The sequence below is a fragment of the Homalodisca vitripennis genome, chromosome 8 (assembly GCF_021130785.1).
Source record: "Homalodisca vitripennis isolate AUS2020 chromosome 8, UT_GWSS_2.1, whole genome shotgun sequence".
In the NCBI taxonomy this organism is placed as follows: domain Eukaryota; kingdom Metazoa; phylum Arthropoda; class Insecta; order Hemiptera; family Cicadellidae; genus Homalodisca; species Homalodisca vitripennis.
The window spans coordinates 36,109,354-36,397,711 of NC_060214.1; the positions used below are offsets into that span (position 1 = coordinate 36,109,354).

The 288,358-nt window shown below is 33.1% G+C and overlaps 1 protein-coding gene across 1 annotated transcript; it reads left to right on the forward strand.

Annotated features, from left to right (window-relative positions):
- Positions 1–203,109: 203,109 nt before the first annotated feature.
- Positions 203,110–210,801, forward strand: LOC124368108 (the record flags this gene model as incomplete). The annotated part of the gene is made up of 2 exons (XM_046825383.1): positions 203,110–203,464; positions 210,263–210,801. Coding segments are annotated over 2 exons (894 nt in total), but the record flags the coding sequence as incomplete, so codon positions are not given.
- Positions 210,802–288,358: the final 77,557 nt, after the last annotated feature.

The following is a 288,358-nucleotide window of genomic DNA, read 5'->3' on the forward strand; positions in this document are numbered from 1 at the left end:
TTTATTAATTAATTCCAAATATTTGACCCAAATATATATGATCGTTTAGCCGATTGTAGCGTTTTTAAAAGCTACATTGGTTTTTTTTATTAAAACTTAAATTAAATGAAAATTTTGGGAAAGAAATATTGAGATTTAATTTTAATTAGATTGTGAGAAGTTAGGATAAAAACGAATATGTAATCCTTTGGAAAGTTAGTGCTGGTATCTTTAAATTATTAGGAAGGCGGTTCACTGCCTTGAATTGATGAGAAACTTGTCTTGTGTACTGCAGTTACGTCAGACCTGAGAGGGCTATTGTTTCTCAATTGTGATACGGCTGGGCCAATGATGAGAACGCCGCGGATGTCCATCAGAAGAGGGTGGAAAGGGGAACTATGAAAACTGCCAGTTCATAATTTTCGGCCTTCTTTTTGGTAATTATCGTGAATTTAGTTGATGACAGTGCGCGCCGTTTCTAAATTTTTTCCTCGAGGGATTTTGAGGTAAGCTCTAAATTTATTGTACGTTATATTGAAATAGTCTTCCAGATCTGATAATAAATTAATTTTGTTGTCTTTTTATAGGAAAAATTAAATTTATAGAAAGTTCAGAGCAATCTGCATTCCTGATTCTCGATGAACAATAAAGTACAATAGAATAAAAAAGTTACATTTTGTTTGTCAAAATTGCTAGAAAAGTGAATTAAAAGTAAACTTTGTTAATATAGCTTTGATTTGAATTTTGGAAATTTAGTAATTTAATAATATTTAATTTGAAACTGTTTTTTATGTGAATTTTTATTGGAAATTAATTGAAATGTAATAATTGATTGAGAGAGTTGCATCTGAATTGCAAAGACTTGAAAGTTAAGGTTCAACTAGTGGAAAGAGAAGTTTTAATTTTATTTTTGAATTGTGAGTGATATATTTGATTAATATTTTTATTTCTTTCCAAAGGAACTTTTGAAATTTACCAAACAGTTTGTCAATTCTTTGGGGAAAATAGAGTGATGCAAATTCTGAAACGTTGAACTTATTAATTTTGCCAGTTTAAAATAAATCCATTATTTTTATTTAGAACTGTGATTTTTATTTTAGACAAACCAGATAATATTTAATAGTTAAAAATTTAGTAATAAATGTTACTGAATATTCACTCGGAGCTTACTAATCAAAACATTTTTTATGTCGTCTTGGGTGTCTGATTGATAATTTTATTCCTAATATTCTAAAATATTAATATCTAAAATCCAAGTCGTTATACCGATGTATAGTCGATATACATACATAACCGAGTAGTATTTAATTTATTTGACAATTTGATTTTTCCCAGTCTCACCAATTTCTCCGGTGCACGCAGCATGTGTGTGTACACTGTACAGTCCTCTGCTTTGTGCAGTTATACGGTTTTACTTACGCTGGATCTGGTTATAACGTACTACTTATTCTGTTCACAGTTAGACGTTGATGAATTCTTCGCTATATTTTGATTAGTTATTGATATTTATGCTTCCTTGACTAATGTTAAGGTTTTGACACATGAAGATAATGATTATTCCACACTCGGAAAGTAGCATTCTATTATTGTAACACAACAATAGAAAATATCCAATATCTTATTATTTCAAGTTTCATCATTATCATTACTTCAGCGTATTTTTTGCTCTTCCATCGCTGAAGCTAACACTTCCAAATTAGCCTTTATTTTCAAACCTTTTATTTCATCTTGTCCAGTCAATGATTTATTTAAGTCATTGCATATTCCAGGACAGGATTTTCCAGACACGTGTCATCGTTCAGTGATCAGCAACACTACGTTTCGAGATCTGGAAACTGATTTCTTTCTCGGTAAAGAACCTAACCTAAAACATACCTGCGATCTAGGTGTAAATAAAAAAAAACGTAACAGAGCGTTGTGACAAGCATAAGTCAAGAATTACAACCATCATGTTTTGTGCCTCCTCCAGTAACTTTAAAAAGATACAAGTAATAAAAAAACAGTAATTTTTAAAACTGAACTACAGAATACAGGCCAAAATATGTCTGTACTTGCCGGTCAACCACTTAGGAAAAATATTGTTTCCTTCGCAATCCTTTTCATCGTCATAAACAAGCTTCAAACAAAGAATATTCGGGTAAATGAAACAGTGAATTACGTTTATTTTCCTCATCCTCGTTTTTTTCGTTTTCTTGGAGTAAGATATTCGTTGCTCCCAATTTAGATGATTAAACTACAACTTCACCTGTTTCACAATAATACACAAGCCTATCGCACTTTTAGATTCGTAATATTAAAAGAAAACTATTGAAATGTCACATGTAATATTTTAATTACATGCTGCTCAATTACAACCACATAAAACAATTTCAGCGTTAAAATCTTGATATGTTTTCAGAAAATATATATGTTTTTAATAGAAATAGCTGTTTTTTAAATCCCAACACATTCAATCATAACATATCCAATGCAATATACAGAAAGGGTAACCCACATATGTGGGTCGTGTGCAATTATTGTTATTACACAATTGCATTCTGCTTATCGCATTCCTTGCAATGCATTACGGTATATGCACCGGGTTTGCTCATTATCATACTTACAGCGAACAAAGCATTAGTTGATACTCTTCTTGTTTTAATCTAAGTAAACGTAATTGGAATGGAAATGTTTATTGTCGTCAGTACCTTTAACAAAACATCAGTTAATCCTGTTTTTATTTCACATCAGTCACGTATTGTCATGCGACAAATTAAAAAATAAAACTTTACTTTTAGTAATTTATGATATAGATTTACTTAAAAATGCTTTGCGTGACCTTACTTATTAGAAGGAAGTTAAGATATTAATGAGACATTGTAGAATTTGAATAACGAGTAAATGTTTATTTATCTATTCATTTATAACATCTGTTTTTGTCTAAAACCTATTTTGAGTGCGATATATTTTTAAAAGGTTCAAAGGTTAATAAAACATCCAAACAAGAAATCCGTTTCTGCGATGAAACACTAGTACCTATTCTCCGGTATCCATGGCAACGCCGCATATACTACACCTGGTTGTCAGATGTAAATGGATGTCGTCATAGTTACGTTAAATGGCTGCATCCACACACTCTGAGTCATCTTTTCTACAGTCCATTATATTTTTGGCTGAGCGTTAGTGAATCTCATTTTACAAAAACACAACAAGTAACAAGGTTTACTTTGTTAGATAGTTTGGAGACTGCCTTTACGTGTCAGGTCCTTCAACAATTGGAACGGTTTATTTGTATAAAGACAAGATAGAGTTCGCTGAGGGTGCATGGTCTATTGTTTCAGTATCTCGATGTTGAAATGAGCTAAAGCCTTGAAGCTTTGCATAATACGAATTCAGGGAAGCATAGTACCCGACATGACGTCTAGTGTACTCTTACCTTGTTTTAGTAGTATAAAAACATACAGCACTAAAAGAAATAAAAATATCTCAGAGAATTTTGACAAATGTAGAGGAAACGTAATTACTTCCTGCTTTTCACGGTTTCCGTCGACCTAATCCTATTTAAACCTTCTCAACTCCAGCTCTTACCTCCTTGAGAAATGCAGTTAATCTTCTGCTGCAAGACTTTACTGAAAAGTTTGTTACTGTATACACTCACGATGAATTACTACTAATGATATAGAATTTAGAAATAAGCCATAAACCTTCCATATATAAATAATTGTAACATTTCCATCTACATTCAATTATACACAGGGTTTATGTACTGAGTATAAAGGTAAATATATACGCTCTTTGTGAGATTTTTCAGAAGAAATTTTCAGCGAACGTGTAATTGTGAACTATAAAGAGTCTTCCATGCCTCAAATAATATTGTAATTACAAGCTAAAGGAAAAAATGTTAGTCAATTTGAGACCAATAAAAGTTTTTCTACATTTGCTTTTACTAGCACTTACTAGGTAGAACGGAAAACTGACAAAATCAATTTATTTGTATTGTTTTAATAAACATGAATCCGATGTAAAATGGCTTTAAAGGTGTTTTAAGATTGGAAAACAAAGATTTTATTCCAAAAACATTTTTATTTTATAATTACAGTAAACTGAGTTTATTAAAAGTAGACAGTACAATACATTATGTATTAAAAGAAAAAATCCAAAAGAAAACTTATTACCAACTAGCTGCTAACAATCTACTGTATAGTGAAGGCAATAAAATAATTAAAACATCAATCCGTTTTATCCGGTTTTAAAAATGTCAGTTTAAAGATTTCAACTAAGGGATGAGCAGAGTGTTGTATTCTTAATGCTATTATTCCATAAATATATTGTTTTTCATGGGTTTCAGAACCAAGTATTCCTAATACTCCATAGTGGAAACAATTCTTTTCAACTTGGTTTCGTTTATTTAATTAGCATATTTAAAACCGCAACTATTCACGACGTACCATGGACTAAATTGTGTCTAGTCTCCATAGGTGCTTGGGTTTGACTCGGGTCTTCTCACACATTACAAAAAATAATCACCTGAGCCAAGCCTTAAGTTAAAGGTAAAGGTTCAACATCGGAGCTTCATTCAGATCGTATATCTCCAAATGATGCCTCACTAAAATGAAATCAGTGATTTTTCAAAGATTTTTTTAGTTCAATGATTAATTATGAGATTTTGCCACCAACGAGTCAACCGGGTGATTTAGAAGTTTATGTACAAGGTAAGAGCACGCTACACCATGTGTCAGGTTGATTTTGAATCAATCTTCGCTGAGGTTGATTCAAAATTTCAAGTCTACAAAGAGAAAAACTGAACTAATCCCCTGGATCTTAGCACACCTCTCACATCTCGTCCATATGTACGATTCATCTTCTGTCTAACCAACATAATCAAAGCTCATACAGAAAAAATCACACGAAATTACAAGTCTGCTTAAAAATTTGGCAAATAAATTATGTTTGCTTTTAAAAGACAGAAAAAGACGTGATGCATTGCTACTTTTTTTAAAGGCTACAGTTAATACACAGTTATTTTTACTCAGTTATTCTTATTAGTAATAGTATATTACAATTAGTGTTCAGTTATAGTAGTTTTTACTGAGTGCTTACATACATTTCTTGTTTTAGTTTCAATGTTACCAATTAGGACATAACGTTGAAATTAAAATATTAAACAAGTTGTTGTATAGGATTCAAGAAAAATAGATTTTAATTTGTAAAAGTGTATACGTTATTCACAATAGAGTAAAAACATTTATAGGTGTATTAAAATACTAAAGAGACATTGTTTTCAAGAGGTAATCATCTACGGTATGGTAAGGCAACAGACAACAGTTCCTTAATCCAGTAAAATTTCTCTGACTAAATTTGGTTGGACGGAGGAAACGTGGGCAGAGTAAGAGGAGAGGAGGAGTAAGACAATTACAGGAGGCTCAGGTGGCTACTGATATAATGTCATCAAATTACATTCGAGTGCACTCCAGTGACGACTATCATAATGAGCTCCCTCTTTCTCTTCTCAAGAATATTTAGAATCTGAAAAAGTTGATGTCTCTAAAAAGACTATGTAAAAGACAACTAGCAATTTCGTAAGCATTGTACATATATGAGTACTTCTGGTTCGATTGAATTGTATTTTAGATTCCAATAAGAAGTATGCCTATTTCCACGATCTAGAAAATTTGTAAAAATTATGGCTATTTTAATTTAATCAGGTCATAGAATTTTTTTAATCTATAGTTGATTTAGTCTCGTTTTCCCGTTCCAAAAAAATCATATACATACACAGACCTGAGAAGCCTATTTCTGTCAAAAGACAATTAAGATGGGTTTTTAATAGTCTTTAAATATATAGTAAAAATTATATAGTAACTTTGTCTTTTAAATCTAATACTTAATATTTGCTATAACTGTACAGTTTAAAGTATATTTTTTGCTAAAAAACTTAATTTTTCTATCTGGACACTTTCTTACTCTGTGCTCAACGGCGATTTCAGAAAAAGTTGAAATAATGATAAGTGCTGCTATCAAACTTACTCTATGCTTTGCCACTATAAATGTAAACATTAAAAAAAATCTCGTTTAAGCCTCAGCGTCAGCTATGCCGGTTTCGAAATGCACCGGTTTTTATTAAAGTACAGAGTACATGATAGAACCTCCCCGGGATTTGAACCCGTGATCTTTCGTTTAGAGAGCCGAGACTATAATCATTAGTCTACGGAGGAGGATGTAAACAAATTTAAAATAGTGGTTAAATTAACTAAACATTTCGTGCTGTCATAAAACATTGTTTAAACGGAGCAATTGATTAAATATGACAGGCTCTTTTAATTAATATTTTGCAATTTTAAGGGCCAAGATGGGACTAACGTTACTTTAGAGACACCTGGTAACCTAAGAATGTTCATGTAAAATTTCAGTACAATCGGTAGAGTATTGTACGCGTAATAAAAACAAACAAACAAAGAAACTTTCACGTTTATAATATTATTATGATATCTTTATCGATAGCTGGTTTTGGTTGATTTTATACCACTTGGTTGATAAGTTCAAATGGAAAGGGCAGAATGCAAGGTATTATTTCCAACAGAGTTTTCGAATCAGTTCTGTAAGGCTTTTCTATGTGACATTTCTTTTCCTTGTTTGCGTTTTTTCATAAGGTCACAAGATCACGTACAAATCGGCATGTATTAACGGGTTCGTTAATAATAAAATAAGTAATATTTGTGTATATAGACTATTATATTGCCGTTCAGCGCACAAGTCAGATTTAACGTACTTTACGCCTTTCAGATAACTTTATCGTAATTGCACTAAAAATGACAAAAGCAGTGGTAAAAATAAAATGATCGTTGAATAAAGTAACAGGAGACACTTATACGGCTTAGGAACAATACAAACATGATATCACTTTCACAGGTTGAAAGATACACACTGGTGTATGAAAGATACCTGTAGAAACGGCTCAACATACGCTGGGATTAAATATTGTAATTAATTATATGTACATAATTTTGAATTTACGAGGATCGTTCAATAAGGAGACACATTACTACTGCTCAAAAAACGATCCATATGAAACGTCCAGGACACAACTTGCGTTGACATCTGATCTACTGTTCAATCATGTTTTGTACAAATAACCTCAAATTTACTCAGTTGGTGAGTCCCTTCGAGAATTACACCACGGAAGAGATACGAGTCGTGATCAGGTTAGAAGCGGAGGGTGAGAACGGTTGTAAATTCCAAGAAAGAATGTTTAAAGTGTACGGTGACAACTTTTTGAATCAATCGAAATTTTGAAAATAGTAAAACAGTTAGTGGCCGTACAAAAGTTTCTGATGAGCAATGCAGTGGACGGCCGGTCGAAGTTGGTATTTCTCTCTCTCGAATTCTGATTGACGCTTAAATTCAGAACAATAAGCTTATCACTGTTAAAAATATGCAAATAAATGCGTTTTGAAACTGTCCATAAAACTATTCACAACAAGCTGTAGCGCAAGATAACCTTTGCGAGATGGGAGCCTAGACAATCCACGGACGCTTACAAAGAAACCCGGTTTCAAATCAGTCAACAGTTGAAAAAACCGATATTCGATTGAAGGAGATTTTATAATTTTTAAAATAATTGTAACATGCGATGAAAAATGGATCCACCACGATGAGCCAGAGGCAAAATGATAAAACCTTGAATAGAAAGCATCCATACGATTTCTCCCACTTGCAAAATATGCAGGACCCAACAATCTGCTCCTAAACTGATGGATATTCAGGCGCCAGTTTTTGTGATTTTCATTTAAGCAAAAAAAAATAAATAAATAAAATAAAAAACAGCCATTACTACAGTGAAATTCTGGAAAACAAGATAAGACTTGCCATTCGAAAGAAACGCCTCAGGCTCTTGACTGAAGGCGTGATTTTTCTTCATAACAACGACCGCATAACAACCACATTCGGCACAGCTAACGAAATAAAAACTTCAAAAAGTGGCTTGGGAGATTTTTCCACATCTTCCCTAAATTCCTGAATTCAACTTATCAGACTTCTATATGTTTGGACCCCTAAAGAGGGTCTTTTTCAATTTTCAAACATTTTAAATCTAATGAAGAGGTCAAAAATGAGAAAAAAAGTTCATGCCAAGAGTTTTAATTCAATATTATGTAAATATTACTGTAATATGGGTGGTTAACAAATTTTTTCATAAGCTTATGGTGGGTCGAGGAAGCATTTTGAATAGATCATTTCAATTAAAATAAAATCCAAACTTGAAAAGTAGTAAAATAACTACGATATTTTAAAATAGCAATATATCGATATGGCGGAATGGTACTTACTGTTACTTATATTTATGATTTCTTAAAAAATATTTTTGTATTTAAAGTTTATGTCTGTGCCTGAGTGTTAAAAAATGGCAGCAAAACAGAAAAAAATTTTAATTAAAAAAATTAAATAACTTTTATCGAATAAATGAGTTTTAAAACAAAACATGTACATTACTTTAATTTTAAAATATGCTGTTAGTACATTTTTACTATCATAAAAATACGGCACTATTTTAAAGAAGCCTTTTGGAGAAGTATTTCAATCTGGGATTTCCCTTGAGATGTACGCGTTAATTCACCACCAATAAGCCAAATCACCCCCACCCCTCAAATTGAGGCCTTTTAATGTTGAAGATAATTATTTTGAATTTTTTTTGCATCAAATTACATGTATAGAAAGAAATAGTGTTAAATCTACTTGGTATCATAACTATAATTTAATGCCTGGATGGCCTGCTTCAACCTGTTGAGTATATAAAAAATAATGAAGTATAAGTTCGGAAACTTCCCCAGTAAAATCTTTGAGCTTTAACACTCCATAAATGTGTTGTACATTAAAACAAATGACCGTATGCAGTTTTAATGTTTTTTTCTGTAAAATGTAAGGGAAGGGTTGAACCTCCTGACCCTCCCTTATATACAACCATTGCTTCACCTTATTTAAAATGTAACAAAAGTAAGATTTTGAACAATGATTACTCTGGATGAGTGCTTTTAGAAAAAACACTGGAAGTTCCAGAATTGGGCTGTGGATTATCTTAAAGCGGTTGATAAAGATTCCAAAACAAGATGACAATACCCGAAACTACAAGAAATGTTTGTTGTGTTATAGAAAACAAAAACTAATCTTAGAAAATAAACAGAAAATGGATTGATGCAGTATAGTTCTCACGAGCTGCTGAAGACATGAAACGTTTCTGTAGTTGAAATTCAAATGCTGTACTCTCACCAAATGACCCGGCTCATTTCATCACATGATCTGACGGATCTCAGATCATTACGTGAGTAGACCTCCCGCGGATCTGGCGCTAACATGGGCTCTTATGGAGTTATTCTGGACCAATGAGAGAGCAGCAATGGCGGCTAGGCCACGCCCCCTGCACCCCTCCCCCGCCACCACCATCGCCTCTGGACCAATGAGAGGGCAGCAATGGCGGCTAGGCCACGCCCCCTGCCCCCACCTACCCCCTCCTACACCCCCTGTCACCTCCTGGTCCCTCCCCTAGCCAATGGGAGATTGTCTCTTATGGGAGGTACATTTCGGTGTTTCCTAACCACAGACTTCCTGTTTTCCGACGACTTATCTCAACCTAGACTTCCTGTTTGTCACACACCTCTGACTTTCTGCACTGCTTAACCACCCGTCCACAGGTTCCGTGTCGACGTCTATTGACACTCACCTTTTTGAGTACCTGAGAGTCTTAACACCCGCACCCGCGTATCTGATGGCTCCTACAGGAGTCCGACACTGTCCTACTGCCTCCCGCACTCCGAGCCTGGCGTAATGCCCATACCCGGATTTTGACCGCCTAACCTTTACCGGCAATGCACGACATATTCCGTCACCCATCTTTTCGAGTACCGGAGTGCATGACAAACCGCACCCACATTTCTAACGGCCCCTGCCCAAACATTTCGAATGCCTCCAATACTCTTAACCACATATATTACCCACACTGTTATTTTCTAACAATTCACTCCAGGACCTAGCCACCCATCTATACCCCCGTCTCTTGCAGACCCATACCTGAACAGTTCCTCACAGGGTTCCAACTTATACCCAAATCGGTACTCTGATCGCCTATCTTTTATCGGATGAATGATGATCTTTTAACCGTGTACTCGTACCCTGCCGAAACCCTACACTTTTCGATTGCCTCCAGTACTCCTACCCGAGCGTATCGCTCATACACGGATTTTGACCATTTTTACAGTCCAATGTACCACATAGGCCTGCAATCGCCCGTCTCCTGGACATGCACCTGTATTTCTAATGATCGTTACAGAAACCTCACACTATCCTATTACCTCTCATACCTTGGCTCTTAACCACGGATATTTCACATACTACGATTTCTAAATCCCCGACCTTTACGCGTGTATACGCCTACAGCCTCCCACCTCTCTCGTGTACCCAAGCGTCTTCGGCCCTCATCTGCACCCTGCTGAGGCCCCACACTTTCCACTCCTAGTCAGGCATAAAGCCTATACCCAGATTTTTACCATTTTACCGACCAATGTACCACATTAGGCCTGCAATAGCCCGTCTCCTGGACATGCTAAGACCTACTTTTCTAACGGATCCTGCAGAGGCTTCACACTTTCCTATTGTCTCCCATACCTCGGCTCTTAACTACGGATATTGCAACATACTATGATTTCTCACTCCCTGACCTTTACGTGTGTATACGTCTACAACCTCCCACCTCTCTCTCTCTCTCTCTCTCTCTCTCTCTCTCTCTCTCTCGTTGTACCCAAGCGTCTTCGGCCCTCATCCGCACCCTACCGAGGCCCCACACTTTCCACTCCTAGTCAGGCATAAAGCCTATACCCAGATTTTTACAATTTTACCGACCAATGTACCACATAGGCCTGCAATAGTCCGTCTCCTGTACATGCTAAGACCTACTTTTCTAACGGATCCTGCAGAGGCTTCACACTTTCCTATTGTCTCCCATACCTCGCTCTTAACTACGGATATTGCACATACTATGATTTCTAACTCCCCGAGCTTTACGTGTGTATGCGCCTATATCTCGTGTACCCTAGCGTCTTCAAGGTCCTCACCCTCACACTGACGGGACAACAACACTTTCCAAATGCCTCCCGTACTCTTACCCAGGGGTATCACCCATACCCAATTTAGACCACCTACACATTACCGACTAGTATCCACAAAGTCCAACAGGCATCCATATATTAATATGTCGTACACCACGTCTCTTAGCCCTTACACATACTCCACGACTCCACACTCTAAAGTGTTTTACTACGCGTAGCGTCACATTCGAAAAATTGTCTTCCCACCATTAATACCCTGTACTGGTTCCCACACATATAGTTAACACCTTTACCGTATTAATCTCCATATACGAGTATTTACCGAGCACATCGCACAATCTTAGTTAGCCTTACCTTCGTAGGGTTCAAACTTGCATTTCGTTCAATTTCTAACATACCGAGGTCCCCATTAAAAAAAACAGGCCTAACACGGGACTCTCATTTTACTGACAAATATTCATACATTACCTGAAAGTGTAATGCTAATATTTACCGAGTTACTTTCCCAACAGGATATTCTCATCCCGAGGTCCTAGTCTCAAGCTAACAGCTTATAACACGAGGCGTACCTTCTGAGCGACTACTATTTGCCGATCAATGCCGGTGCATATGTTTCAATACCTGGACACCTAATGTCTACGAAGTACTTCATATACTCTTATCCCACGCAACCATCACGGGACCCTAATTTCTGTTACCTTTCACTTGGATGTCTATCACTTCATTCCGGGACCCAACTCTCAAACAGACTTAACCGGTAATTAAAAGAACCGTATTTCATTATTAACAAAGCACCATACATTTATTTCAAACTACTGCTTAGACATTTAGTTTCCATATTAATCAAGTATTTTGTTTTCACTTAACCCACGCCTCCCTTTACGGCACTCCAACTTTTTATCCACGTTAAATCCACCATCACTTTCTAACGGCCAGGCTCTCATTTTCATAATATCAAGCGGGCGTAGCTTAATACGGAATACCATCTCATACAATTTAAGCTTTACCGTGTGTAATTATATATGTCGCTTATACTTGGACATCTAAAGACCCATCATACCTCACTCTGGTTTCCTAGCTGTTCCCTTACTTTAATTTATTTATAAAGAGACGCATACAGAGGTATTAGTCCAATCGTCTCGAGACCCGCGTTATACTAATGTTTATATTATAATCTATACTAGCACTTTATGAAATCTCGACCACAGTGACTTACCCATTGCACCGGCTCATGACACTGCTTCGTAACGGACAGTTTGCGGTTTGCGGTTACCTGCATCCTCGGACTCTGATAATTCATTTTTCTACAACAATATTAAAACTAATAACTATTATAACATCTTCAGTACAGCACGGGATATCTGCCATCCTGAATACAGTCGGAATAATACATAGGTACTGCATTCGGTGTGTAATAAGTTTTAATTTTTCTCCCGAGTGTGATGTAAAGAGCTTTAACTTATTTATAGTCTATTTAAAAAAAACGTATACCGCTTCGTATACTTTGAATTTAGTTAATCATACAGGATGCGATGATTGAGGTAAAAAACCCAGACGAGTAACGGTACAGCTGCAACCGCAATTTTAAGAGACCTCATTGGTCGGAATAAACGCGTCCCTGATTGGTCTAAAATAGCCGCCAAGCACTCTGATTGGTCGGTGTTCTACACAGGCGGCAGAGATTTCCCTGTCTCGCCAGTCTGGAGGTGGACGTCAAAGAGGTAAGACCTATGTCGCTCTGTTCCTTGATATTGCACAACATTGTGTATACAGAGTCGATATCAAGACAAGAAATTTTATAAAAGTAAATTAGCTTATAGGAGTTTTATTACATTTTCAGTTTATTAAGTGCTTGTACTTTATTTAGCGATCACAGACATTAAACTCCTTTACACTGTGTGTGTGTTCTTAAAGTGTTTATACTATTGCTTCTTTAAATCTAATACAGTGGTTATTGTGTTTTTTATGAAAGTGAACAAGTTAATTCGTTGTGTTACTGTGTTTGTATCGTAGTGACAAATCCAACATAGATTTCATTAATTTATTTGTGTGTCGTATTTATAATCAAGTTTTGTGTAATTTATTTCGGTTATTACATCATACCACAGTGCACTGTAAAAAAGTTTACTGCGCATGCGCGCACCTCCTACACTTACTTAAATGCGTAACGTGGTCTTCTTGTCATTCTTTAGACGTGACGTTGAACAGTCAACACCCATTCCAAAAGCTTGTATCAAAGCTGCTTGCTGTATTATTTTAGAGCTAATTACATACAAACATGGATCCCGTAAAAGTTTCTGCATACCGGTGAAACCTACTGTAGAAGGTTTAGAACATATGGGTCAGAAACAGTTTTCAAGTTTTAACCCAGTACCCAAAGGAGTGTCCGAACTTGATTGGATTAAAAAGGGTTTTGGGAGTATTGTCGAAAAGGCGAAAAGCCGGTACTACCGACGAATATGACTACCTAGGCTTCACTTTAGATTCTCTGAATTTTAGGGACCAAAGATTCCGGATATATCGCTTATAGACCTGCAAATCAAGTTCACGGGGATATAATTTGGGATATATTTGGAAAACTTATCCAAAGTAATTCGGATTCGATTAAGTCCATGGACACATTTTAGAGAGTTAAGTGCACCCGCACCAATATTCCAGTAGGTAGTGGTGGCCTCAGAAGACCAGGTTTGTACAATAATTTCCAAGAAGAATGTAAAGCACGTAAAGGTATCGTAGTTATTAAGAATAGCGATAGTCTGTGTCTGCCCCGAGCTATAGTGGTAGCAAAAGCCTATGCCAAAAAAAGATCCTCAGTTCAAGGCTATACGTGAAGACAAGGGTAAGCGACACAAACTTTTAGAGCCCAAAAACTGATTGTCTAAAGCCGGGGTCCCAAATTTCTGAACAGGGAGCGGGGATCCCCGAACTTAATTAAATTTCAAGACCACCTCAAAAAGTACAATATTACAGTTTATAATTACGATAATAAGGGTCGAGATGTTTATTTTTCAGGTACTAACTCCGATGCTCAGTACAAAATAAACTTGTTGTATCACGAAGGCCATTATAATGTAATAACTAGCCTAACTGCAGCTTTTGCGTGCCATTTTTTCTGCGAAGCATGCCATGTCCCTTACGGACCACAAAGCTGAACACAGGTGTTCAAATATCTGTCATGCGTGCCAGACAGTCTCTCCGCCTTGTAAAGAGGAGCATGGGGGAATTTTATGCCCTGACTGTAACATGACCATGAAAAATCAGAACTGTTTTGCGGCTCATAAGAGTGAAACGTTGTAAGTCCGTAAAAAAATGCTTACAGTGCCAAAGACTTGTGTTTTTGAACAACCGTAAGTCAAAACATGTGTGCGGTGAAGTTTTTTGCAAAATTTGTAACGAATTCATGCCCCCGAACCATCAATGTTACATGCGGGTCGACACAAACAAACCAAAAACCAAAGACTTTTCTTTTCATTTTCTTTGATTTAGAGACCCGTCAAGATGAAATTTTAACGGAAGAATCTAGAGTTCATAAAGTTAACCTTTGTGTTTCTCAACAATTTTGTTGGAAATGTATTAATGGTAAGTCTTGTGAAATGTGCAAAGACCGAACAAAGATCTTTGATAGTGATCCTGTGAATCAATTTATGAATTTACGTAATGGAGGAGAGAAAAAAATTCAAAAACGTATGTGTAATGGGCTCATAACGGTCAGGGTTTTGATTTTCAATTTCTGTTAAAGTACGTTCTCGAACAAACAAAATTCACTCCAGAGCTAATTATGCGTGGCACTAAAGTCATTCTTATGGAACTGGATAACGTTAGATTTATCGATTCGCTAAATTATTTTCCCATGGCCCTCTCTGCACTACCCAAAGCCTTTGATCTCCCCCCGGAGAAGAAGAAGGGTTACTTCCCTCATCTTTTCAACACTTTGGCAAACCAAAATTATGTGGGCCCCCATACCACCCAAGGAGTACTACTGTCCTGAATCAATGTTTGAAAAGACTTACAAAGATTTTGAAAATTGGCACAACGACCAACTTAACCAAAATGTAGTTTTTGACTTTCAAAAAGAGTTGGTCGAGTACTGTATCTCCGATGTGGAGATACTGGCGCAAGCGTGTATTAAGTTTAGAAACATGTTTCTGAAAGAATGTAATGTAGATCCATTCATGGAAGCCGTCACCATTGCCAGTGCCTGTAATTTGGTTTTTAGACGGAATTTTCTCAAAGCCAACACTATTGGTCTAGTCCCAAAGAACGGATACCGTATGGTTGATAACCAATCGCCTATTGCTTTACAATGGCTGAGCTGGGAGGAAGAACAGCGTAGTGTGTCCGCATTTCAGCATGCGGGGAGGGACAGAGAAGTTAAAATCGAGGGATTAAAAGTAGACGGTTTTGACGGAGAACGAATCTATGAATTTCAGGGCTGTTTATTTCCATGGGTGCCCGAAATGTTTTCCATTTAATAGAGAAGAACCACTCAAAGAGGACCCTTCCGACTCCCTGCACTTAAGGTTCGAGAGAACCAAAGCTTAAAATGGCTCGTCTCCGAGCATCTGACTATGAAGTAATTGAAATGTGGGAGTGTAAATTCAATCATTTAAAGAAAGAACAAAAATTGGATTATCTAAATTTTCTCCCCATTCTAAACACACTCCCACTCAATCCCAGAGAGGCCTTCTTCGGGGGCAGAACAGGCAATGCAAAATCTTATCACAAGTGCGAGGACGGGGGGAAAACAATTCAGTATGTAGACGTTTGCTCCTTGTACCCGTTTGTCAATAAGTTTTCTCCTTATGTTTTATCCCATCCAAAAATATATGTAGGGGACAAGGAGTGTAGAGAAAGAGGCATGGAGGCCGAAGGTCTCATGAAATGTAAAGTATTGCCTCCACTAAATTTGTACCATCCCGTCCTTCCAGCACGCATGAACAATAAATTAATGTTTGTTTTTATGCCGTACATGTGGTCTAGAAATGCTAAACACAGACTGTAACCATAACATCGAAGAAAGAGCATTGACAGGGACATGGACAATGCAGGAAATGAGAAAGGCCGTAGAGAAGGGGTATACCATTTTAGAAATGTACGAACTTTGGGATTATAAAATTATTACTTACGAAGACGGTGGTCTTTTTACGGATTTTATTAACAAATTTCTCAAGATTAAACAGGAGGCATCGGGCTACCCCTCTTGGTGCCTCACTGAAGAGGACAAGGCTAAGTACGTTCAAAATTATTATGAACACGAAGGTGTCAGACTTGACCCTTTCAAAATTGAAAAGAACGGAGGTCTTCGCTCCCTTGCTAAATTGATGTTAAATTCTTTCTGGGGTAAATTTGGTCAAAGGGAAAATCAGACAAAAACATCAATCATAAGAGACCCCTTTGAATACTTTCAGTTGCTGTCCAACCCTGAAATAGATGTAAATACTACTCAAATTATTAACGATACTGTACTAATTGTGAACTGGCAGCATATTGAAGAAGCCGCAGAAGCCCTAAGGACAGTGAATGTTGTGGTTGCAGCATTTACAACGTCACATGCTCGATTAAAACTGTATGAACACTTAGAAAAGTTAGGGAGGCAAGTTCTTTACTATGATACAGACAGTGTCCTTTACGTACACAGGGAGAGTATGCACAAGGTCCCCACAGGGGACTACTTGGGCGAAATGACCGACGAGTTGGCTGACTATGGTCCAGGGTCATACATAGTAGAATTTGTTTCCGGAGGCCCCAAGACTTACGCCTATCTTGTCTGGTCAACAAATAAAAACGCACTAGTTGAAGTTTGTAAAATAAAAGGCCTTACTCTAAATTTAAAAACTAGCGAAAAATTAAATTTCGAAACATTGAAAGCATTAGTTCTGAGTAATTCATTTGGACTCAGTGGACATAGAAGAGAACAGAATAAGACGAACCAAGGACAAAGACATTGTTACAGTCAAAGAAACAAAGTCTTTTAAAATTACAGGGCCCAAAAGGAGACTTGAAGGACCCTACGATACTGTACCGTTTGGATTTAAGAAACAAAAATTAACACTCTAACATGTTTAAAAAACTACATTTTCACCAATCACAACGTTAAAATTTCATTACAAATCCTGAGACATACATAGAGAGAGATTAAATGTAATTATAACCCACCACATCCGTTGGTTGTGACCGAACGTTCGTTAAAACCGCTTCCTTCAGATGTGTACTAGTATTGAATTATGTTATGAGAGCTGACAACGAGTAAAAATTTTATATTATTTTATTATACAGGTATTTCAATTACGTACAAAAGAACTTTTTTAAATACTAGATAATTGTACTGTATTATTGCAGCCATTACATATAATTTTGCACTCCAGACCCTTCTTTGGGTGGTTGGCCGAAAGTGCAAAATACAAATGTTTTGAGTGTATATCTCCCCCCGTCATCTTTACCTTCAAATGTCACATAAGTGTGAATGTTTGATCACCCTCGCGTCAAGGGAGCTTCTGCTTCTAAGGCCGGCGTAAAACCTGTAAGTCCTGGAGCAGTTCGACCTCTTTCACGGCCGGCTTAAAACCCGTAAGCCCGGGAGAGGTTGACCCTTGGACAGTGTGGAGGGTGAGACTGATTTGAAGGAGTGAATGTGGGAACTCAGTAGGATGCGTGGACTTGGGCATGGAGATGAACAAGTCTATGCTCCGAACGGCTCAGCATGAACGAGGTCTCTAAGGCAGGCCTAAACTCTGTAAGTCCTGGGACCGTGATCGTGTAATATAGTGACCACATTGAATGTGTACTGATGACGGAGCCGATAAACGCTGATTTCCCTCTTCTTAAGCCATCTGATACAGCAAACTGTTAGATACGTCATTACATAGTTATTTGCTCGAATGTTAGCATTTTATATTTGTTTATTGTTTTTAATAACATAAATACCTTCCAGTGTATGGATAAAGTCAATTATCACAAACATTTTATCATACGATTTTTCTACGTCACTTAAATATGCTCTTATGTGTGATCTCAGGTCCACTTCAATACATACACGCTGACATATCCATCAAACACTATTCACTCTGTAATTTCACCACAAAATCAGAATGTCTAGGAGCTTTAAATAATTATGCCCCTCAAACACTCACATGCACTACACAGACTTACAGGTGGATACCAATAGTTTTATTTATAAATTTGTAGATGACTCGTCTCATGTTCATTCGCAAATGAGCACTTCAGAGCGTTAACATGGCAACCTTCCTTAAGCTTGAATCTAGAAATGTGGTTAACAGAAGTGAGAGGTTTCGTACCACACGTGAAGAACTAACGTTTATACTGACCTCTCCCATTGACTCAATAGATTGGCCCCTAGCATTTTCAGAGTACATTGTCGATCATATAAAGGATGGAGCCTCACCTACTGATCACTTTGGAATTACAATTAAACATCAAAGTATAGCCAAAGAAGGGATTATATACCTTTCATGGCAGCATCTAAATTAACCTCTTACGTGTTTGATGATGCGCTTGAGAAGACATTCGTTAATGTGGAAACATTGATAGGGCCTTTAATTGTGACAGCAACTATAGTAAAAGTACCTGAGCAGTTTCTTCAGTAATAGGCATTTAGTATATCTCCTTGTATTATTAGTAAAGAGACAGAGAGAGGTTAGGCATTGAGTTGAGGATCACTTTGTGTTTGCTTTGAATAGGTACACGGAGGAGGAATAAAAATAAGTACAAAGACCCATTTTACGTTTTTTAGTAGAGTGAATTGAAAGACTTCTCCGAGTATAGTGAACTGTTGAACTTGCAATGGATAAAATAAAAAAAAAATAAAAATAAAAAATAAAGTATAAAATCTATCTCACCGAGAGGTGAGGTACAAAAAAAATATGTTGGGAGGTAGCAGATTTGTCATGGAATGGCTACCACCGTAAAGAGCGATGGTTGGGGCTTTTTTACACACGTGGATAGGCCTACTGGGGAAGGAGCCACGTAAAAAATCTCCTAAACAGCGCCATGGTCCTACGCCCTGGTCACGCGGCAAGCACGTGTGTACCTAGCCGTGGTGGGGAAATGTGACCACACTCGGTCACAACACGGTTGTTAAAAACATATAGACCTCACCGAAAACATACGAGTATTTCTAGGACGGTCAGATTAACATATAGAATAGTGACACCATTTAATCTACATCACCAATAGCATGACTTACTGGTTTCATCATCTGAACCCTCATCTGCACCCTGCGGCCTTAACACTGTTGCCAGTTTTACTTGTAGTGAAAATTATTGGTCTCCTCTCAGCATATGTTGCAATAAACAAACGTTATCAATTGTTACCGTAAACAAATAAATGTACATTTTATTTCACTCATCTATTTTACATTCATATACATTAAGCAGAGCCAGTATATGACCATATCCAGGTTATAATTAACTTTATAAAAAAGGAAATTTTTACTCTGGGTGAATTTAGGTTAAGTTGGAGTATCCTAGTAGTCCTATTCCTGGTAGCCCTAACATTCCTACTCCCTTATATCCTAGGTAGTCCTTAATCAACCTAAAACCCTACGCTCCAACTTAACCTAAATCACCCAGAGTAAAATTTCCTTTTTATAAAGTTGTTTTTCATAGATTTTAAGTTAAAAATACATATTTATAACATTACAGCAAATCCGACTGTCTATGAACACGTTCCAAACCTGTGGAAGAGTACAACTCGAGGAGCTGCACATGAACAACTGCACCGTCTCGCTGGATGCCTTCTCTACCGCCTTCACTAACCTGCGGGTAATGGACCTATTACTGACACAAAGATTTTCTGAAATTTTTGTTTTTTTATTTACCCATTTGTTTTAAACAATTAAAACAGTCCTGCACTAAAATAGTTCAATGACAATAATTTGAGACGGTGTTACCATATCGATGCTGATCACCAGCTGATCCCGTTATGACCTGGATATGGTCATATACTGGCTCTGCTTAATGTATATGAATGTAAAATAGATGAGTGAAATAAAATGTACATTTATTTGTTTACGGTAACAAATTGATTAACGTTTGTTTATTGCAACATTATGCTGAGAGAGACCAATAATTTTCACTACAAGTAAAACTGGCAACAGTGTTAGGCGCAGGGTGCAGATGAGGGTTCAGAATGAAACCAGTCAAGTCATGCTATTGGTTTGTAGATTAAATGGTGTCACTATAATATGTTAATTCTGACGTCCTAGAAATACTCGTATGTTTCGGTGAGGTCTTATATGTTTTAACAAACCGTGTTGTGACGAGTGGTCACATTTCCCCCACCACGCTAGGTACACACGTGCTTGCCGCGTGACCAGGGCGTAAAGGACCATGGCGCGTTAGGAGATTTTTTACGTGGCTCCTTCCCCAGTAGGCCTATCCACGTGTGTAAAAAGCCCCAACCATCGCTCTTTACGGTGGTAGCCATTCCATGACAAATCTGCTACCTCCCAACATATTTTTTTTGTACCTCACCTCTCGGTGAGATAGTGGATTTAACGTGGATAAAAAGTTGGAGTGCCGTAAAGGGAGGCGTGGGTTAAGTGAAAACAAAATACTTGATTAATATGGAAACTAAATGTCTAAGCAGTAGTTGAAATAAATGTATGGTGCTTTGTTAATAATGAAATACGGTTCTTTTAATTACCGGTTTAAGTCTGTTTGAGAGTTGGGTCCCGGAATGAAGTGATAGACATCCAAGTGAAAGGTAACAGAAATTAGGGTCCCGTGATGGGTTGCGTGGGATAAGAGTATATGAAGTACTTCGTAGACATTAGGTGTCCAGGTATTGAAACATATGCACCGGCATTGATCGGCAAATAGTAGTCGCTCAGAAGGTACGCCTCGTGTTATAAGCTGTTAGCTTGAGACTAGGACCTCGGGATGAGAATATCCTGTTGGGAAAGTACTCGGTAAATATTAGCATTACACTTTCAAGGTAATGTATGAATATTTGTCAGTAAAATGAGAGTCCCGTGTTAGGCCTGGTTTTTTTTAATGGGGACCTCGGTATGTTAGAAATTGAACGAAATGCAAGTTTGAACCCTACGAAGGTAAGGCTAACTAAGATTGTGCGATGTGCTCGGTAAATACTCGTATATGGAGATTAATACGGTAAAGGTGTTAACTATATGTGTGGGAACCAGTACAACAGGGTATTAATGGTGGGAAGACAATTTTCGAATGTGACGCTACGCGTAGTAAACACTTTAGAGTGTGGAGTCGTGGAGTATGTGTAAGGGCTAAGAGACGTGGTGTACGACATATTATATGGATGCCTGTTGGACTTTGTGGATACTAGTCGGTAATGTGTAGGTGGTCTAAATTGGGTATGGGTGATACCCCTGGGTAAGAGTACGGGAGGCATTTGGAAAGTGTTGTTGTCCCGTCAGTGTGAGGGTGAGGACCTGAAGACGCTAGGGTACACGAGATATAGGCGCATACACACGTAAAGCTCGGGGAGTTAGAAATCATAGTATGTGCAATATCCGTAGTTAAGAGCGAGGTATGGGAGACAATTAGGAAAGTGTGAAGCCTCTGCAGGATCCGTTAGAAAAGTAAGGTCTTAGCATGTACAGGAGACGGACTATTGCAGGCCTATGTGGTACATTGGTCGGTAAAATTGTAAAAATCTGGGTATAGGCTTTATGCCTGACTAGGAGTGGAAAGTGTGGGGCCTCGGTAGGGTGCGGATGAGGGCCGAAGACGCTTGGGTACACGAGAGAGAGAGAGAGAGAGAGAGAGAGAGAGAGAGAGAGAGAGAGAGAGAGAGAGGTGGGAGGTTGTAGACGTATACACACGTAAAGGTCAGGGAGTGAGAAATCATAGTAATGTGCAATATCCGTAGTTAAGAGCCGAGGTATGGGAGACAATAGGAAAGTGTGAAGCCTCTGCAGGATCCGTTAGAAAAGTAGGTTCTTAGCATGTCCAGGAGACGGGCTATTGCAGGCCTATGTGGTACATTGGTCGGTAAAATGGTAAAAATCTGGGTATAGGCTTTATGCCTGACTAGGAGTGGAAAGTGTGGGGCCTCAGCAGGGTGCAGATGAGGGCCGAAGACGCTTGGGTACACGAGAGAGGTGGGAGGCTGTAGGCGTATACACGCGTAAAGGTCGGGGATTTAGAAATCGTAGTATGTGAAATATCCGTGGTTAAGAGGCCAAGGTATGAGAGGTAATAGGATTAGTGTGAGGTTTCTGTAACGATCATTAGAAATACAGGTGCATGTCCAGGAGACGGGCGATTGCAGGCCTATGTGGTACATTGGACTGTAAAATGGTCAAAATCCGTGTATGAGCGATACGCTCGGGTAGGAGTACTGGAGGCAATCGAAAAGTGTAGGGTTTCGGCAGGGTACGAGTACACGGTTAAAAGATCATCATTCATCCGATAAAAGATAGGCGATCAGAGTACCGATTTGGGTATAAGTTGGAAACCCTGTGAGGAACTGTTCAGGTATGGGTCTGCAAGAGAGACGGGGGTATAGATGGGTGGCTAGGTCCTGGAGTGAATTGTTAGAAATAACAGTGTGGGTAATATATGTGGTTAAGAGTATTGGAGGCATATCGAAATGTTTGGGCAGGGGCCGTTAGAAATGTGGGTGCGGTTTGTCATGCACTCCGGTACTCGAAAAGATGGGTGACGGAATATGTCGTGCATTGCCGGTAAAGGTTAGGCGGTCAAAATCCGGGTATGGGCATTACGCCAGTGCTCGGAGTGCGGGAGGCAGTAGGACAGTGTCGGACTCCTGTAGGAGCCATCAGATACGCGGGTGCGGGTGTTAAGACTCTCAGGTACTCAAAAAGGTGAGTGTCAATAGACGTCGACACGGAACCTGTGGACGGGTGGTTTAAGCAGTGCAGAAAGTCAGAGGTGTGTGACAAACAGGAAGTCTAGGTTGAGATAAGTCGTCGTCGGAAAACAGGAAGTCTGTGGTTAGGAAACACCGAAATGTTACCTCCCATACGAGACAATCTCCCATTGGCTAGGGAGGGACCAGGAGGTGACAGGGGGTGTAGGAGGGGGTAGGTGGGGGCAGGGGGCGTGGCCTAGCCGCCATTGCTGCCCTCTCATTGGTCCAGAGGCGATGGTGGTGGCGGGGGAGGGGTGCAGGGGGCGTGGCCTAGCCGCCATTGCTGCTCTCTCATTGGTCCAGAATAACTCCATAAGAGCCCATGTTAGCGCCAGATCCGCGGGAGGTCTACTTACGTGACCCGGATCAGTGAACCGGTTCGCTCATGATCTACTCATCACTTGCAGATTAAGGGCACCCTCCCAGGACTCCCACTCTTTGATGTGGTCTCACTCAGACTGTTCAGTGGATAACGAGGTTGGTGTTTGACATAATTGTGGATTGATGGTAGACCCGTGGTGCTAAAGTATACTCTGCGTCAGCGAGAACAGTAAAAGGAACATCAATGTAACCCCCCCACCCCCCCCCCCCCCCACCCCCCCCCCCCCCCACCCCCCCCCCCCCCCACCCCCCCCCCCCCCCACCCCCCCCCCCCCCCACCCCCCCCCCCCAAAAAAAAAAATACAATGCATGATAGATTTAAATTGGCATTAGATGCATACTCATTTTCCTAAAATCATTCCAATTCTTAATTTTAAGATACATAGTCTCAATCTACAGTCTCAGTTAGGTAAACTAGCGTTTTAATATCTTGACTACACTGAAGTTATATAATCGTGATTTGATCTCTTGCAGAATTAAAGAAACTATTTTATATTAAATGAAATAATTTTGTGAAGATGCTTATTATTCACCAAAATTTCGAGGCCATATAAAAACATATTATACATATTTAACGATATATGCGAAATGAAGAGTCTCCAGATTAAGTCTTTCTCGAGATATCTTTGTGAGACACAACATATTTTTATTCATTAAATTTGGATTTCGTAGGAGTTTTTTAAATAATGAAAGTCACACATCGGTTCTATGTTGAAGTAAAATAGAATACATTGTGAATTATTTCACATGGTAACAGTTCATGCGATTGCACTCTGTCTATAAATTTATTTTATTCGGCGATTTTCTAGTTTTACACCCACGTAACAAATGTTCGCTAACGTTCAACCAAATCTTGTTGTCTCACATTCATCATAATAAAAATCTATGATATCTATATATATAAACAAATCATAATGCAAATTTTCAATAATAATGTTAAGTAGTTCTCGAGATATTGTGACGATAGGTGGACAAAAATGAAAATTATCCAGGCCCCTCGAGTGATAGGCTTCGTTAAACGCTCAGCGAATAAGTGTACGTGTAATTAGGAGGATTGTTTGTAAGTACGTTCTAAGGGAAAAGTGTATAAAGTGCAGGTGTGATAAAATCAATTAGCAACTACTAATATCAGTTTTAATTTTATAAGTACAGTAACTGGTATTAATTAACGTCTGATATTTCAGAGCATCCATGTTATCCCATTGTAATGATGTATGATGTGTTTGCTTAAGCTATTTCGTCATTTACTCGGGCATTCGTCTATTAAACTGTCAGTTATTATGTGAAGATTATAGTCATCATCTAACACATATAATCTATATATTTCTTTGAACTTGCCATTTTAATAATCTATCATTGGCCCGAATTATACCAAAGACTATGATCTCAAATGGCTAGAAAAATTTAATTTATGTTTCTTTATCCACGATGTCTCGAGAAACCATTTGGCCTATAGACACTAAATTTTGCATGTGAGCTTTCATTTCTATATATTAAAAAGATATAAAAATAGATTTTATAATGCCTTGAATAACAAAAACACGTAATGGGCAGATTAGGGCTATTTTTTACAAAGCATTTGGAAACTATCTTGTTCTTAGTTTTCTCAAAAACAAATAATTGAAATAAACATTCACATTCATTGCCCAAAGTGTGTATTTTATGAGGAATACGTAAAAAAATGAGTATGACGGACTAATGAGATTGTAAAATGTTTCTTATCCATAAATAAATCAATGGGAAACTGTAAAGTCTACTTTCATGTGGAGCAGACGACTGTATATAGTCCAGGTCAAGATCAAAGATTAAGTTCAGAACTTTGTTATATAAGCAAGCTAAGAGCTTGGAGTTACAGCTTTTATGCCAATACAAATCCCGTCTTCTACCCAGGAATTATTCAGGACACTTTTACCCACGTTTCACAACACACAATGGGGGTTAAACCACCTTCTGAATGCGACCTACAATTGGCCGGATTAGATGATCACACCACCAGTTCCAGTAAGTCTACAGATAGCAATAGTTTTTTTCATTTTAGAAACACTTTTTATTTTACTTAACATCAAGTCAATTATTTACAGGTAACGATATTACAACAGTTATAGTCTAAAACATACCACGAGCAGTCAAAGTACTAAAATCGCTTACGAGTTTCGGTATAAAACATTAACAGGGGTACGTAAAACTCAGTAAAATTTATTGGCATTAGTAAGTCATAGCAACTCATATTATTTAATAACATAACACACATGATACTAACGAACGAAAATCAGTTAAGTCTTTCCGGTCCAATTATTTGAAGTCGCTCTATATATTTAACGTCAAACGTAAAAGAATGAGGTTAAAGGTAAAGGATAAATCACCGCTCAGCTGATAAACTCTTTTAACAGTACTCTGTCTGTCCGTCAATGCGCTTTCGTTAGTTCTGATACTCCAGTGCAGTACATTTACTTTAAAATTCTATATATAGAAACAATAGGCATTAGGTAATAACTTTTCTTTAACAAAACAAAGTATTTTTTTTCTCAGTTAATAGGCCGCTCACCACTAAGAACTTTCATCCGATAAAAGCTTTTGTCTCCCAACAAAAGGTCAAGAACAAGAGGATTATTGTTTCAGTGTGGTTGCTGTTCTTTTGTTAAATGCCGAAACTCTTGGAGCCGTGATGAAACTAGGGGTCATTAATTATCAGTACACCCACATGAAGTTCATTATAACATTTTTAATAAAGAAACCATTCCAAGTATCTATAAATATATATGACACTCTTTCTTGATACAAACGTAGATACATTTTTGGTAATATAGCTGCATGTCTGTTACGTGTAAAACTAAAATGCCAAAACATTGATAGCACAGTGTGAAATATAAGTATGATATGGCAATTCCGAGTCAAATAATTATTTAAATACAAAAACAGTTTCAAGAAAAGCCTCAAATGTTATAATATCTTCCTCAACTACCAAATCAAAACATATCTCTTTGATTTAAAGATGAGTACGTTTCTTAAATATTTCATACCTCACTGATCTGGAATATAGTTAATTAGAAATTAACACTTTCAATAACTTTCTTCCAAGAAATCAGAGTCTTGTGCGAGCTGTTACAGTGTGAAGTTTTATAAACAATAGATGAATATATTTAAGTCAGGGGCTTAAACTTTAGCATTATTTAACACTCAAACTAACTATAACTACACTATACTACGCCATTCTTGGTTTATGCCTGCCAAACTGACTTATGTAGAATATGTGTTGTGAAAAAACAAATTTCCCATACGCCTTACTATTAGCGAACTACCTCTAGTAAGGATAATTTAAATTTGATTTGAATAAATTTTGTAAATACTGGATTTTTCATATGTTGTAAAATACCGATATGTATACTTGCCTAGGTGAATGCACTTTTAAATTATTACCGACAGAAAAGAGGACTTTAAAATATTTAACCAAAATAAGTACATATTTACCAAATTAAATTATTTAGATTACATAGCGATAAGTTTTATAGCATAAAAATGACTACAATATATTTAATTTAAAAGAGAATTTCCACAGATTTTCATTCTTTCAGCACAACCAGGAAGTCTGAGTAATCATGTCCTTTTTCTTTGAGGCATATTTTAATAACAAAGCCACTCCAATACCCTTACACCTTTGTGGTTGGAGGGTTAATTATTGCTTCACTGAACGATCTACCACTTGCAAACATGATTATTATGCAAATCAAAACTTAATTTATATTTATATTAATTAAGATTTTAAAGCATGATCTACTTCCTCTTTATAAGAATTTCAAAAGCAAAATCTAAAATAAAATGGTGCGGTTTTACTAAGGAGTGCAATATAAGAAATAATAAAAAATTACAATCTTATTTTAAATTTATCAATCTTTTTTATTTATTTATATTTGCATTCTTGGTCTGCTTATCACGTAAGGAGTAGTACTTCCTACCATGGATCCACAACTATGCCAAACACCAAGCTGAACTCTCTCTACATGTACAACCAGGAAGTCTGGGTATATTATGTCCTTTGCGTTGAGACATTGTTATTACAAGGTAGGAGTATGCTAAGTCACGTCGTACTGCGTAACAGACCGCTCACGTTTATAGCTTACTTGTTCTGGAGAAATGGTCTGCGGACAGACAGGCAGACAGGGAATTATATTTTTTAAATTCTTAATAATGTTTATTAGTTACGACTCTATTTATATTTACATCTTTTCCAGTATTCCTGTTGGTTGCTGAACAATTCTTACTTGGCTGTCATGTGGATAAATATTAGTGGAAGCCTACTTCAAGATAATCATTTACAAGGAAAAAATCAACTTGACTGCAATGAGGAACTACAGGTATGATATGACAATTCTTAATCAAATAATTATTTATATACAAGAATTTTAAAGATTTATGCGTTTGCTAATTAGACTAAGTAAGATTTTTACATATATACGATTTTTTTATAATATTAAGTATTATTTATCTTCTTTATTTAGTTATTAATAGGTTTATCCAGATGATGGCATTTGTTTCGTCAAGTTCTCTAATGATGCCGAAGTATATCCAGCATCCATCTAGTAAACGAGTACTGAGAAATATATACGGAAAACCGAATTATAATCGATATTCGATTAGTTGTGTTGAAGCAGCCCATTTATACATTGAGTTTACGTCTAGCAAAAAACTTAATATTTGGCACTAATTTGATACTCACTTGGCACTTGGTATCCACTTGTAAATTGCTCCTCACTTACTACTCAATTTGACAATAAGAAGGAGCAATCAGACTAAAATTCTATTACATCAAAACTAAAACCAAAATCTATAAAATATTTAAAATCTGGATGGAACTATAGATGGTACACTTAAGTACCGCTTCACTGAGGTTGGCAAGTCTAATATTTCATTATAATAATTTACTTTCATCATACGCTTTTAAAATAAATAGGTTCAAAACAACCCTTTACCTAATTTCAATATAAATATATCACATCGATGTATCATGAAAGAAAAGTTTAAAAATGTCTAGTAATAAGTTTAAAATTTTATCGCTTTAAAGATCACTTACGGTAACAAAATGACGAATATAAAGTAAAATATGTGGATAATGCCTTAAGTAATTTCAAAAAAACGGTAACTTGATTGATACAGTCTCATTTCAATTATCTCAATGCCAAAGCCAACTCATACGGATATGTAAAAATACGGTACAAAATCGTATGAAAGCGTATTGTCATGAACATAATGCAACCATACAGCAGCATGAACCAAACCAGTGGTGAAAATACAATTGTAATACTTTTATTATTTCTCCAGGCTACAGATAGGTCTACGGGGGTATTATACTCTCTTCGGGTAGTTTTTAGGAAATAATTTCAATAGCTATAATTTTGGACAGATGGTGCTCCTAGCCTACAGTTGAGCTTCCGTTTAGTAGGGTAGAATAAAGATAACTTTTTGAATGTGTTCTTTTCCACGCACATATTCAAAAAGAAGAGATCAATAGAGAGCGTAATCGGGGGGGATGAGTAGTCGGGGTAGTGATGTTGCCCAGGGCGGGTTTGACCAACAGTGCCCAAGTTCTCTGCGGTTTGCGGGAGTATGACACCCTCCCGGGACACCCACTCTTTGATGTGGGTCCCACTCAGACTGATCAGCTGCTGACGATCTTGGTATTTGACACAGTTGTGGATCGATGTTAGACCCATGAACGATCAATAGTTGACTCATGAACGATCGATTGTAGACCCGTAAACTATCGATGGTAGAAAGTAACACTAACAGTTAAAATCGGGTCAATAACGTCAATGTAAAGAAATTAAATAGGCATTGAGCAGTTCCCATATACAGTTTTAATCCTTCTATTATTGTTTACATTTTCCTGGTACTAGGATAACAGCATCATTTTATTCTAGATTTATCCCTTGATATTTGGATAAAGAGGAAGGTGCTTTATAACTTTCATAAAGACAAATAGATATAATGTTTGATTTTATGAAATAATCATGTTTGTGGATTACATCTGCGAAGCAATAATTAAACCTCCAACCACAAAGGTGTTACTTGGAGTGACTTCCTCATTTAAATATGTCTCAACACAAAGGACGTAACTAGACAGACTTTGCCGTTGTGCTCTGAAGACCTGTTAATGTTAATAAACAATTGTTTAGATAAGTTTTCTTTTATATTAATATTTTAACTTGTAAAACACACTGTAATTTAAATATTGTATTGCGCTAGCTAACTATGTAATATAATATCCATAATCCTTTTTATTAATATTATATTCGCCTGTACAAAATATTTTTCGTCAATATATAAAATACAGTTTTTTTTCAAAACGAATAGCTTTCAAAATTTAAATTCCTCACCGGAGACGAAATAATAAGGTATTTATGGTTTTTTTACGTAATTAAAATTACACTTAGTTAGTTCCATAATGTTATAGCAAATACAACCCAATGGTAGAATAGTATCGTTTAGTTGTAGCCAGGTATGTGTGAGCCACCGCTAAGTTGTAAGGTACCGACATGAAACCGTTTCATCTCTTGTTTATGTCCTTAGTAAAACCAGTATCAGCTCGCACAAGACTCGGATTTCTTTTAAGAAATGTATTAAAGGGTTTAGTTTACACTGTTACATTCAGTTACAATTTTCATCCTTATCACAGGTAATCGTATAAACTAACAATATTAAAAAAATTTCATTGGTTGTTTTGCAGTACGGGCAAATTTACTTATTAAAATAGTTTAAATTGTCACCTACGCTTTTGCGATGATGGGCCGACCGTTTTAAGAGACATTATGGCAGTTTTAAATTAGTTCTAGAGATTTTTTTGCGAATAGGCATACAGAAATGAAACCTATCAAGCCTCTCGAGTGATAAGCTTTGTTAAAGCTCAACGAGTAAGCGTATTTTTACAAAGGAGGATTGTTGAAAATACGTTCTAGGGGAAAATGCATAAGCTGCAAGTTTGAAATGGAAAATTAGTAACGACTGATATTAGTTTTATTGTATCAGAACAGTAATTGGTATTAATTAACGTCTAGAATTTCGTAGACCCTATGTTATCCATTATGATAATGTATGATGTAGCAAACGCTAAAGCTATTCATCATTTCGAGCTGCAACTTTTCACCCGTTATCACCACAACATACAGTGGCCGTCTGTAATTTGTCATTTACTGTCAAGATTAGTGAACATATATAAACCATTCATCATATGTAATAGTTATACTTCTATGAGCTTGCAATTGAAATATCCATTACTGGCTGAATTATACTCAAGGGTATGATTCAAGAGGCTGGAAAAATTAATTTCCGTTTGTGTGTCTGTCTGTCTGTCTGTCTCTCCAGGATGTCTTGGAGCAAACTGGTCTAAAGACTCGAAATGTTGCAGTAGCTTTACTACTATATAAACAAGCAATAAAACTAATCAGGATTATATTCATGTCCAGTTATTATTACTTCGCGGATTGCCGTTATATAGAAAACATTTGGATGTTTTTCGTGTTCTTAGTATTCTTTAAAAAATTAGTAATAATAAACATCACCTTCAGAGGCCCTTCATGCCCAAGTGAGTATTTTATGGCGAAGGTGTATAAAAGATTAGTATGACGAATAATGGAAGTGTCATTAAATGTGTAATTCTCCATTATTAGCAGCAAATAATCAATGGGAAACTGTAAAGTCTACATCTTGTAGATTATACGAGGAATGATCAAAGGTCAGGATCAAAGATCAAGTTGGGATCTCTGTTTTAAAAGTAGGCTAAGGATTTGGAGATAGAGCTTTTAATATCAATATGTTCTTCACAGCCAAGCGGTCATCCAGGGCACTTTTACAACAACCATGTCTCACATCACACCCTGGGTGCAAACCACCCACTAAATATGACCTACAAGAAGTCGGATTAGATGATCACGCCTCGAGTTTCAGTAGGTCTTTAGATAAGAATCTGTTTTTTTTTTTTTTTTTTTTTTTTTAGAAATACTTTTAATCATTAAGTCATTTTATTTACAGATTAATGTCACGTGTGACAATATTACTACAACCAGTCAAATACTAAAATCGATTACGAGTTTCGGTATAAAGGTACCATTAACAGGAAATAAAAACTCAGTAAGTTACAATATTGGTGTTAGTTAGTCAAAACCATTCATCTTATTGAAGGACATAACATACGACACGAACGCAATAAAACCATTGGACCAACCCGGTTTGTCTATTACAAGTCATATAGAGTATTTGTAACGTCAACATAAAAAATAGGTTACGCAAAGGATAAATTACCGCTCAGCTGATAACTCTGTAATTAGTACAAAAGCGGAGAGTAAATTAATTTTTTTTTTTCTCGTTAGTGTCATGTACATTGTGTAACTATATAAAACCGTATAATAGTTTTGACGAAGCTAACCTCGATAACACTTTATATAAAGGTTGTAGTCTTTTAAAATGCGTGACATGGGTTTCCTTTGGTCCAAGGAAGAACTTTATTCTAAGGAAAAGGTAAAAGGACAGTCCTTCAAGTTCTAGTACTACTTTATATCTGTTCATTTGCAGTAAATTTTACTTTAAATTCAATATTTAGAAAACAATGGACTTTAGGTAGTAAAATTCCTTTAACAAAACAGAGCATTTGTTTTCTCAATTAATAGCCTCTCAACACTAAGAGCTTTCATCCAATCAAAGCTTTTGTCTCCCAACAATAGGACTATTGTTTCCAGTGTGGTTGATGTTCTTTTGTTATTAAAATACCAAGCCGTGATGGAACTAGGGATAATTAATTATCAAAACACCCCCATTCATTATAACATTTATAATAACAAAACTCTATTCTGAATATCCGAGAATATATTTGGCAATTTTTTTTTTATAAAGACTGAGATACACTGTTGGAATATACCTCCATTTCTGTCAGTTGTAAACATTAAACCTAAAAAAAGAGATGACACAATTTACTAACTTCTACATTATTTAATAACTAATACTGAATTATAACACATATTCCAACATTAGTTTAATTTTCAGAGTCGAGGATTCCATCTTCAGGCAACTTGACAAATGAATAAATTTATATTTTTCTAAACAATAAGTTCAAAAATAACAATGGTAAAGGATTTGGCAAAATGGTTAGCTAGTGTAAAAACTTTTAATCTAGTTACATTTTAATATTCTTTTGAATTGTAATGAGATACTATTTTATTAATTCTTTTTATATCAGAATAATTTAAAACTGTGCCAAATGTGATAAAATTTTATTTGGCTAAATTTCTGTCGTAAAACTTATTTATTATTTTTTTTATGAACCACCTATTAATAACGGTTGCAGCCAAAGACAGGGCATAGCTTTTATTTGTTTGTAAATATTGGTTTTTTTTAATTCAATATGTTTATAAGAGGGAAGCAGTGCGGTAAGAACGTTTGTAAAGTAGTCGACGCTAACCCAGTTTCTGATCACAAACCCTGTGTGAGGGGTGTGGTTGTCCTGAATCACAGGATTAAAAACTCAATTGTTTCTCCTTAGACAAACATTGCCCTCAACTATTTGCTTACGAACTGGTTGACTAGAATTTTAATTACGACTATTACAGTAAGAAGGGATAGAGTTGTATTGTTAATACCAGGATAATGTTTTTATCAGGATAATTAATACCAGGGTAATGTAAAATTAGTTATATCAAATAAGGAAACATTTAGCCCTTTTAGACGAATGTAAAATATGAAGTATACAAATTTGAAGTTTCGTTCAAGAACATTTACTAGAAAAAATCAAGTTCACTTAAAAGAAATATACTAGTGTGATATCATAATTCAAAGTCAAATTATAATATATCTAAAAAAACAATTTCAAGATTGGTGCGTTCTAAGTAAGATTAGTACATTTTCAAGTATATTGCTCTTATTAATAATGATAAATACATCCATTACATTTAATTAACTATTATGAAAACAACAAAGTCACTTATATTTCATAATAATTCTTTTCTATTTAAGTAAAAAAGAAACTATTAAGTTTTATTCAGCGGATGGCATTTATATTTCGAGAGGTACTCTAGTGATACCGAAGCTCTCCACCATCAACAGAGTGAACGAGTACTAAAATTTAAAAAAAACTGTACATGGATTTATAATTGATGTCCAAATAGTTTTGAATTGAAGGAGCCCAATTATACATTGAGTATTACGGTTAGTATCCCATAACCCCAATTACTGTACAAATTCAATATTGCCTATAGAGTAGTTGTAATGAGAAGTGACAGACTATATTATTAGCTTTGAATTTTCATTACAGACCTTCTTAAAAATGTGTATATTAGAATTATTATACTACACTAGCGGCTACCCTCGGCTTCGCACACGGTTTATAAAATCAGTCCGTAGCCTACCTTGCCAAAGCACTCATGATGTAATATGATAGTCCTGTATGGTATTTTTAAACGTAAGTAGGCATACCATCAGGTTCATATTATTTCAGTGCACATAATTAATTAGAGACCAGGGGTTGAGGAACTAACATTTATATCATGTTTGGCCCGTATATAAGTATTTCTGGTTCAAATGAAATATGTTTCTTTGACTCTTCTCACTTGTCACTTGCTACTTTACTCACTTTGTGAAAAGTAAGGAGCAGTGGGGCTGTTATTCTAGTTACATCAAAACTCAAACCTAAATCTTTAAAATAATCGAATTACGTTGTCAAGGATTATCATTCGTTTTTATCACTATTTATCACTCATTTTCATAAAACGCCCAAGATCTAACGTTTAGAATATCCAATCTCAAAACACCAATTACCTAAATTTCAATATAAATAGAGTACAATGAAAAAGTGAACACTTAAAAACTATAATTGACTATGGTAACGAACTTACGGATATAAAATAAAATGTATGGGTAGTATTAAGTAGATTATTAAATATTCTGGCTAACCTCAACTTCGGTCACTTGATAGAGCCTTCATTTTCAATGTCAAAAGCCAACCCATATGGGTTATCAAAATAAGGTAAACCATATGAAAGCGTACTCTTATGAACATTACTCTAACCGATGAAAACAGGAGCAAAAACGAGTGAGTAGTTCTCCAGGCTTACGCCAGATTGACGGAGATCTTCAGCCCCTCTTCTGGTAGTTGCTAGAAAATAATCGCAATGGCTACAGGACAGACAGTGCTCCTAGACCACAGTTGAGCTTTTGTGCAGCAGGGCAGGTGAAGATAACTCTTTGAATATGTGCGATGAGAGAGGAGTTCAATCGAGAACGTAATTGGGTGGGATGGGTAGAACGGTACTTTGGAATGATCCGGCTCATTCGGATCAGATCATTGAAATGAACCGGGTCATGAGCCGGATCTTCAGATCATTAGATCACTGACGTCACTGACTCAAACTACACCGTGCCGTCTGCCAATCAGATAATTGAAGGAATAAATTAAAAATCAACCAATTGGGAAGCTATTTTATCTTGACGCAATCAGTTATTTTATTTCAAATCATCAGTGTTGTTTTTAACATTAAAAGTGCAATTTAAAAATGTATTTCGATGATATTTCGTCCTGTGTAACATGAAATATAATTGATAAAAATCATCGTTATTATTATTTGTACTATAAAATAAATTTTAATGCTTCAATGGCTTTGTAAGTAAAATACTATAATTTTCAACGAGGTGCAACCGTCGTCCATAATAAATTCAGATTTTAAACGAGTTTCCTCTGTGTCTAACAGATCACTCAGATACTAAATAGCTAAGAGAACCGAAAGAATGTAAGACTGGCTGGCGACTCTCAGCTCACGGGTCGCGACGCGATAGTTCGTTCAATCAGGAGTCGCCTCACCAAATGACCCGGTTCAATTCATCAAATGATCTGATGGATCTTAGATCATTACGTGACCCGGATCAGTGAGCCGGTTCGCTCGTAATCTGCACATCACTTGCGGAGTAGGGTACCCTCCCGGGACACCCACTCTTTGAAGTGGTTGAACTCAGACTGTTCACTCAGTCGCTAACGAGCTTAGTGTTTGACATAGTTGTGGATTGATGGCAGACCCGTGGTACGAAGTATATCTGCGTCAGCTAGAACAGTAAAAAGAACATCATTATAGAGAAGTAAAACCATGATTGATCAATCTTAAATACAATCTTTTCTCGTTCATGTCTTATATTGTACTGCTACTAGTAAAACAGTACCATTTAACCCTCGGTATTTGGATAAAGATGTAGGTGCTTTATATTTTCATAAGTATTATGTTTAACTTTATGAAATAATTTATATTTGTGGGTTACAGTTTGTTCTGTGAAACAATAATTAAACCTCAAGCCGCAAAGGTGATTATCACAGTGACTTAAAATCCGTATTCATCCTTATTTTAAACCATGTGTCACCACGTATGTTACGTCGGTGATTCTTGGAGTAACTTCCTCATTTAAAAATGTGTCACCACATATGACGTAACTACACATACTTCGTTGTGCTCTGAATATCTGTTAATGGTATGAAGAAATCTTATGATAGAAACTAAAGATGTACCTATTTAGGGTATATAATATTCAAAGTACTTTTTATTAATATTTTATTTACCTGAACAAAGTATTTTTTCACACTGCGAGAAATCCCGTTTTTTACTAAACTAATATCTGTAAAATTTAAAGTACCCTCACTAAATATGATTTACTAATACAGTAATAATCTACTTATTATTATTGTTACTTTTTTGTATGAAATAAGTTACATAATTTTATAACAGATATTATACCCCAATGTTGTAACAGTACCATTTAGATGTAGTCAGGTATGTGTAAGCCGCCGTTAAGTTGTAAGGTACAGATATAAAACTTTTCATCTGTGGTTTATAACCTTCGTAAACCAGAATCAGTTCACACCAGACTCGGATTTCTTGGATGGAATTTATTGTTAAGAGTTTATTTTACACGATTATATTGGGTTACAATTTTCAGTCCTATCAAATTTAAACGTGTGATTATGCATATTTGAACTTGGGTAGTTTAAATTGTCACTATCTTTGCGAATTTGCTAGTGTAGGCTCAGAATGGTCACACATTGCTTGAATTTGGTCGATGAAGAATTTGAAGAGGCTCATTGTCATGTCATTGAAATATGCTGCTAATAGAATATCCCTTAGTTAACCAAGATAAAAAACGAACTGATAACTTAATAATTACAACAAGAACAGTTTCTTAAACAAGCTTAATAAATGCTAAATCTTCTTTGTTTTGTATCAAGTAAATATGATTATTTATATTCTACATTTCCTTACTATATACAGACAACCGTCTCCACTCTAAAAAAAAACAAGAGTAATATAGCAGCTTGGATGATGTAGCAGTGTTGTATGAAGTCCAGAAGTTAGTAGACCGTCATGAGCTCACTTCAATCTTTAAGAATTCAATCTTGAAGTTCCCCAAGGTTTCAGTACTCGATCCAGTACTATTTTTTATTTTAAAAGAAAACGTACCTTACAGTATAACCCCAAATCTAGTGTATTTATGTACTTTATTTAAATAAATCAAATAATTGTTTTTTTCACTTCAGTAAAACATAAATGTTTATAGGTAATCTCCTTCAATAATTTAAAAACTTAATAATAACATCCACCAACAAAGCTTGATAGATGCCTCTCAATTTAGATTTCTAATTCAAATCTGTCACCACGCAGTAAAAGGTCACTCTGCTTCAAGTTTATTAAACCATATTATAGTTTACCATTTCTAATGAATAAATATTTATGGTTTTATATTATATTTTTTTACAGCATGTCACTGTAGTACTGACTGTTAATTGTTTTTGGCCTTAAATAAAATCACAATGAACTAAAAATCCATCATTTTAGGGGCAGATGGCTTTTTCCTGAATATTTTGCAAGTAGGAGAAGACGTATGTATGATTCCACTAAAGGATTTATCGTTTCCCTTCAATCCTACATCGGTTTTTCAAATGTTGACTGATTTGAAATCCGATTTCTTTGTAAGCGTCCGTGAGTTGTCTGGGCTCTAATCTTGCATAGGTTTTCTTGTACTTCAGCTTGTTGTGAATAGTTTTGTGGACAGTTTCAAAATTAGCATTTATTTTTACATTTACCAATTCAACAGTGATACGCTCTGAATTAATGCGTTAATCCAAATTCGAGGAGGAAATCCCTCCCAAAAATTCAAAATAATATACAGATAAATCATTACACTATGTAGTCCCAGCACATGTTGAGCCATTTCTATGGGTATCTCTCATACACCAGTGTTGTATCTTTGAACATGTGAAAGTGAAATCATGTGTGTATTGTTCCTAAGCCATATAAGTGTCTCCTTTTACTATATAAAACGATCATTTTAATTTTATCACTGTTTTTTTCATTTTTAGTGCAATTGAGGAGCTGAGTGTGAGGAATGCTATCTATCGGATACAGCAGGAAACCACATCACTATTTTGAACATCAGCTGATCTACACCTCATTTGCTGAAACGATAAAAGTGCCCTTTTCCCAGTTATCACACGTGTGAGGTTATGTTGCCGGTGTATTACATCAGTGGTTGTGCATTACTGTGTTGTTTGTGTTCTAAACTAAACACTGTAATGTGATTAATGTTAAAAGTTGTTCTTTTATTAATATTTAAAACTTATTTCTACTAAAATTAGCTATGTTAGTACAAGGTATAATAGTGATAGTTGTATAGGTGACACGCCTATAACAGAAGTATTTGATCTGCTTTCGAAGAAAACAAACAAAGGTTATCGGACATTGAAAAACTAGTCTTTATGGAAAAGAAATGTTTAAAAAATGAGAAAAGAGCAAGGTGAGTCCTATCAAAACACTAAAGGTGCAGCTATCTATTTTGATGTGTATAAGAGCTTTTTCTTAAGTTTGTTGCAAGTTTCTGCTAAGCGAGTGCGTATTATCCAGCAAAAATTAAACGAAGGACAAATTGTAGAGGACATGAGATGTAAACATGGCAATAGGCCACATAAAATTATTCTTTTCTCTGATGCTACTAGAGATCAAAATAAAAGTGTTAAATATACAAAATTTTTTGTCTTGTTTCTCAACAATATTAGCTGTACAATCTAATGTACAAAATAAAATAGTTGTAATTAATCCCAGCTTTCGACCGGTCGTCGACCGCGTTGCTCATCACAAACTTTTGTACGGGGCCAGTTTTAAACTGTTCTACCATTTGCAAACGTTCCATTGATTCAAAAAGTTGTCTCCGTTCAGTTTTAACATTCTTTCCTAGATTTTACAACCTTTCTCACCCTCCTTGACTAACATAATCACGACTTGTATCTCTTCCACGGTACAATTTCCCGAGAGGACTCACCAACTAAGTAAACCTGAGGCTATGTATACAAAATATGATTGGACAGTTGATCAGACGCCAACTGTATGTCCTGAACGTTTCATATGAATCATTTCTTGAGCAGTATTAATGTGTCTCGTTTACTTATTGCATGACCCTCGTAAATTCAAAATTATGTACATATAATTAAATACAATATGTAGTCCCAGCGCATGTTCAGACATTTCTACAGGTATCTCTTATACACCAGTGTTGTATCTTTCAATCTGTGAAAGTGAAATCATGTGTGTATTGTTCCTAACCCGTTTTTACCACTGCTTTTGTCATTTTTAGTCCAATTACTATAAAGGCGTGTCTGAAAGGCATAGAGCACGTTAAATCGGGCGCTGGATGGCAAAATAATAGTCTATATACACCAGTAACATTACTTATTTTATTATTAACGAAGCCATTATTACATATTGATTTGTATGAAAAAGGCAAAAAAGGACATGAAATCTAAACAAGCATTATTGCACTGATTTGAAAAACTATGCTGGAAATAATTACCTTGCATTGAGCAATTTTTATTTATACTTATCAACCAAATAATAGAAAAGCAACCAAAACTAGCTATGCATAAAGATATAAAAATTCGAAAGTGTCTTTGTTTATTTTGCTTTTATGCATTCACTACTGAACCGATTGTACTAAAATTTTACATGAACATTCTTAGGGTACCTGGTATGAATACATCTTTATTCTTATTTCGAAAATCCCTCCGGGTTACGCCCAACTGGTAAAGTAACGAAATTTCAATTTTGGTCTTTAAAATTGCGAGATATTAGTTAGTATAGCCTGTCATAGGTAATCAATCGTCATGTGTAAACTATGTTTTATGGCAGCACAACCAAATGTTTAATTAATTTCAACACTATTTGAAATTTGTATACATATATATTGTGAAAGCATACTGTAAGCTTGAAAACAACATATCTGACCTTTCCAACCAACCTTTTCTGAAACCGCTGTTGAGTACAGAGTAAGAAAATTTACAAGTAAGAAAATTAAAGTTTTTAACAAAAATATACTTTAAAATTACAGTTTTAGCAAATATAGAATATGAGATTGGAAAGAAAAAGTCACTACATATTTTTACTATAACTTTAAAGGCAATAAACCCATCTCAATTGTTTTTTGACAAAAATATGCTTCTCAGACCTGTGTATGTAAATATTTTTTTTGAACCGGAAACGAGAAAAAATTAACTACAGATAACAAAAATTTATAAGACCTGATTAAATTAAAATAGCCATAATTTTGATATATTTTCTAGATCATGGAAATAAGGTAAACTTCTAATTGGAATCTAAAATATAATTCAATCGAACCAGAAGTGCTCATATATGTACAATGCCTATGAAATTGCTAATTGTCTTTTTACATAGTCATTTTACAGACATCAACTGTTTCAGATTCAAAATATTCTTGAGAAGAGAAAGAGGGAGCTCATTACGATAGTCTTCACTGGAGTACACTCGAATGTCATTTAATGACGTTATATGAGTAACCACCTGAGCCTCCTGTAATTGTCTTACTCCTCTTCTCCTCTTACTCTGCCCGCTTTTCCTCCGTCCAACCAAATTTAGTCATAGAATTTTACTGGATTAAGTAACTGTTGTCTGTTGCCTTACCATACCTGCCCCTGGACTTTCAAAGCATGATCTCATTTTTTGTGCCTATAAACTCCATATCCCCAAAAATAAGCCCAATATAATCAAATATCGCAAATACAGGGACATAGATCATGCTTCACTTCTTACAGATGCTGCTGCTTTACCCTGGCATGAAGTAACCACTGCCAATAATGTGGACGAAATGGTTACCAAATTTAATGCTTTTCTTACTAATTTATTTGATAAACATGCCCCAATCATAACCAAAAGAGTAACCAAAGCCCCCTCTCCATGGATGAATTATTTCATAAGAAATTTGCAAAAGCAAAGGGATTCCGCCTTCAGAAAAGCTAAACGTTCTAAATCCACTCAAGATTGGGAGGCCTATAAGCGTCTTAGGAATCACACGCAGCAGCAAATCCGTAACGCCAAAGTTAGATTTTACCACACAACACTTTCAGAACCTCAGTCCACTAAATCATTGTGGAGTAAAATTAAAGACCTTGGTGTGGGAAAATCCAATATCAGTCCACCTGTTCCATTTGACCTCAATATTATAAATGATTACTTTATTAATATCCCTGTTAATATATCTGCAGCTAGCGATTATTTTGCTGAGCTGGAGGCTGCTCCTCAGGAAGCTGCTGGCCGCCAGTTTTCTTTCACACCTGTGAGTGAGGCTGATGTGCTTGCTGCTTTTACGAGGATGACCAGTAACGCAGTTGGGGCTGACAACATACCTTTGCGCTTTCTAAAAGATACATTGCCAATCACCCTTCCTGTTTTAGTAGTCATTTTCAATTATTCTTTAAATTCATCTGTCTTTCCCTTAACCTGGAAGCATGCTTTAGTTTCGTCCGTTGAGAAAAGTGTCTAATCCGCAATCCCCTTCTGACCTACGTCCAATCAGTATTCTCCCTTGTCTCTCCAAATGCCTTGAAAGAGTGGTACATCAACAAATTTCATCTTATCTGAATACCTATACCATCTTGTCTAAATGGCAGTCTGGATTCAGGCCTAATCACAGCACCACCACAACCCTAATTAAAATTACTGATGATATCAGATTGGCAATGGACAAGAGACTAATCACCATTTTACTGCTTTTTGACTTTTCCAAAGCCTTTGACTGTGTTTATTACCCCCTTCTCCTCATCAAATTGAAGAAGTATGGTTTCTCCGATGGGTGTGTTAACTGGGTCAAATCGTATCTTACTGGGCGACAGCAATGTGTCAAAGAAGGGGAAACAATATCGGAATGGAAAACCGTAACACGGGGTGTTCCACAGGGCTCTGTTCTTGGGCCCCTATTGTTCTCACTTTACATTAATGACGTCACATCTATTATAAGGCACTCTAAGTTTCATCTTTATGCCGATGATTTACAAATTTACGTACACTGTTCGCCTGATGAACTGAACACGTTTATGGTTCTGCTCAATCACGACATTGAATCAATTGCTTGTTGGGCAAATAAACATGGGCTGAAATTAAATGAAGACAAAACGCAGGCAATGGTATTGGGAAACCCAAGACTGATCGACCGTTTGGACTTCAACGTTGCACCAAAACTGAAACTCAATAACCACGTACTAAATTTTCAAAACAAACTGAAAAACCTTGGTCTTACTATGAGCTCAAGTCTTAAGTGGAGTGACCAGGTTACGGTAACGTGTAATAGAATATTTGCTGGCATTCACAGTTTAAAGCGTTTTTGCTTTATATCTACCGTTCAGTGTCAAGGTTATGCTGGTTAAAACTCTCATACTGCCACACTTCAACTACTGTGACGCTGTGATCAGTGACATGACTGTTGAGCTTTCGGACAGGCTTCAACGTGCTCAAAACTATTGTATCAGATTTATTTTCAATCTCAGACGTTATGAGCATGTGACTCCATTTTTAAACAGCTATCGCTTCTGAAACTTCAACAACTTCGCCAACTTCACATTCTTTCAACTCTACATTCAGTTATCAAAAAACAAGTCACCTGTTTACCTGTCCGAACATTTCAAATTTATTTCCGATATAAGTGAGCGACCTACGAGAAGGGGATCCACGTTACTGTCAATTCCTGTTCATCGATCGAACTTCTTCAGTAAGTCGTTCACTGTTCAGGCATGTCGCCTCTGGAACTCTCTTCCTGATGATATACGTATTATAGAGGGCCGAGCTCGTTTTGGGGCAAAGGTCAAGGACTTGTTGCTGGCCGGTCTGTGGGGGTGACGGGTGGCGGTGCTCGTGGCGTGCTTGTGGTCGGGCTGTGTGTTTGAGAGAATGAATGTAGTAATAACGAGAAATTCTTTAAAAAGTAATCTGTTAATTTAAGTTTTAATTTAACTTTGTTTGAATTTTTCTACATATTAAGCTGATAAATTTTATTTTTAATTATTAAATAGTATGTATATATTTTGGTTAATTTTTAAGCATTTATTTTAATTTAAAATTTGTTATTAGTTAAGATCTTTCACTGTACATATATCTGTATATTATGTGAGGTTGAGTGGTAGAGAGGGCTAAATAGCCCTAACTCCGCCTCTTAAATAAAGGCATATTTCATTTCATTTCATTTCATTTCATTTCATTTCATTTCATGATTGCCTCCTGAAAACAATATCTCTTTATCATTTTATTACACCTATAAATGTTTTTTACTCTTATTGTGAATAACGTATACACTTTTACAAATTAAAATCTATTTTTCCTGAATCTTATACAGTAATTTTTGTATTATTTTAGCCTTTTGTTATTTCCTAATTGGTAATGAAGAAACTGACATAAAACAACGTTAGTATGTACTCAGTAAAAACTAATATAACTGAACAGTAATTTGAATATGTCATTACTAATAAGAATAACTGAGTAAAAATAACTGTAGATTTAATGTAGCCTTTAAGAAAAGTAGCAATGCATCGCGTCTTTTTCTGTCTCTAAAAAGCAAACATATAATATATTTGCTAAATTTTTAAGCAGACTTGTACTTTCGTGTTTTTTTTCTGTATGAGCTTTGATTGTGTTGGTTACACAGAAGATAAATCGTACACATGGACGAGGTGTGCTGATATCCAGGGGATAAGTTCAGTTAGTTCTTAGGTCCGACACCAGAGCTGCGCCACGACCACCTTTTCGGTCTCCTTTCATAAAATGCTAAATATGCTGACCTGTTGCCGTAGTGCAAAACTGTATGCAATCAGAACAAAAACCCAAATTCCTCTGTTTTACAAAACTCTTAATTTCCTCGCTGAGTACAAATAAATCCGATATTATGTTACTTTTAACTAAACCTAGGTAATTATCATATTCACTAATAGGCCTGGACAATTTCTATAAGAACTGGTCGGACTGGCCTAGGTGTGTCTGGGTTTTTTTTGAATTTGGCTTAGGCTTACATTGCTTAATTTCAAATTGATTCCATCCATATCTAGATTTAGGTTTAGTTTTAAAGGAAATTTTTTGATCTCAAAAAAATTTAAATCAAAAGCACAAATAAAAATAAAATTTGAAACACTCACATTTTAAGAAACAAAACTAACAACACAGTAAAAGCTGTGATACCAATAACAATAAATACCAGAAACATAATTTCCCACCAGAAACATAATTTAAAATACATTAGTTTCAGGAATTCGTGCAAGTTCATAGACTTTAGTTTAATTATAGTTCTTTTTTATTTTTACAAATTTTTTGACACGCGTTTTCCCATAGCATCACCCAGTAGTCTGACAAAAATTCTGTATTTCTTTTCTGTACGATCGTCTGCGGAGTGATCTGTCCGCAGGTCATAGACTTCAAATTTTGAATCAACCTCAGCGAAGGTTGATTCAAAATCAACCTGACACATGGTGTGGCGTGCTCTTACCTTGTACATAAACTTCTAAATCACCCGGTTGACTCGTTGGTGGCAAAATCTCATAATTAATCATCGAACTAAAAAATCGTTAAAAAATCACTGATTTCATTTTAGTGAGGCATTATTTGGGGATATACAGGGTGGTTATAAATTATTGTACACATTTTAAGATTGAATAAATAAATAACCAATCAACTTAAAAACATGGAAATTGTTTTTATTAAATAGCAAATTTAAAACAGTTTTATTACCAATGAAGGACAAAAAGATTACTGTTACTCATACTTTTACAAGGAAACTAAACTAATTCCACGTGCTCTCCGAGGTTTGCACGCAAAGTTTGTAGTCTAAATTCAACCTCACACCATGTGTTTCTGAGCATTGCTGGAGTTATGCTTCCAATAACCACTCGAACTCTATTCTTGAACTTTTTTGGTGAAGACTCTGTCCTTGACATAGCCCCACAAAAAAAAAGTCTAATGGTGTAATGTCTGGGGAACGTGGAGGCCAAGGAATTGGACCATCTCGTTCAATCCAACGACCAGGAAACGTGTCATTTAGGTAGTCACGTACTATCTTACTCCAGTGTGGAGGGGCACCATCTTGCTGCCAGTAAACATTTGGTTGTCTATGCTCAATTTGCGGTATTGCAAAAAGTTCAATCATGTCGAGGTATACCTCTTTAGTGACTGTCGGTTCTGCGAAGAAAAAGGGTCCTATCACTTCATCTATAGCCAATGCACACCAAACGTTTATTTTAGGGCTGTCTCTTTCTTGTTCTCGAACATTATGAGGATTTTCAGTACCCCAAATCCTACAATTGTGTCTATTCAAGTTACCAGAAACATGAAAGGTTTGCTTCATCAGAAAAAATTACTTTTTTCAAGAAATTGCTTTCTCCAATGTTTATTGTTTGTTCTTCGAGGTCAAGTAATCTAACAGAAAAATCGTAGCGTCGAGGTTTATCGTTAGGTTTTAGTTCATGTAATAACTGAATTTTGTATGGATGGAGCAAGGTGTTTGTGCAAAATTTTTAAGACTTTTTTACATTGTTCAATTGTTTTAAAGTTCAAATAGCTATAACTACTGAATGAATCCACCTTTTGAAGTCCGGTTTGCGGCATTGTACTCTGCTTAGTAAGACCTTTAATTTGATACCAAACTTGACCCCTTCTGCTATTTAAGAATTTTGTCTGACTCCTTGTGAACCGTCCCCCAAAGGGATTATCCGGTCGGTAATTGGGCAGATATGTGCGTTACTATCACCAGTAAGCACGTGTGAACTTTGGTATTTTTTTATATTGTGGTTTAAAAATTAAAAAAGAGGTTCCAGACTTAATTGACAGCCTGTATATATATATATATATATATATATATATATATATATATATATATATATATAAATATGGCTCTTGCCATTTATACAGTTTAATGTAAATAAAAGTCGTTTGACAGGTATTTGGTCTTCCGATCACATGTTAGTTTGCTTATTTAAACGCATATGTGACAGATACGGCCAAATACAAAATAATTGAATCGGAAAAAGTAAGCGCTCTGTGGTGTAATGGTAGCACATTCACCCGGCAAGTGAGAGATCCGGGTTCGACTCCCGGCGGAGCAAGTACTTTTTGTGATTCAATGTTTATTGAAATTATATATATATATATATATATATATATATATATATATATATATATATATATATATATATATATATATATTGTGGGCTTCCTCGCCCCCCCCCCCCACCACACCCTCGGAAGAAGAGGAAAACGAATGTCGTTGGTTCCAAAATGTATTATTCAACACATGTATTTAAACAGCAGGTTGGTTATTTTACCTACAGAACACTGTTATAATACATTTCCTGAAACACGAAATAAGTTTAAACTCACTATTTTAATCCTCCACTTTCCTAATAAGTCTAATAAACCCTACGCCAGAGTATCTATAGAATCTGATTCCCAAAGTAGCTGGTTTACTAAAACACATTACTAGTCTCAGCAAATGGATAGTACACGACGTATGTGTCACGCATGCTTTGATACACAATAATTCGCTTCACTAAGAAATATCAGATATGCATTGTTTGGAGTTTCTCGAATGATATTCCATAAAACCTCAAATAAGTTATATTTAGAACAATCCAAGTCTGGAGCGAGCTGATACAGAGTTACTGCTCGTATAAAGGACTGATGAACAGTTTTATATACGTGACACACAAGTACAGCAATAACTCACACTCTGCTGGGCGGTGTGTTGGAGACCGATTTGGTTCTTGCCGTATGTGAAATATTCATGAAAATATATATATACTACTGTTACTACTAACTTATCTATATACACAAAAATGGTTTGTTGTTTCGTTTTAGTTTAGTAGAAAATAGTTGTAAGACATTGAGGAGAACTTGAACTGTGTTAAGACTAGTTGATTCAAATCGTTCTTTATAAATAGAAACATAAATGTTTAATATACTGTTATTTTTTGTAGTAAATTATCTCGATTATATTGCAGTGTGTTTCGAAAATTCAAAAAATATATTTAAAAAAGATAACATTCGTGCGAATAAATTATGAGACATGTTGTAAATATGTACAGGTACAACCACATAGAACCAATTTCAGGTAATTACTTTCTTTCTTTGAGATAAATCTACAATTCAAAGCAACTTTGTAAGTCGTTTAGCATATTTTCCTTTTGCCGACTAATTGTTAGCTAATATTATCAATGTCAGTATTTTTTCCGCTACTTTCTAATGGTAAATGTAAAAATAGTATAATTCAACATAAATAATTTGTATGCATTAAAATATATATATATATATATATATATATATATATATAATTTACTGTATATATACAGAATATATAAATTGTTGTTAGACAATACAATATTGGTACATCAATATTAACATTATTTAATTATTTAAATTATGAAATGTCGTTTTAGGAATACATTTTTTAATGTAAATTCGTATTGATATGATTATGTGCTTTCTGTTTGCGAAAGGCACCTTTTATTTTCAATATAAATAAAATGCATGTTTATTTCGGATTTCAGATTCATTAAACTTTCGTAAAAACACCCAATTCTTAACGTTTAGGTATATATAGTCTCGTTGCCCAGTCTCAGTTACTTAAACTAATAGTTCGATTGTAGTAAAATTATATCGTGTTTTTCTCAGTTTTCCAGAATGCATAAACCATTTCATATTATGTAAAATATTTTGTAAAAAAGACCTAAAGTTATTTAAAAATTAAATGAATATATAGATTATTTCATTCTTAAGATGTTCAAAATACACTCATACACACAAAAGGAAATTTTCAACCCCTTGTGACAAATAAACTGTGCTAGCCTACTGAGTAATAGCCTACAATGACGATTAGTCAAATCCTGTGAATGGAAATTCACCATCACAGTACATTTTCTTTTCTACGCAGCACTTGTAAAGAGTCAGCATATTAAATCTGTTTCGAAGATTTTTTTAATATATAGTATTTTTTCATAAATGTTGGTTTCATAGCAGTTTTTAAATAATTAAAGTCTACACACAACGGTTTCAAGTATATTGTATGTGTCGGGGTAGATAGGCTACATTTTGTATTATCTCACGTGTTAACATATCATATGATTGCACTCTGTCTACCAATTTATTTATTCTGAAAAATTCTCGTTTTTTCCTGCGTAAATGGTAGCTACGGTCAGCCAAATTTTATGATGTGTCATGAAACTTATTTAATGGCTATAATTATATATAAACAAATCTTCGTGCAGATTTTGAATACAAATGTTCATTAGTTCTCGAGATATTGTGTGGATAGGCAGGCAGAAATAAAGCCCATCGAGTGATAGGCTTCGTTAACGCTCAGCAAATAAACGGATATTTACCAATAACGATTATTGCAAATACGATCTATGGGAAAATGTATAAACTGAAGGGTTGAAACAACCAATCAGTAACGGCTCAGTGTAATTGTTACGGAAACAATTATTGGTATTAATTAACGTCAACCATTTCGGAGCATCCATGTTATTCATTATGATAATGTATGATGTGTTTGCTAAAGCTATTCATCATTTCGAGCTGCAACTTTTCACCCGTTATCACCACAACATACAGTGGCCGTCTGCAATTTGTCATTTACTGTCAAGATTAGTGAACCATATTATATATATACTGTATATAAACCATTCATCATATGTAATAGTTATACTTCTATGAGCTTGCATTTGAAATATCTATTACTGGCTTAATTATACTCAAGGGTATTTCTGTTTGTGTGTCTGTCTGTCTGTCTGTCCACGATGTCTTGGAGCAAACCGGTCTAAAGACTCGAAATGTTGCATTAGCCTTATTACTATATATACACGCAATAAAGTAATCAGGATTATATTCATTTCCAGTTATTACTTCGCGGATTGCTTTTATATAGAAAACATTTGGATGCTTTTCGTTTTCTTAGTATTCTTTAAAAAATAGTAATAATAAACATCACCTTCAGAGGCTTTCATGCCCAAGTGAGTATTTTATGGCGAAGGTGTATAAAATATTAGTATGACGAGTAATGACAGTGACATTAAATGTTTCTTCCCCATCGTTAGCAGCAAATAATCAATAGGAAACTGGAAAGTCTACTTCGTATGGATTGGGCAAGGAATTATAGTCCAGGTCAAGATCAAAGATCAAGTTCGGTTTTTTGTCATAAAAGTAGGCTAATAGCTTGGAGGTAGAACTTTTAATATCAATGTGTTCTTCACAGTCAAGCGATCATCCAGGGCACTTTTACAACAACCTATGTCTCACAACACACCCTGGGTGTAAACCACCCACTAAATATGACCTACAAGTAGTCGGATTAGATGATCACACCTCGAGTTTCAGTAGGTCTACCGATAAAAATCTGTTTTTTTGCATTTTATAAATACTTTAAAATCATTTATACTTTTAATTATTAAGTAATTTATTTACAAATTAATTCATTTTTAATGCCACGTGTGACAATATTACTATAGATATACTCTAAGACATGCCTTAACCAGTCAAATACTAAAATCGATTACGAGTTTCGGTATAAAGGTACCATTAACAGGAAATAAAAACTCAGTACAATATTGGTGTTAGTCAAAACTATTCATCTTATTGAAGTACATAACACAGGACACGACCGCAATAAAAGCGTTAGACCTACCCGGTTCGCCTATTTCAACTCGCTCTATATTTGTATCGTCAACATAAAAAATGAGGTTACGCAAAGGATAAATCACCGCTCAGCTGATAACTCTGTAATTAGTACTAAAGCGGAGAGTAAATTAATTTTTTTTTTTTGCACGTTAGTGTCCTGTACATTGTGTAACTATAAAACTGTATAATAGTTTTGACGAAGCTAACCCCGATAACACTTTATATAAAGGTTGTAGTCTTTTAAAATGCGTAATTTCCTTTGGTCCAAGGAAGAACTTTATTCTAAGGAAAGGGTTAAAAGGGCAGTCCTTCAAGTTCTAGTACTACTTTAATATCTGTTGATTTGCAGTAAATTTTACTTTAAATTCAATATTTAGAAACAATGGACTTTAGGTAGTAAAATTCCTTTAACAAAAGATAGCATTTGTTTTCTCAATTAATAGCCTCTCAACACTAAGAGCTTTCATCCAATCAAAGCTTTTGTCTCCCAACAAAAGGTCAACAACAATAGGACTATTGTTTCCAGTGTGGTTGATGTTCTTTTGTTATTAAAATACTAAGCTGTGATGGAACTAGGGATAATTAATTATCAGAACACCCACATTCATTATAACATTTATAATAACAAAACTCTATTCTGAATATCCGAGAATATATTTGGCAATTTTTTTTTCATAAAGACTGAGATACACTGTTGGTAATATACCTCCATTTCTGTCAGTTGTAAACCTTAAACCTAAAAAAAGAGATGACACAATTTACTAACTTCTACATTATTTAATAACTAATACTGAATTATAACACATATTCCAACACTAGTTTAATTTTCAGAATCGAGGATTCCATCTTCAGGCAACTTCACAAATTATTAAATTTATATTTTTCTAAACAATAAGTTCAAAAAATAACATATGGTAAAGGATTTGGAAAAATGGTTAGCTAATTTAAAAACTTTTAATCTAGTTACATTTTAATATTCTTTTGAATTGTAATGAGATACTATTTTATTAATTCTTTTTTATATCAGAATAATCTAGAACTGTGCCAAATGTGATAAAATTTTATTTGGCTAAATTTCTGTCGTAAAACTTATTTATTATTTTTTTTATGAACCACCTATTAATAACGGTTGCAGCCAAAGACAGGGCATAGCTTTTATTTGTTAGTAAATATTGGTTTTTTTTAATTCAATATGTTTATAAGAGGGAAGCAGTGCGGTAAGAACGTTTGTAAAGTAGTCGACGCTAACCCAGTTTCTGATCACAAACCCGGTGTGAGGGGTGTGGTTGTCCTGAATCAGAGGATAAAAACTCTATTGTTTTCTCCTTAGACAAACATTGCCCTCAACTATTTGCTTACGAACTGGTTGATTACAATATTAATTACGGCTAATTACAGTAAGAAGGGATAGAGTTGTATTGTTAATACCAGGTTAATGTTTATTATCAGGATAATTAATACCAGGGTAATGTGAAATGAGTTATATCAAATAAGGAAACATTTAGCCCTTTTAGACGAATGTAAAATTTGAAGTATACAAATTTGAAGTTTTCGTTCAAGAACATTTACTAGAAAAAAATCAAGTTCACTTAAAAGAAAATATACTAGTGTGATATCATAATTCAAAGTCAAATTATAATATATCTAAAAAACAATTTCAAGATTGGTGCGTTCTAAGTAAGATTACTACATTTTAAGTCTACTGCTCTTATTAATAATGATAAATACAAACATTACATTTAATTAAGTATCATGAAAACAACAAAGTCACTTATATTTCATAATAATTCTTTTCTGTTTAAGTAAAAGAAAACTATTAAGTTTTATTCAGCGGATGGCATTTATGTTTTGAGAGGTAATCTAGTGATACCGAAGCTCTCCACCATCTACAGAGTGAACGAGTACTGAAATAAAAAAAACTGTAGACGGATTTATAATTGATGTCCAAGCAGTTTTGTATTGAAGTAGCCCACTTACACATTGAGTATTACAGTTAGTATCCCGTAATCCCAATTACTGTACAAATTCAATATTTTCCATAGAGTAGTTGTAAGGAGAGGTGACTTGAATTTTCATTTACAGACCTTCTTAAAAATGTGTATATTAGAATTATTATACTACACTAGCGGCTACCCTCGGCTTCGCACGCGGTTTATAAAATCAGTCCGTGGCCCACTTTGCCAAAGCACTCATGATGTAATGATGGTCCTGTATGGTATTTTAAACGTAAGTAGGCATAGATCAAGTTCATATTATTTCAGTGCACATAATTACTTACAGACCAGGGGTTGAGGAACTAACTTTTATGTCATGTTTGGTCCGTATATAAGTACTTCTGGTTCAAATGAAATATGTTTCTTTGACTCTTGTCACTTGTCACTTGCTACTTTACTCACTTTTTGAAAATTAAGGAGCAGTGGGGCTGTTTTTCTAATTACATCAAAACTCAAACCTAAATCTTTAAAATAATCGAATCACGTTGTAAAGGATTATCATTCGTTTTATTACTATTTATCACTAATTTTCATAAAACGCTCAAGATCTAACGTTTAGAATATCTAATCTCAAAACACCAATTACCTAAATTTCAATATAAATAGAGTACAATGAAAAAGTGAACACTTAAAAACTATAATTGACTATGGTAACGAACTTACGGATATAAAATAAAATGTATGGGTAGTATTAAGTAGATTATTAAATATTCTGGCTAACCTCAACTTCGGTCACTTGATAGAGCCTTCATTTCAATGTCAAAAGCCAACCCATATGGGTTATCAAAATAAGTTAAACCATATGAAAGCGTACTCTTATGAACATAACGCTAACCGATGAAAACAGTAGCAAAACCAGTGAGTAGTTCTCCAGGCTTAAGCCAGATTGACGGAGATGTTAAGCCCTTCTTCGGGTAGTTTCTAGGAAATAATCACAATGGCTACAGGACAGACAGAGCTCTTAGCCCACAATTGAGCTTTTGTGCAGCAGGGCAGGTGAAGATAACTTTTTGAATATGTGCGAGGAGGGAGGAGTTCAATGGAGAGCGTAATTGGGTGGGACGGGTAGAACGGTACTTTGGAATGATCCGGCTCAGATCACTGAAATGAACCTGGTCATGAGCCGGATCTTCATATCATTTAGATCACTGACGTCACTGACTCAAACTACACCGTGCCGTCTGTTAATCAGATAATTGAAGGAATCTATTAAAAATCTAAAAATTTGGTAAGCTATTTTATCTTGACGCAATCAATTATTTTAGTTAAAATCATCAGTGTTGTTTTCAGTATAAAAATACAATTTAAAAATGTATTACGATGATATTTCGTCCTGTGTAACATGAAATATAATCGATAAAAAATCATCGTTAGTATTATTTGTACTATAAAATGAATTGTAATGATTCAAAGGCTTTGTAAGTAAAATACTATAGTTTTAAACTATGTGCAACTGTCGTCTATAATAAATTCAGATTTTAAACGGATTTCCTCTATGTCTAGCAGATCACTCAGATACTAAATAGCTAAGAGAACCGAAGAATGTAAGACTGGCTGGCGACTCTCAGCTCACGGGTCGCGACGCGATGGTTCGTTCAATCAGGAGTCGCTCATCAAATGACCCGGTTCATTTCATCAAATGATCTGACGGATCTCAGATCATTACGTGACCCGGATCAGTGAGCCGGTTCGCTCGTAAACTGCACATCACTTACGGAGTAGGGTACCCTCCCGGGACACCCACTCTTTGAAGTGGTTGAAACTCAGACTGTTCACTCAATCGCTAACGAGCTTAGTGTTTGACATAGTTGTGGATTGATGGTAGACCCGTGGTACGAAATATAGCTGCGTCAGCTAGAACAGTAAAAAGAACATCAGTGTAGAGAAATAAAACCATGATTGATCAATCTTAAATACAATCTTAATTCTTTTATCATTTCTTATATTGTACTGCTACTAGTAAAACAGTACCATTTTATTCTAGATTTAGCCCTCGGTATTTAGATAAAGAAGCAGGTGTTTTATATTTTCATAAATATTATGTTTAACTTTATGAAATAAGTTATGTTTGTGGGTTACAGTTGGTTCTGTGAAACAATAATTAAACCTCAAACCGCAAAGGTGATTATCAGAGTGACTTAAAATCCGTATTCATCCTTATTTAAACAATGTGTCAACAAGTATGTTACGTCGGTGATTCTTGGAGTAACTTCCTCGTTTAAAAAATGTGTCACCACATATGACGTAACTGCACATACTTCGATGTGCTCTGAATATCTGTTAATGGTATGAAGAAATCTTATGATAAGTTTTCTTTTATATTAATTTTTTAAATTGTATTACACACTGTACATGTAATTTAAACATATTATCTCACTAAAGATGTACCTATTTAGGGTATATAATATTCAAAGTATTTTTTTATTAATATTTTATTTACCTGAACAAAGTATTTTTCCACATTACGAGAAATCCCGTTTTTACTAAACTAATATCTGTAAAATTTAAAGTACCCTCACTAAATACGATTTACTAATACAGTAATAATCTACTTATTAGTATTGTTACCTTTTTTTGTATGAAATAAGTTACATACATTTATAACAAATATTGTACCCCAATGGTGGAACAGTACCATTTACAGTAGTTGTAGCCAGATATGTGTGAGCAACAGCTAAGTTGTAAGGTAGAGACATAAAACTGTTCATCTGTGGTTTATATCCTTCGTAAACCAGAATCAGTTCACGCCAGACTCGGATTTCTTGGATGGAATTTATTGTTAAGAGTTTATTTTTACACTATTATATTGGGTTACAATTTTCAGTCCTATCAAATGTAAACGTGTAAATTATGCATATTTGGACTTGGGTAGTACAGCTTAATTTACTAACTGAAATAGTTTTAAATTAACACTATCTTTGCGAATTTGCTAGTGTATGCTCAGAATGGTCACACATTGCTTGAATGTGGTTCATGAAGAATTGAAGAGGCTCATTGTCATGTCACCGATATCTGCTACTAATAGAATAGCCCCTAATTTATCCAAGATAAAAACGAACTGAAATGTTCGTGACTACAATAAAAACAGTTTCAATATCAATCAATAAAGTTTTATTCAGCGGATGGCATTTATATTTTAAAAGGTACTCAGTCATACCGAAGCATCCCCAGCATCAATAGAGTGAACGAGTACTGAAAAAAAACTGTAAACTGATCTATAATTAATGTCCAAACAGTTTTGTATTGAAGCAGCCCACTTATACATTGAGTATTACGATTAGTACCCCATAACCCCGATTACGGTACAAATTCAATGCTGTCCGTAAAGTAGTTGTAATAAGAGGTGACAGACTATATTATGATCATTAGCTTGGAATCTTCATTACAGACTTTCTTAACAAATTTTTATATTATAACTCTTATAGTATCCGCGGCTTCGCACGTGGTTTTTTCAAATCAGTCTTTAGTCTACTCTGCCAAAGTACTCATAATGTAATATGATGGTCCTCTATGGTATTTTGAAACGTAAGTAGGCATATCATCAGGTTAATATTACCTGAGTGTTTATAGATAGACCATTAGAGGCTGAGGAACTAACTCTTATATCAGGATTGTCACAAATATGGGCACTTCTGGTTCAAATTAACTATATTTCCGATGGCACAACCGAGTTTGACTCTTGTCACCTATCACTTGCTACTCACTTTCTACCGTCACTTGCTACGCAAATTTAGGAGCAATAAGAAGCAGTGGGACTGTTATTCTAGTTACATCAAATTAAACCTAAATATATAAAATACTCAAAAGAAGTTTAATGTATAGAGTAGTGGTTCATTTGAGTATTGCTTCATTGGTGTTGGCAAGGACGATAATTCGTTTACAAAAATTTATTTTCATAAAACACCCGATATCTAACGTTTAGACTATATAATAACAGTGATTGACCTAATTGCAATATAAATATAGTAGCCTACAATGAAAAAGTGAAAGACTTAAAAATTACGATTTATTATGATTAAGACTATACTTATATAAAGTACAATTTATAGAGTATTCAACTAAATTCAATCCCAGTCACTTGAGCCTTCATTCAATTATTTCAATAACCAACCAATACGGTTTAGCAAAATACGTTACACCTGTAAAACGATATGAAAGCGTATTGTTATAAACATAACGCTGGCAGATAGTAACAGAAGCAAAATTAGGGTTCTCCAAGCATAAGGCAGGTTGACGGGGATGTTAATCCCCTTTTCGTGCCTTTCTGGGAAATAATCCCAATAGCTGCAGGACAGATAGTGTTCCTAGACCGTAGATGAGTTTTCGTGTAGTAGGGCAGGTACGGATAAATTTTTGAATATGTGCATGGAGGGTAGAATCCATAATGAGAGTAATCGGATGGGATGGGTAGTCGTTGGGTCAGTGGAGTCTGGTTAGTGATGTTCCCTATGGCAGTTTGACCAACAGTGCCCTAGATTTCTGCGGTTTGCGGAGTAGAGCACCCTCCCGGGATATCCAGTCTTTGATGTGGCCCCACTCAGACTGTTCACCGCTGACGAGCTTGCTGTTGGACATAGTTGTGGATCGATGGTAGATAACAAAGTATCACTCCAACAGTAGAAAAACCTGGCTAATAACGTCAATTTAAAGAAATTAAATAAGTATTTTATATACCATTTTAATTCTTTTATTATTTGTTACATTGTCCTGCTACTAGTAAAATAGCATCATTTTATTTCTATATTTAGCCCTTGCTATTTGGATAAAGGGGAAGGTGCTTTATAATTTTCATAAAGATAAATAGATATAACGTTTGATTTTATTAAATAATCATGTGAAATAATCATGTTTGTGTAATACATCTGCGAAGCAATAATTAAACCTCTAACCACACTTAGTTACTTGGAGAGACTTCCTCATTTAAATATGTCTCAACACAAAGGACGTAACTAGACAGACATTGCCGTTGTGCTCTGAAGACCTGTTAATGTAATAAACAATTGTTTCGTTAAGCTTTCTTTTATATTAATATTTAATCTTGTAAAACACACTTTAATTTAAATATTGTATTTCGTTAAATATGTACCTAACTATGTAATATAATATCCATAATCCTTTTTATTAATATTATATTCGCCTGTACAAAATACTTTTCGACAATGTATAAAATGCAGTTTTTGCCAAACGAATAGCTTTCAAAATTTAAATTCCTCACTAGAGACAAAATAATAAGCTATTTATGGTTTTTTATGTAATTAAAATTTCACTTAGTCAGTTCCAGAATTGTATAGCAGATACAACTCAATAATGGAATAGAATCATTTATTTGTAGCCAGGTATGTGTGAGCCACCGCTTAGTTGTAAGGTACGGACATAAAACTGTTCATCTGTGGTTTACATCCTTCGTAAACCAGTATCAGCTCGCACAAGACTCTTTCTTGCATTTCTTGGAAGTAATTTATTGAAATTGTTAATTTAACACTATTATATTGGGTTACAATATTCATCCTTGACACAGGAAAACATGACATGAATATTTTAAGTAGTGAGCTGAAAAAACTCATGTTGTCACAAATGTGAACATTTTCATGACACTTCATTTCTATTTAGACAACATTCCAACAGCATACAAGAATGCATAACCAGAGTGCAATCACGACATTTTAACATAAAACAATAACACGGTGTTGCCTGACAACCCCAACACATAGAAATCATCACTTAGTGAGGTTGTGTGTAGGCCTTTATCATCTAAACACTGTTGTCAAAACCAACTTTCTGGTCAAAATGTGAATATACTCTTACTGTGTGAAAAGATATGACCAGAAAGATTCCATGTTAAACTTTAAATTGTGCATGAAATTTAATTTATACATAGATAAATGAGTACACATTTAAGATGGTGCAAACCTATGCTTTGGATTTGCCTGGGCGTCATTGAAGCATGTCACCCTTGCTGCCTGTCTGTCTTTGCGCAGGTTATCTAAAGATCGAAATGAGCTATAGTTTTTAAAATTTGTATTCAACCTCAGCGAGCCTATTACGCGATATATGTTGTGGAGTACTAATACTGTGATCAAACCTAGTTCACCGTATTTTAATTCACAGTTAACTTAGCTCATGTTCATAAAAATTTACATATCAGATTTAATTATTTTATCTATATTATAATTTCTGCCAAAAAGCATTAATATACATTTAAGTCCGGTGTCCAACAGGTTTATATGCATACCAAAGCATTTCTTCTTTTTAAAAGAGTTATTTTTTACATTATATCTTAAGATGAATATAAATAAATGTGTGACAATATCTGATACTCCATCGGCAGGCCCCTCGTGTACCACAATGTTGAGTTATTCGCGCAGTGAGAATTTTAGGATGTTTATATATTTCTTTTAAGCCATACACGTTTACGACTCTACTGATGGGACCGGCATTTGTATGAATATATGCTACTTCTTAATATAAAATTTATGTTAATTTTACACTAATGTTACATGAACGTTAATGGTTGTTAATATATAATATTAGTTTAACAAGAAATCGATTAAGAATAAATTATACTGCGATTCGACATAGGAATATTTGATTTTAATTATAAAACTTTTTATGTATCAACGATGTTGACTTTGGTTATTATTACTGTAAGAGTAATATGGCAATCTCTACTATTTGCATGCTATGGTTCTATTGAATTCCTGATACATAATTAATTGTAAGGTAAAAACTGTTATACAAATAAAATCATTATTTCCTCACTCGGATGGCTGCGACAACTTAACCACATTTTTGCACTACTTCTCCGCGTGTGCGGTAATAGATGATTTAACGTCATTGTTATGACGATGATGATACTGATAATACCAGTCTTAACTTTTCAGAAGACAACTGACAGCGTTAGCCGTTTCCAGAGGTTTCGGTTGAGTTATAGCGTGGTATGGATATCGACAAAACGTCTTCAGTTTCAGTGTCAGAGTTTGCTAATGATTGAAGTCCCAAGATTATAGTATAAGGGATTGTCCATTGTTTTGTTGTCTTTAGTACGGATTCAAGAGATTGGGCATTTGAGATTAAAATCTATGGGTTTACCAGCGATCACTACAATTGGAGTATCAGATGAAACTTGAGCCGGTGCTCAGTTTGGACATTTCTTTTGTCTTTTACCTTTCCCACCTCGGCCACTTTTGTCAGTCGGTGGGGGAGTTACTCCGTCAAAGTATTGATTATTTTCTGCCTGGTTGGAACTGATTGGTCGAGGTCAGGTAATTGACCTTGACTGATTACTTACCAGCTGTTTACCGGCAGCGGCTACGGTTCGGAGCGGTCGGACACTTTCGGCAGAGGCGACGTGAATACCGTGCTGTCTACTGGTCGTCCTGATGCCCATGGCTGGCTAACTCTTCTACTTTCGGCAGGTAAATGTTTTTTCTCTATCACTCTCTTAACTTAATATTGTTGGCGGTTTTTCTATCCCACGCAGACATATATTTTTCGTAGTTTGGTTAAAATTAGATTTATTATTTTGTAAATTGTGTTCCTTGTGTACGTTTTCGTGTCGCAAGGTGTTCTATCCTGTCTTTCGTAACGTTCTAAATTGTTAATTTATTAACTATGACAGTTAAGTTTATTATTTTTGCACTAGTGCTTTCTAACTGATCCGTTCGGCGAACGGAAATTATTTATCCCGTGTACACACTTTGTCTTTATTTAGTGTAAGCGAGACGGTACAGACTTTTGCAAATTTTGTTACCTCGTGTTTTGTGTTGCGTGCAAAATTGGGTGGCAACATTCATGATTTCCATTTTATTGTTTAATTAATTAATTGCCTTATAGTAGCGTGAACGGATTATAATTTAATTATTGTTATTTGGGAAATAATGTACTGTTATTATTTGTAAATTACATAATTATTATTAGGCCTACCTTACAATTAATATTATAGAATGATTAAAATACAGTGACTTATTGTTACAAGTAAATGTTTACCAAGCTGAATAATTTAGTATGGCTGTTCTAGCCTATAATTAAATGTTTAAATGTTTGAAAATTTGTTTTGTATGTAATATTTAATATTGTCACCAAGTAGTGTATCTTATAATACTTGGTGTCTTGAGTTATTTACGGGAAATAGTCTTTTGATACTTAAAAAGTACTGTTAGTTACAGATTGTTATTTTTAATTGTTAAATGTAAATATTTTATATTTACTTTGTGGCAAACATAATTATATAACATAAACATAAACTCTTCTGATTATCTACCGGTTATGTTGGCATTCAATAGGGTCCCCGTGAGTGCCGTCAACGGGACTGGTGCGGCGAGTCTGCCCAAACGGCACTGGTAAACTAAAACTGAATACCCGCGCCCTTCCAGCGCTACTGTACCGGCATCCAACTGGAGCGTCTGTATTCATCTTGAACAAGGTTGGATCCAAAATGTTTTTCTTTCTTCTTGCACTGAACTTGAGATGATTGGGTTGTATGGAGCGCTGCCAGATATTATATCTGGAGGAGGGCCAGTGTTAAGCTACCTAGTATGTATTTATTTTAGGGACATGATCTGTAGGAGAGGATTTCACTTTTCATTCGGATTAATGGAGGCAACTAAGCCCCCGTTTCTTTCGAAAATCGGCTGTAAATATTTTTTTTAATTTTTCGGCTACAAACTTGAAACAAAATTACTTTTTAAAAATAGTGGGCCTAGAAATTCTACAACCTTTTCCCTCCCCTCAGTTCATAAAAAAAAAAATTACCAGTTAAAAAAATTTTATATTTACTACTGCCGTACCTGATATTATGTTATTTATATACCAAATTTCTATTTATTATGTCATTTATATATCAAATTTCTATATTTTATTATGTTATTTATTTGTCAAATGTATTATTATGTTATTGTCCATACTGGAATTTTATCTATTGTTGTTATTTAGTTTGTAAGTTACGCGGTGCACCGTGGTGCTGCAGTTAATTGTATTTTGCATGAAAATGTTTGCCACCTAATAATTATATATCATGTACTCGAAATCTTGTCTCTCTTTGTCTCTCTTCCCACTAGTGGCATGTGATTATTTTTTTTTATGCTTTGCTCCGAGTTTCGGAGGGGCGCGCTTCCGAGACCTCCTGTCTATTTTCGCTAACTCGGGACAAACTGCCCAATCCATTGTCATCAATTTTATTTTACCTCTTTGTGAACGTTTGGCAGGCCACGAGCTGCTCCCAAGTTAACTCTTTAGACAACTGTGTATTGGGAGAAGCAAGAAGCTTCGGCACTGCTGATCATACCTTTAATCCAGACAAGTACAGTGTGTTATCACCATTATCAGCTGACAAAGTTATGCTGGCCTAAGAAGTTACAGCTTCCGCAATCACCAAAGTTAAGGTTAACTTGTTTAATAGAAATCAGATTCTGGGGAATTACCTACGATCGAACTTCATTGTAGGGCCCTCGAATGCTTAAGGGGAGTAAGTACTGGGGGATAAACTAACTCATGAAGTGATCAAAAAGTTTATCTTTCCTTCCACTAAGGACGACAAACTGCTGTAAATTGAAAATCTGAAATGTTAAAAAGACAACCATCATACAATATAGGACCCAAATAGTTACATTTTGACATGTTATGGAATTTAATTTAATTAGAATATATATCGTAGCACTCATTGCAATTATTATAGGTTGCTTTAAATATGAAATAAACATTGGTTCACAAAACGTACTTGCTCCACCGGGACTCGAAGTTTTTATTTAAAAAATTTAATTTTATACGTAGGTCAGAGTCCATTTATAGCCAGCAAACCGAGGGATTAAGAAGTAAGGCTTTTCTTATCACAAGATTATTGTGATTTATTTATTAAAATTTTGATACCCTAATATTTTTTTTACTGTAAAGACTTTTTATTGTTATAGTTACATTTCGGTCACACACTCATGGTACTTATTCATATTCTTAAAACATAACATGCTGAGGTTTATTTTACAAATATAATAAATATTTAATAATAATGCATTTGAAGTATAATTGAATAATAAAGTCTGTCAATATTACATAATTATTAAATCCCTCAATTTAGTCAATACTTTTTAAACTAATTACCTTTACAGTTCAGTTTTCTCTGTTATGTTGTTCTCTGTTTTCTTAGTCTGTAATTGATGCTTGCTAACTGTGATCTTTTTAGTTGATCTTGTCCCCTCACCATTGCTCCATCTAATTGAAAATGATCATTATCATACTCAATTCCTTCTTTTGTTATATTTTCCCCTTCTTCTTCTGGTGCGAAGTCTGAATCACTAAGCCTTTAGCCACATTGTGCAGTATAAAACAATCCAAAATGAGATATAGTATATTTTATGGTTGTATCCTTATTTTCAGCTGTAGCTTTCGGAATCGTTGGTTTAGTTGCCAAAACATCTTTTCATGGTCGTCCGTTCTGGATTGAAAGATCTATTAAGTCATTAGAGGAGCGAAAGGTGTCATTCCATATCCTGAATCCCTGATACACATTACACCTGCTGCCTTTATTTCCATGATGTGAAACATTTTGAAGTTTCTCTAAATCCAGGATTCTCGGATTTCTCTAAAGCATCATGTACGGAAACAGGTCATTGAACATTTCTAATGCGTTACATCTTGCTTGCTCGTTGACACCAGTAAATAGTTTTTGTACTCATTCATGTAACTATTTATGTATTCATCTCCATGTAACACACGTAGACTGATATGTGGTTACTGCCAAGCAATCATACCATCCTAAATACATTATTCGCTGGAGGATGGATTAAAGAAGCTCTTACTACAAGTATCAACCATTCCTAAATATCATTCTGTTAACGATGAAAGACCATTTAGGCAGTATTAAGAGCTGGCAAAACATTTTCAAATAAATATTAAGCATGACGAATGAGATGTGCAAGATTGTTTATGGCAAAGATTATTTGAGAAGTGGCACACTAAGTACAAGAACTTAAGGTACATAGTGAATACAAAATGTAATACATGAATGTAATACAGAATAGACAGTGTGTCGATCCTGTGTCATCTGGGAGAAGAAAACATGCCTTTTTACTTAAGAGTTAAAAGTAAGATAACTTTAGATAGATTAGATTAAGACCACTCATTTATATCCTTTATCCATCTCTACTTTCCTAGTTACAAAGTGTTTTTAGTTTTATCATATAATAAAGGTCTTAATTGCATGTTCTGATTCATTTCTAATTGTACTAGTTTAAATCACAAATTACTAAAACATGCATTATTCTACTTGAGTATTTTCGCTTCTACTTGGTTATTTTTCTACCCGGATTGTGATTGTTCTATTTAAAGTCAAATTAATTTAGTCTATTTCCACACGTGTAAAATTAGACATTCCAATTTATGATTTTGATTAGGTTATAATATTTAAACCGTAGTTGGAATTAGTGTTATAAAATTTGGTAATTTTCCAAATTAATTACATATTTGAACAATATATTCTACCTGAAAATGTATTTACAAAATTTAACAAAACTTACATAATATACATTTGTATAAAACTAAAATGTTTGCAGTCAATACTATAGTTTCTCACAACTAATTTAACTATACAACCAATTTCCCATGTAGTTTATTAGCTTACATGCAATAAGCTGTTTACTAGTATTTGTAGTATCCTTTTCTTTTAGTTTATTGTATTGACATTACTTAGCAAGATTCTGATATGTCATGTATGCTGCTAAGCGCATAGAAAATCCCGACGCCATAACAAAACGACGAAACTTCTTCTATATTTGTATTATTGTATCGATGTAACTTTGTGAAATTGTGATTGAAATTAATATTTATTACAAAATACAATGACGATAAGTTTACTAGTACTAAACATCAATTAATATATATGAGATAGTTTTGTAGAAGCCTAAACGTGTTTCATGAAGCTAATTAAATTTGAATTATTAATATTTTTTTTAGAATATTAACAAAAATTTATTAATACTCATCATTTATTTATTAGACTGTTTTACAATGTTACCACAACTTCATAATTTTCCAATTCCCTAAAACTTCCCATCATTGTTTTCCTTGATGTACACCTTAACATTATTTATTTATTTTTGAATTTCCATCTCGTTCCTCGTTCAAACCATATACGCTGCTATCAGATTCAAAAACAATGATAACCGTATTTTTAAAGGATTTCCAACTAGGGTATTGATATTTAATTTACCCCACTATCACCTTGTTAAAAATTTTTAAAATATTTCATTATTTTCCCAGAGAAAAAATAAACAAAAACAAACGTTATAATTATATAACATTTTTTCGCTTGTATAAATACGTTCACCAAGTATATTAATAACAGTTTTATTGATAGCTCATAACTAAAATTGTCACAAGATGCCTTTTTGGCATCCGTTCCAGAAACGTGCATCTGGGACGTTCTAAAATGAATTAAACATATAGCATGTGATATAAGGTTCCATGTTATAAATCTGTACTACGAGCCAGTATACATATAGGTGAACTTTAGAAACTCCAGATCTATAATAAAAGTTACTTACACAAACATCCCTTACTCAAGCTTTTGGTTTTTTTAGCACTTAAAACATGTTCATTTTACCAATCCAGTTTTTATTTCTTGCTTTATCTTTATCTCTTAAAATTTCTTTTTGTTTTTCACTGTTCGTCTTTTGCACCCAATGTTATTCGAAGTGATTTTGCATAGTAACAATTACTTCCCACATTGTTTATTATAGCAGAATTCTAAGAATTGACCATCCTTGATACCATGACGTTTTCTTAGAGTCCTCTGAGTCATAAAAACTTTTTAAATATAGACGCATGTTTTTTAAGTTCACTTTAAATTTTATAAAGACTTTTATATATATATATTGTATATCTTAAATGTTTTGATTCATGTGATACACATTTTACTTTGTAATAATCTGTTTTCCCTTTCATTGGTTAATCTGATTATTTAAAATGTTTATATATGTCCAGTTAATATGATATAGGGCACAAGATTATTGAAACGCCGTACAAACTATCTGACATTTTTAGAGTATGCAATTACAAGATTGCGTTTATTGTTACAATGTTTGACATTTTTCTAAGTGATCACATTTCTAGCAAGAGTTAATAAGTCCTCCAAATATTCTATTGCCATATTTATTTATATTATAGCTTTATTAAATTCGAAGACTTCATTTCTTTGTTTATACGCAACATTTACAATAAAAAAATTAAAGAATTTTTCATTTCTTTTTAATAAATATCTATCTATCTTGAGCTACACAGATTTCAAACAATCAAACACAAAAATATAATTATGCAATAGATTCGTCAAATATAGATTTCCGTTGTCATCTATATATAATCATCAATATTATTTGGAACTAACGTCAATAATAGAAACAGTAGAGATACAGTGTGTTCTATATAAAATATTAGCCAGTACAGGAAGTACCGCTTCCATATACAATTGCATTTTATGTTGCCACGTTGAGCTTGGCTGCTATATTGCATTGCCAGTTCAGGAAATACCGATTCCATATACAATTGCATTTTTTTGTCACATTGAGCTTGGCTGCTATATTGCATTGCCAATTCAGGAAATACTGATTCCATCTACAATTGCATTTTTTTGTCACATTGAGCTTGGCTGCTATATTGCATTGCCAATTCAGGAAATACTGATTCCATATACAATTGCATTTTTGTTGTCACATTGAGCTTGGCTGCTATATTGAATTGCCAATTCAGGAAATACTGATTCCATATACAATTGCATTTTTGTTGTCACATTGAGCTTGGCTGCTATATTGTATTGCCAGATCAGGAAATACTGATTCCATCTACAATTGCATTTTTGTTGTCACATTCAGCTGGCTGCTATACTACATTACCAGTTCAAGAAGTACCGATTTAATCTACAATTGCATGTTTGTTGTCACATTGAGCTTGGCTGCTATATTGAATTGCCAGTTCAGGAAATACTTATTCCATCTACAATTGCATTTTATGTTGCCACGTTGAGCTTGGCTGTTATAGTGCATTGCCAGTTCAGGAAATACCGATTCCATATACAATTGCATTTTTGTTGTCACATTGAGCTTGGCTGCTATATTGCATTGCCAGTTCAGGAAATACCGATTCCATCTACACTTGCATGTTTGTTGTCACATTGAGCTTGGCTGCTATATTGAATTGCCAGTTCAGGAAATACTTATTCCATATACAATTGCATTTTTGTTGTCACATTGAGCTTGGCTGCTATATTGTATTGCCAGTTCAGGAAATACCGATTCCATCTACACTTGCATGTTTGTTGTCACATTGAGCTTGGCTGCTATATTGAATTGCCAGTTCAGGAAATACTTATTCCATCTACAATTGCATTTTTGTTGTCACATTGAGCTTGGCTGCTATATTGTATTGCCAGATCAGGAAATACTGATTCCATCTACAATTGCATTTGTGTTGTTACATTCAGCTGGCTGCTATACTACATTACCAGTTCAAGAAGTACCGATTTAATCTACACTTGCATGTTTGTTGTCACATTGAGCTTGGCTGCTATATTGAATTGCCAGTTCAGGAAATACTTATTCCATCTACAATTGCATTTTTGTTGTCACATTGAGCTTGGCTGCTATATTGAATTGCCAGTTCAGGAAATACTTATTCCATCTACAATTGCATTTTTGTTGTCACATTGAGCTTGGCTGCTATATTGAATTGCCAGTTCAGGAAATACTTATTCCATCTACAATTGCATTTTTGTTGTTACATTGAGCTTGGCTGCTATATTATATTGCCAGTTCAGGAAATACTGATTCCATCTACAATTGCATTTTTGTTGTCACATTGAGCTTGGCTGCTATATTGCATTGCCAGTTCAGGAAATACCGATTCCATATAAAATTGCATTTTTGTTGTCACATTGAGCTTAGCTACTATATTGCATTGTATACTGACTCTATATGATCGGAATTACTGTAAATAAATATAAATAACATTGCAGTAAATAACCCTTTGGGGAAAAGTTTACGTTTATGTTATTTAAGTTTTACACACACGTTTACGGGTACTATAGCAATATTGCACAGGTTTAGAGTACCACTGCACCTTGTGGAGATACTAAATAAAACTAGTAAACTCATGTGCAGTAACTCTTTGAGTTAAATACATTAAATTCTGCCATTCATATGTCATCATAAAAGTTATTCAAATACAACTGATTTATAAGCTTAATTTAACTCAAAGAAGGCGTTGAAATTCGAGATGTTTATTTACTATAATAGGTGTACAAGAATCAGATTTAGGAGATTTTGCTATAAAGTACTATCCCCCTTTTTTTAAGACTATGGAAAGCAAACATTGCAGTTAGTTAAGGGCAGTATTGTTATGTAACAGATTGAATCAAGAGTATCCTCTAATCCCTTTCTTCAAAGATTCTCTGAGTTAATCTACAATTTTGAAATACTCGTCTTAAAGTTCACTAAAAGAGTCCTTTGCAATTTTTCAAAAATGCAGAAATACCTTTTATGTTTAAGTTACAGATTTCATTTTGTTCAATTCCAAAAAATGCATACTGTTGCAGTAAGCAGCTCAGTCGGACACAAGAAAGCAAAAGCATTAAGTCAAAAACCAGTTTCTAAAAATAGCAAATTAGGAGCCTTGGTTTTAAAAGGATTCAAAACAAAAGGTAGCATTGAGATTTTACAGTTTATTCCGATATCAAGGCAGGATTTCAATAAAATATGTCCGGATGGGCGAAGTCCTTAATTATTAGTCGAATACAAAATTGTTAGATCGAAGATCTGAATATCGAACCGCTTTTGAATTAGTTTTCAACAACACTGATTAAGTTAGTATGAACTAACATTTTGATGTAAAGTATTGTTCTTAAATTTTTATTCGTATGTGTAAACTGAACATACTTCATTGTTTCATTCTATGGACAGGGAATGATTTGAAGCTAACAGCTCATTGGTCAGCCTATTACGCAGCGTAAAGAATATAAAAGTTATCGAAATATCGAGACTAATAATGTACAGTGATGTATTTGAAACATTTTATGAGTTTCAAGTTTTTTTTAAATAACTTAAACAGGGAATATTACACAGTAATAATAATAAAAATACTAGAAATTATACGGTACAAGTTTTCATATTTCAACTTACTAAAGCATTATGTAATGCGAAGTTCATACTGCCGAATTGACGAATACATGCGAAAATTTACAATGTTGTACATTATTAAGTGCACTAGAATTTAATCGTATACTACAAAAACTCATGAATAAACTATTAATTCTATGTTAGACATGAGTTTTATAATGGAATATGCAATAATCTATGATAATTACCTTGTGCCGTGTAAATATAGCCTTAGCTGTCCTTTCAGTAAAAATAGATATATTTCCCTGTTAGTTTAAGTTAAAATTGGTTGGATTAACTGTCAGTTTCAGGTAAAATGAATAGGATTAGATGTCTGTTTTAGTTAAAATGAGCCAGGATTGCGGCTAATTTGTTTATTTCAAATTTGAGTATTAAATGATAATTTCAGTCAGATTTCACCATTATTAGCTGACAGCATCAGTTAAAGGAATGGTGTGTGGTATTTTACTTGCAGATTTGAAAGAATATTAATAATGAACAGTTCTTTAAGTATAGAATATTAAATTATTGCTTATGGCACTTTATGGTTGGCTTATAATTTCCCTACTGATATTACGTTTCACTTGATTTAATTCTTTTCTGTAGCCTATTGGTTAGTAATTGACAATGTAAGTTAAAAATTTAAACCACGTATTAAATTTAACAATCTCAGGTATGTATAAATATTAATTTTTAGAGTGGTTTTGTGGCGATAAATAGACTGTTTATTAATTTATACTTTTATTATTTATAAACTTTTGTTGAATTTCCCACTTAATTAATACTAATAATACGACCCATACTGAAATTATTTAGATTGTATAAATAATCTCGAACGTTACACCCAAAATTATGATAGTAGACCGTACCTATCACTATGAGAAATAATTCAAAATTACGATAACTTAAGATTTTACGAACATAACATTAAGTCAAACGTAACTTTTATCAAGCCTTATAAATAGTATAACAGGATATGAACGCATTTGTAACTTGATAACTTGAAGGTAAATTGTCAGACTCAGATAGAATATTTATGTTTATTCAGCTTATACCGTCCATCTTTCATTGAATCAACTAAAGTTGGGATGAATAATGATTTAATATTCAGTTCATTAGTCACTGTGATCGTTACATTAGACCCGTAATATTCAATATGCATATTAAATATTCATCACATTTTGTCGTATTCATCTTAAATGATTCGCTAATATCTGTTTTATTTTTCTGTTCCCACCTTATTAGAAAATATAAGTATTGATAAGTAAACTATGTGTTATATTAGATTTCATATTATATATGCCCACATATAGTGTTTATAACTGATATGAACTCTTCAGCTTCTTACATTGTTATACTGTATGTAGAGAATTACTATCAGGCTCAGGTGACAATGAATGAGTGATATGTGGAGAGACAGACTAAATTGGTGAAAGATTACATAATGGAATTTATACACTTTGACGCTAGGAGAAGGGGAGTTATGCATAATGAGCAATGAATGGAATATTCAAAACTCACCGAATTTATCGTCATTTGTCACATAGCACTGTACGATTACAGAATTCCATCATCGTCCCAAACGAGCTGTCACAGGATCAACATACGTAGTGAATACAGTGACAGAATTACTATATACTATGCACAAACTTGTTGTTAATTCTACGGCTTTTCAAGAAGTATGTTCTAATAAATCACAGCTCTGAAATTAATAACTATGTATAGGGTATGGTGAGTTGATTAATTCTCAAACCAATAGTTTTTCAAATATCAATCAATAATTACAGAATGTCATACAACTTACAATGAAATAGTTTCTCAGAAATCTATGATAAATGTAGAGAAACATAATTTTAAATTAAAATAAAGACGTGCGTACCAAAATTTTTCATCAATTTTCAGACGCAAAGTGCTAGAGTGTTTGCCCAACTACAGGATCGAACTAGCGACTCTCATTGTCTGCCGAAACGCAAACCTGTCAAACTTCCAGAAATTAATGTAAATTATTCATAAAATTAATTTTACAAATACAGATTCTAAGTACCTAATCGAATTAGTATTCAATTAACAATGGATTTAATAGACAATTAAACACTCCTAATTCAACCAATTGGTAAAGCGAGGAAGTCATGTACTGGAAATATGCCAAAGTATATAAGGGGCCAATAATTCTCGGGCGCTGTCAGCTTCTTTATTAACTGTCTGTTTTCCTTTACCTTACATTTGTTGAAAATGCAATCTAAGTAAATCACATTAGCTGAACTAAAGTTAATTTCTTTTAAAATAAAAACTAAATTTTTCCATTTCTAAAGTGTCCATGTTACATGAAGTTAAACTATTGCATAAACTTCAGGATATCCAAAAATCTGTTCTAAACTTCACAAAACTTAATTTCCGTTATAGCTTGAAATGACCTCGAGAAATTTTAATTCTAGAGAAATAACTAAACGAATAAGTACCAAAAATTCAACGGAAGGTTGAGTTATCCAAGTAAAATCTACAGTATCATTCAATAATTCAACTAAATATTATTCATAAAAATAACACCTTTACACTTATAATGGGAGACAATTTTATAAGTAACGTTTATTACGTACTTACTGAAATAGAATTTATTCATAATAATATTATGAATTTTTTACCATCTTTAAATTAAATGGACTATTCTAATCAAATTTATAAACTAAATAGTAAGGGCTTATAATTTTAAATTTTAAAACACCAGGAGTTCAATCCATTTAGTTTGGTAACCAGATTTGCTTTATATAAGACATTCACAAACACTTTATTAACAAAAACCTTAGAGCGTTTTAACTGAGTAAATAACTTTTTTACTTATAACAGGTTCCACTTAATCCCAAAAGAACCTTTGCACTTGCTTACGGAGCGATATAATTTCTAGGTAAGGTTGGGGGATAGGAGTCACCTACTTTCGAGATTGTGCTAGGAGAAAAGTGGATTGTATATCTCAATCAGGTCATCTTATAAGAAAGAGAGTCTATCTCTTTGTTGCAGCCTCTTTCAGTCAAACCTGTTGATCAAAGTTGACTCAAAGACTCCTTCACGTTTAGGCCAGCAACAGCTTTAACACTAAGGGAGCTCCACTTACTATTTTTCGAAGTACACAGGCCCTATTGTTCCACTCTTCCGTTCCAACATTTCAAAATTTGGTGTTAGTGATTTGCCAATGCTGGACATCTACGGGGTTGCCCTAATGAAATTGACACATCGGCTTTTCCAGCACGCAGGTTCACCTGGCAGTTATAAGCCACCTTGAAGAGAACTCTCCTGAGAGATACTCAGGGACGTCTATTACACAAACGAGGCGCCCTCCAAGGGTGGTAGATAAGGTGGACACAATAAAGAGGAAACGTGACAACAAATTTTATAAATTACTAAACCTTGAAAGTAGACTAAATAAACCAAACTCTATTCTAAGTATAGTGCCATCATAAACACGCGTTACACGTAAACTTGATTTTAGTATAAAAACTAGTAAACATAATTGTGACATTGTTGCAGTGTATTTGTGGGGGTCGGAGACGCGAAGCCCGATTACACTGTGGCATGATGTAGCTTTGAAGTGATAGTTGCTGTATCCCAATTGCTACTCCTTGTACACTTTTACTACTGTCAGTGGATCGCCCACTCACAAGTCTAGTTTTAATGAGCTTTTGCCGACGATGTGTAGTTTTTTTAGCGGTATCTAATGTAGTTTGATTTGCAAACGTCCCGTACTAAAAGCTCGTCCTTACACAAAACAAAGTTTCCATATTTCATTTAAATCATGTCATCTTCACAAAAATTGAATTTCTAAAAATGAAATAATATATCTAAGGTGTGGCAGAAAAGTAATGATACTGATATTCTATTTGAACTATTTCCCCTGGGCAGCTACGAGTATACTACGATGGAGGCGTCGTTCCCACTCTCCGTAGCAGTGCTGGAATGCTTGAATGATATGATGCTGGAACTGATATGACCCTTAATTCCTCGATTACACTTCGTTGGATGTTTTCAATAGTACAAATATAGTGTTTATTTTGATCTTACGAAACATAAATAAGTCACAGGATCTGCGATAAAGTGAATAGGAAAAGTGGGGAATCACAGGAATACACTTATGTGTCAAACACTGGTTGATGGAGCATCCAAAGGTCTGAAATGACCGATCAAACGCGAAGTACCCTTTCCTGAGTCGTTCAAGGATCTCTTTATAAAATACTTGGTTAACAGTTTATTCTGGAGGCACAAATTCTCTATAGACGACCTTGTGCTATCAAAAAACAAATAAGCATTTTCTTGATTTTGTAATCTTTGATATTTGATATTTTGATTCTTGTCTCTGGATCATACTCAAAAACTCATTCGTCACCAGCAATAACGTGACTGAAAAAATGTGGATCATTTTCAATACAATCAAGAAGGATAAGGCACACATTCTTGTTATTATATTATCTTTTTGTTCAATTGTCAGTTATTTGCTAGCACCTTGGCGCACACATTCCTCATGTAAATATTTTGTGTCAAACTTCGACGAAGAGTAAAACGATTAAAACGCAACTTTATACTCATTAGTCTTAATCTAAGTCAATGATATGACCTCACCAATGCCCTAACTCGTTCGATGTTCTCATCGGTTTTCGATGTTGAAGTCCTTCCAGAACGAGCTTCATCTTCAACTCTCGCTTTCTAAAAATGCATTATGCCACAGAAAAACTTGTGCTCTTTATAATGAATGTCCCCATGAACTTTTTGCATCTTTTCAAAAGTTAAAGTCGTATATTCACTCTGAGTAATACAAAATTTAATAGCACCTATGCCCTAAATTATGCTGTTCAATTTTATTAAATACACCGCACTAGAAAACTTCACTTATTACGTTCTAATCGGTCACGTGGTAACCGGACAAGATATAAACTTGTACTGGGTCTTTTGGAGAGACCAAAGTACAAGTTTTAATAAGGATAAGGTTGCAGTGTTGCTAGATATCTCTCAATGATTCAAGTCTCATTACATTTTTGATAAACCTACGTAAACTTCAAAATAATTTCATTGTACTGAATTTTCAAAGAGTAGTTTTTGTATCTGCTCATATGTTTTAATTAAATTCTGGTTATAATACACTATTACGCATTATCCTGTTGTATCGCTAATTAAAGTCTCGTTACGTAAACATGCGATGCGAGAACTTCTGTTTTTATTGAAAGATTTCTCTATAGCGGGGTTAGAGATCGAGTTGCTAGACAAATGCTATTTTCTGTAGGGTGCCAAAATAGCACGCTGCCATAGAAGACAATAATATTCCTAAGAATGAATTGGCAATCGTTTTTTGAAAGACGTGTTTTTTATTAAATATATAATTTATTCCTGAATGCGCGATATATTCAAATACCGTCATCAATATCATAACTTCTAAAACTTCTCTGTAGTTTCCTTTTAATATGCTTCGAATGTTATATAATCGTAAAGTTGGGAAAATAAGAAAACTAACAAATTAACAATGAAAATAACATTCCTTAAAAAACGTTAGATGTATTTATAGTTAATAATCAAATAATTATTGATAACTCGGAATCTTAATAAATAAAATTAAGTATTGCTGTATAACCTAACCCATTAAAGGTATAAAAGCCATTTTACCAAAAGCATCAGTAGAATAAAGATAGACTCTCGAAGTTAGGATTTAGCATATTTGAAGAGAATCGATGGTGTCAGAGATATTTTAAAATAGGAATGATTACTCGCCAGACAGACATTTACATTATTGGTCTTGACAAATCCACTTGGTATTCCAGCAACGAGAGGTTAAAGCCAATTAAAAACTCCTAACTCAACCAATAGGAGAAGCGATGACAACGTGTTGTGGAAATAATCCAGAGTAATGCGGCATTCACTGAATGCCTGGACTGTCGCTAGACATCGCTTTCACATTATTGGAAAATTGAATAAAGTAAATAAATGTAAGTTAATATAAGTTAATTTTTACAATATATATTTCAATTTAAATTTTATACCTGAAATTTACGTTATATACAAAAACATGTTTGCAAATAAAGTATACCTTCAGAAAATTTGAAATGTGGTGTAAGGTGCTATGAACGGTATAATGATCGTACATGGTAACGTATCATGTGGCAAACTATCCCGAATAATATTTCATCCGTAAACTTTAAATGTAGCAAGAAAACCTATTTCTACATAGATGATAACGAGTTCAATAATGGTCCTTGTTCATCCATGGAATTTGGATGAGCGCAATTATTGTGTCAATGTATTTTCTGTACGATTATCTGTCTATCTATCTGCCCACAGTACATCTTGAGAATGAAATGAGTCATATATCTGTAATTGTGCATGTGACATCAGCAAATCCTATTCGATGACACATGGTGCGGCGTACTCTTACCTTTTTAATATACATAATTAACTTCATATAAAAATTAAACTCTATTTTACAACCTAAAATTAAAGTTACTCAGTCACCAATCATTTGGTAAATATATAAATTAGTATGATGATAATATGTAACATTTATATTGTAACGACTTTTCGTATCTTATCGTAACTGACCCAGAAAGTCTCAGTCTTGAAATGGGATAAAGTATTCCAGGGGTCGGAAGAAGGTAGTTAGAATGGTAAAACCAAAGGCTCAGATTGAGAGCAGAGTCAACCTAAGTGGACTCAATACGAACGCTCGGTATCATCACAGCCCAGACTCCAAGTAGGGTATGAGGAGGAGTATGGACAATAGTAATTTGGAAACAAAAGCGGTGGGAAAGTGTAGCAAAAGAACTAAGGTTCCGCTCGGATTTCTCTAGCGGGGACAGAGAAAGAGGCGCTTGATTTTCTCTAGCGCAGGGTGAAATGTTCCGCTTGGATTGCTCTAGCGGGTCAGGGGATAGAGGCGCTCGGATTTCTCTAGCGCAGGTCGGAAGGTTCCGCTTGGATTGCTCTAGCGGGTCAGGGGATAGAGGCGCTCTTATTTCTCTAGCGCAGGTCGAAAGGTTCCGCTTGGATTGCTCTAGCGCAGGGCGATTTTCTTACCTGGGAGTTTGCGAAGCGGGGTCGGTCTCGTAGAACTTCCTGTGGTGGTCTCCCAGGATCGAATGAGCGCTGTATTCGTGGTGAACTCCCAGAAACGAATGAGAGCTGTGGTGGTGATCGGCTCCCTTATATAGCAGCCAGGTTGGCGCATGCGCAGAACCCCCAATATTGTCAGTCTGCTCCTAGCTGCGGTGCCGGCAACATCTCTCCGTAGGGTTACATGGTCTGCTTGTTCCAACCTGTTTGAAATTGCGACGCTGCTGTTTCTGAATACTCGACCGTATTCTTTATTGCAGGGATGGGGTCGTTAGGGGTCCGTCGGCATAGGGAAAAATGTGCCGACTTGTATAAAGCGGCGCTACAGGACGTATGTAAGGTAGGAATTAGGTGGGCATGTAGGAGTGTTTAGGAGAGGGTAAGGTTTATGGGGAAAGACGCGGAAGGCGATAAGGTAACGGGAAGTTTCATCGGCAGCGCAGGGTAGGTCAAGTGACGGAGGAGCCGGACTGAACGTGGGGAAGCGAAGAACAAGGGAATTATAAGAGGAAGTGTGTATAGGATGACGTCGACTACCTGAAGACGACGCCCAAAGCGGATTAGTAGGACACGAGGACAGGAAATGTATAATGGTAAGCGGAAACACGGACAACCGCTAGGGTGCGGGCAAAGGTCAGGGTAAATGAGGTACGTGGAACTAGGACACGACGCAGGGGAAAATTAGGACGACGCTGGTTGTTTACGGATAGGAAGGGAGTAGAGGAGATGTTTTTGGTGTAGCGGAAATTGATTGGCGGAAAGAAAACGAAGTGTGTAGAGCTAGACGTAGGGCCGTGGGAGGAGACGCTAAGATAAGTTAGGAACAACAGGACGTCGGTAATACCGGAAGGAGGAAAATAAAAAGGTCACGGGCAATAAAGGAAACTGCACTCTGGTAAACAGGGTTTCTAAAAAAAGGGCGAGGATTAAGGACGGGGACAAATAAGGGTCGTTACAATAAGAAAAGCCAAATACAATACACAACAATAGGTCAATGCTTCGTAGAGGAATAGTGTAGAGAGATAGTCAAAAATACAATTTTTCGCTAACGCTTAGCTAGTAAAATCAATCTTGAATACTAAATTTCCACTTAATTTATTCAAGATATATCAGTAGCTATTCCATGAGCATAGAAACTTGTAATTAAATTTCATACAATATCTCACTTAATTTATGGAAAGATTTTATAATTTTAAATTAAGTTTCTAAAGCTATTCAAATTAGGATTTGTTAAAAAAACCAATACTGTAGATTAGTTATTTTAACTAAATTTTTATCACTCAAAGTATAAAAAGCATAAAGGAATTGCAACATGATATATTACATGTCCATTATGTATGGTGTTTATATAAAATACTTTTATTTTCCCGTTATGAAATGATTTTGTCTTGTTTGTAATACCCTTATCCAAGCTAGGGATGGGGACTTCAAATAATAATGGTATCTAAGACGCTCGTACACACACTCAAAAAGCCAGTTCTGTCTCAAAATTCTTACATGTAAACCTGTAATTTTAGATACGTTATTTTAAAACTCATATACTATAATTTTTCTTTTAGAAAATCTTTTAATAGCATTTTGTAAAATAATTAAAATCCATATTAACCAATAAAAATAGGCATACACCCTTCATACTGCGCATAAAGTAATTATATTTTAAATTTCAGTAAATATAAATTTACAGTTTTTCATGCTATAAAAGAAAACTATGTTTGGCGAAGCAAGAACAGTTTACATTTTAGTTATTTTCAATCTTTATTAACTTTAAATCACAGTGTTTAAAACATAATATAAAAAGTGAAAAAGATGAGTCGTTCTTCAAAAAGCACCCAAAGTATATTTTAGTTTATAATATCGGTTAGAATATAAAACTGTTTTAGAATAATGGTGTAATAAAGTATACACATGAAGTAAGTAATTCTCATTGTTTGTTTAAGATATTAAATAGACAAATCAAATTGCCATTCCATCAACAAATATTTAGATTCAATTGGAAATTCCTAACTCAACCACTCGGAAAAGAGATGACGTCATGTTATGGAAATATCCAAGCTATTGAGGCGTGGGTGGAATAGCAATAGTGTTTATATTAGCTATCTGCTTCGCACACACTGGCATAGAAACAATAATTCAAGTAAATATTGATTTGCTGATATTATATTTAAAATTATTTACTTGATTAATTACATTCCGGACACTTCTAAGAGACTAAAATAAGAGAATAAAATCTGTATTAAAACCCAACAGGTGTTCTATTATAAGATATTATAATAGAGCGTAGTAAAATTTCGTTTTCACTTTAAAATCAGTCTTTCCATAATAGTTTACATAAAATTTAAGAATATTATAACACTTCGAAATATTATATAACTAAATGCAAAAGTACTAAATATTAAGCATAATTTTCAATATATTTTGAACATGATACCAACTCTTAGGTTATTAAAATAATTTAGTATTTTATACTAATCACAGAAATTTGAGATGATAGATATGAAACCACATATTATTTATAAGCTGTGTAAATAAATACTTAATGCCCCACTATTTAATCAAAAATAATAAAGGTAATTATTTTTTGGAACATAGGAGTACGTTTTTATGAAATATTTTTTTAAGAATATATAGTTTGAATAACCAGTCCTTCAATTTCGTTCATGATTTCAACTATTTTAATCTATATCAAATATTTTAGTTTTTATATGCTCACCTAAATTACAATATTTTATTTCATGCATTTTTGTTTCCACCCTATACAAATATATTGATAAGTTATATTAGTTATTAAAACTGTGTTTCTTTAAATAAAAGTAGAGCATAACAGAGAATACATATTTTAAACCATAAGTTTTATTAAAGAAAGCTGATATATTCGTGATAATGATGTTTCTATAACGTTTAGAATTATAAATGTTCCAAAGCACAATAGAAAAATTATGCTAATAAATATTATAATTTTGATATAAGATCTTCTTTTTCAAATTCGTCCAAATTTACATATTGATGATAAACCTCATCAAACTGTTTACCTGGTAATTTACGGAATTATGATAAATCATGCTTAGATAAGCACTAACTCTGTAAATAAAGTAGAACCTAAGACAATGTATTGGTATTTTAACAAGAGTTTATCAAACCAATACATTTTTCTTCGTTCCAAAACAATTTATTACAACCGCTGTATTCTGTTCATGCCTTGTATATAAAATTAATGGAATATATTTTTCACTCATTAAAATTGTATGAACATTACTTTTTTTGATATTTCGTCCCTCATAATCATTGTCTGCGGATAGATATCATTGAGAATTTTGTAATAGTCTGTATATGAGAGGCATTTTTATTATCTGTAGAGGTTTTCTTCACCCACGCCACTCGTTGTTCTCATGCTTTTCACTGTTTCACTTCAAACTCGACACCAATTCTTGTAATTGTTACTTTTACCGGTTGTTCCATATTCTAATGTCTTTTCCCTTGGAATCCACTTCATTTTATTAAAAGGTAATTAAAATTAAGTTAAGTATATAATATTTATTTTTTTAGTAAGTGAAAGTGAGTTTATAAATTATAAAAATGTCGTAGGTTAGTGTCGATTATAACAACTTATTGAACGTTATTGTCTATTAGATCACTTTTTGAGACATAGTTTGTACGTGATTCTAATTGTTATCCTTCCGCTACTCTTGAATATGTCAAAGACATGCTCAAAGGCATAAGTCCCTCCAATTTCTCCCATCAGATCAATAATAATTTACTTTTTATTACTAGCTATTCTCTTCATTATTCCTTAATGTAATTTAAAACATTTAACGCCGAAGTCCATCCTCTATGCATTAAAGTCCGAACCTTAATAGTTGTCTCAAATACTTGGCATTTTCTTTACAAAACTTCTTCAATTTAATCGGTGCATTCCACGTAATCATGATCTTTGTCACAGTCTGAACATCCAGATGTGATTAGCGAGGCCTGTTACTCGGGAAAGAGGTGATAAAACCTAGCTTCTGTCTGTCTGTCTCTCTGCTTATTTATCTGTCTACAGGATATATCGATATCGATTAGTTTAATCATATATATGTTTGAATCCGATTTCGGTGCATGTCCCTTCATGTCATATCCCATTTTAAATCCTTATTGGCAGTTTAGATATTGTATAAGCAGACAACTAGTTTTTCTAGAAATCAATAGAGATATACTGTTCAAGGCCACCACTATCAGTTTTACGAGGATATCTCAGTTGGGGGTATTAATCCCGTTTTGCAAAAAGGGCTCTGTAACAATTGAGATGCACTCTAACGTCAATCACTTTGATGTCATTGTTATCTCCGAAATCACACAGTAAATTTTTTTAAATTACTAACAAACAGTACAACTCGACACACTCACCAAAATAAACCTGTTTAAAACATTGGTTTCGTAATTTCATCTCAAAATACATAAGGAAACATACTTTTAAATAAAATTTGACAGCAGGTGAAAAGCGAATACAATGTTAAACTCAGACCACTAAAGTTTCCACCGTACTAAAATTGTTATAAATTTATAATTTTAAACAAAAATATTTTTTGGAAATTATAGCTGATCAAATGAAATAGGTTGTAGCTGATGAAATAAGAAACTAAACCTATCTCGTGTTACAATTATACAAACTGAAACCAGTAATTCTGAAGTAAACACATATATACGTACAATATACATACATATATGCATGTATAAATATATATATATATATATATATATATATATATATATAAGTAGATATGAATATGGGGTTCCTAGCGCACTTTCGGAGCCAACAGTAAATCAAGGGAAAATACTGTTTAAAGGACAATAAACGAATCTGTAACTCACGAATAAAAAATAACCGAATCTATAGCTGTTTGCTTCTACTTTCTTGAGCAGTTTTAATGTAAAATCTCCTTAGAATCAATCTATTGGAAATATTGTCAAATCTGCTACGAATAAACTATAAATTAAAACTTATAAACGGAAATGATGGAATTTGCTAACTATCACTCGAGAAGTCGGGGAGAATGTGAGTAAAACCACATTCTTTTCACGAGGTTCATTATTTATCTTTTCCAAGTGTACTATAAAATCATCGAGGATTTCTGGCTTAAAATCGTAGACAAATTCAACATCCAGATAATGAAAAAATACAGGTAATATCTTTTCATAATAAAACGTGTGTATCGATACCTACAAACCTAATGTATTCTTTGAAAAGGAAAATAATGTTTTCAATGGTTCTAAGAGATAAGTAAATATTTTTATTCTGTTTTCTAAATTCTTTAACAAATTTTGTTTGTTTTTTACCTCCATATTGCAATTTTGTAAGCAGGTTATTCAAATGTGTTAGTTTATTTCGAAATTTCTTAGGTTTAGGTCTTTCGTACAAAATTAAATTACAATCTCTACAAACTAAATATCTTTTATCAATAATTTCTCCTCTATTATAACACTTGTAACAGTTGGCATTATACTCTTCCATTAAACAAAAAGATTTTTTGTTATAAATGGAGATTATGGAACTAAGTCTGCTGAGATATAAATTTTTCAGCGCAAATGTTTGTGTTTACATTTCTACAACAGAGATAAATAGAAATAATTTCATTCTATTGTACAACTATTTAGGATATTTTGTCTATGATTACAAAGATTATTCCGGAAGAAATCGAGATTTTACATCAGCGAAAGAGTATATTTTTGAAGTTTTAGAAGGAATGAAAGAGAATAATATGAACATCATCAATTATTGTTAAAGACATACAAAATGAGTGTTGTTAGTGTGCGTGTTTTTGCGATATCTACTTAACTTCTAAGAAATTGGGAATGGGAGAAGAAGAAAGGTATCATATGTTTTATTTCAATCAACTCTAGATTTGTGACGTCTGCTGAGAGCGTTTGTACCACTAACGCTTGACCTCGAATCTCATTTTATTGAAACATTTGAGAGGCGTTTGTGTCACTAACGTTTGACCTTGGTTTACTCACGCCGTGAACAATGACCTTGCTTTGCTCACACTACAATGACCTTGCTTTGCTCACACCGTGTGCGACAATGAAATCACTGTAAAAACACTTAATTCTGTATTAAAAATGAACACTATTTTCACACAATGTTTTTATCACAGTTCAGAATGTCTACACAAATTCACAATCTTCTTGTAATGTCTTTCTTCGAGAATATAATAGAAACTTATATGAAAAAATATGAAGGACAACGCCCAGTGGAACACTTCACTTCACTTTTAACAAGAAACACAGATCTTCACAGCAATCTTCTTACTTTATAAAGTCCATATCTTCTTTCTTCAACTCACAAATACATTAGAATCTTCTAAATAATGATATATCTTGTTAAATTTCGTTAAAATAGAGGAGGATCACACATGGCTAGCTATACGTGGCCAACGCCCAGCAAGAGATGAAGACGAGATGTAGTGTTACCAACATGTTAAAATGAAATGTCTCAATTCCCTATAACTGTTATAGTTTCCAATGTACGAGTATATTAAATAAGTGAATATCAATATTTCTTTCAAACCTTGTTGTTCAAAAACCACTCAACCGATTTTAATGAAATTTGGTACACATATAGAAATACTTAAATCTTTCGACTTAACTTATCCATAAGGGTGAAATCATCCCCTATGTCTTAATATTCATAAAAAAATATAAAAAATTATCAGAAAAATCTGAAACTTCAAAAACAAGCGAGTTCTAATTAAAATTTCATGAAAATAACAAAATTTTCAAAATCTACCCCAATCATCCCTTATCTTTAAACTCTTAACCTAGAGAACTATTGGAGCTTTTCTGATGAAATTTGGTATATAGGTTCAGTAAATATTGAAATATTTTTTTAAATCATCACTTCCGGTCCATGACCGTGAAATAGTTTTTTCCTAATATCATCCCTATTTTTCAAAGTTTTTTAATGCAATTTAAAATGAATACTTTTATCAATGCCTTTAACAATTCTGTAAAGTTTTAAAACCATCCGACGAATAATAGCGAAAATAACGCGATTTTTACTGAATTTCTCTTATATCGTTCTTAATCACATCATAGGCTAAAAATTTCTCAGAAACCACAACCACATAACAAATCGCGCTTGTAACAGCATTTTGAAAATCCATATTGATAATTATATCGTTCTTTGAACCAGAAATATTTGTCAAACTCTTTGTTGTATCAATGACATAAATAGGTCTATTCGCTAAAAATTCTTTAGGATTGTAATACACTTCCTTATTATTACAGTAAACTTTCTTAAAATCTTGATACATCTGATACATGATTCTGAAAAGACCTCCTGAAATGTTTAAATTTTGTAATTCATCTGTATAATAAGAACCGTTCAATTTTACTCTGATATTTTTTACATCCAAACTATCAAACTTTGAAGGATTTTTTTCTTGATTATTCTGTCTACCTGTTTGAAAAACCTATGATAACGAACTTGGGATTGAAGATATTTCTATAAATATTTGTAATATCGAACGAATAAGTTGTTCCGGAAATACCTTTTTGTTCAATACATTGCCAATCTAGAAAATTAAACATAATGTTTTGACTTTTTGTAATTTCATCAATCAATCTAATTTTACTCGTGGTTTTATAATCAATCATTGGAACTCTAATAAAAAAATCTGTAATTGTTATTTTTCCATCAACAGGCATAACATTTCCAGTTGCAGTCTTCAGAATCACATCATCGTCTTCTGCTCTTATAAAACTTAGATAAAATCCTCCTTTATAGATCGGAATAGTAACATTTTCAAAAAATCCTAATCCAAAATGAGATAAATTTCCAGCTGCTTCAAAAACACCAAATTTAAAATCTGATTCAAAGCCATTAGAAGTTTGAGAAATAACATCACTTTTTGAATACGAAATAGTTCCTTTAATTGTGCTTAACTGGCCACAGTTTTCGACTTCTTCTATCAATTTATTGTGTTTTCTTACTTCAATCTTAGAAAATAAAAACTGTATAAAATTATCGATTAATCTAACATTATCAGTTCCAAGATATGCTTGACCATCTTGTTTTGTTAAAGTTCCAGAAATATAAAACTGGAAGTTAGACGAGCAACAATTATCTCCAAAATCAATATTAAACTCAGTTCTTTTATTCGGTTCATGCAAATTTTGTTTACTAATTGGATAGAAATTTTTAAACTCCGCCCTTTCAATATCACTAGCATATTTTCTGTAGTCCGCCATTTAATAAGAGAAAATTTAGAAATTTTAAACATCATGTATAAGAAAGATATCATTTTTTCATCGATCTAATGTACGTTTTTATAAGAAAAGATATAAATTTTAGTCATTTTTAATGATCTACTTCGTCATATTCAGGATTCTCTTCCTTAAATTTTGCAATTTCGGCCACATATTTCAATAAAATCTGCACAGGATAGTAACCGCTATCTATAATATTATTCCAATCAACTGTATCTTTATTTTCATCCAAAAACTTTATACTCAAGTGTTGATAGAGGCAAAGAACAGACATATGATCTTTTAATTGATAATGTATATTTTCTTGAATGAACTCTGGGGACAGATTTTGATATTTAGTAATGTTATACCAATTCAATTTGTTTACGTATAATCTCATCATATCTTCGGATAATTCATATTTTTGAGAAATGTCATCCCAATGTTCTTTTTTCAAATCTCTTTCGTGTTGCATTATAAAAAGATCGAAAGCACTGTAATGTCCCGCCATCTCTATTTATTAAGAAAAAATTTCAAAATCAAGTTTTTATAAATTGGCTCTTTTTAGTGTTACATTCAGCACATTTTCCAGATATTCTCTTAACTCCATTGATGTTTGCATAGTATTTTATATCATTTGTTGCAGTTTTTTCTTTACATCTCACACAGTATATGAGCGCCATTTATATAAGGAAATTTTATCATGCATAAAACCCTACGCGAATACCTATTTCAGTAAGATCTTCCTCCCACTTATTAAGTTTTTCTTCTATTTTTTGAAATTTGTCAGCATAAGAATCATTGTATTCAACAAATGTATGACCAATATTCTCAAAAGTTTTCGTAGCATCTAAACTAAACTTATCAAAAGACTCTTTAAATCTAGTAACTTTTTCATTAATTTCACCAACATCGTCTACTGATCTTTTACTTCTTTCATCAAGTTTTTCGTAGACTTCTGTTGTAAAATCTTTAACATGCTGTTTATGATTCTCATAATTTTGTTTTAGTTCATTAAACATTTTAATAGGATCTTCTAATTGAATTATTACAACAACATCAAATGGATTAATTCCTTTACTAACACTGCTAATTCTTTTTCCTTTAAAACCTAAGGCATTTTTAACATTCGGATCATGTAAATCAACAATATCGATGTTTTCTGATAATTTTAGAGGTTTTAAAATTTGTTCTTTAACAACAACATCATGTTTGTCAATACCAGGTCGAACACCGACAATTCTTTTTTTATTAGCCAAACTAACATAATTCTTTTCAACTTTGATCGCTTCAGTAATTTTATCAGCTTTTTCGATATGAGACATTAAATTGGTAAATAATTTTTCTGCACCATCTTCAAATTCTTTTTTCAATGTTTTGTATTTCATCAGCAACTTCACTTGAACTTATGAAATTTGCAAGTTTGTTATCATATTCTGCTTTAAAATCTTCAATCTCGACAGCAAACATATCTGAATCTGGAAGGTTTTGTAATAAATTTTCTAACTTGTTATCAAACTCATTTCTCAAACTATCAAAATTCAAACTATTATCTACATTTTGAATACTTTCTGTTTTAATTTGTGTTCCAAATACGTCAAAAATATTGTGCGAATCCATATTTATTAAGTAATAATTTGTTGACAACTTCTTTAAAATTTTTACCATTACTCAGTTCATTCAAAACAAAAACACATAAATGACCACAAATTGGGGGATCTTTATAGTTTTGAATTTGAGAATCATTGTAGTAGACGCTTGATTTTTTCAAATATTTAATCAATTCTATAGGTGGTTTGTCCTCAATTCTTCTATACGAATCAAAATAACATGCATTCTTATCATTTTTATAATAACAAATCCAATGCGTTCCACTTCCCATAATCGAGTCTAAATTCACAATTCCACATTCAAATTTCTTAACTTTTTCTTCCAATAGTAATGTATCTCTCATGAAGATTCCTCAAAAATGTTTAATATTTTTGCAGATTTCTTCCAATTCCCCGAATGTTAAAGGTTTAATTTTTTTTCAATGTTTGATTTCACGTAATTCAAAGTTTTTTCATCTAATCCAGATCCTGTAACATCTTCCAACTCTTTATCTAACCAATTTAAAATGTTTCGAACAATAGGAATCACGTCTTTTTTAACGATTGGAGCAGCTTTACGAACATAAGGAACAACATTTTTAACAACTGGAATATTTTCTCCAAAATCTAATAAATCTTTCAAAAGTCCACCATTTTTAAGTTCTTTCAACTGATTATAAGAAAATTCTATTCTGGTTTCTTTATTGTTTTTCTTATGTTTTTCGAGTTTATTGTATTGTCTATTTGTTAAAAATATCTTATCTTCGCCATTTTTTAGTTGATCTATTTTAAATTGAATACTAACGGGTATTCTTTTCTTAAAAGCGGATTTTATTTTTTCTTTCTGATTTTTTCTGAAATTTACGTTCACCTCCATTTATATAGTTAAAATTTCAAGTTCTCTTCGATTCCCATTCCTAGTTTTCTCTTCAAAAACATTGCTCCAGCTGTTGGAAGCGCAACAAATCTTTCACCTAAACTAGCATCTTTTGATAAAAATCTATCCATTGCCTTATCTTGCAAAACTTTTTCTGCTATATGTCTGGAATTTGTGTCTCTATGTTTTGCATAAAAAATATCGTGTTCGATTGCAGCTTGATCTAATTTATTCACACCAGGATCTCCTCTTTTTAGTCTTTTTTCGAGTTTTGTGCCAGGCCCCAGATACTGATAAGTTGGTACGTGTAATTCAAAAGGTAAATTGTTGATAAAATCTTTCAAAAGTCCGCTACCCTCAATCATAGATGAACTTATTGCCGGCAAAATTCGTTTTAAATATTTATTTCCATCAGGTTTTTCAATCACCTCATCAAGTTTGTTCGAAATAAAATCTTTAATCGCTTTCTTTTCGTTCAAAAAATTTTTATTTCCAGCCTTTTCTTGAGCATAAATATAATTAATAATTCCATCGAGTTTTGTCAAATCGTCGATATATCTGTATTCAATCTTATTATCACTGTATTTTCTTACACCTGATCCTTCGATTCGTTTTTCCCAAATTGGTTTAATTAATTTCATATATTTTTTACCTCAACTTGACTTAGGCTTCTTAGTAGATGGATCATTATTTTTGTAAATTGAGTCAGATTCCCATAAAATTTCTGTATACTTTTTCAAATCTTCTTCAGAATATAAATTATCTTTTGGAGCGTCATAGTCTGTTAATAATCTCCATAAACCTTGACTTCCTTCATATGTTTTTTTCATTAATAATGATATCATTATGTTCAAAATTCACGGGCAAATTTCCAATCATAAAACTATTCTTTTTTTTATCCCAATACAAACCAAATTTATCATCTTTTACTCTAGGAAGAAACTTTCTACTAATTGGGCCAACTATTATATCCATTGTTCTAGAACCTATTGGTTCAACTATTGTAGATTCTTCAATGATTCGAGGTGTTGAAGATGGTAATTTTGGCAATTCAAACTCTTCTACTTCAGATTCTGGAATCGAAATATCAGCAAATTGTCGTACAACTGGAACCAAATTCATCAAATTTTGATTATCACTTAAAACGTTTTCAATTTTTACCTTCAACATTTTTAATTGCAGAAGTTACAGGTTGATTAATTTTTTGAATAAATTCTTGTTCTTTTTCATCAATTCGAATCTGTTCTTTAAATTCTTTGATTAATTTCTTTTCGATTTGATCAAGTTTTTTCGCTTCTTCAGAAGTTACGTTCACCATTTAATTAGAAAAATTTTGAAACGTGAACGTGGAACGTAAAACGTGAACGTGGAAACGTAAAACGTGAACGTGGAACGTAAAAACGTGAACGTGAAACGTAAAACGTGAACGTGGAACGTAAAACCGTGGAACGTAAACGTGAACGTGGAACGTAAAAACGTGAACGTGGAACGTAAAACGTGGAACGTGAACGTAAAACGTGGAACGTAAACGTGAACAGATTTACCGTTTTTCAGTTGTTTTCATAATGTAAATAAAAAGTAAAGATAATGTAAAAATAATTGTAACAAATATTTTATCAAGTAGATTTGTCAGACCACTGAGCAGCATTTATATTACAAAATTTATTCATATATTTACCATTTTTAGGCTTCAAAGTTAGATTAATAGTTAAAAATCCATAGTCTTCTTTCCAAATTTTATCACATAATTCATTAAAGTGGTTAAAACTCATATCAGACCCCACATAATTGTTGTAAATCTTTCTCGAATAGTGATCGTCTTGCTTAAAAACACACAACATATTCAAATTATTTCTAATAACTTGTTTATCAACCTTTGAAAAGCACTGGGAAAGATAGATACAAGATATGTTTTTGTGACGAGACATTACGAAATATTCCTTAATAACGTCCTGATTTTCCAAAATACAATCATCAAAAACGATTAACGAATTGGGTTTACATTCGCTTAACGGAACTATGTCCTCAGAAGCATTATAAAAATGTGATATTTCTTTGCTTAAGTTCTTCTCAATATTTTTGAATCTTTGTTGTAATTTTTTGTATGCGTCTTGTTCTAAAGGATTTACTAAAAACATACAAATTGGAATAAGGAATCAACCTATTGTAGATAAAATTCAATAATAAAGTTGTTTTTCCACATCCACTTGAACCAACAATTAACAATCTGATTGGTTGATCTTTCTTATTTTCTTCAAACGTTTGAAGTTTTATCTGATCTTTTTGCTTTAAAAATTTCTCCATTTAAATAGCGAAAATGAAGCTGTTCAAGTTGACTTCAGAAAGCTCTAAATTAGTTTTAAACTTAGAACATCCTATTTCATTTAGAGGAAGAATCAAATTATTTTATCGGTTTAAGCGGTTTTTATTCTGACAATTTTGTAATAAATATTAGTGAAAGTTCTCCTTATTGTATAGGATTTAGTGAGAAGAACATAACAAAATATTATGGTTTAAACAAAGGATATTATACCTTCGATCAAATAAAAAATTCCCTTAAAAATTATCTGAAAACATTCAAACAATCAGATAAATCTTTAAACTTTGACGAAAACAAGTTTGAAATGCAAAAAAAAATTATCTCTCTAATAAAATTCAAATAAAATCACCAGTAAGAATAATGTTTTCAGCAATTATTGTAGATTTGTTAGGGTTTGTTCAAGAAACTATTGAGCCAAATCAGGTATATTTAGGAAATAAAACGCCAAAATTTAGACCGTTTGATGTAGTTGAAGTGCACTGCAATCTCGTTGAACCTAGTTTTGAAAATCATACCGAACATTTACACAAAGAATCTGAAATTTTTTTACACTTTTTTCCAAATGTTGCTTATGGATCAAAAATCAGTGAAAAACCGAATGAAATCGATTATATTCCGATTATAAAAAATATTAAAAGAATTCAAAAAATCGTTCTAACTATACAAGACTCTGAGGGAAAATAATGAGAGTAAAACAACAATATATTTAAGATTGTCGAAAGAATGATGAATCAAGGGGGTAACGAATCGTTACTACCTTCAAATTTTCAAGAAAACACCGTTTATCAATGAATCTGGACTTTACACTCAAAATAAAAATTACTATCTAAATGGAGACAGTTGTAGATCTAATAAATAATCAACTCAAATTCAATAATACAGAAATTTTTACGATTGTTGACGAAAATAACGAAATTTGGTTTCAAAGCAAAAGATGTTGCAGAAATTTTAGAATATGAAAACACGAGGCAAGCTATCATAAATAATGTCGATAATGACGATAAAACAACTTGTGAATGTATAAATTACAGGAGTCTATCCAGACCCCGAGAAAATATTCAAAAACATACTATTTTCGTTAATGAATCTGGTCTTTATACTGAAATAAAAATTACTAGTTAAAAATCACTTACTTAGTTAGATTACTTAGTTAGTAATCTATCTAAATGGAGTCACTTGTAGGCCTACTCAATAATCAACTCAAATTCAATAACACAAATATCTTAACGATTGTAGACGAAAACAACATGATCTGGTTTAAGGCTAAAGATGTTGCAAAAAATTCTAGAATATGAAAATATTATGCAAACGATCAGATTAAACGTTGACGAAGATGTTAAATTAACGTTTAAAGACATGAATCAAGGGGAGCTATTGAATAGCTTACCTTCAAACTTTCAAAATAACACTGTTTTCGTTAATGAATCTGGACTTTATTCTTTAATTTTGAGATCGCATAAATCAGAAGCGAAATTGTTTAAAAATTGGGTTACAAAAGAAGTTTTGCCAAGTATTCGTAAATTTGGTGAGTACAAACGCAAAAACGAAAATAAGCAGTTAAAAGATGAAATAAAAACAGTTACAAATTAAAGATGAAATAAAAACGGAAATAATCGCAAAACAAAGTGTAAAAATTGACTTAATGAAACCAGACCTTGTTTGTAAAGATTTTGATAAGAAAAAACACCATGTTTTTGTATTAATTAAGAAGAATCACATGTGGGAATATCCTTATTACGTTATCAGAGCTCAAAAGAGAGAAATACCGAAAAGATTGAAAGAACTTGAAATTGATTACCCAGAAATGGAAATTTTTATTAAGATATGGAGATCCAAATAGTATAAATCTCTACAACCAAATGAAAGAATCTTTGAATATTTCATACAACGGAAATCATTTTACTACAAATATGGCAGAATCTCAACTGATTTATAGAATATCTAAATTACACGATGAAAATGTTTCTAAATTTAACTAAACATTCGAATTATGATATTTTGTTTGTAAATGTCTTTTAAGACTATAGAAATGTTGAATTTCTCTTCCGCATACGCAATGAACTGGTCTAGCAAAGATTTGTTTAGCAAAATCTTTACAATATGCTTGTTTGTTGTCTTTACTATAATGGAGATTATAAAATTCTGAAATATTCTTAACTTTTTTACACCGTGTGCATTCTTTCTCTTCTAAAGTTAATTTTTCCATTTTATTAAATAATTCTTTTCTATATTTCTTATTACAATCCTTACAATAATAGTATAATCCATCTTTTCTAGTCTTATCTTTACAAAACTTTGACAAATCTTTAAATTCTTGACACATGGAACATTTCTTTTGGGCCTCCATTTATATAGAAAAAATTATAGCTTTGACTTTCTCAATTCATATTCGTAAAAACTTCCGGTTATTTCTCAATTTTCAAAGTTTCCAAGTTTATTTAATTCGTCTAATATATCAGATTTCGCTTCATTTTTATAGCCATACGGTACTGTATCGATCTTATTTTCTAGGACAATTCTCTTATCATCTTTAGCGTTCAGTGCTAACTTGTTTATGGTAACGGTGTACAACTCATGTTTGTAGCTTTTGATTACTGTCATCTCCCTAAATTCTTCTTTATCTTCGAACAAACATTTCTTCAAGTTTTCGATATTTATTGTTTTATTTACAACGCTTCTCTTAATCCCTTTGCATCTTACTGGATTTTTGTCTAGATATTTGTACGAGTACATTTTCGATCTCAATCCACAAAATTCTTCTAAAACTTCGCTATTTAACTCATCTTTGAATTTCCCTATTACCTTCTTATTTTTAGTAGTGAAACATTCGTGATCTTTTGGATAATCACTTGTATCAAAGTCATCTATATTTTCTTTAATAATTTTAAAAGGATCTCGTTTCAATTCTAGGAAATAACTGTCTGTATCCATGTAACACAGATTCAAATCTGGGTCAAACTTCTTTAATGTATCGTAATAAAACTCATACATTAACAATTTTGATAGGTCAAGAACTGAAAATCCTATGTATATCGGTTTGTTAAATTTCACTTTTTGTTTGTACATGTGACTCGCTATACAGTTATCGTCAAAGATATTAAAACATTTGAAGTTCGTTTTCTTGGCCTGTTTCATTGAAAATTCTTCATTTCCTAGTTTGATATCACATCTATTTCGCACATTTTCCATACTTTTTCCAAAAACTAAGTTGTTCATCAGCTTATAAAAGTCCTTTTCGAAGTCACTTGTAGCTTTGGTTCTCATGTTTGTGTTAAAATCTATGTACTTTTTCATAAAAGGCTTTTGATCGAATGCAATAACCCTATTCACATGTTTCAAAATCATACCTTGTTCCAGATAGAATGTCAAATTTCTTGAATGAACAACGTATTCAGTTTTATCCAGTAAAGTTGTGCAAAGTTTTGTTTTTATAATGTTCGGGAGCAAGAGGTAAATCCTTGTGATGTTCATGTAAATTTGTTGGATATCCAAGATCAACTTCGAGAATATAGCCATAATCTTTGTCGCCAGTGAGTTCCAAAATTTTTTCTTGCCACTCTTCTTTTGTATGTTTTAGGATTCATCCACTTGATATCACCATATGGTAAATTTTGCATAAGACCATAACCATAAAGGTTGTTTGCATCGACGTACAACAGATAGTTTTCAGGTTTTGTCTTATCGAAATCTTTCAAATATTTGTTATTTGCTTTAACATATCGTTTAATACATTGAGAAATTACTCCACGAATACCTTTTTCAATCATTAAATACATATTATAATCACTAATCAATTGTAATTCTATTTTCGTTAATTTTAACATAGCGTCCCATGCGAGACTTGGAGCAGTTAGATAATGAGCTGGATCAAGTTTGTAACAATGTAGACAAATGTTTCTGAAATTTTCGAATATATCAGCAAGCAATAAAACATCTTGGATGTTGTACAAATCAGAGTAATTTCCAAGATTTTTCTCTTTTAATTTGTTCCAAACGCTCAAGTAGTGTTGATAATCTTTCTCAGATATGCTCTCTCATCTGTCAAAAGTGAATAGAAATCTTCAATTTTCAGCTCTTCTGTGTAATCAAGTTTTTCAATACTATCGATAAATTCATAGGGAAATATTCCTTTTCCAGATAGAATTTTAAAGATTTCTTCTTCGTCATTTGGTTGTCTTTCTAGAATTGCGTTTAATATTCGTCCATATTGTATAAAATGATTTGTATGTTTGAAGTCTTCTTTCTTTAGATTTTTAGCTAATTTTTCAATAGATGATGCCATAAATCTGAACGTATCTACGAACGAAAACTTTATAAATTTTCTAGGCTTATCATTGTCAAACTCATAGCCATATCCAGAATTTACAGAATAATTTATATATTTTTCATCCGTGTTTGCGATCAAATCAACATTTCCATATTGTTTAGCCAATTCTTTTATGTACAAGTGAGTATCGTAATTTGACATATTGTGACAGAAAACTGGAATATTTTGAGGAAATTTTAGATTCAAGTTACAAGATAAATGAGCTGAATCTCTAAATTTACCTGTTAAATGACAATGATCTCGTACTTTTTTTCTTGTTTGATTATCAAAACTCTCACATTCACAAATATGACAAAGACTAGAATTTTGGTACGCTAATTCTTCTTCTTCGGTCAATTTCATAGGTTTTTTGTTCTTAGAATTATATTTTGTAGCTATGTATTTTGATATTTTATTGAGCTCTTCAAACAATTTTGCAGGAACATTAGGCAAATCGTCTTCATTTTTTGCTCTATAACATATCGGTTTATACTTGCGATTGGTCACATTTGACACTAAATATAGAGTAAAACCATAAGGAATATGCTTCTGAATCTTGGTTGTAGTCGATTTTTGCGGATTGTTTTTGCATGTTGGAATCTTCTCTAATATGCTTTCAAAATCCATATAAATAACCTAAGGATGAGAAATTTTCTTTTGATAATTAGTAAATGTTGTTGTTTGACCTGGAAACGGCATAATTGGTTTACAAACTTCATGTTGCTTGCAAATTTCTAAATGATCAGCTAAAGCACTATATTTGTAGAAATGACTCAAACATCTTCTACAAAGAAATTTTCTTTCCTTATGCTTGGATAACTGAGAACTCACGAGTTTATTTAAATCGGTTATCAAAACATAATGAGATTTGTCTTCTTGTTTAACATACAATAAATCGATTTCTAACTCGGCATCATATTTTTCAGAAATTTGTAACGGAACAACCTTAATATTTTCATCAAAACTGTAGACATTGATAGACATTTTAGGATACTTATACTTGGAATTGTAACTTCGTTTTTCAAATGATTGTATATCTTTTAAGGACATTGGATACTCGAAACCTGAAAATATCTCGTCATTTACAAATCTTTCATATTGTTTTGCTCTTTCGCAGTCTCTTTCAGGTTTTTTAATAGCGCATCGGATAGAATATATAAAGCAATAGTCATCTTTATTTTTGATATTTATACAAGCTTTTTTATCTTTGATTTTCTTCGGTAAATCGATATATGATCCTGCGTTTATCATTTCGTGTTTATTAATGCTCAAAACTAGTTGTTTGCATCTTTTAAATGTCCATCCTGAACCCCTATTTGGATGATTTGTCTGTTCTCGATGTGATAATTTATTAAATTGTTTAGAAATAAAGTCGTTTACGTCAAATATTTCGTCTGCTTTTATAGTAAAATACATTGGGCAAGTTTGTGGTTCACCGTTTACTAAAGTTCGTTCATATTCACATTCCAAAGAGAGATATCCTTTCATATTTTTAACATTCTCTTGAAATTTTTCTATTAAACTTTTAATTTCTGGCCGCATAATTGAAAATATATTTATAAATTGACATGAAATTGTCGTTCAAGTTTGTTAAAATATATTGCTTGAAAAGACCGTGTATTGAGGATAAAACTTCTACATCAATGATATTTTCAGGTTTTTCGTTAAGAGTTTTTATCAATTTCTTCGATCATTTCAGACTTAGTTTTATCGTTTGTTTCTATGGACAATTTTTCAGCGATTGAATGAATTTTTTCATCATTAAATAGGTCGAGATTTTTCTTTTCAACTTTGAAATTTCTCTTTAATTCTCGTAATTTTTTCTATATTGTACATCTTTTCATGATCGACAATTTGATTTTCTTTAGCCCAATTCCTCAAATAATTTAGTTCTTTTTCATAAATATCTTTATTTTTCAGATGATTCTTTGAATTATAATGTCGATCATAGTTTATGTTTTAGGATTTCTTTCTTACAAAACGGTCATGTTACTTTTTCACCCTTCATTTATATAAGAAAAATTTTAACTAACGATTTTTTCTAAATTCCAATTTTATAGTGAATTTTCGAGAAATATTGTTCAAATTATCAACTTTTAAGCTAAAACTTCGCAATAATTAGAGATAATTCGGTAGATTTTTCAGGATTTTTCAAAAAAACTCTAGTACCAGTTAGTATGTACCTTAAAAAGTTGATAATTTGAACAATATTTCTCGACAATTCACTATAAAATTGGAATTTAGAAAACATCGCTAGTTAAAATTCTTCTTATATAAATGGAGCTACTAAAGGAATTAAATGAGGTTGGTGATTTAAAGTTCAAAGAATATAAGAAATTAATGGAATTAGAAGAAAATAAGAAGTATAAAATTGTGACATTGGATAAAATGAAAGATAAATTCGGGATTACAATCATAGCAGAATTGGAAGATTTCAAAGTACATTGGCCAAATAGATTTTTGACTGTTTTGGATGAAAAAAAAGATTAAAGAATTGAATAAACATGATAAATTACACTTGGTTGTTACTGGAAAGAAGACTATTAAAGATAAAGACTGTGTTACAATTAACTTTGTATAATAAAAGATTTCGAAGACTTTACATTGATTCTAAGGAGATTTTACATTAAAACTGCTCGAGAAAGTAGAAGCAAACAGCTATAGATTTGGTAATTTTTCATTCGTGAGTTACTGTTTGATTTTACAGATTCGTTTATTGTCCTTTAAACAGGAATTTCTATTGATTTTCGGTCGGCTCCAAAAGTGCGCTAGGAACCCCATATTCATATCTACTTATATATATATATATATATATATATATATATATATATATATATATATATATATATACTCTGATTGTTAACGTATGGTGCATTAAGTATGGAATTATCCTGGCTTTGCGAATCATCAAAGAATGAGGTTTACTGCCGGTATGCTCACATTCTCAAGGTCAGAGTTCTGCGTGCCTCTGTGGCCATTACTAGGAATACTAGCGTCAAGCATATCTAGGTTAAGAAGTACAGGATTAAAGCATGGGATCTGCAATGCAATTTTTCAATACATTCTATAACCTTATAGTATTAACATGAAGTTATTTCCTTTTATGATACTTATTATTTATAGTCTAGACGACAATATTCAATTTTCACTGTATAACCTCATAACCCGGTATTTATTGAAACCTTTAGAGTAATGTTTTCCTGAGAACAAAATATAAATTATTGTTTTTCATGTAATTTTTGTTATGGGTCACAAATGGAATCGAAAGGGTAAAAATGTAAAACTTTTAATTCCATAAAATATGGGAAATTATTACTTTACATTTTAACCTTTTTGATTCCGTTTGTGACCTGTAACAAAAATAGCATTGTATATATATTATATATATACAATATTACATGTAAAATGAATAATAGTTATATTACCGTCATACAATTAGATAAAGAGACTGAAAGTCGATACTCTAAGGGTATGTAAATGGTTGTAAATGGTTACTTGATACTGATTCAACATTTATCTATGTATCTGACATGTAGTTTACAGCCAAACTACGAAAGAATCAGAGAAATTTTTGACTCGCTTAAGTATGGAGAAAAATTCCATACTTTGTACAATATAGATTCACTCCCACTTCCATCGAAAATCGCTTTCCGAAATGGTATTTGTTCTCACATCTTCTACAATGAAAAGATCTGCATGGATCCCATACTTCACGTTATTAAAAAAAATGTATTTCGTTCAAAGAAAATAAATCTTCATACGTTCCTTCTTCTTAAATTTTAATGTTTCTAAACCTACAATTTTTGTCTTTGGAATCGTACAAAAAATAACATTTTCCAGATATTCACCCATTAGGCTTATTTGATATTTTTTCGACACTTCTCTATTAGAGTCACACATATGTCTCAGACCATGTTGTTTCCAATCGAGTTATGTACTCTAAACTACATCTCATACTACAACTTTGGGGGTTGCAATATAATAAGCGGCCACCACGATAATAGGATCACCAATCTTTTTTATTATTTCGACTAGCGAAAAATACAGAACTAACTTCTCGAACCAAATTACGTTGTAGCTGGTTTGTTATTTCAAATTATAGTTTAATTCAGCTATTTTCTTATATCTAGAATTGTAATACTTTAATGATAAATTAAAAAGTATCTAATATGTATTTCTTTAATGTAAAAAATGAAATAATGCAATTCTTACTTTGTTCTAACTGTTATACAGAGTGCATAGACACTCAAAGCTATTTTAAAAGATAGACTTAATGTAACTGAAAGAAAATACTACACTAATGATTTTACTTTGGCTGAATTAATAAACAATACTGTTAAATAATATATTTAAAAAGATGTAAATAGATTTTATAAGAATGTTTTTGTATTTGATAGTTTAGGTACATTGATAATTTATATTACTAATTATTCGATTATCGTGGTGGCCTCTTGTTATACTGCAGCCCTTTGGAATTCGTTAAAGGATGGAACCTTTCCCCCAGCCTTTCCTTTTATCTTGAGCCTGCCAAGCAATATTATCACTTTATGTGTCGAATTCCTAGTGTTATGAATCCCTATATATTAGACCTATGCCTAGAGCCATTTTTTATTTCCCATGACAATCTAATAATAAATTTAAAACTGTTGAAACTTAACAAAATCTTCTCTAACATAATCAAATATTTCTCACATTTGCTTATGTCTAAACATAAACAAAAATTCTAACTGCAATTAAAACAGCTGTTTTCTTATTTTTTTATTATTTTAAAAGGTCAACGAACATACGAAGACAAAAAAGCTCAACACATAACATGGGCTTGTGTATAAATAAATATGTATAACAACAATAGTTCTTAAGCATTTTGGAAAAGTGAGCAAAGAAATATTATGACATGCTTTTCAAAACGTGAAAAGTTTCCTTGTCATTAAATATTTTCATAATATTTTGTCAGTAGAAATCCCATATTTATAAACATGTACTTGAAAATCACAGAGAATTAAAGAATTAAACTTTTCCCTTGGGAATACTATCTAACTAACATAAAGTTTAAAAATTATTTAATATTTCAAAATCGCAAACTCTCATTATACACGCAGGCATTTTTTAAACGTATAGCGTAAAAAACATTCAAATAAAATCGTTCTCACTGGAATTCTTTAATAATATATCTTGTATCACTGATAAACGTTGCAATGTTTGCATACTTGAACACTTATTCGGAGTGTATAACCGTTTAACATGAATAGGCTGACTTGCAAACATTTTCTTGAATACAAAACGTAAAAACTCTATTCCACTGTAGGTTCAAAACATTTTAGGCACTCAACAACCGACTTCTTGTAAACAACAAAGAGTACCCAGCAGGGATCACTTCTGGCTTGGTTTATACCCTCCAGTTGAACCCACTACTGGGCACAGCAAAAAACCGATGTGTCACTTCAATCTGGGCAACCTTATGGATGTCCAGGAGCGGCACATCATTAACCGCATATGTCGAGATTCTGGGGTCCATGGGCCATTCGATAGGTCTAGTCTACTGTGGGAGATGACTGATGGAGTTGGTGGGGTTTGTTCCCTAACTTTAGAGGTTTTTTCTAACCTCATAAAGGTTATGCCATCCCCTGCCTATTTTGACTGGAGAGGCTGGTTCAGAGCTGGCCTCCCCTTCTTCCAGGGGGACATGACTTTGAGATGTAGTGCCCTAATTCTTCCTCATGGATCTCGATAGGAGGCGGCCCCCACTCCCTAACCTTACCCATCCTGAATATCCTGTCACTCCGGAAGCAGATCAAAGGTTCTTACAGGACTAAGTGCAATTTATAAGCTTCTTGTCCTAAGAAAACCAAAAAAAAACAAAAAAAACAAAGATCAGTTGACATAACGGAGCGTGGCCGGCGAGAGTTATGCCATTGGCTCGCTGCCGGGGTCTGCACTTTATTTTGTTACATACAGAGACGCGGGAGAAAAATATCTGTCGTGTGTGATAATGTATGCAGAAAAATTTCCAGTAAGCTATATTTATTTGTGAAACCTACATTGACATATGTCCTGTGTTTTAAAATAGAATTATCATTATAACCACTATCTAACTTTTCTCCTCTTCACTTACTACTCACAAACTTACATACCTAAAAAGGTAATCTACTAATTATATTTACCTTTCCTCAATATACATTTTTCAACGATTCCAAGCCTAAAATAATGCTCTTGATAACCGCATTCTATTATATTACACAAAAATACTTAAAACCTTGTCCAGTTATCATCCAGCGATTGTAATTTTAAATTGATACTAGTAACTTTTGTATGATCTTTCTTTGAGTATATGCTTGCATGAAACTCCAAATAAGTAGTGAAAACTCTTGCTTTTAAATGTATCATATTGTAAGGTTTGTAAGGTTGGCTTAGTTTAGATTAAGGTTGTGAAATATAATAATATATTATGGGCAAGAGTTGCTGTGAGAGGATTTAATAATAGGTTAGATTGGCAGTACAACACCGTCAAATGAACCAACGCATATTTATTTGTGACAACATCTCATTCAGTTGATTAAAATTTTTATTAACAATTGATAACGTCAACCGACATATTAGGCACAAATTTTAATACCTTAATACTTTGAAGACATGTTTAATATTAAATTATTCATTACAATTTATTTTAATTTAATTCACTATAACATTTACTAGTAATTTTGTAGTTTTGCAATAAATATGAGTTCATGGACTAAGGTGAGAAACTTTCTTTTAAAATATCTAAACATTTACATAAATTTACATTTTCGAAATTGTGAACATTTCTTTTCATTATATTAGGTACAGATACCTTGAAATTGTAAATGATTAATGAACCCTGATATACAATATTACTAAGATCCTAAAATTACTTAAATTTTATTGCACTTGACATTTATTACGCCTAAAGATTGTTTTCCCGCACACGAACACAAGCACTGGCACTCCCGAACGTCGCTTTTCGAATTCCCCGTCCTCGACTTTCTCCTCTCTTCCTTGTTCTTCAGTTTTGATGTTGTTCTCCCGCCAGCTCATGACCACGCCTCTGCCCAAATGTCTCCATCATAATTGGTGAGAACTAATTTTTCATATCAGCATGGCTGTCCCACGGTTTAGGAATAAGCATTTCCGCTGCTTAAACAAGCATTTCCTGTTTGTTCATCATCGGTGTCTGGGCGGATGTGCGTATCCACTTACATCCGGAGGATGTTTGTCTCGAATTGTAATACAAGACTTCCTTTCCAGCAACTATCTGTCCATTGATTCTATGAATTTTATTTTACTAATAATTACGTATGTGTTACAATATGTTACCAAACTGTAAATATTGATTTCATTAGTTAAAAATATATGTCTTTATATTAAATAAATGAAGGGTTTTGCATTAGAGTTACTTAACTATTTTTTAGTTTTGTTCAAATTCGAACATGTTGAAATTGTTTCGTCCAGTTGATTGATTAATGTAAATCTTACATTAAATCTTACTTAATTGAAGATGATATAGAACGTAATTTAAGTAATTTTAGGATCTTAGTAATATTGTATATCAGGGTTCATTAATCATTTACAATTTCAAGGTATCTGTACCTAATATAATGAAAAGAAATGTTTCACAATTTCGAAAATGTAAATTTATGTAAATGTTTAGATATTTTAAAAGAAAGTTTCTCACCTTAGTCCATGAACTCATATTTATTGCAAAACTACAAAATTACTAGTAAATGTTATAGTGAATTAAATTAAAATAAATTGTAATGAATAATTTAATATTAAACATGTCTTCAAAGTATTAAGGTATTAAAATTTGTGCTTAATATGTCGGTTGACGTTATCAATTGTTAATAAAAATTTTAATCAACTGAATGAGATGTTGTCACAAATAAAATATGCGTTGGTTCATTTGAGGGTGTTGTACTGCCAATCTAACCTATTATTAAATCCTCTCACAGCAACTCTTGCCCATAATATATTATTATATTTCACAACCTTAATCTAAACTAAACCAACCTTACAAACCTTACAATATGATACATTTTAAAAGCAAGAGTTTTCACTACTTATTTGGAGTTTCATGCAAGCATATACTCAAAGAAAGATCATAAAAGTTACTAGTATCAATTTAAAATTACAATCGCTGGATGATAACTGGGCAAGGTTTAAGTATTTTTGTGTAATATAATAGGATGCGGTTATCAAGAGCATTATTTTAGGCTTGGAATCGTTTAAAAAATTGTAATAAACCACACCCACAACTATGCATACGTTATAACATAACGATAGTCACAAGGAGAATACCTCTAGACTACATTCGATAGCTTCTGGGTAACGTGTCTGAGCTCATTTGTAGCGTAGGTGTCTCTGATGTCGAAACGATGCAAGGAATTTGAACGTATTCGTCGCCGACTTTTGATGGATCTCTTCAGACTGACTCCAACTTTACGATTCAATGGAGATTAACAAATATTCGCATTGAATTACCCTTCTCACCATGCCTGTGTTATGTTTAAACCATATTACATAAACAGTTAAATAGCATTTCTGTTATAACTTACTCAAAGTTCAAAATTTTAAAAAGGTATTCTGTGTTCAATTCTTTTATATATGTATGTATTAATTATAATAATTATTATGTATTTCAATATTTTTATGTGTTGTATATGTTATTAACAAGTACATATGCACAACAATAATGGATAATTATTTCAAATTTAATGTTAAGAAAGTTAAAAACATCCAAATTAAAAAAACTGTATCATGTGCATCGCAATAAATTTTATACGAGTAATTTGACAACATTTTAAACTCATATTTCGTGAAGGAAAGTTGCTGCATGAGCTCATCTAACAAAACAGTTATCCTTTTTCATCAATTACAGAACTCTCTCCTCTTAGTTTTATCCAGTTCCCACCTATACTCGTACACCAGAAACAGCTTATGAAGTAGAACTTTGATATAACTAATTTTATTCCATAAGTGAGTTTAATGTTCCACTTTATAATACTACCTGTGGTTTTCACGAGATTTCATATTGAATCAGTTGCATCATAGACATATCTTTCATAATTCCGTTATAAACACGCCTGAAAATTATTCTCGATAGAACATATTCCAATCTCCTGATCAATTTAATAATAATTTTGTACTATAGGTTTAAAGAGGAATTTTTGGGGGTTATAAAAACGTAGATTGATTCATTTTATATTGATACCAATGAAATTCCCGAATATCTCTGTAATATTACTTAGTATCTTAAACTAAGTAAGTAAAACTAGTAACATTTGAAATATTTGAGGCCAGAGTGGGGAATACCATCTCCGCAGTAATCTTCGTGGCACTCGTGATTTAATATAATGGAGCCCTAAAATAATGTTCAATTGGAAAGAAACATTTTTATGGTACGAATTAATTTAGTGCTAATTGCTAAGAGGTTCATAAGGTAAACCACATTTCAACCGGGTCTTCTTTTCAGGTTTACTCAGGTTTCTCGTTTTAATAATTAAATTTCATGTAAATGTTACACTCAAACACCGAATTCGGACAATGTCCGAAATTTTTACTCACTCCGCGATGTGGACAACGTGAATTACCCACGTCGCGTATTGAGCATTTTTTTCGGACATTGGCCGAAGCGAAATACCCAGAACGCGTTGTGGGTAAGCGAAAGTACTCAAGAGACGAAATAAACACGTTCATCGGAGATTGAGCAAAACCATAATACCCATAACCCGACGTGGGTAATCTAATTTGCCCACGTCGGGTTGTGGGTATTTGTAATTTGCGCAAACGCCGAAAAGCCTCCAAACACAACCATACCATACCCTACACTAATTCCATTATAACAAGTAAAATAAAATCAAATTTTCCTTGAAATTCCATTTATTTCAATCAAAACAAAAACTAAACAGTAAAATACAAGTATCTTATTATTGAAAATAGAAAAAAAAAGTTATTTTTCACACATGTACCACTTTCAATGTTTATTAAAGTTCTTTTCAGAAAGTATTCACTTTACTTGTTAGCACAAGAAGTGCTACCGTGACATTTAGAATTGCATTTTAAATTTGATTTTACACATTTGCAAGATCTGCCCGAACACTTCTTCTTGCATCCACATCTGATGAAACCTTGTTTGGACCCGGATGACTTCATTGCTTCTTTACGGACATTGAGCTGTTCATCAGGTACATCGATGTTATTAATAAATTTATTAGGAGCTACCTGGAACTGGTTTCTGGAAAACTGTTTGTCAAGAACTCCATGCTTTGTACCAAGGGTATAGGAATCATCGTTCTTATTTATTACAACAGCCATTACATTTCTTGGAGCTAGTCGGCCCCGGTCGACATCAGGAATGTTTACCAAAACGTTATCGCCGACTGAGACTGGAGTTAATTTTCTTTCAGTACGCTTTAACATTTTGGCTGCCTGACTTTTCAATGCAGTTACACAGTTTTCTCGTATTGTGTCTATGGCAGATTTTCTTGAGCAAAAGAGTGCACAAAGGTAAGCCTAGGTCTTCGTTATTTAAAACTTCATAATGTATGTGCTGACCACATTCAAAACAGCTGTTTGCTTTGTCACAATCTATTGCTTTGTCACAATCTATTGCTTTGTCACAATCTATATTACAGAGTGTTAAGTTATCGCTGGACATAGTTTCTTTTTCTACGTGTTCATTGTTTTCTACAGTCCTTGTCAAAATCTCCGAAGCATCTTCATCCACAGCATTTATTTCTTCGTTGTCTTCTTCATTAAAACTTTTTTCAAGCTTAGAGAACTCTCCTTCTAGTTCTTCCTCAGTAGTTATTTTTTTTACGACGTCGGCTGTCAAAGGGGAATCTAATAATCCATTTTTCTGTGGTGAACCAAACATTGCCTCATAAGGGGTTCTCTTGATCCCACTGTGGTAACTGTTGTTCTTAGTATTCTGAATGATCCTGAGACCATTTGCCCATCCTGAGGTGTTGTTATCAGTCATCCAAGCCACAAGACTATCTCGAACGTCTTGATTGGCCCGTTCGACAGACCCTTGACTCTGCGAGTGTCTTGGTTTTCCATGTACTAGTTTTATGGCACTCCATTTACTGGCTAGGTTCTCGATAACCTGAAAACCGTACCATTACCATTACAAAAATACTAAATTCTAGGGTGGAATCTTTTCACTACAGTAATTTGTTTTTACCACTTACCCGGTTACAAAATTCCCGTCCATTATCACTGTGAAGTATGTATGGAGCCCCAAATAAGCAAAATATATCCAAAAGGATGTCGGATACTTCATCAGCAGTTTTAGTTTTCAAGGGACGTAGAACAACAAACTTGGTGAGATGATCTTGATAATTAAGGATAAACTTGTATTCGCCGTCAGGCTCTGATTGCATATCAATTAGATCCACCTAAAATACAATAAAAATACATAAATCGACTCAACATAAATGTTATGTCAACTATACCATATACCTCATTATAACAACTGCCAGTGCGTAATACGCTTAGGTATTTGTCAGCAAAGGAGAAACTGTCTTATTTAGAGAAATGCTATGATATCTTACCTGGCAGCGTGAATTTAATGCTGTCATAATGATGGGTTTAACAACCAGCCCTTTACTTTTTGACTTTTTCTTAAGTGCGCAAGGTTCGCAAAGATCCAAATATATTTTAATTACCTCCCTGGTAATGTTACAAAATTTCTTTTTTAGCTCGGCTTCCATAGCTTTTTCTTTTTTATGACCAACTCGTAAGTGAGCTGAATGAATTGTGTCATACATTTGATCAATGCGACAGAAATATTTTATATCTGTCATTTCTTCAGTTGTTTTTTTCAATCAACATTTCTTTATCGCCAATTTTTATGACATCAAACCGATTGATTCGGCGATAATCTTTAGACATCAAGGACTGACCATTTTTCCTCTTCTGTTTTGCCTCCTTTACTTCGCTGATAATTTCTTCATAGCGTGGCTCCTCGATAATAAAATTTCGACTTGTGAGACCATTCTTCTTGGACATCAGATCTTCCAATTTACTGTGAAATGATTCCTTCATTTCAAACAAAATCACAAAACACAACAGCACTTTAAAATAAGTCAACACACGCCACTTACGCACAGAACAAAGAAAAACTGCTTGTGTATAACGACAGTGCACTAATGTCAATGAAAATAGACAGTAGGCCTATTTGTTGCTAACAGTGACGATAGTGGGGGGGGGGGGCGCATGTCTCGACCTGCACGTCTGGACTGTGGGAAACGGATTTCGGCGTTTGCGCAAATTACAAATACCCACAACCCGACGTGGGCAAATTAGATTACCCACGTCGGGTTATGGGTATTATGGTTTTGCTCAATCTCCGATGAACGTGTTTATTTCGTCTCTTGAGTACTTTCGCTTACCCACAACGCGTTCTGGGTATTTCGCTTCGGCCAATGTCCGAAAAAAATGCTCAATCCGCGACGTGGGTAATTCACGTTGTCCACATCGCGGAGTGAGTAAAAATTTCGGACATTGTCCGAATTCGGTGTTTGAGTGTAACATAAACATTATATAGTACTTCGCTTAATAAATTATTTAAAAATCAAAAATCAATTATTTAGCTACGAAAATCTACAGAGCAATTCTCTTCTCTGCGTCACGTGATTAGAAATCCAGGTGGTTTTTGAGAAGTTTTCTCGTGAATTTTTAAAATTTTAATAGTCTATTAATACTGTAGGCTACATATTATGTAGTTCTAAATCATACTCCTGTTGATTCCACATGGATACGCTTATATTTCAAAATCTATTTGCAAATAAAATGTGTTTTATATGCGTTATTTTATCTCGCATTTTAAATCAAGACAAGCAGCAATATTTAAAAGCATTAAAAGCTCGCTGCGAGCCAAAATGTGGAAATGTTGACGTAAAATTATGGAAATGAGCCCAACCTCTTTGACGTGCACTGAATAATGGAATTACTCGACCAGCTTTAACCTGCTCCAGGTGAGTTTTGTTAGTGACGAGTGTGTATGCGTGTGTTTGTGTTCATTTTTTGTAATGTTATTCATATTTAGCAGGTACCGTACCTTATTAATGCGACCTTCAGTGATTTAATTTAACATAAAATGTACTTATTATTCGAGTAATAACTAACACGCAGGTCTATAATAGCAAGGATACATTTTTTATGGAGATGATAAACAAGCATTTAATTCATGTACTCGAATTATTTGTTTGAAGATTATTTTTGACGATGGAAGGATTGTGAAGGAAACAGGATTTTTCCGGACATTTGCCACCGTTCAGTGAAACAAGAAATCAGTAACACTACGTTTCGAGATCTGCAATCTGATCTCTTCTTCAGGTAAAGAACTAACCTAATACATAATTACAAACTAGGTTAAAATAAACAAATCTTACCAAAGCGTTGTGGCACGCCTAAGTCAGGAATCACAACCTAGGGTTAGCTTGAATTACTCGTATGTATTAGGTTAGTTCTTTACCTGAAGAAGAGATCAGATTGCAGATCTCGAAACGTAGTGTTACTGATTTCTTGTTTCACTGAACGGTGGCAAATGTCCGGAAAAATCATGTTTCCTTCATACTCGAATTAATCTCTCGTGTAAGTATGTAGGTATATTGTTTGTATGCATATTTTATACAGCGTGAGAGATCATTAACTATAGAAAATACTATATAACTTCCATCTTATTTGGAAAAAAAGGTAGATTTTACATGTGATATCTCAAATTGCTGCTGAAGATTCATCACAGGTATACAACCTAATGAAATATATAGTAAGAAATTGATTGTGTACTTTTTTACTTATTACAATACGAGATAAAGAGCACTGCGTTGCTTAATACTACTTATTTAGTACTTAATTAGTTGTCTTATAAATGTATGAAACAATACAATTACAATTACTATTTATGTGATATCGTCTTTGTGTCTAAAAATAAAAATAATATATGCTTCTTTAATAAACCGACTTTATAATTTTGAAATAAAAATCCTCTAAATGGAGTGTGGTGAAATAGAATCACTTTGTGGTGAGGCAATTTTTAAAATCTGCTTGAAGTAATTTAATTTTGTCGAATCCAAATCCATTTCAATTTAAGTTGGAAACGCTGCATTTGAATTAATCACAAAACTGATCTGCTTGTTAGAACTTTTACAGCTCAATTACAACGAAACAGTTTTATTCAATACAAATCATTTTATTATAATTTTATCCTGTACTTACTTTTGAAGAGAATATATATATATATATATATATATATATATATATATATATATATATATATATCGATCTATATATATATATATATATATATATAATACAGAGTGCTTACTTTTTCCGATTCAATTATTTTGTATTTGGCCGTATCTGTCACATATGTGTTTACATAAGCAAACTAACATATGATCGGAAGACCAAATACCTGTCAAACGACTTTTATTTACATTAAATTGTATAAATGGCAATAGCCTTATTTAATTTCAATAAACATTGAATCGCAAAAAGTACTTGCTCCGCCGGGAGTCGAACCCGGATCTCTCACTTGCCGGGTGAATGTGCTACCATTACACCACAGAGTGCTTACTTTTTCCGATTCAATTATTTTGTATTTGGCCGTATCTGTCACATATGTGTTTACATAAGCAAACTAACATATCACATATGCTTATGTAAACACATATGTGACAGATACGGCCAAATACAAAATAATTGAATCGGAAAAAGTAAGCACTCTGTGGTGTAATGGTAGCACATTCACCCGGCAAGTGAGAGATCCGGGTTCGACTCCCGGCGGAGCAAGTACTTTTTGCGATTCAATGTTTATTGAAATTAAATAAGGCTATTGCCATTTATACAATTTAAAGTATATATATATATATATATATATATATATATATATATATATATATAGCTATAGATAGGAAAGTCTATTTCGTGAAAAATGTTTACTTTAAGTCATATAATCTACTACCAAACCAAGGTATTATAAGTGCCGTAATTTCGTTTTCTTTTTCCCCCGATCAAGATAGTATATACATACATAGGTATATATATTCGTCTTCAATAAAAAATCAGTGTTCCCTTCAGGTCTTTTAAATATGCATTCGATGGCGTAGTAACATTTGTATTGTGGATCGAGAAAATATATAATACGTAAATATATAGTAAAATATATAAATATAGTCTACTATAGTAATAAGTTACATAGAATTGTAATTTACCTCCTGTCCAAGTTGTTTTAGGAGCCTAGTAGTGTTAGCTTCGTTCGTAAGATGAAGAAAACATATGCATGCATAGACCTAAATGGTCCTCTTCAGTAAAAAGTGAGTACTTATATTTAAAATAATTTACTTCCGGTCTAACGTATATTCAGGGCTAGTGTTTGGTCGTTTGCACGTCTACTTCGGCCTTTGGAATCTACTAATACTTCCGGTATTTAGCATCTACTCCCTCTACCATAACAGCATTAAACTGTTGCTCCGATTAAGAATATATACTTTAAGTTGGTGTAAACACTCTACGTTGGAAACAAAGCGAAAACTTGCAGCCATTATTACCTACTTCCTGTTTTGATATATGTCGGGTAACAGTAGTCTCTCAATAGCAAAATACAAATTTGTATCAAATTTCACCTTTCTAGAACAGCTGGATGGTGGGAATGTTTGATTGAATGTGTATGATGACCAGTTCTACTTCATCTTCGTGCGTCAGATTCCAGACTCCAGGTTGTCTTATTAGGAAGGTGAACTGGAGCTAAACTCAACATTCACACCTATGGATGGTTGATCTTTACGTAAAATATTTTGTAGTTTTAGAGTATAAGACCTGTTTACGTCAAATTTTATCCTTTTAGTACTGGTAAGGATTGGGAAGTAAATATACTCGTATATATATATATATATATATATATATATATATATATACTTCTTTCGAGAGTTTAAACCAAATTTCAAGTCCTATAGCTAGCCAATTTTCATAAATATCTTGTATTTGTCTATTGAAAGCATAATGAGCGTGTGTCTCATTTTTCATCTTTCTAAGACATCGAGAAGTCTAGAAACCAAATATAGTTTTAAGAGTTACAAACCTACTCCAACTCTAATATATGTCTGATGTTGATGAAAATTCTTTAGTTTTTCTATTAAAGTCATGAAACATGGGTGTGCAAAATTTAAACTTCCCCTGAGGAGGGCGAGAAAGAGAGGGGAGAGAGAGAGAGAAAGCGAGAGATTGCTATACTTCAATTGCTTTAACAATAGAATTTTGTTATAATCTAAGATTTTATATTCATAAATTTTATTTTATTTTTAATGGTAATAGTAACTGCATAAATCTAGTTCCATATCGTTGAACTAGATTTATAGTTCATAAATGTCGTCATATCGCTATAAATTTGGTTTCTGATGTGATTATACCCGTGCTACAACCCACGGGCATCAATATTGAATCTCACAGATTAAAGCAAATAAAGCTGCATGTGGTGATTTATTTGGATTATTAGAGAAACATTTATCGCTAATCTCATAACCGCATCTCACTTTTAGTGGTAAATATTCGAATAGCGTCGGAAACAATACCACTTACATCCTGTTTGGGTTCCCTAGAACTAATAATCAAGTTAATGCAAATGCACACGGACTTTTCATTCGTGCTCATTTTTATGGATTAAACATTTTAGTTCACTCTTTTGCTTTTTAAAATTATAAACAAGATATTTATAGATAGTCGTATAATTTGTCATGTATTAAAACGATCTTAACGACATTTGGATCGACAATAACAAGATAGACCTCATTGTTAATTTATAGGTCTATCCTAAGAATATAGCCTAATTTCACTCTAATCTGACCAGAGAGAATAATTTGTGGATGGAAGCAGTGAATCAAATGACTGGTCTGGACGTATTAGTATTACAACTATAATATTAAAATTTTACATTAGAATTCTATGACTGATGTGCTAACCAGATCTGATAGCAAAGAAGTTTATAACCAAGGGCACAGTATTCCAAGGGGAATTTAAAACTCAACAATATTCTTCTGGGGGTAAAACAGTTCCGCTTTATTGTTTGGGAAGACTATGATAAAACTTGACAGTGATTGCTACATTGATCTCGTATATAGGTTGATCCCGAAGGAATTATATAACCAGAGGTTGTACTCCAAATATGATAGCAAATCTTTTCAGAGTATTAGATTCTACAAAAACAGGTAATATATTTGTTTCAATATTACTCATCATAAAGTCAAAACGTTGCTAAACATTATAAATTTGTATTTAAATTAATTGTATTTAAAGTCTGTTTTCATTTATTGTGAATTTATGTCCAATTTTATTTATTTTACAAAACAGTTTACAATTTTGTTTTGTAATTTTTATTTAATATTAGACAGGTTCTAAATGCTTGTTTTCGTTTTATCGTTTATTGTTAGACTGTTAAATGGCAAACATTTCATAATTGATCTAATATCCAACCCTCTATACTATTGACAATATATAGACCATATTATAATTTAGTTAAATTGTCAGTTGTAAATATAACTTATTTGTCTGTAAATTCGTTATTGTTAGTCGTATTCGTTTCATTGATATGTGGACATGCATTTATGATTAGCTTAAATTGGTTGATAAAATTCCTTGCACTTATTCAGGACATTCGAATCCTGACAAAACAATTCAATATCTATTGGCATTTTCGTTTATTTGTATTCAGACATTGTTTCTAAAGGGATCTTAATTAAATTAAATATTCACTTATGGGTTAAGCTGAATCTTATTTGAATAGTTTGATCAAATATGAAGAAATACTTCGAAACTCGTTGATATATGTATTGATACGAATGATGTGAAACTGAGGACTTACTATACTTAACTCAATAAGATTTCACGGCTCCTGGAATGACAAGACATTCAGTATGTGGGGTTCCTTGGCAATATAAATCAATAATTGGTAGTGAACGGTATTTTTACTTGGCAACTTAGTCAGACTTTTTATCAGCTTCTAGCATTCAGCTTCAAGTGGAAATTGTGGATTATCTTTCAAGTTTAGCCTTACTAAAATCTTTAACACTAAGAGAACTCATCCGTTTTAAGAATTATTCTCCGCAGTTATAATAAAAGGGATCAAGTTATCCCTTTACCCCTATACATCGTAATTTGTGATAAGCCAAGTGTACGACGCGAGTGACAGTATATTTTGTGTATACATAATAGGTTCAACTGGCATTATAATATTATTAATTAAAGTCATTCTCTATTTATGTCTCAATTCTGAGTTTACACTACTATTTTTTGTGTTCCCTCAAATCATATTATCTTTTCCTACACGAAACCTTTCATTTGTATCGATTAAAGTCAAACAATCGCGCTATTTCATATTACCCTTCCTATAACTTTCCGGAGAAACCGAAGACCATGCAGCTCCCATAGTCATTAAATATATTCGCCGCTGAACTATTAATTGAGGCAGCAAATAAGGACTGGAAACGTGTTAAGTGGCTGTAGCGATTAATGTTTCATATTGTGCAATAATCTATAAGTCCAAAAATTTTTAATATAGTCTTCCAACAAAACTTTTACATTTTTTACCAATAAATTAAACATGACTTTTGCACAATAATTGACTACTTAAATCAGAAAATCAAACCTGACCAGAATGGATAAAATTATTACCAACGAAACTGGTTACTAGCCACAATGGCGATAATGTTTTGTTGGACTCCACAATATTTCATATCAGCCAACCCAAGGATAATACATTAAATATATGTATAATTTTTGACCAGTTTTAAATATTATATGAATTTTATTTAGAGAACTATGTAAGCTATACAAAAATGAATAACTTACTAAGTGAGATTCTTTCTTTATTAAGAGACTTGAAACCTACGCATACTTAATTCAAGGCCAACCTTAATAGCTCATTCTACTAACAGGAATAATTAATTAATTCGGTTTTTTAGTAGCAATATTACAGTTTAATTAAATCAAAAATTTATTAAAAATTGATTTTTCAATAAAACTGCAAGTTAAATATTAAATATTTTCTATTTATACAGCACCACAAAATATAATAATAAATAATTTTGTTAAGTAAACATAAAAAATAAACGGAAATATTAGATAATATACTGAATTTCTGTTGTGGATTATATTTCCGGAAAATATTGTTAGTGTCGACATTATTTTTTTGTTTTTCCTTCTTGTTTAGACACACTAAAACAGAATTATAGCCCTAGTAAGAATAAAACCATGACTAAAATGTTCCTGTTTTACATACTAGTTAGTAACCGTTTCTAACTTTTGTTTTCAACAATTTTAAAATCATAAAAACGTTCTTCTTACATACCTCCTGTAGTGCCCTTAGGTACTAATTACTCATTTATTTTTACTTTAATTCTTCCTTGCGAATTCCTTGTTTCGTTGCGCTAATAAAAACTTTCAAATACAATACTTAAACTTAATTCAAAAATTTTAGATATATTATTTTTCAAATTCATAAACTTCAATTAGGAATTTCAACCCTTTTACAATCCCCTAATCCCTATCTCAGTTCAGTTTATATAGATTAATCAAGGAACGGCTAGCAATTTTGAATTTCGTGCTTTAACTTCAACCTTAACATTGCTGTTTGATTACATGGTTTATTGTCTACGAAAGCAATTCTTTCTGAAACATAAAACTCTAAATTTATTATTATCTATGGTTTTCATCTCGCAACCGAGATATCGAAAAGCTAAATCGAACGAAACTTTCACAAACCTCCAAGTGGCAAGTTACCACAGTTTCGTACTTGAAGTTCTCTTCAGTTAGAAACACTTTGCTCGTTCTTATGCAGCAGAACTTTATAAACACTTCGACTTCTTCCCACTTTGAAATTAAATTATGATCAGTGTTAAGAAATTTTTAGAAACTATACGCGTAAAGTCCGCATCATACCTAGTATTCACAGGTTCACTCACAAAAAATATCATAAAAGAGTTAACTACATACTGCTAACTCCAATTTAGTAATTAATCTACACAGTCAAAATCTATCTCATTTAAAAATTTACTTGTAAATGTGAGGTTTTAATAACTGCATTTGGTTTATATTTTGTGTTTGTCTGTTTGGTATTGAAAATAGTATAATGGATTAGCAGCTTGTAGGTACACGATATGATTAATACAAAGGGAATCTTAGTTTTTTTTTTAATATTCGGTGGCAGATAATCTGATTAAGTACTTGGTCAATTATTTCTACTGAACTTTGAGTGTTCAATATTAATATATTGTATACATAATTAGACGTGAGTTGTTAATAGCAGCTATGACTATGTTTATAATAACCAAAGATTTCATTGTTTAGATTTGCTTGAACCTATTCCTATTAGTATTTATCTATTCCCTAATTTTTCCTTGGTAAGTACAATATAATTTTGAAAGATTTGACAGGCTAAGGTTTACCAGAGTGATGAATTTAGATGTATGTAATTTACTACTCACCTTTATTTCGTCTATATTTTTAATAGAAAAGGATTTATTTACGGTAACTCAATACCGTCATACTATTTGTTCGTACATAAAGAGGACAAGGTATATACTTCTTTGATTAACTTGCTGTGAAATTGACTTCATGCTTCATGAAATAAGAAACTTATAAAGGGAGTGCAGTGAAGAAAATTACTTTGTGATAATGAAATTTGTAAAATCTGCTTGAATTATTTTAATTGTTTCTAAGTGAGACCCATTTCAATTTAAGTTGGAAACGCTCTGTATTTAAAGTAATTATTATACCACTTACAAAACTGTTCTTTTTGGTAGAATGTTTATTTATTCATTGATTACGAAACCTCTTTCTTCAATAAGTACAAATTAATATTTAATATGTAAATTTTATTAAAAAATAAACTTAAATTTTATTCAAAGTTTATTTATGAAAACCTTCAATTATGGTATATATTTTTTCTGCACATTATTTAATATTCTACGGGTAATTTAGAAATACTAACTATGAAATTAGAACAGAAAATGTGTTCATGCAAAATTAAAAAAAATATAGGTCACTTGAATAAGTTTATATTATATTTTAAAAATACGATATTTAAAATAAAATCACGTAGGAGAAGTTATGCAATGAATACCATATAGGATATAAAACAAGTAATGGAAAACCTTGTGTATGAATGCTTGTTTTTGATTTGACTAACTCCACTCTCTTCCATTCTGGTCTAAGGAATTTATCCTAAATAATCACTACTTCACCAGAGTATATCAATTTTGATAGACAGACTCATATAGTTGTCTACAGAAAACTGCTATGTTATATAGCATTTAACAGTTTATATTTGATAATTATATTTTAATCCTTTTAACGAGAGACCGATCCCGTTTTAAGTCTTATTCTGCCCGTACTCATGGGCCACTGGGCATTTATGAGGATCATATCAAACAGAATAAGGGGTGTTAGGTTTTCATATTTAGTTATAATATTTAATAAAATTTTACGCATTAATATGGTTTTTTTACTAATAGTCAAAATTTTGTATGTTATTTAGAACTGCCCACCATTGTTCGATACCATTTTAATTATAAGCCATCTATTTTCACTTATCTTTGTACACACACACACACACACACACACACACACACACACACACACACACACACACACACACACACACACACACACACACACACACACACCTGCATTCCAAATCTATAGTGGTCCGATTGTCACGTGGTATGAGGTGACTTCTGTCGACCAATCAGGCGTCCAGGACGCGGACAAGAAAACCTCCCCGAGGCATCTCTCCAGTTCTTCTAAAGACTCCGTACAGTTAGGTTGTACGTCAACACCAGCTTTAACTAAGTTCGGGCCGTGCCCCCTTGTCTTGTCCTTTGTGAACCGCAAGCCGTTCTATGGCCATTAGCAGTCCCCTTGCCGGACATTATTTTGTTAACGAGCCAAAAGTAACTTTGTCTTTGTGGTACATCAGCGTTCGTGAGTGAACCGAAAACAGTGTCAAGTGAAGGTGGAATCTTCACCCATCAACAAGGACTCCACCAGTGCAACGTTCCTTGGAAGCAACCCAGGTCGAACTGCAATCAACCCAACTTCATTTGTGTCGAGGTATCAGACAATGGACGGTGCAAGGTAACAGTGTTTCATCATTCTTATCATGGTCCTTCGCAACTAAAGACAATTTTCTTCTCAACCAAGATTTAAAAATCCTCATCTAATTCGGACATTTTTGGACATTTTTAATAGAAAACGAAAATCATTTTAACACCTGTATTCTTGATTTAATTTTGTGCCTTTTTTCTAATACTATGTTTTGTGAGCTCATTTCGTATTTTTATTTTTCCCATTCGACTAATAGTTATTCTTTAGAAAAATCAACGTATGGGCTCCATCTGCTCAGCTATCGAAGTATGAGTTTAATATTAGACATAATTTTGGGTCCTTCTGACCGGATCTAACAAGGGGCAGGATCGATACTGTACAAGGTCGATGATACTGATAAAAAGTACTACGATCGCTGTCAGGATTTGAACTTGCGCTTTGTCTAACTGAGATCCAGACTGACGTCTTAGATCACGTGTCCTTTGACTCTCACTAAAGCTGGATAATGTAGTTAACTATGAGAGAGCTTACTTAATATTGAACATTTTGGAATCTACTCATTGGCTAAGTAATATCGAAGTTTATGAATATGTCAATATCGCGAAAACGAACTGACCTATAATTCACTGCCACTTAATCGTTTTGGTTGAGCATTTAGCAAACATTTTTACATTGATGTTATAGATCATTATAACAGCTACGAGAAAATAATGGCATAAACAAATTTGTAAACAGTTTCAAGTACACTTATATGATAATAGGAGATGTGATATTTGATAGTTGGTTGGTAAGGTATCGTTATATTCTATCAGATCCTTCAATGACTCTGTTCTATCAGTTAATTTATATATTAACAAGATATAGTTCGATGATAGCGCAACTCGCTTAAAAGGATAACTCAGTTTCTTGAGAATAAATTAATGAAGGAAGCTATTTCACTAGTTTATAGACGATATTTAGAAAAATATACGAACAATGTGAAAACAGGTAGTTGGCAAGCAATTTTATAGTTTTATGATGCCTTTGGTCATCTTAGTTATGAGTTATGTAATGGCACATTCTTTACAATGTACTTAATTAAATGTTTATAATGTTAAAATACAAAATAAAGTGAATTGTGACACGCTTTGTGTTCTGAAGTATATTGGCATGCTTTGTCAGACAATATCCTTGGTTTTACTGCTTCTGAGAAATACCAGTGGACATTCTTTACTACAAATTCTCTATCTAAAACCATATAAAAATTCGTTTTATTAATTCGGCTATATTGTTTTAAGATTGTTTGAAAGTGTATAAATAAGGAACCCTGCAATGCGACTATATATGCGTGATATTAAAATATATATATATATATATATATATATATATATATATATATATATATATATATATATATATATATATATATATATATCCCAGCAATTGTCTCTCAACTTCATATTTCTGGGCTACTAAAAGGTTTCTATCCTAAAATATATTACGTAAAAAACGCTAATAAAAAAGTTTTTACTAATTTTTTATGTTTAAAATAACAGTTACCAGCGGTTTTTTACGTGATTTTCTGTTGAATGAAAGATACTTCATAGGTACATTCTTTATAATGCCATAATAAACGCACCTGATATCGATTTATTGTTATTGAAATATATTCAGATCTCTCAATAACTAACGTCTTAGTTTGAACAAGAATGTTTTGAGGCCCTCAAAGGAAGTCATAGAATGAACAATGTTAAGGGTATAAACGAAATACACAAATTTCTCTGCAAAATGTCGTAATATTTGAGTAAACAGCTTCAAAAATTCTAGTAACACCTGAAATAATGTAGCAGAATTCTACGTCATAATATTATTCAAAGCATCTATGATTTAGTGTAATAAAATTTAATAAGGTTTAATAACTTTAAATCGAAAGTAGATACGTTTGTAGTACTATTATTTCAGTGTTCACTGATAAAATTATCAAAAGTTAAATAACACTTCTACTGAGAAGTGTAATTGATCCGGATCAATTATATTACACACCTTGTTTCCACAGTCCAAAAAATATATACAATTGAAAAGTCAACTTCCGGCCCGTGTAATCTTCTTCCGGTCTGAGTTATTCCCGGTGCCCTAGTGAATAAGCGTGAACTTTCTGAAAAAGCGTTCCGGTCATTATAGTCTACTTCCAGACTAAAGTACTTTCGGTTTTGGTTACCCCAAACAAGATTATATATACATGTTAAGTATAGTTAAGGAACCAAGATTTTGTCCACACATTGCCATCGTTTCGTGATAAAAATAAGCAGTAACACTACTTTTCGAGATCTGCAATCTCTTCTTTAGCTAAATGACTAAATTAATTCATGACTTCAATCTAGATTAAAAGAAAAAACATACCAGAGCTTGTTTCTTCGGAATATGAATTTCATATAACCTTTTTCGTCATCAACTTTTAATGCATTTCTTCGTACTAACATGTCTTAAAATTCCAAGAATCAAGTATAAAGCATCTTCAGATTCCAGACGCTGCACTAAGAAGAAGGTGAACTGGAGCTAAACTTAACATTCCCACTTATGGGTGTTGATCTTCATGACAAATCTTTTATTGTTCTGTTGAGAGTATAAGACAATTATGTCAAGTTTCATCCTTGTAGGACATCAAGGAGTTAAAAACAAAATATTGTTCTTCTAGTGGTTCCAACCACATTTCAACCCTTGTGGATATTTGAAATGTAACCATTCTTGTTTCATAACAATGTTAGTCATGATGCATACATAGAAAGTATTTCATCTTTCTAATAAATTTGAAGTGAGAAACGAAAGATAGTTTTTTTAGGGGTTGCAAACCCATTTTAACCCAAATAGATGTTTGCTGTTTTTGAAAATTCTTTAGTTTTGCTTTTTAAAAATATGAGCCACATTTCAACCTTCTGGGACACCGGGAAGCTAGAGAATCAGTAATGAGTTAGGGCTTTGCATATAAATATATATGCACATAAATATATATAAATATAAATATATATATATATATATATAATTTCAATAAACATTGAATCACAAAAAGTACTTGCTCCGCCGGGAGTCGAACCCGGATCTCTCACTTGCCTTTATTTATATATATATATATATATATATATATATATATATATATATATATATATATATATATATATATAAAGAGAGAGAGACAGACAGACAGAGACAGAGAGAGATAGATTTAATACTTATGTTACTGAGACTTGAAAAAATTACAAAAACACGTGTTTTACGGCCACATTTTTTCCGTGTTACTCTTTATTATTAAATTTTTTTTACAAGCTAAAAATGCCATGTCGCTTTTATAATTGGTAATATTTTTCAGTATTTACATTTTGGTCAGTTTTTATTTTGCTTTTATAGCAAACCACTTTCCGGTTTTTCTGGGATGCATGGGGTTCATATAGTTATAAAGTTTGTTATCGATGTGTTTATGCCCGTGCTGGAAACCACAGACTTCAATAACGAGTAATGTTTTATGAAGCTTCCAGGGTAAAGCAGAAAAAGCCGCATGTGGAGTATTTAAATTATTTGAGAAAATTGACAGCTCATCTCGTAACTAGGGGATGATCATCTCAGTGTTGGCGATAGATATGTAGATAGCGCCATAAACAATACCACTTAAGTGCTGTTTTGTTAACTAGAACAAAATAATCATGTTAATGCAAATGCACACGTCCCTTCAATCATGTTAATTAGTATGGATCATATCTTTTATTTCACTCGAAGAGGATTTTTAATGGGCTGAACGTATTGGAGTTTAACATTCGACTAAGAGTGAAAGTTTGTTTTCTGCCTGTCTGTACAACTTTAATGTGACCAGAGGGGCAAGTCCCCTGGATAGAACCAGTTAATCAAGTGAATGGTCTGAATATCTTAGTATTAAACTTATATTATTAAAATTTCGCATGAAACTTCAACTACTGATGTGCTAACCAGGACTGATAGCAACCAATTTTGTACCCAATGGCATAGAATTCCAAAGTAAAGATAAAACCCCACAAAACTGTACTGGGGGACAAAACGATACTACTGCTTTATTTTTAGGGAAGAGTTATATACAAAATTTGACTGTGATTATATAGGTTGATCCAGAAGGTATGATTTAACCAGAGGTTTCACTCCCAATATGATTGTAAAGACCTTCAAATTCTTTGTTTCAAGTTTATTATTGACGATGGAATATTGACGATAGACACTATTCCACTTTCATCCGTGCTTTTGTAATGTGTGATTGTGTTTCTAATACTCGTAACTTGTGCTCGGGACTTTCATTCTCTGCAGTGACAAAGTCTCGACTACACCCCAAGCAGCTTTTGGGTATATTTGAACCTTTTTCTTTCCCTTCTTTTCTTCTTTCTGTTCTTTATTTTTTATGCACTAATACCACCCCTACCTGACGGAGATATAACGGTGGTAAATGTCCGAAATCATATTAACCTTCAAAATCATTTAAAAATGTTATACAGCCGATAGCATTTACACTCGGTATTTCAAACTTACCGCAGAGGACAGACTAATTTTGAACACGCAATAATTCGAAGTCTTGTCGGCGGAACTCTCTATAATTCGAAATGACGTAAACGAATTGAGGTTAGGCCGATACAGAACACGCAGTAATTCGAAGTTCACTCGACAGAACTCTTTGTAATTCGAATTGAGAGTCGGCCGGTGGGAAACACGTATTTCAACTTATTCCTGTCGTAACAAGAAACTTTGCATCCTGTGCCCCAGAGCATACTCTTTGCAGTGTTGATTATGTTTGCGCCGTGTTGTGTGGAAGTCGTGTTTGTTGTGTGTAAGATGTGTTTGTCGTGATGGCTACTAAGCAAAAATATAAATGTCTTTCTCTTTCGGAAAAGAAAGAAGTGATCGCGGCGGTAGAAAGTGGTAAAGCGAAGTCGAAAGTTGCAAAAACATTTCAAATCCCTGCGAGTACCTTGTCTACCGTTCTAAAAAATAAACAAAAAATAGTTGAAGGGAGTTCCGTAGCAGGAAGAAAAAGAACGACAAAAGGTGAATATCCTAGATTAGAAGAGTGTTTAGTCACATGGCTTAGACAGTCTAGAGATAAAAATGTTCCTGTTGGAGGTTCGCTTTTAAAAGAAAAGGCAAAGGCATAAAAAGCTAAAGAGCTTGGCATCCCCAGCTTTGCAGCAAGCGAAGGCTGGTTGACTAATTTCAAAAAACGTAATGGTATATTTTTTAAAAAGGTTTGTGTGGAAAGCGCTAGCGTTAGCGACAGTGTGTGTTCCGATTGGCGTGCAGAGTTGTCCAGCTTAACAGAAAGTTATGAACCACACAACATTTTTAACACCGACGAGACCGGCTTATTCTTTAAATGCATGCCGGACAAGACATTTACATTTAAAGACGAGAAATGCCACGGAGGGAAACATAGTAAGGAAAGGTTAACTCTTCTGTTGACTGTTAACATGGATGGTTCCGAAAAATTGAAGCCCCTCCTCATCGGGAAAGCAGCAAACCTGGGTGTTTTAAAGGTATCCAGTCATTTCCCGTAACCTACCGATCGAGCAAAAAAGCGTGGATGACAACGGAGTTGTTTAACGAGTGGTTAAATTCATTGAACAGCGACATGAAAAAACAAAATCGTGAAATCCTCTTATTCCTTGATAACTGTTCAGTTCATAACAACCCTCCAAATCCCTCGAATGTGAAACTTCACTTTTTTCCACCAAATACAACATCCAAGTTGCAGCCTCTAGACCAAGGCATAATTCAAAACTTCAAAGCATTTTACAGACATGAAATAGTCAAGATTGTACTGGATGGAATTGACAGTAATGAAACTCCAAACATCTCTATTCTCACAGCCATGTTGATTGTTGAAAAAGTGGAAAAGTGTGAGTCAAACGACAATATTTCACTGTTTTCGTAAGTCTGGATTCTGTGTTAACACACCCGATGAAGAACTTCAACTTGTGCAGCCAACACCTTGGGAATCTCACCCTGTAATAGGTGATGTTCCATTTGAAGATTTTGTGCAAGTTGATGACGAAGTTGCAGTATAGGGAACCCTTACTGATGCTGACATCTTGGCCGCTAAAGATGAAGAAACAACCTGATGTTCTTAACGATGAGGAAGACCAGGTGTTCCCACCTGTCACACTGAAGGAAGCCAGCACATCCTTAGAAAAGCTGCGCAATTTTTCTCTCCAGGTAAAAGCATCGCAATAAACTACTGTAGTTAGCCTATCAATTTGTTAAACTGATTTAAAAAATGCCACATTCTCCACACTGCAATTTATCCATCATTTTTTTACTGAATTTGATGTCCGAAAGTAGCGTAGACTTCTTCCTTAGGGTCTTAGGGCTGTAAAATCAGCTGTTTGTTTAGTTTTAAAACTTCAATGTAAATACTGTATGTCATAAGTTATAATACAACCAACAAATTACGTAATTTTCGGCATTTGTTACGAAATACGGCTGTGACAGTTGTTTTCTTTCTTTTCTTTGCAGACAGAAGTTGGGCCGGAAGTGTTCGACGCCACTATTTTGTGTTAAACAAGGTCGTCGATGAGGCACGAATCAACAAGAAAAAGCAATCAAACATAACAGATTTTTTCAATTAATCATTAGAAATTAATGTTCTTTAAGTTTTGTTAGTTTGCCGTATGACATTGTGTGTTTAATAAAAAAAACTCTTGGTAATTCGAATAGTTTTCTTTTCCTCTCAATAAATCGAAACTCTCGGTAATTCAAAACTCTCACTAATTCGAATTTTTTTGCATGTCCCGCCAATTTCGAATTATCGAGAGTCGACTGTATTATATGTTTCAATATTTCTTACCAAGTTAAAAATTTGCTAGACACTACGAATTTATGTTTAAATTGATAAGTTTTGTTTAGTTTTTCTGATTTTGTGGCCCAAGTGTCCCAGGATTCCATAGCAATAGAAATCACTAATTGGCAGTGGACATCATTTCAGCATGCCACCTTGGTCAGGATTACTACCCCTACTGGCTTTTGGATTCCCTCTCATGTTTAGCCATATTAAGATCTTTAACACTAAGGAAACTCTTCCACTTTAAGGATCAATTTTCGAAATTAAAACAAATGGGTAAAATAATTCATCCCTTCCCACCAAATACCTCGTAAACGTTGTGTTACTGATGTTTTGTTTCACTGAACCTCAGCAAATGTCCGGAAAAATTCTGTTTCCTTCATGTATCTTGTAGTTTTTGGTTACCCATTTGCCACTTTTAAACATCATTTACATTGTCCATAAGATGTAAATGACAACATAATGTCTCTTTTGTACCCCGAATAGGTCCTACTACTGGCATTATAATGTTAAAAATCATTTTCATTCTCTATTTATGTCTCAATCCATTGTTTGAACTACAATTTTTGTGTTCCCTTACTTCATATCATCTTTTTCTAAACGAAACCTTCTACTGCCATCGATTGAATAAAAATACGTGCTATCTCATATCATCTTCTTAGAACTCTCCGGAAAAAACCGGATATCATGAACAACTTGACCCATGCATGTGCAAAGGAAATTGTTTTCCCACGTCTCCCACGTAGGCTCTTCGTTGATCAAGTTATGCGATTCACACAAGGTATACCTTAGTAATAAAATTTGCAGGTGATTCTTTGAATCAATTAATATTAATTCGTACTAACCGATTACATGACCAAATAAAATGTAAGTGGAATCAGCTGAGTTTATTATAATCTAATTTTAATACAGGTTATATGAGATGTATTTTTAAGAATATTTAATTATAACCGACAGAAAAAATACATTTTCAGAGTGTATAATCTGATCAAAAACAGTATGCAGATATACTTTACCTATTATTTTATATATTATTAAGTGCATGTTTATAGATTTAGTGAATATGACAAACAACATGTAGGTTGTGATTCCTGACTAAGGCGTGCCACAACGCTTTGGTAAGATTTGTTTATTTTAACCTAGTTTGTAATTATGTATTAGGTTAGTTCTTTACCTGAAGAAGAGATCAGATTGCAGATCTCGAAACGTAGTATTACTGATTTCTTGTTTCACTGAACGATGGCAAATGTTCGGAAAAAATCCTGTTTCCTTTACTTTACCTATTTAGAAGCAAGATATTCTTGACAATATTTTTATTCTTAGATTGTTTTCTAAAAAGTGGCAACAAAATTTAAAAGACCAAAATATCTTAATCAGCAAAACATTGTGTTTTTTATTCAAGGCAGTAAGTTTAACCACTGCAAAATAAATATTCATGTAAAATCACAGCATAGTGACGCCCATGTTTTGTTTGATTCAGCAATATTTCAAATCAGTCGTTTCAAGAGTAATACAATAAATAGTTTCATTAATTAACATACCCGTGCCGCTTAAGAATTAAATTAAGAACATGTTTTATGTATGTACTATATATTAATTTATATGGATAGACAGCTGCACAAACATTAACTGCATCCATCTTACAATTGCTCAGTATGAAAAATGTCTGACGATCTTCATCAAGGGATATGCAAGTTATATTTAGGGCCATTTAAAAATTACAGTTTCATCATTTTCACTGATATTTCTGATACGAGCCTGTATAATTCTTGAATCTTTATATTGCTCTCTTGTTCAAACATTACGAAATATAAGGAAACATATTATAGCCAAGAAGGCGAGAGTCAATTCACACTTTATGAGCACACAATCTAATTATTCGAGAAATCAATAGATTAATACTCATAAGCTGCAATTATTTCGGTTAGTTTTTAAATGGGTGATGTCCAAAGGTCTAAACATACTAAACAAATATTATTTATATGATATCCCTTTTTTTAGCTCGATATACTTTAAAACATCCGCCAGACTGTGATACAAAGAAACAACTAAACGCACCACTCTCAGCCAAATAGGCGGTCTTTATAGAGTTTGTTGAATCGATAATTTTAGTAGGAACTGAAGCAACGTATTTTACTCTGGAAATGGTTGTAAATTCTGTGTTAACTTCTCCACGTGTGGCCGTATATGAGACATAAAAACATCTTTTAAATTATAAGATAAAGATTGTGTAGTTTTTACGAAGTTACCTCCATGTTATTAAATATTGGTAAAACGTTTATTTACTTTGTTGAACCCGGCTACGTCTGACTGGAAATGTATTACTCTTTATTACATACTCGAACTCATTATATCACAATAAAACATTTTATATTTTAGTATATAATTTGTCATCTATAATTAAATTAAATCTGATATTAAGGTTTGTATTGCCTATTTATACATAACTATGTATATAAGTTAGTTCCTAAGCTACTAATAAAATCATAAATCGAACTCTTTGAACGTGTCATGGAATTCGAATCATGATTGTTTGTGCTATTATTATAATTTGGTTATGGTTAATAGTATCTCATGAATCTTCTAATTGTCGTGATGTTGCTTGTGTTATTTCGGCGGACATAAGACAGTAAATAGGGACTCAATTAACGGCAACATGATAAGTGACAGTGGTAATAATCTACACGTATATTCTTAGAAATAAAGCCTAAAATAGAGCATAGCTACAAAAAAGTAATACATTGACAAAAGATTTAGGCATTAGACTAGTACAGTAATTGACTACTTAAATCAGAAAACAGAGCCGGAGCAGATTGGAGGGATTTATTGCCAAACAAAACTGGCAACTAGCCACAGTGGCGTTCATGTTTTGTTGGGCCCCGCAATATTTCAAAGCAGCCGTTTGGAGGGCAATGCAATAGTTTTTTTATGAACCTATTATAATTTCGAAATTCCTTTATGTCCTCTGACATACATAATACATTTTTACCAGTTTTAAAATACTATATGAATTTTATATTAGAAACTATAAAAAAAATAAAATAGCTTCATAACTTTAAATTTTTGTTCTCTAGTAAGAGACTTGAAACTTTCTATTGAACGATAATATATTAATATTATAAATAATAATTCAGTTATTAGTCAGTAGGAATATGTAAATTTCATCAAATGTAAAACTGATTCAAAAATGTATTTGAAAAACTGTGGAATTTTTATTAATATACAATCCGACTAAATACACAGATTCACTCCCTTTTTAAGTTAAATATTTAATATATAATATTTTTGTATGCTATTACAAAATATAAAATTTAAAACAGATAATTAATCACAAAAATAAATTATATATATTTATATATATATAATTAATTATATATGATTATATATAATTGTATATATATATATATATATATATATATATATATGCACATATGCTGTGGTATCGCATTAGATTTCTGGATTATTTTTTCGGAAAGCTTCATTATCGCAACATTTTTTTATTCTTCTCGTTATAAAATCATAAACACATTATTTATACAAACTTTCTATAGTTTCCATGGTACTAATTATCATTTATTTTTTCAATTCAATTAACAAAATTTGTTCCTTGACTTTAAGTTTTTTTGCAGCTCTAATACAAAGTTCCTAATGCAATATATAAAGTAATTCCATAATATTCTGCTAGATTATAATTCAACTTCATAAATTTCACTTAAGAATTGTAATCCTCTTACAACCTAATTTCTGTCTTAGTTCAGTTTATAAGGATTAATCAAGGAACGACGACCAATTCTGGATTTCATGCGTTAACCACAAGCTTAAACATCAAGATTGATTATATAGTTTACTGTCTACAAAAGACTTCCTTTCTAAAACATAAACCTCAAAAAGAATTACTGTCTATGGTATTTCAATTTTGAACCAAGTTATCAAGAAAAGCTATATCGACTGAAACTCTTTCGTACCTCCAAGTGGCGAGTTACCACAGTTTCGAACTTCAGTTACAAACACTTTGCTCGTCTGTGACGCAGTATAAATTCATGAAACCTCGGACTTGATTCCAGTTTAAAATTAAATTAATATCAGCATTAAGCAATTTGTAGAACTCTACGCGTAAACTCTGCATCATACTCGGTATTCATAGGTTTACCCACACTAACAATACAAGTATACCACATACTTTTAACCGCAATGTACATATTTAGGACATAAACCACAGTCAACAGGCAGTTTTTATTCGTTTTATATTTTGGTTTATATTCAACTTTTGTTTTGTTCTGGTAATAATATATAAGTTGCCACTAGCTGCAGGTAGGTACACGCTATGTCTAACACAAATTTAACCTTAGTTTTGAAACTATTCGGTGGAAGGTAATTTTATCAAATACTCGGTAAATTAATTTTACTGAAGGTTAAAAGTGTTCAATTTAAAAATATTACATACGTGACTAGAAGTGAGTAGGTAATAGCAACTATAGTAATGTTTTTTAATGTTTCATAATTTCATGAATTTTCTCGATTATTTCTGATTTTTATTGATCTGTTCCTTAATTTTTCCTTGGAGAACGTAACATAATTTTGAAAGATTTGTCAGGCTTATTTCTACTAGAATCTTGAGTTTTTTTTATTTTTGTTTCACGCCAAGTGAGTCCTGAATTTGAGAAACTTTAAGGTCAGCTGAGAGCCATACACTTTCCTTACAAGCTACAGGAGATAAAAAATAAGTAAAATATCATCAGGAGGGATATTTCATTTAAGCTTTCATCTACTTCAAAATTACCACTTACATTCAGTTCGTCACAAATTACTTTTTAAGTGTATACATATTATAATTATGGGTTGTTAATTTTAGAATGATTCGAAGTATTAACTAATAAAGACTAATATGAAGGAACTTCCTAATGAATCTTAAGAGAGCCTTAAGGCTTAATTCAATATGACATTGTAGTATAGTGATAATTATCAATGAAGAAGTTAGTATGTACCGAATGACGATAACACATGGGGGTGGTGACTTCTGACGTCGTAGTAATAAATACTCGAATTTCAAAGTTTACTTATAAGTTCAATTTAATTAATGAAACTTACAAGCACCACTTTTAGTTGGTAAATTAAATGTATGCCTTGCCACGTTGCTGCCAATTAGAGTACAAGAACTAAAAATGTATATCTGATAGGTGTGCCTAAAATATCCAATGTTCTATGGAATTATGCCTACAATATTTTACTTTATAAAACTTTAAGATTCTACTTCCCTTCGCAATATGTAGACTCACAACCCGGGCGTCGGCGTTTTGGCGCGAGAAATTGAAGCTGTAGTCTAAGAAGGGTTATTTCTAGTCGGTAATTACTAGAAGAGGAGTAGAAGTTATGAAAGTGGTAGCCATCTACTCAAATAATACGTGAGCTCACCTAAAACAAATTCGCGACGGTATTAGCCATTTAATGAGACAAAACACTTACCGCGACAACGTGCTTGTCAGAAGGACGACGCCACAACTTGTATCCATTTCAATCAAGCAAATAAAAGATCTTCAAGGGTAAGTTAATTTACTATTTACAACTTTACTTTACGTTACATTCATTTTTATACATTTGGCATCAAAGGGCTAATTTAATAATACGAAAATATAAATTTTACTTACGGACAGAGCGCGCGAGGTGAAATCGGTCACGTAGTTGGGCTGCAACGAAGGGTTACAATAAAATATTCATACGCGTGCCAATTAGGTAGTTAGTCCGTCGATAATTTAGTTCTGCAACATTGGATAAAAAATAATATTAAGTTGTACTGGCTAACTAGGTTGTGAAATGTTGCATTATATAAAATGGAACTAACTAACGGTACAAGTATCGCAGTACTTTAACTTGCATGACAAATAATGCAGTTAAAAATGTTTTGTAAATTTTGTGTAAATTTTTACCCTTAGAGCACCCACTGAATAAAGCAACTGTTTGGAATAATAAGACCAAGAAGATGGCCTTACCCAAATATTCCCAATCCCAAACAAGTAGGTCGATTATGGAATAAGCAACATTTAAAATGAAAAGTTTAACTCCAGGTGTTAGCAAAACATGTTTTCTTAGATACTATAAAAATTTGAATCTTCAGGAACAATTTGAGATGGTAGCTACAATAGTCAGCAGCTTTCAGCGTGCATAATTTTGTATGATTTTTGAGTACGCTTTGCAAGTATGATGCGCCAACAAGTGGTACATATTACTTGCCTTGCAATTTATGAATATTCATAAAGCTTCAGATCGAATGTGGGATCGCGAAACATTTGTGGCAGACAAGGGACTTCTACGATGATAACTTCTGGCACTGAATTGTGATAACTTGCATACATTATGCCTAATATATATATATATATATATATATATATATATATATATATATATATATAGAGAGAGAGAGAGAGAGAGAGAGAGAGAGAGAGAGAAAATTTCACAGCAGTCGGATAAAGTTTCTTCAACGCTTGAAGTAAGAGTAAAGAAAAATGTATTTTTTCTTCTCGCTGAAGTATATAAAATCTACAAATAGTTTTGTGGAGCTTTGCTTATGGGTCATTCACTACTGTAAACGTTTATGCTTTTTAATTTGATATATGTTAACAGTTTTGAACTACATTTTTATTTTTGGGATTTAAAGACTTTTAAAACCGCTTTAAAGCAATATAAATTAAATACTACTCGACGGCACTTAACTTTTACAATTGTTCTCACAATTTCATAATTAAAATTTATTACATTATAACATATTAAATATTATTTTTGGTATTAATAAATTACGTAGGGTTTACCTTTTCTTTCTAGAGTTATCATCAACTTTGATATAATGAAGTTATTTCGTTGCACTTAATTTATGGGTTATGATTTTTACTTTTAAGTCCAAACGAATAGGAATTTACTCATATGTAAACATTTTGTCAGAAAGATAGAACTACAGATATTCGAGGTATTTAAAATATCACATGCTTTACGTAATTAAAGGCCGATCTATTAGAACAAAACTTTTACTATTCTTTTAATAGTTACATATGCTTTAAAAGTTTAAAAAAAGTTACAATTGTTCGTGAGAAAAGAAGTGGAGCATACTTGCAACAGTGGTCTCTACACCTATTGACTCAATATATCACTCGAAGGCCTGAAAAAATTATTTTGTCTGTCTGCCTGCATATTTGTTTTTCAGTTCAACGATATGTCGAAAACTAACTCACCCTTGAACTTTTCCACGAAGCTTTATTTTTATTTAAGCAACATTGACTTCACTCCATAGCATTCGGCCTGAGGGTTACCGAACATTTGTATATTGATTTTATAATCAATCATAATAAAACGAGAAAATTCGCACAATCAATACATTTGTAGATCTACTACCATGTGGAATCTTAACATGTAGATGTAACGGAATTAAATAAGTTGTGAAATAATTTAAATTCATGCAATCTCAGCGCTGCCTGTTACGCGACCTGTGGTGTTACATTATCTTTATACACAATGACGTAAATGCTTCTCCAACCCAATTATTAGTGTTGTTACTAAGGCTTTTAATAAGGTTACTATTGTTTATATGAGAAATAATACACATATTAAAGAGAGTAAATAGCATTTTTATTTGATTTGAGTCTAGTGAATCGCTTTGCTGCGAAGGAAAGGTCATAATAAATAATAATGCAACTATTTATAAACGTTTCTCAATTTATTAATTTTTTTCAGAACAACTAAAGTGCACCATAGCATTGTAAACTACATTTAAAATAAAAAACGTATGAACATGCATCTCAATATTAATTATAAATATACAAATAATTATTTGAAATTAGCGGGAAAAAAATCAAAATTATAACCTGAAATCATATATACTAAGAACTTAACTAAGTTACTTGTCCAAGAGAGTTTAAAAGTTAAGAGTTTTTAACATTTTAATTTTACGAATCAACAATTTAATTCCTTTGACGTTCTCATATTTAGTTAATAATTGATTTTTTATAATTTATTGCTTAACTATTGCTTCTATTGGTATAAAGGTAGTTTCATTTGGTGGGTAAGCAACTACATGAAGTATCACTGGGGATAGTGCCTCTTGTAATCAGAAAAGAGGGTTCTGAAGACATTTATTAAGTGTAGATTGTGTGATGTAACAATGTTCGCATGGAACTGAGTGAATGTAAAAGACAGCTTATTGTGTGAATGCCACTTATATAAACCTGTAACAACAGCATGTAAAGACGTGTATTGCATTATGTAACATCAGTGTACTACAAAGGATTAATTATTCAATTTATTATACATTTGCTTTAGTTTGGCGGGATTTGATGCTAGGTGTACTCCAATATATATTTACTAGTAGTTACCCGCACCTTCGCATACAATTTCATTTTGAAAATCAGGACAAACCAAAACAAGATGAAACTCAAAAATTTATCGTCATGATTTATCCAGTCTAATTTTGTTAAAAGATATTTTCTTGCAGATACGAAATCCGTATTCAAACAAAGGATAGAAGCTCAATGCATTTATATTTGAAAAGGTTACATTGAGGTTACCTATACTAATCGCATTAATTTTATAGATCTCATTCGATATTCTGTTGCAGATTTTTCAACAAACATCTAATCCCAGATTTTAGCCTTTCGCTGTCGGAGGCACCTGTAACATCTTAGTTTTCGTCTCACACTGCACTAAAACATTACCAACTCAATTAAATCCTAGAATCTTTACAGTCTTGCAGTCAAGAGTCATATGCATCCAACGAATGTTTTGTCGAAACTGCCCATAATACATATCCGCTTTTACAGACGAGTTGTAAGGGGTGGAACCCTAGATAAAATCTGAATACTACTGCCATAAACCAAGTTATATCTTGTTCAAAGCCCTTTCCCAAATTAAGTAAACACTATAAAGATCTTATTATTAGTAAGGTATCACCAACGAATCAGATGGACGTAAATAGTACTGACATGCATAACCTAATCAATAAATATTTAAAGCTGCTCTTTTAGGATATTTTATGTAATTATGGGTTTAGAGTTAGAGTGATCAACGGGCCCGGATACAGGTAGGCAGTATTGAATGAGTCCATCGTTAAGTGTTGTTAATGCTTAAAACCGAGTATCTCACAATAAATTCTTGTATTCACAATATTCATATATCTGTTTTGAATATAACAGATATATGAATTCACATAAGTATAAATCAAGATAATAGTACATCAGACCACAAGCCCTATAACAAGCTTCAGAGAGATAGACATTCATAGAAATTTCATGCATAATTGCAAATATACAGCTCAATTTGTTTTAGAAATATCTTCCCTGGATTAATGATGATCTTCGCTGACTCTTAGCCAAATCGCGTGAGAGAACATGTACCATCACTGAAGTCAGCCGTGCACACGAAACTAAGTTTTATGCAAGATTTCAAATCAATAGTTCATTTCGTTCTTGAAATATCCTTCGGACTGACAATTAGGGCAGAAATTTGCCAGCTATTGAGTCGTAGGTTTGTGTTTTTTTTATCAAAACGGTGCTACAGCAAAATTATACCAAACTGGAATAACTTAAAAAGAGTTTCAATACTGGAACTATCTCCATGATAACTTAGGCCGATGTATAGACCGCTTGGCCATAGCCACTACTGATGTGACCAACTTGTTCAATAATTATGTATTGCTTATACATTAAATAATTGCGCCTAGTGTTTTATAGTTCATTAAATAATTTACTTGTACTGCACTTACCTGTATACAGATTGCCATTTCACACACCACGTCTCTGTATACATAGTAGTACCTATCATTTCCTATTGAAGCGAGCAGTCAGTCGCTGCTTAAATCACTAACCTTTAACTATTCAAATGGAAAAATTAATCTAAACAGGTCTTATTCAATTGACACGTTTCCTAGAGTCCATAATTTGTCATTCCAGTATGTCCTTAAAAAGTGCTTTAGTTGTTACTCATAAAATAACCAAAATTGTAATAATAGTAATGCATATTCAGTATTTTTTTTATTTATACCACGTCTTTTTAAATGTTCATTGCGTTCAGACATGTATGAATTATAAGCGATTTTTTACATTGAACGAATTTCTTAATTCAACTATATATATTTTCCTTTTTTTCTTTGAAACTTGTATTAGTGATTGGTTATTAAAATTTTATTTAGAAAGTAATAAGACCAAGGTTAAAATGTATTTGGACAGAGTTCTGCTCTTTGATCTATAAGAAATATTAAGATCTTGAACGATTAATCAGGTTGGAAAATTGTTGTAAGACTTGGTGTGTTTCAACTTGCCGGATATCCGGTTGGAGTGGAACAGATTGTTACTTAAAGCACCGGAAATTTGAATATCTACTGCAATCCAGCACTTCCGGAAGTAAACTCTCCGAACAAAATATTAGTACTGTTCATTTCATTTTCTAAAATCCGAAATGGAGTAAAGTATGAAGTTAATAGTGGCGAAATAAAACATAAATAGCTGTCTCTATACAGCGATATAAATTCCCAAAGTTTACCTTTCCACCAAAGAATAGACTGGAAAAAATTCATTACTTTGATTGCTATTTAAGTCATCATAAATTTCTTGACTGTTTTATATTATATTAAAGTAAAATCTTTATAAAGATTTTTTTATAAAGATTTGGTTTACGCTCTTAATATTTTTTAACAAATTATTGCACTACGAACAGTGCAATAAGATAATTAACAATAGAATTTAATCAAAATTTGTTTCTTTATTTTAAAAAAATGTTATATGTTTATAAAAACAGTAAAAATCAATTAAAGTTATAACATATTTATTAAACAAAGACATGTAAATCATTCAAAGATTAAATAAAGATACTTTAATTTGGTCAGAATACTGAATTTGTCAAAACTGTCATTTCTAACAGTTTCCATCACTGTTTCTACATCATTTTACCAAAGTATAAAGATTAATATAACTTTAACGACAGTGTGTCTGGTAAATTTTGTTAGCTATTGAAGTTATACCAAATTTTGGGTTTTATCTTAACCTTGGTCATCACTAACATTTTTAGTAAATAATAAAACTTCCTCTTTATAGACATACAGAGCCAAATGTATGACATAATATAAACAGTGTAATGGGTATAGTTACAAATAAAATGTACCCGAAAATCAGAAAATTCTTGTGGGTACAAACAGGAATAATATTACAAGTTATGGAACAGAAGATGTATGAAAATTAAGTTTCGCTTTGTCCACGAGTGAAAATTATCTTAAAATGCTTCCTGAAAATTAGAATGTCCCTACTATTTGTATTGAACCAAAAGTTTTTAAAAGTGAAGTATTCAGTTTTGGTACAGATTCAACTATTAAACCAGTAAAAGCCAACTTTACAAAAAGGGGCATAACACCTTCACTAAGTTATAACCTGTATTGTTATTTGATTTTTGTTACTACAAATATTTTGGTTTTTATTCAGCCAGTCATAACTGTGTAGGAAACAATCAAAAACCTTCGAAATTGGTTTATGTAGTCTAAAATAGGGTAACACGTCAAAATATGTATACAGAACGTGTAATAAAAACACCTGCCAAATAAGAATTTGGAAAAGGACAGAAATTATTAAACCGTTGGAGCTGACTGTTGAAAAAAAGATCATTCCATACCATATACTTACTTAAAATGGTATTGAGTCATAATTTAAGGTAAGCTTTAAATAGTAATTAACATATTTCTTGAACCGGGTGTAGAAGACATTACTTTGTGTGCAAACAGCAATAAATATAAATCAATAAATTACAAATTGTAAATATGGCCATTCATTAAACAAATATTACTTTAAAATATACTATTGGAAGGAAGTATCCTTTTATCTATTTTATATCAGCAAGTTCTTTATAAGTAATCGTTCTGTGTACTTAAAAAATCATAACAATATAGAAAAAACCATTAACAATGATACTACAGGCTGCAGAATGATTTAGTAACAACTCGTTTGACAGCATTTATTCGACTTCAATTTTTATCAATGGTTTTAGTTAATCTCATGCAGCCTCGGGCATTATTTTTAATTTTGTAATAACTATTAAAAATGTTTAAAACTCCTAAATTCCACACTTTAATCTCCTAACTCGAGCCTATGTTCAAAAAAATAAAATTAATTGTGTGAGCATGTTTCTTTAAAGCAATTTCCTTTTTCATGTGATATAAGAACATTTTTTTATATTGAGGTAAGAGCTACTAAGCTTAATTGGGGTTTGGTACAATTTCTTAATTCGATTTAAAATAAGTTCTCAACAATCCCTATCTCAAGTTAAAAATAAATACATTTTTCATACGATTATCTTACTGACTAAAGACTTTTGGATTTTCGTCAGTTATTGTACAGGGTGGGGCAGAAAGGATGGATGTTTTTAGAACAGATAGTATTCTGATCTGGGTAGTGGGAGTGGGGCGACTGAAGTGGCCATGTGTTCGGTAGAACATACCATTTTGTCTAGTCATTGTTTAGTCGTCATCATGGAGTCGTGGAGTGTGCAACACCGTGTGTTTACTTACGACAGTTTTGTTCATAATAATGAGAGTATTGTTGCAGTTCAGCGCGAGTTTCGTCGTCATTTCAATCTTGCGAGAAGTAACAGTGTACCCACTCGTAACACCATTTTACGTTGGGTTCAATCATTTCGTTCAGTAGGAACAGTGATGAATAAACGACCGCCAGGGGCTCATCGCACTGTACGCACTCCAGAAAATGTGGAAAGAGTTCGGCAAGCCATACTCCGTAGTCCTGGTCGATCTGCTAGGAGACATTCTTCTGAACTGAACATCAGTAATCGGTCAGTAAGGCGTATTTTACATAACGATCTAGGATTTCATCCCTACAAAATTGCCATGGTTCAACAATTGAATCCTGGCGATTATGTAAAGCGGCTAAATTTTGCTCGAGAAATGAAGGCCATACTTAACCAAAATGAAAACACCATTTTGTTTACGACAGATGAAGCACATTTTAATTTGAATGGTACCGTTAATCAGCAGAACTGTCGTTATTGGTCAGATGAAAATCCAAAATTAATGCATGAGAGACCATTACACAGTCCCAAGGTGACAGTTTGGTGTGCTGTGAGCAGTACAGTTGTTATTGGTCCATACTTTTTTGAAGACGACAACGGGACCACTGTAACTGTAACCTCGGAACATTATAGACAGATGTTCACTGAATTCTTCCTACTTGAACTAAGAAGAAAACGTATTCCTATTCGGCAAGTATGGTTTCAGCAGGACGGGGCGACAGCTCACGCAGTAAGAAATACAATGGAAGCAATTCGGGCTGTTTTTCGTGGTCGCATCATTTCTCGGTTTGGTGACATTGATTGGCCTCCTCGTTCCCCAGACCTGTCCATATGCGACTACTTCTTGTGGGGTTTCCTCAAGTCACGTGTTTACCAGCATAAACCACGTACACTTCAAGAACAAAGCAAGCAATTCGTGTGGAAGTCGAACAAATTGGCAGGGCAATGTTAGAAAGAGTAGAAGCCAACTTCCGAGAGCGGCTTGTAAAGTGCATCGCTGAAAACGGCCGTCACCTGTCAGATTTTGTTTTCAAACATTAATTTTCTAAAATGGTAAGATCATGTGAATATTATTCTGTAAATAAATGTTTTTGTTTTATGGACAGGTAACGACATATTGCTTTTTTGAAAACCGTTCATCCTTTCTGCCACACCCTGTATAATGTTACACTCTCAAATAACCTGGGACATTCGCTGCTGTTAACTATTGCAGTAAAGAATGGTTTATTTTGATGCAACACTATATGTTACTATGATATTGTGTTACAGTGTATTTTTTCCCTCAGATGTGGGACGGTATTCTCTGGTGGCCCTCTACAAATCTAAGGAACTTGCTGTCCCATATCTGCTCCTACTACATTTTCGGATTCAACCCAGAGGTCAGTTCTAATGTCCTGCATGTTTTCTTGTATATTTATTTAATTTTTAACATTTTATTTAATGCGCTATCTCAGCATTCTCCATATGAAAATATACTTATAGATCGAATATTATAAACGGTTTCGTTTAAATGTTAAGTATTTGTAATTCTTAATCTCTTTCAGTCAGTTTATATTTTCTAGAATCAAACCGTAATGTTCTCTAATAGCATTGTAACTATGTTTGAAAATGAATTGAACTTGAATTTTAACAATAAACAATATTTTTAAATCTATTAATTTTAATTATATTTAGTGATAAATATGTGTAAATTTATTGATTTCCACTGAATTTTCTAAGCCCTCAGCTACAAAATTAATTTGTTCGCGAAATCGTCCTAAGTAAAAGTGTACTATATTCAAGTACTCATACTTTAAATTTAATTCTGGTTAAATTAAATACAATTTCTGTAATTGCTAGATAAGGGGGCCATTGTTTTGGTCATATGAAGGATTGCAAAATAAATTCTAAAACAATAACCTTTGTGGTTACAAGATAATCGGTACAGGAGACAAACGGCTGCTTGCGTCAGACTGAGGTTATATCCTGGACAACAACAGACTCACTAAGCTCCTGGAGAAATTTATGGATGTTCTCCTGACGCCAGGATAAATTACTGCTCCACGCCAGTTTTATATCCCAGAGATTATCGGGTGCTCAATACTTTAATAGCTAATTGTTTAATTACGTAACGAGCATATATATTAAATTTCTGGGTCAACCTTCATGAATGTAGACCTTAAGCATATTTAAAGGTATATAAACTTAAATTAGATTTTATATATTTCAAAATAAATAATAAATTTCGTCGTCTCGGTGAGTCATCCCACTCTATATCCACAATTAACTGCTCTTATATCTTACTAAACCCCTCAGTTATCACCTATACCACCTTCTTCTGTGAATGTGTTTGTGTGTGTGTGTGTGTGTGTGTGTGTGTGTGTGTGTGTTAGCGCGCGTAGCGTTTTGTTGTTAATAGGAAGGTTAATTTTTTGTAATATTTTAAAATAATATAAAGCAATAAATCTTTTAGCACAACAATGTTTTATATTTTATATTAAATGTACACATATTTTTGTAATAGATTTACATTTCATATATTAGAATGATCACCGACTTTCAAATATTAAAGTGATAAACATTTACACACTTTACTATTATCGTTTATATTTTTCATATAGCTAAAATTTTGTCAGTATAGGTTTTACTACAATCTTGAATTTCCGAAATAATTACTTCATTCTTATTGTCATTATATTCTAAATATAAAAATTTAGGTTCATAATAACTGAAATAAGAAATAAATATTTTAAATTAAAATCTTTCTAATCTGTTTTATGTAATTTTTTTAATTAATGTAAGGTAAGGCATAATTTAAATGAGAAAATTTTATAATTATAATTAAATGAAAGACTCATTTTCTTCCAGAATTAAATTAAACAATGGTTTTGTTAACTAAAAATATGTTTATGTAGGCCTTTTTAAACACGTCAGGGCAAAAGTAGTATTGAACTGGAATATTAAATTATGCAGTAAGTTAACCAAATTTACATTGGATTCATTACTAAATAGATTAGAAGTTCGTAGGTTAACGATTTTTACGGTGTATTTTAGTCTTTTTCCAACGATTGCTTGGCGTTGGAAGTTTTTTATTGTTAAAGTCAACATACCTACTAATAGCAGAGTATGAATTGATATTGTGTAAATTTTTACTGTAAAAGCAGTAAAAACTTGTTTAATATTTTATTTTGAAATAATTTACCTTTTAAAGTTCGTCTTTCTATGTTAAAGGGATCCAATCAGTCTTAGAGGCTCAAATCCTTTTTCTTAAAAATATGTACTCTAATAGTAAAGGATATATCATTAAGAAGGATTTCAAAGTATTATTATTTCTGCTTCTGAATTTAAAATTAAATACCGTTTTAATCTGTGGGTACATCCATGATCAATCGAAGTTATTTCAAAAGAACACTCTGTTTTAATCTCCATAAATATAAATACTATTCTTTCTTAAGAAGCGTCCACAGGGAAGGTCTTTTTCCATTTCTTGATTCTTCAGTAGTTAAGCTAGACTAATTAGTAGTAAACCGTAGTAGTAAAGTAGTGTCATAACAACTGTGTTCAGTAAAATGGAGTTTGAATAAATATAATAAAAAGGTCTCTCCCATCATACACAGATACATAAAGTAGCTCGCAAACTTTTATCACAAGTTTCGGTATAACGCAAAATGTTAAGTCGGTCGAAAAGTTTAACAGCCTAGAAGTTCGGAGTTAATTTTGCGTAAAACAGAAGGACTCTTATTAAAACTCCAGTATACTGGTAGACACTAATAGATTATAGGGATAACTTTTGAATATTTTTCTTTATTTGTTTTAAACTTTATACGATTAAAGAAAAAAGTAAGTTCAAATTAAATAGGTACTTATTGTACGCAATGCTTTACTAGCGCATTATAACAACAGTTTTAAATATCTGTAATAAATTTACGTTTCGTATTTCAGTGACAAAATAGTATTGTTTCAGAAAAAAATAAACCTATCTTACGATATTAATTACTTTTTTGAAGCAAATAAGAATACATTACTACTTTGTTGTTTAAGTTGTAGTAAGTACACCGCAATTCAAAATATAAAACGTCATTAGTTAAATATTGTTAATTATTTACACATGGTTACAGAAATACAGTTTTGTAAAAATAGATGCAGATTTGCTAAGTTCACTATACTGGTTAACTATATCAATAATTTATGTTGCTAAATAAGTAATATATTCTGTTACTTTCCGTTCCTACTTTTAAAACGTATTTTAATTGTGCTTACGTTTTTAGTCGATTTGTTAAATTTTCCTTCCGAATTGCTTCGATAATGTAAAATAATATTCGTAAGTAAGTTATCCTGCAGCTCCAGAAAACCGCTTGGAGTAAATTTTCATGTATTGAAATTGTCAGCAAATGGCATGTACTGAAAGAAAATGAAAAACTTATTGGAATGGGATGGAAAGAGGTATAGGAAAGACATATACCTATTATACTGACGTCTTTATTCCCATCCCAAAGTCCCTAACGTGAGATGGGTGCACGTATCCCACAGTCCTCGCATTTGTGGTCGTAATCGAAAAACTGTTGACATCGCAGTTCGTTCCCCCTATAAAGTTCACATTCAGAACCTTTATAAATCTCAGCAGTCTGAATTGGAAAAGTATTATTTTAACTGGTCGTGCACAACGGCTTTTTAACCATGATAATACTTGCAACCGATCTGGGAGCTTGCCACCACGGTAGGAAATAACCCAAAGCAGAAATACTTGACCTTTGCAGGACATATCGAGTTTACAGTGTTTCTTAAGAGGGTCAAACAACGATCCTGTCGCGTCAGACAAGTATGTTTGTTATTTCTTTATACTACTGTAATGTCAACAAATAACTCTAATGTCTAATGTGTTTTGTGTTTTATTATCACTAAATAATAAAGTTCAAAGTTTAGTTCAACATGATTGAACTGCTTATTCTTGAGTCCTTTCATTTTAAACTCGGGTGCTCATAATGCTCTTACTGAAAGTAATTTCGTAAAGTACTGACATAATTTGTAAAACTAGGATTCTAAGATAGTAAGATTATTATCATCAATGAATATTATCTACAACCTTCGACATCAAAACAGCTCGAAATAATTCACAGAAATCTATTATATGCTATTAAGCCTTCAAAGTGGTCCCAACGTCTGAATAGAAAACTTAAAGATGGTTTTGTATAAATAAACACTAAAAACCGAAAAAGACATTACGTTATTAACCTATGAAGAACTTCTAGTTTTCTGTTATTAACACTAAAAGAAACTTTTAATAATTATAGAAGTATGTTTTGATGTAAATAAATATATGAGTTGACGTTCCAAATATACTGGAATTTAAACTATAACAAGTAAATATGCAAAGGTCGTCATACAAAACTCTGTTGAAAGTTTTTGATGTTAAAAAATATACAATATATTTCTTCCTTTAATATTCTTGAGCAATTGCTTTGTTTAATTTTAAGACTTTATTGATGTAAAAGCTTGTAGTAAGTCCATTCATTTATGGCGTTAAGAATTAATTTTTGATATTTTTAATACTTTGGATACAGTCAAAATGATAATAATAGTTTGGCAATAATTAGTCAAGAATAAAAATTTGTTTGGTTTGTTTATATTCATGAATGTACTTCAAAACATTTTTCAAAAATGTTGGTTAAATATTTTTCAAAGGCAAGTAAAGATAGTCAAAATGTTTCAATATTAGGAAAAGCCAACCATTCATTAACAAACCTTGACTTCTCAAGTCATCCAAAAACAAATTCACTTAGCTATAAATATCTAATTCACACAGCCCCCTTACGCTATAAAAGTACGCCATTCTCCAGGACCGCTATTTTTGTGTTCAATCGGAGTATATTTGCACTAAGTGAGTTGTATTGTATCTGTCCTGTCATAGTTTTATATCAAAATAGGTATGCAATGTCACAAAGATATATCACCCCAAATCGGAGAATCGACTGCTAGACCGGAATTCACAATTTACGTACGCTTTCAAGATCAATGTGAACTAAGTATATTTTATACAAGCATTTTATGGAGAATCATTTTTACTGTAGTCTTAATTTCATAAATCATTTGGATTTTATCTTGGAATGTAATTAGTGAGTGACTGAAAATTGGTGCTTCATTTGCGCTCGTAAATTATGGTCAATAGGTTTGAAACTACTACAGGAAGCTAGGTACGTCGGTTAAATGATCATAGATATTTGGAATTAATTAGTAAATGATAATCGACTATGTCTAATCTGGGTAATTTCCTATATGGGCAGTTCCTAGTAGATTATATTATTTAGATCATTATTGAAAACACTAAGCTTTCATATGTTTCCATTGCATATTTGTGAGAAACAACTTCAATACCAGCTGCTCACAATCTTTGTTATCAAAATAAACAAAACAATCCATTGGAATTCAGATAAAGCTCTTTAAGTGTGCTTTCCTATTCAAAGAACCACAAATTCAATAGACAAAGTAAATAGTATTATTAATCTTCTGGATTATTCTTCCCTTTCTATATTTATAATTAAAACAAGAACAAAGGATGAAATACCAACACCTATTGTTTCTGTTCTAAGTAATATTGAAGGTGATTAAAAGACGTTTCACACAGCTTTTCAATACAATGGAAATTAAAAACAAAATTATATCCTCTTACAAACATTTAATATTGCTTTTATCATGCTTTCTTAAAATTCTATATTTCAGTAATTTTATTTCTGTTCGAGGAATATTCTGTCTAGCATTCGATAATAAAATATTTGCCAATTAATGTTTTCTTTCTTTCATAACTGACTGAATATTAATTCCAAGTCAAAATAACAGATACAACACCACATTAAAGAGATCCTTAGTGTAATCAATCCAATTTAAATTGCGCACAATAACAACAGCAGTATTCATAATTGTAACACTCAAAACAGCCACAGTCAAATTAGCATATTTACAAATAATCAATGTGCAGTCTAAATAAACATATTCACATCAGTCACGGAATTTAGTCAAAATAACCGTAGTTAAAACAGCAACACTCGGAACAGCAATATTTAAAAATCTATAGCCATTGAAATCAGTTATAGTCTAAATGTCAACAGATATAACAATCATGTCCTAAAGAGTCACGATAAAAACAGCAAGATCCAGAACAGCAATAGTCAAGACTCTGCATCAAAATGCACTCATTCAAACAATCTCGGACAAAATATTCATATTAACAGACACACTCAGATCAGTTACAGGCAAAATATCTAGAGACACAATAGTCATAGTTAAACAGCTAAAGTAAAAAAGGCTACTATCAAAATAGACTACGATCACATAAAACCTGCCATATCATATTTCCCATCACTTTTATCCTGAGTGAATTAAATATTTTATTTTAACTAATGCGTCTTTTATTTATTTCACGTCTAAGGTTATCATGGTGTTCGAAGATTACCTCTCTTAGCTTTATGCCAAGTAGTCATTTTAGATCTTAAATTCTCTATTTTGTAATTTTCCAAATTTGAAAAATTCATTTCAAATTACCCCTAAGCAAATTGCTCATATTAAGTACAAATTGTTATGATAATCTCGGTTAATAATGATAGTTCGCTGTAATTAAGAGATGGTACAAAGGGAAAGACGGTTTTATAGTACCTTTTATAGGATACGTCTTGACAGGTTATGAAAAGTTAGCGACGTAAAGTGGGAGTGCTTCGCAGGAAATTGGAAAGTTTATAATTTACCAACGCGCTCGTCTTGTCTTTCAACATATTAAAGAAGACTTTTAATGTGCATCTTTCAGTTACGTTTATAAATATATTCCAATTACTCAAGAAAGGTTTAATAACGTCCAAGTACTTTGAGAGAGCTGTTACTTTTGAAATACATTCTGAAAAGCTGTAATAATTCCGTATAAATTCAACCCAACTATAAATATTATTATTTATTCAATGTTCCATTTTATAATTCAATCCAGGATTGTAAGGTAAATTAAAAAGTATTTGCTTATTGGCTGCGCCTTAGCGAAGTCTTCAATGAGATTATTTTAAATAATTTCATTTGTGTATGGCATGATATATCGCAAACTAACTGACCTATTAGACTTGAAATTGTGCATGAAGGTTAGTTTCTATAAGAGTAATACTGAGTTCGATAATGGTGCATGTCACTAGATTTGGTTTAGCTGATCGTTAGTGAATATTACTACATTAATCTTATGGCTCACCATGGTGGCAACAAGGTAAAGGCAGAATAAATAAATTTGTAAGCAAATTCAATAAGAGCGCTTAGCAACACATTGTTTTTATTTATAAGGCAGCTATAAAATTCTTCAGGAACACTTTAGAGTTCACAGATTACATTTTTATAGCAAAACCTTTTGGTTAAAGTTAATTGTTAGCGGTGATGAGTTAATTTGAAAAGATGAGTTAGTATGTCGGACATTTAACATTGCAACATAAACACGACGTTTCGATGCCCGGTAACCCGTATCTCCTATCTTCTTAAGGTTTTAATCTTATAACATTAGCTTTTGTCTGTGGTGCGTTAAGCGTGTGTTTTATAGCCGTATATATTTAGGTGGTCGTGTGTTTTTACTGACTGCTTAATGGGGGTTTTTATTATTATATAGAAATATATATAATTATAATAAAGTAGCTTGTGGAATAAAAATAGTTATCTGTATCATAATTAAATATCATATCATAAACACCAACTTAAGGATTTTCTCTACTTAGTCAAATCAAAACTTTTCAACCTTTCCAATACCTGATCTACAGCTTTTAATTTTAAACAGTCATGTTATGGTCTTAAAAATGTTTCCCAACTGCGGAGAAAATGTATTAACATGAACCTTTATTATGCATTTTATGAGAGACTCTTAAGTGTGAAAAATAATAACTGATCAGGTAGCACAACTTACTTTAACGAGCGTAATGATAGGATTGCCTAAGTTATTAATCTTATATCAACTTCAGCTGATAGCAGTCTCTGAAGGAAACAATAGTCTACTAATACCTTATAAATGTCGCCTAAACTCCTGTTGTATACTGATTTGGAATATCTACTTTCGAACCTCAGCTCGATTTTATTGCTCCAAGTAGAGAACAGTTGAGCTCAGTTCAATTACAAGTTGTTCATTGTGTGATTGGCTCCAATCGACAACTCTTTGAGCGATGGATCAAAGTGAATAGAGCATTTCAATGTAACAGAGACATTCAATGTTCTAATTGCATTCAGCTATTAGGTTCACAAATCTATATGATGTCATATAAATGTTTTAAAAATTGTTTTTTTTTTTTTTTTAGTTCAAACTTGTACCTCTGACTGCTTAATCAGTATTTTTTTTAAATAACGTTTATTTACTAAACTCAAAACATTGGGCACTTGAAATTTTGAGGATTGACATCCATCCTCTTCGTCAGATGGTGACAAAATTAGTTCATATAAAAAAAAGAAGAGAAAGAAAAGGGATCAAACATACCCAAAACCCGCTTGGAGACCAGACAGTATAAATGAACCCAGGCCTTGTCACTGCCTGGGAATGCAAGGCTATTTTTTAGATGACACGTCTTTATCCTAAGAAGTACCGACATTGATTTTCTTGTAAGTTCCCTCTTTAACCTTCGCTTGTATAACTTAATAGTGCTCTTTACTTTTTTGCTCATGACTTGCACAAAACTTGCACTAGAGGTAGCCGTTGACAGAATAAATAAATATTGCTGGTTTTAAATTGGATATTGCATAATTATTTGTAAGTTATAGCTAGCTGTTGTAGTTAAATACCCATTTGTACTGAAATGTATACTTACAAGTTAGCTTTTTTTAAGTTTAGTCTAATTGTATTTTAATCAATAATTAATTTACGATCATTGCATAAATCATAAATGAACTCACTTAGCGGCCATGGATAGAAAATGTTAAATAGTTTTCTCCCAAACAATGATGGCCCAACGCACACACACATATTTAGTCTAAAAATATCAGAAGCTCACAGAATATATTTCGGACATTTTCCAACGTTATTTGTTACAAAACGTCAAAACACTAATTTTTTATATTTGCTATCTGATCTCTTCCTCCATGAAAACTGTTATAAACTTATATTCCTGCAATGAAAATTGAATTGAACGTCTCATTGCCTCATGAGATGCACAATTGACAACGAGACTGTCACTTCACCTATTTATAGGTGTCTCTGATGTTGAAACGATGTAAAAGGTTGGTTATGAACTTCATCTCCGTCGACTTTCTTTGGATCTCTTCACACGAACATCGCTCCAAATTCCAGGAGTCATGTTTGAGATAGCGTCAGGTACCAGAAGCTGCAATAAAAAGAAAGGTGAACTGGAGCTAAACTCGACATTAAAATTAAATCAATCCTTCCTACCATAGCAACGTTATGTATAGAAAACTCGGCTACTACACCGTGCTTAGAGATCGTGTCAGAAAAATCGTAGTGTACTCAACTGTGCACCTGATGAGACAATGAGACTGCTACTTCTCATATGTATAGGTGTCTCTAATGTCGAAACGTTTTACAGGTTCGTTTTGAGTAAACATCTGTGACATTATGTTATAAAGTAATGTCTGTTACCACACTTAGTTTTGGTAACTGTACAAAAGCATACACAGTTTGGATTGTAAAGTTAAAGTCAGAATCATAGAAGTATGAAACATTATATTATTGGTTTCCAATATTTATTAGTTCTGAAAGAGGATTGAGGACACGGCAAGACCGATCAGTGGCTTAGATGAATTGGATGTATTATAATAAGCCAGACTTGATCAAATCTTCTCAACGGAGGTTCTCCGGAGCTCAGGACCTGATTACCATATTTCATGTTCTATAAAGGCCAATATTGTGTTCTTATGTACGGTACAGTATTTGTAAAGAATTTTGACACGGGAATTTTTCACTCAATTACTGATCATAATTTATTAAATGAAATCCATAGCTTAAATACAATAAACTTTACTCTTTTACAAAATACAAATCTTTTGAAAGCCTCAATACATAAGTATATTATAAAAATTAAACAAAAGTTTATTACCTCCCACTTTTGTATATCTTTCTGCCAATTTTTATATCTTAAAGGCTACTTGTCCTAACTAATCGTTTCTTATTCTTGTGTTTCATTAGAAAAATTCAACGTATGACTAATTTGTGCATATTGATGATTAAACTGTGCATGTCTGCTACCTTATTTGAAACAGATATAACCTGTGTATTACGTAAAAGTTTGAATCAATTTTCATAGGTGATAAATGAGTAATCTTTTTGTTTCATTAGGTAAAGTTCGGACCATTAGGTCCCTTACATCTAACGTGAAATCCACAAATATATTGTACCAAAATGGTGAACTCATAGTTTTCCAGCAATTTCCTCATGCCATAAATAAGAATGGCATATTTCAGAAAATATAAAAACTTAAAACTTCTCTGAGTGTTGTCTTGGAATTTTAGGTTCGAGTCACTTTCTGCAAGTCATAAAAAGTGTTATCAATTATTCATAACCACACTGATCCCAAAAGATTGCTTTAAGAATTCGAACTAGAGAATTAATTGATATACATGTCAGTCTTTATTATAAATACGTCATATTATGTATGATTTTATCATACAACTAATTATTCTTTACATATCTAACCAACAGGTAACCTTGTAATATCTAACTTTTCATATCTAATAATGTATAAAAAATGCATGTGCGTACATATGTCAAAATTAACATTGAAAACTTCATTTAGCATATGTCCATTTTTAAGGTAAAATATTTCATATCTATTCAAATAGAAAATCATTGATTTGTAGGTATTTCAAAGCTGAAACTCAAAACTTTACTTAGCCTAATGCATAAAAAAGTTATTTAGCGGTGTTGATGTTCGAAATATTTTGCATATGAAGGGCTAACGGAAAGAAACAGGCTAAGTCCATTTTTCTCAATTTTTGATTTTTTTGGCTTATATGTTGGTACTCCTGTTGCGGCATATGTAGCATGTGCTAGTTTGGGAAATATCAAGCTCAGTCCCGAGAAAAACAACAATTAAAAAAAAACACCAAAGGGAAAGAATAAGCTCAGTCCATCCAGTATTGGAAAGAACAGGCTCAGTCCATAGTGCTTGTGTCTGCCACTACGCGCACCACCTGACTTCTTTACACTTGAATACTGAATTAATGTGAAATAATGGTGTTATAGAGTGGTGGTTTTCAATGCTTAGTGAGTTTAGTATCTAATTATCATTAATATTACGTGCTATTTTTTAATAACTATGGAAGGTGACATTCCCTCTGATGGTTCTCCAATGAAGCTTGAAACTTCGAAGAAAAGGAAAAGGTATGGTAGGATGTCAGAGGTAAGAAAGAAACTTAACCTATCTTCACATACTATGGGTGAAGATTGCCAATGTACCTTGAAGTGCTTTGAGAAAGTCCCAGAGGCGACTAGAAATAGTATTTTAAAGGAATTTAATTTACTAAACTCTGTTGACATGCAAAATAGTTACTTTGTGTGGCCTAATTTCAGTCTTGCCCATTCAACGTAGACGGCCTAGAAATGCAGAAAATGCCCGACAAAAACAATGCCTCCTACAAATATAGAGTAAGGATGAATATTAATGGAACTGTTGAGGATACTGTAATTTGTTCGCAAAGCTTTCATTGCTTTTCATGGCATAACTAAAGGCAAAGTTGAGTATTTAGTGTCTATTTTGAGGTCAAGTGGTCAATCCCCTTTAGATAAACGGGGTAAACACGATAATAGGCCTTGGAGGCTTTCAGACGTAACTAGAAATTCCATCAAGGCCCACATTGCATCTTTTCCCAGACGAGGCCAAGTCACTATGGATTAAAAGACTCAAAGAAAACTTATCTTTCTGAAGAGCTGAATATAACAAAGATGTATAATTTATTTAAAAGAAGCATACCCATCAGTTAAAGTTTCTTACCAGTGTTACAGAGAAATCTTTTCAAGTGAATTCAACATATCTTTCGGATATCCTCGCACAGACACGTGCAGTACTTGTGATGAATTTTCAGCCAAAGTTAAGGTATTAGAAAATGAAAAAAAAACACATAACTGACAAAAAATTTGTTTGACAAAAATTAATAAAGAAATCGAACGTTTACATGTTGAAAAACCAAGTCCATAAAAGAAAAGCAAGCGCATTCTATAACAAGAAAAAAGATGCTAAAGAGTTTAGTAAGACTCATGCAGATTATGAAGCTATTGCTTTTGATTTTGGCAAAAACCTGTCTTTGCCCAACATCCCTACTAACGATGTGTACTATAAAGGCAATTGTCTGTTTACAACTTCAACGTTCATATATTAGCAAGTAGAAAAAAGCGTCTTTTTCATCTACCCAGAATGTTCAGGAAAAAAAGGAAGCGATGACGTATGTTCAATGCTTCACAAATTTGTTTACGATGAATTGGACGAAAGAGTAAGGAAAACTGGAAGTGTTCTGTGATGGATGTTCAGGACAGAACAAAAATTATACATTGGTACGTTTTTTCCACAATTTAGTTCATACTGAGCGACGCTTTGACTTAATAACAGCAAGTTTTCCAGTGAGAGGACATAATTACCTTGAGACTGACAAAAACTTAGGGTTAATCAACCAAAAAACTCGTACTGAGCTTCCACATGACTGGATCGAGGTATTTGAAACAGCTCGGACAAATCCGTCACCCTTTATCGTGCACGAAGCCACGATTGATACATTTCGTCAATGGACTGCACACTTAGCACCGTTTTACAAGAAAAAGTGTCCCTTTGCTATCCGCCCTGTCAAGAAATTGTATTTGAAATAAATCTCAAGAAGGAAGTTAAGTTCAGAACAAGTTTTTAATGGTGCTTTTGAACTTGCATCCATTACCACAATGGATCTGCCACCACATGGAAAAAATGAGGGAGAATTCAACCTACCAAACTTTTCATATGAAGGTAAGCAATATATTTCCACTAGACACAATTTTAACTATTATATAAGGTTGTATAACTTAGTTTATTATACTTTCAATACATTTGAATGTCAATTAAAGTAATACTCATTTAGCACCTGGTGGTGTAGCTACCTAATCTACACTGACGTAACCTCCTTATTCAGTTATAACTTATAGTTTTAGGTTAATGACATAAAATACATGTTTTTTGTTGTTTCCTAGGTCTTCTACCGATTCCATTGGCCAAGTACCAAGATTTGCAAGCCTTGAAAAAATTCTGTGGCCCACAAGCTCAAGAATACTATGGAAGTTTGCCTCATGAATAATCTGGACATCAAACTAAGATTGCCTAAGTAGAGTTTACCTTGTATCTTTATTTCATTTGAATAAAAACATAAATTTCTATTTATATGTGGCTTTTATTTTACCAGGTTTTTGGTAAAAAAAACTGGGTAAGCCAATGGACTGAACTTGTTTTTTGCCGTTCTGTTTTGTACTTATGACTTTTAAGTACGAGTTTTGGGAATAAACAATACTACCAATAATGACGCTTTTGTTAATTTAAAGCAATGTAAAACAACATTTACTAGGCATAATTATTATATTCTTGTAGTTATTACCCATTGGTAAGGTTTTATTTAACATTTAAACATTAAAAAACGCTCTCCTGTAAAATTACTCAAAATGGACTTAGCCTGTTCTTTCCGTTAGCCCTTCATATGTTTTATTAGCTGTTATACGCTAAGTATAACATTCGTGCAAGACATGTTTTGCACAAGCTTTCTCACACCTTCTATGATGTGATCCTATAAAAATTAATTCTTTACTTCAAGGTTTTTCGATTAAGTATTACCTTTAAATTTTTGTTATAATGAAGTATGTTTACAAGATACACTTTAGTGCCTATTTATTCTAAAGAACAACTTCTCAGTCAACGTTTATACTTGTATTTAGTACAATACTATCAATTTTAATAGAAAAGCAAAATGTAGTCAGCAGTAGAAGTTATGAAAAGTATTAAACGCACACCACAACTCAGGTCAGCTTGGGAGATTTCGCGTTTGTCCCACATTGAACATAATCCTGACCCGGAGTGCTACTTAACATTCTATCATTTTTAATTTCGATATAGAGATAGTAGAGGTGGAGCTTCAAACCAAATATTAACCATGCAAAGTAACACATTCGAAACTTATCGAACATACAGACTGACACACGTGAAGAAAAAAAATTAGATGCAGATCAATAGAAAACATACCAACCATAATTGGAGTTTTACTTTAATTATCATTGATAGTTAGGTCATATGACCCCATTATGAACCACTTTTAACGCTGACCCATCTCAAATTGTCCACAGAAAGCTGCAGTGTCCAATTAAGAAGCTGTTCGTGTCCTTCATCATGAGAGCATTCACTTCCGTGCTGAAGGACGCGCTGCTCGTGCGTTGGGTCGGCGTCCTCTCAGATCTAGCCTTCTTATAAGAAAAAGTTTTCTTCTTGCATTACAACAAGGTAATATTTATTCAGGTATTTTAATCCAGAACATTTTTTGGAAAGTTCCAATAGTATAGTATAGAGTAAATTAAATATTCATCAAAGGTCTGTTGACTATTAAAGACTTTTGTATGTCCTAAAATGTGGCACTGCAAATAAAAGAAGTCTGTGGTTTAACGTGAAACTCTTACCTACTAGTAATATTAATTGGCAATGTTATTTTCCTAACCCTCACTTTCAGTAAATACACATACAGTAAATACAGTTCACTTGGGGTAAATACGTCAATTCCCTGGCTAACGAGACTCTACTAACGTATGAATGATATATACAGACATATATTGATTCATATATGGACTAAAATATTATGATTATTCGATGATTTACAGTCCAAATAAAGGTGCGCCGTCGTTATTATTTACTCTACACATCCAAGTACATATAGATATATCTGCAACTGTTTCTTTGTTCTTTTTGATTGCCGGGTATAATTTTGTAGAGGGAAGATTTCATATACACTCTCTATGACAATATATATATATAACTTAGCGGGGCCAAAAGCATGTATGATGGTGAATAAATAAATTCTATTCTATTCTATATATATATATATATATATATATTTATATATATATATATATATAGAATAGAATAGAATTTATTTATTCACCAATCATACATGCTTTTGGCCCCGCTAAGTTAGAACTTGTCAGCGGGGTCCAATAATAACAGTTTTGTGATATACTGGTGGAAAAACAAATAAAATTATATTATAACATAAGTGCTAGAAAAGTACAATCTATTGAGTCTACTAGTGGCACAAGTGGGCAAATCCATGACAGTGATCAAAAAGTGGCTACATCTATACCGCTGCCTCCAATCAAATTAATCTAAAGACCAGCGGCATCACCTGCAAATCATAGCAATGTGATATTACAGTTCTAGATTTAATTATTATAGCTTACCTTTATTATACTTAAAATGATTTGATTTAAGAATCACGTGAGGGTATACCGTAAGCAGTATTCATGGAAGGGGATGAATTTCCTAACTTACTCCCCCCACCGGTCTCTCCGGTTACAAAAAACTGTATTTATTGCACCAGCTGTTAATCGCAAAACTACAGCGATCATAAAATTTCACTACGGTGGTTACACTTACAGACTGTTCCATTCCGACCCAACCTTGGTTCGTGAAGGTTATGGGAATATGAATATAACCTAAAAGTTAAACCTTGCAGTGCATTAGCACGAGTAACTTAAACTATTCAAAATAAAAAAGTGATTGTTTTCAATCGTAAATAAAGCAGCTAGTAATGCATTTATTTAATCCTACCCTGAAACCTGATTTTACTTTCTTTAAGTGTTTGTGTTACCTTGTGTTTGTGTCTCCTAGTGTTTGTGTCTCCTTGTGTTGGTGTTCATATATTATTTTAAACAACTAACCAGTCTTTAAAGACTATTTAAAACAATTAATAATAAGTGCAAACAACGTGATCCGTTGCTAATCTCATTCTCTCAGATTTATAGTAGAAATGCTCCACAAATTGTAAATTTTGAACAGATTGATATTACCTCAATTTTTGGTAACCTCAATGTTTGAAAAACCTTTCAAGTTAATGTAAGTTGTTAACTGTTATATATTCCTAACACATCTCAATAATTAGTTATTGCAACTATGAAACCGTACCATTCTCTATCCTGAGGGTCAAGCCCAGCAGTAATACTGCCGGTGATTTTATATCCGGCAAGTTCACAATCCAGAGACATTATTTAAGTACATGGGCTACCATTTTTTAAGTCCGAGCATCCAACAAGGTTTATTTATCGTAGGAACTTCAAAAGCACGATGGCATATTGAGTTATGTTATGCTTATCATATCATTTGATGTATTATTTTTTATATATATATATATATATATATATATATTGTATACAGTATAGACCATTTACACATGATACAATCGAAATATAAAATATTATAGGATAGAAAAGGAAATTCTCTCCGATTTCCGATACAATAATGACACGACGGCGGCTCGTATCACACTTATCGTATTACAATAAAACTTATCGTAAAAGGTCTTGTAACTGGTCGTACTTCTCTATGGCCTATCGTTTTATTGATTGTGCTTCCTAGAACCTATTAAAACACTAGTATTTTGATTTAAAAACATGGTAAAATGTACAGTATTTAGAAAAATAAAATTATCCATTTAAACTTTTTTAATTGCATGTATACGTCCCATATTTGTCAATAAGTATTATACATTTATCTCGATCTGAGTAGCATGTATTAGGATTGGAAATGTTTTATTGATATGATCAGACAGTACATATATTTTTAAAACAAATTAATTTGAAATAAAACTGTAAATATTTTAATAGGAAAAAATAATAAAGAATATAATGATAGGACAACAATAAGGTGTTTTATTTTTACATCTTTAATACTAAAATAAAATCTCAACTGATCAAATACATATTTTCTAGCTGAACTATCACACAATTAATTATTAGAACTATAATTACAACGCTTAGCCGATTATACTAAACGGTTGCAAAATAGCATTTATACTCTCTTTTGTTTTTGTATGGGGAAATAAATTGGGTGGAAATCTAATCTTAAACTGTTTATAAGTTTAAAATTTAAATGACAAGTTCTTTAACTTTTAATTTGTATTCATGGATAAATTGATTCGAATTTTTTTCAATGCAAAATTTAATATTTTTCTTGTTAATCTAAACACGGCGTGATCGAGAATCATCACTTTGAATTGCTGAAGCTTATTCCATACTCCTAGGCTCGTTAGTAGAGGGATCAACTCGTTTCAAAAGGATCAGAGGGATCAAAAGGACATCTATCAGCACCCTCGCCTTTGACTGAGGACTCTGACAAACATCTGGACATGTCTCCAATCACTTCTAATATTAATAGACTTTGAAATGTATCCTTCCAGTTCCGTGTCTCATACTTGTACCGTAAATTAGTTAATTAAATTTCATACAATGTAAATTTCGCAACCTAATCAGCCAGTATAATATAATATTATTTTACTTCCAATGTTCCGGAACTAAATTATTGGGCGGAGTAACTACCTAATTGGCACGCGTATGAATTTTTTCTTCTAACCCTTTGTAGCAGCCCAACTACGTAACCGATCAGACCTCGCGCGCTTTGTCCGTAAGTAAAATTTATCTTTTCGTATTATTAAATTAGCCCTTTGATGCCAAACGTATAAAATGAATGTAACGTAAAGTAAAGATGTGAATAGTAAAGTAACTTACCCTTGAAGATCTTTTATTTGCTCGATTGAGATAGATAAAGGTTGTGGCGTCGTCCTTATGGCGACGAGCACGTTGTTATAAATAGTAATTTGTATCATTAAATGGCTAATACCGTCGCGAATTTGTTTTAGGCGAGTTTACGTAGCTGATGTATCTCAAGTGTTGTTTGAATAGATGGCTACCACTTCCTAACTTCTACTCCTCTTCAAGAAATAACCGTTCTTAGACTACAGCTTCAATGTCTCGTGCCAAGACGCCGACACCCGGGTTGTGAGTCTACCTATTGCGAAGGGAAGTGAAATATTATTGTTTTGTAAAGTAATACGTCGTACGCATAATTCAATAGAACATTGGATATCTTAGGCCCACCTAGAAGATATACTTTTTAGTTATTATATTCTAATTGGCAGCAACGTGGCATTACATAACTTTTCCTTTACCATCTAAAAGTGGTGCTTTTAAGTTTTCGTAATTAAACTGAACTTATAAGTAAACTTTGTATTTCTAGTATTTATTACTACGACCTCAGAAGTCACCACCCCCATGTGTTTTCGTCATACGGCACATACTTGTAACATCGTGGTCCTTCAGTAGGGTTTTGATTAGGTATATGAATGCTAAAAGGGCTTATCCTCATACATATATATATATATATATATATATATATATATATATATATATATATATATAATTCTCATTAATATATATATTTATATACCTAAATTGATAATATACCTAAATATACCTAAAAATTGATACCTTTACTTTTGTAAATTTTGTTGCTGTGTTGTTATTTTTTTTTATTATACCTTATATATATATATATATATATATATATATATATATATATATATATTCACTTCGGGTGTATAAAAGCAGAATTGCTCTATTATATCAATATTAGACTTCTTGATATAAAGTTCCTTTAATATTTCGGCTTTTACCGTTTTCGAAAAGGTATAATAAAAAATAACAACACAGCAACAAAAGTAAATCAATAAAAATTAACATAAATAAATAAACAGGAATTTTTGAACATGTGATTAACACCAAAGAGAAATAAATAATATCATGAACAGAGAAAGAATTTAAAAACATTATTTAGAAAAAATAATACATAATAAAAACAATTTATCATTTCATCTTTTATTCAGACCAAAGGGTACTTTTGATTTTAATATTAACTGATGTGCCTGTTCTAAATTTTCTAAGTCAATTTTGTTTCCATCTTCGGGTACTTTGCAAATATTTTTGTTTATTTATTTATGTTAATTTTTATTTATTTACTTTTGTAAATTTTGTTGCTGTGTTGTTATTTTTTATTATACCTTTTTGAAAACGGTAAAAGCCGAAATATTAAAGGAACTTTATATCAAGAAGTCTAATATATATATGTATATATATATATATATATATATATATATATATATATATATATATATATATATATATATATATATACATTCATTAAATTTGTATAAATGGCAATAGCCGAATTTAATTTATTTCAATAAACATTGAATCGCAAAAAGTACTTGCTCCGCCGGGACTCGAATCCGGATCTCTCACTTGCCGGGTGAATGTGCTACCATTACACCACAGAGCCCTCACTTTTTACGATTCAATTATTTTGTATTTGGCCGTTTCTTTCACATATGTGTTTTTAAATAACCAAACTAACATATGATCGGAAGACCAAATACCTGTCAAATGACTTCTATTTACATTCATTAAATTTGTATAAATGGCAATAGCCGAATTTAATTTATTTCAATAAACATTGAATCGCAAAAAGTACTTGCTCCGCCGGGACTCGAACCCGGATCTCTCACTTGCCGGGTGAATGTGCTACCATTACACCACAGAGCCCTCACTTTTTACGATTCAATTATTTTGTATTTGGCCGTTTCTTTCACATATGTGTTTTTAAATAACCAAACTAACATATGGTATACTTTTTAAGATTCAATGTTTATTGAAATACTTTTTTGCGATTCAATGTTTATTGAAATATATTCAATAAAAATTTGAAATATATATTGAAAAATAGTATTTTTAACTATCGATCAGTTGCATCAAATTTCCAACTATTTCATCAGATAGTAAAAATTCCCTTGTAAATGTTATAAAACAATATGCTGATGGACAAAACATTTGAATATGTATGGTAATTTGAATCATGAAAATAATCTATTTTCTTTTAAATGTTAAAATAGGCCGTTACTAAATGAAAGTGGACTCAAAATCCAAACCATATAATCAATGGTTTATAACGTTGATATTGCATAAGTGTGTTACAGCAGTTTTCTGTTTTATATTTTTTGCTCCAATTTTCCTAATTTCCAGACGTTCCTATGATCTGGCTGACTAACATTCAATAATAAACAGACTACAAACACATCGCTCAGTTTGAATTAAAAATTTAAATTTTCAGCTTCAAACTTTTCAACAGCATACCGTGCTTTCCACCTTTAAATCAGTTTTACTTTGAATTTTTATCAAAATATTAATTACCCAGTATGTAAAAATCATTTAATAATATTTATATGATACCAATAAATATTTAGGCTACCTTAAATTTTCCTGAAGTGATAAATTTCAACTTTTTACGATGTATTTTTATAGGTGTTGTTTAAGGGGAAAATATTCTAATTTGATAATCACTTTTAAAATCATTTACAGTAAAAGCTTAAACTCAATATCTTATAAAGGATAATAAGTTCTATTCTTTAGTTAACAGAAGTGCAAAAAGCAAGGTAAAACTGACTGTAGCGGCTTTTAACAGGCCCTTAGGAAATCTCAAACAAGCAAACTCGTGAACGAAAATAAATATTTTCATTAGTTATTGTTGGCTACAATCGTCACTTAGTTTATCTAGAGCCCTACCTTTCTTTAACTTTGTTACTACTCCGTTTGTTATCTTTTTAATCTCCATTATCTATGTTGTTCAGATCGAAACTCATTTTGATTACTTTTAATTGAAGTATCAGAGTGAATTGAAAATACAGTCATTAGACCTTTATCAATATAGGATACATTAAGGATCGATTACCTTAAGTCTTAAGACTTCAAAAGGCTCAAATCAGATAGCTTGTGATTTCATTGTGACAAATTACCTCCAAGATTCTTGCATATTCTCTGTTATATTTTAATAAGTTTGAATGTGTGTAAACATATTTCACTAATCTAATTTAAATGGGCAAAAAGGATGAGGAGCCGTTGTATAATTTTGCTTTCCGACACAATCCAAGCTGCTTAATAAATCGAATACGAAAAATATTCATTATTAACGACCTTTTTTTATTTTAACATAATAACCATTTTTAAGAAATATTTCATGTAATATGCACATCAGAAACACTATTTAAAGTTAGATTAAATATTGTATCAAGATATTTGTTAAAATATTTAATATATTTCTTAAAATATTTTCCGCGTTCTTAGGTTGCAGTGTAAATACAGGGAGGAGAGGCTAGTACTAATAAAACGATAAAACGAAGGTAAATTGGTGGATCACGCGATAAAGCTTTGATACTTACAAACTATGTAATAAATATGCAATGAATAAAATAACCTAATTAATTGCGAGATATTTCATTAATTTTAAATTGTATGCAGACTACGAGCTGATCAATTCTTCTCATTTCATAAATATCTACAACAAGAATTCCTTCAAATATCTCAACTGAAACTTATGCAAATATGTTTCTTTCTCTTATTCTATCCGGCGACAGACTGCTGCTTTTTCCGTTTCGTGACATATTTGATATGAAACATTATAACATTTTAAATCTTGTATGTTACGTTATAGATCCTAGATGTTTATTTAAAAGCTATTGATTGTTGTGTTTAAAACATTTAATATTGAGACTTGGATGATTCTGTTGTTTTACAAATTATTTTGTTTTGAGATGAAAAATCAGAGAGGAAATATCGGGAGCGGTTCATCTTGTAAACATTTAGATGTATTCTTGCATTTAAGTTTTCCTTCAAGAATATAAAAGATTTCTGGTAGATTTATTGTTTCTCAATCTAAGATAATACATATGTATGGATCATCTTTATTAAAAACTATTAAAAATGTATAAAGTTTATTATATTTTCTCAGTAAGTAATAGGTTGTATAACTGCAACAGTGATTTTTGTAGAATGTGTAGTAAATCAAAAGTACGTGATGACCACACCAAGATTATAAGTAAGGATGGGTCAAACAATCCTTCAAACCACGTCCTAGAATTTATGGGATGACGGAAAATTACATGTTATTACGAAGTTCGATTCTTGTTTTCTGCCTCCCAATAGGCAGCAATGTTGGCAAGAAATAGGCCACTCTGACCCTTTCTACTTCTTGTTATTACGTCATATACGAGTAAGTAGGTTTAGATAAGGTTATCATAAATATGTTACTAGTAGCATCGCATTGAAACATAACCTTTACGAGCAGTTAGGAGATCTGAGCTTGAATTTATGTACTCTCTAGAAGGATGTTTTTCCTTTTCTCCAGAAGTGTGAGGTGGCGCCTGGTGCCATCGAAGCCCTCATTGATGGTCAGAGGCATTTCGATCGGTACTTTCCCGATCTTAGATCACGTCCCAGATCGGCCATCTTTTCCGACATCAGATTGGACACTATTGGAGAAGTTAAGTGTGGTAGGAAACGAAGTCGCTCTAAACACAGATGTTTATTATTATTGCGGAAATGGCGATTGGTTGATAGGTATGTTTAACTATTGTTAGTATACGTCCACGGTTAAAACTTGTTTTAGATGCAGTTTAAAAAAAATAATAGTTTTTGTTCTATTATTACAAGAAGTTTATAAATTTCACTTAGACCTAAAATGAACTTTGCGCTGCTTTCGTAGTGACAGGATATTCTTGATGAGTAAGATTTGAGGGTAGATGCCGGGTAATATTTTGGGTATTAATTTCAGTCATGTCTTCTTGGAAGAAGGGGAGGCCAGCTTTACACCACAATGTCATACATAATGTTGCCCAGATTTATGTGACACATCGGTTTTGGCTGTACCCAGTTTTGTTTCAACTGGAAGGTATAAACCGGTCAGAAGTGTACCCTCCTGGGGTGAATTTTGACATTTAGTTTTGCTGAGTTCTGCTTCTCCGTGGTGAAATGGATGGAATCGTTCTTTCACATCGGATGCCGCATAAGTACTGACCTGCCACATCCGATTATTTACCCAAACTTTATATAATTCTTGTCTTGAAATTTGTCATAAATGTCCTCTATTTATCCGATAAAAAATCAACAAAGTATCACTACAAGGTAGGAGTAAACCAGACAATATGTTACGTAACATACTTCACTGAAGTTTCATGTTAAACTCCAAGTCTATATCTGATTTCATTCTCAAGATTGGCTACGGACAGATGGAGAGTCGGGCAGAACACAACATTTTTACAGCCCCCAGTCGGATAAAGAAAACAAACCGTCACCCTACTGGGGGATAGACTTCAATGGCGCTCAGTCAAATCACTTTCATGCAAATTTTAAGTTTATAGATGAAATTGTTCTATTGATTTATTGCATATACTTAGGCTCATAAAGGCTCAGCCATATTCCATAGAAGAACATACCGATCATCAAAATGACCGTTGCTTACATGAAAATTTTAAAATCAAAGCTGAGTTTGTTCTTAGACGAACTGAACTGGATTCATTCCAGCGGATGACTGACATACTTTCAGGTAGACAAATAGACAAAAGAGGAATTTTGAAAAATCCTTACAGATAGCTTTGCAAAATATACAAAATTGCACATTTATAACTAAATCTATTATGTAGACATCATACTCAATTAGAGGCTTCGCTGACAATCAGTAAATCATGCCATGGAGAAAGAAACATGCACTATCATCAAATTCTGTGCTGTTTATATACAAATAAACTCATAATGAGTATCGAAGAACCCAATAGAAGGTAACGAAAACCTTACGATTCAATTCACCAAATACCACATGTTAAATTGTCTTATAATTGTACCGAAGTTAAAAACAAATTTCAATCATTTTCTCTTTACCGTCATAGGTGTGCAAAATTGAAATGTAAAATGATCGATAACGTTCAGCCAAATCCCATGCACCATCATTCAACTCAAAGCTGTTCATATAGAAATGAAGTGTCACGCCATATAACTTGTCTATGGTTCAGTTCGTTCCTGAGATGTCGTGCGGGCAGACATACAGACAGACAGAGAAAGAGAGAGATAGGCAGACAGACATAAATAACATCTTTGCAGCCCCTCCAGTGCTAGGCTTCTCTAACGTTCAATCAATAAGTTGAGTGTAAACCTTTAATAAATGTGTATTTTTTTAATTCAATGATCCAAATCATTAGTGCTTTTGTAAAACTTAATGTATGAGAGTTAGAAAAGTTAAATTGTGTAGCATAATTCTATAATGTAACGATCAGGTTTCACAATTCATACTATATTCCCTTCCCCCACAACTACACTACTACGCCACCATTCTCTAGATTCTCAGCCCTGTAATTGTCAACTTTCAAGGTCTAATTAACGTAATGAATGAGTAACCTGATGCTGAAAGGTAAAGGGCTTTAACCGCACTTCTGCAAAGTACACAAGGTGTAACTTTACAAATGGAGATATTATTAGATAGTAGCCTATATGTGTAATAATCTAATTTAAGTAAAGTTTTCTCACAATTAATTTAGTACTTTAAATACAATATACAGCCTTTATTTTGAACATCTCTTAAAAGTATTCAGTGGAATTTATAATTCATTTAATAATTAATACCTGTATTAACAGTTAAAAATACTGCTAAATGTAAAGAATACAATACTTTTCAAATTTATTTATTTTTCTGATAAGGCCTTTCGAAACCAAAGGTTTTATCATCAGACGACTCCACAAATAAATATTTACATAATTTTTATTACAATTAAAATACCATATGGTGCAAATACAAATATTTCAACATTTAAAATGCTTGGGAAATACTACACATACACATAAATAAAAAAAAACTCTTAAACAATGAAGAAGGCCCTACTGAAAATTCCAGTCTTCTTTCTTCTCAATTTATTCAAAAATAATACTGTAGCCATATCTAATTTTTCATACTGGTTGAAATATTTACAAAATCGTCGTATTTGCATATTTACCCCTATGGTTTTTTAATTGCAATACAAATTATGTAAATATTTATTTGTGGAGTCACCTGATGATGAAACCTTTGGTTTCGAAAAGCCTCGTCCGAAAAATAAATAAACTGGAAAAGTATTGTATTCATTACATTTAGTAGTATTTATAAGTTTTCCAATTGCTCCAAGAGTCTTTAATATTAACAGTTGTACATTAAATATTTCATAAACATCTAGTAAAAAATCAGGAATTTTATAATTACTTTTTAATGTAAGGGTTAAGCTCAAATCTATTGTATCACATTAAAATGATGGACAATTAAGTGCTTGCTTCTCAAATAAGTCAAAAATCGATATTATGTTACAAAATCTCATAAATACTTCGTCAAATTAACGAATTGCCTGTTTTTATTAGGGAGATTATACTTTGTATTCAATATCCAAAAATAAAAAATAGTATGTCAAGAAATAATTGAACATAAATTTTCATATTAATAGAATAACGAATAACAAAATTTAGTTTTTTTTTACTTTGGAGTATGACGATTAGCTCCAAACGAAATGGTTTACATTAAGAAAGTGTAATTTCCCAGAGATCATTCGTAATCCGTTGTTTAAGGAGGTGATTGGGTACTTCACATTATATTGTCCTCTTTAAGAGGACAACAACACAACAACAATGGACAATGGGGAACTCCCTAGAAATAAACAGAATAAGACTACATAGAACTCAAACCACAAAAGTTACTTAAATTCTTAAAAACTCCGAATTCTTGTTTAAGTTATTATTTTAATGGCCTAAATTATACATCTAGGGGAAGTAATCATAACTTTTTTTATTTTTAATGGTAGGAAACAGTTGGTAGCCTGGTAATGGTAGAGTGTATAAGGGGCAATGCCATTTTTATTTTTAAAGTCGCCGAATTTTAAATTGGCACAATGCAAAGAGTATAAAAGTAAAATTTTTGTTTAAGCCGATCAATAAATACGAACTTTTCTCACGCTCAAAAAATGACCAACTGTTCACGATTTCGTAACAAGAAACTATAGTGTTTATAACTGTTTGTTATGATTTTATTTGTTTGTGCCTCTGTTCCTGTTAAACTAATTCATCTGAAGATGGGAAGGTCGGAATATACACGAAAATCAATAATTGTTTCTTTGAACTTGATGAATACCACTTAATTCATTTTTTAGTCTTACATTTTTAATGCAAAACTTTTCTATAATGCCTTATTTTTGAAAATGTGTTGTGTTATTAAGTTCATTGTAATTGTTTCCGATATTTCACTATTGAAACACACAACTAAGTACACACCAAGTTCAATGTTCTAATCAATAAAAAGAGGCTATTTAACTTAATTACGTTTACTTACTAAGTTATTTTTGTCTGCTGAGGTGTTAGACATACGTATAATTGGTTTTGTTTTTTAACAGACGGGAGTGACCAAGTTTTAATGTTGTAAATACTTTTTTTTGTTTTGTTTAAAGCTCGCTCATAGCTTAATGGAAGAAAAGTTATACTAATACTTCAAAGGGAATGTACCTATCAAGTCCTTTCTATGTACAGAATTGAATCAGGCAATACTAAAAACCAAAAAGAAGGCTTCAATCAACCGAAAATGTTTGTGAAATATTCCGTTTGTAAAGAATCCTCATCATCTCCAGTCAGTAAATACAGACCGGAGGTTTTTGATTAAGCACAACGGCAATTCCCGCATTCTCGGACATGTCTGACAGAGATATTGAGATATCTCAAGCCAGATCTCTGAGCCAGATATCACAAGCGGGGTTTCATTATTATAGTAAGGTAATTTTGCCAAGGATTTATTAAAACATTTTCTCACATTAAAAGAGTTTACCTCGCCGGAGAATTTGTGAATGACATTTACTTTCCCTTGTGCATCATTGGATAACTTTTGCTATATTTTGAGTATTAAGTTTTATATTTGACTTTATCGTATTTTTATATCTAAAGTTTGACATATGTATATATAATTGTATTCTAATTACAAATAAATGATTTGAAATTAACTTGCAAATGCTTAAAATCGTCAAGAATTTGTTTATAACATTCCACTATAATCGCATGTTTTCTACAATCAAGTTATATATTTAAAACACGATGTTTGTTTTATTTATTAATATTAATCTAGAGCTTAATGAATTCGTTATAAACTGATAAAAATTAAACATTTCTAAAATACACAATACGGTACTTCCGGAATTTAGATTTAGAGCATTTTAATATAGTTAAGAGTGTCATAACGTTGACTTCATATTAAGTTTTGTTACGATACCCGAAGCAAAATATTAGCATCCTTAAGGGGTTGTAAAACATTATATTCAAGTTTTATTGTTGGAACCAACATTGTCACCAAATGAACTCATTTCCTCGAGACATATAAATTCTCACAAAAACTCTAGTGTAAAATACCGAGTAACATTCCAAGTTGTGTCATAAGGGGAGGGATTTATTCTCTGTTATGTTGGTATTACTTGAACTTATCAGATCTTGATTGGTTTTCTTTATCCGGATAATGTTGGCAATAATAACATAAATACTAGTTTAATTTGGGAGGAAACACCTTAATCAGTATACAACCCATTGCCAGGACAAGAAGGATTCTTTAATTTATCTCACAAGTACACTAAGGTTTTATTGCTTTATGTTGCACCATTTACATCTTGATCTACATAGAAAATCACAGTGGAGCAATATTACTCGTTTGACCTCGGCTTTGACTATCAGTAGTTTTACCTCACTTTATGACTGTGTAAATTTATGAATATATAATACATAACCTTCACTTTTATGGAAAATGTATCCCACTATAATAATTTCAAGCTAAATGCCTGTTTTTGCATGAGGTCATTATAATTAGCTTACAAAAACTTTTCACCTATGATCCCTAACTGTTTAAATATTTCACGTTTTCTTCTGATGTAGCCATTTTGTAGCCAAATGTGCTGCCTTAGCTCACACCAATGGCTGAATGCTTACTATCACACCGTTTAAACTACAAGTTACTTTTACAAAATATACAAAAATTCTGGAAAAGAAATACTATTAATAAATTAACGGAAAGATCCGTAACACGAGAAAACTAGTGATATACTTATAATTTGAAAATATACGTGTTTTGTGAGGTGTAAAATTTTAACTTTAAATCTGCCCGTAATTTTGTTATTGGACATATTTCATTTTTCAAGTCATAATTTATAACCAATAAACGTTATGCTATAACTGTTTAGTTTAATCACTTGCATACGTTTTACACTGTTACACTATTAAAAAATAGTTACATTTTAGTTAACAAGAGGCCGGCCTTAACTTCAACTTGTTTCCTCCACATCCCCAAGGAGATACTTAACCCCTTGGTAAACATTAATTTGTTGTATTGTAAAGACGTCTAAAATCAAATAAATTTGCTCCAGATTTTTCTCATATTTGTATCACTGAAAAGAAAGTAAACTAATATGATTCCTATCAATGATTATACTAAATATCTGGAGTATACAAATTTACTGTAGTGACTGTACGGATATTACATTTTAAGAGCATAAGATACTATATAGTACTAGATTTCAAAAATGTATACATTCACTGAAACCAAACTACACGTTTACAATAAAATAAACTTTCTCATAACATTTAATAGACAACATGTAACACTGACCGTAACTACAAAAGCATTTAAATAACGTTAAATTCCTATATATTTATGAAAAAGGAGAAACATTAAATACAAAAAAGAATTATATATGTATGTAAATTATAATGAAAATCCTCAAAACATTACATATATAAATCTGAAATCAAGACAAACGCTGATAAAAATATTAATAAAAAACTTATCAAAATTACAATTATGTCACTTTAATATATATTTCATATAGTGAGTCATATATATCACATCTCAATTACAGCCACATGTGTTAATTATGTAGCCACATATTACAGCCTTAATTCCACATAATAACAGAATGAAAGATTTATTTCAGTGAGTCACGCATTATGTCTTGTCTAGAAAAATAGTATGATAAGTAGCTTCTCAACTCTCACAAACTACAGCAACTCTTCACATTACCACAAGGGCCTTTCTTGTATTAAGTTATGATCGACGAAAAGTCACAAGAGTCGTTAGATTTGCATGTAGAGACGTCGGTGTCGTAATGTCACCTCGTTCTCCTCCATTTCTCCCTAATGTACTTATCGTCGCGGTGTTTGTATAAAAATGTGGATTTTTAAAATTATATTAATTTAAATATAAATATAATTTAATAATAATAATTATGTTAATTTTTGATTTGAATTGCTCAGTATTACTAATCAGGTACTGAGTATACTGTATACTGGCGCAGATTTACCAAGCCTGATAACTCGTATGTTGACATATACTTACTACGTCCACGTATTTTGTATTGGACCAGACTGTTCAAGAAACTATGGTTAATTTACAAAACACGACAGAAGGAAAATACAAAGAGGTTTTGGAATTTGCTATATTATTTGTTACAAAAAAAGAACAACTTTTCAAGAGCTGGGATCCATCCTTTACTCCAGATTCCAAACAAATTAATACACAACGTTAAAGCAAATATGATGAATATTAGGTCCACGGTGCAACTGCACATAGTTTACTCTCGCCATTGCTTTACTCGCCAGTGAATAGTTTACATATTGACCTCGTCTAACACAGTTGCACGTTATAGTTTAGTTTGGTTAAAACTGACGTTTCTATTGATTTTTATATGTTTTGAATATTACTCATACATGATATTTAAGCAGTAGTTACCCGCGGCTTTGAACCCAATTTCCTTTTGAATAATATGTACGTTATAGACATGTCCTTTTTAAATAGTAAAAAATTCATGAAAATAAGTTGTGGTCTCTGGAGGATATTCCAGGCTCCTATTTAACTTTAGAAAATTTAATTTTAACGTCAAATACCCATGTTTTTGGTCATGAACTCGAAAAGTGAAACAGGTCAAAACGTGTCTTCTACCGGTAAATTTAATATACTTTCGGTGTCTTAATAGTGTTTTAATGTTTGCCCCGGTCAAGAAAATATATAATAAATATAATAACCAAAAGTGTTTTGTTGAAAAACAAGTGGCTAAACCCTTAATTGTAATTTACTTACGATCTATGGTACTTTTAGTGAAGTAGTAACCTTTGAATTGTTGCCGTGATAAAAAAAATATACACATACAAAGATCTGAACATTCAAAGCGTCTACTATCATTGATAGTAGTCTACTTTTGGACTAAGGTTTTGAGGAGCCTTGTGAGCGGGTTGCTTAAAATTCCTATCAAGATATTATATACCAACGTTGGTCTGAACAGTCAACTTTTATATAAACAAGTAACTATTACCGGCCATTGCAATCTACTTCCTGTCTAAGGTATTTCCGGTTCCGGTAGTCAGTTTATCCCATTTATGCATGTTTCGATTTTCACCTCTTTGTTCACTTCGGAATTGCAACCCTATTCCAACCCCAATGGGTGTATGATGTTTATTAAAATACTTTTGATTTTTTTATATTCGTCATGAGACACGTGTTTTTTTTAATTTAACCTTTATAGGACAGCGGGAAGTTGAAAAACTAATTATAATTCTTCAAGGATTGCAACCCCATTTCAACCCTTATGGTTGTTTGATCTTTAGTATAATGCTTTTGATTTTGTATATACGTCATGAGGTACGTGTGTCAAATTCCACTCTTCTAGGATTTTGGGCAGTTGAAAAAATATAGTTCTATTAGGGATTGCACCCTCTATGTCAACCCCTATGGATGTTTGATCTTCATAAATACGCTTTAATTTTCTATCTTAGTTACGAGGCATATGTGTGCCTAATTGCAATGTTCTGATATATCGAGAAGTTGCAGAATTAGTGATGAGTGAGTGGGTGAGCGAGTGAGGGATTCTTTAAATATATTTAGATTATGTAAATATATTTATGTAGAAACATTCCTTTGAAAGCATAGCTAAGGACAAAACATGTTCAAATGTTTTGACATGAAATTTTCCTTAAAAATAATTAAATTTGTGACAATTGTATAATTTTAAATGATTATTATGGAAACAATCCAAGATGTTTTAACTTGCCTCTATTTGCACATTATGAAAATCATAAGATTTTCCTCAGTATCATTTTTTATTTTAGATTCATAAGAACAATATCAAACTTCAAACACTTTTAGGACTTTATTTTTATCTTATTTTATATATTTAGATGTGTGTTACTTTAAAGGTATAATTATTGATAAAAAAACCATACGGTTTTAGTTTCTTCATTATTGGTATTAATTATTTAGAAAAAATATCGAACTTTTTTATATTTAACTTTTGGAATTGTCAAAAAGTATACAGTTTATTGTAAAAAGTAAACAGGGTTTAGATGCGGACTCATCGTAACCTTAAAATAAGACATCTCCTATATTCCTACACTAAAAATAAGACCGTATAAGTGCTTGAGGTTTATTAGTAGTCTTAGGGGTACAACTCAAGGTCATTTCTCTAAAACCGGATCTTAATCCTATAAAGCTATTAATCAAAGCTTCCTTAAAATATATTTCACAATTTCTTTTTAATTCCAATGCGTGTACTTCATTCAAAGTACCTAGTTTTATATTTTCTAGTTTGAACCTAATTCAAACAAATATTTTAGCCTAAAATTTGGAACAGAATAAACTTTATTTTATCCCCTCTATTAATCAACATTTTAGAATTTGTTTTCAACAAAGTTTTGGAGTTGTATGGAAGTATACTGTATGAATAGTTTGGGATAAAACTGTATGGATATTTATTTTTTTAAACCGTTATGTAAAAGTATGAGTTGTTGCATTCATCATAATAAATTACCAAGTCAACTAGCTGAATCGAGAATAATCTTAAACTAATTGTATTGAGATACTATAAATAATAAGACTAACCCTTAGAAAAAGAGGTGTTTCTAATCACAATTGTGTTGAAGGAATTACATTAAAGGCTTTTAATTAACATTTATTGTGCTTTTTTCAGTTACACTGAACACAGCAAAATATATTTCTGACCGGATTTAATTACCTGTCACTGCCACAGATATTGGAGCTATTAAACGAGCCGATCCAGGTTCTGGCCATATCCCTCTGCACTTAGAGCTATAATTCTATTTGTGAATTGACACCTGCCTTTGGCTTCTCTCTGTTACATCATTTTTTATTGTGTGTAACTGACTGTTTGGTTAAGGGTTACCTCAAAACTTAATATTCCGACATATTAAAAGATTAAGAATGAAATAAATGAGTTTATACCGTGTTTTATAATCACAGTAAACCAGGAGTGGTCTATAATAACGTTATTAGTCCATCAAGGCACATTCACATACGGAATACATTAAAGTGGATGTTACATTCCTAACAGTATTTGAAACTAAATACTATTGTCATTTGAAAAGTAATACAATCTTGCAATCCACAGATTATAATTGTTTATGTTATTTGGAGAGTGTTAGCAAAGCCAATAGTAGAAGATTGTCAAAAATACCGTTTGCTCTCTATAAATGTAGCCGCATATATATACATTGCTCTCGAGATATCTTGTTTATAGTTAGGCTACATAAAGATTCAGCCACATTTCATAGGAGGCTATGAAATAGCAAAAATGACGTGGCCTAAATAGAAATTATTACGTTCCATGGTAAATGTCAAGTCCATAGTTCAATTAATTCTTGAAATATCCGCCGGAAAACAGACACACAGGTCTGTTTTATATATATATATATATATATATATATATATATATATATATATATATATATATATATATATATATATATATATATATATATATACGTTCACCTAAATCCCATGTAGAGACGTACAGTATCATCTAGTCCTATATTGTCTGCATACAAATAAACTTATTCATCGGAGTGTCGAAGATCCCGACAGAAAATAATGAACATCTTTCGAACCAACTCACCAAATTTAATATGATCAAAATTCATACGATTGTAATGAAGTTTATATATTTATTTGTGTTTTGTATAATATTTTCGTTGCTATAATGGTCACCCATAAGTCCAATGTAAATTTTGTTGTTTTACTCAACCTAATGTAATATTGCCGTTGCCACTGGTGCAGTGTAGTGGGTACGGCGGTTATCGCAAGATAACCAGATCAAGCAACGCCGAGCGTGGCTGCTGCTTGGACAGGTGACCGCTGAGCGATCCTGTCCTTGCAAGCGGCCCGCCTGCCCGGCCATTGGTGGTGGTTCGGAAGTCACCTTTAAGCCGTTGGTCCCCAGGTTAAGTGTTAGAGAGGGCTTCTTAGCCCTAACTTCGCCTGGTAAAATAAGACATTCTTTACTTTTTTACTTTTACTTTAATGTCATGCACTATCTTCGAACTCTGTTTTTCATTAAAAAAAAAGAAGTTTCATGCGAATATTCAAGTCTATAGACTTCCCTCTTGGGATATCTTCCATGCTGTCAGATAGACAGAAAGACAAATAAAATTGCATCACTCCCTCAAAACTCTCAGTTAATAAGAGGAGTGAAAACCTTTTAGGAATGTGAACCTGTAAAATTCAGCGATTCATATTGCTAATGGTCTTGCATGGGAATAAGGACAGTTAAGTTGTGTAATACAAGTGTAAATGTACCTATTTAACTAAGGTCAGAGAGTTCATACTACTCCCCTCCCACAACCACACTACCTCCAACATTCCCCAGTGTCTCTTAGCCCTGTCATTTTCAAATTAGTCAAGGTTGAAACTAACTTAGTGAGAGAGTAGCCTGGTGCTGAAAGAGCCTTTAATCTCACTTGTGCAAAGTACAGAAGGAATAACATTACAAAGGGAAATATTAGATGTTAGACTATTTGTGAAATAAATATGTGAATTTTCTCATAAATAATCTAGTAATGTAAATACCCGTATAATATACGTCCTTTATTTTTAAGATGTTTTTGTGTATCTTTTGAAATGTATAGCAAATTAAATCAAATCTAACTACATACGCCAAATCCATCTGTTGTTTAAGGAATGTGTGTAGTTTTCAAATAGCTATCTATTACAATATGGCATATTAACAACAAATTAACTTTTTCTTGATTATAAATATAACTAGAACTATACTGCTCTTTTACAAATGTTGGTACCCAACTAGTTTTATTACAATATTACAAAATAATAGTACTCAATATAAATCAATTCTCTCACTGTTTTACACATAAATATGTAATTCCACTTATGTGAAGAAGTAAAGAGAGATCTACTATTAGCATTATACGAAACCCAGTTATGACTACCTTATGTACATCTCCTTCTGCTGGAGTGGATTCATTTAATGTTGGAAAACATAAACTTTTCATCCAAAAAAGGACTTATGAAGTCAAATATTTTTAAAAATATCTTTCTCAATTCCCAATTTTGACTATGAAATTTGAGTTAAAACACAGCTTTTCAACTCGATAGTGGAGAACTCTCTTTGAAGAATTATTTTATCAATTTCATGTAAAATATAATTATCATATAATAATGTTTGAAGGTGTTTCGATGGATTGAGTATACCTTAAAATATGAACATAAAATATTGGTGTGTGTGTATATATATATATATATATATATATATATATATATATATATATATATAATAAATTTAATACGTTTTGTAAAAAAACACGTGAATTTTTATGATTGCCTTTTAATATGAGGGACTACCTCAATTACATAATTTAATATTGAAATTATGGAAAAGTCTGTATTTTTATATAAAATATTATGTAAGACGACTATTATGTAAAAAGAAACATATAATTTAGCTACATAAACTCTGTTAACTCTGATTTCACTTCACCTAGATTAAAATATATTATTATATTATGTAATCTAGATGCATCTGATGTGACAACGATGGAAAGGTTCGTTTTTAGTTTCTTCGTCGCTGACTTTCTTCGGATATCTCCAGACGAACATGACTCCAGATTCCAGGAGTCAAATCTGAGACAATGTCAGATACCAGACGCTGCAATGAAAGGAAGGTGAAATGGAGCTAAATTCAACAATAAAGTCAAAACAAAACCCTTTCCTGCCATAGCTACGTTATGTGTAAAAAACTCGGTTGCTACGTCAAGCTTTAGAGATCGTGTCACAAACATCGTAGTGCAATCAACTGTGCACCTTCTGAGACAAGGAGACTTTCACTTCACCTAGATTACACGTTATTGTTGTATCTTGTAGTCTAAGTGTTTCTTACGTCAAAACAATGATAAGGTTCGTTTTGAGTTTCATCGTCTCAGACTTTCTTTGTGTCTCGCCAGGTGAACATAACTCCAGATTCTAGGATTCAAGTCTGAGACAGCGTCAGATACAAGACGCTGCAATAAAAGGAAGGTAAACTGGAGCAAATTTAACATTTAAATCGAATCAAGTTACGTGCATTATATTTACCAATAATATATATAATACACAGCTTAATATATATATATATATATATATATATATATATACAACAATTATTAGACTTCTTAGTAGTATATATATATCCTTTAATATTTCGGCTTTAATAAAAGTTTTTAAGTGTCAACCCTGTAAAGACAAACGATGTAATACTTGCAAAATTATAAAATCGTCCAATTCTTTTACCAGTAGTAAAACAAAGAAAACTTACCCTATTAGAGGAGAAATTAATTGCAAAAGTAAAAATGTAATTTATCAATTAACATGTAAAAATTGTGCAATGAATTATGTTGGATTGACAACAAATCTATTGCACATAAGAATGAATAATCATCGTTGTTCGTCTAAAAAACAGGATGAAAAATTGGTTTCATAACACGCATTAGGCCACCAAAAAAATTTTTAACAGTGTTATTCACTGAAAGGTATTTGCCAAGTACCCGAAGATGGAAACAAAATTTACTTAGAAAATTTAGAACAGGCACATCAGTTAATATTAAAATCAAAAGTACCCTTTGGTCTGAATAAAAGATGAAATGATAAATTGTTTTTATTATGTATTATTTTTTCTAAATTCTTTCTCTGTTCATGATATATCTCTTTGGTGTTAATCACATGTTCAAAAATTCCAGTTTATTTATTTATGTACATTTCTATTTATTTACTTTTGTAAATTTTGTTTGCTGTGTTTTTATTATATTTTATTATACCTTTTTGAAAACGGCATAGCCGAAATATTAAAAGGATATATATATATATATCAAGAAGTCCAATAAATGTTGTAATAGAGCAATTCTGCGTTTATACACCCGAAGTGAATATATATATATATATATATATATATATATATATATATATATATATATATATATATATATATAATGCATAATATATATAATAATGCATTTATATAGTGAATTCTTTAGCTTAAAATGGATTGGAAACATTTACTCTGATTCTTTTTTCATATCTGGCACCGAATTATGAATTTCTTATCTTTAATGGAACGAAAGTGAGGGTAGGTTATCGATGCTAGTTGGACCTCTTAGAGGTATATACCGTGTTCATTACAATCGTGGACTTTAAGTCAGCACTATACAAGGAGTATAAAAATTATATTTTGTGTACACTGATCGTTAAATTGCGAAATTAACTGACGCTGAATCACAAAGCACTGCCATTAAGGTCTCATGACAGGAGTATCTAGTGCTCATAACTGTTATGGTTTTATTTTATTTTATTTTGTGCACCTGAATCTGGAAAACACTGAATTCAAAAAGCATATCAAACAGTTGCTTACTTTAAGTTACAGGATCTATTGATTTATTTTGTAATTTTAAATTTTTTGCGTCAAACAATAATGCCAAAACTTTGTTTTTTTTTGTAGAAAATTGTTACTGTTTCTATTGATATTAATAAATTCACTAATCTATTTTGTAAATCTGAAGTATGATTATTTTGTGTAACAAGCCCGCAAATTAATAGTTATACTTTCACGTTAAAAGAAAATAATTTGTATACCATAACTATGCTACTATGACACCGGAAACATCTTAGACCTCATTTAGTTTTATAATGATGGAAGTATACGCTTTTTGATCGAAGAGTACTTTTCAAACCTACCTATGTACTATATACTTTCTAGGTCGGGACAACATTGCGAACTTACACTGAAAATACTTCACTCCAGAATTAGCTTAAAATGGCTGGAAGTATTTTTTTTACTGAATTCCTAACGATTCTCAAAAGCAACGTGTGGAAATAGCTTAGGCCTGATTAAGATATCAAGGGCCGAAAGTACTAATGTTTTGACTAAAAACCACTTAGCTCTAAAATGTATGCAAAACTTTATTATTCTTCTTGCTAAAATAAAAATTGTTTCACTCCTCGACTTTAGGGTCCCAAAACTTTTCCCTTTTACACTTAAATTTCGATTAGTCTGCTATGAATGAAGAGAACGGAATATCTTCCAGTGATCATTACTTACTTTCAGGAGCGTTTATAATGTCATGTAAAAAGGATATGCCTATGACGTAACTGGATTCATTAGGAAATCGCGTGCAGAGCCTTAGGTAACTGCGAGTTTACTATAAACCATATGTTTGTATTGTAATGCTATATAACACCAACACAATTTAATATTTGATATTTTTAAGAATTTTATTCTTCAGCGTAAATAATTACTTAAATATTGTTTTATCCAGTGGTAAATCCTAAAACTTTTCAATCATTTAGTCGTCTAATATTCTAATTACGTCAAGAGTGTGATAACGTTGCCTTCATATTTCGACTTTACGATATCTTAAAACAAAGGATTTGCATTCTCAGAGGGATAAAAATATCCTATGTTATTTACAGGTTTTATTGTTAGAATCAGCGAAACCACCAAATGAAACTCATTTCCTCTGGACACAGAAATTCTCACAGATACTGTATTTAGTGTGAAATCCCGAGTATTATTCCGGAAAAGGTAATCAGAGGAAGGATTTAATCTCTGTTGTGTTGGTATTGCCTGGACTTATCTGATCTTGCCTGACTCTACCCGGATAATGGATGCATAATAACATAAATTCTAGGAAACTAGGTTATTATTGGGAGATAAAACCTTCATCAGTATTGTGGAAAATCTATCGCGACAACTAGCAAGATTATAGGATTTATGTCAATAGGCAATACATATTGTGTATGATCTCCATCATTTTGGCTTCATAAGCTTACTATAATTCTCCTTGCAGCCAGCGGATTCCCAGGTATTTCCAAATGTACAATATAAATTCATTTTGGCTCCCAAGTTCGGACTATGCAACAGTAGCAGACTTCCAAGAACCGAGAGCCAATGTGCATTGTATAAGCACGCAAGCTGGTTTTTATTAAATCGATAGATAATTTTATCCTTAGAAAGGAATCAATCGTGGCCATGTTTGTTTTTATGGAGATCGAAATTAGAGAGAATCAAAAGGGTAAAAAATATAAAATGATAATTCTTTTCTAGTGCCATATTTTTTCAGAACCTGACACAATACCAATTGTCAGACACGTAAGAATATGTTACATCAGAGACACCTAACAATATAACTACCCTTAACATGGTGACTTTAAGTCTCTTTATCTGGGTTTTTAAGGTAAAATAACTATTATATACGAATCTGACGGTGAATTTTGAAAAACTTCAAATCAGAAAATATAGTTTTATACCTCTCATATCTTCCATTTCAACCTCCCCCAAAACTACCGATGCTGACGATCAATATTTGTACGGGAAAATTTAGTAGTAAATAAAATCGGAATCAAATATCGATTCATATATAGCGCCTAGTACTGTGTAAGTTGTGGCTGTACTTGTCTGTCACATATATAAAATTGCTCATCATTTGTTTATACGCGCAGTAACTCTGTATCAGCTAGATTCCACCTTTTCCTGAGAGGAAGTTATTTGGAGTTTTGTCGATACCAGACGAGAACTAATATTTCATTTATATGATATTTCTCAATGAAACATTAATCTGTATTAAGTTATATATTGCACATGTGTTTTGTAATATTCATTTACTAATTCATTCATATTACTGTAACTAGGTTTAGTATACAGTATAAATCCAGTCATTTCACACAATTTTTAATATAAAATTTAGCATAAATCAACAAAACAGTCTAATATTCACGCCATATTCCCTCAACAGTTAAACATAAAGTAATTTAACAATTATCCCGTTGGCTGACCGCCGAGCAACTGAGATCATCCAAAATAATATGTCGTTTGCTTAACATCCCGAACTGCAAGATTCAGCGACAATACTTTAACTCTTCCTTTCAAGTAATTCTTTTCATGGTACTTATAAAATAATTAAATACGACACAGAAAACTACATTTTCATCAGTTTATTAACTATTTTACAGACTATGAGCACTAATCGTTATTCATTTTTTCAATAAATACAGAATTGTATTTTTAATTTGCATGTGTCAAGTTTATTTAACCTGAAAAATAATTTATAAATATTATACTGTTTTATTTTTGGTATTTTCTAGTCCCAAACTAAAATATTCTTCCGGAAATTCTGTAATTAGAATAGATTCAACAGTTTATGGAAAAAATCTATCTAAACATTTGAATATTTTAAATAACCCTCCACACTACCAAAAATCCCATTTCAAAAAACATCAGACATAATGGGTATTTATTGTTTTTACATATTCATATTACATTTCCAATCGATCACGTACACCACTAATTTTCCAATTCGATACGATTTCTATCAACGAATGGTTTAAAACATTCGGTTTCAAACCGCTAATGAGCCTCTTAACAGTTTTAAATCACAAAGCTCAGTCATTAGGAGAGTTGCCAAAGCGAGGGTCGGCTGGAGCTGGAGATTTATCCAACTTCTGGAAGTGTTTACAAGTCCCACAGGCTGGATTAACAATGTAAAGCCTGTACTTTTAAAGGCCTGTAGTTTTCTTGTTAGTTTTAAAGGTGACTGTACACAACGTTTACTTTGTCAGATAGCCAAATATTATTCTGTCTAACAGGTGTGTATCTCTCTGTTCGCAGGACATCACAAGGTTGAAATGAGCTGTAGACTTGAGGTTTTTTTTGTTTAACCCCAGCGAAGGCTATTAAGCGACACGTCACCGTATTTCTATTACAAATTAAATTAGCGCGAGTTCATATACATTTAAATACCATATTTCATTTGAACTATAGTGAAATTTCTGCCAAAACAGTCCTGATTCACAGCTTTACACATTTACCAAAGCTTTTCTTGCTTGTTTTTAAAAGAGATATTTCGTACTTATATCTTAAGATAAATATAAATAAATTGTGTGGCAATATCCGATACCCCATCTTAGGTCCCTGGTGTACCACAATATTGAATTATTCGTCCAGTAGGAATGTTACGATCTTATATATATCATATATTTTATATTATTTAGATCAAATATTTTATTGTAAACGTGTTCCACGTTCACTAATTTGCTGATGGTACTTGTATTTGTGTGATATATGCAACTTCATTATACAACCCATTCATATTTTTTACGTCCACGTACATTTACGTACATGCCATTAATTTAACAGTAGATTGGTTCAGACTAAATATTATTACAGTTTGTACAGGAATAAAATACAGGATTCACATCAATTTGTATCATTTTATGGAATATATAATTTAAATTATGTCACATTGTATTTTCAACAACAGTAACATTTATGTACATTAATATAACAGTTGTATAGCAATATCTAAAACTTTTTACGATCCTACGGAATTATTGGTATATAGCTAATTTGAAGGTAAAATTGTTATAAAAATAAAACCATTATTTCCTCATTTGGTTGACTGGGACAATTTGACCACATTGTTGCGCTCGTTTTCCGCGCGTGCGGTAACAGAAGATTTAACGAAACTTGTTATTTATTCATGGAATTGGTATAATCTATCCTTATCTAGTACAACATATGAAAGTGTAGGGAATTCATAAATCAATATTTCATTTACTGCACGCAGTGTTAAAATATATTCTACTATATTACATTTATATATAAAAGATGAATATTTATTTGTACATTTTAAAGTCTGTATTGGGAACAATGTATATTACAAATATCGCTCCCGCGCCTGCGGGAAGTGAACATTATCGTGTATTTGCGCCATCATTGTTTTGACGATGATGATACTGATAATACCAGTCTTATCTTGTCACAAGAGCAACTGACAGCGTAAGCCGTTTCCAGACGTTTCGGTTGAGTTATCGACAAAACGTCTTCAGCGACAGTGGCGGAGTTTGGTAATGATTGAAGTGCCGAATTAATTGTGTACACCATAATAAGATAGGGCAGTTTCGATTATTTTGTGGTTTGGAGAACTGGTTCCAGAAATTGGGGATTTGATATTGAAACCCAGCAAGTGAGTTCTTTGGATTTACTACCGAACACTAAAATTATAGCAAAATTAGATTTACGAGGAAAGAAGTCAAATGGGCCCAAATTGACTGATATTGCAACCCAAATTGATATTAATTCTATAAAAATAGTTATTGATAAAAGAGATCCTTGGAATGATCTAATAAGCCGATGCTGCCGGTTCAGCGTTCTGCAAACTTGCCTCGAGTCATATATCTGAAAATTTAAGTTGCAGATTTAGAGATGGATATAGGAACATGTTTATACTCTAAAAACTAATTGGTGACCATCGGTCCAAATTAGAAAAAGCAGTTGTTTTGAAGGATATCTATCATGAGATTATGGTGTAGGACCAGGGGGTGTACTTGCACAATATATGCTCATAACATGATTTTTCTTGAGAAAATGCGTTACCTTTTCATTTCCTGAAAAATAAATAAATCTATTATAAACCACGATAGCTTTGATGGAAAAAAATATATATTTACTGATATTTTAAATCAACCTACATCCACAACTTATCCATGGGGATTAAGGTTTCTAAATATGAAGGCTACTTAAGATTGTTATGTAGAATATTAAACCACAGTTTCCTGTCTTGACTTAATTTATAAGCTATGACACCTCGTAATTTAAAATCCCACCCCTTCATATAGCCTACAACAGCATGGGTATCATATCACCCCATATAGGCAAGAGGGACCGAAGAAGAAGAAAACATTGAAATGGTCCATAGGCCCAAACTATATTAATAAAATTGATATTTTTACAGCAGCTTGATTATTTTACCTATAATACATTGTAATTATATATTTCCTTAAAATCAAAATAATTTTTAACCAAACATATAAGTTCTCCAAATCCCCTTCGTTAGTACTTGCCTCACTACTTCTGCAATATTTTCTGTAGGCGCACATGTCTAAAAGTGAAACGTAACACTTTTGCAACACTCCAAATTATTGAAAGAATTAGTTAGGACTAAACAACAAGTCTAAAACACACTATTCCCAGAACATCTTCAGATTCTGATTCACAAGGTAGCTCGTCTACTAAAACACGTCATCTGTTTCAGCAAATGGATAGTATATGACATATAGTAAACGTGCTTTGATATAGAATAATGCGCTTCACTAAGAGATAACAGATATGCATTGTTTGGAGTTTCTCGAATGATATTCAATAAAACTTTAAATAAGTTCCATTTAGAACAATCCAAGTCTGGAGCGAGCTGATACAGAGTTACTGCTCGTATAAAGGACTGATGAGCAGTTTTATACACGTGACACACAAGTACAACAATAACTCACACTCTGCTGGGCGGTGTGTTAGAGACCGATTTGGTTCTTGCCGTATGTGAAATATTCATAAAAATACATATCCTACTGTTATTACCAAAGTTGTTTTGATTTACTGTAATAGAAAATAGTTCGTAGACTTTTTGTAGAACATAAACTTTGTTTAGACTAGTTTATTGAAATCGTTCGCTATATGTAGAAACATAATTGCATAATACATTTTTTTACTTTTTTTCGACAAATAGTCTGGATTATATTCCAGTGTTTTCAAAAATTTAAAGTTCTATAGTAAAAAATTATGAGAATAAATGTGACTCGTATTGTTAACAATTACAGTCACAACCACTAGTACAAACTTCTAGGTGATTACTTTTTTCCTTGAGATAAATTTAAAAAACCTTTTTAAGTCGTTTAGCATATTTGATGTTTAGTAACTAATTGGCAACTAATATCACAAACTTTTGTATTAAAAAAAACTATCTGTTATGTCACAACAGCAAATGTTCTGAGTGTATGTTTAAGACAGTTTCAAATATTTTTTTTCATTAACCTATATTCTCTAGATAGTAATTATTTGATTATTCAGCTTCTAATATGTTTAAAACTTGATTTCCTGTATATCTTTCAATCCCAGGGAAGAAATTTTGGTAAACTAATATTAACATTGTTCAAAATTCACTACATTAATCAATTGTATTGTTGCGTGTAGTTACGTATGTGTTATGGTATTGTTATATGTTCTTTATGTGTTTATGAAAGAGACTTATTTTTATATTAAATACAAATAAAATACAATGCATGATAGATTTAAATTGGCATTAGATGCATACTCATTTTCCTAAAAACATCCAATTCTTAATTTTAAGATATACATAGTCTCAATGTGCAGTCTCAGTTAGGTAAACTAGCGTTTTAATATCTTGACTACACTGAGGTTATATAATCGTGATTTGATCTCTTGCAGAATTCAAGAAACTATTTTATATTATATGAAATAATTTTGTGAAGATGCTTATTATTCACCAAATTTCGAGGCCATATAAAACATATTATACATATTTAACGATATATGCGAAATGAAGAGTCTCCAGATTAAGTCTTTCTCGAGATATCTTTGTGAGACACAACATATTTTTATTCATAAATTTGGATTTCGTAGCAGTTTTTAAATAATGAAAGTCACACATCGGTTCCATGTTGAAGTAAATAGAATACATTGTGAATTATTTCACATGGTAACAGTTTATGCGATTGCACTCTGTCTACAAATTTATTTATTCGGCGATTTTCTAGTTTTACCCATGTAACAATGTTCGCTAACGTTCAACCAAATCTTGTTGTCTCACATTCATCATAATAAAAATCTATGATATCTATATATAAACAAATCATAATGCAAATTTTCAATAATAATGTTAATTAGTTCTCGAGATATTGTGACGATAGGCGGACAAAAATGAAAATTATCCAGCCCCTCGAGTGATAGGCTTCGTTAACGCTCAGCGAATAAGTGTACGTGTAAATAGGAGGATTATTGTAAGTACGTTCTAAGGGAAAATGTATAAAGTGCAGGTGTGATAAAAGCAATTAGCAACTACTCATATCAGTTTAATTTTATCAGTACAGTAACTGGTATTATACCTAATTAACGTCTGACATTTCGGAGCATCCATGTTATCCATTGTAATGATGTATGATGTGTTTGCTTAAGCTATTCGTCATTTACTCGGCATTCGTCATTAACTGTCAGTATTAGTGAAGATATAGTCATCATCTATCACATATAATATATATTTCTTTGACCTTGCATTTTAATAATCTATCATTGGCCGAATTATACCAAAGACTATGATTCAAATGGCTAGAAAAATTTAATTTCTGTTTCTTAATCCACGATGTCTCGAGAAACATTTGGCCTATAGACACTAAACGTTGCATGAGCTTCATTTCTATATATTAAAGAGATATACAAACAGATTTTATGATGCTTTGAATAACAAAACACGTAATGGGCAGATTAGGGTTATTTTTACAAAGCATTTGGAAACTATCTTGTTCTTAGTTTTCTCAAAAACAAATATTAGAAATAAACATCACATTCATGCCCAAGTGTGTATTTTATGAGGAATACGTAAAAAAAGATGAGTATGACGACTAATGAGATTATAAAATGTTTCTTATCCATAAATAATCAATGGGAAACTGTAAAGTTTACTTCATGTGGAGCAGACGACGTATACAGTCCAGGTCAAGATCAAAGATTAAGTTCAGAACTTTGTTATATAAGCAAGCTAAGAGCTTGGAGTTAGATATTTTATGCCAATACAAATCCCGTCTCTACCCAGGAATTATTCAGGACACTTTTACCCACGTTTCACAACACACAATGGGGGTAAACCACCTTCTGAATGCGACCTACAATTGGCCGGATTAGATGATCACACCACCAGTTCCAGTAAGTCTACAGATAGCAATAGGTGTTTTCATTTTTAGAAACACTTTTTATTTTACTTAACAACAAGTCAATTATTTACAGGTTAATCATGTTTTAATGCCCCGTGTAGCGATATTACAACAGTTATAGTCTAAAACATACCACGAGCAGTCAAATACTAAAATCGCTTACGAGTTTCGGTATAAAAACAATAACAGGGTACGTAAAACTCAGTAAATTATTGGCATTAGTAAGTCATAGCAACTCATATTATTGAATTACATAACACACATGACACTAACGAACGAAAATCAGTAGATCTTTCCGGTCCAATTATTTGAAGTCGCTCTATATATTTAACGTCAACGTAAAAGAATGAGGTTAAGGTAAAGGATAAATCACCGCTCAGCTGATAACTCTTTTAACAGTACTCTGTCTGTCCGTCAATGCGCTTTCGTTACGTTCTGATACTCCAGTGCAGTACATTTACTTTAAATTCTATATATAGAAACAATAGGCATTAGGTAATAACTTTTCTTTAACAAAACAAAGTATTTTTTTCTCAATTAATAGCCGCTCACCACTAAGAACTTTCATCCGATAAAAGCTTTTGTCTCCCAACAAAAGGTCAAGAACAAGAGGATTATTGTTTCAGTGTGGTTGCTGTTCTTTTGTTAAATGCCGAAACTCTTGGAGCCGTGATGAAACTAGGGGTCATTAATTATCAGTACACCCACATGAAGTTCATTATAACATTTTTAATAAAGAAACTCCATTCCAAGTATCTATAAATATATATGACACTCTTTCTTGATACAAACGTAGATACATTGTTGGTAATATAGCTCCATGTCTGTTAGGTGTAAAACTAAAATGCCAAAAACATTGATAGCACAGTGTGAAATATAACTATGATATGACAATTCCGAGTCAAATGATTATTTAAATACAAAACAGTTTCAAGATGAGCCTCAAATTTTATAATATCTTCCTCAACTACCAAATCAAAAACATATCTCTTTGATTTAAAGATTAGTACGTTTCTTAAATATTTCATACCTCACTGATCTGGAATATAGTTAATTAGAAATTAACACTTTCAATAAGTTTCTTCCAAGAAATCAGAGTCTTGTGCGAGCTGTTACAGTGTGAAGTCTTATAAACAATAGATGAATATATTTAAGTCAGGGGCTTAAACTTTAGCATTATTTAACACGCAACTAACTATAACTACACTATACTACGCCATTCTTGGGTTTATGCCTGCCAAACTGACTTAAGTAGAATATGGGTAATAAAAAATTCAAATTTCCCATATGCCTTACTATTAGCGAATTACCTCTAGTAAGGATAGTTTAAATTTGATTTGGGTAATTCTAAGCAATATATGGGTCAACCTCGATGTTTCTCATATTACAATATAATGTTCCAATAGTCAAATAGAAAAGGAAATGACTAGAATTTCTTGCCGGAAAGCACTTATAGGGAGCAGGCAACAGCCAGACGGCCATATATTGCTTAGAGTTACCTATTAGTGATCAGGGGCACTGACGTGATCTGGGCTTCAAATTTGGAACTACTCGAGTTAATTTTTTTTCTAAAAGAGCAAGCAGCGCGAAGCGCTGCGCAGCGGGCAGGCATCGTGCGTGATCCTTTTTTTTTATTAACAATTTCTGATAAATTGTTATTACATATTACAATATAATGTAGGTAATGTATGTAAAACAATTTTAAACACATAATTACATACTGGAAAGCAAAGTAAACCAATATAATCCGCCCAATACAAAATCTCCGTAAAAATCTGGTAAAGGAATCTGTGTCATTCCTTTGGCCTGAATCAATTCAGTATATACGAAGATCACGCACGATGCTTGCCCGCTGCGCAGCGCTTCGCGCTGCTTGCTCTTTTAGAAAAAAAAATTAACTCGAGTAGTTCCAAATTTTAAGCCCAGATCACGTCAGTGCCCCTGATCACTAATAGGTAATTCTCGCGGTTGCCTGCTCCCTATAACTGCTTCCCAGCAAGAAATTCTAGTCATTTCCTTTTCTAATTGACTATTGGAACATTATATTGTAATATGAGTTGCCTGCTCCCTATAACTGCTTTCCGGCAAGAAATTCTAGTCATTTACTTTTCTAATTGACTATTGGAACATTATATTGTAATATGAGAAAAATCGAGGTTGACCCATATATTGCTTAGAATTACCTTGATTTGTATAAATTTTGTAAATACTGGATTTTTCATATGTTTAAAATACCGATATGCCCAGACTAATACACTTTTAAATTATTAGAGATATAAAAGAGGATTTTAAAATATTTAACCTAAATAAGAACATATTTTCCAAGATAAATTATTTAGATCACATAGCGATAAATCTTATAACATGCAGATGACTTACAATATATTACCATTATAAAGAGATTTCTGCGACCGATTTCCACTCTTTCACCACAACCAGAAAGTCTGGGTATATTATGTCCTTTGCGTTTAGACATTGTTATTACAAGGTAGGAGTATGCTACGTCACGTCGTACTGCGTAACAGACCGCTCAGGTCTATGGCTTAGTTATTCTGGAGAAATGGTCTGCGGACAGACAGGCAGACAGGGAATTATATTTTTAAAATTCTTAATAATGTTTATTAGTTACGACTCTATTTATATTTACATCTTTTCCAGTCTTCCTGTTGGTTGCTGAACAATTCTTACTTGGCTGTCAGGTGGATAAATATTAGTGGAAGTCTACTTCAAGAAAATCATTTACAAGGAAAAAATCAACTTGACTGCAATGAGGAAATACAGGTATGATATGACAATTCTTAATCAAATAATTATTTATATACAAGAATTTTAAAGATTTATGCGTTTGCTAATTAGACTAAGTAAGATTTTTACATGTATAAGATTTTTTTATAATATTAAGTATTATTTCTTTTCTTTATTTAGTTATTAATAGGTTTATCCAGATGATGGCATTTGTTTCGTCAGGTTCTCTAATGATGCCGAAGTATATCCAGCATCCATCTAGTAAACGAGTACTGAGAAAGATATACGGAAAACCGATTTATAATCGATATTCGAATAGTTGTGTTGAAGCAGCCCATAAACATTGAGTTTACGTCTAGCAACAAACTTAATATTTGCCACTAATTTGATACTCACTTGACACTTGGTATCCACTTGTAAATTGCTCCTCACTTACTACTCAATTTGACAATAAGAAGGAGCAATCGGACTAAAATTCTATTACATCAAAACTAAAACCAAAATCTATAAAATATTAAAATCGGGATGGAACTATAGATGGTACATTTAAGTAGCGCTTCACTGAGGTTGGCAAGTCTAATATTTCATTATAATAATTTACTTTCATCATACGCTTTTAAAATAAATAGGTTCAAAACAACCCTTTACCTAATTTCAATATAAATATATCACATCGATGTATCATGAAAGAAAAGTTTAAAAATGTGTGGTAATAAGTTTAAAATGTTATCGCTTTAAAAAACAATTATGATAACAAAATGACGAATATAACGTAAAATATGTGGATAATGCCTTAAGTAATTTCAAAAAACGGTAACTTGATTGATACAGTCTCATTTCAATTATCTCAATGCCAAAGCCAACTCATACGGATATGTAAAATACGGTACAAAATCGTATGAAAGCGTATTGTCATGAACATAATGCAACCATACAGCAACATGAACAAAACCAGTGGTGAAAATACAATTGTAATACTTTTATTATTTCTCCAGGCTACAGATAGGTCGACGGGGGTATTATATTCTCTTCGGGTAGTTTTTAGGAAATAATTTCAATAGCTATTGGACAGATGGTGCTCCTAGCCTACAGTTGAGCTTTCGTTTAGTAGGGTAGATAAAGATAACTTTTTGAATATGTGCGTTTCCACGCACATATTCAAAAAGAAGAGTTCAATAGAGAGCGTAATCGGGTGGGATGAGTAGTCGGGGTAGTGATGTTGAGCTGTGTGAAGCTGGCGGCACCCATTAACCAAAATACACCCAAAACTAGTGGAATCGTTTGTTTAGCGTTTGTTTAGGTTTGTTTAGCAATTTTCAGCATTTGTTTGGCATTAATGTGCGAAATATGCAAAAAAAACAGTGGGTGCCGCTAGCTTCACACCAGCGGCACCCATTAACGAAAAAATACGCACCAAAAACTAATGGAATCGTTTGTTTGACGTTTGTTTAGGTTTGGTTTAGCTATTTTCAGCATTTGTTTGGCATTAGTGTGCGAAATATGCAAAACACAGTGGGTGCCGCTAGCTTCACTCCAGCGGCACCCATTAACGAAAATACGCCAAAAACTTAATGGAATCGTTTGTTTGACGTTTGTTTAGGTTTGTTTAGCTATTTTCAGCGTTTGTTTGGCATTAGTGTGTGAAATATGCAAAATGCAGTGGGTGCCGCTAGCTTCACACCAGCGGCACCATTAACGAAAAATACGCCAAAAACTAATGGAATCGTTTGTTTGACGTTTAGGTTTGTTTAGCTATTTGCAGCGTTTGTTTGGCATTAATGTGTGAAATATTCAAAAAACTAATGGATGCGTTTCTTGGCTGCCGTTGCCGTGTCAGACCGTGCCGCCCCTATATGGCGCGAGATAAGCAAAATACAAAGTAGGCTCTGCTTGATCGCTAGTGGCATCCATTAACGAAATACGCCCATTAGGCCAAAAAACTAGTGTTATCGTTTGTTTAGAGTTTGTTCAGGCTTGTTTAGATATTTTTAGCTTTTGTTGGACAATAATTTCGAAATTGTGTAGTTGCCGCGTAGCTTCGCACCAGTTACAGTTACGTGGTCTACAACATTACTTGCGGTACCTATTCTAAAAATCTGTAAAAATACTAATCGTCACCTTTGGTTTAGCATCGCATTTCGTTTGTGTATAGTGTTGGTTGACAACAATAACTTTAACGCCATTACCTTAGATATAAGGAATAATTAATTTAACGTTTTTTTTAACGCAACATAATTTTATTGATATTATTAACATTACTATACACTGTAAGATTTGAAATATATATATATATATATATATATATATATAATACAACAATGAAAAGTAACAAAATAATGAATCATATCATAGTGTTCTGTAATAAATTATCATGTGTTTTTTTCTAACATAATTTTAATGAATATTTCATAATATGTATTACTATGTACAGTAAGAATTCCCTATAAAAAATGCAAAAAAATAACAAAATAATGAATCATATCATACAACGACAACGATCATAAAGTACCATGAGTTTTTGCATCCAACACAAAATTTTAATGAATATTACAGCTTCCCAGCAAACTTTAGTTGTAATGGCATATCTCTCAAAGCATGCCGCTTATTGTCATACCCTTCTTCAAGTGTAGGAAATATTCTGGCCCAAGAAGTCGTATCTATGAAAAACGTGTTGCTTCCCTAGAAACGTGTTCGTTACTTGATGTCCACAAAGAAATTTACATGGGCCTGAGATTTCTTTAGCAACCTTGTTCACTAACTACAGCGCTATCTGTTTTGGGTTTCCATATGGCCTTGTGTATACTTTTCATCCCTTCATTAATGATTACATGAGAGTTAACATCCACACACACATACGCCTGAGTAGAATTTCCTTCGCAAGATGGACTTTCACATTTTGATACTATCTCTGCACTTGGTAAGTCAGGTAGTAGCTTTTTCAAAATAGTTGCTAAATTTGACCAACTGTCATATTCACATGAATAAATAATCTTTCTTTGATTGCATCTGTTATTTTAGGCAGTATGTTTTCTGGCTCGAATATTGAGATTAACGCCTTTGCTCGTAATCTGTAGGTTTCTTTACTTGCACCAGTTTCAGCTAAAAATTTTGCTGTTTTCATCAATAAATTTTCTGAAGAATTCACAAACTGTCGGTATGAGTCTACCTGTATGTATGCATTTGCCACACAGCTAACGATAGAGTCCAAATGAAACAAGTATTTTTTTACCCTAACTTTCTTCTGGTTTATGTAAAGAAAAGGTTTTAAACTTCCGTTTCTAATAAGTTGCTGCTTTGATACTGTCAAGTTTTGCCCGCTCAAAGCTGTTTCAAATTCTTCATTTGATTGAGTATATTTTGGACTTTTTAATTTTCTTAGTATTTTCAATACTTTTGTTTCGCCAATTTTTCAAAATAATTTAAATCGTTGGTTTGCAACATTTCTTTTGTTTCTTCTTCTATTTTTTGTTCACTACCAGTTTCTTTTTTTCTATTGTTTCTTAGCTAAACAAAACTAAACAAACGTTCAAACAAACGATTCCATTAGTTTTTGGCGTATTTTCGTTAATGGGTGCCGATGGTGTGAAGCTAGCGGCACCCACTGTTTTTTTGCATATTTCGCACACTAATGCCAAACAAACGCTGAAAATAGCTAAACAAACCTAAACAAACGTCAAACAAACGATTCCATTAGTTTTTGGGCGTATTTTCGTTAATGGGTGCCGTGGTGTGAAAGCTAGCGGCACCCACTGATTTTTGCATATTTCGCACATTAATGCCAAACAAACGCTGAAAACAGCTAAACATACCTAAACAAACGCCAAACAAACAATTCCACTAGTTTTTGGTGTATTTTCGTTAATGGGTGCCGCCAGCTTCACATAGCTGTGATGTTGCCCAGGGCGGGTTGACCAACAGTGCCCAAGTTCTCTGCGGTTTGCGGAGTATGACACCCTCCCGGGACATCCACTCTTTGATGTGGTCCCACTCAGACTGATCAGCTGCTGACGATCTTGGTATTTGACACAGTTGTGGATCGATGTTAGACCCATGAACGATCGATAGTTGACTCATCAACGATCGATTGTAGACCCGTAAACGATCGATGGTAGAAAATAACACTCTAACAGTTAAAATCGGGTCAATAACGTCAATGTAAAAAAATTAAATAGGCATTGAGCAGTTTTGTATACAGTTTTAATCCTTCTATTATTGCTTACATTTTCCTGGTACTAGGAAAACAGCATCATTTTATTCTAGATTTAGCCCTTGATATTTGGATAAAGAGGAAGGTGCTTTATAATTTTCATAAAGATAAATAGATATAATGTTTGATTTTATGAAATAATCATATTTGTGGATTACATCTGCGAAGCAATAATTAAACCTCCAACCACAAAGGTGTTACTTGGAGTGACTTCCTCATTTAAATATGTCTCAACACAAAGGACGTAACTAGACAGACTTTGCCGTTGTGCTCTGAAGACCTGTTAATGTAATAAACAATTTGTTTAGATAAGTTATCTTTTATATTAATATTTTATCTTGTAAAATACACTTTAGTTTAAATATTGTATTTCGCTAAATACGTACCTAACTATGTAATATAATATCCATAATCCTTTTTATTAATATTATATTCGCCTGTAAAATTATTCAAATTGTTCAACAATATATAAAATGCAGTTTTTGCCAAACGAATAGCTTTCAAAATTTAAATTCCTCACTAGAGACGAAATAATAAGCTATTTATGGTTTTTTTACATAATTAAAATTTCACTTAGTCAGTTCCATAATTGTATAGCAGATACAACTCAATAATGGAATAGTATCATTTATTTGTAGCCAGGTATGTGTGAGCCACCGCTGAGTTGTAAGGTACAGACATAAAACTGTTCATCTGTGGTTTACATCCTTCGTAAACCAGTATCAGCTCGCGCAAGACTCTTTCTTGCATTTCTTGGAAGTAATTTATTGAAATTGTTAATTTAACACTATTATATTGGGTTACAATATTCATCCTTGACACAGGAAAACATGACATGAATATTTTAAGTAGTGAGCTGAAAAACGCATGTTTACGTGTTCGTCTGCCCGCACGATATCTCTCTCTCTCTCTCTCTCTCTCTCTCTCTATATATATATATATATATATAATTTATTTCAATAAACATTGAATCGAAAAAAGTACTTGCTCCGCCGGGACTCGAACCCGAATATCTCACTTGCCGGTATATATATATATATATATACGAACTTTTATACAAATGTGAACATTTTCATGACACTTCATTTCTATTTAGACAACATTCCAACAGCATACAAGAATGCATAACCAGAGTGCATTCACGACATTTTAACATAAAACAATAACACGGTGTTGCCTGACAACCCCAACACATAGAAATCATCACTTAGTGAGGTTGTGTGTAGGCTTTTATCATCTAAACACTGTTATCAAAACCAACTTTATGAGTCAAAATGTGAATATACTCTTATTGTGTGAAAAGATATGACCAGAAAGATTCCATGTTAAACTTTAAATTTTGCATGAAACTTCATTTATATATAGATAAATGAGTACACATTTAAGATGGTGCAAGCCTATGCTTTGGATTTGGCTGGGCGTCATTGAACCATGTCACCCTTGCTGTCCGTCTGTCTGTGCGCAGGTTACCTAAAGATCGAAATGAGCTATAGTTTTTAAAATTTGTATTCAACCTCAGCGAGCCTACTACGCGATATATGTTGTGGCGTACTAATACTGTGGTCAAACACTAGTTCGCCGTATTTCTGTTCACAGTTAACTTAGCTCATGTTCATAAAAATTTACATATCAGATTTAATTATTTTATCTATATTATAATTTCTGCCAAAAACACTAATATACATTTAAGTCCGGTGTCCCACAGGTTTATATGCATACCAAAGCATTTCTTCTTTTTAAAAGAGTTATTTGTTACATTATATCTTAAGATGAATATAAATAAATGTGTGCCAATATCTGATACTCCATCGTCAAGTCCCTCGTGTACCACAATGTTGAGTTATTCGCGCAGTGAGAATTTTAGGATGTTTATATATTTCTTTTAAGCCATACACGTTTACGACTCTACTGATGGTACCGGCATTTGTATGAATATATGCTACTTCTTAATATAAAATTTATGCTTATTTTACACTAATGTTACATGTACGTTAATAGTTGTTAATACATAATATTAATTTAACAAGAAATCGATTAAGAATAAATTTTGCTGCGATTCAATATAGGAATATTTGATTTAAATTATAAAACTTTTTATGTATCAACGATGTTGACTTTGGTTATTATTATTGTAAGAGTAATGTGGCAATCTCTACTATTTGCTTGCTATGGTTCTATTGAATTCCTGATATATAATTATTTGTAAGGTAAAACTGTTATACAAATAAAACCATTATTTCCTCACTCGGATGGCTGCGACAACTTAACCACATTTTTGCACACCTTCTCCGCGTGTGCGGTAATAGATGATTTAACGAAACTTGTTAATTGTACATCAGTTATGTCGTATGATCTTTATTCAGTACAACATATTAGTTTATATTGGGAACAATAAATGTCACAAATATCGCTCCGCGTCAGCGGGAAGTGAACATTGTTGTGTATTTGAGTCATCATTGTTTTGACGATGATGATACTGATAATACCAGTCTTATCTTGTCAGAAGAGCAACTCACAGCGTAAGCCGTTTCCAGAGGTTTCGGTTGAGTTATAGCGTGGTATGGATATCGACAAAACGTCTTCAGTTTCAGTGTCAGAGTTTGCTAATGATTGAAGTCCCAAGATTATGGTATAAGGGATTGTCCATTGTTTTGTTGTTTTTAGTACGGATTCAAGAAATTGGGCATTTGAGATTAAAATCTATGGGTTTACCAGCGATCACTACAATTGGAGTATCCGATGAAACTGCCCAATCCATTGTCATCAATTTTATTTTACCTCTTTGCGAACGTTTGGCAGGCCACGAGCTGCTCCCAAGTGAACTCTTTAGACAACTGTGTATTGGGAGAAGCAGGAAGCTTCGGCACTGCTGATCATACCTTTAATCCAGACAAGTACAGTGTGTTATCACCATTATCAGCTGACAAAGTTATGCTCGCCTAAGACGTTACAGCAATCACCAAATTTAAAGTTAACTTGTTTCCTAGAAATCAGATTCTGGGGAATTACCTAGGATCGAACGTCATTGTAGGGCCCTCGAATGCTTAAGGGAAGTAAGTACTGGGGGATAAACTAACTCATGAAGCGATCAAAAACGTTTATCTTTCCTTCCACTAAGGACGACAAACTGCTGTAAATTTAAAATCTGAAATGTTAAAAAGACAACCATCATACAATATAGGACCCAAATAGTTACATTTTGACATGTTATGGAATTTACTTTAATCAGAATATATATCGTAGCACTCAATACAAATATTATAGGTTGCTTTAATATGAAATAAACATTGGTTCACAAAACGTACTTGCTCCACCGGGACTCGAACCCGGATCTCTCACTTGCCGGGTGAATGTGCTACCATTACACCACTGAGCCGTTTCTTTTTACGATTCAAATATTTAGTATTTGACCGTATCTGTCACATATGCATTTAAATAACCAAACTAACATATATATATTGATGATGGAGATAATATCACTTTTTACCTAATTTAATGGCTGTAATTCCACTAGTATTGTAAATAATGCGAAAGTTTGAATGTTTGGATATTTGGGTGTTTGGATGTTTGTATGTTTAGATGTTTGGAAGTTTGTCCTCGAATCACGCTGAAACTGCTATACGGATTGTGCTGAAATTTGGAACAGGTATAGCTTTTGGTCTGAATTAACACTTAGAGTGCTTTTTACCACCCATATCACATTCATTTCACCAAATAAAGTCGAATTCAAATTGAACAATTGGTTTGCTAACATTCGAATTTTATGATATTGGAGTGTTTTACATTGGATCCGGCAGATTGCGCTACGGCACGTAATATAAATTGAACTGATACTTAACAGCTGTTAACACTTTCAGCTGAAGTTCATCAAAGAGGCAGGTGTTTACATTTAAATGTTAGTAAATATTTAATTATTGTAAAGTGTTTAATCAGTATTGTAATGCAGATTGCAAATACGAAGTTATTTAATTTTAAATTTAGTTTGCGCCAATGATCAATATTCCATCTAATACAATAGAAATGCTATTTATACGCTGTTATAACAACTACCTTATTGTATAAAAAAAACTGTGAATGTTTGCACATAACGTAATCTAATCTGGTTAGTTCCTTTAACATTGTGTATGGCCGTTTTACTGTAGTTATTGAAAAGAAAATGGAGATAACATTGCCCTAATACTTGAAGCATATACCCTAATACATATTTAGTGATCGATAAAAATATCAAAATCACTTATTCGTCAAAATTTAACCTAAGTTAGATTCCGAAACCAACATATGAGACCATTGTTTTGGTTAGTGCAATCAATCATAAATCAATTGTGGAACTGTAAATAGATTAAACCGGGGGTGAATTTAAACGACCAGAACAGACCCATATTGACCGCAGCAACTTTTTAGTTGTACGATACACTTTCGACATTGGGATAAAAAGGGTAACTCTTATTGTTACTGAAGCCATCGAAGAACTTCAATAAATTATCATGGAATGTGGGAGGGAAATACTAATCTTATAAAAACTGTTTCACTTTACGACTTCATGATCCCAAACCTCTGTTCTTTAAACAAAACTAAATTGGATCAGGAGATTGGAATAGCTTTGAGTGACTATCGATTATCTCTAGACTGTTTATTATGTCATAGAAAAAGAATACATAGATATATTGTCCAGTTTTTTCAACAAAAAATTGCGTGCGAAGCCGCAGGTAACTACTAGTTATATATAGACAAAGCTTCGTGCAGATTTTGAATACAAATGTTCATTAGTTCTCGAGATATCGCGCGTATAGGCAGGCAGAAATAAAGCCCATCGAGTAATAGGCTTCGTTAACGCTCAGCAAATAAACGGATATTTACCAATAACGATTATTGCAAATACGATCTGTGGGAAAATGTATAAACTGAAGGGTTGAAACAACCAATCAGTAACGACTCAGTGTAATTGTATCAGAACAAGAATTGGTATTAATATTAACGTCAACCATTTCGGAGCATCCATGTTATTCATTATGATAATGTATGATGTGTTTGCTAAAGTTATTCATCATTTCGAGCTGCAACTTTTCACCCGTTATCACCACAACATACTGTGGCCGTCTGCAATTTGTCATTTACTGTCAAGATTAGTGAACCATGTATATATAAACCATTCATCATATGTAATAGTTATACTTCTATGAGCTTGCAATTGAAATATCCATTACTGGCTGAATTATACTCAAGGGTATGATTCAAGAGGCTTGAAAAATTAATTTCTGTTTGTGTGTCTGTCTGTCTGTCTGTCTCTCCACGATGTCTTGGAGCAAACCGGTCTAAAGACTCGAAACGAAATGTTGCATTAGCCTTATTACTATATAGACACGCAATAAAGTAATCAGGATTATATTCATTTCCAGTTATTACTTCGCGGATTGCCGTTATATAGAAAACATTTGGATGTTTTTCGTTTTCTTAGTATTCTTTAAAAAATTAGTAATAATAAACATCACCTTCAGAGGCTTTCATGCCCAAGTGAGTATTTTATGGCGAAGGTGTATAAAATATTAGTATGACGAGTAATGACAGTGACATTAAATGTTTCTTCCCCATCATTAGCAGCAAATAATCAATGGGAAACTGGAAAGTCTACTTCGTATGGATTGGGCGAGGAATTATAGTCCAGGTCAAGATCAAAGATCAAGTTCGGTTTTTTGTCATAAAAGTAGGCTAAGAGCTTGGAGGTAGAACTTTTAATATCAATGTGTTCTTCACAGTCAAGCGATCATCCAGGACACTTTTACAAAAACCATGTCTCACAGCACACCCTGGGTGCAAACCACCCACTAAATATGACCTACAAGTAGTCGGATTAGATGATCACACATCGAGTTTCAGTAGGTCTACAGATATTTTTTTTTCTTTTTTAGAAATACTTTTAATCATTAAGTGATTTATTTACAGATTAAATCATTTTTAATGCCACGTCTGACAATATTACTACAGATATACTCCAAGATATACCCAAGCAGTCAAATTACGAGTTTCGGTATAAAGGTACCATTAACAGGAAATAAAAACTCAGTACAATATTGGTGTTAGTCAAAACTATTCATCTTATAGTATAGAAGTACATAACACACGACAAGGCCGCAATAAGACCATTAGACCTACCCGGTCCGCCAATTTCAACTCTCTCTATATTTGTAACGTCAACATAAAAAATGAAGTTACGCAAGGGATAAATCACCGCTCAGCTGATAACTCTGTTAATAGTACTAAATCGGAGAGTAAATTAATTCTTTTTTTTTTTGCTCGTTAGTGTCCTGTGTACATTGTGTAACTATAAAACTGTATAATAGTTTTGACGAAGCTAACCCCGATAACACTTTATATAAAGGTTGTAGTCTTTTAAAATGCGTAATTTCCTTTGGTCCAAGGAAGAACTTTATTCTAAGGAAAGGGTAAAAGGGCAGTCCTTCAAATTCTAATACACCTTTATATCTGTTTATTTGCAGTAAATTTAACTTTAAATTCAATATTTAGAAACAATGGACTTTAGGTAGTAAAATTCCTTTAACAAAACAGAGCATTTGTTTTCTCAATTAATAGCCTCTCAACACTAAGAGCTTTCATCCAATCAAAGCTTTTGTCTCCCAACAAAAGGTCAAGAACAATAGGACTATTGTTTCCAGTGTGGTTGATGTTCTTTTGTTATCAAAATACCGAAACTCTTGATGCCGTGATGAAACTAGAGATGATTACTTATCAGTTCACTCATATGAATTTCATTATAACATTTATAATAATGAAACACCACTTTGAATATCCATAATCTTTTTTCATAGAAACTTAGATACACTTTTGGTAATATACCTCCATTTCTGTTAGGTGTAACGCGTAAAACCTAAAAACAGAGATAACACAGTGATTCAATGTTGGGTTTCAAATTCAATTTTTTATTTCAATATTATTGTTTTTCTTTTTATATTTGTCCACTTTTATATCATAGACGGACAACCTTAACGCGAATCTTTATATTATTATACTGCTGTTTACACACACAATTTTTCAGAGAGTAATAGATACGAACTTTTTAAATCGAACTTGATCATATTATAATCATTTCAACATTGCACTGTAAGACTCTCCATCTTGGTCGCTGAGCAATATATAATAAACTATTATATTTTCATTATGTATGAGTACTGGTATAATAGTAAACCTAACCTAACCTAACCTAACGTGACCTAACCTAAAACTTAGATATTCATGTTGATTTTTAATAAAATCTAGATTTCACTTGTTTGGTATATATTTTTCTGTATAACTGTCACAATTCTCCTGCTAGCCAAGTGATACATTGCAACTACTTGTGACTTCAACTTGGTTATTAGTTACTTATGATTGGTTGAATTTTTTTATTTTGTATACAATATGTTTACAAGATAGAAGGCGTACGGCAAAAACCCTTATAAAGTAGTCGACACTAACCCAGTTTGTGATCACAAACCCAGTGTGAGGGGTGTGGTTCTCCTGAATCATCAGTTCCACAGCGTTTAGAAACTCAATTGTTTCTCCTTAGCCAAACATCGACCATCAACTATTTGCTTACTTACTAGCTAACTGAAACTGTAATTAAGACTATTACAGTAAGGAGGGAAAGAGATGTAAAACCTGGGTAATGTGACATAAGTTATATAAAATGAGCGAACAATTATCATTTTAGACAAATTTAAAAATATATATTTAAAACTTTGAAGTGCTCTTATTTTCAATTTAGAAGGTCAACTATGCTTTTATTACGGAATTCCCTGTATTTTATTACTTTTTCTGGTAATAAAATTAATTAGCACTTTTTGACACTTTTTTTAAATATTTTCCTATATAACGGAGGTATGAGAGTGAAGTGTCGAGTTCCTTTTGGAGTTTAAAATTTTAATACATCTTTTTAAGTAGGCATTTATTTAAATATTTTTAATTATAAATGTTTTATTTAAAATTTTTCACTTGTTTTTACAAATATTTAAATGGGAAGGAGTCTTATTAGTGATAAGCTACTTTTCGTTAATTCAGAAAATCACGCTCTAATCAATTGAACTTTTTTATTTAATTTAAATTTTCAGCTGCTAATGTTTGAGTTAAAAAAATCTTGAATGCACGTTTACAAATATATTAAGATCAAGAACAAATTGTTTAAGGAAGAAAGGATTACCTCATACCACGTGTCGCGTAACAAGCATCGTTGAGTTGTATGTAAGATTTCCAGTGTAAATAATTTATTTCACTATGGTACAATTACTACTATGTTACTTAGTAAGTATAAGAGAAAATAAATAAAAAAGTATTCGCGCTTACCACGAATGTCACTGCAGAATTAATTTGTACAATTGTGTACACATTACATTGTTGTTTAAAACTATACAGTCATTTTAATATTATTATTAACTTGTTTGTTACTTGTTCTTGGATCATTTTAAATTTTACCCGTTGTAATTAATTTTAAATCTAATCAGATTGATACTCTGTTTCATGAAAGCCAAAGTAGTATTAGTAGTACTTTTTCCTCAACAAAATTCAAACTAAACTTATTATACATAGTTTACTGTATAGTTTATGTTTCAATTTTGCTTTATATTTCCTATTACCACGTGTTTTTGACGATTGCAGCACAATTTTAAAACGGCTACATATCGTAAGACTACTCTCTACCGACAGCGCGGGAAGGAATGTTATTTACAGCTTGAAGCGCCAAGTAAATCCAGCCTCTACACCGAAACGTGAGCAGAAGCCAAGCCGCAAACTATCAAGAAATGTGAACCCAAACCTTACTCACTTTCCATGTAAAGTACCTCACAACGAGGAGATAACATTTACATACAGTAGCTTTATTTAAAAATATACATAATTTTATGTTTTATTTTAATTTTGTTTTTGGTTTGTTTACTTAATAAAACATAAAAATGTACCTGAATTGTATTCTTGAATGACGTCATTCAGGTTTCCAGGAGTTACTTGAGTGAGAGGATTTATCCATCCCACTGCAAGTCCATGATTTTTTTTGTTTTTTTGAGGGAGAGGCAGGAAAAATGCAATTACGCACGCAGGTAGCCAGCCTGTAGTGTGGGACTCCCCTAAAAACGGGTTTACCCACTAAACAACCTCCTCTACTCTTTAGGATTTTAACCTGGGATTGTTTTTCACATTACTTCAGGCTAGGCCTAAATTTGGCTTAAGCCCGTGGGGCTCGCTCCTTATCCAGCCGCTCGGTCAAGGGATCTGGCCCACTTCGCGGTCCAGATCGGGTTCTTTTCCAGGAGGATGCCCCGGATGAACTGTGACAAGCAATCTCAGTTCCCCTCATCCTCCATAATCTTTTCACAGGCCGTATCCACAGTAAAAACACCGAGTACTGCAAAGTCCATGATAGTAAAATAGTGTGTAGTAGTTATAATTTTATTTATATTTACATGCTTTCTTGTCTTCCTACTGGTTGCTGAGCAATGATTATTAGCTTTAAGTAAGCATAAACATTTAGTGAATTCTTGTTCAAGAACATTTACTAGAAAAAATCAAGTTCACTTAAATGAGAATATGATATCATAATTCTGAGTCAAATAATTATACATTTAAAAACAATTTCAAGATTGGTGCGTTCTAAGTAGGATTAGTACATTTTTAAGTTTACTTCTCTTATTAATAATGATAAATACATCCATTACATTTAATTAAGTATTATGAAAAAACCAAAGTCACTTATATTACATAATAATTCTTTTCTGTTTAAGTAAAAGAAAACTATTAAGTTTTATTCAGCGGATGGCATTTATGTTTTGAGAGGTAATCTAGTGATACCGAAGCTCTCCACCATCTACAGAGTGAACGAGTACTGAAATAAAAAAAACTGTAGACGGATTTATAATTGATGTCCAAGCAGTTTTGTATTGAAGTAGCCCACAGTGAGTATTACAGTTAGTATCCCGTAATCCCAATTACTGTACAAATTCAATATTGCCCATAGAGTAGTTGTAAGGAGAGGTGACTTGAATTTTCATTACAGACCTTCTTAACAATGTGTATATTAGAATTATTATACTACACTAGCGGCTACCCTCGGCTTCGCAAGCGGTTTATAAAATCAGTCCGTGGCCCACTTTGCCAAAGCACTTATGATGTAATATGATGGTCCTGTATGGTATTTTAAACGTAAGTAGGCATAGATCAAGTTCATATTATTTCAGTGCACATAATTACTTACAGACCAGGGGTTGAGGAACTAACTTTTATATCATGTTTGGTCCGTATATAAGTACTTCTGGTTCAAATGGAATATGTTTCTTTGACTCTTGTCACTTGTCACTTGCTACTTTACTCACTTTTTGAAAATTAAGGAGCAGTGGGGCTGTTTTTCTAATTACATCAAAACTCAAACCTAAATCTTTAAAATAATCGAATCACGTTTTAAAGGATTATCATTCGTTTTATTACTATTTATCACTAATTTTCATAAAACGCCCAAGATCTAACGTTTAGAATATCTAATTTCAAAACACCAATTACCTAAATTTCAATATAAATAGAGTACAATGAAAAAGTGAACAGTTAAAAACTATGGTTGACTATGATAACGAACTTACGGATATAAAATAAAATGTATAGATAGTAATACTTACAAGGTAAAGATAACTTTTTGAATATGTGCGAGGCGGGAGAAGTTCAATAGAGAATGTAATCGGGTGGGATGGGTTGAAATTCCCTACTTAGATTATTAAATATTCTGGCTAACCTCAACTTCGGTGACTTGATAAAGCCTTAATTTCAATGTCATATGCCAACCCATATGGGTATCAAAATAAGGTAAACCATATGAAAGCGTACTCTTATGAACATAATGCTAACCGATGAAAACAGTAGCAAAACCAGTGAGTAGTTCTCCAGGCTTAAGCCAGATTGACGGAGATGTTAAGCCCTTCATCGGGTAGTTTCTAGGAAATAATCACAATGGCTACAGGACAGACAGTGCTCTTAGCCCACAATTGAGCTTTTGTGCAGCAGGGCAGGTGAAGATAACTTTTTGAATATGTGCGAGGAGGGAGGAGTTCAATGGAGAGCGTAATTGGGTGGGACGGGTAGAACGGTACTTTGGAATGATCCGGCTCAGATCACTGAAATGAACCTGGTCATGAGCCGGATCTTCATATCATTTAGATCACTGACTCAAACTACACCGTGCCGTCTGTCAATCAGATAATTGAAGGAATCTATTAAAAATCTAAAAATTTGGTAAGCTATTTTATCATGACGCAATCAATTATTTTAGTTAAAATCATCAGTGTTGTATTCAGTATAAAAATACAATTTAAAAATGTATTACGATGATATTTCGTCCTGTGTAACATGAAATATAATTGATAAAAAATCATCGTTAGTATTATTTGTACTATAAAATGAATTGTAATGATTCAAAGGCTTTGTAAGTAAAATACTATAGTTTTAAACTATGTGCAACTGTCATCTATAATAAATTCAGATTTTAAACGGATTTCCTCTATGTCTAGCAGATCACTCAGATACTAAATAGCTAAGAGAACCGAAGAATGTAAGACTGGCTGGCGACTCTCAGCTCACGGGTCGCGACGCGATGGTTCGTTCAATCAGGAGTCGCTCACCAAATGACCCGGTTCATTTCATCAAATGATCTGACGGATCTCAGATCATTACGTGACCCGGATCAGTGAGCCGGTTCGCTCGTAAACTGCACATCACTTGCGGAGTAGGGTACCCTCCCGGGACACCCACTCTTTAAAGTGGTTGAACTCAGACTGTTCACTCAGTCGCTAACGAGCTTAGTGTTTGACATAATTGTGGATTGATGGTAGACCCGTGGTACCAAGTATATCTGCGTCAGCTAGAACAGTAAAAAGAACATCAGTGTAGAGAAATAAAACCGTGATTGATCAATTTTAAATACAATCTTAATTCTTTTATCATTTCTTATATTGTACTGCTACTAGTAAAACAGTACCATTTTATTCTAGATTTAGCCCTCGGTATTTAGATAAAGAAACAGGTGCTTTATATTTTCATAAAAATTATGTTTAACTTTATGAAATAGTTTATATTTGTGGGTTACAGTTGGTTCTGTGAAACAATAATTAAACCTCAAACCGCAAAGGTAATTATCAGAGTGACTTAAAATCCGTATTCATCCTTATTTAAACAATGTGTCAACACGTATGTTACGTCGGTGATTCTTGGAGTAACTTCCTCATTTAAAAAATGTGTGTCACCACATATGACGTAACTACACATACTTCGTTGTGCTCTGAGTATCTGTTAATGGTATGAAGAAATCTTATGATACCATTAACAAAGTATTTTTTTTCACAATATGAGAAATTCCGTTTTTTACTAAACTAACGTCTGTAAAGTTTAAACTACCCTCACTAAATACGATTTACTAATACAGTAATAATCTACTTATTAGTATTGTTACTTTTTTGTATGAAATAAGTTACATAAATTTATAACAGATATTGTACTCCAATAATGGAACAGTACCATTTAGTTGTAGCCAGGTATGTGTGAGCCACAGCTAAGTTGTAAGGTAGAGACATAAAACTGTTCATCTGTGGTTTATATCCTTCGTAAACCAGAATCAGTTCACGCCAGACTCGGATTTCTTGGATGGAATTTATTGTTAAGAGTTTATTTTACACTATTATATTGGGTTACAATTTTCAGTCCTATCAAATGTAAACGTGTAAATTATGCATATTTGGACTTGGGTAGTACAGCTTAATTTACTAACTGAAATAGTTTAAATTGTCACTATCTTTGCGAATTTGATAGTGTAGGCTCAGAATGGTCACACATTGCTTGAATGTGGTCGATGAAGAATTGAAGAGGCTCATTGTCACCGATATCTGCTACTAATAGAATAGCCCCTAATTTATCCAAGATAAAAAACGAACTGAAATGTTCGTGACTACAATAAAAACAGTTTCTTAAACAGTCGTAATGAATTTTAAATCAATAAAGTTTTATTCAGCGGATGGCATTTATATTTTAAAAGGTACTCAGTCATACCGAAGCATCCCCAGCATCAATAGAGTGAACGAGTGCTGAAAAAAAAACTGTAAACGGATCTATAATTAGTAGTAGTAAATTGTAGGTTCTAGGACAGAATGTTATCTCTCTGCGGGGGGTCCTTATCAGTGATAACCTCTGACCTTTTCCGCATTCCAATGATAAACACGCGCTAGATAACCCGGACCCCAATTAAAAATCAATTAGATAAGGCTTATCAAAGATAACCTTCGACTTTTTCCGGTTTGGCACGCGCCAGATAACCTTGAGCTCAATTAAAAGCAATTGACCTCAATTAAATAACAATTAGATAAGCCCGCGAGGTCGCTACTATTGTTTACGTTTCGTTATCGGCACGCGCCAGTTCGTATCGCGAATTCTTAACCTCTAGGTCACGGAAGTTGATATTATTGTTTACTTTCAGCCCACTTTGGCGGAGAAAAACATTAAAATGTCAGAAGAACAAAGAAAAGCTCACAATTTAAGAGTTTTGAGAAATAGGTATCAAATATTCTATGAGAGACTTGAAGGTGAACGAATTCGGAGCTCTTTCGTTTCATCTTCGACTTGGACGTGGGGTGATTCAAAACATTACAAAGCACAGGTTTCACGTCCAACGGACACAAACAACTGCGTACAAGACTCTCAAGTTTCAAGTAGCAGCTAGCTCTAAGGATGAAGATTTGAGACCGGTTACAACTTTTCATAAACTTATAATTGAGAGTAATAATTTTATAATTTTTGTGTTAATGCCTTAATAAAGTTAGAAGAGCAGAAATAATCAACAGTTCAGAAGGTGATTGGTACAATTCATTAGTAAAATTTCAAATGGCAGAGAAAGAAAAAAGATTGTTGAAGATTTACTAGTAAAACAATTTTATGTATATATATATATATATATATATGTTTAATATAAAATATAACTTTTTACTGAGGTATTAATTTTATTTGTGTTAACGCCCCAATAAAGATAGAAGTGTGAAAGATTCAACAGTTCAGAATATGATTGGTATAATATTCATTATACTAAGCTTTGATATCAATTGACCTGACCTCTGATAAATGTTTTATCTAACAACCAATTTAATTTTAATGGAAGTGGTATTGTTTGATCCACCGCTAACATGCTTACAACTTCTGCTCTCCTGATAATATCACATTTTTATTTGTCCTTTATTTACCCTTGTTTACTACATTTTGTCGACACGTGGCCACCTTAAACCTTTAAAATGATTAAAACTGCAACTTTCTATCAACACGTGTTCGCCTTTAACCTCAAACGTCAGTTCTGGATGGGTATATAGCGTTCTCCTCCTCAGAGAGTTGATCAAGTTCAATTTTCGACTTCTACTCGTTCGCTCCTCACTTCACAAGTAAGTAGTAATCTTTCACTTTATAGTCAGTGTGATAGAAAATGGAAACCTTGCGGTGTTAACACAAGTTTTCTATTACACTTTTAAAATAATAATAAGTACTTAGTTTTATAGAGCAGAGAATGGAAACCTTGCGGTGTTAACGTAAGTTCTCTGTTATTAGTAATTATTTTAGACCAGTGTGATAGAAAATGGAAACCTTGCGGTGTTAACACAAGTTTTCTATTACACTTTTAATTTTTAAAGTTTGAAAATTGTTAGCTCTCGGTACATATATTAAATTTTTTAGAACAGTGTGATAGAAAATGGAAACCTTACAGTATTAACACAAGCTCTCTATCACGTTTTTAAAAATGTTTAGTATCACCTAGTGTAGTGGATCTGAGAACGTAAACCTCACGGTGTGTACTTAAGTTCTCTGCTGTGCAATCCAGAAAGAAATATGAAGTATAAATTATATAAAATCGTAACTTTACTTGAAATAATACGTTGTTTAATTTAGATATTTTTTTTTTCAGTGGAGCAGTTAAAATTAGGGTTCCAACGTCTAACTGAAAATGCATTTCCTCCACAACGGAGTTCAGCTTCAGCTGCAGGCTTTGACTTAAGAAGTGCATATGATTATATAGTACCGAAATTTGAGAGACAATTAGTTAAGACAGATTTAGCAATTAAATTACCAGATAATTGTTATGGTAGAATAGCACCTAGGTCTGGGTTAGCTCTTCATAATTTTATTGATGTTGGAGCAGGTGTAGTTGATAGAGACTATACAGGAAATGTGTGTGTTCTTCTATTTAACCACTCTAATAAAGACTTTGTTATTAAAAAAGGAGATAGAATAGCACAGCTTATTTGTGAAGTAGTATTATATCCAGACTTATATGAGATTGCAAACGTAGGAGAGACTGTGAGGGGATCAAATGGGTTTGGGTCTAGCGGTTTACAGTAACAATCATTTTAAAATCATGTATACTTTATAAAAATATATTATTCTAATCAACATTTTTAAAAGTTTAACAGATGAACTAATTCTATTTTTCTTTTTAATATAGAAAAATGGAGCAAATCGTTGAGCAACCAATGGTGGAATCCGATAACGAATCGCAGATTTCCGAAGCCGTAGACCAGAATACAAAGAAATCTACATCTAAAATTGGAGGTGAATTCATCAGTTTGGTAATATTAATACAAAATTTATATGCAATTGGTTTGAGTTCCTTAGAAATGTGGGAGAAGACGATCTACGGGCTTATGAAATGTGAAATATTAAAAAACAATTTCTATGCAATGGCTTTGGTATTCGATCTAAGTCAACTGATGAATGCTTTTCATACTCATGTTCATACCGACTCAATCGACTTAAGTCAGGAAAAGCTTCCTCTACTGGCTGCACAAATAAGACCATACGAGGAAATAATAGCCATTTTAAAACCATTATTAAGTAAGAAACCTCTAAAAGGAAAAAAATATGCAAGTGAAGTTGTAAATACTGTAATCCATAGCATAAACTTGATTCTTTCAGGCCCTTCTACAGAGGAAGAAGAAAAGATCTCTAATAAGAGAGGAAACTCGAAAACAGCTAAGAAGGAAAAAAATGTTAAAAAGCTTAAAAAATCTAGATTGAGTTCAATCTCTTCATCCTCTTCTTCTTCTAGTTCCTCATCTTCATCGGACTCATCTATCGAATCTGATGATGATGATGATGATTTCAGTTCGCTTTTTGAAATTGATAGGAGAAAGTAATACAACATACATTAGTCAAGAACTACAGTTCTTGAAAAACAGTAAACGACATAAAATTGTTACCCCTGGCGAACAAGGCTCCCACTTAATCAAAATAGAAATTACATCAACTAAAGATTTAAAAAGTTGCAAGAGTCCTAAGGACTTTTGGCAGAAGGTTTCGAAAAAAAGGAGTGTTTCTTTTGAATACCGAAAATGAAGATGATAGTTCTGCTTTAGACACACTAAATAAATTATTATGTGTTTATGGTAAAAAATTAAAATCAATAAGCAACATTAAAAAAACGGTTTACAAACCACAACATTTAGGAAAAAGGAAATAAAAGTAGATTATAGCTGAGATTTGGTAACTGATTCCAGAAAACTAGACATGTGTATTTGGGTTTAGAAATAATGTAGTATAATTTAGAATAAGAATTTTAGTTCGAGGTTTTATGACTTACCACAATTTTAGTTAGTTCTATTCAAAAACACTCCTTTTGTCATAGAATAAGAATTTTAGTTTGTTTTAGAGAAGCAGATTAAGTTCGAAGTTGTAACTTTATGTATTGATTTTTTTTTTTTTTTTTTTTTAATAAATATTCCTCACTTTCAGATTTATTTGTTCGTGACCTTCAGTAACCTAGCCTGCTTATATCCTCATCACAAAAATGTCTAAAAGACCTTTGTCAAGCACTTCAAGAGATGAGTCAATGGAAATTGATTTTCACCGTGAAAGTAGCAGAAAAAAGTAACGTCTTGAAGCTTGTCACAGTGGTAACGTTTTTGTAGAACTTAAGAGTGCTTTTAGAGGAATTTTGAAAACTTATTACCTCAAAAACGGATGCGATGAGGTAAAAGACATTGCTTTGTTTTTAGAATCACATAAAGTAAAACTTATAGAATTGGTAAATCAACAGTTAAGTGTTAATGGTGCAGTGAAATTTAATCTTGTGTTTGAATGTACGTATATTAAACCACTTAGTGAAGAAACTCAGGCAAGAGCCTTTAAGACTAAGAATAAAAAGATTTTGTATGACTCTTCAATTGATTCAATAGTTAAAAGAATGTACAGAAAGATTTCTCAAGAAGAAAGCGAGTATCTTGACAAAGGAAAACACCCCCCATCCGGCAGAAAATTTCCCAAATTTTCTTCACTGCCGAAATTTCTTAAAGTCCGACACATGCCACTGGCCTATCTTCTTGCCGTCCATGTCCGCCAGCTTATAGATCAGAGGAGATACCTGTTCAACTATTACGTAGGGTCCAACATAGCGTGGTGCTAGTTTGGCTGCAAAGTAGTTAGTAGCATCAGACTGTACAAAGTTTCTTTTCAAGACGACGTCTCCCACTCTATAAGTCACAGGTCGTCTGCGCAGGTTATAGCGTTTAGCATTTTTTTCATGGGCTGTTTTCAGTCTCTCTGAAACCTCTTGGAATATGTCCTTAAGCTCTCGTAGTTTCTCACTAAAGGGACCACAATCCTCAGTAGATGGTACACCCGAACCATCGTTAAGAACTTCATATCCGTCTCCCGACGTAGCGAGTTCTCGCCCAAAGTTCAAAAACGCGGGTGAATGCTGTGTCACCTCATGATGCGCGGTGCGGAGTGCAAAACCTATTTTTGGAATGAATTTGTCCCATTCCCGGTGGTTGTCTGTTACATAAGCTCGCAACATAGCAACGATATCCCGATTAACCCTCTCTGCCGGGTTCGCCTGTGGGTGTAGACTTGCGTTCAGTAGTATCTTGACATTGTACTGTTTGGCAAGGTCCTTCACTGGTTTCCCGATGAACTCAGACCCGTTATCACATATGAAGTACCGTGGTACTCCGTAAACCATAAAGATGTCCTCTTCCAGGTGTTGAGACACGAGCCTTGCCGTAGCAGCTCGGAGAGGTCGTAGGACTGAGTACTTAGTAAACGTGTCAGTAATAACCAACAGGTACTTAAAGCCTCTTACTGATCGTGGCAGAGGGCCAATCAGGTCTGCAGCGATCATCTGCCATGGAGAATCAACTGCACGTCTGCTGCCCATAACGCCCGCAGGGAGTTGTTGGTCGTACTTAGTCCGTTGACATACAGCACATTTTGAAACATAAGTGGCTACATCCTTCCGCATTTTTGGCCAATAGTACAGCTGTTGGATACGTTTATAGGTCTTTGACACACCTTGATGTCCAGCAGTTGGAGTATCGTGGCATTCGAACAAGGCCTGGGATCTGAGATCTTTTGGGAGTACCAATCTCCAGTTATCCGGGTGAAGCGAGGGTTCCAGTGTGTTCACATTCTTCCACAGTTTCTCCTCCTGAGTTCGCCACTGACAATATTTTTGAGGGCCCATTTTAACCTTGTGCAACATTCCTTTGTACCACTGGTCCTGTATTGTAGCTGGTATCTCAATCAAGTCACAATGAATCACGTCTGGATGAGAGGGTTCAGTCGATATCGGTGGAGTGGTCCGAGAGAGAAGATCTGGCACAACGTTCTCTTGCCCCTTACGGTGTACTAGGTGAAAATCATAGGGCTGCAATCGCAGAGCCCAACGAGCCAGACGTCCTGTCGGGTCCTTCAAGTTACTTAGCCAAAGCAAACTATAGTGGTCTGTCACGACCGTGAACCTGGTTCCTTCCACGTAAGGCCGGAATTTCTCCACAGCAAAGATCACCGCAAGGCACTCCCTTTCAGTGGCCGAGAAGTTCTGCTCTTGCCGAGTTAATGTGCGGCTGGCATAGGCAACAACACTTTCTCCTTGCTCACTGTCTTGGCTAAGAACAGCGCCGATCCCCACGCCTGAGGCGTCACAGGAGATTGTGAAAGGCTTCGAAAAGTCTGGACAGGATAATATTGGAGCACTAATCAGGCAGGATTTTACGTCCTGGAAGGCCATCTCGGCTTCTGGAGTCCATTCGAACTGATTTCTCCGTTTCAGTAAGGAAGTCAAAGGAGTCATACGTGACGCGAAGTTGGGAATGAAGCGTCTGTACCACGAGGCCATTCCAGTAAATTGACGAACCTCCTTTTGGTTCCGGGGGATTGGGATATCCACAATCGCCTTTACTTTTTCAGGGTCGACTCGCAAACCCTCCCCACTGACAATATAGCCCAGGTACTTCAGTTCTCTCCTGCAAAACTTGCACTTTTCTCTATTAAGGGTGAGCTTTGCTTCACGAACTCTTCTAAATATCTCTTTCAAGGTTTTCAGATGGGACTCAAATGTAGATGTCACAACTATAATGTCGTCTAGATAGACGAAGACATTCGGCTCCAGCTCTGGTCCCAAGACTGTGTCAACGAAGCGCTGCCATGTTGCGGGAGCTCCGCACAGACCAAAAGGCATCGTGACGAACTGGTATAAGCCACGACCCGGTATTGCAAACGCGGTCTTCTCCTTACTTGCCTCGTCTAGTTCAATTTGCCAATAGGCGCTCTTAATGTCCAGGCTAGATAAGAATCGAGCGTCCCTCAGTCTATCCAGGATAGCGGTCACCTGTGGTAGAGGGTAGGCGTCCTTTCGGCTCACTGCATTCACCGCCCTGAAGTCCACAACAAACCTTTTACTGCCATCAGGTTTATCCAGTAACATAATTGGCGAGGACCAGGCGCTTTGTGAAGGCTCTACAACCCCTAACTGCAACATGCGGTCTAGCTCCTCATTGATGAGTTTTTGACGAGCAGGGGATACATTGTAGTACCGCTGTTTGATTGGTGGCACACCCCCAGTGTCGATGACGTGCTTCACACGGTCTGTTCTACCCAATGTTGATGGCTCATCCTCGAAATGCTCCTCGAGAAGATCTTGTAGCCGTTTTTCTCTCTGCTAGAGTTAGATTGTCTTCCGATGTGATTCCCTCAACATAACCACAAAATAAATCCACACTCTTCGTTGCAAAGTCCCACTTTCCGATTGCGCATATCCGCAACAATGTGCATTATTTCCCAGAAGTCGATGCCTAGGATTAAGGTATGCTGCAGTGATGGTACAATGCAAACCTTTAGACTTTTAGTACGGCCCTGTAAAGTTATGGGTAGATTGACAAAGCCCTGGACCTCATGGCGTGTTGAGTCGGCTGTTTCTACAAAACGTCCACTGGCACTCTGAAGGCGAGCGGGAAACTGATTCAAAATCCACATTCCATGTCCACCTAAAAACGTTTGGGAAGCTCCCGAGTCTAAGAGGGCGGTAACTTCACGGCCAAACACCCTCACTTTCAAATAAGGCCTATGGTCTTCTTGTTGGCTATGAATGACATAGTTTATGGCCGGGATGGTCTCAGTATCCAAGGAGCCAGAACCACCTACTTCCTTTCTGACCCCTTGCCTTGCCCGTTTTTTTGAGCAGCATTTTACACAGTCTCGTTTAAATACGTCCTTCTTTCCACAACCAAAACAAAACCTTCGTTTTGGTTTACTACAAAACCTGAAGCGGTGGCCCTTATCTCCACAATTCCAGCAGACAGGGTCCTGGCGGTCTGAATTTGCAGACTGTACGCTGGCCACACGTCCGGATAAAGGTTTTCGTGGGTGGTTCTGATCGTGATAAGCAAGGTCCGGTTCAAGGGTATTTTCCCTTGTAGTTGCGGGCCTTATTCTAACCATACTTAGTCGGCCCGCTTCGGCTCTACGTCCCATGGATCTCAACTGTTCAAGAGTTTGAATGCTGCAAAGTGCCAATCGATCTTGCAGCTGAGGGTGCAGGTTATTATAGATCTGTGCTAAGCGAGTAGGTTCAGGAACAGCTACTGCTAATCTTCCATATAAACCCTCCATAGCGGCTATATACAGATCTATCGGCTCATTATCTCCCTGCAGCCGGTTAAAGATTTCCTGATGAAGTCTTATGTCATAATCCGCAGGCTGAAAGACTTCTTTGAGCTCCCTCGTCAACTGATGCCATGACTGAATCCGAGTAGACGCAGCACGGTACCAGACAAGCGCTGATCCGGCAAATAAATCAACCGCAGACTCATATAGCTCTTGATGTGTGACTCCTCTTGCCCGACGAAGTTCTTCTACTCTCTCAAGAAATGCAGCGATACTTGGTCCGGAGTTGTCGAACTTTAGCCCCCACTTGTAGACTGGGACATATCTGGGCCGGGAACTAGCGCTTGTGTCGTTTTGAGTTAGTGAAAATCTGGGAAGGTAGTCGTCCTCTGGAGGTCCTCTTCTTTCTTGACCTCTCAATTCCTCGTGCGGGATTCTTTCTTCTGTTCTCTGCTGAGGTCCTCGAAGTCGCAGTTCTTCTAACTTCCATTTCTCTTCTTGCTGTCTTCGGGCTTCTTGCAGTCGTCCTTCTTCTTGTTTCCATCTTGCCTCCTGTTTTCTTCTTTCTTCTTGTAGTTTTCTCTCTTCCTTTTGGAGCCATTCCTCTTGGTGACGCCTTTCCTGTTGTAGTTTTCTTTCTTCCCTATTCCGCCATTCCTCTAGAAGTTTCCTTTCTGTCGCCAGGTTCTCGTCGTCTTCAGTGGTTTTATTTGGTTTAAATGCCAACTCTAAAGTTTTGGGCAGTTCAAAATTAGTTTCTTGCGCTCCATCCTCTGGTCGTTGAAGCTGTTGAAAACCACTTGCCGATGTCCTGGGATCCGGTTGGTTCTTCGAATCAGAAGTCCCTCTAAAAGAATCCAATAGCTCCTTACTTCTACTCAGCAATTTTTCCTTACTTTCCGCTTGCTCACTATCAGAAGATGCCCCAATCGGAATTCTCTCCACTCGGAGATGCAAATGCCAAAGACGAGCCAAAATACGATGAAACTCGTTGTCATTATTCGTGCCTTCGTAATCACTCACTAGCGAAGATAAGTCCTGGTACTTCCCTTCGCATTCCTCCAATTCCGCATCGGCATCCAAAGAGTTTACAACGGTTTCATCAACCTGGGTATCAGCCGAAAAACATTGAGTCAGACGCTTCCTCAGTTCATTAGCGTTGCCATCGGTATCAACATTCCTAATTTTAAGTTCGTACGCTGGCCCCACGTTGGGCGCCAGTTTGCCACCCCTCCTCGCGGGTTAGCAATATTGTCGGCCTCGCTCAGTGGAGAAGGGCGTGAGTATTGGTAGAGCGCCAGGACAACCAAGTTCTTGCGCAGTGACAGAGGACTACTAAGATTGACGGATACCCAGATGGTTACGGTTTGCTCGGTAATAAGGGCGCCACCTTGTTGATGGGGTGTGATAGTCGCAGGTCTCCAACAAGGAACAGTTTCCTGCCCTCAGGTATGCTCAATCGAGACCACTACCATGCACGCAAGAACTATTAGGTTTACGACACTAAGCCTTAGGTACTTAAATTAGCCACAGATTTCGGTTGATTATTTTCTAATAGTAAGTTGCAAGGTCTCTAATTAAATATCAGGCAATTAGAAATTAAAACCAATATTTCACATATTTCATTCTGTATTGCCTATTTCTCTCACAGTGCTAAGGTCTTAAACTAAATAAACAAATATTTATTTAACTTAACTTAAACTTAACTCGTTGGCCAATTGAAATAAAAATACTAAAAAATTATTACGGTAGGAGCGCTCCGATTACTAATACAAAATTACAGTGGCCAAAATCATGATGACCATATTCCTGAACTACAAAATTACAAAACAATAATTCACATGAATACATAATGGCTAGACATTAAATTAAAGTTGAGTCCCATTTGTCAAAGTTCGGAACTGGATCCACCCTGATGCAGTTATTCAGGCCTAGTCCGATAGGTAGAGGCTCCACAATGACATTGACGGAGTTAGTCCGACCTCCCAGGGGAGCACGATGGAATAAGTAGTGTAAAGTCTACTCACCAACTGGGCGGACCCAAAACACACACACGAGCCGTCGATTGTATCGTCCGTGCAATCCAATATTGAAACTTTAATTTCATAAAGTCAGTTTTATTCATTTTCTGCGGCTCATTGAAATCAGTAAACATTACTTATATTCAATCATGAAAACAATGTCCAACTTAACTTAAAAGAAACCAGCTGACTAAAACAGCAACATCTGTCACTATTGTTGGTGTGACTAACATACTCGTATTTAGCTTACAGCGGCCAGTAAAATGTAAAGAAACGTTTAATGTATAAACATAAGTACATTAAAAAAGCGCAGAATCTGCCAATTACAATGATATACAGTATTGGTTTTAAACACAAAGCATAATTATTCTGACACAGAAAAAATTAATTACGTTTGTTCTTACTTAAACTAATTAATTACAATAATTATAGTAAAGTGTATTGAAGTATTAACATAATGCATTAATGTATGCACTTTCACGGCAATGGTAGGTATAAATTTCATGACAACGGCCTTTACATTATTCTGAGTAAAACTAAATAATATACAAACATTAGGACATAAAGTTACCGATTCAATTATTTATAGAACAGTTAACAAGTTTAGTAAGGAAATTTATGAGAGACGATGCAATTGTTACGAGATAATATCTCGGCCTAATTATGTACAATTTACAGAAACAATTTGTGGTTACAGTATTTGACACTATGAACACGTATTTACAACTATTTATCTCCGTGAACTATTAAAAGACTAGATTAGTATTAATTTATTACAGATAACGTATTAATTTCCTACGTTTATCGACAGGACTTGACAATCTTACTACGAGGCCCAAGGCTTAGTTTACCGTAGATATTTAATTCTGTAAAGACAAAATTATTATACTGAAATTTTACTAACTGACATACGCAAGCGACAAAATATCAATGGCATGGTAATGGCTCACCTTAGCCTAACTCCTTTATTTGAACAGCTGATTGGCGTCTAATCAGTGACCGTTCTGTTATTGCAGCAACAATGAATGCGCGCTTCTTCATTTGGATGTAAAATTTCGTTATGTAGAGTGATCAGTTCTACATAACAATTGCTCAGGTAAAACAGAAAAGTACACGTCACAAAAGGAAGTGGTTGGACACTGTATAAAATAGATGGTATTCTCGTAAGATTTAGTAGGTACAGACCTCTCAGAGGTAGTACGTATATTCCACTACCTCAAATCATTGAAAATAAAAAAGCAGTAATAAATCCAAAAAATTTACATGATAATCAGTGTTTTAAGTGGGCCATCATTTCTCGATATGTAAAAGGTTCTCACCGAGAACGTGTAAATAACCGATATCTCAACTTACAGAATAAATTCAATTTTGAAGGAATAAGTTTTCCCACACCACTTAATCAAGTAAAAAAATTTGAAAAGAATAATCCCAATGTAAGTGTTAATGTTTATAGTTTCAACGAAAGTGAGGATGTTTATCCATTGAAGGTATGTGACAAGGAGCTTAAGGAACATTTCGATCTGCTTCTCTTCACAAACAATATAGGTATAAGTCATTACTGTTATATAACTAATTTTTCTAGATTAGTTAGGTCTCAGATAACTAGTCATGAAACACAAGCTTCTTTCTGTAAGAGATGTTTTAAAACACTTTCAGGGATCTAATTCTAAAACACAGTTAAAGAATCATATAAAAGATTGTATTTCACATAAACCTATTAAAGTTATTATGCCTGTTGACAGTGATGATTCGGACGAACCGTTTGTTTTTATCTTTTTCTAATTTTCATTACAAATACCCAGTACCTATTGTAGCTTATTGCGATTTTGAATCTATTCTAAAAAAGCCTTTAGCTGAAGAAAAGTTGTCTCAACATGTAACTGTAAAATCTATTCACGAGCCAATGAGCTTTTGTGTGTATTTTGCTTACGATAAAGACAGTCTACCTGATGAAATATTAAATAGCTTACCGAATGAACCATATTTGTATAGAGGACCTAATGCCTCGGCAAAATTTGTAGAATATATAGTAAGCATGGCAAACCTAATTGGTGATTTATTAGATGTAAACAAATCAATGCTACCTCTTACTCAGGAAGAAAAAGAAAGAGTTAAGTCAACCACTCATTGTGAATGCTGCAATTCGGAGTTTACTGAAACTTTTAACCAACCTTGTAAAGATCACTGTCATTTGTCAGGACGTTTTAGATCAGTTTTGTGTTATGCTTGTAACTTAAAGCGACAAAATCAAAAGTTTCTTCCTGTAGTAATTCACGGAAGTTCAAATTACGATAGTCATTTTATAATAAAAAATCTAGGTTGTGATGAAAGAAAAGTTGAAGTAATTCCGAATAGCAAAGAAAAATACATTTCATTTGTTAAGCATACAGAAAGTGGAATTAAATTAAGATTTGTTGATAGCTTTAGATTTATGGGAAGTAGTTTAAGTTCGCTTGTACAAAATTTAAGCTTAGACCAATTTAATCATACAAAGATGTTTTTTAACAACGAAGACTTGCCATTAGTTACTAGAAAGGGTGTTTATCCATATGAGTTTACAGATGCTTGGGAAAAACTTGATTTAACTCAGTTACCAAGCAAGGAATGTTTCTATAACACTATGACTCTAAATGACATCAGTGAATCAGATTATGAACATGCTAAAAAGGTTTGGAATAGTTTTCAATGTAAAACACTAGGTGAATATAGTGATCTTTACCTTTAAAACTGATGTATTACTTTTGTGTGATGTATTTCAAAACTTTAGATTAGTATGTCAATCAAACTACGATTTGGATCCTGCTCATTACTTAACCTTACCTAGTCTTACTTTTGATGCTATGTTTTAAAATTTACAAACGTAAAACTTGAACTTATTGAAGATTATAATCAATATCTTTTCATTGAGAAAGGTATAAGAGGTGGTATTACACAGTGTGTAAAACGCCATGCAAAATCTAATAATAGTTACATGGGTAACGCCTTTGATCCTGGAAAAGACAGTTCATTTTTAATATATATAGATGCAAACAACTTATATGGATACGCAATGTCAAAACCTATACCAAAAGATTCTTTTAAATGGTTAACCAAAAAACAAATTAAGACATTTGATGTTTTGTCTGTACCTGATAATGGGGATGTTGGTTACATAATTGAGTGTGATGTAAAATATCCTCATCGTTTACATGACAAACACAATGACTTACCGTTCTTGTCAGAAAACAAATGTCCTCCAGGATCAAAGCAAATCAAACTCCTAACTACTTTAGAACACAAAAAGAAATACGTTTGTCACTATTTAGTTTTAAAGCAAGCTTTGAATCATGGATTAAAACTAAAGAAAATCCGTAGAGTATTGAAATTTAATCAAAGCACTTGGTTGAAACCTTATATAGATTTCAATACTAAAAAACGAAAAGAAGCAAACAATAGCTTTGAGAAAGAATTTTATAAGCTTCTTAACAATGCTATGTTTGGAAAAACAATTGAAAATATAAGAAAACGTACTAATCTTGAACTGGTAACTGATTCCAGAAAAGTAGAAAAACTTGTTTCTAAACCTGGGTTCAAGAACAGAATTGTCTATGGTGAGAATATTTCAGCCATTGAAATGGTAAAGGATAAATTGTATTTTAATAAACCAATCTATATAGGTTTTACTGTTCAATTATCTAAATTGCATATGTATGATTTTCACTATAATGTAGTTAAACCTTTTTATTCCAATAAGATTGTTAACGTACTTTATTTAGATACAGATTCCTTTTTTTATGAAATATTCACTCCTGATGTGTATGAGGATTTCCTCAACCCAAACTTAAAGTGCTTTCTTGATTTGTCCGACTACCCTAAAGATCATAAATGTTATGACGAGACAAACAAGAAAACTCTAGGAAAATTCAAAGATGAATGTGTAAGTATTCCTATTTTAGAATTTATAGGTTTGAAACCTAAATTGTACACATATACAACTATGAATAATGAATATCTTACAACAAGTCAGGGTCATAGATTGAAAAAACCCAAAGGTATAACAAAATCAGTTGTAGATAAAAAAATTCACTTTAATGATTTCCTGAACTGTTTGAATAATAAAGTCAATTTAAGATGTGATGTAACATTATTTCAATCAAAAAAACATAATATCAAAACATTATCAGTAAACAAATTGGCATTAAATTATGATGATGACAAAAGGAGTGTTTGTGAAGATGGTATCAATACAATGGCTTATGGACATTACCAACTAAAATGATGTTAACAATATACATTCACCTGTTGTTATGTAAATATTGTAAATAAAACTGATTGTATACTAATAATTATGTGTTGTTATTTTTTTTCCTATTCTAATTTAAGAGTACCAAGGAAATTAAAGAGACAAAACATTTTAAATAACATTTTGTTTATTATATTTGATTTTTGAATTACATAATTTTCTTTACAATTCCAGACAATGGTAAATATTGAACCAAAGCATCATGAATTATCAAACAATATGCAGCTGTATTAGCAGGTACTTCAGCAGAAGTTTGAATTTCTAGACGTATATCAAGTGATCCAGTCTTTAGTGTTTCTAATTGTTTAGAACAGTCTATAACAAATAAAGGAGTTTTAGCTAAAAATGTTTTTTTATCGAGACAAGGTTGATCATCACATCCTGAATAATAAGAAGATTGAAATCTTGTATACAAGTCATACATTAGTGATTTATTCCCATTCAAGTTATCATATGGATAGTATTTGCTGTTGAGGTACAATTTAACATTTTCCAAACTACAAAAATCAAAATGAGATGCATTTTTAGCAGCATTGTCTTTACGATTTGTTTGAAAACCTAGTATGACGTAGCGTGGCTTTTCCATAACTGAACTAGTTTTTAACTGTCCATGTTTGAAACTGCGAGGCTGGTAAAGATGGATATTCGTTTAACTACCATCTTCTAAAAGGAATAGAAATGGGTTGATCTTTATCTACAACTTTTAAAAGAGATAATTTTATATTGTCTTCAACTTGTACGTAAGGTACTTTCCAAATAACTTTTGTCAAATTTATTTTAAAATCATGTAAAGCAGCTCCACTCTGAATGATGGCATTCTTATCACTTGATGCCCTTAAAAGTACCAATTCCTGTTTAACATTTAATAAAATATGATTATAATCTTCTACAAATCCAAGAAGCAATTTAAGAGGTACACAAAAAGAAAAGTTAGTTCTATTACTCAAATTTTCTACTGATGTAATTTTCCAACCAGCATTTTCCATCCAGTTGACATCACTTGGGCGAGATGTAAGTATATTTTTCATTGTAGTCGTAATACCAACATTTTTAACTCTATCAATTTCTGTACCACACAGTTCATATCGTATTTCATCAAACAAAAATGACATAGCATTATTTACCAACTCCGTAGTTATATCATCAGAATTGTCAGCAACCTTTATAATTTTTCCCTCAATCAGAAGGAAACTTCGACTTTGTAATGTGTATACATCTTGTTGGTGAACTGGAATTCTAATTTCATCACTATTCTTTAATGAATTCGAAGAGTATGGATTGTGAGAATGCCATTCAATATTAATTACTGAATCATCAAAATTTACATTTTCACCAATATCCAGTATTCCGTTCATGATGATAAAGGTGATTTAAATATTCCTAGTGAGTTAAGAAATATGCGGTTCCTCAATGTTAACGGCTTCACTGTTCGAGGAATACTGACATTTGGTGTAGTATGAAAGGTTTTAACTAACTTTTTTTTAGAAGATGCAGAGGTTGAGTTAAACACCAAGCCCATAGTTATTTTCCTGCTTTCTCTCTAATGTGAACGCGTAAATTAATGTTTTCACCTCTGAAATTAATTAAATCTCCGTTCTGATCTTCTAGTTTTATGTTAAATTCTGATAAATTATTTTGTTTGTAAATTGGAAGATATTGTACTGATTCAGGTCTTTCAACAATTTTAAATCCAGGTCCAACCACTGGATAAAATTCATGTAATACGTGTCCTTCGATTCCGTCTCTATATGAACCTCCTACAATATTACAAGTGATTCGTATGATATCAACTTTGTTAATGGCCACTTGACTTGATGATACATGCCATTTATTTGCATCCAATATCTTGATATCTTTATCTATAAACCCAAGTAACGAACCTAAATTGTGAGGTTTCGAAACGTCTATTCTCTTAGAGCACCATATTTCACTTTTAAGTGTATTGTTGTTTGCTTTTAACTTGAATGTTGTAGTCGGATCTATTTCTTTCAATTTATTGTTAATATACTTATGAATGTCTTCTATTTCATAAGATCCTGTTGGAAGAGATATTGTATTGGAGCCGATGTAAAGTACGTTATTGATATTTTCTTCAATATTGGGAATTGAATTGTAAGTCATTAAATCCAAAAAACCCATTTCCCAGTCATTAGATCTTGATAAATCTAAAGGAGGAAATAACGTACACTTGAGATCAGACGATCTTCCTGTAACACAAATCATTTCTTCACGAACAAAAAGTCTAAACACAAATGACCGCAGTTAAAAGTATTTTCCTTCTGCCTCGGAAAGTAATTGTATTTGATTGTAACGTGATGGGGTCCACTGTTAAAATAATCCTCCAACTCGGTCGGCGGTCTTAAATTACCAAAACTGTCAAAGTATTCTACGTTATATCCACGTTTCACATAACATACCCAATGTGTACCTTTTCCATTTATACTATCTAAATTAACAACTGCAGATTCATTATCGTTAATTTTAGGTGGTAACAGGTCTCTCATAAATACTCCTCTAAAGTATGGTAACTTTAGAAGCTTAGCACATTTTAAAATGTCAAACTGTGATAGCGGTTTACTTGGAAGCTCATCTATTATTTTCGATGAATATTTTTTTTTTTTTTTTAATCCTGATCCGGAATACGGTTTTAAATATAACCCCTTTCCGTTTAAGGTTTTTTTCATTTGCTTAGTTTTGTTCTTGTTTGTCTTTGTTTTCTTATTGTTTTTTATATTTTTATTTGTTTTCATCTGTTTCCTCTTCTGTACTGCTTTCTTCTTCTTCTTCTTCCTTATTGATCCACCACTTAATTTAGATTTCGCTTTCATAATATTTGTAACTGCCCACGCTGCGGCTTTTTCACCTACACTTGAATCTGATGCTTTAAATCTATTCCAAGCCTTTTCAGCTAAGATTCTGTCAGCGTATGCTCTGTGATTAGTATCTTGATATTTTAAGTACGCTATATCATGTTCCTTACAAGCTGCGTCTAAACCGTTAATTCCTGGATCGTTTCTACTTAATCTCTTTTGTAAATCTGTACCAGGACCGCAGTACTGATAACCTCCAGGTAAATGTAATTCAAAAGGTAAAATGTCAATTCCTCGATTTATAATAGCACTTGCAGTTTTTCCAATTGTACTTAACAGTCCGGAGCCACAATAACGACTGAAGCGGTTGTTTCGCACAGCCATTACTTAAATACATCTAAGAGACGTCTTCACTTACTGGGGACTCTACTTTAACTGAAAAAAGATCAAGCCAATTTATGTTTTTATATTTTATAACTTTATTTATCCATTCGGATTTAGTCATCTTTTTCTTACTCCTTTTGTGAATTTGATAATAAATTGCGTAGGTTATGTCGGCAATATTTTCTAGAAAATATAATTTGTTCACAGCATCGTACAGGAACTTAGGTTTAGACAGATTTGATATGGTAGCACTCTTTGCATCAAGTTCTTTAGTTGTTTTATTAAGTATTAATGTGTTATCTCTTAAATATTGCACATTAACAGCATGTTTATTGAAGTATTTTAAATTTACAATGTCATACTCCTCAACCGGTTCACTAGCACTGCATATAACTTTATTTTTCGCATCAAACTTTCCATTTTCAATCCTTAAACAGTCTTCGATGGAATCTTTTAAATATTGCACGTTAACTACATCTTGTAAATTTGAAGGTTTTCCAACATTTGATATTTTTAGATTTTCTGCATTAAACAAACTCCCATCTTTGGTCCTTAACAGACTATTGTTTTTGATGTAGTTTAAATTTACAGCATCGTTCTTCTCGGTAGGTTCTCTGACATTACACAGTTTCTTATTTTGCATATCATAATTGCCTTCGATAGTAAGTTCGAACCCTTCTCCTTTTGGACCTCTAAGAACCTTAGTCGATCGTGAATGGTGACCAAATTTATCAACACTCATGATACATGTATATCATGTGAGGAATAGAAATAAAATGAACAATATTCAACTTGATAACAATATTTATTTATTTATTCACTACAACGTTTTTTGACAATACAGGTTCTAATTCAAGTAGTTCTTCAATGATTGAGTTGATTTCATTTGAATGACCTGTGTTCCCCGCTTGTTGAGATGCTAATAATAACCTCAATCGATCTACAAGTTCATTTGGATCGTCAAAATAGACATAATTAGGTGCGGTGTTTGTTAAATTAATACCGCTCCCGGTAGCTTCTTTATTTACCAAATCAGAATGTGTTGACATGTGATGGTCTTCAAGTGTTGGTACTCGATTAATCAGAGGAGCAATTATATTTTTATATTTACTTCCTCTGTTAGATCTAATTTTTCCTGTTGCTGAATAATTCACTCTATAAACGTTAGTTTCTCTCAAAATGTCAGCATATGCATTTAAATCCTCTTCAGTATAAATATAATCGTTTGGAATGTTCATAACTATTAATTCATAAAGACCGGGTGTACCTTTATATCTTTTTCCATCTATTAAAATATCATCAACATGAATATCTATTCGTTTGTCTCCTATCATCCAAGAATCACCATCGATTCGAATACCATAATTATGGTCTAGAGTTTTACCTCCTTGTATAAGTTTTAGAAAATAATCTCTAGCAATTTTCCCCTTAAACTCACGTTCTACAAATTCCTTTGCAAGTTTTTTTCCTTGGGGTGTTTTTAATAATTCCTGTCCACTTGTTGACTCGTATACCATTTCCTCGTCAAACTGCTTTGGCGGCGGTGGTGTATTCATTTCAATATCGTTATTATCATTTGTTAATTCAGTTTCCATATAAGAATCATGACTTGCTAATCGTTTTGCAGTAGGAAGCTCTTCACTATTACCATCATCATATTCATAATCACTCTCATAATCAGGTTGAGTTGGAAGATTTAGGCGAGGCTTTCTCTTAACTCCTTGAGGATGTTGAGGTAAGTAACGTTTCGCAGGTGTTTCTTCATGGTCTTCTAAACTTTTCCTCTTAAGTTCTTTCTTAACTTCTTGCTGCTGTTGTTGAAGCTGTTCACCCTCCTCAACTAGTTTTTGTAACGGTTCTGATATTGGTTTTAATTTGTTTTTCCACATATCTTCAGTTTCTATAAGGTCACGTTTAAGTGTTCTATGTTTTCGTTTTATATTTTTTCGGAGTTCTGTAATTTCTTTGATAATATCTTCTTTTGTTTTGTTAATTTTTTCATTCTCAATTGGTTCACATTGATCGTCCTCTGTTGCTTCACTCTTCATCTTTACTCCTTGATCGTCAAACATCGACTGAAGGAGTAAATGAGATGCAAAACGATTTGTAACCTCTCCCTTTATAGTGTTACAAACGTATCAAATCCTGATCGATAACGTCCTTTATTAACTTGACTTTCTCTATCGATAACAATAAATTTATTGTTTCCTTGATCCCATACCCTAAAGCAAATAGTTTCTAAATGTATCGAAACTCATGTCAGGGTTTACATGATCATGGTAGATATGTTGCAAGTTACGATCATCTTGTTTGAAAACAACTATAAAATTAGCATTATCACGTACCAACTGTTTTGGAATGTAACTGTACGTTTGACAAATATAAAACGTATCAACATCATTATGTCTTCCCATGGAGAAGTAATTTTTTATATTAGTTTGTTTACCACAAGCTACATCATCAAAAATCATTATGGAATTCGGTTTCACTTCACTTGGGTGTGGGACTTCATCGTTGTCTGAAAACGAAAAGTATCCAATCTCAGGAAGTTTTTTTAACACACATTTCAAAAACTCATACTTTGATTGATACAATGATTTCGAGAATATATAAATATTCTCAAAAAACAGACCTTGCGGAGAAAATAATAAATTTAACATTAAGTTCGTTTTTTCCGCAGTTGGAAGGACCGCAAATTATACATCTTATAGAATTAGGTAATAATTTACCATGATGTTTTTTGTATTCTGAATTCTTCTCCTTTATTATCATATCTAAATTTATAACAGAAAATTTTTTTTTTGTTTTTCAAAATTCATTATAGAAGATCTACTTTATTAATCCAACTGTCATGTGATTTATCAAATCCTAACCAACGCACTAAAACTTTATCACCTTTTTTCCTAACAATCTTTTCTACTAAATACGTGTCTTTGTAATTGGTTTTGCTTAGTTCCTCTTGATAGAATCCTCCTTTAATGACATTTCCTTTATCATCTCTTAATATATATGTAATAGGTTTCGTTAACTGTACTTTATATACAGTATATATTTCATTGCTCCATTGAGGAAAATAACCTTTAGTAAACACTTTAGATTTTTTGCTTACTCTAACTGGATCACCAACTTTGAATTTTTGTTTTAACTGAGGAGTTTTACGGGTTTTTAACAATCCTTAATAAAATATCTCTCTCATTTAGATTTGATACATCAACAGGTTTGACTCCTATAGTTCTGTGAACAGTATTGTTATATACGTTTACAAGCTTTGGTAATAAACCGAGCCAGCGGTAACTACCTTGTTCACTAAACGCTCTCCACATTTTTACTTTTCAGTGTGCGGTTAAACCTTTCAACGATTACAGCTTTTTTATCTGAGAATGTATGATAATGATTTATGTTATACCTATTTAGTAACGATTTAACTCTAGAATTGAACCATTCAGTTCCTTGGTCAGTCTGAAAATGTTTCATAGGATATTTTAATAATATTGGTTTTAGAGCTTTCTCAATTTCAATTCCCATTTTAGACTTCAACGGTATAGCAATCGCAAATTTACTGAAACAATTAATGATTGTCATTATATATTTAAAACCCTTATTTTGTTTTTGAAATGGAATCATTTCCACCAAATCAGCTTGATACAGATCATTAATACCCTTAAGTTCAACATGACGAGTATGAAAATTCCTACGTGCTTGTTTATGCAATTCTCTTGCTATACCTGCTCTTACGCTTAATGTATTCATCATGAGGTGTATAACAAAAGTGAAAATAATAACGAAATATATTACACATAAATACTATTTATTTTACACTTATGTAACAAGTTTACAAAATGGTGAACCATTCCTGTGTTCTTCTTGCGGATCATCTTGAGGTGACCAGTGATCCAGTGTAACGCCACAGCTGATACACGTAGTTGCATCACCATCTCCAGTGTAGAATAATCCTGTTTGTACCATTTTCTCCACAGAAGGGTAAGATTTAGGCCAACGCATGAAAGTTTCTCTCATCATTTCTTCTGTTTCCAAAACAGATTTCTTATATTTATCATAATTACTATAATCTTCTTTTATAAACTTGCTCATTTCACAGTCAGGATTGTTGATTTTATGTATAAAATTTACATGTCTTATGGTGAGACTTGAGTTATCTGACTGCCACCCGCATCCACAGCAAACAATATATTCAAAACATTTTGATCGGTAAAATCCTGACGTTATTAAATCCTTTTTACTGAAATTGAACATTCTGCAGCACTCATCGTAGCCGTTTTCTGTCATCGTTGTTTACAATTAGACTGGCAAGCCAATACTGTCAATTATTTCACAATAGAGTTCATTTATCTATGAACTTTGTACAGATGATGATGATGCAACCTTCTTGGTTAGACAATAATTGCAATGCCTTCTCTTCGGAGTATTTGTATTATCTGGATAATGTTTCCGTACACTTCATACTTAATAAAATATCCACATCATATTTCATTTTATCCTGAAGCTTATCATACACGTTTTTCCACGTCCTCAGAGTGGTTTACAATAAACTCTTTTGGAAGACACTTGACTAGTTCCACTGTCATATTCTTGTATCCTTTATAGTAACACTCTTTAATAGCCAAATTTACTTTTTCAACTCTTTCCTCCACCAATTTTTGGTTTTTCAAACAATTTAACAAAACATGAACATTAACATAAGCACAGTTGTGAAAGGTATGATTAAAATTACATTGTTTCATCAAGGATGGCTGGAAGAAAATAAGATCTTAAAGTTGCTAAACAAGGACAACCGAGATCTTCTAAATTCACAACATTTACATCAAAATCTGATAGTAAATTAGTGATAAACTTCTGTTTTTCATTTCCTTTCACGTAAACGTTACCATTTAAATTCAAATTTTTAAATATATCCTTCAGTTCATTGTATTCTCTACAACCTGATCCCAAAACAGTCCATGATATTTTCTTTCTAACCAAATTACTTGTTTTTGAAGTTTATGAGGAAGTTCATCAAAATCACATGGCGGTTGAAACAGATGAAGTTCATATACTTGTGCATCTGTAGATATAAGAGCTAGTTCTTTCACTATAAACTCGTTGGAAACATTTTTAAAACCTTGAAAATCTATAATAAACTCCATTTTTATCCGTTCAATTCAGAGCCAGGTCACAGAATGATATGCAAGAAATACAAAACACGATATAAATATCTATATTTTAAAATTACGTCATAATATGTGGTTCAAAGGTTTCTGATAAGATATAATGCATAGTTTCATGTTCAACCATTGCGATGATGTCTATTCATATTTCTCTTTCGATAGTATTTACATCTTGATCTTCCGGATTTTAATTCATACAAATCTCTATTCCTTACTCCAGCATCATGCTCTAATACATGTATCGTCGCGTTCAACCTTATAATTACACCATTTAACTGTTGTATCCTCGTAATATAGTCTTCAATGTCTTTTTTAAAAGATTCATTAATTTCTAAACATTCATCAAATTGTTGACAACAATTATTTTCCGAATTCGAATTGTAATAAGTGTAATTGTCTTCTGATGTTAGGATCTCTTCAGAGGAGTTCATTCCTTCTCCACCATATAAATCATTTAAATCGTATTCACTGTCATCTTCAAACGAAAGTGTTGCTCCAGTGGGTTCATCTTTATGAAATTCACCACTTTTCTCATGTGTAATATTTAAATAATTCAAGCTTAGTAACGGTTGATCAGATGATTGTGGCGAATAGTATAAATTTATTTTTGTTTTGTTTGGTATTGCGTGAGCTATATGTGTGCTCCCATTAATCCAATGTTGAGATGTAAAATTATGTTGACTATAAACAACACAAACAACATGAAGGAAGAGTGCGTATGTTGCACTTAATATCACCATGATGGAGCAAATTATAATAATAAATACCATTGTGAAGTTTTCCATTTATAACAACTAAATATGATTAATAAGCACATTATTATCGACAATGAGTCATAGCCTAACTACGAACACAATCGAATTGCACAACAAAAACAGTAAATTCTGAAAAATCTTTAACGAGATACCGTTCACGCTTGTAATTGCTGTTTGGTATATTCATATTTAAAGTTTTTACGCACACATTTTTATACCCCTCATCTAGAGGATTAGGAGGCACATGATCGTTAACTGTCGTTGCTTTCACTTCAAACTCAATGTCTAGTATATTAGATTTGGGTACTGACAATATCTCAGTTCATTAAAAGTGATATCATCAATGTTCATGAATCGAGTATCCACAAACTCTTTGTTTTTTATACAAACGGATCGTTACCCACGCGTTCATAATAATAATAATGATATTGAATCACAACGCGAGTATTTTCCTCACTAGATGAAACTTGAGAGTTCTGAGTTGGTTCACTGCTATTACGTGAAGTGGTTTGAAATGTTTAAGCCTTGTACCATTTAGAATCTCCGAAAGTCCACTTGGTAGACGATACGAATCCACTCTGAACAGGTCGAATTTCTCCAGTTTTTTTTCTATTATAACATTAAATAATCGTACCCAAGCATCTCACACAAAATTTTCTTCTTGTTGACAAGTGTAAACAATAACATCACTGACGTCAGTAACGTCCGTGAACCTGAGGTCAGTAGACCGCGATACGAAACGTAAACAATAGTGACGCGTGCTAATCTCCGATAAGACGTATCAAAATGCTTTTAATTGAGCTCAAGGTTATCTGGCGCGTGCCAAACCGGAAAAAGTCGAAGGTTATCTTTGATAAGCCTTATCTAATTGATTTTTAATTGGGGTCCGGGTTATCTAGCGCGTGTTTATCATTGGAATGCGGAAAAGGTCAGAGGTTATCACTGATAAGGACCCCCCGCAGAGAGATAACATTCTGTCCTAGAACCTACAATTTACTACTACTATAATTAATGTCCAAACAGTTTTGTATTGAAGCAGCCCACTTATACATTGAGTATTACGATTAGTTCCCCATAACCACAATTACGGTACAAATTCAATGCTATCCGTAAAGTAGTTGTAATAAGAGGTGACAGACTATATTATGATCATTACCTTGGAATGTTTATTACAGACTTTCTTAACACATTTTTATATTATAATTCTTATGCTATCCGCGGCTTCGCAGTCCTTGGTCTACTCTGCCCAATCACTCATGTTGTAATATGATGGTCCTCTATGGTATATTGAAACGTAAGTAGGCATATCATCAGGTTAATATTACCTGAGTGTTTATAGATAGACCATTAGAGGCTGAGGAACTAACACTTATATAATGATTGTCACATATATACGCACTTCTGGTTCAAATTAACTATATTTCCGATGGCACAACCAAGTTTGACTCTTGTCACTTATCACTTGCTACTCACTTTCCACTCGTCACTTGCTACTCAGTTTAGGAACAATAAGGAGCAGTGGAACTGTTACTCTAGTTACATCTAATTAAACCTAAATATATGTATAAAATATTTAAAAGAATTTGAATGTATAGAGTAGTGGTTCATTTGAGTAGTGCTTCATTGGTGGTGGCAAGGATGATAATTCGTTTACAAAAATTTATTTTCATAAAACGCCCGATATCTAACGTTTAGACTATCTAATAACAGTGATTGACCTAATTGCAATATGAATATAGTACAATGAAAAAGTGAAAGACTTAAAAATTACGATTTATTATGATGAAGACTATACTGATATAAAGTACAATTTATAGAGTATTCAACTAAATTCAATCCCAGTCACTTGAGTCTTCATTCAATTATTTCAATAACCAACCAATACGGTTTAGCAAAATACGTTACACCTGTAAAACGATGTCAGATAGTAACAGAAGCAAAATCAGGGTTCTCCAAGCATAAGGCAGGTTGACGGGGATGTTAATCCCCTTTTCGTGCCTTTCTGGGAAATAATCCCAATAGCTGCAGGACAGATAGTGTTCCTAGACCGTAGATGAGTTTTCGTGTAGTAGGGCAGGTACGGATAAATTTTTGAATATGTGCATGGAGGGTAGAATTCAATAATGAGCGTAATCGGGTGGGATGGGTAGTCCTTGGGTCAGTGGTGTCTGGGTAGTGAAGCCCAGGGCGGGTTGACCAACAGTGCCCTAGATCTCTGCGGGACATCCAGTCTTTGATTTGGCCCCACTCAGACTGTTCAGCCGCTGACAAGCTTGCTGTTGGACATAGTTGTAGATCGATGGTAGACAACAAAGTATCACTCCAACAGTCAAAACCCCTGGCTAATAACGTCAATTTAAAGAAATTAAATAAGTATTGATCAGTTTTATATACCATTTTAATTCTTTTATTATTTGTTACATTTTCCTGCTACTAGTAAAATTGCATCATTTTATTTTATATTTAGCCCTTGATATTTATATAAAGATGAAGGTGTCCTATAATCTTCATAAAGATAAATAGATATAATGTTTGATTTTATGAAATAATCATGTTTGTGTAATACATCTGCGAAGCAATAATTAAACCGCCAACCACAAAGGTGTTACTTGGAGAGACTTCCTCATTTAAATATGTCTCAACACAAAGGACGTAACTAGACAGACTCTGCCGTTGTGCTCTGAAGACCTGTTAATGTAATAAACTATTGTTTAGATAAGTTTTCTTTTATATAGATATTTTAACTTGTAAAATACACTTTAGTTTAAATATTGTATTTCGCTAAATACGTACCTAACTATGTAATATAATATCCATAATCCTTTTTATTAATATTATATTCGCCTGTACAAAATTCTTTTCGACAATATATAAAATGCAGTTTTTTCCAAACGAATAGCTTTCAAAATTGAAATTCCTCGCTAGAGACGAAATAATAAGCTATTTATGGATTTTTTTATGTAATTAAAATTTCACTTAGTCAGTTCCATAATTTTATAGCAGATACAACTCAATAATGGAATAGTATCATTTAGTTGTAGCCAGGTATGTGTGAGCCACCGCTGAGTTGTAAAGTACCGACATAAAACTGTTCACCTGGCGTTTGTGTCCTTCGTAAACCAGTATCAGCTCGCGCAAGACTCTTTCTTGCAATTCTTGGAAGTAATTTATTGAAAGTGTTTATTTTACACTATTAATATTGGGTTACAGTATTCATCCTTGACACAGGGAAACATGACATGAATATTTTAAGTAGTGAGCTGAAAAACGCTTGTCTACGTGTTCGTCTGCCCGCACGATATCTCTCTCTCTCTCTCTCTCTCTCTCTCTATATATATATATATATATATATATATATATATATATATATATATATATATATATATATATGTATGTATGTATGTATATGTATTTATTTATAAATATATATATACGAACTGTTATACAAATGTGAACATTTTCATGACACTTCATTTCTATTTAGACAACATTCCAACAGCATACAAGAATGCATAACCAGAGTGTAATCACGACATTTTAACATTAAACAATAACACGGTGTTGCCTGACAACCCCAACACATAGAAATCATCACTTAGTGAGGTTGTGTGTGGGCTTTTATCATCTAAACACTGTTTTCAAAACCAACTTTATGGTCAAAATGTGAATATAATCTTATTGTGTGAAAAGATATGACCAGAATGAGTACACATTTAAGATGGTGTAAGCCTATGCTTTGGATTTGGCTGGGCGTCATTGAACCATGTCACCCCTACTGTCTGTCTGTCTGCCTATTCGCAGGTTATCTAAAGATCGAAATGAGCTATAGTTTTTTAATTTGTATTCAACCTCAGCGAGCCTATTACGCGATATATGTTGTGGCGTACTAATACTGCGATCAAACCTAGTTCGCCTTATTTCTGTTCACAGTTAACTTAGCTCATGTTCATAAAAATTTACATATCAGATTTAATTATTTTATCTATATTATAATTTCTGCCAAAAACACTAATATGCATTTAAGTCCGGTGTCCCACAGGTTTATATGCATACCAAAGCATTTCTTCTTTTTAAAAGAGTTATTTTTTACATTATATCTTAAGATGAATATAAATAAATTTGTGGCAATATCTGATACTCCATCGTCAAGTCCCTCGTGTACCACAATGTTGGGTTATTCACGCAATGAGAATTTTAGAATGTTTATATATTTCTTTAAACCATACACGTTTACGACTCTACTGACGGTACCGGCATTTGTATGAATATATGCTACTTCTTAATATAAAATTTATTCTTATTTTACACTAATGTTACATGTACGTTAATAGTTATTAATGCATAATATTAATTTAACAAGAAATCGATTAAGAATAAATTTCACTGCGATTCAATATAGGAATATTTGATTTAAATTATAAAACATTTTATGTATCAACGATGTTGACTTTGGTTATTATTATTGTAAGAGTAATATGGCAATCTCTACTATTTGCATGCTATGGTTCTATTGAATTCCTGATATATAATCAATTGTAAGGTAAAACTGCTATACAAATAAAACCATTATTTCCTCACTCGGATGGCTGCGACAACTTAACCACATTTTTGCACACCTTCTCCGCGTGTGCGGTAATAGATGATTTAACGAAGCGCCATCATTGTTTTGACGATGATGACACTGATAATACCAGTCTTACCTTGTCATAAGACAACTGACAGCGTAAGCCGTTTCCAGAGGTTTCGGTTGAGTTATAGCGTGGTATGGATATCGACAAAACGTCTTCAGTTTCAGTGTCAGAGTTTGCTAATGATTGAAGTCCCAAGATTATGGTATAAAGGATTGTCCATTGTTTTGTTTTTAGTACGGATTCAAGAGATTGGGCATTTGAGATTGAAATTTATGGTTTTACCAGGGATTACTAAAATTGAGGTATCAGATGAAACTTCCATCATGATTGCAACCATGCATGTCATCAATTTTATTTTACCTCTTTGTGAACGTTTGGCAGGCCACGAGCTGCTCCCAAGTGAACTCTTTAGACAACTGTGTATTGGAAGGAGCAGGAAGCTTCGGCACTGCTGACCATACCTTTAATCCAGACAAGTACAATGTGTTACCACCATTATCAGCTGACAAAGTTATGCTGGCCTAAGAAGTTACAGCTTCCGCAATCACCAAAGTTAAGGTTAACTTATTTACTAGAAATCAGATTCTGGGGAATTACCTAGGATCGAACTTCATTGTAGGGCCCTCGAATGCTTAAGGGGAGTAAGTACTGGGGGATAAACTAACTCATGAAGCGATCAAAAAGTTTATCTTTCCTTCCACTAAGGACGACAAACTGCTGTAAATTAAAAATCTGAAATGTTAAAAAGACAACCATCATACAATATAGGACCCACATAGTTACATTTTGACATGTTATGGAATTTAATTTAATCAGAATATATATCGTAGCACTCAATACATATATTATAGGTTGCTTTAAATATGAAATAAGCATTGGTTCACAAAACGTATTTGCTCCACCGAGACTCGAACCCGGATCTCTCACTTGCCGGGTGAATGTGCTACTATTACACCCCAGAGCCGTTTCTTTTTACGATTCAAATATTTACTATTTGACCGTATCTGTCACATATGCATTTAAATAACCAAACTAACATATATACGGGGTGTCCAGCAACCATTCGAACAAACTTTGCCACATTGTTCAGCAGGCCAAAACTAACAAATAATGCAATATAACAGGTGCCCTATTTCGCTTCGTTTAGCGTCTGTCAGTCTGTATGTGTTTTTTGGGAAAAAAATTACTACTCAAAAACCACTTAAGATACAGAATTCAAACTTAACAGTTATGTTAACCTAGTGTTGGTCCTTTTCAGTAAAAAAAATTAAACAAATATCTCATTGCATTTCAAAATGGCGGCCGTTCAAAATTTTCAAATTGTATTAGCTTTTAAACGGCTACTTTGACAACAAATTTACCAGGATAACTTTTTTTAGCATATTTTATTAAAAATTCAACAATTTTTGTTTAAAAAAGATTGAATAACAAATAACTGAGTTACAGCACCAAACGTAAAAACAGGTTAAATCCATGCATTGCAAGTACATACAACAATGTAGTGGATTTTTACGAATAAACTTTTTAAGGCTCTTTATTATAACAATATTATAACCTGAAATTTAATATTTATTTTTTTAATTTGTTTTAAGGTAAATTTAAAAAAAGTTCTTAACCAATTGTGAATCCTGGTTTTTAAATCTTAAAAAAAATGTTAATAGGGCTACGTTATGGTTGGGTATAGAGTTTTCTTACATGGCAATTGTGTGAAACAGCGTAATTAATTCAATGTGTTTAAAAAATTTTTTGAACATGATATTTTTTATTAAGAAATCTATGATTACATTACTGTAAAACTTTCATAATCGTTGCTCAAAGTGGCGTCCTTGAAACTCGTTGCAGATTCTGAAGCGTCGTAAGCACGATTCTCTCACCCCTTCAAAAGGATTACTGTCTTGAATAACTGCAGCGGCCTCAACAACTCTAGCTACTAGATCCATTTCATTCTGTATGGGAGTGGTATGTACTAATTGCTTCATGTGTCCCCACAAGTAAAAATCAATGGGTGTGAGGTCAGGTGACCGTGGAGGCCAAGGGACGGGACCTCCACGTCCAATCCAACGATCTCCATACACTTCATTCAAATGTTTTATAGCAATCAGGGAAAAGTGGGCCGGTGCTCCATCGTGTTGGAACCACATTCTTTGTCTAGTTTCAATAGGAACATGTTCCATCAGCTCAGGTAAGATTTCCCTCAAAAAACTTCATAAGTAGGGAGTTTTACGTCCGTTCAGTCTGTTTGGTATAATGTGTGGCCCAATCAAATATCCGTCTACTATTCCAGCCCATATATTGACAGAAAATTTGTGCTGAAACTTACGTTGCACAATTTCATGAGGGTTCTCTTCAGCCCATAAATGGCTGTTTCAGCTATTAAATATGCCATCTCGAGTAAATGACGCTTCGTCAGTAAAGAGAACATACCTTAAAAAATCGGGTTCATCAACTAATTTGTGAAGGAACCAACGAGAGCAGTCTACCCTGAGAGGAAAATCTGCAGGTTCTAAGGCTTGTACTTTCTGATGTCTGTAAGGGCACAAACGTTCTTCATTTAACACTTTCCACACAGAACTTTTGCATACATCAAAATTATGAGCAATAGCGCGAACGCTGGTGGAGGGGTTTTCTTCTACGAATAATAAAACCTCTTCTTCAAAATCAACAGTCCGTACGGATTTTACCCGTTCTACAACATTATTTTTCAAATGTCCAGTTTCCTTAAGACGAATATGAACGGCACTGAAGACGCTATGAACTGGGTGCAGCCTATCTGGAAAGCGCTCTCTGTACAATCTGCTAGCTAATCTGGCATTGCCTCCAGCAAGTCCGTACACAAAGTGAATATCAGCATACTCTTCAAAAGTAAAACGGGTCATATCGTACAAGAAACAAAGTAATAAAAGAAATTTAAATTAACAGGAAAAAACTAACAGGAATTACAAAGAAGAACAGAACATTCAAACAGTGACAATCACGTTCAAAACATAGACTTGCTCAACAATGTCTTGATAGTTTGTTTATTAGTTTTTCTTCATTTAAAACACCTGATTTGGTTGCTGATTTTTGGTCAGCTGTTTTCATGTAATATTATGCTATTGTTTTTTTAAGAGCATTGTGAATAGTTTGTTTGTTTTTTATTTGTGTGTGTGTAACACATTGATTACTGTAAATGGAACAAAAATGATTGTAATATTTTTTTAGGTTATAATAATTGTTCAGTATTTTAATAAAGAACCTTAAAAAGTTTATTCGTAAAAATCCACTACATTGTTGTATGTACTTGCAATGCATGGATTTAACCTGTTTTTACGTTTGGTGCTGTAACTCAGTTATTTGTTATTCAATCTTTTTGAAACAAAAATTGTTGAATTTTTAATAAAATACCTACGCTAAAAAAAGGTATCCTGGTGAATTTGTTGTCAAAGTAGCCGTTTAAAACCTAATACAATTTGAAAATTTTGAACGGCCGCCATTTTGAAATGCAATGAGATATTTGTTTTATTTTTTTTTTCACTGAAAAGGAACAACACTTGGTTAACATAACTGTTAAGTTTGAATTCTGTATCTTAAGTGGTTTTTGAATAGTAATTTTATTCCCAAAAAACACATACAGACAGACAGACGCTAAACGAAGTGACATAGGGCACCTGTTATATTGCATTATTTGTTAGTTTTGGCCTGCTGAAACAATGTGGCAAAGTTTGTTCGAATGGTTGCTGGACACCCTGTATATATATCACGAATCACGCTGAAACTGCTATACGGATTGTGCTGAAATTTGGAACAGGTATAGCTTTTGGTCTGAATTAACACTTAGAGTGCTTTTTACCACCCATATCACATTCATTTCACCAAATAAAGTCGAATTTAAATTGAACAATTGGTTTGCTAACATTCGAATGTTATGATATTGGAGTGTTTTACATTGGATCCGGCAGATTGCGCTAAGACACGTAATATAAATTGAACTGATACTTAACAGCTGTTAACACTTTCAGCTGAAGTTCATCAAAGAGGCAGGTGTTTACATATTTAAATTTTAGTAAATATTGAATTATTGTAAAGTGTTTAATCAGTATTGTAATGCAGATTGCAAATACGAAGTTATTTAATTTTAAATTTATATTGCGCCAATGATCAATAATCCATCTAATACAATAGAAATGCTATTTATACGCTGTTATAACAACTGCCTTATTGTATAAAACTGTGAATGTTTGCACATAACGTAATCTAATCTGGTTATTTCCTTTAACATTGTGTATGACCTTTTTACTGTAGTTATTGAAAAGAAAATGGAGATAACATTGCCCTATTACTTGAAGCATATTAATACCCCTAATACATATTTAGTGATCGATAAAAATATCAAAATCACTTACTCGTCAAAATTTAACCTAAGTTGAATTCCGAAACCAACATATGAGATCATTGTTTTGGTTAGTGCAACGTCATAAATCAATTGTGGAACTGTAAATAGATTAAACCGGGGGTGAATTTAAACGACCAGAACAGACCCATTTGACCGCAGCAACTTTTTAGTTGTACGATACACATTCGTCTTTGGGATACAAATGGTAACTCTTATTGTTACTGAAGCCATCGAAGAACTTCAATAAATTATCATGGAATGTGGGAGGGAAATACTAATCTTATAAAAACAGTTTAACTTTACGACTTCAGGATCCCTAACCTCTGTTCTTTAAACTTAAATCTAAATTGGATGAGATTGGAATAGCTTTGAGTGACTATCGATTATCACTAGACTGTTTATTATGTCATACAAAAAGAATACATAGATATATTGTCCAGTTTTTTCAACTAAAAATTGCGTGCGAAGCCGCGGGTAACTTCTAGTTATATATAAACAAAGCTTCGTGCAGATTTTGAATACAAATGTTCATTAGTTCTCGAGATATTGTGTGGATAGGCAGGCAGAAATAAAGCCCATCGAGTGATAGGCTTCGTTAACGCTCGGCAAATAAACGGATATTTACCTATAACGATTATCGCAAATAAGATCTATGGGAAATGTATAAACTGAAGAGTTGAAACAACAAATCAGTAACGACTCAGTGTAATTGTATCAGAACAATAGTTGGTATTAATATTAACGTCAACCATTTCGGAGCATCCATGTTATTCATTATGATAATGTATGATGTGTTTGCTAAAGCTATTCATCATTTCGAGCTGCAACTTTTCACCCGTTATCACCACAACATACTGTAGCCGTCTGCAATTTGTCATTTACTGTCAAGATTAGTGAACCATGTATATATAAACCATTCATCATATGTAATAGTTATACTTCTATGAGCTTGCAATTGAAATATCCATTACTGGCTGAATTATACTCAAGGGTATGATTCAAGAGGCTTGAAAAATTAATTTCTGTTTGTGTGTCTGTCTGTCTGTCTGTCTCTCCACGATGTCTTGGAGCAAACCGGTCTAAAGACTCGAAACGAAATGTTGCATTAGCCTTATTACTATATAGACACGCAATAAAGTAATCAGGATTATATTCATGTCCAGTTATTACTTCGCGGAGTGCCGTTATATAGAAAACATTTGGATGTTTTTCGTTTTCTTAGTACTCTTTAAAAAATTAGTAATAATAAACATCACCTTCAGAGGCTTTCATGCCCAAGTGAGTATTTTATGGCGAAGGTGTATAAAAGTTTAGTATGACAAATAATTGAAGTGTCATTAAATGTGTCTTCTCCATAACTAGCAGCAAATAATCAATGGGAAACTATAAAGTCTACTTCATATGGATTGGGCGAGGAATTGTAGTCCAGGTCAAGATCAAAGATCAAGTTAGGATCTTTGTTTTAAAAGTAGGCTAAGGATTTGGAGGTAGAGCTTTTAATATAAATGTGTTCTTCACAGTCAAGCGATCATCCAGGGCACTTTTACAACAACCTATGTCTCACAACACACCCTGGGTGTAAACCACCCACTAAATATGACCTACAAGTAGTCGGATTATATGATCACACCTCGAGTTTCAGTAGGTCTACCGATAAAAATCTGTTTTTTGCATTTTATAAATACTTTAAAATCATTTATACTTTTAATTATTAAGTAATTTATTTACAGATTAATTCATTTTTAATGCCAAGTGTGACAATATTACTATAGATATACTCTAAGACATGCCTCAACCAGTCAAATACTAAAATCGATTACGAGTTTCGGTATAAAGGTACCATTAACAGGAAATAAAAACTCAGTACAATATTGGTGTTAGTCAAAACTATTCATCTTATTGAAATACAGAACACACGACACGGCCACAATAAAACCGTTAGACCTACCCGGTCCGCCAATTTCAACTCTCTCTATGTTTGTAACGTCAACATAAAAAATGAAGTTACGCAAAGGATAAATCACCGCTCAGCTGATGACTCTGTAATTAGTACTAAAGCGGAGAGTAAATTAATTCTTTTTTTTGCTCGTTAGTGTCCTGTACATTGTGTAACTATATAAAACTGTATAATAGTTTTGACGAAGCTAACCCCGATAACACTTTATATAAAGGTTGTAGTCTTTTAAAATGCGTAATTTCCTTTGGTCCAAGGAAGAACTTTATTCTAAGGAAAGGGTAAAAGGTCAGTCCTTCAAATTCTAATACACCTTTATATCTGTTTATTTGCAGTAAACTTTACTTTAAATTCGATATTTAAAAACAATGGACTTTAGGTAGTAAAATTCCTTTAACAAAACAGAGTATTTGTTTTCTCAATTAATAGCCGCTCACCACTAAGAGCTTTCATCCAATCAAAGCTTTTGTCTCCCAACAAGAGGTCAAGAACAATAGGACTATTGTTTCCAGTGTGGTTGATGTTCTTTTGTTATTAAAATACTAAGCCGTGATGGAACTAGGGATAATTAATTATCAGAACACCCACATTCATTATAACATTTATAATAACAAAACTCTATTCTGAATATCCGAGAATATATTTGGCAAATTTTTTTTCATAGACTGAGATACACTGTTGGTAATATCCCTCCATTTCTGTCAGTTGTAAACCTTAAACCTAAAAAAAGAGATGGTTGATGTTCTTTTGTTATTAAAATATTAAGCCGTGATGGAACTAGGGATAATTAATTATCAGAACACCCACATACATTATAACGTTTATAATAACAAAACTCTATTCTGAATATCCGAGAATATATTTGGCAATTTTTTTTTCATAGACTGAGATACACTGTTGGAATATACCTCAATTCTGTCAGTTGTAAACCTTAAACCTAAAAATAGAGATGACACAATTTACTAACTTCTACATTATATAATAACTAATACTGAATTATAACACATATTCCAACATTAGTTTAATTTTCAGAATCGAGGATTCCATCTTCAGGCAACTTCACAAATGAATAAATTTATATTTTTCTAAACAATAAGTTCAAAAATAACATATGGTAAAGGATTTGGAAAAATGGTTAGCTAGTGTAAAAACTTTTAATCTAGTTACATTTTAATATTCTTTTGAATTGTAATGAGATACTATTTTATTAATTCTTTTTATATCAGAATAATCTAAAACTGTGCCAAATGTGATAAAATTTTATTTGGCTAAATTTCTGTCGTAAAACTTATTTATTACTTTTTTTATGTGAACCACCTCTTAATAACGGTTGCAGCCAAAGACAGGGCATAGCTTTTATTTGTTTGTAAATATTGATTTTTTTAAATACAATATGTTTATAAGAGGGAAGCAGTGCGGTAAGAACGTTTGTACGTAGTCGACGCTAACCCAGTTTCTGATCACAAACCCTGTGTGAGGGGTGTGGTTCTCCTGAATCAGAGGATAAAAACTCTATTGTTTGTCCTTAGACAAATATTGCCCTCAACTATTTGCTTAACAACTGGTTGATTACAATTTTAATTACGGCTATTACAGTAAGAAGGGATAGAGTTGTATTGTTAATACCAGGATAATGTTTTTATCAGGATAATTAATACCAGGGTAATGTGAAATTAGTTATATCAAATAAGGAAAAATTTAGCCCTTTTAGACAAATGTAAAATATGAAGTATACAAATTTAAAGTTTCGTTCAAAAACATTTACTAGAAAAAATCAAGTTCACTTAAATGAGAATATGATATCATAATTCTGAGTCAAATAATTATACATCTAAAAACAATTTCAAGATTGGTGCGTTCTAAGTAAGATTAGTACATTTTTAAGTCTATTGCTCTTATTAATAATGATAAATACATCCATAACATTTAATTAAGTATCATGAAAACAACAAATTCACTTATATTTCATAATAATTCTTTTCTATTTAAGAAAAAAAAACTATTAAGTTTTATTCAGTGGATGGCATTTATATTTTGAGAGGTACTCTAGTGATACCGAAGCTCTCCACCATCTACAGAGTGAAAGAGTACTGAAATAAAAAAAACTGTAGACGGATTTATAATTGATGTCCAAACGGTTTTGTATTGAAGTAGCCCACAGTGAGTATTACAGTTAGTATCCCGTAATCCCAATTACTGTACAAATTCAATATTGCCCATAGAGTAGTTGTAAGGAGAGGTGACTTGAATTTTCATTACAGACCTTCTTAAAAATGTGTATATTAGAATTATTATACTACACTAGCGGCTACCCTCGGCTTCGCACGCGGTTTATAAAATCAGTCCGTGGCCCACTTTGCCAAAGCACTTATGATGTAATATGATGGTCCTGTATGGTATTTTAAACGTAAGTAGGCATAGATCAAGTTCATATTATTTCAGTGCACATAATTACTTACAGACCAGGGGTTGAGGAACTAACTTTTATATCATGTTTGGTCCGTATATAAGTACTTCTGGTTCAAATGAAATATGTTTCTTTAACTCTTGTCACTTGTCACTTGCTACTTTACTCACTTATTGAAAATTAAGGAGCAGTGGGGCTGTTTTTCTAATTACATCAAAACTCAAACCTAAATCTTTAAAATAATCGAATCACGTTGTCAAGGATTATCATTCGTTTACAAAAACTAATTTTCATAAAACGCCCAAGATATATCCAATCTCAAAACACCAATTGACCTAAATTTCAATATAAATAGAGTGTAATGAAAAAGTGAACACTTAAAAACTATGATTGACTACGATAACGAACTTACGGATATAAAATAAAATGTATAGATAGTAATAAGTAGATTATTAAGTATTCTGGCTAACTTCAACTTCGGTCACTTGATAGAGCCTTCATTTCAATGTCAAAAGCCAACCCATATGGGTTATCAAAATAAGGTAACACATATGAAAGCGTACTCTTATGAACATAACGCTAACCAATGAAAACAGTAGCAAAACCAGTGAGTAGTTCTACAAGCTTAAGCCAGATTGACGGAGATGTTAAGGCCCTCTTCTGGTAGTTTCTAGGAAATAATCGCAATGGCTACAGGACAGACAGTGCTCCTAGACCACAGTTAAGCTTTTGTGCAGCAGGGCAGGTTAAGATAACTCTTCGAATATGTGCGAGGAGGGAGAAGTTCAATAGAGAACGTAATTGGGTGGGATGGGTAGAACGGTACTTTGGAATGATCCGGCTCATTCGGATCAGATCACTGAAATGAACCGGGTCATGAGCCGGATCTTCTGATTATTTAGATCACTGACGTCACTGACTCAAACTACACCGTGCCATCTGCCAATCAGATAATTGAAGGAATCAATTAAAAATCAAACAATTTGATAAACTATTTTATCTTGATGCAATCAAATATTTTAGTTAAAATCATCAGTGTTGTTTTCAGTATAAAAATACTATTTAAAAATGTATTTCGATGATATTTCGTCCTGTGTAACATGAAATATAATTGATAAAAAATCATCGTTATTATTATTTGTACTATAAAATACATTTTAATGCTTCAAAGGCTTTGAAAGTAAAATACTATAGTTTTAAACGAGGTGCAACTGTCGTCTATAATAAATTCAGATTTTAAACGGATTTCCTCTATGTCTAGCAGATCACTCAGATACTAAATAGCTAAGACAACCGAAGAATGTAAGACTGGCTGGCGACTCTCAGCTCACGGGTCGCGACGCGATGGTTCGTTCAATCAGGAGTCGCTCACCAAATGACCCGGTTCATTTCATCAAATGATCTGACGGATCTCATATCATTACGTGACCCGGATCAGTGAGCCGGTTCGCTCGTAATCTGCACATCACTTGCGGAGTAGGGTACCCTCCCGGGACACCCACTCTTTGAAGTGGTTGAACTCAGACTGTTCACTCAGTCGCTAACGAGCTTAGTGTTTGACATAGTTGTGGATTGATGGTAAACCCGTGGTACGAAGTATATCTGCGTCAGCTAGAACAGTAAAAAGAACATCATTATATAGAAATAAAACCATGATTGACCAATCTTAAATACAATCTTAATTCTTTTATCATTTCTTATATTGTACTGCTACTAGTAAAACAGTACCATTTTATTCTAGATTTAGCCCTCGGTATTTAGATAAAGAAACAGATGCTTTATATTTTCATAAATATTATGTTTAACTTTATGAAACAATTTATATTTGTGGGTTACAGTTGGTTCTGTGAAACAATAATTAAACCTCAAACCGCAAAGGTGATTATCAGAGTGACTTAAAATCCGTATTCATCCTTATTTAAACAATGTGTCAACACGTATGTTACGTCGGTGATTCTTGGAGAAACTTCCTCATTTAAAAATGTGTCACCACATATGACGTAACTGCACATACTTCGATGTGCTCTGAATATCTGTTAATGGTATGAAGAAATCTTATGATACGTTTTCTTTTATATTAATTTTTAAAATTTTTTATTACACACTGTGCATGTAATTTAAACATATTATCTCACTAAAGATGTACCTATTTAGGGTATATAATAGTCAAAGTACTTTTTATTAATATTTTATTTACTTGAACAAAGTATATTTGTACAATATGAGAAATCCCGTTTTTACTAAACTAATATCTGTAAAGTTTAAACTACCCTCACTAAATACGATTTACTAATACAGTAATAATCTACTTATTATTATAGTTACTTTTTTTGTATGAAATAAGTTACATAATTTTATAACAGATATTATACCCCAATGTTGTAACAGTACCATTTAGATGTAGTCAGGTATGTGTAAGCCGCCGTTAAGTTGTAAGGTACAGATATAAAACTTTTCATCTGTGGTTTATAACCTTCGTAAACCAGAATCAGTTCACACCAGACTCGGATTTCTTGGATGGAATTTATTGATAAGAGTTTATTTTACACTATTATATTGGGTTACAATTTTCAGTCCTATCAAATGTAAACGTGTGAATTATGCATATTTGAACTTGGGTAGTTTAAATTGTCACTATCTTTACGAATTTGCTAGTGTAGGCTCAGAATGGTCACACATTGCTTGAATTTGGTCGATGAAGAATTGAAGAGGCTCATTGTCATGTCATCGAAATATGCTGCTAATAGAATATCCCTTAGTTAACCAAGATAAAAAACGAACTGATAACTTAATAATTACAACAAGAACAGTTTCTTAAACAAGCTTAATAAATGCTAAATCTTCTTTGTTTTGTATCAAGTAAATATGATTATTTATATTCTACATTTCCTTACTATATACAGACAACCGTCTCCACTCTGAAAAAACAAGAGTAATATAGCAGCTTGGATGATGTAGCAGTGTTGTATGAAGTCCAGAAGTTAGTAGACCGTAATGAGCTCACTTCAGTCTTTAAGAATTCAATCTTGAAGTTCCCCAAGGTTCAGTACTCGATCCAGTACTATTTTTTATTTAAAAGAAAACGTACCTTACAGTATAACCCCAAATCAAGTGTATTTATGTACTTTATTTAAATAAATCAAATAATTGTTTTTTTCACTTCAGTAAAACATAAATGTTTATAGGTAATCTCCTTGAATAATTAAAAACTTAATAATAACATCCACCAACAAAGCTTGAGAGATGCCTCTCAATTTAGATTTCTAATTCAAATCTGTCACCACGCAGTAAAAGGTCACTCTACTTCAAGTTTATTAAACCATATTATAGTTTACACCATTTCTAATGAATAAATATTTATGGTTTTATATAATATTGTTTTTACAGCATGTCACTGTAGTACTGACTGCTAATTGTTTTTAGCCTTAAATAAAATCACAATGAACTAAAAATCCATCATTTTAGGGGCAGATGGCTTTTTCCTGAATATTTTTCAAGTAGGAGAAGACGTATGTATGATTCCACTAAAGGATCTATCGTTTCCCTTCAATCCTACATCGGTTTTTCAAATGTTGACTGATTTGAAATCCGATTTCTTTGTAAGCGTCCGTGAGTTGTCTGGGCTCTAATCTTGCATAGGTTTTCTTGTACTTCAGCTTGTTGTGAATAGTTTTGTGGACAGTTTCAAAATTAGCATTTCTTTTTAGATTTACCAATTCAACAGTGATACGCTCTGAATTAATGCGTTAATCCAAATTCGAGGAGGAAATCCCTCCCAAAAATTCAAAATAATATACAGATAAATCATTACAATATGTAGTCCCAGCACATGTTGAGCCATTTCTATGGGTATCTCTCATACACCAGTGTTGTATCTTTCAACATGTGAAAGTGAAATCATGTGTGTATTGTTCCTAAGCCATATAAGTGTTTTTTTTACTATATAAACGATCATTCTAATTTTATCACTGCTTTTTTTCATTTTTAGTGCAATTGAGGAGCTGAGTGTGAGGAGTGCTATCTATCGGATACTGCAGGAACCACATCACTATTTTGAACATCAGCTGATCTACACGTCATTTGCTGAAACGATAAAAGTGCCCTTTTCCCAGTTATCACACGTGTGAGGTTATGTTGCCGGTGTATTACATCAGTGGTTGTGCAGTACTGTGTTGTTTGTGTTCTAAACTAAACACTGTAATGTGATTAATGTTAAAAGTTGTTCTTTTATTAATATTTGAAACTTATTTCTACTAAAACTAGCTATGTTAGTACAAGGTATAATAGTGATAGTTGTATAGGTGACACGCATATAACAGAAGTATTTGATCTGCTTTCGAAGAAAACAAACCGAAAGGTTATCGGAAATTGAAAAACGAGTCTTTATGGAAAAGAAATGTTTAAAAAATGAGAAATGAGCAAGGTGAGTCCTATAAAAACACTAAAGGTGCAGCTCTTTTGATGTGTATAAGAACTTTTTCTTAAGTTTGTTGCAAGTTTCTGCTAGGCGAGTGCGTATTATCCAGCAAAAACTTAACGAAGGACAAATTGTAGAGGACATGAGAGGTAAACATGGCAATGGGCCACATAAAATTATTCTTTTCTCTGATGCTACTAGAGATCACAATAAAAGTGTTAAAGATACAAAATTTTTTGCTTGTTTCTCAACAATATTAGCTGTACAATCTAATGTACAAAATAAAATAGTTGTAATTAATCCCAGCTTCGACCGGTCGTCGACCGCGTTGCTCATCACAAACTTTTGTACGGGGCCAGTTTTAAACTGATCTACCATTTGCAAACGTTCCATTCATTCAAAAAGTTGTCTCCGTTCAGTTTTAACATTCTTTCCTAGATTTTACAACCTTTCTCACCCTCCTTGACTAACATAATCACGACTTGTATCTCTTCCGCGGTACAATTTCTCGAGAGGACTCACCAACTAAGTAAATCTGAGGCTATGTATACAAAATATGATTGAACAGTTGATCAGACGCCAACTGTATGTACTGAACGTTTCATATGAATCATTTTTTGAGCAGTATTAATGTGTCTCGTTACTTATTGCATGACCCTCGTAAATTCAAAATTATGTACATATAATTAATTACAATATGTAGTCCCCAGCACATGTTGAGCCCATTTTCTATGCGTATCTCTCATACACCAGTGTTGTATCTTTCAATCTGTGAAAGTGAAATCATGTGTGTATTGTTCCTAACCCGTATACGTGTCTCCTGTTACTTTACGCAACGATCATTTTATTTTTACCACTGCTTTTGTCATTTTTAGTCCAATTACTATAAAGGCGTGTCTGAAAGGCATAGAGCACGTTAAATCGGGCGCTGGATGGCAAAATAATAGTCTATATACACCAGTAACATTACTTATTTTATTATTAACGAAGCCATTATTACATATTGATTTGTATGAAAAAGGCAAAAAAAGGACATGAAATCTAAACAAGCATTATTGCACTGATTTGAAAACTATGCTGGAAATAATTACCTTGCGTTGTGCCATTTTTATTTATACTTATCAACCAAATAATAGAAAAGCAACCAAAACTAGCTATGGATAAAGATATAAAAATTCGAAAGTGTCTTTGTTTATTTTGCTTTTATGCATTCACTACTGAACCGATTGTACTAAAATTTTACATGAACATTCTTAGGGTACCTGGTATGAATACATCTTTATTCTTATTTCGAAAATCCCTCTGGGTTACGCCCAACTGGTCTCTAAAGTAATGAAATTTCAATTTTGGTCTTTAAAATTGCGAGATATTAGTTAGTATAGCCTGTCATATGTAATCAATCGTCCTGTGTAAACTATGTTTTATGACAGCACAACCAAATGTTTAATTAATTTCAACACTATTTGAAATTTGTATAGATATATATTGTGAAAGCATACTGTAAGCTTGAAAACAACATATCTGACCTTTCCAACCAACCTTTTCTGAAACCGCTGTTGAGTACAGAGTAAGAAAATTTACAAGTAAGAAAATTAAATTTTTTAACAAAAATTACTTTAAAATTACAGTTTTAGCAAATATTGAATATTAGATTGGAAAGACAAAGTCACTACATATTTTTACTATAACTTTAAAGGCAATAAACCCAACTCAATTGTTTTTTGACAAAAATAGGCTTCTCAGACCTGTGTATGTAAATATTTTTTTTGAACCGGAAACGAGAAAAAAATCAACTACAGATAACAAAAATTATAAGACCTGATTAAATTAAAATAGCCATAATTTTGACATATTTTCTATATCAAGGAAATAACGTAAACTTCTTATTGGAATCTAAAATATAATTCAATCGAACCAGAAGTGCTCATATATGTACAATGCCTACGAAATTGCTAATTGTCTTTTTACATAGTCATTTTACAGACATCAACTGTTTCAGATTCAAAATATTCTTGAGAAGAGAAAGAGGGAGCTCATTACGATAGTCGTCACTGGAGTGCACTCGAATGTAATTTAATGACGTTATATGAGTAACCACCTGAGCCTCCTGTAGCTGTCTTACTCCTCTTCTCCTCTTACTCTGCCCGCTTTTCCTCCGTCCAACCAAATTTAGTCATAGAATTTTACTGGATTAAGTAACTGTTGTCTGTTGTCTTACCATACCGTAGATGATTGCCTCCTGAAAAACAATATCTCTTTATCATATTATTACACCTATAAATGTTTTTTACTCTTATTGTAAATAACGTATACACTTTTACAAAATTAAAATCTATTTTTCTTGAATCTTATACAGTAATTTTTGTATTATTTTAGCCTTTTGTTATTTCCTAATTGGTAATGAAGAAACTGAAATAAAACAACGTTAGTACGTACTCAGTAAAAACTAATATAACTGAACAGTAATTTGAATATGTCATTACTAATAAGAATAACTGAGTAAAAATAACTGTAGATTTAATGTAGCCTTTAAGAAAAGTAGCAATGCATCGCGTCTTTTTCTGTCTCTAAAAAGCAAACATATAATATATTTGCTAAATTTTTAAGCAGACTTGTAGTTTCGTGTTTTTTTCTGTATGACCTTTGATTGTGTTGGTTACACAGGAGATAAATCGTAAATATGGACGAGGTGTGCTGATATCCAGGGGATAAGTTCAGTTAGTTCTTAGGTCCAACATCAGGTCTGCGCCTCGACCACCTTTTCGGTCTCCTTTCATAAAATGCTAAAATGCTGACCTGTTGCCGTAGTGCAAAACTGTATGCAATCAGAACAAAAACCCAAATTCCTCTGTTTTACAAAACTCTTAATTTCCTCGCTGAGTACAAATAAATCCGATATTATGTTACTTTTAACTAAACCTAGGTAATTATCATATTCACTGGCCTGGACAATTTCTATAAAAAATGGTAGGACTGGCCTAGGTGTGTCTGGGTTTTTTGAATTGGGCTTAGGCTTATGTTACATTGCTTGGTTTCAAATTGATTCCATCCATATCTAGATTTAGGTTTAGTTTTAAAGGAATTTTTTTTATCTCAAAAAAATTTAAATCAAAAGCACAAATAAATATAAAATTTGAAACACTCACATTTTAAGAAACAAAACTAACAACACAGTAAAAGCTGTGATACCAATAACAATAAATACCAGAAACATAATTTCCCACCAAAACATAATTTAAAATACATTAGTTTCAGGAATTCGTGCAAGTTCATAGACTTTATTTAGTTTAATTTTTAGTTCTTTTTTATTTTTACAAATTTTTTGACACGCGTTGCCCATAGCATCACCCTGTAGTCTGACAAAATTTCTGTACGCAATATTTCTTTTCTGTACGATCGTCTGCGGAGTGATGTGTCCGCAGGTCATAGACTTGAAATTTTGAATCAACCTCAGCGAAGGTCTAAATAGTCTAAATTCAACCTCACACCATGTGTTTCTGAGCATTGCTGGAGTTATGCTTCCAATAACCTCTCGAACTCTATTCTTGAGTTCCTCAATATCTTGAACTTTTTTTGCGAAGACTCTGTCCTTGACATAGCCCCACAAAAAAGATTCTAAGGGTGTAATGTCTGTGGAACGTGGAGGCCAAGGAATTGCACCATCCCGTCCAATCCAACGACCAGGAAACGTGTCATTTAGGTAGTCACGTACTATCTTACTCCAGTGTGGAGGGGCACCATCTTGCTGCCAGTAAACATTTGGTTGTCTATGCTCAATTTGCGGTATTGCAAAAAGTTCAAGCATGTCGAGGTATACCTCTTTAGTGACTGTCGGTTATGCGAAGAAAAAGGGTCCTATCACTTCGTCTATAGCCAATGCACACCAAACGTTTATTTTAGGGCTGTCTCTTTCTTGTTCTCGAACATTATGAGGATTTTCAGTACCCAAAATCCTACAATTGTGTCTATTCACCTTACCAGAAACATGAAAGGTTGCTTCATCAGAAAAAATTGCTTTTTTCAAGAAATTGCTTTCTCCAATGTTTATTGTTTGTTCTTCGAGGTCAAGTAATCTAACAGCAAAATCGTAGCGTCGATGTTTATCGTTAGGTTTTAGTTCATGTAATAACTGAATTTTGTATGGATGGAGCAAGGTGTTTGTGCAAAATTTTTAAGACTGTTGATCGAGGTAATCCTAATTCCAAACTTGCACGCCGAGTAGACTTACCAGGGCTCCTCGTAAACAATTCTCTTACGTGATCAACAATAGCTTCAGAAACTGGAGGTCTACCAGCACCTTTTCTATGTTGGACACTTCCCGTCTGTTCAAACTGCCTATACCAGCGTTTTATAGAATTGTTACTCGGAGGATTGTGGCCATACTCTAAACGAAACCTTCTTTGAACAGTTATTACAGATCTGCTTTCATGAAACCAAAGAACACACCTTGCTTTTTCTTGCACACTAGCCATTTTGATACTGAGGTTAGTTTAGTGTTTGTTTAGTCAACTGTAATTAACAGCTGGTGTGGAAAGATCCATTGTTGACCAGCTGACTATGTCACAACACAAGTCATTAAGAAGAATCATACCTTACACCCACAGTTTAAGTGACATTTTTACTTTCTTTTTATAACTACTTTTTATAATTATTGTAATGTGTACAATTATTAATTTTCAGTCAATATATAAAACTGTTTTAAATTTACAATTTAATAAAACAATTCCCATGTTTTTAAGTTGATTGGTTATTTATTTGTTCAATCTTAAAATGTGTACAATAATTTATAACCACCCTATACGATCTGAATGAAGCTCCAATGTGGAACCTTTACCTTTAACTTAAGGCTTGGCTCAGGTGATTATTTTTTGTAATGTGTGAGAAGACTCGAGTCAAACCCAAGCACCTATGGAGACTAGACACAATTTAGTCCATGGTACATTGTGAATAGTTGCGGTTTTAAATATGCTAAGTAAATAAACGAAATCAAGTTGAAAGGAATTGTTTCCACTATGGAGTATTAGGAATACTTGGTTCTGAAATCCATGAAAAACAATATATTTATGGAATAATAGCATTAAGAATACAACACTATGCTCATCCCTTAGTTGAAATCTTTAAACTAACATTTTTAAAACCGGATAAAATGGATTGATGTTTTAATTATTTTATTGCCTTCACTATACAGTAGATTGTTAGCAGCTAGTTGGTAATATGTTTTCTTTTCGAGTTTTTCTTTTAATACATAACGTATTGTACTGTCTACTTTTAATAAACTCAGTTTCATTATAAAATAAAAATGTTTTTGGAATAAAATTTTTATTTTTTCCAATCTTAAAACACCTTTAAAGCCATTTTACGTCGGATTCATGTTCATTAAAACAATACAAATAAATTGATTTTGTCAGTTTTCCGTTCTACCTAGTAAGTGCTAGTAAAAGCAAATGTAGAAAAACTTTTATTGGTCTCAAATTGACTACCATTTATTCCTTTAGCTTGTATAATCACAATATTATTTGAGGCATGGAAGACTCTTTATAGTTCACAATTACACGTTCGCTGAACATTTCTTCTAAAAAATCTCACAAAGAGCTTATATATTTACCTTTATACTCAGTACATACAATATTTCTTTGTATAATTGAATGTAGATGGACACGTTACAATTACTTATACATGAAAGGTTTATGACTTACTTCTAAATCCTATATCACTAGCAGTAATTCATCGTGAGCATATATAGTAACAAACTTTTCAGTAAAGTCTTGCAGCAGAAGATTAAGTGCATTTCTCGAGGAGGTAAGAGCTGGAGTTGAGAAGGTGTAAATAGGATTAGGTGGACGGAAACCGTGAAAAGCAGGAAGTAATTACGTTTCCTCTACATTTGTCAAAAATTCTCTGAGGTATTTTTATTTCTTTTAGTGCTGTATGTTTTTATACTGCTAAAACAAGGTAAGAGTACACCAGACGTCATTTCGGGTGACAGGCTTCCCTGAAGTTGTACTGTGCAAAGCTTCAAGTCTTTATCTCATATCAACCTCGAGATACCATACTTAGACTAAGCTGATATTCAGCCAAATTCCATGCACCATCAGCGAACTCTATCTTGTCTTTATACAAATAAGCCGTTCCAATTATTGAAGGACCTGACACGTAAAGACAGTCTCCAACCTATCTAACAAAGTAATTTCGTTACGTGTGTTTCTGTGTAATGAAATTCACTAACGCTCAGCCAAAAATATAATGGACTGTAGAAAGGATGACACAGAGTGAGTGGATGTAGCCATTTCACGTAACTATGACGACATCCATTTACATCGGACAACCAGGTGTACTATATGCGGCGTTGCCATGGATACCGGAGAATAGGTGGTAGTGTTTCATCACAGCAACAGTTTTCTTGTTCGCATTTTTTGTTAACTTGTGAAACCTTTAAAAATCTACCGTACTCAAAGTAGGTTTTAGACAAAAACATATGTTTTAAACGAATAAATAAATAAACATTTGCTCGTTATGAAATTCTCCAACGTTTCATTAATATCCTAACTTCATTCTGATAAGTAAGGTCACGCAAATCATTTTTAAGTAAATCTATATCATAAATTACTAAAAGTAAAGTTTTATTTTTAATTGTCGCATGACAATACGTGTCTGATGTGAAATAGAAACAGGATTAACTGATGTTTTGTTAAAAGTACTGACGACAATAAACATTTCCATTCCAATTACGTTTACTTAGATTAAAACAAGAAGAGTATCAACTAATGCTTTGTTCGCTATAAGTATGATAATGAGCAATTCCGGTGCAATCCCCTAATGCATTGCAAGGAATGCGATAAGCAGAATGCAATTGTGTAATAACAATTGCACACGACCCACATATGCGGGTTACCCTTTCTGTAGATTGCATTGGATATGTTATGATTGAATGTGTTGGGATTTAAACAGCTATTTCTATTAAAAACATATATATTTTCTGAAAACATGTCAAGATTTTAACGCTGAAATTGTTGTTTGTGGTTGTAATTGAGTAGATGTAATTAAAATATTATATGTGACATTCCAATAGTTTTCTTTGAATATTACGAATCTGAAAGTCCAGTAGGCTTGTGTTTTATTGTGAAACCGGTTCAGTTGTAGTTTATCATATACATTTGGAGCAACGGATCTCTTGCTCCAAGAGAACGGGGAAAGAAAGAAAGAGGAAAAGAAACGTAATTCACTGTTCATTTACCCGAATATTTTTTGTTTGAAGCTTGTTTATGACGATGAAAGGATTGCGAAGGAAACAATATTTTTCCTAAGTGGTTGACCGGCAAGTACAGACATGTGGCCTGTAGTTTGTAGTTTAGTTTAAAAAATTACTGTTTTTTTATTACTTGTATGTTTTTAAAGTTACTGGAGGAGGCACAAAACATGATGGTTGTAATTCTTGACTTATGCTTGTCACAACGCTCTGTTACGATTTTTTTATTTACACCTAGATCGTAGGTATGTTTTAAGGTTAGTTCTTTACCGAAAAAGAGATCAGTTTCCAGATCTCGAAACGTATAATTCTGATATGTTTAAACTGAAGGGTTGAAACAACCAACCAGTAACGACTCAGTGTAATTGTATCAAAACAATAACGTCTAAAATGTCAGAGCATCCATGTTATTCATTATGATAATATATGATGTGTTTGCTAAAGCTGCTCATCATTTCGAACAGCAACTTTTCACCCGTTATCACCACAACATACTGTGGCCGTCTGCAATTTGTCATTTACTGTCAAGATTAGTGAACCATGTATATATAAACCATTCATCATATGTAATAGTTATACTTCTATGAACTTGCATTTGAAATATCTATTACTGGCTTAATTACACTCAAGGGTATGATTCAAGGGGCTGGAAAAATTATTTTCTGTGTGTGTGTCTGTCTGTCTGTCTGTCTGGTACCCAACTAGTTTTATTGCAATATTACAAAATAATAGTACTCAATATAAATCAATTCTCTCACTGTTTTACACATAAATATGTAATTCCACTTATGTGAAGAAGTAAAGAGAGATCTACTACGGCGTATTAGCATTATACGAAACCCAGTTATGACGACCTTATGTACATCTCCTTCTGCTATTTTAACCAGATAGTGAAGAGTGGATTCATTTAATGTTGGAAAATATAAACTTTTCATCCAAAAAAGGACTTGTGAAGTAAAATATCTTAGAACATATCTTTCTCAATTCTCAATTTTGACTATGAAATTTGAGTTCAAAACACAGCTTTACAGCAAAATAGTGGAGAACTCTCTTTGTCGGATTATTTTATCGATTTCATATAAAATATAAATATATAATAATGTTTGAAGGTGTTTCGATGGATTGAGTATACCTTAAAATATGAACATAAAATATTGGTGTATATATATAATAAATTTAATAAAAGTTTTGTAAAAAAAACACGTGAATTTTTATGATTGCCTTTTAATATGAGGGACTACCTCAATTACATAACTTAATATTGCAATTATGGAAAAGTCTGTATTTCTATATAAAATATTATGTAAGACGACTATTATGTAAAAAGAAACATATAATGTAGCTACATAAACTCTGTTAACTCTGATTTCACTTCACCTAGATTAAAATATATTATTATATTATGTAATCTAGATGCATCTGATATGACAACGATGGAAAGGTTCGTTTTTAGTTTCTTCGTCGCTGACTTTCTTCGGATATCTCCAGACGAACATGACTCCAGATTCCAGGAGTCAAATCTGAGACAATGTCAGATACCAGACGCTGCAATGAAAGGAAGGTGAAATGGAGCTAAATTCAACAATAAAGTCAAAACAAACCCTTTCCTGCCATAGCTACGTTATGTGTAAAAAAACTCGGTTGCTACGTCAAGCTTTAGAGATCGTGTCAGAAACATCGTAGTGCAATCAACCTGTGCACCTTCTGAGACAAGGAGACTTTCACTTCACCTAGATTACACGTTATTGTTGTATCTTGTAGTATAAGTGTTTCTTACGTCAAAACAATGATAAGGTTCGTTTTGAGTTCCATCGTCTCAGACTTTCTTTGTGTCTCATCAGGTGAACATAACTCCAATAAAAGTTTTAAGTGTCAACCCTGTAAAGACAAACGATATAATACTTGCAAAATTATAAAATCGTCCAATTCTTTTACCAGTAGTAAAACAAAGAAAACTTACCCTATTAGAGGAGAAATTAATTGCAAAAGTAAAAATGTAATTCATCAATTAACATGTAAAAATTGTGCAATGGATTATGTTGGATTGACAACAAATCCATTGCACATAAGAATGAATAATCATCGTTGTTCGTCTAAAAAACAGGATGAAAAATTGGTTTCATAACACGCATTAGGCCACCAACTAAATTTTGAACAGTGTTATTCACTGAAAGGTATTTGCAAAGTACCCGAAGATGGAAACAAAATTTACTTAGAAAATTTAGAACAGGCACATCAGTTAATATTAAAATCAAAAGTACCCTTTGGTCTGAATAAAAGATGAAATTATAAATTGTTTTTATTATGTATTATTTTTTCTAAATTCTTTCTCTGTTCATGATATTTCTCTTCGTTGTTAATCACATGTTCAAAAATTCCTGTTTATTTATTTATGTACATTTTTATTTATTTACTTTTGTAAATTTTGTTTGCTGTGTTGTTATTATCTTTCATTATACCTTTTTGAAAACGGCATAGCCGAAATATTAAGGGATATATATATAATGCATTTATATAGTGAATTATTTAGCTTAAAATGGATTGGAAACATTTACTCTGATTCTTTTTCATATCAGGCACCGAAATATGAATTTCTTATGTTTAATGGAACGAAAGTGAGGGTAGGTTATCGATGCTAGTTAGACCTCTTAGAGGTATATACCGTGTTCATTAAAATCGTGGACTTTTAAGTCAGCACTATACAAGGAGTATAAAAATTATATTTTGTGTACACTGATCGTTAAATGGCGAAATTAACTGACGCTGAATCACAAGGGACTGCCATTAAGGTCTCATGACAGGAGTATCCAGTGCTCATAACTGTTATGGTTTTATTTTATTTTATTTTGTGCACCTGAATCTAGAAAACACTGAATTAAACAAGCATATCAAACAGTTGCTTATTTTAAGTTACAGGATCTATTGATTTATTTTGTAGTTTTAAATTGTTTGCGTCAAACAATAAAGCCAACATTGTATTTTTTGTACAGAAAATTGTTAGTGTTTCTATTGATATTAATAAATTCACTAAACTATTTTTGTAGATCTGAAGTACGATTATTTTGTGTTAAAATCCCGCAAAGTAATACTTAATATTTTCGCGTTAAAAGAAAATACTTTTTTATATCATAATTACTCTACGATAGCACCGGTAACACCTTAGACCTCAATTAGTTTTTATAATGATGCAAGTATACGCTTTTTGATCAAAGAGTACTTTTCAAACCTACCTATGTATATATTTTCTAGGTCGGGACAACAATGCGAACTTACACTGAAAATACTTCACTCCAGAATTAGCTTAAAATGGCTGGAAGTATTTTTTTACTGAATTCCTAACGATTCTCAAAAGCAACGTGTGGAAATAGCTTAGGCCTGATTAAGATATCAAGGGCCGAAAGTACTAATCTTTTGACTAAATTAACCACTTAGCTCTAAAATGTATGTAAAACTTTATTATTCTTCTTGGTAAAATAAAAATTGTTTCGCTCCTCGACTTTAGGGTCCCAAAACTTTTCCCTTTTACACTTAAATTTCGATTAGTCTGCTATGAATCAAGAGAACTGAATATCTTCCAGTGATCATTACTTACTTTCAGGAGCGTTTATAATGCCATGTAAAAAGGATATGCCTATGACGTAACTGGATCCATTAGGAAATCGCGTGCAGAGCCTTAGGTAACTGTGAGTTTACTATTAACCATATGTTTGTATTATAATGTTATATAACAGCAACACAATTTAATATTTGATATTTTTAAGAATTTTATTCTTCAGCGTAAATAATTACTTAAATATTGTTTTATCCAGTGGTAAATCGTAAAAATTTCAATCATTTAGTCGTCTAATATTCTAATTACGTCAAGAGTGTGATAACGTTGCCTTCATATTTCGACTTTACGATATCTTAAAACAAAGGATTTGCATTCTCAGAGGGATAAAAATATCCTATGTTATTTACAGGTTTTATTGTTAGAATCAGCGAAACCACCAAATGAAACTCATTTCCTCTGGACACATAAATTCTCACAAATACTGTATTTAGTGTGAAATCCCGAGTATTATTCCGGGAAAGGTAATCAGAGAAGGATTTAATCTCTGTTGTGTTGGTATTGCTTGGACTTATCTGATCTTGCCTGACTCTACCCGGATAATGGATGCATAATAACATAAATTCTAGGAAACTAGGTTATTATTGAGAGATAAAACCTTCATCACTATTGTGGAAAATCTATCGCGACAACTAGCAAGTTTTAGGATTTATGTCAATAGGCAATACATATTGTGTATGATCTCCATCATTTTGGCTTCATAAGCTTACTATAATTGTCCTTGCAGCCAGCGGATGCCCAAGTATTTCCAAATGTACAATATTAATCCACGTTGACTCCCAAGTTTGAACTATGCAACAGTAGCAGACTTCCAAGAACCGAGAGCCAATGTGCATGGTATAAGCACGCAAGCTGATTTTTATTAAATCGATAGATAATTTTATCCTTAGAAAGGAATCAATCGTGGCCATGTTTGTTTTTATGGAGATCGAAATTAGAGAGAATCAAAAGGTTAACAAATACAAAATAATAATATTTTTTTAGTGCCATATTTTTTTTCCGAACCTGATACAATACCAATGGTCAGACACGTAAGAATATGTTAAATCAGAGGCACCTAACAATATAACGACCCTTAACATGGTGTCCAGTCTCTTTATCTGGGTTTTTAAGGTAAAATAACTATTATATACTAATCTGATGGTGAATTTTGAAAAAAAACTTCAAATCAGAAATATATAATCTGTCAAAAATATAGTTTTATACCTCTCATATCTTCCATTTCAACCTCCACCAAAACTACCGATGCTGACGATCAATATTTTTTACAGGAAAATTTAATAGTAAAGAAAATCGGAATCAAATATCGATTCATATACACCGCCTAGTAGTGTGTAAGTTGTGGCTGTACTTGTCTGTCACGTATACAAATTGCTCATCAGTTGTTTTATACGCGCAGTAACTCTGTATCAGCTAGATTCCACCTTTTCCTGACAGGAATTTATTTAGAGTTTTGTCGATACCACACGAAAAATAATATTTCATTTATATGATATTTCTCAGTGAAACATTAATCTGTATTAAGTTATATATTGCACATGTGTTTTGTAATATTCATTTTCTAAGAGTATTGGCGTAGGTACTTTTGTAGTTTATCTATTTTGAAAATCGGATTTTGAAGATGTTCTGAGGCTAGCATCTGTTATATAGTTTTAATGATAATATTATCTACAAGTTCAGATTGCTGTAACTAGTTTTAGTAAACAGTATAAGTCCAGTCATTTTAAAAATTGTTTTATATAAAACTCAGTATAAATCTCCAAAACAGTGTAATATTTGTGCCCTATTTCCTCAAACAGTTAAACATAACGTAATTTAGAAATGATTCCATTGATTGATTGCCGAGCATTTTAGGCACCCAAAATGATATGTATCGTTGCTTAACATCCTGAACTGCAAGATTCAACGATAATACTTTTTCTCTTACTTTCAAGTAATTCTCTTCACCTTACTTACAAAATAATTAAATATGACACAGAAAACTACATTTTCTTCAGTTTATTAACTAGTTTACAGACTATGAGCACTAATCGTTATTCATTTTGTAAATAAATACAGAAGTATATTTTTAATTTGCATGTGTCAAGTTTATTTAACCTGAAACAATAATTTGTAAATATTAAACTTTTTTTATTTATTGTATTTTCTAGTCCCAAACTAAACTGTTCTTCCGGGAATCTTGTAATTAGAATGGATTCAACAGTTTATGGAAAAATCTATCTAAACATTTGAATATTTTAAATAACCCTCCACACTACCAAAAACCCCCATTTCAAAAACCACCAAGACATAATGGGTATTTATTGTTTTTACATATTCATATTACATTTCCAATCGATCACGTACACCACTAATTTTCCAATTCGATACGATTTTCTATCAACGAATGGTTTTAAAACGTTCGGTTTCAAACCGCTAATGAGCCTCTTAGCAGTTTCAAATCACAAAGCTCAGTCATTAGGAGAGTTGCCAAAGCGAGGGTCGGCTGGAGCTGGAGATTTATCCAACTTCTGGAAGTGTTTACAAGTCCCACAGGCTGGATTAACAATGTAAAGCCTTCTTGTTAGTTTTACACGTGACTGTTCAACTGTTCCTTTGTCAGATATCTAAATATTATTCTGTCTGTCAGGCCTGTATCTCTCTGTTCGCAGGACATCTAAAGGTTGAAATGAGTTTTAGACTTGAATGTTTTTTATCCAACCTCAGCGAAGTTTTACACGTGACTGTACAACTGTTCCTTTGTCAGATATCTAAATATTATTCTGTCTGTCAGGTCTGTATCTCTCTGTTCGCAGGACATCTAAAGGTTGAAATGAGCTTTAGAACTTGAATGTTTTTATCCAACCTCAGCGAAGTTTTACACGTGACTGTTCAACTGTTCCTTTGTCAGATATCTAAATATTATTCTGTCTGTCAGGCCTGTATCTCTCTGTTCGCAGGACATCTAAAGGTTGAAATGAGTTTTAGACTTGAATGTTTTTTATCCAACCTCAGCGAAGTTTTACACGTGACTGTACAACTGTTCCTTTGTCAGATATCTAAATATTATTCTGTCTGTCAGGTCTGTATCTCTCTGTTCACAGGACATCTAAAGGTTGAAATGAGCTTTAGACTTGAGGTTTTTTTTATTTAACCCCAGCGAAGGCTATTAAGCGACACGTCACCGTATTTATATTAAAAATTAAATTAGCGCGAGTTCATATAAATACCATATTTCATATTATAAATTGTGCAATTCCTGCCAAATAAAGTCCTGGTTCTAAGCTTTACACATTTACCAAACCTTTTCTTGTTTGTTTTTAAAAGAGAAATTTTGTACGTAATATCTTAAGATAAATATAAATAAATTGTGTGGCAATATCCGATACTCCATCTTAGGTCCCTCGTGTACAACAATGTTGAATTATTCGTCCAGTAGGAATTTTACGATCTTGATATATTTTGTTGCAAACGTATTCCACGTTCACTAATTTGCTGATGGTATTTGTATTTGTGTGATATATGCAACTTCATTATACAACACATTCATATTTTTTTTTACGTCGACTTACATTTACGTATATTAATTTAACAGTACATTTAGTTCAAACTAAATATTATTACAGTTTGTACAGGAATAAAATACAGGATTCACATCAATGTTTATCATTGATAAGGGAATACATAATTTAAATTATGTCACATTTTATTTTCAATAACAGTGACTTTTTGTATATTAATATAACAGTTGTATAGCAATATCTAAAACTTTTTACGATCCTACGGAATTATTGGTATATAGCTAATTTGAAGGTAAAATTTTTATACAAATAAAACAATAATTTCCTCATTTGGTTGACTGGGACAATTTAATCACAATGTTGCGCTCATTTTGCGCGCGTGCGGTAACAAGATTTAACGAAACTTGTTATTTATTCATGGAATTGGTATAATCTATCCTTATCCTAGTACAACATATCAAAGACTAGGGAATTCATAAATCAATATTTCATTTACTGCACGCCGTGCTAAAATATATTCTACTATATTACATTTATATATAAAAGGTGAATAATTATTTGTACATGATTATTTGAAAGTCTGTATTGGGAATAATGAATATTACAAACATCGCTCCACGCCTGCGGGAAGTGAACATTATCGTGTATTTGCGCCATCATTGTTTTGACGATGATGATACTGATAATACCAGTCTTATCTTGTCACAAGAGCAAATGACAGTGCAAGCCGTTTCCAGACGTTTCGGTTGAGTTATCGACAAAACGTCTTCAGCGTCAGTGACAGAGTTTGGTAATGATTGAAGTGCCAACTTAATTGCGTGCACCATGATAAGATAGGGCAGTTTCGATTATCTTGTGGTTTGGAGAAACTGATTCCAGAAATTGGTAATTTGAGATTGAAACCCAGCAATTAAATTCTATAGATTTACTAGCCAACACTAAAATTAGGGCAAAATTAGATTTACGAGGAAAGAAGTCAAATGGGCCCAAATTGACTGATATTGCAACCCAAATTGATATTTATTCCATAAAAATAGTTATTGATATAAGAGATCCTTGGAATGATCTAATAAGCCGATGCTACCGGTTCAGCGTTTTGCAAACTTGCCTCGAGTCATATATCTGAAAATTTTAGTAGGTTGCAGATTTAGGGATGGATATAGGAACATGTTTATAGTGTAAAAATAATTGGTGACCATCGGTCCAAATTATAAAAAGCAGTTTTTTTGAGGGATATGTATTATGAGATTATGGTGTAGGACCAGAGGGTTTACTTGTAGAGTATAACCTCATAACATGATTTTTCTTGAGAAAATGCGTTACCTTTTCATTTCCTGAAAAAGAAATAAATCTATTATAAACCACGATACCTTTGATGGAAAAAATATATATTTACTGTTATTTTAAATCAACCTACATCCACAACTTATCCATGGGGATTAAGGTTTATAAATATGAAGGCTACTTAAGATTGTTATGTAGAATATTAAACCACAGTTTCCTGTCTTGACTTAATTTATAAGCTGTGACACCTCGTAATTTAAAATCCCACCCCTTCATATAGCCTACAACAGCATGGGTATCATGTCACCCCATATGGGCAAAAGGGAGCAAAGAAGAAGAAAAACATTGAAATAGTCTATAGGCCTAAACTATATTAATAAAATTGATATTTTTACAGCAGGTTGATTATTTTACCTATAATACATTGTAATTATATATTTACTCATAATCAAAATAATTTTAAACCAAACCTATAAGCTCTCCACATCCCCTTTGTTAATACTTGCCTCACGATCTCTAGAAAATCTTCTGTAGGCGCACATGTCTAAAAGTGAAAAGTAACACTTTTGCAACACTTCAAATTATTGAAAGAATTAGTAAGAACTCAACAAAAAGTCTAATACACACTACCCCAGAGCATCTTCAGAATCTGATTCACAAAGTAGCTCGTCTACTAAAACACGTCATCTGCTTCAGCAAATGGATAGTACTCGTATACGATATATGTGCCAAACGTGGTTTGCTTCACTAAGAAATAACAGATAAGCATTGATTATTTCTAAAATTACATTCGATAAAACTTTAAATAGGTTCCATTTAGAACAATCCACGTCTGGAGCGAGCTGATACAGAGTTACTGCTCGTATAAAGGACTGATGAGCAGTTTTATATACGTGACACAAATGTCAACAATAACTCACACTCTGCTGGGCGGTGTGTTAGAGACCAATTTTGTTCTTGCCGTATGTGAAATATTCATAAAAACACATATCCTACTGTTATTACCAAATTGTTTTGTTTTAGTGTAACAGAAAATAGTTTGTAGACTTTCAGTAAAACATAAACTTTGTTAAGACTAATTTATTCAAATCGCTCGCTATAAATAGAAACATAAATGTTTAATACATTAGAATATTTTGCGACAAGATAGACTGGATTACATTGCAATGTTTTCAAAAATTGTAAACTCTATAGTAAAATATGATGAGAATAAATATGACTCGTATTGCTAACAATTACAGTCACAACCACTAGTACAAACTTCTAGGTGATTACTTTTTTCCTTGAGATAAATTTAAACGTCAAAGAAACTTTTGTAAGTCGTTTAGCATATTTGCTGTTGTATTATTAAGACAGTTTCATATTTTTTTTCACTAACCTATATTCTCTAGATAGTAATTATTTGATTATTCAGCTTCTGATATGTTTAAAACTTGATTTCCTGTATATCTTTCAATCCCAGGGAAGAAATTTTGGTAAACTAATATTAACATTGTTCAAAATTCACTACATTAATCAATTGTATTGTTGCGTGTAGTTACGTATGTGTTATGGTATTGTTATATGTTCTTTATGTGTTTATGAAAGAGACTTATCTTTATATAAAATACAATGCATGATATATTTAAATTGGCATTAGATGCATACTCATTTTCCTAAAAACATCCAATTCTTAATTTTAAGATACATAGTCTCAATGTGCAGTCTCAGTTAGGTAAACTAGCGTTTTAATATCTTGACTACACTGAAGTTTATATAATCGTGATTTGATCTCTTGCAGAATTCAAGAAACTATTTTATATTATATGAAATAATTTTGTGAAGACGCTTATTATTCACCAAATTTCGAGGCCATATAAAACATATTATACATATTTAACGATATATGCGAAATGAAGAGTCTCCAGATTGTCTTTCTCGAGATATCTTTATGAGACACAACATATTTTTATTCATAAATTTGTATTTCGTAGCAGTTTTTAAATAATGAAAGTCACACATCGGTTTCATGTTGGAGTAAATAGAATACATTGTGAATTATTTCACATGGTAACAGTTTCATGCGATTGCACTCTGTCTACAAATTTATTTATTCGGCGATTTTCTAGTTTTACCCATGTAATAACAATGTTCGCTAACGCTCAACCAAATCTTGTTGTCTCACATTCATCATAATAAAAATCTATGATATCTATATATGAACAAATCATAATGCAATTGTTCAATAATAATGTTAATTAGTTTCTCGAGATATTGTGACGATAGGCAGACAAAAATGAAAATTATCCAGCCCCTCGAGTAATAAGCTTCGAGTAATTAACGTTCAGCGTATAAGTGTATGTGTAAATAGGAGGATTGTTGTAAGTACGTTCTAAGGGAAAATGTAATAAAGTGCAGGTGTAATAAAATCAATTAGCAACTACTCAATTTTATCAGTACAGTAACTGGTATTAATTAACGTCTGACATTTCGGAGCATCCATGTTATCCATTGTAATGAAGTATGATGTGTTTGCTTAAGCTATTCGTCATTTACTCGGCATTCGTCATTAACTGTCAGTATTAGTGAAGATATAGTCATCATCTAACACATATAATATATATATTTCTTTGAGCTTGCATTTTAATAATCTATCATTGGCCGAATTATACCAAAGACTATGATTCAAATGGCTAGAAAAATTTAATTTCTGTTTCTTTATCCACGATGTCTCGAGAAACATTTGGCCTATAGACCACTAAACGTTGCATGAGCTTCATGTCTATATAATAAAGAGATATACAAACAGATTTTATGATGCTTTGAATAACAAAAACACGCAATGGGCAGATTAGGGTTACTTTTTACAAAGCATTTGGAAACTATCTTGTTCTTAGTTTTCTCAAAAACAAATATTAAAAATAAACATCACATTCATGCCCAAGTGTTTATTTTATGAGAAATACGTAAAAAAATGAGTATGACGACTAATGAGATTGTAAAATGTTTCTTATCCATAAATAATAAATGGGAAACTGTAAAGTCTACTTCATGTGGAGCAGACGACGTATATATTCCAGGTCAAGATCAAAGATTAAGTTCAGAACTTTGTTATATAAGCAAGCTAAGAGCTTGGAGTTACAGCTTTTATGCCAATACAAATCCCGTCTCTACCCAGGAATTATTCAGGACACTTTTATCCACGTTTCACAACACACAATGTGGGTAAACCACCTTCTGAATGCGACCTACAATTGGCCGGATTAGGTGATCACACCACCAGTTCCAGTAAGTCTACAGATAGCAATAGGTGTTTTCATTTTTAGAAACAACTTTTATTTTACTTAACAACAAATCAATTATTTCCAGGTTAATCATGTTTTAATGCCCCGGGTAACGATATTACAACAGTTATAGTCTAAAACATACCACGAGCAGTCAAGTACTAAAATCGCTTACGAGTTTCGGTATAAAAACATTAACAGGGTACGTAATACTCAGTAAATTATTGGCATTAGTAAGTCATAGCAAACTCTAACTCATATTATTCAATTACACAACACATGATACTAACGAACGAAAATCAGTAGGTCTTTCCGGTCCAATTATTTGAAGTCGCTCTATATGTTTAACGTCAACGTAAAAGAATGAGGTTTACGTAAAGGATAAATCACCGCTTAGCTGATAACTCTTTTAACAGTAATCTGTCTGCCCGTCAATACGCTTTCGTTACGTTCTGATATTTCAGTGCAGTACATTTACTTTAAATTCTATATATAGAAACAATAGGCATTAGGTAATAACTTTTCTTTAACAAAACAAAGTATTTTTTCTCAATTAATAGCCGCTCACCACTAAGAGCTTTCATCCAATAAAAGCTTTTGTCTCCCAACAAAAGGTCAAGAACAAGAGGATTATTGTTTCAGTGTGGTTGCTGTTCTTTTGTTAAATGCCGAAACTCTTGGAGCCTTGATGAAACTAGGGGTCATTAATTATCAGTACACCCACATGAAGTTCATTATAACATTTTTAATAAATAAACTCCATTCCAAGTATCTATAAATATATCTGACATTCTTTCTTGATAGAAACGTAGATACATTGTTGGTAATATAGCTCCATGTCTGTTAGGTGTAAAACTGAAATGCCAAAAACATAGATAGCACAATATGAAATATAAGTATGATATGACAATTCCGAGTCAAATGATTATTTAAATACAAAACAGTTTCAAGATAAGCCTAAAATTGTATAATATCTTCCTCAACTACCAAATCAAAAACATATCTCTTTGATTAGTACGTTTCTTAAATATTTCATACCTCACTGATCTGGAATATAGTTAGTTAGAAAATTCCGAGTCGTGATGGAACTAGGTATAATTAATTATTATCAGAACACGCACATTCATTGTAACATTTATAATAACAAAAACTCTATTCTGAATATCCGAGAATATATTTGGCAATTTTTTTCCATAAAGACTGAGATACACTGTTGGTAATATACCTCCATTTCTGTCAGTTGTAAACCTTAAACCTAAAAAAAGAGATGACACAATTTACTAACTTCTACATTATTTAATAACTAATACTGAATTATAACACATATTCCAACATTAGTTTAATTTTCAGAATCGAGGATTCCATCTTCAGGCAACTTCACAAATGAATAAATTTATATTTTTCTAAACAATAAGTTCAAAAATAACATATTATGGTAAAGGATTTGGAAAAATGGTTAGCTAGTGTAAAAACTTTTTAATCTAGTTACATTTTAATATTCTTTTGAATTGTAATGAGATACTATTTTATTAATTCTTTTTATATCAGAATAATCTAGAACTGTACCAAATGTGATAAAATTTTATTTGGCTAAATTTCTGTCGTAAAACTTATTTATTATTTTTTTTATGAACCAACTATTAATAACGGTTGCAGCCAAAGACATTGCTTTTATTTGTTTGTAAATATTGTTTTTTTCTTATACAATATGTTTATAAGAGGGAAGCAGTGCGGTAAGAACGTTTGTAAAGTAGTCGACGCTAACCCAGTTTCTGATCACAGACTGAGGGGTGTGGTTCTCCTGAATCAGAGGATAAAAACTCTATTGTTTCTCCTTAGACAAACATTGCTCTCAACTATTTGCTTACGAACTGGTTGATTACAATTTTAATTACGGCTATTACAGTAAAAATGGATAGAGTTGTATTGTTAATACCAGGATAATGTTTTTTATCAGGATAATTAATACCAGGGTAATGTAAAAATTAGTTATATCAAATAAGGAAACATTTAGCCCTTTTAGACGAATGTAAAATATGAAGTATACAAATTTGAAGTTTCGTTCAAGAACATTTACTAGAAAAAATCAAGTTCACTTAAAAGAAATATACTAGTGTGATATCATAATTCAAAGTCAAATAATAATATATCTAAAAAACAATTTCAAGATTGGTGCGTTCTAAGTAAGATTAGTACATTTTCAAGTATATTGCTCTTATTAATAATGATAAATACATCCATTACATTTAATTAAACTATTATGAAAACAACAATAACTATTATGAAATTATTATATTTCATAATAATTCTTTTCTATTTAAGTAAAAAAAAACTATTAAGTTTTATTCAGCGGATGGCATTTATATTTCGAGAGGTACTCTAGTGATACCGAAGCTCTCCATCATCTACAGAGTGAACGAGTACTGAAATAAAAAAAACTGTATACGGCTCGTATAATTGATGTCCAAGCAGTTTTGTATTGAAGTAGCCCACTTATACATTGAGTATTACGGTTAGTATCCCATAACCCCAATTACTGTACAAATTCAATATTGCCTATAGAGTAAGTTGTAATGAGAAGTGACAGATTATATTATTAGCTTTGAATTTTCATTACAGACCTTCATAAAAATGTGTATATTAGAATTATTATAGTACACTAGCGGCTACCCTCGGCTTCGCACGCGGTTTTTAAAATCAGTCCGTAGCCTACCTTGCCAAAGCACTCATGATGTAATATGATAGTCCTGTATGGTATTTTTAAACGTAAGTAGGCATACCATCAGGTTCATATTATTTCAGTGCACATAACTAATTACAGACCAGAGATTGAGGAACTAACTTTTATATCATGTTTGGTCCGTATAATATATTATTATAATATAATAATACTTATATTATAAGTATTTCTGGTTCAAATGAAATATGTTTCTTTGACTCTTGTCACTTGTCACTTGCTACTTTACTCACTTTGTGAAAGGTAAGGAGCAGTGGGGCTGTTATTCTAGTTACATCAAAACTCAAACCCTAAATCTTTAAAATAATCGAATCACGTTGTCAAGGATTATCATTCGTTTTATCACTATTTATCACTCATTTTCATAAAACGCCCAAGATCTAACGTTTAGAATATCCAATCTCAAAACACCAATTACCTAAATTTCAATATAAATAGAGTACAATGAAAAAGTGAACACTTAAAAACTATGATTGACTATGATAACGAACTTACGGATATAAAATAAAATGTATGGGTAGTATTAAGTAGATTATTAAATATTCTGGCTAACCTCAACTTCGGTCACTTGATAGAGCCTTCATTTCAATGTCAAAAGCCAACCCATATGGGTTATCAAAATAAGTTTAAACCATATGAAAGCGTACTCTTATGAACATTATTCTAACCGATGAAAACAGGAGCAAAAACGAGTGAGTAGTTCTCCAGGCTTAAGGGGGTTCACGGGTTGAAAAATTTAAAATTTTGATTTTTTTTGGATTATTAGTGTAAAAAATTATTTGTTTCTTCCTTAATAAATAAAAAAAACACTCATGTATATACGTAATATACTTTTTTTCTATGATTTTTTAAACAAGTTGCTACACAACATTTTGTCCCGATTTGTGCACCAAAACATCAGTTACAGTACATCATTGTTTAGTGTTGTTGTGTTTTTACCTTACTCTATGTAGGCTATAAGGCAAAAATGTGCAGCCATATGTTCAGCAGACAGCTGTAGTTTGTTTATGTTGTGCTTTTATTATATTAGTCAGTTCTGCTACAATATTGTGCACATATTGAAAGTTAGTGACATATTTTTCTTTTTTAAATTAGTTCATTAGAATATACTGTGCTGGTTTTGTGATAAAATAATGACTAAATCCAAAGGTGTATTTAAAAAGGTTAAGTTTAGGGGTAATCAATATACTAAGAAAACTGTTCAAAATATTGATTTGACTAGTGTACGCCTACAACCAACTACATCAACGCTTAGGTCTAATACTCCTAATTCCAGCAAGTCTATCCCTACTACAAGTACTAGTGCTTCAACAAAGAAACTGTCACCTGGGTTAGGAAACTATGACAACTATATAAATACTGGCAATGATGGAAATATAATTGTAAGTGTAAATATTTTATCTGTAGCAATTAGTTCTTTTGTAAAATGTAAAAACTGTGATTCCACCGAAAGCATTGTTATCGAAGAAGATGTTACAAAGAGAAATGGTCTAGCTTGCAAACTACTTGTGAAATGTAAAACATGTTTGTTCACTACTTCTTTTATGACTTCTAATAGGCCTAGCCCATTAAAACCATATGAGATCAACACCAGAATGGCTTATGGATTGCGTGTAGTAGGAAAAGGGGTAACCGCAGGTCGAATGTTATGCGGTGTTTTGAATTTACCTGAACCTGTTACAGAATTTATTCCAATATATAAATATATATTACCAGCAATAATTCAGGTTAGTCAAGACAGTATGAAGTTAGCATCTTCAGAAGCCGTTCAAGAAAACAATGGATGCACAGATTTGGCCATAGCTTGTGATGGGAGTTGGCAAAGAAGAGGACATACGTCATTGAATGGAGTCATAAGTGCTAGTAGCATAGATACTGGAAAAATTATTGATGTAGAAATACTAACAAAGTTCTGCTTTGCCTGCAAGAAAAATAAGAACAAGGCCCATGACTGTAAAAAAAACTTTGTAGGATCCAGTGGCAGCATAGAAGTTGCAGGAGTAAAAAAAATATTTGAACGATCGGTGGAAGATCGAGGAGTGCGTTACCTCACTTACTTGGGTGATGGCGATAGTAAAGGCTTCATGAGTGTTCTTGAATCTAAACCATATGGTGAAGATGTGATCATATCTAAGTGGGAATGTGTTGCTCATGTTCAGAAGCGCTTAGGTACACGATTGCGAGGTCTGACAAAAACTATGAAAGGCGTTCGACTTGAGGACAATAAATTGTTATATGGTAAGGGTAGACTTTCCAAAATAGAAATAGATACCCTTCAAAATTACTATGGGGAGGCTATAAGAAGAAACAAAGGAAATCTTGAAAACATGAGGCAGGACATATGGGCCATTTTCTTTCACAAGCTCTCAACAGATGAGGATCCACATCACGGTCTTTGCCCCAAAGGTATCAAGTCCTGGTGCAAATACAACCGTTCTCAGGTCACCAAGGAAAAGTATTTTGCATAAACACTCACTTCCAAAGCCAGTTCTTGATGCTGTAAAACCAATCTTTAGGGATCTGTCATCTCCAGATTTATTGAAGAAATGTTTACATGGACTTACTCAGAATCCTAACGAGTCTTTTAATAGTGTCGTTTGGAATAGGATTCCTAAGACAGTTTTTGTAGGATTAGATACTCTCACTTTAGGTGTTCAGGATGCTGTGATCTCGTTCAATGAGGGAAACATTGGAAAATATAAAGTGTTGGCTAAATTAGGTATAAGTCCAGGCTCCAATATGATATCAAAAATGAAAAAACTTGATGCTTTGAGAATTAAGAGGGCAGAAAAAGCGGTGACCGAAGTTACCAAAAAAGCTCGACAGGCTCGAAGAGGTGCCAAGTTAAGAGAAGAGGATAGGCTAGAGGATCCTGACAACCCAGAGTATGGAGCAGGAATGTTCTAAGGGAGTAATATTGTGAAATGTATTAAATTATATACATATATTAATAGTTTTGTGTTTATTCGCGAATTTCCGAAAACCCAATTTTCAAGTACATATGACCCATTATCTCAGGAACCTTAAAATCAATTTACTTGAAATTTTAAGCCTATATTATGTACCTATACTGCTTTGTATACTAGCAATTTGAAGCATTAAAAAAAATAATTAAGCCTAGTACAAATTTTTTTTGTTACAAATTTTTTTTGTTACAAATTTTTAGAAAAAAATTACGAAAATCTAGAAAATGTAATAAAAAAAAAAACTATAAAGGCCATATTATTAAAAGTGCTTGGAAAGGTTAGACATGATGTAGTCTCCATACAGTAAAAAAATCAAGCTTGTACCTACTACAGTTTCTGAGATAACGGGTCATGTTTTTACCTAATTTTAACATTGTTAGTATAGGCACCCGTGAACCCCCTTAAGCCAGATTGACGGAGATGTTAAGCCCCTCTTCTGGTAGTTGCTAGAAAATAATCGCAATGGCTACAGGACAGACAGTGCTCCTAGACCACAGTTAAGCTTTTGTGCAGCAGGGCAGGTGAAGATAACTCTTTGAATATGTGCGATGAGAGAGGAGTTCAATCGAGAACGTAATTGGGTGGGATGGGTAGAACGGTACTTTGGAATGATCCGGCTCATTCGGATCAGATCATTGAAATGAACCGGGTCATGAGCCGGATCTTCAGATCATTAGATCACTGACGTCACTGACTCAAACTACACCGTGCCGTCTGCCAATCAGATAATTGAAGGAATAAATTAAAAATCAACCAATTGGGAAGATATTTTATCTTGACGCAATCAATTATTTTATTTCAAATCATCAGTGTTGTTTTTAACATTAAAAGTGCAATTTAAAAATGTATTTCGATGATATTTCGTCCTGTGTAACATGAAATATAATTGATAAAAATCATCGTTATTATTATTTGTACTATAAAATCAATTTTAATGCTTCAATGGGCTTTGTAAGTAAAATACTATAATTTTTCAACGAGGTGCAACCGTTGTCCATAATAAATTCAGATTTTAAACGAGTTTCCTCTGTGTCTAACAGATCACTCAGATACTAAATAGCTAAGAGAGAACCGAAGAATGTAAGACTGGCTGGCGACTCTCAGCTCACGGGTCGCGACGCGGTAGTTCGTTCAATCAGGAGTCGCTCACCAAATGACCCGGTTCAATTTCATCAAATGATCTGACGGATCTTAGATCATTACGTGACCCGGATCAGTGAGCCGGTTCGCTCGTAATCTGCACATCACTTGCGGAGTAGGGCACCCTCCCGGGACACCCACTCTTTGAAGTGGTTGAACTCAGACTGTTCACGAACTCAGTCGCTAACGAGTTTAGTGTTTGACATAGTTGTGGATTGATTGTAGACCCGTGGTACGAAGTATATCTGCGTCAGCTAGAACAGTAAAAAGAACATCATTATAGAGAAGTAAAACCATGATTGATCAATCTTAAATACAATCTTTTCTCGTTCATGTCTTATATTGTACTGCTACTAGTAAAACAGTACCATTTAACCCTCGGTATTTGGATAAAGATGTAGGTGCTTTATATTTTCATAAGTATTATGTTTAACTTTATGAAATAATTTATATTTGTGGGTTTACAGTTTGTTCTGTGAAACAATAATTAAACCTCAAGCCGCAAAGGTGATTATCACAGTGACTTAAAATCCGTATTCATCCTTATTTTAAACCATGTGTCATCACGTATGTTACGTCGGTGATTCTTGGAGTAACTTCCTCATTTAAAAATGTGTCACCACATATGACGTAACTACACATACTTCGTTGTGCTCTGAATATCTGTTAATGGTATGAAGAAATTGTATGATAATTTTTCTTTTATATTAATTTTTTAAATCGTATTACACACTGTACATGTAATTTAAACATATTATCTCACTAAAGATGTACCTATTTAGGGTATATAATATTCAAAGTACTTTTTATTAATATTTTATTTACCTGAACAAAGTATTTTTTCACATTACGAGAAATCCCGTTTTTACTAAACTAATATCTGTAAAATTTAAACTACCCTCACTAAATATGATTTACTAATACAGTAATAATCTACTTATTATTATTGTTACTTTTTTTCTATGAAATAAGGTACATAATTTTATAACAGTGATATTATACCCCAATGTTGTAACAGTACCATTTAGATGTAGTCAGGTATGTGTAAGCCGCCGTTAAGTTGTAAGGTACAGATATAAAACTTTTCATCTGTGGTTTATAACCTTCGTAAACCAGAATCAGTTCACACCAGACTCGGATTTCTTGGATGGAATTTATTGTTAAGAGTTTATTTTACACTATTATATTGGGTTACAATTTTCAGTCCTATCGAATGTAAATGTGTGAATTATGCATATTTGAACTTGGGTAGTTTAAATTGTCACTATCTTTGCGAATTTGCTAGTGTATGCTCAGAATGGTCACACATTGCTTGAATTTTGTCGATGAAGAATTTGAAGAGGCTCATTGTCATGTCATTGAAATATGCTGCTAATAGAATATCCCTTAGTTAACCAAGATTAAAAAACGAACTGATAACTTAATAATTACAACAAGAACAGTTTCTTAAACAAGCTTAATAAATGCTAAATCTTCTTTGTTTTATATCTAGTAAATATGATTATTTTATATTCTACATTTCCTTACTATATACAGACAACCGTCTCCACTCTAAAAAAACAAGAGTAATATAGCAGCTTGGATGATGTAGCAGTGTTGTATGAAGTCCAGAAGTTAGTAGACCGTCATGAGCTCACTTCAATCTTTAAGAATTCAATCTTGAAGTTCCCCAAGGTTCAGTACTCGATCCAGTACTATTTTTTATTTAAAAGAAAACGTACCTTACAGTATAACCCCAAATCTAGTGTATTTTATGTACTTTATTTAAATAAATCAAATAATTGTTTTTTTTTTTTCACTTCAGTAAAACATAAATGTTTATAGGTAATCTCCTTCAATAATTAAAACTTAATAATAACATCCACCAACAAAGCTTGAGACATGCCCCTCAATTTAGATTTCTAATTCAAATCTGTCACCACGCAGTAAAAGGTCACTCTGCTTCAAGTTTATTAAACCATATTACAGTTTACACCATTTCTAATGAATAAATATTTATGGTTTTATATTATATTGTTTTACAGCATGTCACTGTAGTACTGACTGCTAATTGTTTTTGGCCTTAAATAAAATCACTATGAACTAAAAATCCATCATTTTAGGCAGATGGCTTTTTCCTGAATATTTTGCAAGTAGGAGAAGACGTATGTATAATTCCACTAAAGGATCTATCGTTTCCCTTCAATCCTACATCGGTTTTTTCAAATGTTGACTGATTTGAAATCCGATTTCTTTGTAAGCGTCCGTGAGTTGTCTGGGCTCTAATCTTGCATAGGTTTTCATGTACTTCAGCTTGTTGTGAATAGTTTTGTGGACAGTTTGAAAATTAGCATTTTATTTTTACATTTACCAATTCAACAGTGATACGCTATGAATTAATGCGTTAATCCAAATTCGAGGAGGAAATCCCTCCCAAAAATTCAAAATAATATACAGATAAATCATTACAATATGTAGTCCCAGCACATGTTGAGCCATTTCTATGGGTATCTCTCATACACCAGTGTTGTATCTTTCAACATGTGAAAGTGAAATCATGTGTGTATTGTTCCTAAGCCATATAAGTGTCTCCTTTTACTATATAAACGATCATTTTAATTTTATCACTGCTTTTTTTCATTTTTTAGTGCAATTTAGGAGCTGAATGTGAGGAATGCTATCTATCGGATACTGCAGGAACCACATCACTATTTTGAACATCAGCTGATCTACAACGTCATTTGCTGAAACTATAAAAGTGCCCTTTTCCCAGTTATCACACGTGTGAGGTTATGTTGCCGGTGTATTACATCAGTGGTGGTGCAGTACTGTGTTGTTTGTGTTCTAAACGAAACACTGCAATGTGATTAATGTTAAAAGTTGTTCTTTTATTAATATTTAAAACTTATTTCTACTAAAATTAGCTATGTTAGCACAAGGTATAATAGTGATAGTTGTATAGGTGACACGCCCTATAACAGAAGTATTTGATATGCTTTCGAAGAAAACAAACAAACGTTTATCGGAAATTGAAAAACTAGTCTTTATGGAAAAGAAATGTTTAAAAAAATGAGAAAAGAGCAAGGTGAGTCCTATCAAAACACTAAAGGTGCAGCTCTTTTGATGTGTATAAGAACTTTTTCTTAAGTTTGTTGCAAGTTTCTGCTAAGCGAGTGCGTATTATCCAGCAAAAATTAAACGAAGGACAAATTGTAGAGGACATGAGAGGTAAACATGGCAATGGGCCACATAAAATTATTCTTTTCCTCTGATGCTACTAGAGATCAAAATAAAAGTGTTAAAGATACAAAATTTTTGGCTTGTTTCTCAACAATATTAGCTGTACAATCTAATGTACAAAATAAAATAGTTGTAATTAATCCCAGCTTCGACCGGTCGTCGACCGCGTTGCTCATCACAAACTTTTGTACGGGGCCAGTTTTAAACTGTTCTACCATTTGCAAACGTTCCATTGATTCAAAAAGTTGTCTCCGTTCAGTTTTAACATTCTTTCCTAGATTTTACAACCTTTCTCACCCTCCTTGACTAACATAATCACGACTTGTATCTCTTCCACGGTACAATTTCTCCAGAGGACTCACCAACTAAGTAAATCTGAGGCTATGTATACAAAATATGATTGAACAGTTGATCAGACGCCAACTGTGTGTCCTAAACGCATCATATGGATCATTTTTTGAGTATTAATGTGTCTCGTTACTTATTGCATGACCCTCGTAAATTCAAAATTATGTACATATAATTAATTACAATATGTAGTCCCAGCGCATGTTGAGCCATTTCTACAGGTATCTCTTATACACCAGTGTTGTATCTTTCAATCTGTGAAAGTGAAATCATGTGTGTATTGTTCCTAACCCGTATACGTGTCTCCTGTTACTTTACGCAACGATCATTGTATTTTTTACCACTGCTTTTGTCATTTTTAGTCCAATTACTATAAAGGCGTGTCTGAAAGGCATAGAGCACGTTAAATCGGGCGCTGGATGGCAAAATAATAGTCTATATACACCAGTAACATTACTTATTTTATTATTAACGAAGCCATTATTACATATCGATTTGTATGAAAAAGGCAAAAAAGGACATGAAATCTAAAACAAGCATTATTGCACTGATTTGAAAACTATGCTGGAAATAATTACCTTGCGTTGTGCCATTTTTTATATATACTTATCAACCAAATAATAGAAAAGCAACCAAAACTAGCTATGGATAACGATATAAAAATTCGAAAGTGTCTTTGTTTATTTTGCTTTTATGCATTCACTACTGAACCGATTGTACTAAAATTTTACATGAACATTCTTAGGGTACCTGGTATGAATACATCTTTATTCTTATTTCGAAAATCCCTCTGGATTACGCCCAACTGGTCTCTAAAGTAACGAAATTTCAATTTTGGTCTTTAAAATTGCGAGATATTAGTTAGTATAGCCTGTCATATGTAATCAATCGTCCTGTGTAAACTATGTTTTTATGACAGCACAACCAAATGTTTAATTAATTTCAACACTATTTGAAATTTGTATAGATATATATTGTGAAAGCATACTGTAAGCTTGAAAACAAACATATCTGACCTTTCCAACCAACCTTTTCTGAAACCGCTGTTGAGTACAGAGTAAGAAAATTTACAAGTAAGAAAATTAAATTTTTTAACAAAAATATACTTTAAAATTACAGTTTTAGCAAATATTGAATATTAGATTGGAAAGACAAAGTCACTACATATTTTTACTATAACTTTAAAGGCAATAAACCCATCTCAATTGTTTTTTGACAAAAATAGGCTTCTCAGACCTGTGTATGTAAATATTTTTTTTTAACCGGAAACGAGAAAAAAAAATCAACTACAGATAACAAAAATTATAAGACCTGATTAAATTAAAATAGCCATAATTTTGACATATTTTCTAGATCAAGGAAATAACGTAAACTTCTTATTGGAATCTAAAATATAATTCAATCGAACCAGAAGTGTTCATATATGTACAATGCCTACGAAATTGCTAATTGTCTTTTTACATAGTCATTTTACAGACATCAACTGTTTCAGATTAAAAATATTCTTGAGAAGAGAAAGAGGGAGCTCATTACGATAGTCGTCACTGGAGTGCACTCGAATGTAATTTAATGACGTTATATGAGTAACCACCTGAGCCTCCTGTAACTGTCTTACTCCTCTTCTCCTCTTACTCTGCCCGCTTTTCCTCCGTCCAACCAAATTTAGTCATAGAATTTTACTGGATTAAGTAACTGTTGTCTGTTGTCTTACCATACCGTAGATGATTGCCTCCTGAAAACAATATCTCTTTATCATATTATTACACCTATAAATGTTTTTTACTCTTATTGTAAATAACGTATACACTTTTAAAAATTAAAATATATTTTTCTTGAATCTTATACAGTAATTTTTGTATTATTTTAGCCTTTTGTTATTTCCTAATTGGTAATGAAGAAACTGAAATAAAACAACGTTAGTACGTACTCAGTAAAAACTAATATAACTGAACAGTAATTTGAATATGTCATTATTAATAAGAATAACTGAGTAAAAATAACTGTAGATTTAATGTAGCCTTTAAGAAAAGTAGGAATGCATCGCGTCTTTTTCTGTCTCTAAAAAGCAAACATATAATATATTTGCTAAATTTTTAAGCAGACTTGTAGTTTCGTGTTTTTTTCTGTATGACCTTTGATTGTGTTGGTTACACAGGAGATAAATCGAAAATATGGACGAGGTGTGCTGATATCCAGGGGATAAGTTCAGTTAGTTCTTAGGTCCAACACCAAGTCTGCGCCTCGACCACCTTTTCGTTCTCCTTCCATAAAGTGCTAAATATGCTGACCTGTAGTGCAAAACTGTATGCAATCAGAACAAAACACAAAATTTCTCTATTGTACAACCCCCCCCCCCCCCACCCCCCCCCCCCCCCACCCCCCCCCCCCCCCACCCCCCCCCCCCCCCACCCCCCCCCCCCCCCACCCCCCCCCCCCCCCACCCCCACAAGCGTCTACTACAATGATTCTCAGATTCAAGACTATAAAGATCCCCCAATTTGTGGTCATTTATGTGTTTTTGTGTTGAATGAACTGAGTAATGGTAAAGATTTTAAAGAAGTTGTTAACAAATTATTGCTTAATAAATATGGATTCACAAAATATTTTTGACGTATTTGGAACACAAATTATTCAAAATGTAGATAATAGTTTGAATTTTGATAGTTTGAGAAATGAGTTTGATAACAAGTTAGAAAATGTATTACAAAACCTTCCAGATTCAGATATGTTTGCTGTCGAGATTGAAGATTTTAAAGCAGAATATGATAACAAACTTGCAAATTTCATGAGTTCAAATGAAGTTGCTGATAAAATAAAAACATTGGAAAAAGAAGTTGATGATGGTGTAAAAAAATTATTTACCAATTTAATGTCTCATATCGAAAAAGCTGATGAAATTACTGAAGCGATCAAAGTTGAAAAGAATTATGTTAGTTTGGCTAATAAGAAAAGAATTGTCGGTGTTCGACCTGGTATTGACAAACATGATGTTGTTGTTAAAGAACAAATTTTAAAACCTCTAAAATTATCAGAAAACATCGATATTGTTGATTTACATGATCCGAATGTTAAAAATGCCTTAGATTTTAAAGGAAAAAGAATTAGCGGTGTTAGTAAAGGAATTAATCCATTTGATGTTGTTGTAATGATTCAATTAGAAGATCCTATTAAAATGTTTAATGAACTAAAACAAAATTATGAGAATCATAAACAGCATGTTAAAGATTTTTACAACAGAAGTCTATGAAAAACTTGAAGAAAGAAGTAAAAGATCTATAGAAAATTGTGATGAAAAATTTACAAATTTTGAGGAAAATTTCAATCTATATAAAGGCGATCTTTATGGAAAAATAACAAACTTTTTGGAAGATTTCGCTAAATTTCAAGAGGGTTTTAATGAAACCGATAGAAAAAATGGTGAAGTTTTTGAAAGAGTAGTTACTAATCAATCTTTACTTCATGATAAATTAATTAAACTAGAAGAAAACTTTGGCGAAATTAATGAAAAAGTTATAAAAAATAAGCAGTCTTTTGATAAGTTTAGTTTAGATGCCACAAAAACTTTTGAGAATATTGATCATAAAACTCGTTGAATACAACGATTTATATCTCGATAAAGTAAATAAACTAGAAGAAAACTTTAATAAATTTAAAGAAGATGTTAATAAAACTTTTGAAAACATCGACAACAGATTTAATGGAGTAGGCGGCTATGATGACTAATTTTCCTTATATAAATGGCGCTCATATATTGTGTGAGATGTAAAGAAAAAACTGCAACAAATGGTATAAAATACTATGCAAACATTAACGGAGTTAAAAGAATTTCGGGAAAATGTGCTGAATGTAACTCAAAAAAGAGCCAATTTATAAAAACTTGATTTTGAAATTTTTTCTTAATAAATAGAGATGGCGGGACATTACAGTGCTTTCGATCTTTTTATCATGCAACACGAAAGAGATTTGAATAAAGAACATTGGGATGACATTTCTCAAAAATATGAATTATCCGAAGATATGATGAGATTATACGTAAACAAATTGAATTGGTATAACATTGCTAAATATCAAACTTTATCATCAGAGTTCATTCAAGAAAATATACATTATCAATTAAAAGATCATATGTCTGTTCTTTGTCTCTATCAACACTTGAGTATAAAGTTTTTGGATGAAAATAAAGATACAGTTGATTGGAATAATATTATAGATAGCGGTTACTATCCTGTGCAGATTTTATTGAAATATGTGACCGAGATCGCAAAATTTAAGGAAGAGAATCCTGAATATGACGAAGTAGATCATTAAAAATGACTCTAATCTTTTTAATTATTTTACTAAAATTTATATCTTTTCTTATAAAAACGTACATTAGATCGATGAAAAAATGATACACGATGTTTAAAATTTCTCTTATTAAATGGCGGACTACAGAAAATATGCTAGTGATATTGAAAGGGCGGAGTTTAAAAATTTCTATCCAATTAGTAAACAACATTTGAATGAACCGAATAAAAGAACTGAGTTTAATATTGATTTTGGAGATAACTTTTGCTCGTCTAACTTCCAGTTTTATATTTCTGGAACTTTAACAAAACAAGATGGTCAAGCATATCTTGGAACTGATAATGTTAGATTAATCGATAATTTTATACCGTTTTTATTTTCTAAGATTGAAGTAAGAAAACACAATAAATTGATAGAAGAAGTCGAAAACTGTGGCCAATTAAGCACAATTAAAGGAACTATTTCGTATTCAAAAAGTGATGTTATTTCTCAAACTTCTAATGGCTTTGAATCAGATTTTAAATTTGGTGTTTTTGAAGCAGCTGGAAATTTATCTCATTTTGGATTAGGATTTTTTGAAAATGTTACTATTCCGATCTATAAAGGAGGATTTTATCTAAGTTTTATAAGAGCAGAAGACGATGATGTGATTCTGAAGACTGCAACTGGAAATGTTATGCCTGTTGATGGAAAAATAACAATTACAGATTTTTTTATTAGAGTTCCAATGATTGATTATAAAATCACGAGTAAAATAAGGTTGATTGATGAAATTACAAAAAGTCAAAACATTATGTTTAATTTTCTAGATTGGCAATGTATTGAACAAAAAGGTATTTCCGGAACAACTTATTCGTTCGATATCACAAATATTTATAGAAATATCTTCAATCCCAAGTTCGTTATCATAGGTTTTCAAACAGATAGACAGAATAATCAAGAGAAAAATCCTTCAAAGTTTGATAGTTTGAATGTAAAAAATATCAGAGTAAAATTGAACGGTTTCTTATTATCCAGATGAATTACAAAATTTAAACATTTCCGGAGGTCTTTTCAGAATCATGTATCAGATGTATCAAGATTTTAAGAAAGTTTACTGTAATAATAAGGAAATGTATTACAATCCTAAAGAATTTTTAGCGAATAGACCTATTTATGTCATTGATACAACAAAGAGTTTGACAAATATTTCTGGTTCAAAGAACGATATAATTATCAATATGGATTTTCAAAAAGCTGTTACAAACGCGATTTGTTATGTGGTTGTGGTTTCTGAGAAATTTTTAGCCTATGATGTGATTAAGAACGATATTAGAGAAATTCAGTAAAAATCGCGTTATTCGTCGGATAGTTTTTAAAACTTTACAGAATTGTTAAAGACATTGATAAAAGTATACATTTTAAATTGCATTAAAAAATTTTGAAAAATAGGGATGATATTAGGAAAAAAACTATTTCAAGGTCATGGACCGGAAGTGGTGATTTTAAAAAATACTTTAATATTTACTGATCCTATATACCAAATTTCATCAAAAAAGCTCCAATAGTTCTCGAGATATAAGAGTTTAAAGATAAGGGATGATTGGGGTAGATTTTGAAAATTTTGTTATTTTCATGAAATTTTAAGTTGAACTCGCTTGTTTTTGAAGTTTCAGATTTTTCCGATAAAATTTTTTATTTTTCTTTGAATATTAAGAAATAGGGGATGATTTCACCCTTATGGATGTTAAGTCGAAAGAGTTAAGTATTTACTATATGTGTACCAAATTTCGTTAAAATCGGTTGAGTGGTTTTTGAACAACAAGGTTTGAAATAAATATTGATATTCACTTATTTAATATACATTGGAAACTATAACAGTTCTAATATCGATTGCAACCATCGATTTTTATTATCGATAAAACTTCGATATTCATAATCGTTTATCGCACGGAAAAAATTTTCATCATGGGCGTTGGCCACGTATAGTCAGTCATGCTTGATCCTCCTCTATTTTAACGAAATTTAACAAGATATATCATCAATTAGAAGATTCTAATGTATTTGCAAGTTGAAGAAAGAAGATATAGACTTTATATGAAGTAAGAAGATTGTGTGATGTTCTGTGTTTCTTGTTAAAAGTGAAGTGAAGTGTTCCACTGGGCGTTGCCATTCATAGTGTTATTATATTTTATAAGTTACTTTTATATTTGGGACTCGAAGAAAGACGTTACAAGAAGATTGTGAATTTGTGTAGACATTCTAAACTGTGATAAAACATTGTGTGAAAATAGTGATGTAAAGTGTTCATTTGTAATACAGAATTAAGTGTTTTTACAGTGATTTCATTGTCTCACACGGCGTGAGAAAAGCAAGGTCATTGTTTGGTATCACTACTGTCCTTGTACCACACACGGCGTGTGCAAAGCAAGGTCAAGCGTTAGTGACACAAACGCCTCTCACATGTTTCAATAAAATGAGATTCGAGGTCAAGCGTTAGTGGTACAAACGCTCACAGCAGACGTCACAAATCTACAGTTGATTGAAATAAAATATATGATACCTTTCTTCTTCTCCCATTCCCAATTTCTTAGAAGTTAAGTAGATATCGCAAAAACACGCACACTAACAACACTCATTTTGTATGTCTTTAACAATAATTGATGATGTTCATATTATTCTCTTTCATTCCTTCTAAAACTTCAAAAATATACTCTTTCGCTGATGAAAAATCTCGATTTCTTCCGGAATAATCTTTGTAATCATAGACAAAATATCCTAAATAGTTGTACAGTAGAATGAAATTATTTCTATTTATCTCTGTTGTAGAAATGTAAACACAAACATTTGCGCTGAAAAATTTATATCTCGGCAGACTTAGTTCCATAATCTCCATTTATAAAAAAATCTTTTTGTTTAAATGGAAGAGTATAATGCCAACTGTTACAAGTGTTCTAATAGAGGAGAAATTATTGATAAAAAATATTTCGTTTGTAGAGATTGTAATTTAATTTTGTACGAAAGACCTAAACCTAAGAAATTTGAATAATCTGCTTACAAAATTGCAATATGGAGACAAGAAGCAAACAAAATTTGTTACAGAATTTAGAAAACAGAATAAAAATTTTTACTTATCTCTTGGAACCATTGACAAAATTATTTTCCTTTTCAAAGAATACATTAGGTTTGTAGGTATCGATACACACGTTTATTATGAAAAGATATTACCTGTATTTTTTCATTATCTGGATGTTGAATTTGTTTATGATTTTGAACCAGAAATCCTCGATGATTTTATAGTACATTTGGAGAAATTAAACGAAGAACCTCTTGAAAAGAATGCGGTTTTACTCACATTCTCCCCGACTTCTCGAGTGATTGTTAGCAAATTTCATTTTTTCCGTCTTTGAATTTTTTCTATTTAAATGGAGTTCTTGAAGGAGTTAAATGATATTGGTGAATGTAAATTCAAAGAGTATAAGAAGTTGAATGAATTAGAAGAAAAAAAGAGATATAGAATCTTGAATTTGGAGAAAATGAAAGATAAGTTCGGGATGACAATAATTGCCGAGTTGGAAGATTGTAAAGTACACTTGCCGAACAGATTTTTAACTGTTTTGGATGAGAAAAAGATTAAAGAATTAAACAAAAATGAAAAATTACACTTGGTTGTTACTGGAAAGAAGACTATTAAAGATAAAGACTGTGTTACAATTAACTTTGTAGAATAAAGATTTTTTATTAAGATTTTTTGATTTTTTCATTAAAACAGCTTATAAATGTAGAAGCAAACATTGAACAGTAAAACAGCTAAAGATTCGGTTATTTAACATTCGTGCTTTCCTGTTAGATTTTATTAGATTTGTTTATGGTTCAATGGACAGTATTTTACATTGATTTTCTGTCTGTCCCAAAAGTGGTCTAGAACCGGCATATTCATATCTACTTCTATATATATATATATATATATATATATATATATATATATATATTGATCGATATATATATTCTCTTCAAAAGTAAGTACAGGATAAAATTATAATAAAATGATTTGTATTGAATAAAACTGTTTCGTTGTGATTGAGCTGTAAAAGTTCTAACAAGCAGATCAGTTTTGTGATTAATTCAAATGCAGCGTTTCCAACTTAAATTGAAATGGATTTGGATTCGACAAAATTAAATTACTTCAAGCAGATTTTAAAAATTGCCTCACCACAAAGTGATTCTATTTCACCACACTCCATTTAGAGCATTTTTATTTCAAAATTATAAAGTCGGTTTATTAAAGAAGCATATATTATCTTTATTTTTAGACACAAAGACGATATCACATAAATAGTAATTGTAATTGTATTGTTTCATACATTTATAAGACGACTAATTAAGTACTAAATAAGTAGTATTAAGCAATGCAGTGTTCTTTATCTCATATTGTAATAAGTAAAAAAGTACACAATCAATTTCTTACTATATATTTCATTAGGTTGTATACCTATGATGAATCTTCAGCAGCAATTTGAGATGTCACATGTAAAATCTACCTTTTTTCCAAATAAGACGGAAGTTATATAGTATTTTCTATAGTTACTGATCTCTCACGCTGTATAAAATATGCATACAAACAATATACCTACATACTTACACGAGAGATTAATTCGAGTATGAAGGAAACATGATTTTTCCGGACATTTGCCACCGTTCAGTGAAACAAGAAATCAGTAACACTACGTTTCGAGATCTGCAATCTGATCTCTTCTTCAGGTAAAGAACTAACCTAATACATACGAGTAACTCAAGCTAGCCTAGGTTGTGATTCCTGACTTAGGCGTGCCACAACGCTTTGGTAAGATTTGTTTATTTTAACCTAGTTTGTAATTATGTATTAGGTTAGTTCTTTACCTGAAGAAGAGATCAGATTGCAGATCTCGAAACGTAGTGTTACTGATTTCTTGTTTCACTGAACGGTGGCAAATGTCCGGAAAAATCCTGTTTCCTTCACAATCCTTCCATCGTCAAAAATAATCTTCAAACAAATAATTCGAGTACATGAATTAAATGCTTGTTTATCATCTCCATAAAAAATGTATCCGGGCTATTATAGACCTGCGTGTTAGTTATTACTCGAATAATAAGTACATTTTATGTTAAATTAAATCACTGAAGGTTGCATTAATAAGGTACGGTACCTGCTACATATGAATAACATTACAAAAAATGAACACAAACACACGCATACACACTCGTCACTAACAAAACTCACCTGGAGCAGGTTAAAGCTGGTCGAGTAATTCCATTATTCAGTGCACGTCAAAGTGGTTGGGCTCATTTCCATAATTTTACGTCAACATTTCCCCATTTTGGCTCGCAGCGAGCTTTTAATGCTTTTAAATATTGCTGCTTGTCTTGATTTAAAATGCGAGATAAAATAACGCATATAAAACACATTTTATTTGTAAATAGATTTTGAAATATAAGCGTATCCATGTGGAATCAACAGGAGTATGATTTAGAACTACATAATATGTAGCCTACAGTATTAATAGGCTAATAAAATTTTAAAAATTCACGAGAAAACTTCTCAAAAACCACCTGGATTTCTAATTACGTGACGCAGAGAAGAGAATTGCTCTGTAGATTTTTGTAGCTAAATAATTGATTCTTGATTTTTAAATAATTTATTAAGTGAAGTACTATATAATTTTTACATGAAATTTAATTATTAAAACGAGAAACCTGAGTAAACCTGAAAAGAAGACCCGGTTAAAATGTGGTTTACCTTATGAACCTCTTAGCAATGAGCACTAAATTAATTCGTACCATAAAAATGTTTCTTTCCAATTGAACATTATTTTAGGGCTCCATTATATTAAATTACGAGTGCCACGAAGATTACTGCGGAGATGGTATTCCCCACTCTGGCCTCAAATATTTCAAATGTTACTAGATTTACTTACTTAGTTTAAGATACTAAGGAATATTACAGAGATATTCGGGAATTTCATTGGTATCAATATAAAATGAATCAATCTACGTTTTTATAACCCAAAACATTTCCATTTAAACGTATAGTACAATTATTATTAAACTGATCAGGAGATTGGAATATATTCTATCGAGAATAATTTTCAGGCGTGTTTATAACGGAATTATGAAAGATATGCCTATGATGCAACTGATTCAATATGAAATCTCGTGAAAACCACAGGTAGTATTATAAAGTGGAACATTAAACTCACTTATGGAATAAAATTAGTTATATCAAAGTTCTACTTCATAAGCTGTTTCTGGTGTACGAGTATAGGTGGGAACTGGATAAAACTAAGAGGAGAGAGTTCTGTAATTGATGAAAAAGGATAACTGTTTTGTTAGATGAGCTAATGCAGCAACTTTTCTTCACGAAATATGAGTTTAAAATGTTGTCAAATTACTCGTATAAAATTTATTGCGATGCACATGATACAGTTTTTTTAATTTGGATGTTTTTAACTTTCTTAACATTAAATTTGAAATAATTATCCATTATTGTTGTGCATATGTACTTGTTAATAACATATAGAAAACAAAAAACAGTTTACAGGTTATTGAAATACATAATAATTATTATAATTAATACATACATATATAAAAGAATTGAACACAGAATACCTTTTTAAAATTTTGAACTTTGAGTAAGTTATAACAGAAATGCGATTTAACTGTTTATGTAATATGGTTTAAACATAACACAGGCGTGGTGAGAATGGTAATTCAATGCGAATATTGCGTTAAGCTCCATTAAATCGTAAAGTTGGAGTCCCCGTCTATCTGAAGAGATCCATCAAAAGTCGGCGACGAATACGTTCAAATTCCTTGCATAGTCTCGACATCAGAGACACCTACGCTACAAAGGAGCTCAGACACGTTACCCAGAAGCTATCGAATGTAGTCTAGAGGTATTCTCCTTGTGTCTACCGTTATGTTATAACGTATGCATAGTTGTGGGTGTGGTTTATTACAATGTATTTACCGTTCTATATCATCTTCAATTAAGTAAGATTTACATTAATCAATCAACTGGACGAAACAATTTCAACATGTTCGAATTTGAACAAAACTAAAAAATAGTTAAGTAACTCTAATGCAAAACCCTTCATTTATTTAATATAAAGACATATATTTTTAACTAATGAAATCAATATTTACAGTTTGGTAACATATTGTAACACATACGTAATTATTAGTAAAATAAAATTCATAGAATCAATGGACAGATAGTTGCTGGAAAGGAAGTCTTGTATTACAATTCGAGACAAACATCCTCCGGATGTAAGTGGATACGCACATCCGCCCAGACACCGATGATGAACAAACAGGAAATGCTTGTTTAAGCAGCGGAAATGCTTATTCCTAAACCGTGCGACGATGTAAGGGACAGCCATGCTGATATGAAAAATTAGTACTCACCAATTATGATGGAGACATTTGGCAGAGGCGTGGTCATGAGCTGGCGGGAGAACAACATCAAAACTGAAGAACAAGGAAGAGAGGAGAAAGTCGAGGACGGGAATTCGAAAAGCGACGTTCGGGAGTGCCAGTGCTTGTGTTCGTGTGCGGGAAAACAATCTTTAGGCGTAATAAATGTCAAGTGCAATAAAATTTAAGTAATTTTAGGATCTTAGTAATATTGTATATCAGGGTTCATTAATCATTTACAATTTCAAGGTACCTGTACCTAATATAATGAAAAGAAATGTTCACAATTTCGAAAATGTAAATTTATGTAAATATTTAGATATTTTAAAAGAAAGTTTCTCACCTTAGTCCATGAACTCATATTTATTGCAAAACTACAAAATTACTAATAAATGTTATAGTGAATTAAATTAAAATAAATTGTAATGAATAATTTAATATTAAACATGTCTTCAAAGTATTAAGGTATTAAAATTTGTGCTTAATATGTCGGTTGACGTTATCAATTGTTAATAAAAATTTTAATCAACTGAATGAGATGTTGTCACAAATAAAATATGCGTTGGTTCATTTGAGGGTGTTGTACTGCCAATCTAACCTATTATTAAATCCTCTCACATTAACTCTTGCCCATAATATATTATTATATTTCACAACCTTAATCTAAACTAAACCAACCTTACAAACCTTACAATATGATACATTTAAAAGCAAGAGTTTTCACTACTTATTTGGAGTTTCATGCAAGCATATACTCAAAGAAAGATCATAAAAGTTACTAGTATAAATTTAAAATTACAATCGCTGGATGATAACTGGACAAGGTTTAAGTATTTTTGTGTAATATAATAGGATGCGGTTATCAAGAGCATTATTTTAGGCTTGGAATCGTTTAAAAAATGTATATTGAGGAAAGGCAAATATAATTATTAGTTGATTTTCTTTTTAGTTATGTAAATTTGTAAGTAGTAAGTGAAGAGGAAAAAGTTAGACAGTGGTTATAATGCTAATTCCATTATAAAACACAGGACATAGGACAATGTAGGTTGGACAAATAATTTAATAGCTTACTGGAAATTTTTCAGCATACATTATCACACACGAGAGATATTTTTCTCCCGCCTCTGTATGTGACAAAATAAAGTGCAGACCCCGGCAGCGAGCCGAGGGCATAACTCTCGCCGGCCACGCTCCGTTGTGTCAACTGCTCTTTGTTGCTTACAAGAAGTCGGTGTTGAGTGCCTAAAATGTTTTGAACCTACAGTGGAATAGAGTTTTTACGTTTTGTTTCAAGAAAATGTTTGCAAGTCAGCCTATTCATGTTAAACGGTTATACACTCCGAATAAGTGTTCAAGTATGCAAACTTTGCAACGTTTATCAGTGATACAAGATATATTATTAAGAATTCCCGTGAGAACGATTTTATTTTAATATTTTTTACGCTATACGTTAAAAATTGGCTGCATGTGTAATGAGAGTTTGCGATTTTGAAATATTAAATAATTTGTAAACTTTATGTTAGTTAGATAGTAGTCCCAAGGGAAAAGTTTAATTCTTTAATTCTCTGTGATTTTCAAGTACATGTTTATAAATATGGGATTTCTACTGACAAAATATTATGAAAATATTTAATGACAAGGAAACTTTTCACGTTTGAAAAGCATGTCATAATATTTATTTGCTCACTTTTCCAAAATGCTTAAGAAATATTGTTGTTATACATATTTATTTATACACAAGTCCATGTTATGTGTTGAGCTTTTTTGTCTTCGTATGTTCGTTGACCTTTTAAAATAATAAAAAAATAAGAAAACAGCTGTTTTAATTGCAGTTAGAATTTTTGTTTATGTTTAGACATAAGCAAATGTGAGAAATATTTGATTATGTTAGAGAAGATTTTGATAAGTTTCAACAGTTTTTAAATTTATTTTAGAACTAGGTATAGGTCTAATATGTAGGGATTCATAACACTAGAAATTTGACAACTAAAGTGAGAATATTGCTTGGCAAGCTCAAGATACAGGGAAAGGCTAGGGGGGCATTTTTAAAAATGAATTCAGCCAAAGTAAAATCATTGGTGTGGTATTTTCTTTCCGTTACGTCAATTCTATCTTTTAAAATAGCTTTGAGTGTCTATGCACTTTGTATAACAGTTAGAACAAATTAAGAATTGCATTGCTTCATTTGTTACATTTAATAAATACATATTAGATACTTTTTCGTTAATCATTAAATTATTCCAATTCTAGATATAGGAACATAGCGGAATTAAACTATAATTGAAATAAATAACCAGCTACAACGTAATTAGGTTCGATATTTTAGTTTTGTATTTTAGCTAGTTTAAATAATCAGAAATATTAGAGATTCTACAACCGTGGTGGCCGCTTACTATATTGAAACTCCAAAAGTTAGAGTATGATATGTGGTATGGTGTACATAACTCAGTTGGAAACGATGTGGTGTGAGACATATGTGTGACTAATAGAGAAGTGTCGAAACAAATATCACAGAAGACTAATGAGTGAACATCAGGAAAATGTTATTTTAATACGATTCCAAGACAAGATTCCAAGAGCCACTCACCCTGTATAAGTTTATCGCATGCATTGAGGAATTTCATTGCAAATCCCATGCTTTAATGCTGTCCTTCTTAACCTAGATATGCTTGACGCTAGTATTCCTAGTAATGGCCACACTGATCGAAGAGGCACGCAGAATTCTGACCTTGAGAATATGAGCATACCGCACTAAACATCATTCTTTGATTTCTCATAAAGCCAGGATAATTCCATACTTAATGCACCGTTCGTTAACAATCCAAGTATATCTATATGGAGGGTAATGTGTGTGTGTGTGTGTGTGTGTATTGTATGTATATATGTTTTTACTTCAGAATTACTTGTTTCAGTTTGTATAGTTATAACACGAGATACGTTTAGTTTCTTACTTCATCAGCTACAACCTATTTTATTTCATCAGGTATAATTTCCAAAAATTATGTTGTTTTGAAATTATAAAATTATGTTAAAATCAAAAATTCATAACTATTTTAATGTGGTGGAAACATTTGTGGTCTGAGTTTAACATTGTATTCAAATTTTGTTTTAAATATGTGGTCTTATGTATTTTGAGATGAAATTACGAAACCAATATTTTAAAACTAGTTTATTTTGATAAGTGTGTCGAGTTGAACTAATTGTTACTGATTTCAAAAAATTAACCGTGTGAGTTCGGACATAACAATAACATCAACAGGGTTAACGTCAGAGTGCATCTCAATTGTTACAGAGCCTTTTTTCAAAACGGGATTAATACCCCCAACTGAGATATCCTCGTAAAACTGATAGTGGTTGACTTGAACAGAATATCTCTATCGATTTCTAGAAAAACTAGTTGTCTGGTGATACAATAGCTGAACTGCCACTAATTGAATATAGATATGACATGAAGGGACATGCACCGTAATCGGACTCAAACATAAATATATAAATATAAACTAATCGATATCGATATATCCTGTATACAGATACATAAGCAGAGAGACAGACAGACAGAAGCTAGGTTTTATCACCTCTTTCACCCTCAGGGGCGGTCTTATTTTCGAGGCCGTACGGGTAGTGGCGACCCCGAGGTACCCTAGCTAATGCTCCAGATCCCTTCTCTTCTTGTTCTGGAGGCCTATGGCTGGCACACTTTTCTATGTGTCAGCCTATCTCTCTTCTTCACTCTCTTCTATCTGAGGTAAAGTTCCTCAACTCTTCGATTTAGTTTCCCTTTCATTTCTCCCACTAGGGGCCAAGCCACGGTGGAACAGCGTAGGCCAGGGCTGAATGGCTGGTGGCAAACCAGTCTTTACTATGCGGACTCTGGACACCGGCGACCCTCCAGTTTAAAAGCAGCTTACCCAGGCATGCGGGGCTCTGTCTGGGTCGACCCTCCATTCCCTAGCTTCTCGTGGGAACAACATGAAAAGAAACAGAAACAAAAACCAAAACCAACCAACCCTTGAAACAGTTCCTGAAGCTGTTTCTAACCTACCTCTTCCTGCTGAGGTAGCTCCTGAAGCTACCTCGCACATACCACCACCTGGCAACACAACTCAAGAGGTTGTTATGCCAACATCCCTACCTTCTCCTCAACAAAGTGCCTTAGGAACACAGGAGGTTCCATTGCACACTGAAGCTCCCATACATGGCAAGGCTTTATCTGAGGAAGGCAGTACAAGCGCTGAGGAAGCAAAATCCCTTCAAGATATAGAAGATCAGCTCCTCAACAGCCCAAGCACTCCCATGTCTACAGGTACGCTGGATGATGCCACAGAGCAACTCGGCAACCTCAGAATGAAGAGGCCCAATCTCACCCCTGCTCAAAGAAGAGAAGCACTAAAGGCTCAACTTCTCGAAAAGGGTGAAGCTTTTGACCCTTCCAAGTGGAGGAGGGGGAAAAAGAAGAAGAAAAAGAACCCAGAACGGCAGGAGGTCTCAACTCCGGGCCCAACTGCGGGTACCAAGGCGGGGGAGGGGTCGGCCGAACGCCCCAGAGGCACCTTGGTCACCCCGCCCTCCGCTGAGGGACCCGCAAAGAAGGCTAGGAGGGAAACCCAAAAGCCCGAAGCCCACGATCCCGAGGCCTCTGGTAGCACACCCAAGGCTACCTACAGAGAGGTCGCTGCGATCAAAATGGCCATAGCCCTCGAAGGCTACCCGGAAGCGAAGCTTAGTGCTGAGTAAGGTGAAGCCATCGAGGACGCAATTATGGAAGAAATCCAACCCCTGGAGGATGGTTCCGTTCCATCGTTTGCGGGCACCTACCTAGAGAAAGGTGTTTTAATTGCTTCCTGCATCAACGAGCACACCAAACGTTGGCTTGAAGAAGTTATTCAAAGAATAAAACCTCTGGGAGATGACATCTCTCTGAGAGTGGGTCTGCGTAAGGACATCTTGAGGTCCACTAGGGTGTTTTTCAGAGCTCACCCGAAGCTTCTGAAGAAGACACCTGAAAAGGTACTTGAAATGTTCAATAAGCAGAACCCCAACCTAAATGTAAACGAGTGGAAAATCCTTCCATCCAAGCCAGATCCGAAAGGTTACAGATTCGTCTGCTTCCTGGACGAGGTCTGCTACAAGGCTGTGAAGGCTTCCAACTGTAGAGCCAACTTAGGACTCTGGCAGGTCTCAATTGTCTCCTCGACAGTCAAGGACAATGCCACGAGTTCTACAAATCAACCTCCAGCACAGTAGGGCTGCCTCGGCAGCCTTCTGCCAGTTCTTCCTCCAGGAGGGATTTGATCTGGCATTGATTCAAGAACCATGGCTTCACCAAGGGAGAGTGGCGGGCCTAAATGAAACCAAAGGTAAGTTAATTTACTGTACCTCTCTAAGGAATGTCAGAACCTGCATCCTGTTGAAGAGAGGCTTGGATTTTCTAACCCTCAACGAATTCTGCTCCAGAGATCTCACTGTGGGCACACTGACCTGGAAGAATGGAGGCATAGTGCAGAGCACAATTGTAGGCTCCGTATACTTGCCATATGATGCCAGGGCACTCCCTCCATCAAGAGACCTAGAGCTCCTGGTGGAAGAAGCACAAGCCAGACGTCAACAACTTCTTCTAGATTGTGACGCCAACGCCCATCACTCTGCTGGATGGGGCAGCACCAACACTAACCCCAGAGGTGAGGCACTTTTACAATTTCTTCTAAGTAGGGACCTATTTATATGTAATAAAGGTAACCGCCCTACGTTCGCAACACGAATTAGACAAGAAGTTATTGACATAACAATCTGCACACAAGGTATACTTGGAATGGTTGATAAGTGGCACGTAAGCGAAGAGGCCTCATTATCGGATCACAGGTATATCCGCTTTAACTTGCAAGATGAGGCTGCAGAGGTCCTCTATCGCAATCCCAGGAGGACTGACTGGTTGGGATATAAGTCTGACCTTCAGTCACAGTTGGGATCGGTAGGCGGAAGGGTGCGATGCTTCACAGACATAGATCAGATAGCTTCTGACCTGCAGAATGCTATAATCAATAGCTTCCATGACAATTGCCCATTGCGATGGGGGAAGAGTCGAACCAATACTAAGTGGTGGACTGCGGACCTCGCTCGCAAAAGGGCTAATGTTAGGAAGCTGTACAATCAATGCAAAAGGAGCCGTATCTGGGAGTCCTATCATAGAGCTCTAACAGAATACAGCCTAGCAATTAAAAAAGCAAAACAAAGTTCCTGGAGGCAGTTTACACAGAAGGTAAATGAGTTAAGCGCGGCAGCTAGACTGCAACGTTTACTAGCCTCAAGTCCAACCGGTCACTTGGGATCTTTAAGGTCCCAGGGAGGTCAACACACTTCCGGGTCTAGTGATAGCCTCAAACTTCTCCTTGAGACTCACTTCCCTGATTGAATCTTTGAGAATGACGACACTGGAACGTCTGGTAACCATGAGGCAGGCTCACGGCCAAGAGCTTATCGTGGTAGCTGGGCCATTGCCAGAAGGATTGTCACTCTCTCTAAAGCCAAATGGGCAATTTCTAAATTTGCCCCTTTCAAATCTGCAGGAGGGGATGGAATCTTTCCGGCCCTGCTTCAAAAAGGGCCGGAGAATCTCCTTACCCTTCTATGTGAACTATTCAGGGCGAGCCTAGCTTATGGGTACATACCACAAGTCTGGCGTCTCAACAGGGTGGTCTTCATCCCTAAAAAAGGGAGAGCGGACTACTCTGTCCCTAAATCTTTTCGTCCCATCAGTTTATCTTCGTTTCTACTGAAAACATTAGAAAGACTGGTGGAGAGGCACCTGAGAAAGGGAGTTCTCTCAGACACTCCCCTTCATCGCAACCAACATGCATACCAGCAAGGCAAATCCTGTGAATCAGCACTGCACCAACTAGTCAGTAGGATTGAGGATAGCCTGTCCGCCAAGGAATTGGCATTGTGCACCTTCATAGACATTGAAGTAGCTTTTGACAATGCCAAATTCACTGCAATGGTAAGTGGAGCACAGCGAC